The sequence below is a fragment of the Canis lupus genome, chromosome X (genome assembly GCF_003254725.2).
Source record: "Canis lupus dingo isolate Sandy chromosome X, ASM325472v2, whole genome shotgun sequence".
Lineage (NCBI taxonomy): Eukaryota > Metazoa > Chordata > Mammalia > Carnivora > Canidae > Canis > Canis lupus.
Window position 1 is genome coordinate 38,116,034 of NC_064281.1, and position 288,358 is coordinate 38,404,391.

General features: G+C 40.4%; 2 protein-coding genes and 2 pseudogenes across 3 annotated transcripts; 2 read left to right on the plus strand and 2 right to left on the minus strand.

Moving 5' to 3' along the window:
- Positions 1 to 16,976: 16,976 nt before the first annotated feature.
- Positions 16,977 to 17,633, plus strand: LOC112673221 (mitochondrial import receptor subunit TOM20 homolog; annotated as a pseudogene).
- Positions 17,634 to 30,441: 12,808 nt separating this feature from the next.
- On the minus strand, positions 30,442 to 225,449 carry EFHC2 (EF-hand domain containing 2). 2 transcript variants are annotated; one of them, XM_025468792.3, is made up of 15 exons: positions 225,320 to 225,449; positions 193,370 to 193,558; positions 151,618 to 151,768; positions 140,266 to 140,489; positions 135,743 to 135,994; positions 132,702 to 132,815; positions 132,195 to 132,333; positions 125,382 to 125,547; positions 116,955 to 117,097; positions 114,117 to 114,313; positions 110,826 to 110,956; positions 63,446 to 63,643; positions 61,507 to 61,599; positions 47,995 to 48,100; positions 30,442 to 31,472 (listed from the first exon to the last, which is right to left on the minus strand). In XM_025468792.3, exons 1-15 carry the CDS (start codon positions 225,359 to 225,361, stop codon positions 31,371 to 31,373), a joined length of 2,247 nt encoding a protein of 748 aa, XP_025324577.1. In that variant the 5' UTR covers positions 225,362 to 225,449; the 3' UTR covers positions 30,442 to 31,370. The 2 variants fall into 2 exon arrangements, with proteins under 2 accessions (XP_025324577.1, XP_025324581.1); XM_025468796.3 differs by lacking the exons at positions 193,370 to 193,558; positions 225,320 to 225,449 and adding an exon at positions 162,158 to 162,347.
- Positions 124,276 to 124,369, plus strand: LOC112673299 (U6 spliceosomal RNA; annotated as a pseudogene).
- A 19,706-nt stretch (positions 225,450 to 245,155) lies between the features above and the next one.
- On the minus strand, positions 245,156 to 268,424 carry LOC118353769 (ragulator complex protein LAMTOR5-like). Its single transcript, XM_035712289.1, has 2 exons — positions 268,383 to 268,424; positions 245,156 to 245,437 (listed from the first exon to the last, which is right to left on the minus strand). The coding sequence occupies exons 1-2, from the start codon at positions 268,422 to 268,424 to the stop codon at positions 245,156 to 245,158; spliced, it is 324 nt and encodes a 107-aa protein (XP_035568182.1).
- Positions 268,425 to 288,358: the final 19,934 nt, after the last annotated feature.

Genomic DNA, 288,358 nt, shown 5'->3' on the forward strand with positions numbered 1-288,358 from the left:
TGTGTGTTGGGTATTAGAATTCTCTAGTTCTCAAGAAGAAACCTCAAAAAAGAGGAGCTCCTGGGTGGCTCAGTGAGTGGAGCATCTGCCTTTGGCTCAGGTCATGATCCCAGAGTCCTGGGATCAAGACCCATGTTGGGTTTCCTGCTCAGCAGGGAGCCTGCTTCTCCTTCTCGCTCTGCTGCTCCCCCTGCTTGTGCTCTCTCTCTGTGTGTTTCTCTCAAATAAATAAATAAAATCCTTAAAAAAAAAAAAAAGAAACAACTACTTGCCACCTAAATTAGTAAGTGGTTGAACCAAAACTGGCTCCAAGACCCATGCTATTTCCTCTAAATTAGCAGTTCCTCAGACTAGCATCATTAGCATCACCTAAGACCTAGTTAGAAATGCACATTTTCAGGCCTTGCTCCAGATCCACAGGATGAGAAACTCAGACAATTTCAGAAACTCAGCAATTTGTGTCTTCATAAGCCCTCCAGGGCACACTTGATGCTCCTTAGTGTCAGAGAATCCTCATCCCAGACCACAAATCCACCATGACCACATCCAGGAATGAGCTCACCACAGCCTGGCATCTTCCACAGTGGCATTTAATCATTACATGCCCAGATCCCAGCTCATTCCTCTGTAACCTCCCAGTTCACAGATCATCTCTTCCTCTTCTCCTTCTCAATAGCCACTGTTGTCTATATCATCCTTTTGTCGATTTATTACTTATGTCTTAGGACAACTTTCTCACTGGGGCCTGAAACTGAGATCTTTGCAGTGATTTAACAGCGCCTGACAACAGTGGCTTGCATGAGGCAACAAGCTCCATAACTGTTTCTGTGATGAATGGATATATCAAAAGCCTTAACAATCACTGTGTACACCTCAAGAATATTGGGACAGTCTCGGTCAGGAGAGTGTCTATTAAGTGAAATGCTGACAAATGAGAATGTGTCCTCCTTGAGGCCAGGGCTTTTTACACTCTCATGTGCACACAAACCACCAGAGGAGCTTGTCAAAATGCTAATTCCATTCAGGATGCTGAATTCCTATAAGCTCTCGATGTCCATGCTGCTGGTCCACAGACCACACTTTGAGTAGCATGGTTAAGGGTACCTGTGATCTTGAAGGGTCTGAACACTGAGACACAGGAAGAACAGTTGAGGTCGGGACCTACTGGGGCTGGTTTGGGATATCTGGAGGTGAAGGTAGTACATTCACCCTCAACTGGCCCAAGGGCAATGAGAGGAAGCTATAATACACTTCTGAGATCTCAATTGCCGCTCAATGGCAAGAAGCTTCCAAATGATCCGAATCATCTATGTAGTAAATGGGTAGCCACAGAATATCTCTGCACATCCCACCTGCCCCCAGCCCAGCAAGTGCTGCTGCACATGAGGAACCGCTGGGCAGAGGTACTGCAAGAGGGAATCTTGAAGTGACAAGTTGGACTAGGTGGTTCCAGAGCCCATCCAGCCAGGTTTAAGTAGTCTTTCCTTCCCCAGTGGAGAGCAGAGAGAACTATCTCAATCCTCTCTTTTTTAAAGATTTTATTTATTTATTAATGAAAGACACAGAGAGAGAGGGGGGGGGCAGAGATACAGGCAGAGGGAGAAGCAGGCTCCCTGCAGGGAGCCCAATACGGGACTTGGTCCCAAGACCCCGGGATCATGACCTGAGCCGAAGACAGACGCTCAACCACTGAGCCACCCAGGTGCCTCCACATCTCAATTCTTTTTAACAATGCTGTCAATGTTCCAAATATAGGTACGACATATATACTGAAGAAAATAAGAATTTATAAAAGTACAAAGGAAAAGTGAAAATTGATGTATTCTTGATATAAAGTTTTGATCTCTGATTTTTCCTTTTAATATTTATATCTTAAGTAACTTACTCAGATTGTTAAAATATGCTTCATAATGCTTCTTAATAGTTGCATCATCTTGTTTCCTTGTATGTACTGAAAAGAATTTAATCAACCCCCTAATTGCGGGCCATTCCTGCTATTATTCCCAGGTCTTCCCTATTTTACATAATGTTATAAAGATTTACTTAGTGAAAAAATCTGGTCTGCACCTGATTATTTCCTAAAAGTGCCTTACTGAGAGTATGGATACTTTAAGGCTCTAAACAGATATTCTCCAATTGCTTTTCAGAAAAGTTGTACCACCAGAAATGAAAGAAAGCAGATTGTCTATTTTCCTCAGCAATAGGGCAATTACGACTTTTTAAAATTTATCACATTGATTTCATAGAAATAGAACCTTATTAAAGTATTTTATTTCTATTTCTTTGATTACATTCAAGGTTAAATAATAATTTTAGATTTGTCAACCAGTTTTATTTCTCCATTTTATGACTGAGTTTTTCACTTATTTTCCATTAGTTCTGGAATATTCCTTATCATATTGAAGATAAAGCTGATAAGCCATTATTTGTTGTATCGGTTTAAAATATTTCCTGTCTAATGTTATGTTTTGAGGTTCCAAATTTTTAATTTCATTATCAAATCTATTAATCTTTTCCTGTTGCTTTCAATTTTTCTTATGTTTGGAAAGTTCTCCATTCAGAGTATACTTAGTAAACAATTTTTTATGGTTTGGATTTTTTAAAAGATTTTTATTTATTTATTCATGAGAGACACAAAGAGAGGCAGAGACATAGGCAGAGGGAGAAGCAGGCTTCCCATGGGGAACCTGATGTGGCACTTGATCCCAGGACCCCTGGATCACGACCTGAGCCAAAGGCAGACGCTCAACCACTGAGCCACCCAGATACCTCAAGACTTTTTAAATGCAATTATTATTCTGTAAGTAACAACTTTTTTTAAATTTTTATTTATTTATGATAGTCACAGAGAGAGAGAGAGGCAGAGACACAGGCAGAGGGAGAAGCAGGCTCCATGCACCGGGAGCCCGACGTGGGATTCGATCCCGGGTCTCTAGGATCGCGCCCTGGGCCAAAGGCAGGCGCTAAACCACTGTACCACCCAGGGATCCCGTAAGTAACAACTTTTATTTGAAAGTCCAGAGCAAGAAATTAAAATTCAAAGGATTTTGCTGAATTGCAAAAACCTCTCTATAAATTACTAGCTAATTAATGTTTCATATAAGAACTCCAGAATAAATTGTCTTTTTAAAAGAAAAATAAAAGAATTATCTTATTCAATCTGGTAGTACCACTTCTCATTTCTGTTCCATATTTTATGATTTCTGCTATATAGCCCCCTAAATAATATCAAACAATAATAGTGACACTGGTCACCTTTGCTTTGTATAGGATTTAACATGGGGATTCCTGGGTGGCTCAGCGGTTTGATGCCTGCCTTTGGCCCAGGGCGCGATCCTGGAGTCCCAGGATCGAATCCCATGTCGGGCTCCCTGCATGGAGCCTGCTTCTCTCTCTGTCTCTGCTTCTCTCTGTGTTTCTCATGAATAAATAAATAAAATCTTTTAAAAAAATAATATCTAACATGAATATTTTTCATTTTTCATCAAGATGTTAGCTATTAATTTGAAATGGATTTCTCTATTTGCTAAGAAAGTGTTCATATACACTGATAATGTTTGAAGTACTTTTATAAAAAAAAAATAAGTAGAGCTTACCTAGTGTAGTGATAGCATTCAATAAGCAGATCACGTGTCTCATGCTAAAGAGTGAATCCTGTCCAAAATCCATATGTTGAAGCCTGACCTTCACTGTGACTGTATTTGGAGATAGGGCCATTAGGAGATACTTAATGCTAAGTGAGAGTGGGACTTAATCTGCTAGGATTAGTGTCCTCATAAGAAGAGACACCGGAGAGCGCACACTCTGGATCTCTCTCTCCACCAAGTGTGGACACAGTGAAAAGATGGCCTTCTGAAAGCCTGGAAGACAGCCCTCATCAGAAACTGACCCTGCTGGAGCTTGATCTGGGACTTCCAGCCTCCAGAACTGTGAGAAAACATATTTCTATTGGTTCAACCACCCAATCTGTGGCATCTCGTTATGGCAACCCAAGCCGACTAAACCATCTAAGGATACGATATGTTAATTGACTTCTAAAAATCAACTGTTTTTTATTTTTTAATTTTACTTTTTTATAAGATTTTATTTATTTATTCATGAGAGACACAGAGAGAGAGAGAGGGGCACAGACACAGGCAGAGGGAGAAGCAGGCTCCATGCAGGGAGCCTGACGGGGGACTTGATCCCAGTCCCCAGGACCACACCCTGGGCTGAAGGTAGCACTAAACCGCTGAGCCACCCGGGCGGCCCGATCAACTGTTTTTTATTGCTGGGATGGAACCTACTTGATTAGAACAAGTTATTCTTTGAATATATTATTGGATTTGAGTTTGTGATTATTTACTTAAGATATTTTCCTATATATGTCTATGTGATACTGAATATCATATTCCCTTTCACACAAATTTTTACCAATTACGGAATGAATGTTATGCAATTTTTCCAAACAAAATGAAAGCTGGGTACCATCTTTTGTGTAGTGGTTAAAGGGCACACACTCTAGAACCAGACTGCCTAGGTCTGAATCCAGTTAACCTCTTTGTGCCTTATTTTTCTCAATTGCATAACATGATAGAATACCTAAATATATATATTTATTTATTTTTATATATATTTATTTATATATATAAAATATATCTGAAAAGTATACTAGAGGATTAAGTGAGTTAATATATGTCAGAGGCTGAAGAACAATGCCTGCCTGATACAGAATAAGTAAGGGACTAACTTTTGCTTTTTTTTTTTTTAATCTATTATAGGACCTTTAAAATAGTAAAAAATTATCTTTCTTAAAAATGTAATAGAACTCACTGATCAAATTTGGGTCTTCATCTGCTTATATTATTTAATATTAACACAACTTCTGTTTTCTTCCTTAGATATGGGACTATGTAAATTCTCCCTTTTTAAAAGATTTTTCCAATTTCTTAGCATATACTTGTACATAATATCCTATAATTTAATTAAACTCCTGCCTATATTCTTTATTCCAAGTATGATTCTTTTTTTTAAGATTTTATTTATTTTTTCATGAGAAACACAGAGAGAGAGAGAGAGAGAGAGGCAGAGACACAGGCAGAGGGAGAAGCAGGCTCCACGCAGGGAGCCCGACGTGGGACTTGATCCCGGACTCCGGGATCATGCCCTGGGCTGAAGGCGGCGCTAAACCGCTGAGCCACCCAGGGATCCCCTGATTCTCCCTTTCATTATATGTTACTTAATATTGTAATTATAATATATGTACTTTTTACATATTGTAATTTTTTAGGACTTGTGGATTTTATTACAACATTTTATTGACTGCTATTTCTGATTTATTTCTGGTTTTAAATTCATGCTTTTCTTCCTCCAGGTTTTGATAACTTTCGGTCTTTAATTTGTTTAAACGAATACTTATTTTGTTAATTAATACAGACTTCTTTATAAACCTAAGGCTATGAATTTACCTCTTGTGGTATCATAAAAAGACATTTGGTCTTTGCCACAGAGCTCCTAAACCCATTGTAACTTCCTGAGTGACAGGGGCATCTTTTATTCTAATGAGGCAATTCTTAGTGGGTCCCTAGATAGCTTCAGGAGGATACTTGTCATTAGGAAGATTAAGTCTTGATTAGAAACCTAGAACTTTGAGCTCCATCCTCTCAAACTCCCGAAGGTGGAGGGTGGGAGGGAGCCAGAGATTGAGTTAACAACTGATCATGCCTATGTGATGAAACCTCCATAAAACCCCCTAAACGACAGGGTTCAGAGAGCTTCCAAATTGGTGAACACATCCATGTGCCAAGAGGGTGGTGCATCCCAACTCAATGGAGATGGAAACTTCCGTGCATGGGACCCTTCAGGGCCTCAATCCTATGCACCTATTTATCTGGCTGGTCATCTGGATTTTTTAAAGATTTTATTTATTCATTCATGAGACACACACACACACACACACACACACAGAGGCAGAGACATAGGGAGAGGGAGAAGCAGGCTCCATGCAGGGAGCCCAATGTGGGACTTGATCTTGGAACTCTGGGATTACAGCCTGAGTCAAAGGCAGCCCCTCAACCGCTGAGCTACCCGGGCATCCCTGGCTGGTCATTTGTACACTTCACAATATCCTTTATAATAAACTGGAAAACGAAGTCAAGTGCATTTCTGAGTTCAGCGAGCCCTTGTAGCAAATTCTTAGACCTGAGAAGGGGATCATGGAAAGTGCCGATTTATAACTGGCTGGTCAGAAGTATAGGAAGCCCAGGACTTGTGACTGGCATCAGAAACAGAGGCAGAGTTAAAAATAGATCTGCCCTACGACCCAGCAATTGCACTGCTGGGGATTTACCCCAAAGATACAGATGCAATGAAACGCCGGGACACCTGCACCCCGATGTTTATAGCAGCAATGTCCACAATAGCCAAACTGTGGAAGGAGCCTTGGTGTCCGTCGAAAGATGAATGGATAAAGAAGATGTGGTTTATGTATACAATGGAATGTTCCTCAGCCATTAGAAACGACGAATACCCACCATTTGCTTCGACGTGGATGGAACTGGAGGGTATTATGCTGAGTGAAATAAGTCAATCGTAAAAAGACAAACATTATATGGTCTCATTCATTTGGGGAATATAAAAAATAGTGAAAGGGAATAAAGGGAAAGGAGAGAAAATGAGTGAAAATATCAGTGAGGGTGACGAAACATGACAGACACTTAATTCTGGGAAATGAACAAGGGGTAGTGGAAGGGGAGGTGGGGGGGGGGTTGGGGTGACTGGGTGATGGGCACTGGACGGGATGAGCACTGGGTGTTATGCTATATGTTGGCAAATTGAACTCCAATAAAATTTTTTTAAAAAAAGAAAGAAAAAAAAGAAACAGAGGCAGTCTTGTGGGATTGAGCCTTTGTCTGTACTAACTCTGGGTAGTGTCAGAATTAAATTGAATTGCTAAACACACAGTTTGTGTCAGAGATTCAGAGAACTGGTTTGTCGGTTGGAAAACACTGCAGACCTCTAAAAACAACCCTGTTCATATTCTGTAAGTTCCATACTTTTCTTTATGGATTTATCAAGTATAATTGATATACAATAAACTGCATTCATTTACTTTCATTATAGATAGATTTGCATTCTTTAGACTTTTATGTAAATGGGATCATATAGTATATATATGATCATATCTGATTTTTTACATTCTGCATATTTATTCTGAGATTCATCCATGTTGATATATTGCGCCAATACTTCATGCCTTAAAGAAAAGATAAACATGTGAGATGGTGGGTGTGTTAATTAACTGGATGAGGGGAGTCCCGTCACAATGTGTACATACAGCACATCACCACGATGTACATTTTAAGTATCTTACAATTCAGGGGCACCTGGGTGGCTCAGTCAGTTGAGCAACCAACTCTTAGTTTTGGCTCAGGTCGTGATCTCAGGGTCGTGGGATCAAGGCCCACATCGGGCTCCATGCTCAGGTTGCATCTTCTTTGAGGTTCTCTCCCTCTGTCCCACCCCCCAGCCACACATGCACCCACACACGCTGGCATGCTCTCTCTTTAAAATAAATACAATCCTTAAATATCTTACAATTTATTTCTCAATCATACCTCAATAAAGCTAAAAAAAATAGTGCATTCTTTTTGGATATACGACGCTTATATATTCATTTACCTGTGGATTGAAATTTGGATTGTTTCCAGTTTGGGGCTCCTATAAATAAAGCTGCTTTGATGTTTGCGTGCAAGCCCTAGTATGGACATATGCCTTCATTTCTCTTGGATAAATACCTATGAATAGCACGGCTGTGAGGATGCATGTTTAACTTTTTAAGAAATTACCAAACTATTTTCCAAAGTGATCACACCAGTTTACATTCGCACAAGCAGCGTTCCCGTTGTTTCACAGTCTTGCTAATACTTGCCGTGATATAATTTTAGATGTTCTATTAGGTATATATAGATACCATTCTGGTTTTATATTTTTAAAAATGTTTTTAAACATCTTATTTATTTAAGAGAGAGAGCACAGAGGGACAGAGAGAAGCAGACTCCCCACTGGGCAGAGAGCCCAAGACCATGACCAAAATCATGACCTGAGCCACCCAGGCGCCCCCTTGTTATAGTTTTAATTTTTACTTTCCTAAACCATTCATGTGCTTACCTGTCACCTGTATAGCTTGCAGTACAACGCTGAACAGAAATGGTGATACTGAAGGATAAGTGGAAGAAAAGCAGGCAGGGACAAGGGGCCCCCCTGCCCTATAAGGAAACCACCCTTAAAAGGATTTTATGCCACCCTTTCCCACATGATAGGTAGATGACAAATACCTGATTACGTGACAGGTGCAGGGAGGGATAATGGGATTAAAACAGCCCAACAGGCCCATAAGAACCCTACACTTAAAAATTCCAGTGGCAACCCTCTTGGGTCCCCTCTCTCTTTGGGAGTTTTGCTGCCCACTACTCTTTGTCTGGTCTACCTCTTCATTCTTTGAAGCAGTGTGACCACGAACCACGGGCACCGAAGGAAAAGAAAACTTGTAACAGTGAGGGTGAACATTCTAGTCTTTTCCTGATGTTAGAGGAAATGCATTCAGTTTTTCAACTTTAAGTATGATGTTAGTTGTAGATTTTTTGTAGGTGCTTTTTATTATGTTGAAGAAGTCCCCTTCTATTCCTACTTTGCTAGGAGTTTTAAATCAGGAGGAGATGTTACATTTTGTCAAGATTTTTTTTCTAAATCCATTGAAATGATCATCTGATTTCTTTTACAGATTTTATTTATTTATTCATGAGATACACAGAGAGAGAGAGGCAGAGAGACAGCCAGAGGGAGAAGCAAGGAGCCCGACTCCGGACTCAATCCCGGATCCCAGGATCACGTGCTGACCCGAAGGCAGACGCTCAACCACTGAGCCACCCAGGTATCCCTGATTTTTCTTTATCAGCATATTAACGATTTGTGAGTATTAAACTTTACACTCTTGAGCTAAATCTTACTTGGTCATGATGTATTATTTGTATAGATTATTGGATTTAATTTTCCAAAAATTGTTAAGAAATTTTACAACTAGGGACGCCTGGGTGGCTCAATGGTTGAGTGTCTACCTTTGGCTCAGGTCATGATCCGGGGTCCTGGGATCAAGTCCTGCATTGGGCTCCCCACAAAGAGTCTGCTTCTCCCTCTGTGTGTCTCTCATGAATAAATAAAATCTTTTTTTTAAAAAAAGAAATTTTACATCTATATTTATGAGGAACATTGATACGTAGTTTCTTTTCCTTTAAATATCTTTTTCTTTGCTGAGCATGGAGTCAGCTTGAGATTCTCTCTCTCCCTCTGCCCCTCCTCCCACTGTCTCTGTCTCTCTCAAATAAATCTTAAAAAAAAAAAAACCCAAGCTTTCAAGTTAAACCTTTAATTTTTATATAATAGTAGATTCAGATGCATTTGTAAGAAATAATAGAGAAATCCCCTGTATCTCTTACCCAGTTCCACTGATAGTAACGTCCTAAAAACTACAGTACTGTGTCACAACCAGGATATTGACATTGATAAAAATCAAGATACAGAACATTTTCACCATCGCAAGGATTTCTCATGGTGCCCTTTTGTAGCCATACCCATTTCTCCTCTTTTCACCCTCCCCACTCGCCCCTTTACCCCCTGGCAACCTCCGATCTGTTCTTCATTTCTGTAATATTTTTCATTTCAAGAATGTTATATAAACAGAATAATATGGTCTATAACCTTCTGGGACTGGCTTCTTTCACACGATATAATTATCTCTACACAGGTCCAAGTTGTTGCATATGTCAATAGTTTGTTTATTTTTATTGCTGGGTAGTATTCCACAGTACTGAGGTATTATATTATAGTTTAACAATTAGCTCATCAAAGGACAATAGGTTGTTTCCAGTTTGAGACTATTATGAAGGAAGCTGCTATAAATATCCATATGTAGGATTTTTTTAAAAAAGATTTGAGAGAGACAGACAGAAGAGTGTGCAGGGAGGGGCAGAGGGAGAGAGATCCAATCTCTAGCAGACTCCCCGCCAAGCATGGAACTCAATGTGGGGCAACCCTGAGATCCTGACCCAAGCCAAAACTGAGAGTCAGACACTCAACCAAGCCACAAAAAGCTCCCCCAACCCACTTTTTAAGATTTATTTATTTGAGAGACTGTTTTTGGTTTCTGTGCTAATATATGTCTTTATTTCTCTGGAATAAATGCCCAGGAGTGAAATTTCTGTTATATTGTAGCTATATGCTCAGATTTTAAGAAACTGCCAAGCTGTTTTACAGAGTAGAGTGGCCAAACCATTTTATATTCCTCCAGCAATGTATGAGTGATCCAGCTTCTCCACATCCAGCCAAGATTTGTTGTTGTCACTCTTTCTAGACACTCTGATGTGTAGTGATAGTGCACTGTGACTTTGCATTTCCTCAATGGCTAAATGATGTCAAATGTCTTTTCATGTACTGATATTTCATCTCCATATCCTCACTAGTGAAATCTCTGTTCATGTGTCTTGTCCATTTTGTTGTGGATAGTTTGTCTACTGTTATGATTTCTTTATATATTTATATATCAGTACTTTCTCTTAAAGATTTATTTACTTTAGACGGCTGGGGGAAAGAATCCCAAGCAGCCTCCATGCTCAGCAGGGAGCCCGATGCAGGACTTCAATCCCATGACCCTGAGATCATGACCTGAGCCAAAACCAAGAGTTGGATGCTTAACTGAGCCACCCAGGTGCCCCTCTAGATACTAGTACTGTGTTAGATATATAGTTTGCAAAGATTTTCTCTTGGTCTGTAGCTTGTCTTTCCATCCTCTCAACAGAGTCTTTTGCAGCACAGATGTTTAAATTTGATGAAGTCCAATTTATCTTTTTTTTAATGGATCACACTTTTGATATCAAGCTGAAGAACTCTTCACTTACTCCTTATCCTGAATATCTTATCCTGTTTGTTTTTTTTTTCCTAAAAGTTTTATCACTTTACATTTCTATGGTCCATTATGAAGTGATATTAGTATAAAGTGTGAGGATGAAGTCAAAGCTTTTTTTCATTTTTATTTTTTTGGTTTTTTTGTTTTTGTCTTTTGCATATGGATGTTCAATTATTTCAGCACCATTTGCTAAAAGTCTATTGTTCCTCCACTTAGTTGCTTTAGTACCTTTGTCCAAAGATCAGTTGGTTACAATTATATGGGTCTATTTCGGGGTTCCCTATTCTCTTCCATTGATCTATGTGTCTATTCTCCCACCAATGCCAAACATTCTTGATGATTGTAGCTATGTACTGAATATTTAAATCACATAGACTCTTCCCACTTCATTCTTTCTCAAAATTGTTATAGCTATTCTAGTTCCTTTCCATTTCCATATAAACTTTAGAATAATATTGTATCTACAAAAATTCTTACTGAAATTTTGATAGAAATTGCATTATATCTGTATATCAATTTGGGAGAATTCATACTTTTAATCCATTGGTTTCTCGTCCATGATCAAGTGATATATTTTTATTGAGGTGAAATTCACATAATATTAATAATTTTAAAGTGCAAAATTCAGTAGCATTTAACACATTCACATTGTTTACCCAACCACCTCTACCTAGTTCTGGAATATTTTCATCATCCCAGAAAAAAAACCCTGTATCCACTAAGCAACTACTCCTCATGCCTCCCTCCCTCCAGCCCACTCTGCTGTCTCCATAGATTTATCTGTTCTAGATATTTCATATAAATGGCATCCTACAACATGTGACCTTTTGTCTTTGCGTTCTTTACTTAGCATAATATTTTCAAGGTTCACCCACTTTGTAGCAGGTACCTGTATTTCATTCCTTTTTATGGTCAAATAATATCCTACTATATGTTCATACTACAATTTGTTTATCCATTCATCTGTTAATGGATATTTGGGCTGTTTTCAGGTTTTGGCTATTGTGAATAATGCTGCTATACACATTTGTGTATAAGTACTTTTTTGAGCAAAAGCTAAAGAATATTTATAAGAATACACAAATATCCAGCATCCATAAAGTTAAAATTCACAAGGTCTTGCATCCAATAAAAAATTAGCAGGCATCCAAAGAAAAGGAAACATTGATTCACAGTGAAGAAACAAAGAAATTAATAGAAACTGATTCAGACCAACACACATGTTATAATTAGCAGACAAGGACAATCAAACAGCTATTAGAACTGTTTTCCATATGATCAAGAAGTTGAGAGACATGGAGGATGAAACTGAAACTTCTACTGATAAAAACTATCATGTGTGAGGTGAGAAGAAAAATGTAATAAATGGGATTAATGACAAATTACACCTTGCGGAAGAAAAGATTAGTGAACTTGAAGAGAGCAATAGAATTTATCTGAAATGAAATACAGAGAATAAAAAGATTGGGAAAAAAGTTAATGGGACATTGGTGAGACGGGACAACTTAAAGCACTCTAATGTGTAATTATAGAAGCAAAGGCAGAAGAAAAATAAGGAAATAATGGCCTAAAGAATTGCAAGTTTTATGTAAACAACATATGGATGGAAGACTCTAAAAAAAAAAACCAACCCTGTACACAATAAATATGAAGAAAACTATACCAAACACCATAAATGTCTCAAAACCAGACATAGAGTGAAAATATTAAAAGAAGCCACAGAAAAATGTCACATTTTGCACAGAGGAACAATAAGTATTTCAGCAGATTTTTCATCAGAAATAATGCAAGCAAGATCATAAAGGACCAATATCTTTAAAGTATTGGATGCAAGACCTGGTAAACATTAGCTTTATGGGTGCTGGATATTTATGTACTCTTATAAATACTCTTAAACTTTTTTTCTGGGACATAGCTAAATTATTTGGAAAAAGTTTGATTCTTTTAGGTCTTGCTTATAAAAATTGTTAGGGGAAATCAGAAGCATGTTTAATCTAGAGTTAATTATTCCTCATTACTGAGGCAAGACCTTCTGAAAACAACACTCCATGAATTGTGAGACGCTGCAGTCAGGTTATCGAGCACAGGTACTGTTACCAGCTCTGTGTGAACCCTAGGTACTGTTTCCTCTAATCCTTTCAAATGGTTCTTTCCCCAACTTTGGATAGTTTCCTTGTACATATGCACTGCTCAGTTCTCAGTTGAATACTCAAGGGGCAATTTGAAGATCTTTGAAGTTCCAAACCTGCAGAGTTCTCTTCTCTCAAATATTCCGTCATGTAAATTCCAGCTCCGTTGGTATTTCTGGACTCCCATCCCCATCTCCTCTAGTCCAGAAGTCTCCCATATTCTACTTAGTTTCCCTCTTCCTGGGCCATAGGCCCAAAACTCTCTCAAGGTAATAATGTGAGACAATGGTGGGGGTCACTGCATTTGTTTCCTGTCTCTCATGTATCACTCTTTCATTGCCTAAAACCCAGTGTCTCGAAAAACATTGTTTTGTGTATTTTGCCTTTTTTTAGTTGTTTTAGACAGGAAGTTAAATCTGGACCCTGTTACTTATTTTGGCCAGAAACAGAACTCTAACAGTAATGATTTTAAAAATTATTACTCTAAAATGAAAGCAAGATCTCAAAGATATCTGCATGTTCATGTTCATTACAACATCATTCACAGTATCATTCACAACATACGGCATTATTCACAATAGCCAAGATGCAGAAATAACCTGTGTCCATCAATGGATGGAGATATATATATATATACACAAATATATATATGTACATATATATATGTAATATCACTTGCTATGAGAAAGAATCCTGCCATTTGTGACAATATGGATAAACCTTGAGGGCATTATCCTAGGTGAAATGAGTCAAACAGAGAAAGACAAATACTATATGATCTCATTTATATGTGGAATTTTTAAAAGATGAACTCGTAGAAGCAGAGAGTAGTGGTTATGAGGGGAGAGGAGGTGGGAGAAATGGGGAGATGTTGGTCAAAGGACACAAACTTACAGTTATAAGATGAATAAGTTCTAAGGATCTGAAGTACAGCATGGTGATTATAGTTAACAATAGCATATTATATACATGAAAGTTGCCAGGAGAGTAGATCTTAAAAGTTCTAACTATAAAAAATAAATGGTAATTATGTGATATGATGGAGGTGTTAGCTAATGCTATAGTGGTGATCATTTTGTAATATATAAATGTATCAAATTAACACTTTCAACTTCCACTATATGTCAATTATATATTCAATAGAGCTCGAAAAAATATTATTCCAAGAATATTATTGCTGATTCGAGTGCATTATTTTCAGTGGCTCCTTATTACCTCTTGGGGGTTCTTAATGTTTTTATAGCTTGAGGCTACTCAAAATTGTGTGGATATCAATTTCAGACTGTTAGAAACCAGTAATAAATTATATCATTAAGTAACTTGCAGAATTTTATGTGTATTAGACAAGCCCTCCATACCATTCCAAAAACCTCTTGGCTTCTCGGCTTACTCCTGCCACTGCTGCAATGACCAGTTGTGTTCAGACTTGGGCTGGCTTTGCACAGATGCAACTGGAGACTGTCTCTCCATGGTTAGTGTCATACATGTTCTATTTCCTTCCCTGATGCTTTCCTGACTCTATCAGTAGGAACTTCCTCTGCATTCACACATGGACAACCAGAAAATATGAGAGTTTAATACACATAGGCCCACTCTTGACCACTGGAGAACAGGTGACAATAGATAAATGATTTCCCCTTTGATCCCTGAACAGTTCATTTTTTCACATTTTTCAAAAGATGCCAGTTTCATTAGACACTAATTTTCTACAATGGTGGTCAACTTTACTTGTACTTAGATTGGTTCTTTTCCTCTTTTTCTATTTCCTTCTTATGCACATCTGCTTTCTGAAATCGTATTTCTAAATAAATTACTTACCCACAAGCCTTAATCTTAGAATCTGCTCTTAGGGGAAGCCAGACTAAGACAGTAGAGCATATATTTACATGTATATATCAATATATTGTAATAACCAGTTTTGGTGTAGTTATGCAATGATACTTGTGATAACTAATGTGAAATCAAGTAATATTATCCACAATACCTCTGAAAGGTTACTGCAAATCAGTGGTAAGTTTTTAAAAGTCAAATTTAAAAACCAAGTCAAGCATTTATTGAGTGCTTAACATATGTAAGGCATCATGGCAAACACTGAAAAATAGCAAGAAGTACGATGTATGTGGAACCAAAGAGAAAAATATTAAGCAGGATGCTTAATTTTTTAAAGAATTTACCTATTTATTCATGAGATACAGAAAGGCAGAGACACAGGCAGAGAGAGAAGCAGGCTCCCCGTGGGGAGCCCGATGTGGGACTGGATCCTCATGCCCTGAGCCGAAGGCAGATGCTCAACCGCTGAGCCACCCAGGCCTCCCGGGATGCTTATTTTAAAAATACAAATTAGAACACTACTAACTAAATATATATATATATATATATATATATATATATATATATATATATATATATGCAACACTACTAAAAAAGTGATTTTCTACTTTTGTCTTGAAACAACAAAATAAAACAGATGAAATATATGAAACAATAGTTTTTAAGACACTAGACATCAACCAACAAAGGGCAGTGACCTCTGAGAGACAGAAAACAAATGAGACCGAGCACCTGGCTGGCTCTGTTAGCAGGGCATGAGACTCTTGATCTCAGGGTCACGAGTTCAAGCCCCATGTTAAGCCTGGAGCCTAGCTAAAATTGAACAACAACAAATGAGACAGATTCTATTATTTCCCAGTTTAAGCCTGGAGAAAATTTCAAAAGTGCAAGAAGAAGGATCTCAGGCAGAACTTAGCAGCCTGCCTGAATTAAGTAGACTAAGCTTGGAGTTCAGAGGGGTCAAGGAGACTAGAGTCCTCAAGACAGAGTATTAGAAAGGAGAAAACACAAAATAGAACTCCAAAGATATGTAGAAGATCCCACTTCAGTCTTCCACCAAGTATTGACCAACATATGCACATGGAGAAACATTTGAGGCCAGGAAAGGAATAAACCAAAAGAGTAACATGAAACACATTCTCAGAGGTCACACAGGCCAAGAATAGTTCCTTATATTCTTTCAACTGCTGCGTAACAGATTTCCATATACTTAGAGGCTTAAAAGGATACCCATTTATAAGTTCACAGTTCTTGAACTCTGAAGTTTGAATGTAGGCTACCTGGGTCCTCTGCTCAAGGTCTCACAGGCTGATGCTAGAACGTTGGAATGGGCTGGCTTTCTTTCTGGAGGCTCTGGGGCTGCAATCCACTTCCAAATTCATTTGTTGTTGCGAGAATTTAGATCCTTGCAGTTGTTAGGACTGAGATATCCTTTTTTCACTGTCAGTAGGGGCTGCTCTCATCCTAGAGGTTAATTTCAGGTCATTACCATGTGGCCCTGTCCATTTTCAAAACCAGCAAGGGAGAATTTCCTCCATATTCAGTCCCTCCTGTGCATCAAATTTCTTTTGTCAGGAGGAAAAACTCAGTCCTTTTTAAGGCTCATCTGATTAGGTGAGACTCACCCAGAGTAATCAGCCTTTCTTGACATCAATTATGCAGTATAATATAACTTAATTCTGGGAGGGACTACACTCATGGAGGAGAGGATCATATAAAAGTATGGGTTATTAGGAGGCATCTTAGAATTCCACCTACCACATTCTTATTCCCACCAGTCAGGGTAGAAAACTTCATTAATGTTGGGGAATTGGGTAGAGTACTCAGAAGTGTTTTTGCCTCAGTACTGTGAAAAAGTTGGCCCTAAACCAAGGGTTGCTTTTGTCCTAACAAAGCTTAAAGGAATGACTTGAAAGGATAAAAACATTTCTCAATAACTTAACCTCAGAACAAAGCTCAAGACTGTTTATAAGATCACAAATATAGATCTTTCTGCATCTCTCATGGCAAGCATCAGGTGGGAATAGTGGGGCCTGTTCTGAGGGTTTGCAGCCTACTGCTCCTTCACGTGGATCCTGATGCCACTGAGCTCACTCCTGCTTCTCAGTCAAGAGAAGGTGCTGGGCCAGAACAGCACCATTGCTGCAAGTGTCTACAGGTTTTCTTTTTTTTTTTTTAAAGCTCTTTTTAAAAAATATTTTATTTATTTATTCATGAGAGACACAGAGAGAGGCAGAGACACAGGCAGAGGGAGAAGCAGGCTCCATGCAGGGAGCCCAATGTGGGACTGGATCCCAGGACTCCAGGATCATGCCCTGGGCCGAAGGGTGGCGCTCAACGACTGAGCCACTCAGGCATCCCTGCAGGGCTCTTTTCATCGGGTACTGTATTTACTTCCACCACCAGAGATGGAGTGGCCCCAGCTTAAGAACAGGCTTTGAGAACAAAGAAACAAAAGCTTACTAAGGAGAGAGCTGGACTTTCCAAGTTACCTGACCTTAAAGATGTCAAAGCTGTTCAGAAATTCTTCCTTGAAAAGTTGCTAGCTCAAGGTGAATATGAGAAGGGTGTAGATCATCTGACAAATGCAGTTGCTGTGTGTGGACAGCCACATCACTTATTGCAAATGTTACAGCAAACTTCCACCACCAATGTTCCAGATGCTTCTGACCAAGCTTCCAACAATTAGGGAAATCGTAAGTGTTCAGAGCTTGGCTGAAGATGATGTGGAATGAGAAACAAATGTCAACATAATCTCAATGAAAAATATTTTTAAAATCTTAACTCAGAAGATGTAGCGGCTCTGGGGGAATAAGGGCAAATGGGCTTGTTATGGACTGTCCTGCATTGAAATCTACCAAAGTTAATTTTTACTTTGTGTAGATCCATTTGCCTGTTTTATTTTATTTTTCCCAGTGGAAAGTCTACTTTGATAGAAAGATTTTCATTTTATAAATACATTACTGGAGTTACCAAAGTACGGACTTACGTTATTCTTAAAACATGCAATTAAAACGTACATATAACATCACATTACCTATGTTAAAAATACTCAGTGTTCAGTTTTGAAAGATAGGCAAGAAAGTATACAATAAAGCTGAAGAATGCATATGTTTTGAAGCTAGTACATTTTGCTCTACATAAAAGAACTGGATGGAAACTTATTTTATCAAAACTGAGCATTAAAATCATTGAGAAATCCAAAAAAAAAAAAAAAAAAAAGAACGCAAATATATTCAGCACCCACAAGTTGAAAGCCAAAATGTTTGGTATCTAATAAAAACTTAGCAAGCAAGAAGATATTACCCATAATGGTAAGAAAAATCAATCAACTGAAACTGACACAGAAATTGCATAGATGATTGAATTAGTAGACAAGTACATTAAAACCATTATTATAACTATACTCCTTAAGTATAGGAAGCTAGAGGAAAAAATTTAACATGTTAAGGAGAGACATGGAAGATCTAAAAAGACCAAAATCCAACATCATCTACAATACATGAGATAAAAGATATAATGGATATGATTAATGGCAGATTAGATATCACAAAAAAAATATTTTTGGAAAGAGAGTATCCAAAATGAACCATACAGGGGAAGAACACATTAAAAAGATGAACAGAGCCATCAGTGAGCTGTGGGACAACTTATAAAGCTTAATACACATGTAATGAGAGCTGCCAATGGAGAAGAGAGAGATATGGGAACCAAAATAACATTTGAAGAAAACATGGTAAAATATTTTTGAAACTGTATGGAAACTATGTAAGTCTATAGATCGAAGAAGTTCAATGAACTTGTAAGCACAATAGAACTAACCCAAGTCTCATCATAAACAAATTTCTTAAAACCAGTGGTAAATAAAAAATGTTAAAATTAGTTAAAAAAAAAAAGATATATTACATGAAAAGGGAAAAAATTAAGTTGACAGATTTCTCATGTCGAACAAAGTAATACAGAAGTGAGGGGAGTAATGCATTTAAAATACAGCAAGAAAAAATTTTCAACTTAGGCATTTATACCCTGTGAAAATATCTTTCAAAAATGAAGGCCAAAAAAAGTCATTCTGAGACATTTTTTTTCAAAAGCAAAATAATTCATCACTAGCTGACCCACACACTAGAACTGTGAAAGGAAGTCTTTCAGGCAGAAGAAAAATGATACCAGATGGAAATAAGAATCTGCACAAAAGAATGAAAAGCATGCAGAATGGTAACTGTGTGTATAAATATATGGGTTTTCTCTTGTTATTTAAATCTCTTTAAAAGATAATTGTTAAAAATAGCAATAGGGTACAGAGTTTATAACATATGTAAAAAGTAAAGTATATAATGATAGCTCAAAGCTTAGTTGGGGAGAAATGTAAGTATACTATTTTAAGATTTTTATACCATCCAATACGGTATGATATGTATTATACCATCACTGGTAGGTAGACTGTACCAAGTTGTAAGTGTATACTGTAAACCCTAAACCAACCAATAAAATAAATTTGAGTTATAGTAAAGTAGTCCAGAATAAGCCATTGTAGCATAAAAAATTCCTTTGAGTTAAGGGCATTTGAGTTCCTGAAATCCCTTATTTGCCTAAAAACAAAACCTTCCAAAAGAACTCAATTGTTATAAATCCCCTCCCAGGAACAACTCTAATCTTTTCTTTTTGGAGTGAAGTCAGTACCACACCCACACAGAGATTATAACAAAACTATCATATCTCCTATCTATTCTCCTAAGGGCCTATTTATCGTTCCAAAAAGTCATTTGTTTTTCTTCACGTTCTCTTTCTCCTCACCCCTACTTCTAAGAAGTCATTTGTTGTCCCAAAAGTGCCCCTGTGCCCCTCCCCATCCACAGTTAAGATGGTAAATGAGCTCAAAATTCTAACCAACAACTTGAGTCACATTTCTTTGTGTGAGGGTATAATTAAATGTTTTTCTCTCTTACTAATCTTTTTAAAATTTTTATTTTAATTTGTAGGCCTCCAAGTCTTAAACAGAAGAGGATAAAAGAAACATTTTTCCTCCCTGACAATGGCTACTAACCCAACAAATGAGATAAAATGGAATCAAACTTTTTTTATTAATCTAAAATAAGAAAGAAAATGGAAACAGAAAAAATAGACAAATAGAAAACAAATGGAAAGACAACTGATTTAAATTTGATCTTATCAATAACTACATCAAATATAAGTAATCTAAATACATCAATTAAAAGGAAGTAACTGTCAAGTTGATTTAAAAAAGACCTAACTAAATGCTGCCTGTAAGAAAGATACTTTGAGTATTAAAACACATATAGGGTAAAAATTATAAAAGAATAAAATATACCATGGTAAGTAACACCAAATGAAAAGAAAGTTGGAATGGTTTTATTATCAGACAATGTAGATTTCAGAGCAAAGAATATTACCAGGGATAAGGAAATTCACTTCATAATGATAAAGGAGTCAATTCATCAAGGGGACTTAACAGTCCTAAATGCTTATATAGCTACAATTTTGGAATACATGAAGCAAGAACTGATAGAACTGTAAGGAAAAATAAACAAATTCACAATTATAGGCAGAAATTTCAGTATCTTTCTCTTAATAGTTTTCATAACCAGTAGATAGAAAATCAGTAAGGATATAGATTTTAACAACTTGACCTAATTGCATTTATAGAATATTCCACCAAAGAAGTGTAGAACACACATTATTTCCAAGTGCACATGATACATTTACCAAGGTAGACCATATTGTGAGCTATAAAACTAGTCTCAATTAATTTAAAAGGATACAAGTCATACATGTATATCCTCCACGGGGAATTAAATTAGGTTGTTAGAAAGATCTTTGGAAAATCCCCAAATATTTAAAACTAAATAAGACACTTTCAAATAACCTGTAGATCAAAGAAGAAATCAAAGAGAAATAAGAAAGTAATGGAATGAAAATGGAACAATGTATCAAAATTTATGTGATGCCATTAAAACAGTATTTAGAAGGATTTTATAGCACTAAAAGCCTACATTAGAAAAGAAAAAGAGGCTTAAATCAATGACTTCAGCCTCCACACTAAAAAATTAGAAAAAGAGCACATTAAACCCAAAGTAAGTAGAAGAAAAATAATAATAATCAGAGCAGAAAACAATAAAATAAAGAGGAACACGAGAGAAAATTAATGAAATAACAAACTGCTTCTTTAAAAAGATCAATAAAATTAATTAATCTCTAGCCAGACCGATCAGGAAAAAAAAAAAAAGAATAATTACCAGTATCAGGAATGAGAGAGGTGACATCACTAAAGCTTCTTCAGATGCTAAAGGATAAGCACTGAATATCATGAGCAACTTTAAGCCAATAAATTCAACAAGATGAAATGGGAAAATTCTTTTAAAGACAAACTATCAAAGCTCATGACATAAGAAATATATAACCTGAATAGCCCTATATCTACTAAAGAAATTGAGACTGTAGTTTAAGAATACCTGCCCATAGGAGCACCCAGGTGGCTCAGTCAGTTAAGCATCTGACTCTTGATTTCAGCTCAGGTCATGATGTCAGGATTGTGGGATTGAGCTCTGAGTCAGACTTCACACTCAGCGGGGAGTCCACTTGAAGATTCTCTCCCTCTGCACCTCTCCACACTGGCGTGTGCGCGCTCTCTCTCTCTCTCTCTCTCTCAAATAAATAAATAAACCTTTAAAAAAAAGAATACCTTCCCATAAAGCAAACTGAAAGCAGCACTGGTTAAATCTATCAAACATTTGAAGGAGGAATAATAGCAGTTCTACAAAACCTCATCTACAAAATTGAAAAAGAAGGAATATTCCCAACTCATTCTATGAGCCAGCATTACCATGAAGTCAAAATCAGACCAAAATATGAGAAAACTATAGATCAACATCCTCATGAACATAGAAGAAAAATTCAAATGAAACTTTAGCAAAGTGAATATAGCAATATATAAGAAAGATAATCCATCATGACCTAATAAGGTTTATTCCCATAATGCAAAGTTTAACGTTCAAAAATCAATGTCATTTCCAATTTTAAAATGGGCAAAGGATTTGATCAGATATTTCTCTAAAGAAGACATAAAAATGGTAACAAGCTCATGAAAAGATGTCTTAGTCGCTAGGGAAATACAAATAAAATCCACAATGAGGTACCAGTTCACACCAGCTAGGATGGCTATAATTTTAAAAAAGGAAAATAACAAGTGTTACTAGGGATGCAGAAAAATTGTAACCCTAATACATTGCTGGTAGGCATGTAAAATGGTTCAGCTGCTGTGGAAAAGTTTGTCAGTTCTCCAAAAAATTAAACAGAATTACCATATGGCCTAGTAATTCTACTCCTAGGTATATAAACAAAAGAACCAAAAATGGGGGGCACCTAGATGGCTCAGTGGGTTGAGTGCCTGAATCTTGATTTTGCTTCAGGTCATAATCTCAGGGTTGCAGGACTGAGCCCTGCATTGGGCTCCACACCAGGCGTGGAGCCTGCTTGAGATTCTCTCCCTCACCTTCTGCCCCTCTCACTTTTGTGTTCTCTCTTAAAAAAAAAAAAGAACTAAAAACTAGTGCTCAAATACATGGCTATGTTCATGGCAGCTCTATCCACAATAGCCAAAAGGTGGAAACAACACAAGCATCCAACAAAAGGTGATTGGATAAACACATTGTGGTGTATCTATACAATGGGCTATTACTCAGCCATGAAAAGGAACAAAGTTCTAATATGTGCTGCAACATGGGTGAACCTCAAAAACATTGGACTAAGTGAAAGAAGTCAGACATAATAGGTCACATACTGTATGATTCCACTTCCATGAAATATTTGGAATAGGTAAATTCACAGAGACAGAAAACAGACTGGTGGTTCCCAGGGGCTGGAACCAGAAGTGATGGTTTAATGAGTATAGGGTTTCCTTTGGGGGTAATGAAATGTTTTGGAACTAAAAAGATGTGGTGGGTGTACAGTATTGTGAATGTGCTAAGTATCACTGATTTCTTTCCTTAAGATGGTTAATTTTGGGGCAGCCCGGGTGGCTCAGCAGTTTAGTGCCGCCTTCAGCCCAGGGCCTGATCCTGGAGACCCAGGATCGAGTCCCACATCGGGCTCCTTGCATGGAGCCTGTTTCTCCCTCTGCTGCTGCTGCTCTCTCTCTCTGACTCTCATTAATAAATAAATAAAATCTTAAAAAAAAAAGATGGTTAATTTTATAAGAATTTAATCTTAAAAAACATTAATGTCATTTACTATATTAACAAACTTTTTAAAAAAGATTTTATCTATTTATTTGATAGGGGGAGCCAGAGCATGAGTAGGGGGAGGTGGAGGGGCAAAGGGAGAGGGAAAAGCGGGCTCCCTGCTAAGCAGGGAGCCAGGCGTGGGGCTCCATCCCAGGACCCCAAGATCATGACCTGAGCCAAAGGCAGACGCTTAACCATCTAAGCCACCATGCACCCCTATATTACCAAACTTTTAAAAGAAAAATCATATAATCATCTCATTAGATCTAGTGAAAGCATGTGACAAAATCTAATATCCATTCTTGATAAAATCTCTCAGCAAAATAGAAATAGAAGGGAGCTTCATAAACCTGATGAAGAGTGTCTACCAAAACCCTATAGCTAACATCATACCTAATGGTGAAAGACGGTATGCTTTCTCCCTAAATTCAGTAACAAGAACGGGCTGTCCATCCTCATCACTTCTATTCAACACTGTACTAGTCAGTGCAATAAAGGAAATAGAAGAATTCAGATTTGAAATGAAGAAATAAAACTTTATTCATAGACTAATACTATCTGTATTAAAATTCTAATCATCTATGTGGATATCTATGTAAAAAAAATCTGACAATATCTATAAAAAAGCCACAAGACTAGGGTACCTGGGTGGCTCAGTCAGTTAAGAATCTGCCTTTGGCTCAGGTCATGATCCTGAGCCCTTGGATGGAGCCCAGAGTAGGGCTCCCTGCTCAGCGGGGAGCCTGCTTCTCCCTCTCCTACTGCCCCTCCCACTACTCGTGCTCTCTCTCAAATAAAATCTTTAAAAAGCCATAAACTAATAAATGTGTTTAAGTTTGAAAGATACAATGATCAATGTACAAAAAACCATTGTATTTTTAGCCTCTAGTAACCAATGATCAGAAAATGAAATATAAAAAATTGCCATTTGCATTATCATTAAGAAACATGAATATAGGGAGAAAGCTGTCAAATATGTGCAATGCTCATACAATAAAAACTACAAAACATTGCTGAGATAAATTTAAACCTTAAATAAATGGGATGATATATACTGTGTTCATGGGTCAGAAGACTCAGTATTATTAAGATGCCAAATTGATCTGTAGATTCAGCACAATCCCAATAAAAAAACCTACCAGGATTTTAGAATTACAAGTTTATTCTAAAATTCATCATGGAAGTGCAAAGATGTAAGACACCCAAAACTACTAGGCAAAAGAAGAAGTGAAATTGTAGAATTAACACTACTGATTTCAAGACTTACTAGAAAGCTACAGTGACCAAGACAGTGTGGTATCAGTGTAAAGATATACATCAATCAGTAGAACAGAACAGAAAGTCCAGAAATAGACCTACGTATATATTCGTATATTTCAGCAGTGGTACAGAGACAATTCAGTGAAAAAGGATAGTCTTTTCAATAAATGGTAGTGTAACTACCAGATATCCATATGCGAAAAAATAAACACGGAACCGTAACTTGTACTATAACAGAAATTAACTAGAAATGAATCCTAGATCTAAATTAAACACCTAAAACTATAAAACTTCTAGGAGAAAACCTTTATGACCTTGGTTTAGGCAAACATTTATTAGATATAACACCAACAGAAAAATCCATATAAACATAGATTGATAAAACAGACTTATGCTGCATGAAAGAAACCAGACCAAAAAAAGTTCATGCTGTATCATTCCAATGATATGAAATCCCAGAAAATGCTAACTTCTATAGTGATAGAAAGCAGCTCAGTGGTTGCCTGTGTATGGGGAAAGGTGAAGGGGAGCAAATATGCCATTCTAAAATATGCCTCTTTGACATAAGGATTATTTTGAGCTGATAAATTAGATAAACAGCAGACACAGGAGAAGCTCTGTAGTAGTCACCCTTTTGTAAGGACTATTTATAAGGGAAATCTCCATTGGTTAAGTTAAGTAGGTCTCCCACTCTGTACCAGAAAGAGGACAACCCAACATCTAGAAACTTAGTGATGGGGGGCCACCTGGATGGCTCAGTGGTTGGGCATCTGCCTTTGGCTCAGGTTGTGATCCCAGGGTCCTGGGATCAAGTCCCACATGGGGTTCCCTGCAGGAAGCCTGCTTCTCCCTCTGCCTGTGCCTCTGCCTCTGTGTCTCTCATGAATAAATAAATATTTTTTAGAAAAAGAAACGTATTGATGGGGAAGGTACCGATTTAAATCCACATTAACAAACTTACCCATTTTTGGTTGCTTTTCCTGCATCCCCCAGAATGACTCCCTTCCCTCCCTCCCCCACACACACTTAAGGTGGTGACTTAGGTCACCTTGGAAAATTACACAGTTTTCCTTGGTATCTCTCTCATGTATGTATGAGGTACTCATGTGGCTCAACTTTTGTTCTTCTCTTGTTAATCTTTTAATATGGGGGTTTCAGCCAAGAACTCAGGATACAGAAAAAAGTAGTTTTCCTGTCCTACAATGGGGATGTGTGGAAGGGAGGGCTTTCCAAGGACCTCAAAGAAATTTTGGGAGAATATATGAATTATCTTGATTGGGATGCTATTTCACAGGTGTATACATATGTCCACTTATCAAACTGTACACTTTTAATACATGCAGTTCACTGTGTGTCAATGAAAGCTGTATTCTAAAAATTAGTCGTATACCAAGCATTATGGTTTTCAGACAACTTGCTCCCTCTGGGCAATCTTCTCTAAGTTTACATTTACCATCCATACTCTGATAGGTTTAAAACAGGCCTCTCCAGCCCAGACCATTTTGCTACGACTCGGACCGGTCAATCCGATTGCCTGATCCACATCTCCACCTATCTGTTTTACAGACCCCCTAAACTGGCATGCCCGAGGCTGAACTGTTGATACCTCTCCTGCAAATTGGATTTTTCCCTGGTGTATCCTGGCACAACAGATGACACCACCACTTCCCCAGCTGTTAAAATGACCCCATGTAATTTGGATTTCTTCTCTTTCATCTCCAACATCCTTAATGTGTCATGAGTCTATCCGCTTCTCACCAACCTCACCACCTCACTGACACTAATCCAAACCACCCATCACTTCTCTGGCAACAGCCTCCCCAGTCAGCCTTCTGGCTGCCAAACTCACTCTTGTAGTTCTCTCTCTCTCTCTCTCTCTCACACACACACACACACACACACACAGCCACCAGAGCTTTTTAAATACAGACATCATCTTTTCATCCTCCCGATTAAAATCTTCCAGTAACTTCTCATGCCTTTAGGATCAAGTTCAAACTGTTTTATAACGTATATTACACACACAAAAGGAGTCTCTATTCTTGTCCAGAGTCCCCTCTGCAATTGTCACACCTCTTGCCATTTCCCTTGTCACTATCCATGCTCCAGTCATAGTTAAAATGGGGTGGGGGGGGGTAGTGGGGAGGGAGGGTGGACAATCTGCAGCAGCCTGAAATGGCTTTTCAGCTCCTGTTCCGTATTCAATGAGCAGCCTCACAGCAACAATGAAAAGCAGTGGTAGCAAGTGAGGGGGGGGAAAGCAGGCAAAAGTAAATTTACCAAGTTCCTATTTCATTCAGATATTCTCATATAGGCAGAGTATAAAAAGGAAACAAAGATGATTTTGGTGGAACTCTTCTAAAGGAGGCCACATTTTGTGTTTTTCACCACGATCCCCGCCCCTCTGGATTTTAATATTATAGTGGGGTCATAACAAGCATTTCCTCCATTGTTGGCTTTATACAGATGCAAAGCGGTGCCCAGGAAGCTGGGAGATTGATGAATAGTTGGTTTGATGTATTTGAACCATTCACTACTTTGAGTTAAATGTGCATATTCTGTTCAGAAGAGACAATGGGGAGGAGCGGGCCCCCTGTTTCCTGTCTAACTTGCAGAACATCAGGCCTCACTGCTTAAACTAATGAGTATTTAGAAGTAAAGGCTCCTACTGATTCCAGCCAGTCATTAATTCTCTACTTGCTGAGCCACCGTGGAGTTTTGCATTGGCTGCATTTTTCAGCCATCGCCAGTTACTTCTGAGCAGTGGTGCTGACCCTTAGTGCCTATGCTCCTGCACTAGGCACATAATGGGCTCGCAAGTCCCTCTTGGAAGGAATTTTGCTGGGTACCAAATGCAAAGAAGATGCACATCCTAACCTCAGAACCCGTGGTTGTCAGGAACTTAGTTGACTTGAGTGGAAACGTTTAATTTTATAGAACCTGGTAGAGAAGGTGAGTGGAGGCGACTACCGATTTCTCTCTAGCTCTTTATCCAGTCAGCACTGCCTTTTGTAATCATGATGTTTTGCTTCATGATCGGGGCAGGTTTTGTTTTGTGAAATAGCCTCATTGATCTCGCCTTGGTGGATTTTCCATTCTGACACATTACATTCTCTTGGGAACTGAGAAACACCGTGTCGCTGCAGATGCTCAGTCAACTTGAAAAGCCTCATTTCTGAAAAGGTCTTAACCTGCCTTCAACTCAGAAGGGGTTCAAACTTGGCCCAAACATGGATCAGGACAGAGACTCAGCACTTGGGTAATGTTTACCATCATTTGAAAACTGTTTGTCTGGAAGGTCAGTTCCAGACCAATTCTGAAGAACAGTCAAAACTCAGGAAACTATATTCCTAACTAAAAAGAATGTACATGTAATTGGGAACGTGACAGTTCATTATTCAACAGAGTCTGCATTATTAAGCATCATAAATATTTTGTGGACAACCCTACCATTTCATCAAGCCATCACCGAAGACTCCCACTGCCGAACTTAAGAGCAAAATCGTAACATATGGGAGAAGAGGACAGGGAAATGAGGAACGAGTGGCAAAGACTAAAGCAGTCCCCACTCAAGATAAATAAATCCACGTTGGAAAGGCAAGAGTTGTTTTTGTAGGGGGAGGGGAGAAATTTCATCTTCTTCATCAAGAATTCCCTGCTATTTGAAAGGAAGGACAATTTAAATATCCCAAACTCACAGTGGTGGTGTCCACAAAGCCTCGCAGCTTTACAACACCCCCCACCCCACTCCCGCAAAACAAACTCCAAATAACATAAAAAAAGCAAAGACCAACAATGTTATGTTTGTCATTAATTGAATCAGAGGCAATACACAAAGTAGGCAAAATGTTAAAACTATCCCAAATGCTTGAAATTTACAGTGCTCTTCATCTCCTCTCTGCTGTCTACAATTTTAGTAAGCACTGAAGTCAACCAATAGATGTACCCACATTACTTTTCAAGGGGTTGGGTTCAAATGGTAAACAGGTTAAAAAGGGAGAAAGAGGGGCACGTGGGTGGCTCAGTTGGTCAAGCTCAGGTCACGATCTCATTTTCTTAGGATTGAGCCCCCCTGTCAGGGCTCTGCACTCAGCAGGGAGCCTGCTTCTCCCTCTCCCCCTGCTCATGCTCTCTCAAATAAATATATAAAATCTTTCCCCCAAAAGGGAGAAAGAGGCAAATAAACACTGAAATGTAGTAGTCACCTGCTGACAACACCCATGCTTTGTAACAATGACTCAGCAAACCATCTCATGCCAACCTCAACCGCTTTTAATCAGTTTCTTCTGAAAAGACACAATGTGATCTGGGCTCTCAAATGACTTGATCAATCATTCCCACGGTTGCAGGAATATGAAAAAACAGTTCGTTCTTAATACAAAAAGGTTGCCTGTATTAATCTTCAACTTACCCAGACATCCACAGGCAGCACTCGCTTTTCCATCAGAGTGAGAAAATGTGAGCAGCTAAAAATATAAGTAGATGCAAAGGTTGTGAAACTTTAAAAAAAAATGATTACCCTAGAACAATGACAATAGTTGGGATTTCGCTTTTTCACAGGGAAAAGAAGAGGCAGCTAAAAATATAAGTGTATGCCAAAAGTGGGAAACTTTTCAAAGTTCTCCCTCCAGAATAATGGTAATAGTTGGGATTTCTCCTTTTCAGAGGGAAAATGAAGAGGCAGAAATTCCAGCTGGTCTTCACTACCTCCCCCAAAGAGTTGAGTCAAAGGGTTCATTTGTGCTGAAAACCAGAGTTATCTGCTGCCCGAAACCTAAGCAGAACACATCAGCATTTGGGGACCACCTGGGGCCTAGGAGTGGGGTGGCCTGGGAGATTTCCAGATGGATTCTAAGACAATTCATTGATATTTACATAACAAGAATAAATGTTTTCCCTAAGATAGCATTTCCCTTCAGTGACTTGGGACCACCAGCAAAAGAGGGAGGTACAGAAATTCTATTACATTAATAGTCTTTGTTTTTATGGCTTTGGCATTTATTAACTAGTGGGAGCTGTTTATTGGGTCATAAACTTTACTAATGGGGATATTATCTCTAAATTATAAATCTCCTTCAGTATATGGTTTAGTTATAAAAAAAATAATTATTTAAAGAGTCTGTATGGCTGCAATGTATCATGTTTATCGGCATGATTCCTATAATGGCCATTTAATTGCTAATTACGGGCTTGAACTGCAAATAACCAGGGCAGCGACACACATCTATGTGATAGAACAAGCGGTTGTCATCCTACAAACTCAGGAACATGTCATTGGTTTGCTGCTTTTCCTCTTCTCTTCCCACTTCTCAAAGTGAACTGCATCACAAGCCTGTACACGGGCTAAATTATCCATGTATTTAAAATCTTGAGGGAAAGACAACTGACTGAAGAGTTGAATAGGTAAGTGACAAATGTGTCAGCCTGAAAAGTTCCAGGAAAGTGTCATCCTTAAAAGCTTGCTCTCTGGGGAATGAAAAATCTTAAAGTGACAAAATGGCTTGGCACTGTCAGTTGTCTTAAAAAAAAAAAAAAAAAAACCTGGAATAAAAATCAAGTAGTCAAAATTAGATTTTATGGGTAAATGGTCCTAGTATATAAGTTGAGTATTCGAGTTTATTGGAAAGTCCTATGGGCTCTATTCTAACAATGGCACATGTAGAATTACCCGAGGTTTATAATTAGAAATAATAGAAATAGAAATAGTTTATTGATTAGCTTCAATTAAAAAAAATTTTTTTAAAAGAAAGAGCCATTGTTGTCAACCATATTGGTACCTCTGAGTGCCAAGAGGCCTGTTCATTTCTAGGCAAGATGCCACAAATGTGCAGTGAAGGAATAATGAGGTGGAAGGGGCCTTGACATGTCATCAGTTCCTTTTTCCCTCCTCAAAGCAGTCCCCAAAAGGTAGATGTTGAACCCCCTTTTCCATAGGCTTCCACCGTCTCTAAGAACACCAGGCAAATGGATTTATGATACGTAGCATCTAACACTGGAGACTGAGGTAGATTGGGACAAACTTCTCACAATGAATTCCCAGAGGTCCATGGTTATGAGTTTTAATCAAATATACACTACATGACAAAGGTTCTGCTGAGATTCATAACATATAGGCCTATAAGAAAAATCAAAATAGAACCAGAGAAAAGCAGGAGGGAAACATGTTATAGTTCTAGAATATTTAAACCTCTGGGGTGGGTGGTATGTGTATGTGGAGAATGAACCAAAAAAAAGAGCTCTCAAAATCTTCAGTGTTCCCATCCCTAAATATTTTAGACATCACACGTTTTTGGTCATACTATAATTATATATACATGCATATATATCCCTAAGTTAACACCTAACTTTAGGTAGAAAAAGGACATTAAAATATAAACACTGCATATGTTTCAATTTCTCTCCCAAAGTGTGTGTGTGTGTGTGTGTGTGTTGTGGGGCAAGGGAGGAGTCCTTCTCATAGCTTTGCTAATTTCAGAAAACAAATACATTCACTCTAGAGAGGTTTAAGGATTATTTTGATAAGGTGGGTTGCTACAAAATTTAATTATATAAGTAATAAACATGTGTCAAAAAGATTTCAAAAAATGTTTAATAGAATCACAACTTATTGCTCAGATATAATTTGATTTTATATTGTCATGTATAGCTGTCAAAAGTAATTTTCCTTTTGTGTTGTAATGAATCAAATTATGTTGGATAGAAAATTACCATAAGATTCTTTGGTATTAATAAATCATACATGTAATAAAAATGTTTGACGTTTCTTTAAATGGCATTTTTAATAATGCTGGCACATCAGCACTGTAATACGATGTTCAGAGAAACTAAAACGACAAAAGGGAATTAACTTGGTCTGTGGATTTCAATTCAAAATGAACCCTGTGTTTTTTTTAATGAAGTTATATCTACTGAAATAAACCTAGTAAAATTAGAGCAGGAAATCAAAGAAAGTTGACCAAAATTGGCATATGGTTACTCCTCCTCTAAGCCGAACACATCCTTTAGAAGTCTCATGTAGTTAATGTATTTCACGGGAATAGGTGATGGCATCCCGAGCCACTCATCTTCACATCTCTACAAAAAAAAACAAAGATGGATATAAATTATAACCACATTTCAAAGTGCAGTTCTGTAAATGCAACATCGAATTGTTATTGTTATATAAGCTCATGATAAATAGCTTATTCTCAAGGCAGGCATTTCTACTGTCCATCTTCGAATCATAGGGACTTTGTGGTAGACTAAGTTCTTATGCTCACTTCTTTATCCCTCTATTAGAATTATACACCTATGGCTTTTGCCATTTGACTTTGCAGACCCTCCCACGGAGTCTACTTTCCTGTTCCCTTGATATGGGAACATATGACTGGCTTTGGCCTATGTAATGCTAGCAGATGTACCACGAACAGAGGCTCTAATGTCCGGGCATGACCTGGCCTAGGCTGCTGTGCCTGTCATTGCCATGAGAATATGGCTCCCAAGGTGTTGCTGGTCCCAAAATAGCACAGGTGGAGTAAGCCCACAGACAAGAAAAATAAATGTCTGTTGTTGAGAACCAGTGAAATTTGGGGTCGAAGGCGTGTTTGTTATGCATTATTACAGTGATAACTCCCCCTATGCTTTCTTAAGAACTCAGTTATTAAAATCTGAACTGCTAGTCACACTGATTGCTTGGTTGCTGTTTCTTTAACCTAACAATGAAAAGAGCAATGAATCATTCACAGGATGCTCCTGAGGTAAACTACTTTATATATGTACTTTACACATGTGTATATATATGTATCGATATATACACACATATACTGCATATATAGTATATATGGTATGTATATTTGTGTATATATATTTTCTTTTTTAATGATTTTATTTATTTATTCATGAGAGACAGAGAGAGGCAGAGACATAGGCAGAGGGAGAAGCAGGCCTCCGCCACAGGGAGCCCGATGTGGGACTCAGTCCCAGGACCCAGGGATCACGACCTGAGCAAAAGGCAGATGCTCAACACTGAGCCACCCAGGCACCCTTATATATTTTCTAATTGCAGAAAATAAATATCTTTACTCTTCTAGAGAGGTTTACAAATATTTGGGGGGTGCCTGGCTGGCTCAACCGGGTAAACATCTGACTCTTAATTTTGGCTCAGGTTGTGATCTCAGGGTCATGAGATCGAGCCCTGCACCAGTCTCCACACTTAGCAGGGTGTCTGAGATCTTCTCTCTCCATCTCCCTCTGTCCCTCCTCCTACTCTAAAATAAATAACTCTTTAAAAAAAGAGTATTTTGTTGAGGTGGGTTGCAACAAAACATATAAGCAGTAACACATATCAGATTTTTAAAAAAAAATCTTGTAGATAGAAATCTAGACACACACAGGGACGCATACACAAACATTTTTTTTTATTTATGTTGCAATGCTCAATATCAACAGGGTGTGGGTAAGTCCATATATTGGGGGCTGTTTCTATTGTCAAGGTTAATTGTTATTATATAAGAGGTACAATATCTTTCCTGGTGTTACGTTAGTATCCAGAAACATAAGATGTCAGAAACACAGGTAAGGGTTCAATAATTCTGTGATACAATTGTGGAAGCAACCTGTTTAAGTACTGTTTCAGCTGAGCTTTATGGGATGAGGAACAGTTCAGCAGGGGCCCGAAGTGATAAAGGATGTTCTGGGCATAGGGAACAGCATAAGCAAAGGCCCACAGACCTAAAAATCTATTTTCCAGAAAGAGTGAACAGCTAGCCCAGTTGTGGTTTGGGACACATAGTCCGAAGTGGCAAGAGAGGTGGTTGGAAAGAAAAGATGGGGGCCAAACTTGGAGCTCCCCATGCTAGTGTAGACTTCAATGTTTTAGTTGAGAAAAGCCACTGGTGGGTCACCACCAGAGAAATTTGATTAGAAATTAACTAGATTCACTCACTGGATATATGAAGAATGAAACAGAGGAGGAAAATCACTTTGGAGGTTACTGCAATAAGAATCCTAGAGAAAGAGAGGACTGTGCCATAACCCGGGTAGCTGAAGTTGGGGTCAGTGTGAGCTATATCTCAAAGATTTTGCTGCAGTAGAACATATTCCTGGAAGGTGATCGATTTAGAGTGGTGATAGAAAAAAGGGGTAGTGTTATGGGTTGTACTGTGTCCTCTCAAAAAGAATATGTTGAAGTCCTAACCTCTGGTATTTCAGTATACGGCCTTATTTGGAAATTGAGCTGCTGCAGAGGTAATGTGTTAAGACAAGGTCATGATAGAGTAGGGTGGGTCCTTCCTCCAGTAGGCCTGGCATCCTTATAAACTAATACAGGTAAGGATAGTTCTAAGACTTCTAGGTATAATAATATCAATGATATTTGCAGTAGTTTCCTAGGGTCGCCGTAACAAATTACCACAAACCAAAAGGCTTAAACCAACAATACTTCATTCTGTCACTATATGGGGGGTCTGAAGGCCAGGTACTGGCAGAGTTGGTTCTTTCTGGAAGCTCTAAGGGAGAATCGTTCTGTGCTCCCTCTCCTAGCTTCTGGTATTTGACAGCAATGGTTACAGTGCATTTGCCTCTGTCTTTATGTGGCTTCTTTTATGAGGACACCAATTACTGGCTTTAGAGTTCACCCTAATCCAGTATACTCTCATTTCTCATTTTAACTTTTAATTACATCCACAAAGACCCACTTCCAAATGAGTTCACATTCTGAGATTCCAGATAGACATGAATGGGGAGGGGTTAGGTGCATAATACTCAACCCAGGGCACTATAAGCAAAATAAGGAAATCAGGAAGAAGAGAAGTTTTAACTTTTTTTTAAGTGTGGCAGTAAGGATCAGAGGGGTTGGAAAACTAAGTTCAATGTGGGACTTATTTAATTTGAGGTGCCCACAGGACATCAAGGTGAAGATTCTGGTAAACACATAGGAATAGGGTTCTGTGTAGCACAGAGCTAGAGTCCAGAACTGCAAAGATGTGGAAGTCACTGAAACATGGGTGACATGTAAAACTCTGATAATTAAGAACACTGATACAGAATCAGAAGAACACCAAGTATTGGCATCTCTATGTAAGGCATTAAACAGATGATTTATGATAACAAATTGGTTGTATTATGGGATTTATACTGCTGAATAGTGATGGTTATACTACTCCTACTAATCAATTTATTAGATATTTACTATGTATGCTTTTATATGTTTTACATGTACTTAGTTATTTAATCATCACAGAAAACCCTAAGAGGTGGCTATTATTATGATACCTATTTACAGAAAAGGAAACTGAGGCATAGAAGGGTTAAGTTGCTTGCCCAGAAAACTGCCAGTTAAGTGGCGAAGCCTAGATTATAAACCCAGCAGTGAGGCTCCAGAGCTCTGCTCATTTGTCGAGCTACCCTCCAAAGCCCACAGAGGATTGGGCCAATCTAGAAGCAGCCGGCTCTCATCCTACATAGCTACATCTGTTCCTATCATTGTCAACAGGAAAAGTTGAGTAGAAAACAATGTGGTTCCAGAAGTGACACACCTTTTCTTTTTCAAGAATGCCTCCTGGGGCACCTGGGTGACTCAGTCAGTTAAGCATCTGACTCTCGGTTTCTGCTTAAGTCATGATCTCAGCGTTGTGAGATTGAGACCCGAGTGGGACTCTGCGCTGAGCATGGGGCCTACTTAGGATTTGTTCTCCCTCTCCCTCTGCTCCACCTTCACTCCACTCATGTTCTCTCTCTCTCTCTCTCTCTCTCTCTCTCTCTCAAAAAGGAATGCCTCCTGCCAGACATTGGAGGTTGAGCTCAAACCACCAACCAGCTGTGTAAAGAAGGAAACGCCATTCAGATGGATGAAGCCTAAACCAACTCCTAGGGCGTATTCGTATCACATGGAACTTAGTGAAATGTCCTTCCTACACCAAGAGGCAATAGATAGTTGTGTGTGTATACATATATACAAACATATATGTACATGCACAAAATTATACACTTTAATCAATAGTCATTCAACACGTCCTCAGAAATTTCATTACTATTTTTGCTCTTAAGAGGTATTTTAAAATTTGATCATGTTATAGAGTAATATAATACAAATATATATACTCAAAATCACTCTTCCTTGATAATTTTTTTAAATAAGAATTTCCAATACAAAAATAATAAAATACATTATACAATTCATATCATTACAAAGAAATTATCTGGAGAATGGATTCTCTTATGAAACAGGCCAGTTCTAGAAGGTCCTTCCCTCACAGCTTCATTAGACAGCAAAAGTTCTTGCTGTTTTTGAGCAAAGGGCCATGATTTAACCCCTAGCAATAAAAGAAAAAGAAACAGAGGGATTCGTGTCAGAATAATGATGACTCAAGAATTTGGAGATGAGAATTAAATTTATTAGCAATAAGCCAGACTCAGACAAAATGAAATGCAATACCTTGAGGTTTGAGATGAAGGATAATTTAAGATGAAAAGACGAGAGTCCATTTCTTTACAGCTTAATCACTTTAAACCCGATGGCTCATGTAATGCTTTCTGGACTGCTCCAGTCCCACTATATTCTTTCTAGAATCAATACTACTTCCCTGGATTTGATTTTCCTTTTTCACTATTTTCCAGGATTCAGGTGGGAGTGACTTTTTCTGCCCTATTCCTGATAAATGCCACAGGCATATTTGCAGTAGTTGAGGAACCTGGGATCCACATATTGTCAATACGCTACTGTGATTCATAATAAAGATAAGTATACCTGGTCTTTGTCCCTATTTCTGGCCCAGAGCTCCTGAAATCCTTGAAATGTCCTAAATGATGAGAGGGATAAGGTATCTTAGGTTGTTAATGAGACATCTTTGGAAAGCACCTAGGGATGGGGGGCTGGTTGCTAAGGTAACTGACCTTGTAATTAGAGGGCTGGAACTTTCAGTTCCCTTCCCGCTAGACCTCCTGGGACAGAGCTGGAGGTCTGAGTTCAAACGCCAATGGTCAATGATTTAATCAATCATGTCTTTGTAATAAGCCTCCTTAAAAACCCAAAAGGACAGGGATTGGAGAGCTTTGGGGTTGGTAGGAACTCGTGGACATTTGAGGAGTGTGATGTGTGCAAAGAGGATGGAAGCTTCCCGCCGCTCCCCCTACCTTGCCCTATGCATCTATCTCTACCACCTGGCCATTCTGAGTCCTACATTTTTATAGCAAACCAGTGATCTAGTAAGTAAAATGTTTCTCTGAGTCTATGAGCTGCTGTAGCAAATTAATCAAACCCAAGGAAGGGAGTCATGGGAACCTCTCATCTGTAACCGGTTGAACAGAAGCACAGGTGATAAACTGGTGTCTGAAAGGGGGGTGAGGAGGGCAGTCTTGGGGCCTGAGCCCTTTTACCCTGTGGGATGAGATGCTCCCTTGAACAAATCATGTCAGAACTGGGTGGAGGGATCCCTGGGTGGCGCAGCCGTTTGGCGCCTGCCTTTGGCCCAGGGCGCGATCCTGGAGACCCGGGATCGAATCCCACGTTGGGCTCCCGGTGCATGGAGCCTGCCTCTCTCTCTCTCTCTCTCTCTGTGTGTGTGTGACTATCATAAAAAAAAAAAAAAAAAAAAAAAAAAACTGGGTCGAACTGTAGCTCAAGCACATGTCCAGAGTTGTCTGGTGTGCAGGGCTGGGGGGCACACCCCACATATTGGCATTGGTACCAGGATTATAGCCAACCCCTAATTTTAGGGAGAGATTTTAGGGGTCCAACTGACCCCTAATTTTAGGGAGAGGTTTCTAGGTCCTAGTTTAAACGGACTAACAGAAATTAAATTGAGATCCAAAGGAGGGTGGGAAGCAGGAGGTAAGATCGAAGAAAATCAGGGGAGGGGAGGCATCAATAAAGTAGAGGAGAAAGGTATCTTCTTCACAGCTTGGGCTGTAATTGGGTCCATGTAAATTGAGTCACATGGGCAATGTCTCTGCAAAATAAAGAAGTCTTTGGGGACATGAGAAATCCCACACTCCCACTGCCTAATTGTTCTAATAAATCCACAAATGTTCTATGTTATATAATATTTATGATAATCTGGGCAGTGAATAAGAATACTCTTTGTGTTCACAGACCTTTTTATTCATGCTACACTACAAAAATGAGAAAAGTCCAGGTCAGATTGTATTCCTAGCAGTGCATGTATGTTTTATTTTTTTTTTTAAGATTTTATTTATTTATTCGTGAGACACACAGAGAGAGGCAGAGATACAGGCAGAGGGAGAAACAGGCTCCACACAGGGAGCTCGATGTGGGACTCCATCCCGGTACTCCAGGATCACACCCTGAGCCGAAGGCAGACGCTCAACCGCTGAGCCACCCAGGCGTTCCTGCACGTACATTTTAAATGGAGATAACTGCATGGTAATTTTACAACAGGAGAGCTCATCCGTGGCAGATCCTTACCATTCCAGATGAGGCTGAACCTGCTAGTGGTTCTGTAAAACAGCCCCCTGACCACACATACATGGCATCTTAAATGTCTGTGTGTGGCAGGCTTTGCCAGCACCCCTGCCAGTCCCCTCACCCTTTCCATCTTGGCGCTCATCGGCCTGGCTTCCAACTGCCAGCATCTGCGTTCCTCTTCCTGAAAGCTTTTCTTTGGCCTCTGAGACCCACTTTGGCTGTCCCTGTGACACGCCACAAATGCCTGGGAATTCATTCTTTCCCCCCACGTCAGAAGCACCCTCATCCATGACTGAAGGGAAGTGATGGATGAATACTGCAACCCCCTTGCACTCTGGGTGGGAAAATACTAAGGTACATCTAGGTCACTGGATCCTTGACTTTCCCAGAGGCATTAAGCTCCCGTCACCAAATGTGATACTGATTTGAGAAAATGCCCTGTGGTAGCCCTTTCCCTTCCACTCTTCATCCCCCACTCCCAGAATAGTGTTCTTTTCAACCTCCCTGCACAATCCATCTATACTCAAATTCTTGTCTTCAAGTTGCCTTCTAGAGGAAGTCAAACAAAGATACTATGCGATTCTGGATTTACCATATTTAATAAAATGTCTATGGAAGTCACAGCACAGCTTGAAACAAGAAGCAACTTCCTGACAAACTGGCGGATGGATCCAGAGTCTCCGAATGTGGCTTCCAGATAATTCAAGAGACGGCGCCCAAATCTCCAAATCAAATTCAATTTCATCTGGAGCATATGCAATATTTTATGGAAGAAGGAAGGGCTACAAAATACAGAGTGAATTCAACAATGATGCACAATCACGACTCTAAAATGGCTGGGAATCATTGTCTGCAAGAGAGCCCCATGGCATCTTCCAAGCTGGCTTTGACTAACGCTACTGACGATGTCAAACAAGTTGGCAATAAATTACTTGTTCATCAACGGTGAAAAAATGTAGCTGCTGATCTGTAAAATCATAGACCCTTGAAGCAAAGATGGTACTGGCTGGGAACCCAGTAAACAGCAGCTGCCCAGTGAGAATAGAAAAGCTGTGTGTGAGCTCATGGGCTCTGGATTTATTTGCTTTGACATTTTTAAAAGGAAATTTAATTGGATTATGTCTCCTTCTAGTTTAAAATTTTCTACTGTAGTACTGGCCACCAGATGCATGAGGGGAAAAGATCGGGAGCCAATTAAATTCCACGCTTCACTGAAACAAGGTTATTTTTATTCCTCCCAAATGTAAGGCTGATGGAGTCATGTTAGTGATTTCACTCTGTTATTCCCTCTACTTACGCAAAAAAAAAAAAAAAGGAAAAAAAAAGAAAAAGAAAAAAGATATTTCTACAAGAAATATCTACGAATTTGTAGACAAGTCCAATAGGGTGTATAGAACTGCAACTGTGGTTTCCTTGGATTTACTGCCTTCTAATAGGTTGATGTGACCTCAGAAATAATTAAATTAAGTTGACAAAATTGCAAAAGCAATTAAATTTCCGTGAATCAAATTGCCATTAACTTGGGGAAGAAATTTTGCAAATACTTGTTGAGATAATCAAGAGCATACTGATGCCATAAGGAAAAGCTCATCGATAAAACCTGGAGATTTGCTTATATTCCTATCTATTTCTATCTTTACTGTAATGCCAATATGTCCCAATTGCTTCCCACTCCCCTATAGAAAGAAAGTTTCAACAGAATTGTCTTCCGAGTGAGTGTAGCTAGAACACAGGGAACTTTCCTTGAAACTGCCTTCCAGGGTAAATAAAGTTTTCAAGAAAACAAGGATTTTTGCTGAGCTTTAGTGGTAGGCTTCTGCATACAATTAAAGCAGACATCACCCAGTGCTTTGAATCTTAATGGATTCCGGCAGAATCATTCCCTACTAGGTCACTGTTTGGTGTTAGGTAATCGGTATGTGTTTATCAGCTACTTTTAAAATCTAATGAGAATGACTAATAGTCTTTTATTTCAACTGTTAAATTCAACCTCAAATCCTAGAAATAACTGCTTATTTAAAGAGCTGGCACTAGCCCCTGACTATATAATCTTTACCTTTAGGAATGCCTTTGAGTCTCAGCTTCCTGTCTATAAATTGGGAATGATCTTTAATTCTCTCAGGATCGGGACAATAACATGTCATAAGATATTCCACCCTCTAAATACCAAAAGGAGATCCTCAACAAGTAGGGTGTCCTAAGATGTATCCCAAGATGCACCCCACCTGCCCCCACCTCCCCACTGTTGAGGCCATATATCATCCTGTTGTGGCAGGAGAGGGCTTTAGAGCCAATTGCTAATGGTCCAGCAGTTTCAGTGCTCATAAAATGAAGCCACATCCAATTTTTCTCAGAAATGTCAAAAGATAAGACGCCAGTCACACAGTGCCAGTTATAAAGTTTATACGAGAACCGATTTAGTGTTATTTTTTAAAATGTGACTTCTGAGATTAACCAGACAGGCTCTAAGCAGCGGGACCTATTTTGCCAGTTTTACAGCTACCATCTGCGAGCGAGCACAATAGAATGGAAATGGGGTCTCCTGGCCTTGACAGCGCCAGGGCAACACGCTGGGACCGTAGATAGTCCCATAATAGAGTGGGGGTAAATCATAACCCCAGTGGCTCAGCATGGGCTGCAGCAGGAGCCAGGTGGAGGCCCAGCCAAGGGAGCTCCTGAGAATTCAGGCTACAGGCCACAGTCAAGAGTCATATGGTAGGTGACAGTCAGCTTACGCCCAGCCACATAGGGAAATCTCTCACCAAAGGGGAGCAGGACTAATCAAAAGCTAGACTGGCTACAGACCACGGTCCCCCTTGTAAATCTTGTTTGTCATTGGACCCCCGCTCTATTAGCTGAGACCACCTAACCATTACATGTAGTGGAGCCCCATTTGAGACTGGGGGACTATCATCCAGCAGACCGAGCACCAGGAGCTGTCACCTGGACCTGGTCTGACACCCTGGCTGTGAGGTTTGTGTACTTGAGCCCAGCTTTTTATTCTGGCAACAGACCATGCTGGGTCATTCTCTGACCCTAGAAGAGTCATTCTCTGCTCTCCTCCCCTGCCTCACCGCCCGAGTAAGCCAAGTTCTGTGGACTCTGTTATTCACCGAGCTTCCTTGTTCTCTGGCTGCTGGGTGGGTCCAGTCAATGAGAAGCAGCAAGAGATCAGGGTATTGCTTCCACCTCCTGTCCCCCCTGTCCCCTCACTGCCTGGCCAGGGTTTGGCAGTGGCTACCCTCCTCTACCTGCTGCCACTGCTCCAGCTCTTCCACTGGGCTCCACTACTATTGGCCCCTCTCTGCTTCTTGAGACCTATGGATGGTAATGGTTTCCTGTTCTGGCTGGTGCCTGAGTGCTTCACTGCACTCATCCTACCCACTCCCCTGTCAACAGTCCCATTAAATCTGTATCCCTGACTCCTTTGACTGTTCTGTGTGTATATGTTTCCTACTAGAACCTCACTGGTATGGGGACTTAGCCAGCTCTGTCCCCGAGAGTGGGGCTAAAGGCTTACTTCAAGCCTGCTAACTGGCTTTCTCTGACTGCTGAATAAGTGCTAACTAAAGGACTGATAACCCATCACCGTGCCACCTGTTTTGGAGAGATGTCCTGCCTTTCCAATCCCATGTCCGGTGTACCAGACCTGCCTCCTACTCAGCCACTAGGTAGCTGAAGCCACTAGTCCTGTTCCTCTGGTCTGGCCCCTCCATGATCACCCCATACACTACAGTTAATGAGATTAGACTGGGAAGGTGTCTCAAACCCCTACCCCGACCATCCATCCTGTCCATTAATACTGAAACCAACATAACTGGTGTTGAATCTAGTACTGAGGTCCACTCACCTTTCATCAGCCAGGGGGTCCCTTTTAATTTCTCAGTAAGATCCCCAGTTAAGGGAAGAGATTGTGTTGAGGACGACGTTCAGGACAGGAGTAAAGATGTCCAGCTTCTAAGTAGTGGCTGGTTGTAGTAACTTCTAGAGAGCTATTTGCAGCATCTCTGGAACTTCAGCCAGAGCCAGCCTGTCCAGCTCATACATTAGAGGAAGCATGCGGCTGCCCAACCCCTGGCCTCCACCTGGGCCATGCTTCCACACTGGACTTCAGCCTGCTATTCCTTGTTCTCAACAGGACTTTAATCTGTTGTGTCACATTCAGGGCTAGGTCACTCTTACAACCTGGTGGATCTTGTCCTGAAGTCTCACGTGTGACTTCTTGGCTATGGCAAATTTTCCCAAATGTTGGCAATCTCCAAAACGCTAAGTGAGACGTTTTCTTTACCCAACTGGGCCCCCACAGACCTATACATCTGGTCTGGCTCCTCCTGTGGCCTCTTGCAGCATACCCACTCTGTTGTCAACTCCCCACCACAGGCAAAAGCTCAGGTGATGACAGAGGAGCAGGGGTGGGGAGGCGTTTGTGCCCCGTTGTCAGGCCCCCAGTTGATACCAAGAATGATCAACAAAGGCTTCGAGGACAGTAAAAGCAAAAATAAACAAGCTACATCAAACTAAGACACTTCTCCACAGCAACAGAAATGAGCAGCAAAATGAAAAGGCAACCTACTGAGTGGGAGAAGACATTTGCCAATGATGTATCTGATAAGGGGCTAACATCCTAAATATATAAAGAACTCCTAAAACACAGTATCAAAAAACCAAACAGTTGGATTAAAAAATGCGCAGAGGACCTGAACAAACATTTTTCCAAAGAAGACATCCAGATGGCCAACAGGTACACAGAAAGATCCTCAACATCACTAGCCGTCAGGGAAATGCAAATGCAAATCACAATGAGACCTCACCTGCACCTGTCAGGATGGCTTTTATAAAAAAAAAAAAAGACAAGGAATAATGGTGTTGGCAAGAACACGGAGAAAATGCACTGTTGGTAGGAATGAAAACTGGTGCAGTCACTGTGGAAAACAGTATGGAGGTTCCTCAAAAAATTAAAAACAGGCCCTACAGCCCAGCAATTTTGCTTCAAGGTATTTATTATAAGAAAATGAAAACACAAATTCAAAAACACATATGCATCCCTATGTTCACTGCAGCATTATTAAAAAAAACCAAGATAGGGAAACAGTCTAAGTGTCTGATGGATGAACAATGGATGAACAGATAAACTGTGGCATAGAGATACAATACAATATTATTTGGCCATAATAAAGGAAGGAGATCTTGCCATTTGCATCATCATAGATGGACCCTGAGGGCATTAGGCTGCGTGAAATACACCAGACAGAACAAGACGAGTACTGTCACGACTTCACTTATATGTAGAATCTAAAAAAACAACCAAACAAAACAGAAACAGACACACGGCTACAGAGAACAGATGGTCACCAAAGGGGAGAGAGGTAAGGGGGGGATGGATGAAATAGTGAAGGGAATTAAGACGTACAATCTTCCAGTTGTAACTAAGACAGGGATGTAATGTACAGCCGAGGGAATACAGTCAATAACATTGCATGGTGACAGGTACATGGGTGACTATTTTGCAACGTGTATAAAATACCATGTTATACACCTGAAACTAATACAATACTGTATATTCATTATCCTTAATAAAAACAAAAACCAAGAGCGTCAAGAACAGCTGGTTGCCAAGCTATTATGCACCATCCTGGATCCCTTTGAGGAAGGACGTGGCTGTCTGGCTGCTGAGAGTCCCCTTCAGGGATCGCCTCAGCTACAGAGCTGCCTTGGCTGCAAAGAGTCACGTTATCCAAGGTCATACCCTTTCCTAAAGCAACCCATGGAAATAAAGGCTTAGCCATTTTGGTCCATCTCAGGACAGCTCTGAAAGGTCATCGAGCTCCAGAGCTCTCTGTGGGGCTGCATCAGCTGCTCCCTCTGTCCATTCCCGTGTCCTTCCTCTCCCTTCCACAGATATTGATCCCAAGAATGCTCCCAAATAAACCTCCTGCATGTAAAACTCCACCTGCTTCCTGGAGAACCCAATCAATTTGACAGGCTCTGACTCGAGTGTCTCAGCGCATCATCAGACATTAACTTGCATGGTTCAGGAGATACTGTGCTTTTTCACTACTGATTGTACAGTATCAACTCTGCAATATTACGCTCAACCCATTCCCACTAAATATTTTCACATGAGATTATAGACTCACTGGTAACATTCCCAAGCTATCTTATATCCTCTTTATGAAACAATAACAAGCTGAGGAATACCAGAGTGCTGGAGACTCTGGGATCTAGTTACGTTCTCATTATTAAGTTAAATCGGTACCATTTTATACCTATGTTCCTTTCTTTCTTAAACTGGCGAAAAAGAAATGGCCCATTCCAAACGTCTCTCACAGACTGAACTGCTTTGAGGCTTGGTGAGCAGAGCTGATAAGAGACCCAAAGTGTAAAGTTCTCACTGAATATGACTAACAACTGGAAGAACCCACTGCTGAAGCATGGGCCCTTTTTCTGGTGCTATACTCCTGTTGATCTTAGCCCTGGAAGGTGTCTGCTCAAGGCCTGGCTGCCTCAGCTGAGGAAGTAAGACCTCTCTATTTTACAAAATAGCTAACATTTAAACCCTTATTAAGGGACAGATGTGGTGATAGGTGTCTCACGTGAATCAACTCAATCCTCACAACTACCCCGATGGAAGTACTATTCATTCTTTCTTTTCTTTCAGAGAGACAGAGAACATGCACACGCACGAGACAGAGTGAGTGTGCGTGTGCATGCGCACACATACACACACATACAGGGGAACATGCAGCGGGGAGGGGCAGAGGAAGAAAGAGTCCTAAGTAGACTCTGCACTGAGCACAGAGCCTGACCAGGGCTTGATCTCGTAACTCCACGATCACGACCTGAGCCGAAATCAAGAGTCAGAAGCTTAATCGTCTGCGCTGCCCAGGTGCCCCGGAAGTACTATTCTTATCTCCACTGTTGAGGGAAGGAAACCTGAAAGGTTGAGTGACTTGCACAAAGTCAGCCAATTGGTCAATCACAGAGCTAAGGATCTGAACTCCGATTCATGTCCCAGTCACAGAGCATGCAAGGGATGAAATGGGGGAGAGGCGGCTAAGGGGAAAGTGGATCTTAGACCTTCCCATGGAGTGACCCCTCTTCCAGTGTGGGTGGTGATTTTTCTGTGGGCCCTTAAAGTCAACTTAATGGTTCAAAAATGACATTCGAAAGACAGAAAGAAGGGGTGTGGGGGAAGAGAGAAAAAAAAGGAAAAGAGGGAAGAAAGAAAGGAAGGAAAAGAGAAAGAAAGACAAGATCACACATTATGCCACACACATGCAGTCAGAATAGTACTGTTTCACAAAACTCTGGTTCCACTGTATCTGTGCATAGTGGGTTGCTATGAAAAAAGTATCTTACTGCAGGTTGTCGTATCCAAAGGTCATTAAATTTCATTCAAATTCAGTCAGCAGGCAAATAAAAATTAAAGTAATAACTCCCACGTTTTCAAAGGCAAAAATGTAAAAATCACTTGAATGCCTATCAACGGAAAACTGGATGAATAAATCATTCTATATCCATATTGCAGCTATTAAAGAATGGCTCGGGTCTATACATATTAAACTAGAGAGATTGCCCATGATGTAGTGGGGTAAGAAAAACACACCGTTGATAAATAAATGCATGTGGTAGAATTATATTTTTGTACAACCAGGAATGAAGCCCCCAACATATGGGTGAACATAGGGGTGGTGGGCTGGGTGGAACAGAAAGGCAGGGAAGTAGGAACTAAGGAAAAATACAACAGAGGCAGTTGCCATCTTGCAAGTGGCAGCCCGCGCATCATTTGGGGTGCCATAGGAAATAGAGGACATGAGCAAACTGCGTAAGTTGAGAAGAATTTAATACAGTGACGATTTGCAAAGTTGTGGGAAGCGGTTAGGAAAACCAACAGGGGATCCTCTGGTCCCTCAAGGACAAGAGCAACAGAGAGCCAGTGCCACCACCGGGGGCTAAAGGGGCAAGAGAGGGTGGTTACTGGAACCTAGAATGGTGGGCAGCTCTATGGAGGAGGCAGTCAATTTCTGGGACAAGCAGGGAGGAAAGGATTTCTCTCCCCTCCCATCCCCCTCTACTCTCTTGCTGGTGCATCCCATTGGCCAACCCAACTGGAGGCCAGGGGGTTAGGGGACCACTGATTCAGCCCATAAAGGTCAGCGGCCCAGGACTCGGAACAGGGGAGGAAGAGCTGGAGAAAAGTCCTAATGGGACAAATGGATGATATCTGGCACAGAATACTATGATATTGGGTGAGAAGGGAGAACAGAAACTCCATCTATCCTTTTTCTTTTTTATATACAACATTAAATATTTGCATAGATGAGAATTAAAAGGTTACCAAAGGACAGTACTGATTTGCTTTTGTGATGGTATCTTGGATTTTAGTTAATGAAATCTAGAATCTTTAACCATAATCACATTAAAAAAGAATTTTTTTTCTTCTTATTCTTTGTAGTACAACAGACCTGAGTTATAATTCTTTATCACACTTATCACACAGAAACACTGAAGCTGTTTCTCTAACTTCCTCGTCTCTAAAATAGGGATCATGAGAGTACCTATCTCACAGGGTTGCTACGAGGATTAAACCAGCTAATAGATTTTCAGGTCTTAGGGTAGCATTTCGCACATGCTTTAAGTGTTTGCAGTTGTCATGGTGACAATGGTACACCAAGAGCTTCCCAATGGGCACAGACCTGTCTCCATGGCACCTCTCCAAAGTGCCCACCATCCAGCCAGGACAAACTCTAGGACCAGGGTACACCTGATCATGTCACTGTCTTCCTTGAAATCCGTCCCATGGGTTTCCAGACCTTGCAGGACAATATTCAAACCTCACTCCTGAAGGTATCTCCAGCCTCATCCCTCTCTATTCCTCCCTTTGTGCCTTCATTCCAGCCACACGAATTCCTTCTGGTTCTATACAAGTGCCATGCTGTCCTCTGTCCCAGAGCCTCTGCTAGGGAATCCCTTTCTATACCATGCCACTTTTATCCCTTGCTGACTCTTCCTATTCATCACTGAAATCTCAAGCATCACCTCCCCTGAGAAGACCTCCTGTCTCCCCCAAACCCAACCCCAACAGCTCCTTCCTCATCCTATTCCATCCCATGCAGGCTGTATCATGCCATACTCCAAATCATGAATGTATTGGTTCTGCCATTAGTGGGGGCGGGGGGCAAAGGTAGCAACAATGACCTTCGTCTCTGGACCCCAGCAAGGAGCACAGGACCTGCTGAGAGTGGATACTTATTCATGATTTGTCTGAGAATTAAATTTATAAATGAACGAGTTAAATAACCCAAAGTCACTCAACTATGTAAGTGGCAGAGTCAGAATTCAACCCTAGTTATGTTTGACTCCGAAGGCCACCACTGTCTCTCAACCATCTGGAAGTTCTAAGGCTGCCTGACACTCCAGAATAGTTGCATGCCTGAGGGAACTCCCCTGGGGCACCAGACCAGTTCAGGCCAGAATGAGTTGGTCAGCAGAGACTGGGAGGAATAAATGCCTCCTTTCTAGGAGTCACCACATGACATTTGCTTTATCAAGGGACTTTCCCAAGAAAATCAATTTCTGGAGCATGTTAAAATATAAACAAACCACCATCCACCCACCCACTCCTTAAAGACAATTGGTCCAAAGAGATCTTTGAGAATTCAGACAATTCCACAATGTTGAGAGCACCACCCGATCACATGAACTTTGTTTTCCCTAACCAAGCATTTTTCTACTGAATTTTTATTTTAAATTTGGCTCCACTGTGAAATGTGCATCCCCCTACTATACTGTTTCACCCAAGGCAAACCTGTTTGCACAGCCACAGACATACTGGGGATTCTTGACATATGCACCATTTGAGATTTGCTCATGATGATGTTAGCTGAATCCCTTGATAACAGTGTTTATATCTATTTATAACTGTAACTTATTATCCTATTTTCCATATAATTGGATGCGACTGAGGTTAAAAAAAATTCAGCTGCATAAGAAAAGTCATGCTCTTATAGAGCAGATGTTCGCTCAGCATGGAAAGTGAATTAGTCTTTAACACAAATACCCAGAAATACATCCGTGTTTTCCAAAAGCACTGACGTTAATGTCTTATGCTGAAAAATAATTTTTAAGATAAAGGACATTAAAAATGTAAGGGAGGTAGTCACAGCTGGTTTTTAAAACAGGTGTTCATTTTACCTCTTTAGTGTACAACGTTGCTTCCAATTCAGGCATCGGATTTATCCTCCAGTTCAGGGCACAGAAAAATGACTCATAATTTATTTGTTTTTCGCTGTCTTCAAACCTGAAAATATAATTATAATATATAATTTGGCTCAATCTACAGAATTCAGGACCAAAATGTCAGCTTAAATGCCACCGTGAAAACATAATGTCAGGCATGTTTCAATACCTGATATTTTTCTTATTTCTTATTAGTTTATTATCAGATTCTAACCCTCAAGAGTGTGAACTCTTTGCAAGCAGAGAACCCACACGCAGCTAATTCACCACAGTGTCCCCAGCACCTAGATTCATGCTGGCACCTAGTAGGTTGCTCAATAAAAGATGTGCTGCAGTTGCCACAGAAACAAATGAGCTTATTCAGTAACTGAGACCATTTTGTTCAGAGTATCTGCGGGCCCTCTTAATTTAATACGGTTGCTACTTTAGGTCAGTAAAATAAAATCTTGCTTCTTAAATTGCATGCCTTTTAAATTTTTAAGGGGAGCCTAGATTCATTTTGTTTAAGATACTTTTAGGAAAAATAAAAAAGTATTTTTATCATTTATTATCTAGCCATTAAAAGGAGTTATTGGGGGGGGGCACCTTGGTAGCTCAGTTGGTTAAGCATCTGACTCTTGGTTCTGGATCAGGTCACGATATCTGGGTTGTGAGATCAAGCTCCGCATTGGGCTCTGCACTCACCAGGGAGTTGGCTTAAGGTTCTCTCTTTCCCTCCCCCTCTGCCCCTCCCCCGCAAGAGAATAAAAAAGGGTTATTCAAATCCACATATGCTGTCATGGAAATATGTTCATGATATATTGTTGAGCAGAAAGGAGGTTACAAAATAGTCTGTAGAATTATAATCTCACTTGAGGTATGTATTTATATAAAAAGGCTGGGGGCGCCTGGGTGGCTCAATCAGTTAAACATCTGACTCTTGATCTGAGCTCAAGTCTCAATCTCAGGGTCATGAGTTCAAGCCCCATGTCGGGGTCCATGCTGGATGTGGAGCCTACTTAAAAAAAAAAAAAAAAAAAAGCAAAGAAAAATTCTAGCAACAATACACGGAAGTATTGAAAACAGCTATCTCTGGGAAGAGAAACGCATTTTTTGCTTTTTGCTTTAGGCTTCTCTGTATCATCATCATAATTGTTTTTAGATTTATAAGAAAAAATATTAAGCCCATTTTCACTTAAGAGAAAACACTGGCATAAATTTAACCTTAACTGTAATAGAGTTTTGGCCATTAAGACAAGTAATTTCAACACAATTGCTGGCATGACTGAAACACAAGCAAACTACTTCTTAGTAGAATACCTCAATGCCACCTATTCTTAATCTGACCACACTCTGCCAGTTTTTAAGGTTAAACATACACTGGTCATATCAGATCATTTTGTGAAAGAAAAGACAAAGGTATGGTTCCCAAGCACCCTGCCAGGGTTCCTGCTCCTCTCGGGACCTTCAACTCAACATGCCCCTCCAGTCAGCAAGTGAAGTGCACAAGATTCTGCTGTAAGGATGAACAGGGGATAATAAATTAAAAGAAAACCTGGTGATAATCAACACAGGAAAATAACATATACTCAGAACCAGTCAAAAGACTATTTTTTTTTTTTTTTGGTCCTTGGGATTACAGAAAATAACAGCTCCTATTTATAAACTAATACAAATTAGCAGTTTTAACTTAAATGTTACAAGACGAAGTCACATAGTCTCATCAATCTACACAAAGGAGAATAAACAGAGTGATCAGAAAAGGAGAAAGGGAATTCAGTCATTTTTTTGTGTACATTTTCTTTGGCCAAGGATTCTGGGATACAACTCCAATGTGCTGCCCCCTACTGCTGTTTATCCTCGAGATCTTGGCTTCTTCACCATCTGAACTCCTTGAAAGGACGTGCTCTGTTTATGGAAATCTTTGTAGCCAAAATGCTGGACCATTATGGCTTTTATTTGTGTGTGTTTTGGGAGAAGAACTAAAACTCAATCAATTAAAGATGTTTTGTAAGAAACTTTCCTCTAGCGTGGAGCCTTGAAGACAAGTATTCCCTAATACTCTGAGTAGGAGCTGAGGTCAGAGAATGAGATCATGGAGGGCCTTTGACTTTCATACTGGGGAAAACTAAGAGCCACTGGAGCCTACTGTACACAGAGCAGTTAACGGGGTTGAAGTTATCTTTTCTAAAGATCACTCTCACTGATATATTGGGAAGAGAATGCTGGGGCAGAGCCAAAGTGGTGGGGGGGGGGCAGCTAGCAGTCTTTTGCAGTGATCCAGAGGAGGCATAAGGGTGGCTTAGATGTTGGTGGGGACAGTGGAGGGCACTGAGGAGTGGTCAGTTCTGAATATATATATATATATATATATATATATATATATATATATATATGATTTATTTATTTTAGAGAGATTGAGGGTGGGGGAGGGACAGAGGAAAGAGAGAATCAAGCAGACTCCCTGATGAGTGCAAAGCCCAACGTGAGGGCTTGATCTCACAACCTAGATATCATGACCTGAGCCAAAACAAAGAGTCTGATGCTCAACTGACTAAGCCACCCAGATGCCCTGATTCTGAATATATTTTGATATATATCATATATATATATATATATATCATATATATCGATCCCGGGACTCCAGGATCATGCCCTGGGCCAAAGGCAGGCACTAAACCACTGAGCCACCCAGGGATCCCCAAGTAGAGGATTCCTAAAGGATTATAAAAAGTGAGAGAGAGAGACAGAGAGGCAGAGAGAGAGACAGAGAGAATGCATGGACTTGGGACAACCCCAAGGGTTTTGCTTGACCAACTGGAAAAATACAGCTGTCCTAACAGAGAGAGGAAGGACTGCAGGGGCCACAGGCTGGGAGGTGGCGTGGGAAATCAAGAGTTTTGTTGGGTATGTTACATTTTGATGGGAAGGGGGCAGCTGGACATAGGAGTCTGAAATTCAGGGAAGAAGTTCAAGTTGAACATAGAAATATAGAAGCCATTAGCATATAGATGGTATTGAAAGCCACCAGATCGGGAGACTGGATGAGATCACCAATGAACTAATTTTCTCTATCTGTTCCTACAGTACAGAATTTAATGGTTGGTAAACTCCCATTACATCAATTACAGGAGACATTTATTTAATCCTAGAGGTTTCAGAAGTTTAATATCCCAGTAATTTGGGACCCAGTAAAAGATTACCAAACAGATCTGGGATTCCGTCAGACTTCACCCCCACATACAATTTACTATCCAGTCCTGTGGGTTCTACCACCATAGCAGATCACAAATTTCTTTTTCAGGGCACCTGGGTTGCTCAGTGTCAGCCTTTGGCTTGGGTCATGATCCCAGGGTCCTGTAGACTGACAAGTCTACATCAAGCTCCCTGCCTGGGGAGCCTGCTTCTCACTCTCCTCTTGCAGCTCTCCCTACTGTACTTGCTCTCTTTCTCTCTCTCTCAATAAATAAAACCTTTAAAAACAACAACAAATCTCTTTCTCTACCCCCTTTACCGCTCACTAATTCCAAGCCACCATCAACTCCCACCGGGGTTATAACAACAGCTTGGTAGCTTGGTCTGGCTGCTTCTACTCGGACCTGGCTGCAGACACATCTCTCCACCAAAATGAGCTTTCTAAACCATAGACCAGATCAATAACTTCTTTGCTTAGAACTCTCCAATGGCTTCCCAATCCACTTAGAACACAAGGTGAACCCTAATGCAATCTGGCCACTGCTGCCTTCTCTGATCTCATCTGAAAACTCTCTGTTTGTGACATTCCAGGTGTACTTGCCTTCTTCCTGTTCTCTGAGCATGCCAAGATTGTTCCCAGAAATGCAAAGCATTTGCACCCTCTAGTTCCTTTGTCTGGAAAGCCTCAATGCAAGTGCTGCTTCTTCAGAAAGGCGTTCTGAAGTTCCTCTTGGCTAACCGAGTCCCCCTGCCTAAATCTGCATTTGCCCTGGATGATGGCAATTGAAATTTATAGAACAATTTCTATAAAATTACACCTTGCTACCAATATGTCTTATATCATGCCTACCTGTTACCCTAGGGCCCTAGCCACTTTCCCTGCCCAACTAATAATGATTATGTCAGACTCAACACACCTAAACATTTACCTATTTCACAGGCTATCTGGAAAGGATATTCCTGAATCAAATGATATTCAGGAAAGATCAAAAGCTGTAGATGGAAGAGTACAGAGCTTAGAAATGTATACAATTTTTCTGAGGAAAGGGGCACCTGGGTGGCTCAGTCAATTAAGGGTCTGACTCTTGGTTTCAGCTCAGGTCATGATCTTGTGGTCATGAGATTGAGCCTCTTGCCAGGCTCTGCACTCAGTGTGGCATCTGCTTCAAATTCTCTCCTCCCTCTCCCTCTCTGCCCCCCCTTCAGCTTGCGCTCACACATGCTCTCTCTCTTTCCCCCCTCCTCTCTCAAATAAATAAAATCTTAAACATTTTTTTTCCTGAGGAAAAATGTTTCAAAGATTTGATCTTTGCAAAGACCCAGAGTCAGGCTGCAGGAAGAGCTGAGCTAATGTGGTATAATACTCCAAGTTTTTCTTTTCAGTTCTGTCTTGGAGGATCTCAATGGATATGGAAATCCCAACAAAAGGAGCAAGGGAGAAAAGAACAAAGAATCTTTCAATTAAAAAGGGATAAAACTAGCCAGTGCTTCTTGGAAGAATTATCTGCTCTTAGGAAGGGGACAGAGTTGCAGTTACTTATGATGGATTGATCACAAATATATTTCTCTCCCTGTCCCACCAAAAGCTCACCAAAACAAAAATAAAGGAATAAAAATAGGTAATAACCCACAATGACAATTGTGGACAAAAGACAACAGTGGACAAGAATCTCACAATCTTTTGCACAATGGAAAGCAGACTAAAGACTGGTAACGGACTTGGCAGAACTGAGGAAGGGGAGCTGAACTCTAAATGTCTGAAGACAGGGGCCACCTTAAGAGATTAGCCAATGTAGATGGCAAAACTCCCAAGATGCTCAGCAAATGCAGACTCTAGGTGCCAAAAGAGGCAAGGACATGGTGTGGCAATGAAAGCAAGGGCTGTTTCAAAGCCTGAATAAGGCAAGGGCAGCTGGAGGCCCAAGTATCTTCCACTACATGGTCCTCTTCCAAAGAAATTCAACTAAAAGAGCTTCAGTCTGGGGGAGCTGAAGCATAATGAAGGGCAGAGGAGAGCATTACACACTCAACTTGAGCCCATCAGCCTCCTTACTTCCCCTCTCCCATTTCTAGAACACCAATAGCCATGCTTCAGTGACCCTCTTTTCCCCCATTCCACCCCCCTCCTATTCTAGCAGGAAAAGATAATATTCTTCTCTTGATCCTCTCAGTGGTCCCAGAAAGATCTCCAGCTTCCAGCTTCTGGAGATCACCTAATGAAAATGAGGTGCTAGGACATAGACTTGGGCAGCGAAACCCACCAATCAACAAGATCTACCTCCCCAAGAGCTCTCAACATTAAAGACAGAAGCCAAAACAGCAACAGAAAAAAAAAAAGGAATCAGAAAGACAAAGACAACTCAGGTTGCAGAGGGAAAGAGGAGAGATGAGGATATAGTATATCCATGAAAAAAGAACAGAAGACTGCAGAAAAAGGAACATTCAAACTAAAATGTACTCTTGGAATAAAGAAAAGCATCTGATAATAGTAAGTAGATGCAGTGGAAGAAGCCGATCATCATGTTGAAAAAATTCCTTAGTGTGTCTATCATTATGACAAAGAGAAAATTGGGGAAAGAAGAGATCCAAATCTGGGACATCCAAAATCTTAATGACAGGAGTTCTCACGAGAGAAAAATGCAAACGGAAAGGAGAAAATTATTACAAGTTAATGGAAAGTTTCCTGGAACCACTGGACAGAGTATCCAGATCAAAAGGGCCTATAAAGTGTTAAACACAATGAAACCATATACAGCGACCCACACGAGGCCCCATCATGAACTTCCAGAACACTAGGAATAAATTTTTTTTTTAATTTTTTATTTATTCATGATAGTCACACACAGAGAGAGAGAGAGACAGAGACACAGGCAGAGGGAGAAGCAGGCTCCATGCACCGGGAGCCCGATGTGGGATTCGATCCCGGGTCTCCAGGATCGCTCCCTGGGCCAAAGGCAGGCGCTAAACCGCTGCGCCACCCAGGGATCCCGAACACTAGGAATAAAGCAAAGATCCTCAGAGTATCCAGAAAGAACAATAATGGGAATTGATATTATGTTAAACTCTCAAGCATCATAACAGGAAGTTAGTTACCTAAAGGAACTGGAACAAAACAGGAAGTTAGGTACCTAAAAATGAGAAACAGAAACCTTAGTATATGTGTGCTATTTACATGTCTATGGAGACATCTAGAAGGGCTGAGAGAGGCTGCTTCTCATGAATGGGTCTGGGAGGTGCAGAAGGGTGCAGCTGGAAACTGTTATTGTTGGAATAAGCTTTTTAGGATTATTTGAGTATTTTTTACTATAAGCAGGTATCAGTTTGATATAAACACAAATTTACAGAGCATAAATAGCAGATGAGAGACTTTGAAACATGCTTTCTAAGGCGGTGCACTCCTACAAGTCAGACTTGGAAAGGAAGATGTGCCACTAGTTTGGAGCACACTGGTGAGGAGTTAGTCTCCAGTCTTCCTCCTTGCTCCAAAGTTCTGTACACAGCTTCCTCTCCCAGACCACTGATGCCCTCCTCTGCTATATAACACATACCAAATCTACTATAAATTATTGTTAGACAAGGTTGTGAGAGAGAGAAAGAGAGACGATACAAAGGAGAACTCTAGTTCTAAAGATAGTTCAAGTTGGAGGCAGAGGAACAAAGGGAGGCTGTTCAGAGATGCAGAAGGGCTTGACTTTCAGGGGACTGGGAATGTGTAGGTCAATACCTGCATATACCCCTGGATACTGTCTCCCAAGTCACCCATCATGGCATCCTCCTTGCCTCGTGATCATGACTATGGGTCATCATCCATCAAATCCTACCCATCCTTTCAAAATATTTTGGAAAAGCCTATGAATCGTATAGAAAGTGTATATCCTGACTTAGGGGGCATGCTGTGCTCCTAATAAAAAATGTTAGCCTCCTGATTCTCTACTTTGCTCCTCTCCAAATGACATTTGGCTCTTGCTAAGACTCTGATCCATGGTCAAAGGATGAAGCTTTGCCACCCTGAAGGAAATTCTCTCAAAACAGCTGTGAAGGCAATTCCAAAGAAGAACTTTCTATGGCAACATCGTAGAAATAAGTGCCCAGTCTTCCAAGGTGACTGTCCTAAAGGGCAACACTAATTCTGGCTTTTAAAATGTTTCTCTGCTTGTTAAAAAGTCAGCCTCCTTACTTTCAAGTCCTAGCTCATAGTGCTAAAGTGTTTCCCTAAAACCTCCATAAATTCCTATTTCCCTTTGATACTTGGGCAAGCCACCATTTCCTTCCCTTTGCAAATTAAGGGACATGTTTGTAGAGGAACTGGGAGGGAAGGCAATTTCTCTGGTTCCTCTTTAGATAATCATGACCCCTGAGCTTTTCAATGCCTTGCTAGGTGGGAGTTCTTAGAAATGAGTCTAATGTGTCATTTGACGGGTGCTTTTGCTCTCCCTCCCAAAAATGATAAATGGCTCTACAACTGCAGAAGCCATCTATCTCCTTGCCACAGGGAATAAAGCTGATCTGCTTTATTTCCACCATCTGTGGAGGTAAAAGGTGCAGCGGCAGCTGTATTTTGTTGAAAAGTAACATGGCTTCCCCTGTGCTGCGAGGGCCATCTTGTCACATACAGGAATGGGCGGGCTGCATGCCTGGGGCGGGAAAGGAGGAAAGGCAATAAAGACACTTTTTTTGGGGGGGTGAGGGGGTAGAGAGAGAGAGAAAGAGAGAGGAGTGGAGGGGCAGGGAGGGAGAGAGAGAATCTTAAGCAGGCTCTATGCCCAGCACAGAGCCCAACTTGGGGCTCAATCTTAAGATCCTAAGATCACAAGCTGAGCTGAAATCAAGAGCCGGGCGTTTAACCAACTGAGCCACCCAGGCGCCCCTGTGAAGACACATTTTGGACTCACTCGGTCATGTTTGGTTTCAGTTCATTACCCAACAAATCCAGGGGCGCACACCTGAACACCTGGTGAGATTCTTAAAGACCATACAGTTGAGAAAAAAGGAGAGCTCTGGACCCCTGCATCAGTTGGTCATAAACCCTCAGAGCAGGCAAGGTGGCATGGCACAAGTTATCAGTGAGTAGCTCTGGTTATCTCTAGACAGCCAGGCCTTGAAATTCTAATTTCATTCCAGCACACACCTTCCTGGTTGAGGCAGGTCACAGCAACCAAGTAAGGATCATATACAAAAGTCAATGCTCTGTTGGTCCACATGGGTTTGGAATCTTTTTCTAGAGTTCTTAAAAACTACAAATCACCTTAGGTTTGAAAACACAGGAAGCATGTAGGAGGTGGGGCTCTCTCCAAAACTTCCAGTGCACCAAACCCTGCAACAGTAGCAGCCACATGGCCTGACCCTTGTCCTTCTGCCTCACTGCCAGGTATTGTTGGGTGAAATCACGGGAGTCCAAACCATGCCTCTGGGAAGGGGGCAGGGGGCGAGGCTGGGGAGAGTATAACGAGATGATTTTAAAGCCCTGTTAACTTTTTCCATTTTAACTGATATTTCTGGATGAGGCACCCGCTCTCTTGGGAGGCCAGTTCTAAGGCATTCCATGGAGCCCAAAGCCAGCTGTAAAAGGCCAGCTTGGGGCAGAGCTGCTGGGGAAAGAGCTGTGCCTGAATCTCCAGTTATTCCATGTGTCGATTCATAAGGCCACAATTAGGGAAGGAGGCTACCCCTACTCCCCAGCCCCACACAGAACACAGAATAGAATGACCACAGAATACTCTCCACTTCCTGATCGTTTGAGAACCAGTCTTTCTTGCTTATTAATACTGAGGAAACATTAAAAAATCCAAATGAGGGCTCAGAGGGGTTGAGTCCATTTACAAGGATCACATGGGTGGAAGCAGTGCAGTTGGCAGAGCTCGGAGGCAGGTCTGGTGGATGTCAAGCACGTGTCCCCCCATCCTTCCCCACACACAGTGTATTAGCACAGGACAAGTCTCTGGGGCCGCAAAGATGAATGAGACATAGCCCTGATGCTTAGGAGCTCAGATAGAAACAAAGGTTTAGGGTATCTTAGGGAACTGTTGTTCTAATTCTGTTAGAGACTCATCTTGGTCTGCAGCATGCTCTTTCACAGTGACAAAGCCTCTTTATGCCTCAGTGTCTGTGCTCAGAAAATGAGGAATCATACCTACCCTCAACTAGAATGTACCTTTTAAAGTGCTCAAGGATTTACAAAATATTCTCGGGCCCCTGGCACTATGTCAATACAGAGTGTCAGTCCCATTATTAACGTGTTACCCATTACTACTACAACTTAGGACATTTAAGTCTGCTGCTCTATGTATTAGTGAAATGAATTTGATTGCTAACTAAGGTGAGTTCATACCAGCTACCACAGCACCAACTGGTGGGGGCTCAGGTAACCGGATGTGAAATGATTTTGAAGTCTGGTCCCAGCTCGAGGGGCTAATAAGGAAAAGACCTAACTGAAATCACAAGAGACAAATGGAAATGCAGTACAGGGAACTCTTCATACCAAAACACAGGCTAGGAAAAACACATGAGTAACAATCACTGCATGAAAGAAATCGGCCCAATCTTTAGCCATGTTGTTTTCCATCTCCAGATCTGAATTCACCCAGCAGGGCTATACAGTTGCTCAACAGCTGCCCAGCTGCATCCCACGGCAGGTAAAACTGCCCTTGGGCAGAGCGTGCACTGAACCAAAACAGCAAACTCCAGGCCTGCCTCCCACAGGAGATGGTAGACGTCAGAGAGGCTCTGGCTTAGCGTGCCACAGGAGGGCTGTGCAGAAAAGAGTCTGGTCAAGGCTCTGGAAAGCCCTGTGGAGTCTTTGGGGAACAATAAGAATGCAGAATATAAATGTAAGCTGCAGGCTGATGGGTCCATTAGGAATTAGGGCCGTCTTTGAAAGGAATCTGCGGAGATGATGCAAAACACCAAGCATGTGACCCAAATCGTGGCAGGGCATATTGGAGGGAGAGGGGACTGGGAATGTGAGACTTTCTACTGACTAGTCTAAAGTTTCCCCTGAGTGAGGGGCAGGGTCACTGCACAATTAGAGGCAGAGTTAGACTGAACGTAGTCTGCTTCACAATTCAGAGGGATGACCTCCACAAAGCTGAGCTGAGCTTGGAGGCGGATGTGTGCTGAGCCTGAGACGTCTTCGAAGCAAGCTGCGCAACAGTCATCCTCTGCCTTTCATGTTAAATCATAAAGGCAAAGACAAAACAGTCCGCTGAGAAAAGGAGAGGATGATGACTTGATGGCCTCAGTGCTAGAGAAGAAACATCGAGGTCCTCCAGAGGCCAGGCTCCCACATCACTGGACTCTCCAGGACAATTCATCCCCGGGGCCATAAGAGATAATCTAATAAATATCCATAGCTTCCTGACTGGAAGACAGCTTAATGTGCGAAACGCCTTCAGATCCAACTGTCTGAAAACAAGGCTTCCTCTATGTCGAAGGACACAAGTTTCTTCCAGTTGATTTCTAAGTCAGAGTGTGTGGTCTGTGGTCCCTGACTTTAACTTCTCTCCTCAACCCCACTCACCACCTAGCACTAGGTGCTGCTCTGAGTACTCTATATATGTTATTTCGAGTCACCCTCAGAACTGCCAGGAAGTGGGTATTATGTCATTTCAGAAGTAAGGAATCTGGGATCCCTGGGTGGCGCAGCGGTTTGGCGCCTGCCTTTGGCCCAGGGCGTGATCCTGGAGACACGGGATCGAATCCCACGTCGGGCTCCCGGTGCATGGAGCCTGCTTCTCCCTCTGCTGGTGTCTCTGCCTCTCTCTCTCTCTCTCTCTCTCTCTCTGTGTGACTATCATAAATAAATAAAAATTAAAAAAAAAAAGAAGTAAGGAATCTGAGGTTTAGGCAGCTCAAAAATTCTGCACAAGCGCCACCTGGGTGGCTCAGTCAGTTGAGCATCCGACTCTTGGTTTCACCTCAGGTCATGATCTCAGTGTCCTGGGATTAAGGCTTGCATTGGGCTCTGTGCTCAGCGGGGAGTCTGCCTGAGATTTTTTTCTCCCTTTCCCTCTGCCCCTCCTGCTTGTGTGCTGTCTCTCTCTCAAATAAATAAATAAAGCTTTAAAAAAAAAGTCTTGCACAAGATCACACAGCTAGCAGGTGGATGGATTCACAGAATACGAGAGACAAGGCAGGGGTGGAACTACCAAGATTTGACAACTGACTGGTTGTTTATAGATGATAAATCAAATAGGCTGAAAGCAGGTCTGCATCTGAATAGATCAAATATCAAGTCACAAATCTTTATTACAAGGTAAGAGACAAAAAGAGAAACACAGAGTTGTGAGAATCATTTAGAGGAGATAATCACTGCCAGCCAAGGGAATCTAAGAGGGTTTCATGGATGGGGTACTAACTGAAACGGGTCCTGGAGGAAGAGCAAGCTTTCAGTAGGTGAAGAAAACTGGAGGCTATTTTCTACTGGAGAAATAGCAAGAGAAAAGGCAAAAAAAAAGTGGGAAGCAGGAGGTATATATGCGAAATGTTAAAGAGCTCATGTGGAGGGGCGACTGGCTGGCTCAGTGGGTTAAGTATCCACTCTTGAGTTCCTTTTTTTATTTTATTTTATTTATTTATTCATAGAGATGCAGGGAGCCCAACATGGGACTCGATCCCGGGTCTCCAGGATCACACCCCAGGCTGCAGGCAGCATTAAACCGCTGTGCCACCGGGGCTGCCCCACTCTTGAGTTCCACTCAGGTTATGATCCCAGGGTCATGAGATCGAGCCCTGTGCTGGGCATAGAGCTGAAGATTCTCTCTCTCCCTCTGCCCCTCCCCCTGCTCATGCTTGCTAAATAAATAAATAAGTAAATAAATAGCTAGCTAGCCCATGTGGCTTTGGGAATGTGCTAACTAAAGAAAGCGGACTCTTAGGCCTGCCTATTCCATCTCAAGTCTGACCTACTTATCCCTCACACCGATGCTAGCAAATAAAAGCAAATTGAGCTGATAGTCCAGAAAATATCCCAGGTCAATCCAATGCACACATCCAATTGGACTGGCTCTCCTCAGTTCCCTTCTGATACTTCAGACCCCAGTTGTCCTGCATGGGATTTAGTTTTATCCGTTCCTTTTGTCTCAGATGAGGACTCTCCACTCTAGCCCCTGCTTAAGACCAACACTCTAACAGCCCAAAGCCCCCCGATGGAGAAGGGGGAGAAGGAGTTCAAAGCTAATGACTGTGGTCTTCCCTTAAAGCATTACAGAAAGTTTGTGAGCAGAAGAGCAGCACTATGACATTTTTGTTCTTAGAAGGTATTAAGCTGCTGTATATAAAGATGGATTTAAACATTAAGAAACTGGTAGGAGAAAGACCAACACAGAAGGTCCGTAATAGTCAAGAAGAAATATGGGTCAGAACAAGAGTGAAGATAGTGGGAATGGAGAGGGAAGAGTGGATGCAAGGAGTAGGAAGGAGGTAGAACTGTCAGGACATTCTTATCTACTGGATATTTGTAGGCAGTAATTCAAAATGGTTAGAAGCAGGGGATGTGCATTTGAAAGGTTCAGGGATTAAGTTACAGCTCTTCCTTTAGACTATGTGACTTTGGGCAAAAATATCTCATCTCTCTAAACCTCAGCATCATCACGTAAAGAGGATCATAGTTGTGACTCCCAAAGTCATTCTCACAAAACAGTGAGGTAATGTCTTCAGAGCAATGATGACATTGCCTAGAACACAGTTCAAAATGTCAGAGTTATGAAGATAAGTGAGTCAGAGTCAGGACTGGGATAATGCCACAGGAAACATAAAAGATGACCAGAATCTGCATAGCTAGGAGGGTGGTACCAGAAGTCAAAAGTAAACAATCAGCAGGAGAGCCAGGTATTTTAGAAAGTGGTTCTCTGTGCTTTCCTTTTGCAAATTCATAATCTTCACACTTTACATCTGGTGCTCTAGTAGGATAGAGTCCTGTGCTAATAACACTAGGCCCTCTTCCTGCATGTTTTTAACCAGCATGAATGACAGCTTTGAAAAACCTGCCCTGAATTTTAGATCTAATACCCTCATAACCAATGAAATCAGATGTTTCCATTTTGTCTCAGAAATCTGTGTGTATGTGTGTGTATCTTAATGTTAAAAAGATAAAATTTCAGTTCGTAACAGGCCAGTATTCAAAATCATAACTAACATTTCTTTTTGTGACACTCACATGGACGTGTGTCATCAATAATATAGTGGAAACAGTCAAGGGTAAACCAAGGGTAATTAGAGGTGAATGTATAACCAGGAATAGTCCCCCAAACAAAAATATGCAGGACAAACTCCATGAAGGGTGGAACTCTCACTTACCCGGACAGTATGGATCCCAGAAGATCATCAGACAAAGGTAACCTGAAGGACTTGCACAGCCTTCTGATGTCTTTGCTGGGTAATACTTTTTTTCTGCATTAAAACAAAGTAAACAGGTCTTTATGTACTTTGTGTTTCTCAAGTAACAATTACATGCTATAGGAAAGAAAATACAGATGCGTCCTCAAAATCTGCACATGGAAACGAGTATAAAAATTGGTATTGGAATTCACAATAAGGAAAAACAGTCATATTGCATTTCACCAACTTTTTCCATTTCAGAAGTCATCAGATTCTGTCCTTCCAAAGGCCTTTCCATCAAGATTCAGACTCTTGGTTGGTGATAGTACAGCATATTAAGGCTGCAGCCATGAGTGTTGCTCTAAGTAATTGATCTGCATTCTTGACCACTAGTCAAAACTTTCTGATATTTGAAAACACCTCTTCATTTGACAGGCATCTAGACCCTCCAACGCAAGTATTGTATGACCTGAGGGTGTTTTTCTAGTCTTTTCCTTGGACCCAAATCTGTAACCTGGAAGCCTCAGCTGGTGCTTTCACATCCACCTCAATTTTGTCAGATGACTTCTCCAGAGCAGCTCAACAGTGATTTTCCCCAGGCTGCCAGGGGCACAGAAATGCTTGTCCAATGTTTTCATTCAGCCAATGCTCTTCTAGGCACCAGGCAAAATCAGAACCAATAGGAAGGAAAGGGAGCTGCTGTATTCACAGTGAGTTTATAAGACAATGAGAGAATGTGAATGTCTAGAATTGAAGCTGGTCAGATCTGGAAAAACCTCAGAGCCATCTGATCAAGCAGCTCCATCATTCCCAGGAGGTGGTGGCCAGGGTCACACAAAACTCAGGCCATACAACCTCCAGAGGCTCAGGAAAGCTTAAGGGAAAATACCATCTCTACAAGAACTCAACAACAGTGTATTATGGATTAGGAAAATAAATCATGCTCATCATTAAGATAAACTCTGGGACCTCCAAAGATACTTAGTTTATGCAGCCAGCCACTTGGGTATGAACTTCAGGTCTGGGAATGATGGGTTAAATCATGGGGCAAAGAAATGGCAGTGGTACGTGGTAACAAAATCAGAGGCTAGAGTTAGGACTAAGATTTTCTAATTCCCGGTGAGTATTTTCCCCAACAATATCAGGTCTATGGGTAAGATGAACACCAAAACACTAAGATGGGGCTCCAGTTTATAAAAATGACTTAGTAAAGATCAATAGAAACATGGCAAATGTACTAGAAATTAATTATGCTGAACTTTGTTATTTTCAAGAAGAAATAATTTCAAAGAAATTTTATAGGAAGTTCACTTGTAAATTCTCTGTTCTCTGTATTAGAAAAGACACATTTGGGGATCCCTGGGTGGCTCAGCAGTTTAGCGCCTGCCTTCGGCCCAGGGCGTGATCCTGGAGACCCAAGATCGAGTCCCGTGTTAGGCTCCCTGCATGGAGCCTGCATCTCCCTCTGCCTGTGTCTCTGCCTCTCTGCCTCTCTCTCTCTCTCTATCATGAATAAATAAATAAAATCTTTTAAAAAAAGACACATTTATAAATCCCAGCTATCACTAGAATAATGTAAGAAGAAGACATCTGAGAATTAAACCTTCTAACATCTGGACTTACTATGTTTCCATCGAAAGCCTCTAGAAACCAAAAAAAAAGGAAATGCAAAGGGGTATCTTATCTTTTTTTGAAGACACAAGGGACTTTCCCATTCCATCAAAAAACAAAGCTCATCATCACTACAAAATATTGGTACCCAGATACTTTCCAAAAATGATTTAAAGTTCTTTTGCTATGTAATGGAGTATGATGGAACATCTCAGTGTTCTTTTAGCCCTTTTGGATAAGATATAAATTCCTTTGTTACATGGGTCCACAGAAACTTAAATGATCTACTAACATCGATAAAACTTACTTTTCTCGATCTTGGTATACACAAGTAGAAATGAGACTTTCAAAATTCTCAAAAGTGTTTTTCTTGAGCTGTTCATGGGCCTGTGCCATTAGGACACTCATATCAGGACATGGGTCCTTGGGTACCCTGTAGTGACGTGCAAGAGTTATAAGTTCATGGTCTATGAGTTTCCCAACAGTTAGACTCATAATTATGTCTCTGTAAAGAAAATGAGAAAACACACATGAAATTCCATCTAAGGATATTGTACTCTCTATTAAAAATATCCAAATTCCATATTATAAAACTTTTTATCAACTGCGCAGGGGACAGGGGACTATTTTTCTTTCATCAGCGACTTCATGTATGAGCAGCAGGAAAGCACCAGGGCTAGAATGGAAAACCATAAGCACTACAGTTTCTAAATAAAGTGGCATCTTGCCCAGAGTCAAATCTCTACCAGATAATAGCCTGTGACCAGAAAGCAAATCTTTCAAAGTCCCTGAATGGCCAAAAAACCTGTCACAGAATACATGATATTATTCAATGCCTATTAATCTTACTTTACACAAAATAGTAACAGACTTGGGGTTCTGGTTTTCCAGGGCATACAATTTTATAAATCAGCACATTAGAAAGGTCTTCTTGAGTTGGAGAAAGCAATTAGAAACATTTCTGCAGTAGAAACTAAGTCCAACACACCCTGCCAGTGAGAAAGAAGGGAGAGAGAAGAGTAAAAAGTGAAGAGCATGGCAGAGTTACAGTTGTCTGAGTCTCTCGAAGGCAAATGGCATTAAAATTATGGGGCAGAGCTAAAAAACAAAGGACAGCAACAACATATTAACAATTAAACTCAAAGCCTAACAAACTGGCGGGATTGTTTTCAATATATTCTCTGTATCAAAGCTATAAACCATTCAGCACGGGTAAAGAAAGTAGTACATCAAAATAGTTAAAATGCCAAATGTTACAGTGGTTACATGAATGAGCTTTTGCCATCTAGAAAATCTACTTACTGAGAATAATTCAGTTCCCAAGAATCCCAAATAAGTGATGGAAGACAAGACTTTATTTGCTCTTCGGCTATAGACCGTTTTTTTAGAATAATGGCTTTTTGTTCTTTGATGTATTTCTAGTTGTTATCATAATCATTGAAGATCTCTGGGCTCTCCTAGTCAAGAATTTCCTTAGATAAGAGTGTTGGAAAGCCCACAGCCATGATGTTGACCTATCAAAGGAAACTGCATTTCACCTCTATCCACTTCTCAGAGTTTCTGGGTTTTCTGTTTGGTTTTGCTATCTATCTATTTATTTATTTTTAAGATTTTATTTATTTATTTATTCATGAAACACACATACAGAGAGAGAGAGAGAGAGAGAGAGAGAGAGAGAGGCACAGAGACACAGGCAGAGGGAGAAGCAAGCTCCATGCAGGGAGCCCAACATGGGACTCGACCCCAGGTCTCCAGGATCAGGCCCCGGGCCGAAGGTGGCACTAAACCACTGAGCCACCGGGCTGCCCTATTTATTTTTTTAATGGGAAATGAACACCAACTTCAACCAAGAGGACCCTACAATTGCAGCAGGTCGGTTTGGGTCAGACAATTAGCTGGGGGCTCACTGTGTGGAAAACGCTGTAATATCACTTTGGCATTTGAGCTTTTCAGAGTCTATAACCTATTACAGCCATCCCAGCATACACAATGAGCTCTTGATGCCACAGACTGGGAGGGGCGCTTGAACGAATCAAATACTGATAATAACCCTTGCCATTCATGGAGTCTTAGCGAGGTGCCAGGTCCTGTGCACCAGGGACTTCTGGCATGGATCATCTCAACTGCCCTAGAGGACAGGGACCTTTTTTTTAAGATTTTATTTATTTATTTGGCAGAGAGTAAGAGAGTGGCAGAGGTAGAGGCAGAAGCCTCTGATGTGGGACTCGATCCCAGAACCCTGGGAACATGACCTGAACCAAAGGCAGATGCTTCACCGACTGAGCCACTCAGGAACTCTGATAGGGACTATTATCCCCATTTTACAGATGACAACACTGAGACACTGAATCTGCCCAACATCATGAAAGCCAGAATGAGAACCCCTGCAGTCTGGCCCCAAAGCCCATGCCCTTGCATAGTCTTCTGTCCCTCTTCTGTTGGGACACAGAAGACAGAATTACTGAATGGAATGGAGCTCAGTCAGGGAAAGTTTCCTAAAAGCTATAGGTTTTGGAGTTGATTGTTTATAGATCTCTACTCCCGTTACCATCCATGACCTCTGCTTTGAAGGCTACCATTGATCAGCATAAATAATAGAAAATAATTTCAGAAACCTGAGTCACCAACCATCTCTGACAGAGGGCTAAGTGACCACAGAGGAACCACTCTAAGGAAAGCCCCCTGCTCATTTAGGACACCAGTCATTACAATGTGTGTAAAATGGAATACTATGCAACCACAAAAAGTGTGTAAATCAGTATTTCCCAAAGATGCCCATGCTATATCGATAAGTATACGATCCTAGTGAAACTGAAGATACTGGTACCTACAGATTCATGGACGAAAACAGGTGATGGGGATTAAGGAGTGCTTTTTGTCCTGATGAGTACCAGGTGATGTATGGAAGTGGCTAATCGTTCTACTATACACCTGAAACTAATATAACACTTTGCTAAGTAACTGGAATTTACATAAAAAATTTAAAACAATAAAAGGACAACGGATACGTGCCAAAACATCTACAATCTTATCCCTGATCTCTGAGATTTATATACACAGACGCATATATAGAGAATTTCTGCTTTTTCTCAACTTCTGTAATAAACAAATACTACTTTCATCATCATAAAGAAAAACCATTTGAAAACTTTTTTTCTTTTGAGGGTAGAAACAGTGTGAAGAACAGTGGCACACTCCCAAGGACAAGGGAAAAGAACGTGTGTGGCAGTAACTAGAAACTCTCCACGCACTTTTAACTAAACTTATTCTAGCACCACCAGGTCATAAAAGTTTATTTTCCTTTTCATTGGGTAAACTGAAATTGTCCTGGCCTCACTGCAGTTAGAATTTCTGTTGGATTTCTGCATGCTTGGGTTTTAAACGGCTCAGTATCCCACCGCTTCCAACGTCTTTCAGTGAGGCTTTCAAACAAGCTGCCCCAGACTTAAAACTGTCTCCAGTCACATGAGACACCAGGCGCCCCCGGAGCAGAGGCTGGTGTGGCCAGTGTGCCCACTGCGCCTACACAAGGCAGGTCCCAGGACTGGGGATCCCAACCAGGAAGTGCCAGACTTGTCAAGCAGACCTCAAGTGGCTGCCACTACTTTGCCCTCCGTTTGCCATGTATCCCTTCTATGTAATTCACCCCACCCAAACTTGAATGGGCTTCACAAAGAATGAGGATCTTTTCACCCCGCCTTTTCTGTACTGGGGTAATAAAACACCCAGAACACACAGTGTACCATCGGTGGCATTTAGCACATTCACAACATTAGGCATCTATCTACTCCAAAACATTTTCGTCACCTCGAAGAAGCCAGTCACTCTGCTTTCTCCCTTCCTCCTTGCCCTCTCCCCACATGGCAACCACTAATCTGTTTTCCATCTCTGCAGATTTGCCAGTTCTGGACATTTCATATAAATGGAATTGTACAGCATTCCATTTCTGTGTCTGGCTTTTCCACTGGGCATAACGTTTTCATGTTCACATCCATGCTGTAACGTGTATTAATACTTCATTCCTTTTGGGGGGCTGAATAATATTCCACTGGATGAATGTACCACATTTTGTTTATCCATTAATGCAATGATGGACGTTTGGGTTGTTTCTTCTACCTTTGGGCTCTTGTAAATTGTGTGCCACTGTGAACATTCATGTACAAGTTTTAGTTGGAATGCCTGTTTTCAATTTTGAGGGTTTATCTACCCAGGAGTAAAACTGCTGAGTCACTTAGGAATTCTATATTTAATCTACTGAGGACCCATCCAACTGTTTTTTTTGCATGTTGTTTTTGCTAGCAGCAGCCACGAAAACAATGATCCAGCTTTTACCACATATAGCCCCTTCCTCACTTAAACCTTCAGAGTGAACCTGAAATACCACCTGAGAGCAAAATCTGATCTTGGGGCTTCCTGCACCTTCATTTAAGGGAAATGAAAATTCATTTTAAAAGGGGGCTTTGATTGCATTGATCTGGTGTTCTGTGATTACTAGTGCTAATCGCTAACACTCAAAATGGCAATATCTTCGTCTTTACTCAACATTGTACTCTGTTCCTGGCAATAATATTTTACACGGATCATCGCGGTATTATTTAGCTAATCTTATAAAGGATGCTGCCATGATTTTCTCTCCGTTTTTGTAATTAAAGTCATAAGAGTCAAAAACTAATGCCAAACTGCTCTAGGGCACTGAAGTAACCATGCAGAATTTTGAAACATGAAATGCTAAGCTGTTTTACAAGACATAATTCCATTAAAGTCACCCACTCAAGTAATAATGAATAAAAACTTCACTTTAAAGCTTGGAATCTCAGTGTATTGTCTTACACACTGAATTGCTATAGTCTAAGCAATAACTTTCCTACCAACTACAAAAATTAGCTTTAACATAAACAAGGGCTCAAGAATCCAAGCTTTAGGGTCACCTGGGTGGCTCAGCGGTTGAGCGTCTGCCTTCGGCTCAGGTCATGATCCCCAAGTCCCGGGATCGGGTCCGCATGGGCTCCCCGCAGGCAGCCTGCTTCTCCCTCTGCCTGTGTCTCTGCCTCTCTGTGTGTTTCTCATGAATAAATAAATAAAATCTTTAAAAAAAAATCCAAGCTTTGGGCTCTGAGGCTTACAAGAAAATCTGGCTGCGCTTAAATTAAGCCAAGCAGAAATTTTGATGACAATTTACTAATCAGAAGCCAGGTCTATCTGCTCACATCCTACACTCCCTCAGGTCTTCTCTTGTGGGCCTAAGCTGCCCACGCAGGGCAGGAAATCCTCCCTCACCAGCACTGACATCCCAGCCTGCCACACTACTGGACCAGCGTGCTTCCAGTGGGCAGGACAGAGACAGCTGGTAGAATACGTGTCAGAGGAAGGAGAGACAGAAAGACACATCAAAATAGGATCAGGACAAACATCTGAACAAATGGATTTTGCTACCTGCCTAAACCATAGTTCAAAACCATGTATGTTCTCAGTGGTGAACAAAGTCATATATAGCCACTTCGTCTGGACACTGCCCAGACCCTCAGTACTCTGGGGAGGACATTTATAGACTTATGGTATAAATGGTGTCCCCTGGAGTTGTGTGACATGGTGGCCTTGCCAGAGAAGCCAAAGGACTCCAGAGAAAAGAGAAACACGAGGTCAATCTCAGACTAAGAGAATCATCTACTCTGGCCTGGGTCGGAAACCTCTTTGCAATCGGGAGGTGGTGGGTGTGGTTTAGTGGGCAAAGTATGAGCTTTTGAATTACACAGACTTAGATTAAAATTCCAGCCCCACTAATTCACTAACAAATAGGAACTTTGGTAAATTACTTCTCCAAAGCTCTGTTCCTCACCTGTGAAAATGGACAAGACCATTTGCTTTGCTGGTCATGCCAGGCCTCTGTTCAAAACCCTCTGAGGGCTTGCCCTCTTTCCCGAAGTAGAACCCAAAAGTCTCATGATGTGGTGTCTGATGGGATGTCCCCTTTTCTACCTCTTGGGCCTCATCCCCTCTTTCCCTCTGTACCTGCCATATTGCACTCCTTGCTTTTCCTCCAATAAGCCCGATACATTCCAGCTCTAGGATCTCTGCACTTGCTGCTCCCTCTACCTAGAATGTTCTTCCCCAAAGACAGTTACACAGTTTCGTCCTTCACCTCCTATAGGACATCTTCACATCTGTTTGGGTGTCATCTTCTCCGTGAGGCCTTCTCTGACCATTCTTTTTAAAAATGTGACCCCCTCCCTCCATGAGTCTGGCACTCCCTAACCACTCCTCTGCTTTCTTTTCCTCAGTGGCACTCATCACACGCTAATCTGGTGTATCATTTACTTTCTTATTCTATCATCTTTATCCCTCAATTAGAATGTAAGCTTCACAGAGGACAGGGCTATTTTGTTCACTGCTGAATCCCCAACACTTTGAATAGCCCCTGGAACACAGTAAGTGCTCTATAAATAAATAGTTGGCTGAATAAATGAAAACTAAGGGTTAAGTTAGCAAGGTGTAAAAAATATTTAGCTTAGTGCCTGGCACAATGAATGCCCAATGAATAATAATGACTTGTATTACTCTCCTCATCCCACAATGGAGATAGTTTCAAGTTGTATTAAGCTGAAAGAGTTACTTCTCTTAAGCAAGTTCATCTTGGAAAAAATGTGAAAGGTTTCTGATAACTAAAATCAGAGAATTTATCCCCAGAATGTAAAAGGAGCATGGTACACTTGTTTTAATTAAGTCATATTCAGGATTAAGTCTGAAGTGATAAAGTAAATAAGCTCCAGGTATGCCTTTCTTTATATAATGTATGCAATGCATTTGAGAAGCTGCACAAATGCTTAACTCTTAGCAATCAAATTAGGTGCCCCTTTTCATTCTCTGTTACATATAGAGATGCTCTATCCTCCTTACGGTCATTTTTTTTTTAAGATTTTATTTATTTATTGGACAGAGAGAGAGAATGAATGAGCGTGTGTACAAGTAGGAAAGGACGAGGGAGAATCAGGCTCTCTGCTGAGTAGGGAGCCCAATTCGGGACTCAATCCCAGGACCCTGAGATCATGACCTGAGCTGAAGGCAGATGCTTAACCGACTGAGCCACCAAGGTGCCCCTTTTTGGTCATTTTTAAAGGGCAATGGCACCTAACACCTTAGCTTTAAATTCCTCTGATGCCTGTCAAGTTCTTAATGACAGGCAAGCATACTGGACTCTGAAATAAGTCCTCTGAAAACTAAAGAATCTTTTGACAGTATCATAATTACTGCCAAATTCATCTGCATTGTAAATTGATTTTGTGATATGTTTTCTCCAGGAGAAGAAAGTCTGCATTGAAAATCACTGACCCTGTTCTCTTATTCCAAACGTAAGCAGACTTCTAGTTTTCTCTCTATGGCTGTTCTAATCTTCATTTCACATCAAATGCTATGGCTTTTCCTGTTTTGACATGTAGTGGAATGCACATGGTAATTTTGATTTATTTAGTTTGAAATCCAGTATATCTTGGTGCACTCGACTCTGGGGCTGTGTAAGTGTAGCCAAGCAAAAAATGAGAGATTCTCATGTAGTTAAGAGTAATTCCTGTGTATTATGAACAATATTCCTCAAAGAGGTGCAATTTTAGAAACCCTTTAAAGCCACTCTTCTGTAATTCTTCTACAGTTTGGTACAGTACCATTTAATTGACATTTAAAGAGGCCTGGACAACAGTGTTTTTTGGTTTTTTGGTTTTTAAATTATGTCAAGATTTTTTTGGTAGCAGCAAATGAAAAGTGTGGATGATGGCGCTTAACTTGCAATGTGGGCAGAAAGGAATGAATATTCATTTCATTTATAAGCAGAGCTATTCATTTTCTAGCACCTTCCTTTTGGCTAACAACCATCCTGTGTTCAAGGATTATTTGTCTCCAAGCCAACCTCATTTGTTTGGTTTTCTTAACTCTTTCTCACTGGTTGCCGGATGTTTTAGAGGCCATCTTGGCCCCTGTGACAATGGGAGTGGGGGATGGACCTTACATGGAAGGCCACCCCATATAGGTCCACAGGTCTTTCTTGATCAAACAATGGCCTCAATGAGACTAGGTCTGTGCCTTCCAGGTGTTTAGAATTTATTAATTCAAGGCTTACTAATATCAAAACATATCAAATAAAACATAATCAGTCCTAATTCTTCCTGAACACTCACTCTAAAATACAGAATTTATTGGCTTTACTCCATTATAAAAGGAACACATGTCTAAACAGAGAGAATTTGGTTAATAATAAAAGTGAGGAAAAAAGCCATATACATTCCCACTGCCCAAATATAACCAAGTAATTAAACATTTTGGTATATACTTCTTTGAAGTCTCTTTTCTATCCACAGATATTTAATTGCCTGTTCTTCTTAATAGCTGTGAACATATATTATGGCCTGCTTTTTTCATTTAACTAATACATTTCATATTATCACATACTCTTCTGAAAGGAAAATGCTAAACCATCCTATTATTAGATACTTTGTGGGCTTTTCTCAAATTTTACATAAGTAATGTCATGATGAACATCTTCATGTGCAAACATTTGTCTGTATTTGAAATTATTTCCTTTGGTCACAGAGGAAGGAACAGACTGGCTAACTTGTGGTATAGGGTGGGGAATAGGAAAGGGAAAGAAAGAAGCAGTCATCTTTTTTTTTTTTTGGCTTGTTTATTCACAAAATAATTTTGAAAAACTATGTACCCTCCTCACAGGCTTTTGAGGTAACATCTAAATTTTTTTTCCTGTTTAAAAATGTAAATATTTGGAATGCCTGGGTGGCTCAGTGGTTGAGCATCTGCCTTAGGCTCAGGTCCCAGTGTCCTGGGATCGAGTCTCACATCAGGCTCCCTGCTCAGTGAGGAGCCTGCTTCTCCCTCTGCCTGTGTCTCCGCCTCTCTGTGAATAAATAAAATCTTTAAAATATATATAGAAACATTGGAGTACAATAAATTTCCTTTGGATAGTGTCCCAGAAGTATGATCAGGTGGCCAAAAAAATCTTGATACACGGTGTTAAGTTGCTTTGACCCTCCCACCAGCAATGAGAGTTGAGTGTCCACAGGAACAGATGCCATTTTTAAAAGCATCCCCTAACTCCAAAGGTAAAAATGATGTCTCATTTTAATCAATAATGATTTGACTACTAATAAGCTTGACCATCTCTTATTGGCTAAGAAATTGTGCATCTTCTACTGCGTTCTTCTGAATATGTCCTTACCTATGCATTCATTCATTCACTTGACAAATGCTAATTGAGTACTTAATCCATGTCGGGCAATGGCAACTGATAAGAGAATAAGAGAGGAATGGACTAGATTTGATCCCTAGCCCTCAATGACTGCACCCTAGAGTTTGTCACAGACCAGAAAAAAATATCAAGTCAACAAAGTAAAAAAAGGGGGGGGGGAACGGAGCTGCAATAAAGATAGGTCTAGAAGCTTAGAGAAAGTACCCCTCATCAAGTCTGGCATGGATATACATGTAGGGGGAAATCCAGGAAGGCTTCCTAACAGAGGTGGTAATAGAGCAGACCCTGAAGATGAAAGACAATCTGCCAGTCAGAAGTAGGGCAAGGAGGGGAAAGAGAGTGGAGGAATAGGAGAAAGAACCATATCCTTAAAAGATTCAAGAACAAGAGGATGATACATCTGAGGAGCTATACGAAGTATCAATAACAGGAGCTCACATTTACCAAGGGCTTAGTGCTAGTGTTCAGACAGTTCTACTGAATTGGGCTGTCAGACTGCATAAGGTGGTTAACTATACATTCCTGTTTATACATAAAGGTGTTCATTAATCCAGGTGCTTCATAAGCAGGAACTTATCTCTCCCACAGCACCCCTTTAAGCAGGAACATTGATTATCCCCATTTTTTTTTTGAAAATTATTTATTTGAGAAAGAGAGCAAGCGTGCATAGGAGCATAAGGGGTGGGGGCACAGGGAGAAGCCGACTCCCTGCTGAGCAGGGAGTCCGACATGGTGCTCGATCCCAGGACTCTGAGATCACGACCTGAGCCAAAGGCAGATGCTTAACTGACCGAGCCACCCAGGCACCCCTGATTATCCCCATTTTACAGATGAGGAACTAAGGCCCAGAGAGCTTCAGCAAATTGCCTAAGGGTATACAGCTGGTAAGTGGTAAAGCCAAGATCTGAACCCAGATGGTCAGGATTCTTAGGATAACTAAAACAGGGAAGTGAAAGAACTAACAGAGCTAACGGGGGGGGGGGGGGGGGGGCCAATCAAGGCACATGAGTGGCCATGTTATGGCATCTGGGTTTTCTTCTGCAGGTGAAAGGAATCTCCTAAGCGCTGAGCAAGAGAGCAGCATGAACAGAGAGTTGGATGTCAGAGCACTCAGCAATATGAAGGCAGGCATACCAGGGAGGGCTGCTGGAGCGGAGGGAATGGGGCAAGGGGATGGAGCCAAGGATGGGCTCCAGGGCTCTTGTTGAGAAAAGACCATCATGGAAGCTAGCTCTGGACATCGGGGGGCAAGAGGGGATACCTTTTCTACTGAGATGAAAAAGGAAGAGTGCCAAGTTGTGGATCCAGGGATATGGGGGAGGTTTGTATCTCAGGAGGGACCTCTACATCCTCTGTTAACCTGGACATGTTTTGTACTATGAGAGGGAGGCTAACAGTGATGTTAAGAGCTTAAGAGTGAGTGAGTGAGTCTGAAACATCTGTTGGAGGGAATGACAAAAGGCATACCTAAGTCTTGACCCAACCTTCACTGCTTCTTCATCCTTAACTGCTCACTGACCCATCAATTGTCCAGTTTATCATCTGTGTCTTCGCTTTCGTGGTCCCTACGGGTTGTTTCCCTGAAGCTTTACAGATATGATCAGGTCTCTCTGAACTTAAAAATTGAACCTTTGACTTTCTACCTAGCTAAATGGCATCCATTAGCCTAGCAGAACACCCCACACCAGCCCTGTTACAGCAAGCAGCCACAGCACTGGTGTTTGACAGTGGTCTGATTCTCCTTGGACAAAGTAACCCTCCTGGAGTTCCTGGACAGCTAAGGGGGAAGGGGGAGAGAAGCGGTCTCTGGGGGAATACACTGCTCATTCCTCAAGAGGAATTCCTGGTAATATGGCTCATGAGACCTCAAGAAATTGAAGGGGAAAGTAAAAGATAAGTGTGATCATATGCCAACCTTGAGCAGGTAGAACAGGTTACAGTGGTTCCAAGGGTGATCAGTGAGTGTACACCGATGGTCAAGGCATTCCTAGGACTTACTTGCCCTATCAGCTTGCTTTTTAGCTTCAGTTTGCCATGTATCATTAATATTAACTTCTGTTGCTACTTGTCTTTTTTTTTTTTTTTAAAGATTTGATTTATTTATTTGACAGAGAGAGGGGGAGAGCACAAGCAGGGAGCCCAATGTGGGGCTCGACCCCAGGACCCTGGGATCCTGATCTAAGCCAACGGCAGATGCTTAACCAATTGAGCCACCCAAGGCCTGCTACTTGTCTTTTGCAATAAAGACCATACTAACTCTGCTCTTCAGTTCTGTAAATTTTTTTCTTAAAAAATGCTTGTCTGTATCTTTTTCTTAATAATAGATTTTAATATAAAATGAATGCATCATGGTACAAATGAAAAAAGTATAACAAGTTTTATAATGAATCTCCTCACTACCCCAATCTCTGGTCCCACTCCCCAGAATTCCTTCCCGCTCCCCCAGCTTTACTGAGAGCTAATCGACAAATTATATATATTTAAGGCATACAACATGATGATTTAATACACACACATTGTGAAATGATGATTAGCTTCCCCCCCATTCTATCTTGGTGAAGTTGAAATTGCCCAAAAATATTTTAAACTTAGATCTACCTAATTTTCAAAGATAAGGATGAAATATAAGATTTTACTCTCAAGATGGAATGTGAAGAATTCAGCCCTTCGTTTCCCCACTCCCTCTTGCTGAGACTTGGCTATTTTGTCTGTGGCATAAATCATGCCATCATCCTTTTAGATTTTTGTAACAATATCATTCACCTCTTGAAGTAAAGTTTTACGTTGGAGGTGAGATGTATAATCGTGTGTGTGTACGTGAAACTTTTTGAGTTGTGAATTTTGATTTTGTCATGTTCCCCAGTAATGTCTTAAAGTATGACTTTGAATAATTTACTGAAGAAACTCTGTTTAGTTTTCTTGAAGGTTTAAAAACATTTCTATTGTCCCCACATACAGTTCAATTGTGCCCAATTTGTTTATTCTCAAAGCACTGAAGATTTATTCCATTGCCTATTCATTCTGTTACCTGAAGCCGTATCTTTTTGGTTTTTAAGTCACTGGTTCTGCTGCTGGTGGTGGTGTTTTTAAGCTTTATGTTTTGCTTCGATGTTCTTTATGAGATTCTTTCCTTATATATGACCTTTACATTTTTACCAGGGGGTATCTAGTAATCTGTACTCATGTATTTTGTTTTAAACAGAGTGAATTCTCTTAATTTCCAGACTTTTTTTTTTTTTTTAGCTTAGAAAAGGTTTTTCTTAAAGAATTATCTCTGGTTATTGCTTTAATTCCATTTGGTTCCCCTTCTCCCTTCAAACCTGCTTTTCTTTTTTATCTTCTTAATCCCTCTCTTACTTTCCAACTGTTTGGGAGTATTTCTAAAGATAGTTCTCTGATTTTACTAGGGAGTTTTCTGCAATGTCCAGTCTCCTATGACTGTCTCCTGATTAATTTTTAGTTCAGAAAAAAAATGTGTTTTGTACGATTTAATACAACTCTTTCCCTATTTTGGGGAAAATTTTGCTTCTCAAAATGGTCTGCTCTTGCTGAGACCACTGTACATCTGGTTGTGACCATAAAGATCTTCTAAAAATAATTAAAACGAGTTTGATAAAATAAAGCACTTTGGGAATCTGCATGGCTTCTCCCATACTGTAGAGCTTAGTTTCCCTCCATTTATGCAATCACAGAGAGGCCTCTAGAACAGTCTGGGCATTTGGTGTGTGGTTGTGTTTCTCCAAATTCTGTAGGCTCTGTCACACACAGAGCATGTATGTATCTTGGGGAGGGAGGAAGGCAGCCATGAAGGAAAGGACAGATCCAGTCATATCCACCCTCAACAAATGTTCTCAAGTCAACGTGAAAAGAGGGAGGGAAGAAAGATGGGAGAAGGAAGAAGGGGAGGAAGACAAGCTTTTGATTGGAGACCAAGAAACCAAATTGGGGGCGGGGAGCTGATAGGGAAAGAAGAGGCTAAGTGGCAGAGGAAAAGCTGTGAGCCTTGTCCCTATACCCCAACCACTGACAGAGGGACTCCAGAAGAGGATCTCCATGCTTGGTGCCCCTGAGAGCTGTACAAGTCCCAATCCATACTATTCTTACAGTGGCCCTTCCCTAGTACCACTTAGTCACATAGAAGCCTTGGGAGAGACTCTCTGGCTTATGCTCAATGGACAGATTATCATTAAGGCAACTGGATCTCTCATGCCAGGAAATAAATCAAAAAAGAAAGAAGTATATTAATGAACACAATGATTTACTTCCTTATCCAAATATGAAGTAGGAAAATTTTTTACATATTGCAGAGGCCTATTTTTGGATTTGTTTTGGTCTTCTATGAAGAATTCTGAGCTTGGGAGCAGCAGCACTGGGATGACAATTAAATCACTTATCTTAATCATAAGTCATGGATCCAACTGAGGCGATTTACCACCTACACTTTGACAGCGGCTAGAACTTTTAAACTTTGCAACGTCAGTGAGAAAATCATTTCTAATCCAGATAATATAATGAGAACTTGTTCCTGGCTTCTTGTTTTAAACACCCCGTGCTTAAATTATGTAACAGATCCTAGCACGTAACCACAGAACTCAGGCCTAAATATAGCAGTTTTAAAAGTAATACAAGAAATCCATATGCTGATAAAGCATACATGGCTCTAAATCAAAAAATCAAACAAATATGTTAATCTATTAAAAGTTTGACATTTCAGGGCGTCTGGGTGGCTCAGTCAGTTAAGCATCTGCCCTCAATTCAGGTCATGATCCCGGGGTCCTGGGATCGAATCTCAAGTTGGGCTCCCTGCTCAGCGTGGGGGATGCTTCTCCCTCCTCCTTTGTTCCTTCCCCCCTCCTCGCTTGTGCTCTCTGGTCTCTCTCAAATAAATAAATAAAATCTTTAAAAAAAAAAGAGTCTGACATTTCGACTTATAAGAAATAAAGGAAAAATGAGCAGGAAATCAGTCAAAACCACACAGGGAAGCTGGTTGTTAGTCACAAACCTAACTTCCTGGCTGCCTCAGGGGCCATGGTTCCTGTTCTAGGCAGGAGGGAGCTGCTCGGGCAGGCACAGGAGCACAGTCCCTCCCAGGCCACACGGTGGTCACTCCCAGACTCCAGTCTGCCCGGGGCTGATGTACAGTACCAGCGGCCAACCACAGCCACTTCATGCTTACTTCATACACACTCACCAGAGGGCCCCCCATGTGAATTGCCAGTGGAGAATCTTTCTTGGGCCCTCCATTAGGATTCCTTCTCCTCAGCAACTGGCTTACTGTTGCTTCAGGCTCATAGCCTCCCATTCGGTGACAACCTCTAAGAAGGTCAGAGCCATCCTTTGGCTGACATCTAGTAAATGTCCAGGACTTCAGAGTCTGTAAATATACTCCATGGGGGATGCCTGGGTGGTTCAGCGGTTGAGCATCTACCTTCGGCTCAGGGTGTGAGCCCAGAGTTCCGGGATCGAGTCCCACATTGGGCGCCCTGCATGGAGCCTGCTTCTCCCTCTGCCTGTATCTCTGCCTCTCTCTTTCTGTGTCTCTCATGAATAAATAAATAATCTTTAAAAAAAATATGCTCTGTGTGTCAGTCCTATCCTGGGGATCCATAGTTCTCTCCTTCTTTTACTGTTTTCTCTCACTTTTATCCTATGTATATCCACATTATGTCATAGAATTGTTTGCAGCTTAGTAACTCACCCTAAATCCATTTTTGAAACAAGACAGAATATAAATCCGTAAAAAAAAAAAAAAAAAAAAAAACCACATCTCACAGAAGAAAAAAGCTGAAGGGTTACATACCCAGGAAGTTTTTTAAATCCTAACCCCACTGCCCCATTTTGGAGGAGAGCCTTCCAGAAAGGGTGGAGGCAAGGCAAAAGATTTCAATTAGTGAGAGCAAAGATCTCAAAGTTGGTGAAAGACAGCTTTTGGGCCATTCAAGGGCACACCCATGGTTTCCAGGCCCAGCATCTAAGTTCCACATGGCCAGTGGTGAGGAAAAGTCCATGGAACTACCATCACTGGATATTTACTGGCTTGGTGTTGAGCAGCATATCTTTAACTCATTCAATCTCTCCACCTCAGTAATCTCTTGAATTATTCTCAATTCACAGGTGAAGACCATAAGGCATTAGAGGGGCAGAACAAGGAGTCACATGTTGCCAGCTTTACTCTAAATCTTAATTCATGATGAAACTGCTAGACTGCCTGGTGCTGATTCCAGCTCTGCAAGTTAATAAGCCATGTTCGGTGGGTGCCTTAAGCGCTCTGTGTGTCAGTGGCCTCATCTGTAAAATGAAACTAATATCAGTATCTACTTTTTAGGGCTGCTGGGAGGATTGGATGAGTTACACAGAAAGCAATTAGTACAGCACTTGTTGTATGGGCAGCAGCATGAAAGTATTTGGTATCATATAATTATTAGTAGGTGGTTGAATGAATTGTCCATCGAGAAAGGCCAAAATCAGTCTAGGAACACCCTTTCAAGGGGATGGTAACTACTAAGTGAGTGAAAATTGAATCCAAATGAAGGGCACTGCTCTTGTTCATATATTCATCCATTCATTTATTCAACTAACATGCATGAGGAAAGAAAATGATGTGCTGAGTGACACTCGATATAAATGCATCGAGACCAAAGAGGCAGGGATGGCTGGGAGTCGGGAATACCTTAAGAGAAGAACAGTAATCTGAACCATGTCTTCAGGGGTGGGAGAAAGCTGGACAGCAGAGGAGAGGCCCCCTCCTCTCCAACATAGTATGGGAAAAGAATGACCCAAAATGGGCAGCCCAGAAACAACAGTGCTAGGTTCCATGGTAGGTGACAGGTTCAGAGATGAGGCTGGCATTCTCCAGGTGCAGCTCACTGACCTCTGAGCCCCATCACACACCATGAGGCCTTAGCACTACTAGAGTAAGTGCTTAAAGTATGCTCGTGGAATGAATGATAAACATACATGTTTAAACACTACACTGAGGCGTGCCTTCCACACTCAAGATACTGGGTTGCAAAATTTACGTGGATGAAAAATGGCCAGGCAGGCATGCCCTATGGAGGCCCAAGTGTCATTCCCTCCCTACTCTGCAGTATTCTCTCAGTTTATCATAATTTTTATATCCTAATTGTCCTCTGTGGAACAAAAAAATTATCATTTTGTTACTGTTCTCCTTTTTTAAAAAATTTGGACTCTAATTACAGAAGAAAGCTTGGGTGGCACTAACCTGGTCATTTGTTACCAACTAGATGACCACATAGCTGCCATGCTTTTATTCATAGAAACTTCATTTAGAAAACAGACCATTAGAACACTGAATTTTGGATGAAACAGTCGTTTCACTGTTAATGATTTACCCACTCCCACAAGAATATAATCATGGAAAAAGAAATAAAAGAAACACAGTATAAATATATATGTATATATAAAACCTCAGAAAAAGAGTTGGTCCTTTTTCCACTCTTTAGAAACATAAGAAATAGTCTATCTGTTTTGGCACAACATTATATGGTTTATTTATTCTAAAATGCCAAGAATTTTTTCTAGCATCCCATAAAACTCAAGGCTATAAGAATGGATATGCTTCCAAAATAGAAAGAGAAAAGCCTGAGAGTTATTAAGATTTTTAAATAGTGGAGCTGATTTTAACTAGGCCTGTATGAGCAAAGCCAAATCCACTTCAGAACAGGTATTAATAATAATGTGTCTAGTCAGTATTTTCTCTAGTGTAATTTTAGAGAGTCCATATGGCATGGCAGAGAGTTTGTGTGTGGCAAAATGGTAGACAAGGCAGCAATTAAAACTCAAACTCCTGGCTGAGCTTGTGAAAAAGGAGAGAAAATGTAGCAGGTACCAAGGCAAAGAGGTAGCTGATGGCCAGAGGGGAAGGTATAGTACAAGCTAATAGGGTGCTGCATGAGGGAGATGAGAATCAAACATTATTAACAGGTAAGAGCCTAGATTTCAATGCTCATTCAGGCACAAGAGACAAGGCCTCTGGCCAAGGAGGATAACAATCTGGAACTCCTACACACAAAACCTATGCACAAAGCTAAAACTGTAAACGGCTTCATAAACTCTGCCTGTTGGCCAAGAAAGATGACAATGGATCTTTTCTCTGCTGAGTCTCTGAGCACCCAAAATAAATAAATTAATTTAAAAAAAAGTTATCTTGCAGAACTTAAAGCCAATATTCTGCCAAATAAAAATTTGGAGTTATAAATTTATTTTACCCATTTATAGTAGAAAGTGCCAAAGCAATAAATTAATATCAAAATTAAGATGAAATTAAGTCCAGTTTATAAGCCAATCCAGAGAGATAAAACTGAAACTACCCTGAAAGTTCTAGCACTGGATGCTAAAATTAGTAGGTGAAAGTTTGAGGAAAGGCTGGATCTGCATAGTCGCAAATCATTTCTCTCAAGGTATTCATTCACTACAAAAGGAAAGATAAGTAATTTTACAATGGAGAAATCCGGCAAACACTGCCTTTTAAGTGATCAAGGCCAATATTACCAGTAGTAAGACATTTTGCCATCATGAGCCCCCTGATATGATACCCTAAGAAGGGCACATCATTTCTGTAGTATTCTCGCCAAAAATGTATAATTTTAGTCCAACCACAGGAAAACATTAGACAACTCCAAACTCAGGGATATTCTGCAAAATAATTGATCAATACTCTTCAAAAATATCAAGCTCATAAAAGACAAAGAAAGACTAGGGTGCCTGGATGGGTCAGTTGGTTAAGCATCTGCCTTCGGCTCATGTCATGATCTCGGGGTCCTGGGATAAGGTCCCATGTTGGACTCCCTGCTCAGCAGAGAGTCAGCTTCTCCCTCTCCCTCTGTATGCTCTCTCTCTCGCTCGCTCGCTTGCTCAAATAAATAAAAATCTTTTTTAAAAAAGGCAAAGACTGAAGAAACATTATACATTACAGAAAACTAAGAAAAAACTAGTGCAGCATGGGACCCCAGATAGAATCCTGGGACAGAAGAAGGGCATTAGTGAAAAAAAATTGGTGAAATTCAAATAAGATATTTAGTTTTAGAGTATTGTCCCAGTGTCAATTTCCTGATTTTGATAACTGCACTATGGTTAGATGCTAACATCAGGAGAAGCTGGGCAAGGAGTATATGGGAATTCTCTGTAATATTTTGGAAACATTTCTGTAAGTCTAGAGTTAGTTCAAAATAAGAGGGTTTAAAACAAAACAAAATGAAACAAAACTACTCTGAAGGACCCACTCAAATAGCAAAGGAACACTGTAGTGTGGGAAGGAAGTCAGTTTAAGACAGCTTAGAAAACATAAAAGGAAATAATCAACCATGTGTGAGAGTCAGCAGATAAATGGAAAGATAAACACCCCATGCATGTGGGGCAATAGAATAAAAATTGGTAATGGACTATGAAATTATTATGTTTAGAGTTATTAAAGAGAGGTGCCTGGGTGGCTCAGTCGGTTAAGCATTTGACTTCGGTTCAAGTCATGATCCCAGAGTACTGGGATTAAGCTCCCACGATGGGCTCTCTGTCCCTTCCCCTGCTCCTGTGCATGCATGCATGCTTGGTCTCTCTCAAATAAATGAATAAAAATCTTTAAGAAGAAAATAATTTTTTAATATTTTATTTATTTATTCATGAGATACACAGAGGCAGAGAGACACAGGCAGAGGGAGAAGCAGGCTCCCTGTGAGGAGCCCAATGGAGGACTCAATCCCAGGACACTGGAATCACAACCTGAGCCAAAGGCAGATGCTCAACCACTGAGGTACCCAGGCACCCCAAAAAGAAAAGAATTACTAAAGAGATAAAACACAGAGAGACCATAAAGAACGAGATGCCATGAAAAATAACAGAAATATATTCAATACACACACACAACTAAATAAGCACTTAAAGGAACTATAAGGTAGAGTCACTGAATCAATGAACTGGATGATGGATTTAAAGAAAATTATAACAGGGCAGCCCCAGTAGCTTAGCAGTTTAGCACTGCCTTCAGCCCGCAGCATGATCCTGGAGACCCGGGATCAAGTCCTGCGCCGGGCTCCCTGCGTGGAGCCTGCTTCTCCCTCTGCCTGTGTCTCTGCCTCTCTCTCCTTCTGTGTCTCTCATGAATAAATAAAATCTTTAAAAAAATTTATAACAATGTAGCACAGAATGAAAAATAAGTGAAAAGAATAAATGAGAGGTTAAAAGACATGGAGAAGAGAGAGAAGTGTGACAAGAAGAGACAAAGAGAACAGATTGAGAGTTTGAAGAGGAAAACAGAATGAACAAAAGGAAGATACTTGAAGAGACAATGGCTCACAATAATTCTCAAATTGAACAGTTACGAATAGTCCCAAGATACATAGCAACAAAACCACAGAACACCGAAAACAAAGAGAAAGGCAACATGAGAATAAAAAAGGCACACCACTACAGAGGAGCAATTATTTTAACAAGAGACTTAACCAATAACCACAATGGAAGGCAGAAGACGATGGAAAATCTTCAAAAGGTCAAGGGAAGCTAATTATAAATCTAGAAGTATTAATCCAGTTAAACTTCAAAACAAAAAAATAAATTTCAGAAAATAACATTTAGCCCCAGAGTTACAAAGGAAGTCTCAATAAATATCAAAGAATCAGTGTCATGCAAACCATATTCTCTAAGTAAATGTAATAAAAAGAGAAATCAAGAACTAAAAGCTAACCTTATACACATTTGGAAATTTTAAAAAAATAATTAATTGGCCCAAATTAGGCAGTATTTACATATGAAGACCAATAAACACTAAGCCTTAACTGTATTTCTCAGAGAATAAAGACTGATGATCAATGAAACAAATGTCTAATGCAAGAAGTTAGAAAAGAAATACAACAGAAAATACAAAAAAGGACATAATAAAAAACAAGAGGAGGAAATAATGAAATACAAAACAAGGCAAAAACAAAGAGGGTTAACAACTGAAATCTGACGCTTTTAAAACTAGTCAAATAAAAAAAATAAAAATAAAAAAATAAAACTAGTCAAATAAAAAACTCCAGTAAAATTGATTTTAAATGAAGGGAAAAGGCACAGATCAACAGCACAAGAGCAAAAAAGGTGATAAAATTTTTAATCTAGTCAGAATGAAAGAAGTTTCTAGAAAATATATAATTTTCCAACCCAAGGAGAAATAGAAATCTGGAATAAGATGTATTATCCTTAGACAAAGTGAAGCACTAATTAAAAATCTACCCACAGAAAAAAGGAAAGGATATATGGTTTTACAGGCAACTTCTACAAAACCTTCATAGAACCAATGATACCTACATTTTGCAAACTGCACTAAAAACGAGTGAATGTTCTGAAACTCATCTTATGAGAATATTATGAAACACAGATATATAAAATGGACAAAGCCAGTATGAGAAAGAAAAAGTATTAGGGCTATTTCCTTTGTGAACAAAGATGTGAAAAACTGAAATAAAAGGTTTGCATCTACTAGAAACCTATGACAAGTGGAATACTTAATGGTGAAGTATTAGAATAAAGTTAGGAAAAAAGATAAGGATATGCGCTATTACTACGTCTCTCATATACTACACTGTAGCTCCTAGGTGATATATAAATATATCACATATATATCATATGATGATATATATGTTATATATATACCATAAAGATTAAAAGGGAAAAGGCAAATCTGTCATTATTTGCAGTTTATATGATATGGCCCAAAATAGAATCCAAAAGAATCTACAGAACTCTAAAGAGAAAATGAGATCAAATACAAAAATCAGTACTACTCATATATACCAACATCAACCAATTAGAAATTTAATTTAATTTAATTTTAAAGATTTTATTTATTTGTTCATAAGAGGCACAGAGAAAGAGGCAAAGATCTAGGCAGAGGTAGAAGCAGGCTCCCTGCGGGGAGCCCAATGCAGGACTCGATCCCAGGACCCCGGGATCACACCCTGAGCCAAAGGTAGATGCTCAACCGCTGAGCCACCCAGGCGCCCTAGAAATGTAATTTTAAAGTAAAAAGACAACATTCGCAGTAACAACAAAACTGTATTATAAAACAAAGTGTACCACATTCACAAGTAGGAAGTCTCTGTTTCAGAGTGATAGCAATTATGCCTCCCAGTAAATTTATAAGTTCAACACAACTCCAGTCAAAATCCAATCTGGCTTTTTAAAAGAAACAGAAAAAGTGGTCATAAAATTGATATGGAAAATTCAAGGCCTAGGAATAGTCAGCAGAAAAATTAGAACACTGCTATATATCACTACTTGTCATGATGCTACAGTAACAAATTAAAACCAGTGGTATTGGCCTCGGGCTAGACAGGTAGGGGAATTTAGCAAAATTAAAGCTTGGAAATTGATTCATATGGATACGGGCCCATGAAACATGTCAGATGTGTCAATACAAACCACTGGGAAAAGGACAGATTTACTCACTGCATGGTGCTGGGACAATTGGCAAGTCATACAGTATTCATAGTTTCTTTTTTGTGTGTGTGGAGAATTTTAATTCTTTTTTTTAAAGATTTTATTTATTTATTCATGAGAGACAAACAGAGAGAGGCAGAGACACAGGCAGAGGGAGAAGCAGGCTCCCTGCGGGATGCCCAATGTGGAACTCGATCCCAGGACCCCGGGATCATGCCCTGAGCCAAAGGTAGACGCTCAACCACTGAGCCACCCAGGTGTCCTGGTATTCATAGTTTCTTAAAGAGGATACAAAATTCATAAGCCATAAAGGAAAAAAAGAGTGGATAAAATGATTTACAATAAAAAATTTAAACTTCCACATGGCAAAAGACTCCATACAAAAGTGCAAAAAGAAATCCAGATAGAGAATGTGTCTGCGATGCATATAGCCAACTCACATCCAAAATGTATCAAGAACAAAGTAATAAGACTTAAATCCCAACAGAAAAATGAGTAAAATGCAAAGTATAAAAATACATATTGGTGCTACCACTCTGAGGAGTAATTTAACATTCTTTAGTAAAGTTGAAGATACAGTTTATGAAGCCAGCAATTCTACTTCTAGGTTCCTATTCTGGAGAAACTAGCACATAGTTACAGAGACATGTACAAGGCTATTTGTAATAGCAATATAATTGTTCATAAGTAGGAGAGCACTGAAGAATGACCCCCAAACATTTCAGGTCCTAATCTCTGGAATTTGTAAACACTACTTTATTTGGAAAAAAAAGTCTCTGCAGTTGTGATTAATTTATGGATCTTGAACTATGGATCTTAAATCCTAGATCATCCTGGATTATCCACCACATATATCTTTAAAAGAAAGAGCAAGAGAGAGAGAAAACACACACACACACACACACACACACACACACACACACACACAGTAGTAGGAGGTAACATGAAGGCACAGGCAGAGGTTGAAGTAATGTGGCCACAAGCTAAGGAATGCCATCAGCCACTGGAAGAAGCAAGGATCATGTTCTCCCACAGAACTTCCAGAGGTGGCATGACCCTGCTGACATCTTGATCTCAGCCTGGTGATACTGATTTGAGACTTCTGGCCTCCAGTACTGTAAGAGTACATTTCTGTTGTTTTAAGCCACTTAGTTGTGGTAGTAGGTTACGTTGGCCACAGGAAACTAATACAATAAGAAAATGATAGCATAATTTACAATAACAAAACTATGGAAGCAACCCAAATGTCCATTAATAAATGAATGACTAGGGATGCCTGGGTGGTTCAGCCAGTTGAGCATCCAACTCTTGGTTTCAGCTCAGATGGTGAGATCGGACTCTGCATGGGGTTTTGCACTCAGGGTGGTGTCTCTTATCCCTCTCCCTCTGCTCCTTCGCCCACTCACTCGCCTGCTCTCTCTCAAATAAATGAGTGTTGAAAAATTTATTTAAAAAATAGATGAATAGATATAATGGAACATTATTGAGCAATATAAAAGAATGAGATCTTGCCATTTGCAACAACACAAAGGATGGACCTAAAGAGTATAATGCTAAGTGAAATAAGTCAGTCAGAGAAAGACAAATACCATATGATTTAACTCATATGTGGAATTTAAGAAATAAAACAAAGAAGCATAGGGAAAAAAATGAGAGAGAAACCAAGACAGATAACTCTTAACTATAAAGAACTGATGGTTACCAGAGGGGAGGTGGGTAGGAGGATGGGTGAAATATGGGATGGAGATTAAAGAGTATACTTAATCATATGAAAAAAATAAAATGATAAAAAATTATAATAAATATTTAAAAATACATTGATAGACTATAGTTTATTCATAAAATGGAATACCATAAAACAACTAGAATAAACAAATTAGACCTATACATACTGACATGGAAATATCTCAAAATCATGGTGATTGGAAATAGCAAGATGCAAAGGGATACACACACACACACACACACACACACACACATATAGTGCTGTATCACTATGTATGCTGTTAAGTGGCCAATACAATATCCTAAGTTATTTTGGATACATACATATGTGGAAAAAATTAAGCATGGGGATCATATATACATATTGATACTGGTAAGGGAAAGAGATGCTGAAGGAGGGGGCTTTAGCTACATTTCCACTTTGTATTTATTTTTTTTAAAAAGATACAAATAGAATGTAGAAAAATGTTAACATTTGTTACTTCTGGGTAGTGGGTATATAGTGTCTTCTAATTTCCATACATTTTGGTATATGTAAGATTTTCATAATTATGATTTCATTTATTTACTCATTTATTTTTTTAAAAAGATCTATTCATTTATATTGAGGGGGAGGGTAAGAGGGAGAGGGAAAGAATCCTCAAGCAGACTCCTCACTGACTGTGGAGCCCAACAGGGGGCTTGATCCCAGGACCCTGAGACCATGACCTGAGCTGAAATCAAGATTTGGATGCTTAACTGACTGAATGACCAGGTACCCCTCATTTAAGTTTTAAAAAACAGAGTATCAGATTTGGAATCAAACTTAGGTCTGAATTCTAGCTCTCCCCTTAATTAGCTCTGTGACCTTGAGTTAACTAATGAGTCTGCTTGCAGGGTTATTTTAAGGATGAAATGAGGTTTTATCTAAGTATCCAATGCAGCCTCAACCTCAAAGTGTCCCAGGTGGGAAAGACTGAGGCTTTTGAGAAAGCCTAGCCCTGCTAGTCAGGAGAATTATATACAGCAGTGTTTTCCAGAAGTTTTTGCTTAAATACCCTTTCGTTTAAAATGTTTTGAGCAGTCAGTCTCAATATATGTATATTTATCACTTAATATACTTATGCTACAATTCTTTTATGTATCATAAAATTAATGTAAAATGATTTTTAAAAGATTAAGATAAATGCAAACCATGAAAAAATATGAATAATAGAAAAGACTATTTTCCATTATAATAGAAAATAATGGATAAATCATTTATCCAGGCTCTTTCTTTTACAAATAAAATCTCAACAGGTAAAGTGATCTGCCAATGACAGGCAGGCAACTCATTCTATGAGGCTTAATGAAAAGAGATGTAAAAATTCCAAACAAAACTATAGCAGATTAAATACAACATTATTTAAAAGACATCGTAACCAAGTGAGGTTTATCTCAGAAATACAAGGTTTAACATTTGAAAATCAATGTAAGTCACCATATTAATAAACTAAAACAGAAAACCAATACATTCATCTCAATAGATATAGGAAAAGGATTTGACAATTTTTTTTAAAGATTTTATTTATTTATTCATGCGAGACACACAGAGAGAGGCAGAGACATAGGCAGAGAAAGACGCAGGCTCCCTGCAAGGGGCCCAATGGGGGACTCCATCCAAGATCCCAGGATCATGCCCTGAGCTGAAGGCAAATGCTCAACTGCTGAACCACCTAGGCATCTCAGGATTTGACAAAATTTTACACTCAACAAAATAGGAATAGAAAGGAACTTCCTCAACCTGATAAAAGATATCTACCAAAAACTCTTAGTTAACATTGTACTCAATGTGCAAAACCAAATGCCTTCCCTCTATTTTAGGAACAAGAGAACAGTGTTCTCTCTCACGCCTTCTACTCAACATTGTACTGGTTGGTACTTCTAGTTAGTGCAATAAAGCAAGAAAAAGAAATCAAAGAAATCCAGTTTAAAAATAAAGAAGTAAAACTGCTTTTATTCATAGATGATATGACTATCAATGTAGAAAACCCAATGGAATTAGAAAGCTACTAGGACTAAAAGCAAGTTTATTAGCAATGTAGCAGGATATAAGATCATTATACAAATATCAATCCTATTTCTATATACTAATAATGTAGAATTTGAAATTAAAAACAAAATTTACAAAAGCATCCAAAATGAATGAAATGATTGGGAATAAATCTGACAAGAGATATGCAAGGCCTGTTCCCTGAAAACTGTAAAGCATTTTTCTAAGACAAATGAAATCCCAAACAGAGAGAGATACCATATTCATGAGTCAGAAGACTCAATATTGTCCACAAATTTATCTACAGATTCAATGCAATAGCAATCAAAATCCCAATAGGGTTTTTGTGGAAACTGACAGGCATATTCCAACATTCCAAAGGAAATACAAAGACCGAGTATAGCCAAAATAGCTTTGAAAAAGAAGAACAAAGTTGGAGGACTAACACTACCTTATTTCAAGACTTCTTATGAAGACACTGTCAAGAAAGTGTGGTATTGGTGACAAGACAGATGATTAAAAATCAGAAAAAGGGGACAGCCCAGGTGGCTCAGTGGTAGAGTGTCTGCCTTCAGCCCAGGGCCTGATCCTGGGGTCCCGGGATCGAGTGCCACGTCAGGCTCCCTGCATGGAGCCTGCCTCTCCCTCTGCCTGTGTCTCTGCCTCTCTCCTCTCTGTGTGTCTCTCATGAATAAATAAATAAAATCTTAAAAAAAAAAGAATCAGAAAAAAAGGTCTAGAGATGGGCCCATTCGTATATGGGCAACTGATTTTCAACAACAGTTCAAAGTAATTGAAAACAGTAATTCAGTGGAGAAATGATCATTTTTTTCGACAAGCGGTGCTGGAAGAACATTATCTACATGCAAACAAATACAACTTCAATCCATTCCTCACATCACAAACAAAAAAACTGACTCAAAGTGGATCATAGACCTGAATGTAAAACCTAAAACTCTAAGACTTCCAAAAGAAAATAGAAAATCTTTGTGACCTTGGATTAATAAAGATTTCTTTAGATACAACACCAAAAGCATGATCCATAAAAGCAACAACTGATAAATTTGACTCAATCAGAATTTAAAACTTTTGCTCTTTAAAAGATACTTTTAAGGGAATAAAAACACAAGCCACAAGGAAAAAACATGTGGCAGTTATATATCTGATAAAAGAGTTGTATAAAGAGCTCTCATAACTCAGAAAAAAATAACCCAAAAACTGGGGAAAAAAAACTTGGGGATAGCCTATCAAAGAAGATACATGGATGGCAAAGATGCTCTTGAAAAGAAGTTTAACATCATTAATCACTAGGAAATCCAAATCAAAACTATAATAAGATACTAATGCACATGTGTTAGAATGGCTAACACTAAACAGGCAAGCCATATAACATGTGGCAAGCATGTGGAGGCACCAGAACTCTCAAAGACTCTTGGTAAAAACAGAAAATGATACAGTCACTTTAAAAAATATAGGGGGGCACCTGGGTGGTTCAGCGGGTTAAGCATCTGCCTTCAGCTCAGGTCATCATGATCCCAGGGTCCTGGGATGGAGCCTCACATTGGGCTCCCTGCTCAGTGGAGAACCTGCTTCTCCTTCTCCCTCAGCCTGCCAATCACCCTGCTTTTGCACTCACTCTCTCACAAATAAGTAAAATCTTTTTAAAAATAAAAAATAATAATAATAAACAATACAGGAAGTAAAAAAGCTGAACAAACTGAAAAATCGACAACCCTTCTTAGATCTGACAGAGGAGGGAGGTGGCAGTGCAAACCTCTTCCCTCCAAATTGGAAAAGACAGACATACAGGTAGATATAGAGAATCACGACTTACCAGAGCCAGAAATATCCATGGGAACCGGCAGCAGGGTAAGAAAATCTGAACTGTAATTGATAATCTCTGGAGGCTCAGGGTGGACAAATCTGAGATAAAAACTCCAGGGGAAGCCAGTCATCAAGTCACATACTTTTCTGAGTTTTATCTCCAAGAGCTCAACTAGGTTCTCATGGTGAAGATCAAAGAAAAATCCCCTCTGGCTTATGGCAGGAAGGTAGAAAAGTAAACCATTTTAAAATATGCCAGAACATTCTGTGCTTCATAACAAGGTCTGCCCTCAAGAGAAACTATTCTTACCAGAACCTAACCTATTGGGGTTTTATCAGAGCCTAAATGACCTGAGGCAAGGGAATTACTCAACTCCAGCCCCCTGGAGCCTTCTGCCTAAGGAGAGGAGAGAAGAAAACGAAAGGTGTCTGTGGGGGTGTCTGGGTGGCTAAGTGGTTGAGCATCTGCCTTTGGCTCAAGTCATGATCCCAGAGTCCTGGGACTGACTCCCACATTGGGCTCCACAGGGAGCTGCTTTTCTCCCTCTCCCTATGTCTCTGCCTCTCTGTGCGTCTCTTATGAATAAATAAAACTTAAAAAAAAAGAGAAAAAGGACAGTGTCTGTGAAGTTCACAAGGGACATAGGCATACTAAAAGACTGATACCTAATCATAGCAATAGAGAACACTTCCCCTTGCCCATACCTTACTATCGCTAAAGGCTTATTTACGCCAGAGTTCTTTTTACACAGTACATCATGTTCAGCTTTCAACCAAAAAATTACAAAGCATACTAAAAGGCAAAAAATACAGTTTGAAGAGACAGAGCAAGAATGAGAACACTCAGATATGACAGGAATGTTATAATTACCAGACTATGAATTTAAAACGAAATTTTAAAATCTATTGGAGAAAGAAGACAACATGCAAGAACCGACGAATACAAGCAGAGATGGAAATTCTAAGAATCAAGAAATGTTAGAAATAACACTGTAACAGAAATGAAGAATGCCTCATTAGTACGCAGCTGAGGAAAGAATCTCTGCTTTTGAGGATGTGTCAACAGAAACATCCCAAACTGAAAAGCAAAGAGAAAAGAAGACTAAAAAAGCCCTAAAGACAAAAAACAGAATATCTGAGAACTTGGTAACATCTACAAAAGGTTTATTGAGAATATTAAAAGCAAAGGAAAGAAAGGAACAGCAGAAATATGTAAAGCGGTAATAACTGAGAATTTCCCCAAATTAATGTCGGACACCAATCTGCAGGTCCAGAATGCTCAAAGAACACTCGGCAGGATAAATACCACCACCACCACCCCAAAACTACACAAAGGCATGTCATATTCAAACCGTAGAAAATCGAAAGATAAAAAAAATGATGGGAAGATGCTGGAGGTGGGGGGGGGGGTCACCTTACCTCTAAGAAACAAAGAGAACTATATCCTACTCAGAAACCATGTAAGCAAAAACAGAGGGATGTGAAATATTTAAAACACAGAGAAAAAAAAACCCACCAACCCAAAAATCTGTATCTTGCAAAACTATTCTTCAAAAGTGAAAATTAAGGCTTTGTCTCAGACAAACAAACACTGAGAGAACTTGTTGCCAGCAGACCTGCCTCCAAGAAATGTTAAAAGAAGTTCGTCAGAAAGAAGGAAATTCATATACGTCAGCAACTTGGATCTACATAAAGAAAAAGCATTAGAGAAGGAATAAGTGAAGGAAAATAAAAGTTTTGATTTTTCTTATTCTTAAATGATCCAACAGCAGGTTGTTCAAAATAATAACAGCAATGATATATTCACTTAGGTATATATATGTAATATGCATGTGCTTCTGTATAAGTGAAATAAATGACAATGATGATATAAAGGATGGCAGGGAAGAATTAGGAGTATCTTATTATATAATGTTCCTGCACTACCCATAAAATAGTATAAAGTTATTTAAAAGTGGATTTGGATTAATTATAAATATATATTGCAAACTCTGGGGCAACCACTAAAAAAAGGTAACATTTATAATAGGACCAAAAAATATCAAATATCTAGGGGGAAAATCTAACAAAAGATGTAGAAAACCTCTAAGAAAAAAAAAAACCAACAAAACCAGTTTAATAGTTTCACACAAAATTAAATATGCCTAGCATATGATCCCATTCCTTTCCTACGTATTACTCAGGAGAAAGCATATTTCTTTCTTCTTCTTCCTTTTTTTCTTTCTTTGTGGGGAAGCAGAAGTGATGGAACTATTCTGTATCTTTATTGTAGTGGTAGTCACATAACTCTGGGGATTCGTTACTATCATTAGGACTGTATACCAACATGCATAAATCTTATTGTATGTACATTTTAAAATAAATTAGAATTCAAAAACTCAAATGCAGTCTTGGAAAATGAGATCACAGTTTTCTTCTTCAGATGGAAAACACATCTAAATTCACAAAAGCCCCTACCTCACCTGGGTCAGTTCAGGTGAAAGGAAGAGAGTTCACTATTCTTCCAGGTGGAGAATACAAGTACACAGAATCATTTTGGGGGGCATATTTTGCATTCTATTTAAATGTGGAGATATTTTCAAAAGAGTAACCTCCAAGATGTGGTATAATATTTCTCAATCTCTGCAATTAAAGAACTGGAAAGCCACAACTCTGAGGCACTATAGGCTATCAAACTATCTCTCAAACAATTAAAAATTAAATAGTTTGAGGACTACGTATTTTTAGCATTTTAATTCTCTGGGATGTGTTGGTGCATGGGGCTCCTGTTAACACTGCTGCTTAACAAATGACCCTAAAAAATAACAGCTTAAGACAACCATTTGTGGTACATCTGGATGGCTCAGTGGTTGAGTGTCTGCCTTTGGCTTGGGGCATGATCCTGGGGTCCTGGCATCGAGTCCCATCTTAAGATCCCCACAGGAAGCCTGCTTCTCCCTCTGCCTCTATGTGCCTCTCATGAATAAATAAATAAAATCTTAAAAATAAAAGACAACCATTTTGTTATGTTCATGGATTTTGGGGGTCAGAAATTTAGACAAGGCATGAAGAATGTATGGGATTTCAACCTGGAAGATTCTGGAACTGGTGGCTTGATTTATGAGAAGGTCTTTGCTCACAAGTCCAATGCATGACAAAAGCCATGACCTGAGATCTCAGTTTGGGCTGTCAATTAAATTACCACCAAAACATGGTCTCTCCATGTAGCCTGGGCTTCACATCATGGCAGCCTCAAGGTGGCAGAATTTCTTATATAGTAGGTCAGGGATCCAAAAGCAAGGGTCACAGCAGACAACACAGAAGCTGCATCTTTTCTGACCTGGCCTCAGAAGGAGGTTAAGGAACTGCCAGGTGGGCAGCCTGGGTGGCTCAGTGGTTTAGCACCGCCTTCAGCCCAAGACCCGATTCTGGAGACCCGGGATCGAGTCCCACGTCGGGCTCCCCACGGGAAGTCTGCTTCTCCCTCTGCCTGTGTATATCTGCCTCTCTCTCTAGGTCTCTCATGAATAAATAAATAAAATCTTAAAAAAAAAAGGAAAAGAAACTGCCACACCTTTTACCAAAGTATTTGTACCAGTTTACATTCCCCCTAACAACGTACGAGGAGCCTATTGCTTCACAACTTTGCCAATAGTTGGTATTGTGAGGCTTTTTAATTTAAACTGTCTGGTAGATATGTAGTAGTGTCTCACTGTAATTTAGTATGTATTTTCCAGAGGACCTAGGATGTTGAATGCTTTTTTCAAGTGCTTTTTTGACTAGTATGTGTGCCTTTTTTTGTGAAGTGTCTTTTCTAATTTTTTTGTCAGTTTTTACCAGCTATTTGGTGGTGTATTATTGAGGTGTAGGAGTTTCTTGTATTTTCTGGCTACTAGTCATTTGTCATGTATGTGTTTCACAAATACTTTCCTCCCAGTTTCTGGGACTTCCTGAAAAAGTAAAGTGTTCATCAAAGGACACCACTGGGAAAGTGACACGATAAAAAAAACAGTAATAGAAAAAAAAACCGTAATAGATATGGAAAGAATAAAGAGAAAAGAATCCAAGTATATCACTAAATAAAGCCAACAAACCATGAAAGACAGAAAGACAAGAAAGGATCAGAGAAAAACTACAAAAACAACCATAAAACAAGGTAAAACAAAATGACAGCAAATACAGGTCTATCAATAATTAATTTTATGTAAATGGACTAAATGCTCCAATCAAAAGATATAGGGTGTCAGGACGCATTAAAAAAAAAAAAAAAGAAAACAAGACCCATCTATATGCTGCTGACAAGAGACTCATTTCAGACCTAAAGACACCTGCAGATTGAAAGTAAGGGGATGGAGAAACATTTATCATGCAAATGGATGTCAAAAGAAAGCCAGGGTAGCAATACTTTTATTGGACAAAATAGACTTTAAAACAAAGACTGTAACAAGAGCAAAAGGATACTATATAATAATAAAGCAGACAATCCCAACAAGATATAATAATTATAAATATTTATGTGCCCAACATGGGAGTACCCAAATACATAAAAAACTTAGTAACAATATGTCAGGAACTTTAACACCCCACTTACATCAATGAACAGATCATCCAAACAGAAAATCAATAAGAAAACAGTGGCTTTCAATGACACACTGGACCAGATGGATTTCACAGATAACATCCAGAACATTCTATCCTAAAACAGCAGAATACATATTCAAGTGTCCATGGAACATTCTCCAGAACAGATCACATTTTAGGCCACAAAACAAGTCTCAACAAATGCAAAAAGATCAAAGTCATACCATGTACCTTTTCTGATCTCAATGTCATGAAACTAGAAATCAACTAGAAGAAAAAAAATCTGCAAAGACCAGAAATACATAGAGGTTATATAACATGTGAGTAAGCAATGAATGGGTCAACCAAGAAATCAAAGAAGAAAAAAAAATTATATGGAAACAAATGAAAAAATATAATGGTCCAAATATAATGATACAGAAACTTAAAAAAAATAGATCAATGAAACCAGGAGTTCTTTGAAAAAAAAATCAGTAAAATTGATAAACCTCTAGCCAGACTGATCAAAAAGAAAAAGGATGCAAACAAAATCACAAATGAGAGAAGTACCAACCAACATCACAGAAATATAATTATAAAAGAATATTATGAAAAATTATATGGCAACAAACTGGATAAGCTAAAAGAAATGGATCAATTCCTGGAATGGATTAAAACACTGAAACAGGAAGAAATAGAAAATTTGAGCAGACTGATTACTAGCAAGGAAATTGAATCAGTAATCAGAAAACTCTTAACAAAGTCCAGAGCTAAATAGCTTCAAAGACGAATTCTACCAAACATTTAAAGAAGAGTTAATACCTATTTTTTTCAAACTATTCCAAAAAATAGAAAAGAAAAACTTCCAAATTCGTTCTATGAGGCCATTACCTTGTTACCCAAACCAGATAAAGACATCACAATAAAGGAGAACTACAGGCCAATACTTCTGATGAACATAGATGCAAAAATCCTCAACAAAATACTAACATACTAAACCCAACAATACATTAAAAAAAAACATTCACCACCATCAAGTGGGATTTATTCTCAGGATGCAAGGGTGGTTCAATATTCACAAATCAATCAATGTGATATCACATCAATAAGAGAAAAGATAAAAACCTTTCTGATCATTTCAATAGACGTAGAAAGGGCATTTGACAAAGTACAACATCCATTCATGATAAAATCCCTCAACAAAGTAGATTTCGAGGGAAAATATCTCAATATTATAAAGGGCTTATATGAAAAACCCACAGCAAACATCATACTCAGTGGGGGAAAATCTGATAGCTTTTCCCCTAAGGTCAGGAACAAAACAAGGATGTCTACCCTCACCACATTAATTCAACATAGTACTGGAAGTCCTAGCCTCAGCAATCAGACAACAACAAAAATCAAAGGCATCTAAATTGGTAAGGAAGTAAAACTTTTATTTGCAGATGATAGGATTCTATATATAGAAAACCCTAAAGACTTCACAAAAAAACTACTAGAACCAATACATAAAATCAGTAAATTTGCAGGATACAAAATCAATGTACAGAAATCTGTTGAATTTATATATACTAAAAGTGAAGCAGCAGAAAGAGAAATTAAGAAAACAATTCCATTGACAAATGGACCAAAAATAATAAAGTACCTAGGAATAAATTTAACCAAGAGGTGAAAGACCTATATTCTGAAAACTAAGAAACAATGATGAAGGAAACTGAAGATGACACAAAGAAATGGAAATACACTCCATGCTCATGGTTTGGTAGAACAAATATTGCTAAAATGTCTAAGTTACCCAAAACAATCTACACATTTAATGCAATCCTTATTAAAATAACAACAGCATTTTTCACAGAACCAGAAGAAACTATCTTAAGATCTGTATGGGGGATCCCTGGGTGGCGCAGCGGTTTGGCGCCTGCCTTTGGCCCAGGGCGTGATCCTGGAGACCCGGGATCGAATCCCACGTCGGGCTCCTGGTGCATGGAGCCTGCTTCTCCCTCTGCCTGTGTCTCTGCCTCTCTCTCTCTCTCTCTGTGACTATCATAAATAAATAAAAATTAAAAAAAAAAAAAAAAAGATCTGTATGGAACCACAAAAGACCCCAAATGGCCAAAGCAATCTTGAAAAAGAGTAACAAAACTGGAGGTATCACAGTTCCAGACTTCATGTTACACTACAAAGCTGTAATAGTCAAAACAGTATGGTACTGACAAAAACAAACAAACCGACATACAGATCAATGGAACAAAACAAAAAATCCAGAAATAAACTCACAATTATATATGATCAATTCATCTATGAGAAAAGAGGAAAGAATATGCAGTGGGAAAAAAAGACTCTTCAACAAATGATGTTGGGAAAACTGGTCAGCTACAAGCAAAAAAATGAAACTGGGCCACTTTGTTACACCATACACAAAAAATAAAACCAAAATGGATTAAAGACCTAAATGTGAGACCTGAAACTATACAAATCCTATAAAAGAGCACAGGCAGTAATCTCTCTGACATCAGCCATAGCAACATTTCTCTAGATATGTCTTCTGAGGCAAGGGAGATAAAAGCAAAAATGAACCATTGGGACTACATCAAAATAAAAAGCTTCTGCACAGCAAAGGAAACAATCAACAAAACTAAAGGGCAACCTATGGAATGGGAGAAGATATCTGCAAATGACATGTCTGATGAAGAGTCAGTATCCAAAATGTATAAAGAATTTATAGAAATTAACACCTAAAAAACAATCCAATTTTTAAAACGGGCAAAAGAACAGATATTGACTCAGATGGCCAACAGACACATGAAAGGATGTTCAACATCACTCATCGTCAGGAAATGCAAATCTTTAAAATACAGTGAGAGATCACTTCACACTCATCAGATTGGCTAAAATGGCAAAGATGTGGAGAATGGAGAATTCTCTTGCACTATTGGTATGAAGGTGAACTGGTGTAGCCACTGTGGAAAAAAGAATGGAAATTCCTCAAAAAGAAACACAACTACCCTAAGGATCTGTAATAGCACCACTGGGTATTTACCACTAAAATACAAAAACACTAGTTCAAAGGAATATATGCAACTCTATGTTTATAACAGCCAAGTTACATAGCAGCTCAGGTGCCCACTGTTAGATGCACTGATAAAGAAGATTCGATGGATAACTACAATGGAATATTATTCATCCATTAAAAAAAAGAAGAAACTTTTGCCATTTGCAAAAACATGGATGGAGCTAAAGAGTATAATGCTAAGTGAAGTCAGTCAGAAAAAGACATATTCAATGATTTCACTCATATGTGGAATTTAAGAAACAAAACAAATGAGCATAGTGAAACGAGAGAAAGAGAGAGAGAGGCAAACCAAGAAAGAGACTCTTAACTATAGAGAATAAACAGATGGGCAGCCCGGGTGGCTCAGCGCTTTAGCGCCGCCTTCAGCCCAGAGTGTGGTCCTAGAGACCCGGGATCGAGTCCCACGTGGGGCTCCCTGCATGGAGCCTGCTTCTCTGCCAGTGTCTGTGCCTCTCTCTCTCTCTGTGTCTCTCATGAGTGAGTGAATAAAATCTTAAAAAAAACAAAAACAAAAACAGATGGTTACCAGGGGGAGGGAAATGGGGGGGATGGGTGATATAGGTGATGGGGGTTATGGAGTCCACTTGTTGTGATGAGCTCTGGGTGATGTGTGGAAGTGCTGAATTGCTTTATTGTATACCTGAAACTAATATAACACTGTATATTAACTATACTGGAATTATAATTAAAGCTTAATTTTTAAAGTTTTAAAAACCCTCACCAAATGTACACTTAAGATTTGTGCATTTTATTGAACAAAAATTTATATGAAAAGAAAAAAACATAAATAAATGTTAAGCATGCCACAATGTTTGGAGAGAAGTTAACTGATGCCCATGACTTTCTTCAAAATGCACCAAATGAAGATGCATTAATGGATGGACAGAGGGATGTATGAACGGAGCTGCGTGATTAAGCAAATATAGTAAAATGTTAGCAATATACCTAAACAGTGAGTCTATGAATGTTCATTCTTCAATCGCTTCTAATTTTCTGAGTGTTTTAACATTTTTCAAAAACATTGGGGGGAAATAAATGGGTAAGACTTCATTGCTAATTTGTTAAGAATTTAAAAATTATAAAAAATCACTCTATCTCAAAATTTAATCTTAAAACACTAGAGTTTCTACAATAGAATATAAGTATTCTGGTATGCAATATAAGATTCTGACCTGCGATATAAGAATTTTAAGTGAGCACATGAGAATTATTCAACTCTAATCAATAATCAGAGTAGAGGATCAAGTGAATAGCTCACACCCTGCTCTGTGATTCTGAGCCTCTGAAATTTGCATTTCCCTGACCATGAGTGATGGTGAGCATCCTTTCATGTGTTTGTTGGTCATCTGAGTAAATGTCTGTTCATTGCTTCTGCCCATTTTAAACACTGGATTATTTGGTTTTTAGGTGTTAATTTATATACGTTCTTTATATATTTTGGATACTGACTTTTCAATGGATAGGTCATTTGCAAATATCTTCTCCCATTCCACAGGTTGCCCTCTAGTTTTGTTGACTGTTTCCTTCGCTGTGCAGAAGCTTTTTATTTTGATGTAGTCCCAATGGTTTATTTTTTGCTTTTATCTCTCTTGCCTCAGGAAACATATCTAGAAAACTGTTCAGTGTTTTTTGCCCAGGATTTTTGGTTTATTCGTTGGGGTTTTATTTGTTGTTTTCTTTTTAATTTTTTAAATTGCTTATTGTTAAAAAAAAAAAAAGTATCAAAGAATGAGGCATGCTCAATTTCAAAGTGCTTGGTGTGTATCCTGTTAGAATTTCTTCAAAGGATATACATTCCTTGAAATATTTACATAAATATAAATGGACACATAACCTTTCAATATTTTCTTAAATATGATCATATGAAACAAACTTCTGAATTTGGCTTTCTCTACAAAACAGCACAACATATATATATGGTAGCCAGTAGTGTTCACCAATATCTAGTTTTCTTTCTTTTTCTTTCTTTCTTTCTTTCTTTCTTTCTTTCTTTCTTTCTTTCTTTCTTTCTTTCTTTCTTTCTTTTCTTTTCTTTTCTTTTCTTTTCTTTCTTTCTTTCATTCATTTTCATTCATTCATTTCATTGGAGTTCACTTAGCCAACATATAGCATAACACCCAGTGCTCATCCTGCCAAGTGCCCCCCCTCGTTGCCCATCACCCAGTCACCCCAACCCCCCCGCCCACTTCCCCTTCCACTACCCCTTGTTCATTTCCCAGAGTTAGGTGTCTCTCATGTTTTGTCACCCTCACTGATATTTTCACTCCTTTTCTCTCCTTTCCATTTTTTCCCTTTCACTAATTTTTATATTCCCCAAATGAATGAGACCATATAATGTTTGTCCTTTTCCGATTGACTTATTTCACTCAGCATAATACCCTCCAGGTCCTCCACTTCGAAGCAAATAGTGGGTATTTGTCATTTCTAATGGCTGGGGAATATTCCATTGTATACAGAGTTTCTCTTTCTTTTTTTTTTTAAATATTTTATTTATTTATTCATGATAGACACAGAGACAGAGAGAGAGAGGCAGAGACAGAAGCAGAGGGAGAAGCAGGCTCCTTGCAAGGAGCCTGACATGGGACTCAATCCCGGATCTCCAGGATCCTGGGCTCAAGATGGCGCCAAACCGCTGGGCCACTGGAGCCGCCCTAGTTTCTCTTTCTTCTGAAAACATGGGTAGAGCCATTTGGCAAGTACTGGTCACTGCACTGAGAGTGTAAAGGATATGTATTTGTGCCCAGCTGAAAATCTGTTGGTCAGGACCCTCCAACATTCTCTCTCTGGCACAGTGATCAGCCAACGTTTAAGGTAGTGGGTGTTTTGTTAGCCTCAGTCCTGGAGTGACTACTATGAACACAGTTCCCCCAACAACCACAGTGGATACATAGAGTGAGCAAGAAGTAAACCTTCAAATAAACCTGCAGCATTATTTAGCTATTCCTCCCTAATACACTGAGTATTTCTTCGGGTGTGCATATTTTGTTTACCTCATTCTTTCCGATAGTCAAATAGTACTGCCTTAAATTAACGTGGTAGGATGTATCCAACTATTATCTTATTGTTAGACATTTGATTTTTCCAAATCTTTGCTATTACAAAGTTTGCTACAATAAATACTGCGTGCATGTGCACCTGTGCAAGCACACACATACACACACAAAGATCTATTACAATCCACTTGTGAAATATTTTCTGAATATAAAGTTTCTGAGAATGTAATCACTAGGTAAAAGGTTCTAAACATTAGCCAGATACAGCTAACTGTCCTCCAAAATGCTGAGCCAATTTAAACTCCTAGATCAACAGAAAATGACAGCATCAATTATCCTACGTGCTCATCAGGAGTCAGTTATATAATTCTTTAAAAACAATGCTGGTATAATAGGTGGCAATTAGATCTCATTGTTGCTTCATCTTGCACCATAATTGGTCATCTTTTCATAGGTATAAAGGCTATTTGTATCCATTCTGTGAATGGTCTATTCTCCTGTTCTTAACCCATTTTTGTCTGATTTTTATGGGAGATTTTCATAAATCCTTAATGTTAATTCCTTGGTTCTTATACTAGTTGCAAATATTTTCTCTCAGTCTGTCCCTCACCTTTTAAGTTTGCTTATTGCATCTTTTGCTATAGAGAAACCTAAAATTTTCCTGTAGTCAATACAGTCAACTTCTCCTTTATGGTTTTTGGAAACCATGCCCTACCACAAAATAAAAATGTATTAAATGTTTCCCAATTGTCACTAATATCCTTATTAATAATCCATTCTATCACTACTGATTTGAAAAGTTCTCCATATCTTACAATAAAACCCATAAAATTGGGTCTTTTAGTTAGGAGTGCCTGGTGGTTCAGTTGGTTAAGTGTCTGCCTTTGGCTTGGGTCATGATCTCCGGGGTCCTGGGATGGAGTCCCCTATTGGGATCCTTGCATAGCAGGGAGCCTGCTTCTCCCATTCCTCCTCGCCTTGCTTCTGCTCTCTCTTGCTCTCAAATAAAAAAAAAAGGTGAAATCTTCAAAACAAATGGATCTTTTATGAACTCTACTGTATTTTACTGATTTGGGTTTATGCCTCTACTATGGTATGTTACAACGTTTTCAAATATCTACACATTATATAAAGTCTAGTACCTAGACTTTAAATATTCTACTTTTTCAACATGTTCTCAATCCTTTAATTTTCTTGAGGGACTTCATAATCAATGAGCTAATTTCTCTCCCCTAACCCTGCAAAACAATACCAAATCTAACAACAACAAAAACTCACATTGTAATTCTGATTAGAACTACTTCAAATCTGCAGATTAATTTGCACACATTAGAATTTTTACAATGATGTCTTCCCATTCAGAGATATAATAAAGCTTTGAAATTGTATTCATTTTAGTCTTACACATTCTTGTCCAGTTCATTCCCAAATACTTAATAATTTTTGTTGCCACAGTGAATAGTATTCTCCCATGCAGAACATTTCCTAACTGGTTTTTACTGGTACAAAGTCAAACTACTGCTTTTAGTGTCATTTTCTTGCATTTAGTTACTTTCCTAAATACTCTTCATAGTTCTAACCATTTTTAAATTTAGCCTTTTGGATTTTTAGATGCACAATCATATACAGATTCTAATTTAAAAACCCATCCTCAGTGCTATGGGGCGCCTGGGTGGCTCAGTCAATTAAGTGTCCGACTCTTCGTTTTGGCTCAGGTCATGATCTAGGGGTCGTGAGAGCCCCATGTTGGGCTCTGTGCTGAGCATGAAGCCTGCTTAAGATTCTCTTCCTCCAAATACCCACTATTTGCTTCGACGTGGAGGGACCTGGAAGGTATTGTGCTGAGTGAACAAAGTCAATCGGAAAAGGACAAACATTATATGGTCTCATTCATTTGGGGAATATAAAAATTAGTGAAAGGGAATAAAGGGAAAGGAGAGAAAATGAGTGAAAATATCAGTGAGGGTGACAAAACATGAGAGACACCTAACTCTGGGAAATGAACAAGGGGTAGTGGAAGGGGAAGTGGGCGGGGGGGTTGGGGTGACTGGGTGATGGGCAACGAGGGGGGGCACTTGGCAGGATGAGCACTGGGTGTTATGCTATATGTTGGCAAATTGAACTCCAATAAAAATAAATAAATAAATACATACATACATATATACATTAAAAAAATATAGTCTTCCTCCTTCTCCCTCTGCCCACCTCCCCACACCCCAGCTCACATGCTCACTTTAAAAAAAAAGTTAAAATAATGAAAAATTTTTAAAAATCAGCCTTCAGTTCTACTTTGGGCTCTTAATACAATGATTCCTAAATGCCTATTTCCACTATATCTAGGGTAATAAAATAATGGAATTTTATGGTTGGAAGGGACATTATAGTGATCTAATCCAAAGGTTATATAGCTAAGCACCCACTGGGACACACAGACAAGATAAATGGGAGAAGGTATAAGACAATAAGGAATTGTAGAGACTGAGAAGAAATGCAGAGAACAGGCTGTATCTAAAGAGGACAGTTGCCAGTCTCCCCCAATTGACTGTTGCCACGAGGAATGTAGGTTTAGTTCCTATATTTCAAGAGGCGCTAAATAATATAGATTTTTGTTTAAATTCCTAACTTTAAAAAACATTAAACAAAAGCCAAACTAAATACAACTGCTAGCTTCCAATCTAGAAACTTCACTGAAGCTAAACCAATACTTTCATTTAAGGCAATTTAAACTCAGAAAGGTATGTCAGAGATTGCGAAAGTAGTGGACTGCAGGTGAGGGCTTTGTGTTTTGTTTAGCTGTTTGGTGGGTCAGAACAGTATTTACAAAGTGATAAGATTAGGCAAGTGTTTTGCATGTACCAAACTCCTTGGTAAGAGACAAGGAGTTTAATCCCTATCTATCCATATTTTATGTTCTCTGTTTGGCTCATCTTGGCTTGGATTTGCTATTATAGCAAATGAAAAGGGTACTATTTATTTATTTGTTTGTTTATTTATTTATTTTAAAGATTCTATTTATTTATTCATGAGAATACACAGAGAGGAGAGAGAGAGAGGCAGAGACACAGGCAGAGGGAGAAGCAGGCTCCATGCAGGGAGCCCGACATGGGACTCGATCCCGGGCCTCCAGGATCAGCCCTGGGCCGAAGGTGGCGCTAAACCGCTGAGCCACCAGGGCGGCCCTTTATTTATTTTTTAAATGATTCATTTATTCTACAGAAAGTACACAATCAGGGAGAGAGGTAGAGGGAGAAGCAGGCTCCCCAATGAGCAGGGAGCCCAATGCAGGGCTCGATCCCAGGACCCCAAAATCATGAGCTGAGCCAAAGGCAGACACTTAACTGACTGAACCACCCAGGTGCCCTGAAAAGAGTACCTTTTAAATTGTCCTTCTAGGGGATCCCTAGATGGCTCAGCGGTTTAGCGCACACCTTCAGCCCAGGGCGTGATCCTGGAGACCCAGGATGGAGTCCCACGTCGGGCTCCCTGCATGGAGCCTGCTTCTCCCTCTGCCTGTGTCTCTGCCTGTATGTGTGTGTGTGTGTGTGTGTGTGTGTCTGTCTGTCTGTCTCATGAATAAATAAGTAAAATCTTAAAAAAAAATAAATTGTCCTTCTATTTGGGGGGAAATTCTCACATTATACCCCCTATCACTCAACATGGAAGTCAGAGCTTAATTTCCCAGCCTTCCTTACAGTTAGAAACATGCACGTGACCCAGGCTCTGCCAATCAAGGAAGCTTGTATTAAGACTTTGACTTGGAAGGGATTAATAGGGGAAACCAACTAGGTGTAGACCACGTTTGGTGCCAGAGGGATCCAGTTTTCAGCGGTGGCATAGGATGTGAGCTTGCCAGAAGGGGTGGCAGTGATGGCTGTGGTTAAATGGGGAGTTCGTGGCAGCAGTGGAAATGTAGCATTGAGTCGTGTTTGGTGCAGTGGTAACAGAGGCCATTTTCCCATCAGACAAGTTCTGCAGCCCAATTCTGGGCACTGGTCCTAGAATTTAGTTTCAGGATTATTTCTCCAGCCCTTCCAATGATACTGTGAACCACCCAGGATCCTTTTAATAAACTCCTTTTCTGCTTAGCTAGCCAGAGAGGATTCTGCTTTTTAAAACTAAGGCTTTACCAATACAAAGAACACCATCAGGCAGTGACAGAATCAAATCAAAGATCTTGGTCTTTTTGATTCCCAGGTCAGTGTTTTTTTCTATGACATCACATTGTTTATATTTAATGCTTTTAGGAAGGTTCAAGACGCTGTTTTCCAAAAACATTTGCCGAGGCTCCCATCTCAAAGATATGCTATGAATACTGTGTCTATTTGGTTTGTGATGAGAATAGATGTTTAAGTACTTTTGGAATTTGTCATAGTTTTTGCTTTTGTTCATATAGATTCACAGCCTAGTGGCTTCCTTATGAGATGTTAGACTTCCAACAAAAATGCCCCTAACAACACACACAGAGTTATTCAAATAAAGATAGAGCAAAACCACATAAAGGGAGAGAGAATTGTCTGAGATAAATCAGGATGAGATCATTACAATATTCTAAGCACTAAATTTATATTCTTCTTCCTTGAAGTAAAGGACAGTAATGGGGTGGATTATAACAATGTTTCCCAATCTCAGTCCACCAACAATGATGTTTATTTTCCACCTTTATGGCCTCCAAGATTTTTGAGAGTTTTTTCCAATCTCATATATTAAAGAATGGTTTTTTTTAATATTTACTTATTTATTTGAGAGGGAAAGAGAGAGAGCATGAGCAGGAGGAGCAGGGCAGAGAGAAAGAGAATCTCAAGCAGACCCTGTGCTGAGCACAGAGTCTGATACGGGGCTCGATCTCACAACCCTGAGTTCAGGACCTTAACAAAAACCAAGAGTCAGATGTTCAATGGACTGTGGCACCCAGGTGCCCCTAAAGAATGTTTTCAATGACCTCATCATAGATAAACCTATAACTTAATTGAAATATCAAAAATAGGACATAGATTTCTATCGCTATTTTTGGTAACACGAAGTGGCAACTATTGGGACAAAGGGTTTTCATTTTCTAGCATCCACTATACACCACAGCATGCTACAGTAAGAACTTTCTATACATTATCAGATTTACTCATCACAACTGCTCTACAGAGTGGATATCATTACCCCCATTTTACAGGTGAAAACATTGTTCAGCAACTTATGGCTGCCAAGGTGACAAATAGTAGAGCTGAGATTTGGATTTGGGACAGCATGTCCAAAATCAGATGCATTTATAGTGTACTACCTCTCCCAGGAAGAATTTTACTTTTATAAGAGAAAAAAATTTCTCAAGACTCTAAATCTTAGAAGACATTTATTACATAGACATTTGTAAGAAATATCCAGACCCTACAATTGATGATGGGCATCTAAGAACTATGTGGTAACTTCCTATGTGTTCTGAGGCCTGAGACCCTGAGTCTAGGAGGGAGCTGGGAAAGACACCAGGGTGAGCCAGGTGTAGGCCTTGCCCTCTGGGAACTCTGCCCAAGTGGGGAGAAAAGGTAAGCATGCAGAAAACCGAAACATATGGAGGCTACCTGGGGTAGGGGTCATCTCTAAGCTGAAGCTCGAGGCTTGGGGAGGTGGCCAGAGAGGAGTTGGCCAAGACATCTTCCCTGGCATGGGGTTCTTGCTGCTATTGCTGCAGCCTACAGTTCAGAATCCAGGGCCCACATGGGGAAGCCTCACCCAACCATGTTCCCAGTTGCACAAAGCACTGGGCCTGCCAAGCCTAGTCCCTGCCCACCTCCCTGCCAAGATCTGCCCATGAGATCTGCTCATGAGGTATCGAGGCTCTGAAGAAGGCTCTCCGCACTCTCCTATCTTGTAGCCGAGGAACCTATCTTGGTAAAGGTGGGACCAAGATAGGTCCTGGGATGACGGACTCGGGAAAGGCAGAACTGGCGACCCCCGCAAGGCAGAAGAGGAACACTTCCTCCCCAACCTTCTCCTGTTCCCACCTGTCTCCGCATCCCTTCAGGTCATTCCAGAAGGCCCCCACGTGATTCTGTTCATCTGTTATCAGTCAAGGCATCTCCTGCTGAAGTGGCTGGTTAGCCCCCATGCCCTGGCTTCCCCTGAGAGAGGCACAAAGCTCCAAGGAGACAGGGAAAAGCTTGGACCGCTGCCCCCGGAACAGGTCGAGGCTCTAAGTCCCCAGGTGTGCGAGAAGGGTGCCAGGTGCCAACGCGGGGGAGAGAGACCTGGGGCCCAGAGGTGAAGCCTGGAGGCCTGGCAGCAGAGTCCTGTCTCTGCCTGCCTATTCCTGCAATGCACATATTCGCCGAAGGGAAACACCTTACCAGTGCATTTATAAACTGACATTTTGAGGGCTTCAGAATGTCAGTGCTGGAAAGGGCCATAGAGACCATGATATGGGCAAAAGGGAGGTGCAGGTAGGCAAAGCAAGGTGCCCAAGTTGCTTGGCTAGTGAGGGTCAGGCCTAGCTCCCGACTCCCCTCCAGTCAGAGACGGCCTGCCCTTCCCCAGTGCAAGGCAGTCAATTATTTGCTTGCTCACTGCAGACTTGCAACAGATGGAACATTCCTGAGAAACAGGACCACTCATTAGATGATTCAACAAACATCCACAGAACTCGGAGGGAGCCAACAGTGGAGGCCAGGGAGTCTACAACTCAATGGGGCGGAGGGGAACCCATGGCTAGGAGATGAAATGCATTTAACACCATGTCTGGCCCACAGTAAGAACTTGATCACTGGGGGCTTCTACAAAAGCCTTCTAGTAAGATAGAAATATAAGGGGGAGGGGTGGGCAAGGGTCAGACTGTGACCAAATTCACACAGATACTGAGAGAATGGGATTATCTCTGGACACAATGAGGATGCAGGGTTGAGGGTAGAGGAAAGAAATCATCAGATTGTAGGAAGGTCGCTCTGGCAAAACTGGGGGGTAGGGTGGGTGGATGGGGGTAAAGAAAAGGAGAGTTAGCTGCACGGTTCTCAAGAGAGTCCCACGTGAATGGTAGGATATGTATGGTGGCCTTTACCAAGATAGGTTCCCGGGCTACAACTTTATGGGAGGAAAAAAATGAGGTTAATGTAGATAAAGTTATTTTGAGATGCCTAAGGGACATCCAAGGGTTCCGGGGGGGCAGAGGGGGCATCCTGATGGCATTAGTCTTTCCAGATCTATACTTCAGGAAGAAGGTCTGAGCTTGAGCAACGAATATGCAGAAGTCAGCCCCCAGGTAATAGTCAAAAGCAGCAAGGGCTGGTAAGATGTAGCCACTCAATGAATTTTCATTAAGATCCTACTGTTTGTCAGGCTCTGTAAGAAGTGGGAAGGGTAAAGCAGAAAAGAAGGCAAGGGTCCCTACTCTCAAAGAGGCTACGATCAGGTGAGAAGAGCCAGAGTACACCGAACACGCACACGAAAATTAAAAGAAAAGGAAACCAGGAGCTAGGGAGAGCACCCAGTGCTAAACCTGGTGCGGTGTGACGGCATCCAGCGGTATGGCTCCTTTGCCTTTCCCCGGGGAAAGGGTGTAAGGAGCATGAGAGAAAGGTGAAGACTCTGAGCTAGGGACCCCACTAGCCAGGGCCAAGGACAGAAAGCACAGTGCCTGACCCCAACATGTCACGTAGACCAGGATGTCCTGACTTCTGACCCACACTCTCATCTGGAGGCAATACCACCACCTCCAAACTCAACCCCCCCACCCCTGCCCAAGAATAATTCTAGCAGTTCCTCATTCCATTTGGAAACTGAGACAGTCACTGAGCCCAGGGCTAGGTGCCAGGGATGGGCCCTCGAACAGTTCCAAGGAGGACCCTGGCCCTCAGGCCGTTCCTGTTCGAACAGGAGACACACAGGTGCAAATGCCCCTGGCACCAATGTCTCAATAAAGCAATTGCAAGATGTACTAAATGCTGTGAAAAAGAGCAACAAAAGGCTAAAGATAACAGGGAGTGATCCACTTTAGGCAGGAGAAGCAGAAAGCAAGCCTCTGTTGGGGAGTGGGCTGGGAGGAGTGCCATTGAAGGTGAGCCTTCGAATTTGCCCTAGAAACGACTGGGGTGTGGGCATTTTAAGCAGAAGGAAGGGTGTGTGCATCGGCTCAGTGGCAGGAAAGAGCTTGACACATTTGGGAAACTGAGTGGCAGCCAGCAGGGCCAGAGGCCAAGGCTGGGGAACAAGAAGTGATTAACACTGGCAACACAAACAGAGTCACATCACTGGGGCTCAGCCGGCTGCACCAAAGCCACTGAAGGGTTCTGCAGGCTGGGCATGACCCGATCTGGTTTCCATCTTAAGGAATTCCTGGCCAGCAGAGGGCCTAAAGATGGGGGTGAGGGGCTGGTTTTTTCTGAGCAGGCACTGCCTTAAGGCGGTCCTCAATCACACAGCCTGGTGGCCCTTTATTCCACCCACAGTCAGGGTCAGGCCTCCATCTGCAGAGAACTTTTCCTCCTTGGATCTCCTGCCCGGCCTACGTGCCTCCCAGAAAGTCCCATAAACTCCCTAAAGTGTTTCCAACAGACTGCACTGATGTGTTGGCCAATGGATGCTTTTGTAAAAGGACACAAAATAACAAAATGAAACCACTCCCTCATTTCTGATGGAAATTTGTTTCCTCCTCCACTGCTTGCCATTAGACCCCAGCCTGAGCAATTGTCTTTGCTCTTTCCTCTGTCTCCACGTATTTTCCAAAAGGCCATGAACATGTGTACAACCATGAACAATAACAAAGAGCTATAAATTCTTATTGATCCCAGAAGGTTGGCAATTTGAAACAATAAAAATATGTCCTGTTTCTCTCAAAAGAACATTCTGGAGACACAAAAGAGCTTTGTTAAAACAAATGAGTTTGGGGTATACTTCGGGCCTGATGGTGGCCTCAAGTCACCAGGTATTGATGGAACAGGCAACTCCAGACACAAAGTTGGAAAGACACCCCCTCAAACACAGCCCCACCCTGCCCCCCTCTCCTGAGGTCAATTCCTCATTGGTCAGCCCACATCTTGACTCCAGCAAGTTTCCTATATAGCTCTTGGCCACTACTGTTTTCAGGAGTTAGAATTCTCAGCCTAAAGAGAAAGTCCCCTTTGTCCTCACATCCATGATTTAATTTACATTCTCCTGAACACTCCATTCACTTTGTTTTCAGGCTAAGAAGTCTCACAATTGTACTAGATCCTGAATTTGAATTTCCCTGTGTTTCCACTGTTTGGCAATTTGCCCAGGTCAGCCACTGGACAGTCCCAGAATTCAACTCTACCTTAGAGAAAAAACAGCAAAGCTCATGATTTCTTATTAGAGTTCTAACTACTGTCATCTATTTTCTTTCGATTTCTGTATTTTTGTTTTTCAAAACACACAGATGTGTATAAGCACACCTACACCCAGATGCATACATATCACCTATTCTCTGAAAAATCAGGGAAGTTTCCAGTCTTCTCCAAATGGGTCACATTCCTAGGGAGCTGTTCTCCCTTTGTTCCCCAGATTTCAGAAGGGTGCCCTTAGCTGCATTTTTTTTCTGCCTTTCTCACCCGGATGCACTCCTCCCAGCATTCCTGGAGCCTTCAATACCATGATTCACGAGACCAGGAGAACTGACTTTCTATGCTTTTGTCTCTCTGTTCTTGCCTATAAGCTTCTTTTATATGCAAATGAAAAAACTTTACCAGAAATGGGCCGAACTTGATCACAACGTAGTACAAACACAAAGAAATGTCAAGTCCTAATAAAAAGCATGTAGTAAATTAGTTAGGCAGCACTATGGAAGAAATTGTTCTTTGCTCTTTAGACAATCTTGAAGGGAAAACAGAGTATTGCTGGCAGCATCTGGCTTACCTGAATGTATTATAATCCACCATCTTTGTGTGCTTGCAGTCAGCGGCTGTAAATACCTGCTTGATCTCTCTGGATTTTGATTCTTCTTCTTTCAGCTTTTGTAAGATAAGTTCAATGCTGCTCATGGGAAACTAGAAGGGGGAAAGGAAAGGAAGGATATTAAAACATGCCTGAGACATAGGGAGCCCAATCTTTCTGATGGCCAGCAAAGAGACTTCACACTCTGAACCTGAGCACAGCTGGGCATGGCTGTCCATAGAGACCAACGCAGAGGAAATACCACTAGAATTAAATCTCTTCAGTTGCAGTTTAGGACAAAGAGCAACATCAGCATAGGCCCAGATCTGAGAAAAATGAGCTTAAGGGACAGTAAACTGCAGGAATCAGAAAACAATCCCTCAGCCTTCTCACCTGAACCCTTGGACTATGTTGGGAGACCCTAATGGAGAGGATGGGGATTCACAATTGGATAAGTGGACCCTCATTTTCTCCCGATCTCAAGAGTGGGCCCCCCTGGGGACTATTGGCCATCAGATGATGCACTGAACAGAGCACAGCTGGGTGTCAAGAGATCCATATGCACTGGAATCCCCGACCTTCACTCTCTGGCAGCCCCCAGTTCCTGTCTCCTACCATGTGATTAGGTTTTAGACTCTGTAAAAATACTGCTTACTCAATCCAGTAAAGTATAAGCTTGTAAATAATTACAGCTAAGAGCTTAAAGAGAGAGAGAGAGAGAGAGAGAGAGAGAGAGAAGATTACACATGAAAGATTAAAAACATTGATGTTAATTTAGTATAAAGGTCTCTCTTCCACCAGGGGGTTTGAGACCTATCACAGACCCCCATCCGCCCCACCGTTCTGCATTGCCTTTCATCTATTTCCGTGATTGGATCTATTAGCTCTTTTGCAAAGATATTAAAGAGTATATTAATCTTGGGGTCCCTGGGGGGCTCAATTGGTTGAGAGGCTGACTCTTGATTTCAGATCAGGTCATGATCTCAAGGTTGTGAGATCGAGCCCGACATCAGGCTCCGTGCTCAGTTTATGGCTTGGAGCCTGCTTAATATTCTCTATCTCACTCTACCTCTGTGCCTCTATCTCTTAAAAAAAAACAAAAAAAAAAGAGTGTATTAATCTTTTTCTGCTTAGAAAGCCCTTGTTAAGGGTAGTTTTAAAATAATGCAGTTTTCACTTGAGATGCTAATACCAGATAATGTCCTACCCTGCTTTTATCTTTCTGAAAGGAGAAAAGCCCTTCATATCAAATAGACACATATATATATACATATACACACAGTATTTATATAAACTATACGAGAACATATATAGTATGTTAACATTTGCATGTATATACATAACACATATATACATATATAATACACACCTACAATACATATATACATATATAGTACGTATATGCATATACACACACACACACACACGGATGTTAACACATAGGTTCACCCTGTGTTTGAAAATCGAGTCCTAATTCACAATAGCTATTGCAAATTGTACCCTAAGCTTGCTATGGGCCCCCCAGAGCTAAGTGCTTCACACACATTACTGCATCTCCTCTTCGTAGTTAATTCTCTGAAACGGGTCAGCTGTGTAGAGATGAGCAAAGTGGAGCTCAGGGAAAATATGGGTCTCAAGCCTCTCAGCCAGGAAGCGTGGAGCCACGTTTCCCAGCCGAGCCTGCTGGTCTCCAGCAATCTAACTGCCCTATTATTGAACCTCTTGACTGAATTCAGTGCTTTTGAAGGGCTACCAGTTCACGGTTTTACGACAAGCCCAAGTCCTAACCCTGCGAAAGGACAATCGGTGCAGCGGCGCTGGAAGGTGCTGTCTGGGCCTACTATCCAGAGAGGCTGCAGAGAAGAGCTGATGGCCCCCACCTGCCATACCTTCGGCCATACTCTGCCCAGGCTGTTCTCCTCCCAACGACAGTGCAACAGGGGCACCAGAGCTGAGCCATTCTAGCCTGACATGGCACTTCCGGCACTTCCGTGAGCAGCCTTTGCTCCCAGGCTCCACCTCCCCATCGGCCTGACTGACACTTTCTCAGAGCTGCACCGTGTCTTGAGGCCTTTCCTGCACCCACCTCTCCTTCCTTGTCCTGAGGCCTTTCCTGCACCCACCTCTCCTTCCTTCCCTCTCTTTTCTCAGGAGTCAGACCTACATCTCAGGCTCCCCACCTACTCTTGCTCCCTCCTCTTTGATCCTTCATATGCATTTCTCCCAGGACATCCCTTGTTTATTTAACTCAGCCTTGGTACCTGCTGCTCAGAGGACCCAGACAGGATGATATGATAAACACAGAGAGACTGATCTTAGCAACTTACCCTTGAGCATTTTATATAAAAATGAAACAGAACTGGTACTGTGTATAGATATAGATATATAGATATAGAAGTATAGATATAATTGGCACATAAATATTATTACTTAGAGGCAGACTTTTAAAATAAATCATTTCTAGGGATGCCTGGGTGGCTCAGCGGTTGATAGGGAGCCTGCTTCTCCCTCTGCCTATGTCTCTGCCTCGCTCTCTGTCTCTCTCATGAATAAATAAAATCTTTAAAAAAAATAATTGTTTCTAGGTGGATTTTTCACTATTAGGCAATATCTCTCAAATGTACATGTTTGCACACCAAACCGGTCCACACTTAAAAAACTCAAGATTTTATCGAAACATTAGTTTGACAGAACAGCAACACCATACTAGTGCTTTTAGGAACAGTACCCATCTGCCATATTGTTTCAAACAAAAAAAAATTCTCTGAGCTCACTGCTGCCAATTTGTCCTTGAACTCTTATTCGGGCCTCAGGTAGCTCCTGTTATGGAAAGCTGCAAGCCCAGCAATTCTCAGGTTCCCTTGGGGTTTCTGTTTGTTTAGCGCTTGGTCTTCCGTGTAGGCCTGTGCCAATTAACAGGGACAGCACAGTGTGTGGCACCAGATTTTCTTCCTTTCCTATAGCTGCTGAATTTCTTTATGAAAGCACTGTCAGCGTCAGCAAAAAAACCAGGAAACTTGATTCAACCCTGGGCTCTGCCTCCTGCCTGTGCCTGGCACCCCTGTGCTGCTGGGCAGTGCCCCGAGGACCCTGCGGGTAAACAGTAGACCGGGACCTGGGGCCAGATCCATTATTCGCGCAGATCCATTATTCATGGCCACATGTGTGAGTGCACAATGTAAAACTGGTGGCAGGATGAAGACAAAAAGGCCTGGAGAAAGAAAAACACAGACTGCAGGCACTAAGGGGCAAGTCGAGAATTACACAGCTCACCATGTCAGAATTCGTCTCCATATAGTTTAAGGTATACTCGTCGGCGTTGAGCAAAAGAAACAGGTAGCCATTCACGTTCACTGTGGCCCCAATATACAACTCCTCGGCCTTGATATATTCAGATAGTTCACTTTTAAAGACCTCTTGTCCAGGCTTCTTAACACGAATTCTTTTCAAGAACTTCCCACCAGTAATCCCTATAGAAAAAGAGAAAAGTTAATGAGTAGCCTTTCTTCTTCAAAGAACCATACAACTTGCCTTTAGAGTTCCTTCATGCTCAAACACAGGCCAGGCAAGTGAGCTTGTGAACTCACACTGCCTATTCTTCTCAGACCTGAGGGAAGAATGAGGCAGTGGGGGAACAATAGGCTCCCTAGGTGAATGTGTAAAGAAAAAAAAAAAGTATGGCATTCCAGCCTTTTCTTTCCTCTCTCTACTCCCTTCCCAATCCAAACACTTAAATAAACAGTAAGCGCCTGCTATATGCCCAGCAGCATACAGAGAACCAGGACGTTAGGAAGATACTCTGCTTCAGAGCACGTCTGAACAGTACCACGTGGAAAATTGCCCACTTGAGCTTATTTCCACCTTCTTGTCCCCGATGAGGTCTTAAATTTATTCCAACACTCAGATTAAGTGTAAGATTAAGATGCCTTCCTTCTAGAAAGGAGCTTACTTAACGGTTTGAAGATAAATCTGCGAGTCCCACAACTTTTTCTCCTCTACAGGCTAAATATCTGTTAATTAATATCTATCTATTGCTTTCCAGAATTCTGACCATTCCATCTGCTCTCTTTCGTGGGTTATCTGGGTGGGTGGTTTTTGTTTATTTGGTTTTGGTTTTGTTTTTGCCTCTTGGAAAGCAGCAAGCAGAACTGAAGATGGATCTCCAGTATCTTTTCATTGATACTGAACTGAAACCTTCAGCCATCTGAATATAACCTGAAGCCAGATGAGCTCTGGGGGTCAGCTTCATCACACCCCTGCCACATTCAAAAACTAGAGGTGGTGGAAAGACAGAGGCTCTGGAGCCAAACAGAGCTGGAGGCCAATCCTGGCTCTGTTGCTTGTTGGATGATCTTTAGGAGTTTAAATCTCTCGGAATCCCTCTGAATACTCACTGGTAAAATGGGAATAAAATTTGTAAGGAGTGATGAAATGTGCCTTTCAGATCACCTATTGTGGGGAACACAGGTGACAAAGGTCCTAGTGGTTATGCTCTGACACCTATCCCTGGATTTGGACTGAGGTCATGCTTTCCCACAGGCTGCTGCCAACAAATGCCTGGATAAGGCAAGAATACCAAGGCAGGCCCATTCCGACAAGATGGAGGCTCCTGAACTAGTGATTTCAGCTCTTGGGTTCCTGGTCAGCCTTGCTTAAATGTGATTAGACTCTCCCTGCAATCTAAGACTTTCTTCCTTCCTTCCTGCTATCCTTCACAGGAGTCAGATATACACAGCAGTCCAACGGCTCTCCTGGCCTCTTCTGGCTCCTTCCACAATTTCCCTTGCCAACATTTTCCCTAATGCATCTTTTGTATATTCAGTCCCATCTTGGAGCTCACCCCTTGGAGGATCTACACTAACACAAAATTTAATGTCATAATTTAATGTCATGAAGCTTTTCTAAGGTAACAATACGTAATCGTGGCTGCTATTATTACTAGTAAGCTTGTAATTGACTTCTATCACCTTGTTTTATAAAGGCTGTCATCTGGCCATAATTTTCCCTATTCTTAGATGTACAGAGTTGATTTTTTTTTTCCTGTAGGCTCCACACCCAACATGGGACCTGAACACACGACCCTGAGATCAAGAGTCACACGCTCTACTGACTGAGCCAGCCAGGCACTCCCAGAGTTGATTTTTTGATCTTTAAGAGCATGACTTTCTATTTACTCCTATTTGATTTCATATTTTATGATCTGATTCATTACTGAAATCACTATGCAGCCTGACTTAGGTGCACAGAGTGGCTCCCATCAGCTCGTAAGAGCTGACCTAAATTTTTAGGGATTTTGCAAGCCAGTCATTAGTGTTACTTGCTTGAAATGGACTATGGTGAGGCATCTACACTGTGACAACTGGCAAGTGTTATAGATCAGGGCTTTTAAAACTTTTTTCAGAGAGCCAATTCACCAGCACACCACTGACCATTCTTCCCAAAAGTGTCTTCAGCACAGACAACAGTCTTAAATATGTCAGGACAAAGAGCAGAGCCCTAAAGTTCCATAATTCAGGAAGTCAAAATCAATGGCTCTCCTCAGCAACGTCCACTGTATCGGCACGCCACAGCAAGGCATTCTGTGGGCCTGAGTGCTGGAACTTTGGCATGAGCCTCGACAGACAAACCAGAGGAATACAGACTCTGAAGATTAAAATTTGTTAATCTGGGATTGTCTTATAGTTAAGGAAACATTTTGTAAGTGGTACTATCCAAAATAGAGATTTCCTTTGTCTTGCTCTCTTTGCAGGGAACTGGTGGTAGACAGACCATGATTCTGAAACCCCCGGATTCCACAGAGGAACCTCAGAGGCCACAGCCAAGAGGAGGCATCCAGAGTCCCTTAGCCCTGAGCCAACCAAACTGTTCCTCTTTCATCATTTTACAAGTCTGGGTTCCCATTTAAGAGATCTTTATAAAATGAACTCCAGTGGTTACAAGAAAAAGAAAAAAAGAAAAAGAAGAAAAGAAAGAAAAGAAAAGAGAAAAGAAAAGAGAAAAGAAAGCCACCATCTTAGTCATCTAGGCCATAAAATCAGACCACACTCTCTAACTTTCAAAAGAAAGACAGTTACTTGTTCTGAGAAAATTGCTGTAAGAGCTGTCTCTTACCTGAATTCCTCTCTATAGGTTCAAACACTGAGATCGTGTCATCACTGAGAAAGTATGAAATAACAAACATCCTGTCCACATCCGCACATTTGTGTGTGATGAGTTTTGCAAAAAACCGGAGTGTATTGCTTATGTTGCCATAGCTAAATGAAGAGAAATGAGGGTTACAGCCTTATTACAAATGTTTAAAAAAAAAAAAAACCTGCAAAAGGTGTGCTATTTTTTTTTTTCATTAAGGTATAACGGACTTACAACATTATGCTAGTTTCAGGTGTACAACATGATTCGATAGGATCACTGAAATAAATCTATTTAACATCCATCATTACCACATAGAGTTATACATTTTGCTTCTTGTGATGAGAACTTTTAAGATCTACTCTCTTCGCAACGTTCAAATACACAATACAGTATTACTAACTATAAACGCCATACTGTGTATTACATCCCCAGGATTTATTTTATAACTGCAGGTTTGTACCTTTTGACACCTTCACCCATTTCCCCCACCTCCCCTACCCACCAGGTGTGCTATGGTTTTAAGATAGTAGCGTGCACTCTCTAAAGTTGAAAAAGTTCAACCACCCTCTTAAGGCTCTAAATCTACATGAAGAGGAGTTATTCTCAGTTTATTAAAATATCTCTTATTCTTTAGATGTCCAGGGTAACCCACTGGGAAAATGTACCCAAAACAAAGGTCATAAACACACTCCTCAAACCAGCTACATCGAACAGCTGTTTCCTACTCACGAGGCTGGTCAGCGACCACAACAATCACATCAGCAGGAAGGACAGGCATCTGGCCCTTACTGGTCCAGCAGCAAGAGGATGTGCCCCACCGGTGCCTGGAGCCACTTCCCCCATGTTCACCTCCTACATTCTCAGGCCCATTTCCTTGCTGCCTTCCAGCCCCACATCCTCTCCTCCCTGAGCCACCCCGCCCCCGTTCTCCAGCATCCCTTCAACTCTCTTTAAGAGAAAAATTACTTCTTCCTTTTCAAATGCTGTATTAAATATTACATACCTACTCCTTCATAGCACTTATAACCCATATTGTGAGTGGCTATTACTGGTCTGTTTTCCCAGGGCAAGGATGGTGCCTTATTAATCATTGTCTGATACAAAGTACTTTTTACATTATAAATACTCGCTAAATGTTTGCAGGAAGTGGTTAGAAGATCCATATAGATTCAAATTTGCACTCAGAATTCTACACATGAATAGAATAGCCTGAAAGATTGAAGAAGGGATCAAATTCTAGAATGCAAAGTTCCCAAAGTTGACTGCCTGGTCACTGAAGAAATTAATTTATGGTCCATCAGCAGAAGCATGTCTTGTGGAAATCAGCTAGTAAATGGTGGCCTTTGTAAAATACTAAACCTGTGGGGAGGGCTTTGGTAATGAAAATCATTACCCCAAGGAGGCACAGAGTAAAATAAACCATGGACTTCATCACTTCCTTGTCACGACTCAAAGCAGGGAGGCCCTCACTTTCAGATTCTCCTATGCCTAAGTTCATTCTTTCTTTGTGGTCACAGCGATGAAAATACAACAAAACGACAACAATAAGAACAAAACAAAACAGAACAGAACCTGTATTTCTGACTTGCTTTTCTCTGTCCCCCTCTCCAACTGCCCAAGGAAGTAGGGCTAAAAAAGCATGGTGCCAAGATTCCCAGCTACATGGGTTTAAGGCCTCATGGGAGATTTAAAGTAGCAGCTTGGGGGGCTAGCCTCAGAGAAAACCGAGGGCAAAACAGCCAGGGCTCCACAAGCTCTGTCTTCTTAGTTCCTACTTTCTCTGGCTTCAGACAGACCTCAGAAAGCATGGGGGCAGCTATACCTTGTCAGCCATCTTGTCTGGTACTTAACTGGATTTATAAGCAACAGATTTGGTAACCCCTGTCTCAAGAAGGACCCATTAACTTTCACAGGCGCCAGAAATATCACTGAAACAACTGAGGAAGATTTAACATCAGGCCACATGAACACTACTGTAAATGTAGCTTCTTAAAACTTACATACATTTGGAAGTGTGTATGTTAAGCATGGGTTTTTCACATTTAAAATGCCATTTTTTCACCTAAGTCTTGTGTTCTGGAGAGCTCGTCAGTCAGGAATAATTTACTCAAACAAAATCTTAGAGCAGCAGTTCACAAAGTTTGTTGTGTTTAAAAGTCACCTGGGGAACTTGTTAAATATACAGAATCCAGTCCTACCCCTAGAGATAGGGATTCAGTAGTTAGCTTGCATCTCCAGAAACCTGCATTTTTAATAAGCTCTCCCAGGAGATTCTGATGAAGTGGTCCCTGGAGCATACTTTGAAAAACACTGCAAGTATCTTCAGCTATTTCCTTGACTAGTAAGCTAATATCAAAATTCTCTAAACTCTCTTTTTATCACAATACTCCTCACACTCAAAAAACTAGCATTTTCTCTGGTTCCTATTATACCACCTCATATCACTCCATATGGCTTTCTGGGACAGTGACAGGTTCAAACACATACACCTACAGCTACTTGTCATAACTGACTATGACATAGAGTTGACCCTTGAACAACACAAGGAACTGCCTGGGTCCACTTATACATGAGTTGTTGTTGTTGTTTTATAAACATAGTACTCCAAAAGAATCACTTGGTCATCCACTTCTCAGTGTATATTCACTCCCTTGATGATCTCTTCTAGGATCAAGTCTTTAAATACAAAAAAAAAAAAAAAAAAAAAAAAAGCCTTTAAATACCACCTACATGCTGAGGACTTCCAAACTTCTATTTCTTACTCAGATCTTTCTCCCAAACTCTACTCAGTATTTCCATCTGATAGTTAATAGACATCTCACACTTCACTTGTGCCCAAATTAAACTTCTGTTCTTGCCCCAACCTGCTTTTTTTTAAGATTTGAGAGAGAGAGAGAGAGAGAGCAAGCATGAGTGAGGGGGAGGGGCCCAGGGAGAAGCAGGCACCCCTCTGAGAAGGGAGCCCTATGCAGGGCTTGATCCCAGGACCCCAGGATCATGACCTGAGCCAAAGGCAGATGCTCCACTGAGCCACCCAGGTGCCCCTAAACCTGCCCTATCTATAGTCTTTTCCATAGACGGCAACCCTATCCTTCCAGCTGTTCAGGCCAAAACCTTGGGAGTCATCCTTAATGCCTCTCTTTCAGATTTCATGTCCAAAGCTGTCAGGGAATCCCATTAGCTCGACCTTCAAAATAGTTCCAGAATCTGCTATGTGTCATCGCTTTCACAGCACCCACCCAGATCCAAGTCATCCTAACTTTTCTCTTGGACCACTGTAGTAGTCTCTGAACTAGTTCTAACTCCCATCATTGTCTTTCTCAACCGCTCCACTCATCACTCAAAGTCAAAAGAATCCTTAAAATGGTCTTCAAGGCCTCTGTAGCATCTGATCCCCCACTACCTCTCCTAATCTGTTTCTGTTGCCCTTTACTCACGTCTTCTACCCATGTTGGCCTGCTTCATGCTCCGGACCATTACACCAACTGCTCCTTCTGCCTACAACAGGTTTCCTTTCCTTGCTAAGGTCCATCCAGACCACACTATTTTTAAAAATGAAACCGAGGGTGCTCCTCAGCCCTGCCCTGCCAGATCCTCCTTATTCTTCTCACACTTCTCCATACTTCTGGAATGCCCTTAGGTGTTATCTGTAGCATGCACTGTCTGCCTCCCCCAGCCAGACTGTATGTTCTATGAGAGTAGGGTTATGTGTCTGTTTCATTCACTGATGGATCTCAAGCCCCTAGATGTGTTCGGCACACAGGTATTCACAGTACTCTGTGAATATTTGTTGACTAAGAAAATGAATGGCTCGCTCAGGGCTATGTAACCCCTGAAGACCACAAAAACAGCAAGAGCTGTATTCTTGTGGTTGGAAGAGAGATGAAGGCTTATTTTTATGGATGAGAAAAAAAAACTTTTTAAGAGAAAACAGCATGACTGATGGTGACAGCAGGTAGACAACATCTGAAGCAAGGCAGAGATTAAGATTAAACCATGAATTTTTGGATGCTCTATAGCTATGAATAGCACAACTCTGGGATAACAGCCTTCCTGGTGGGAAGTCATCTGTCTCTTCTATCCATAAGAATGAGAAGGGTGAAGCTTATTCTATTTGCATACTTATTTATCCATTGCTTCTCTTCTTGGACAAAATATTTAATGAGCTCCAAGAAGGTAGCCAGCGCTGTTCTAACTCTGAGGGACACAGCAGAGCCAGTCCCTGCCCTCATGGTGCTCTTGAACCAGGGGAACACCACGATTACATAAACAAGTAACTGCCATACACTGTGGGAAGTTCAGGCTCTGTGGCAAGAAAGTAAGCTCCAAGAGACAGGCCTTTCTGGGTTCAAATTCTAGTTCAACTAAAAATTAGCTGTGTGAGCTCAGGCAAATTGCGTATCATCTCTGACCCCCCAGTTCCCTCATGTGAGGAATGGGTACCACAGTATTATTTACTTTATGAGATTGTTTTGAGGAATAGATGAGCTCAAGTATCATAAAGTAGTTAGCACACCATAACCATAAACTGCTTGTTAGTAGTGGTAATATTATTACTATTACTACTACTACTATTACTACTACTCCTAAAGGTATGACCAGTAGAGTACTATGGGTACACACAGAACAAAGTAATTCCACCAGTGCAGCCAGAAAAGATATTCTGGTTCTCCCAAGTCAGACTAGACAATCTGCTCAGCAGGCCACCACAGTGAATTTGTACCCAGAAGATGAAGGCCTTTGTTCCATCAAAAACCTGATGTGCTCTAATTTGGAACTATTTCCTCCTCAAACGATTCAAAGTTGATCACCATTAACCTCATACAACAGTTAGTACCCAGGAAGTTTTTAACAGCAACGTACATATAACCAACATATGTCACACACAACCGTACATCTCAATCCACAGTGTACTTGCATTAAGAACCCATTTCTGCATGCTCTCTGAGATCATCTTCCTTAGGTTCTCACAGTTTTAAAACCTTGAGTTATTCACACTCATGTGTAAATCTCCAGCTGAATGTGCCAGTTACTATGGAAACAAGGTCACTGTGTAGGAGGAGCTTGAGGGAAGTGTATTCCTAGCATGGAACAAGCAGTGGACAGAAAAAACCAAAATTAGACACATTTGTGCCTGTACCACCAATGGCCCAGCCAGGGCAGCAGGACAAGAAGGTGGAATGCTGTCTACAGTCAGTGTCCTGTGGGCAAGTTGATGTGGTGTAGACAGAAAGAGAGACTAAAGGCAACGACCCACAAGGAGCTGTTCCCCCCTTCCCGGGGTTCCAGGAGCAACACCCTAGATCATATTTCATCTTGTTTACTTATAAGAAAAATTCCCTCTCCTTTTACAATAGGGACATTCTTCTTGCCTGCCTCCTTCGGGTGGCTGCCCTAAAAAGCAGCAGTTAGTGAAAAGTATCCATCAGAAGTCCTGCCCTGTAAACTCTTATCTGTAAGGAGGATTGAGTATGAGTTAGTGTCCCTCTTCTGTGATTGGAATTAGTGGTTCTCAAAGCCCGGTGTGCATCAAAACCACCTGGAAGGCTGATTAAAACACAGTACAGGTCCTACCACCCCCAGAGTTTCTGCCTTAACAGGTCTAGGATGAGGCACAAGTAGCAGTATTTCTAACCAGTTGTAGAACCATCAGTTCTACAACTTAAAAAACAGAACTCTAAAATCCTTAAAAATAAGGGATTTTTTAAAAAAATATTTTCCTTTTAACTAATCTCTACACCCAGCATGGGACTCAAACCTACAATCCCCGAGATCAAGAGTCACATGCTCTTCCAACTGAGCCAGCCAGGCGCCCCAAGGATTATTTCTTAAAATGGCAAAAGCCAGGGGCACCTCGGTGGCTCAGTGGGTTAAACATCTGCCTTTGGCTCAGGTCATGATCTCAGGGTCCTGGGATTGAGCCCCACAGCAGGCTGTCTGCTCAGTGGGGAGCCTGCTTCTCCCTCTGCCACTGCCTGCCACTCTGCCTGCTTGAGCTCTCTGTGTCAAATAAATAAATAAAATCTTAAAAAAAAAAAAAAGGCAAAAGCCTTCATGTCATGGCCAAGACAACCTTCTATGTATTCTATATAATTCTTAATATGTTTTCACCACTTTTACAAATAGAGCAAAACTCTTCTTCTGTCTACGTCAAAATGTTCTACAATTGTATCTGATCCCATTTAACTTTATCAAATTCTGGAGGCTTTTTCATCTCTTTCTTCTGGTCTTACTACATGTTTCCTTTATCATTTTTCATCACCAGTTCTCCTGATTCAGTATTTCCCCTCGCATAGGACTTCGATGTTTAGCCCGCATCTTATTCAAATGTTTGCAACATTCTCCCACCACTTTTTCCCCAACTTAACTTCTCCAGGGTCTGCTCTCCCTGCAGAAATAAAAAGGAGCCATGGGTAGTGCCCACATTCTATACACATGATGGAGCAGCAGATTTTTCCTTGTATATATGAGGAATACCTTTGAAAGTCCATCTTTTGAAATTATATTCAGCCATAGGAATAATCTATGGTTACTAAACTCAAACCTCTCAAGTGAAAACAATAATTGTCAAGTATTATTCTGAAAAATACTTAAGAGTCACTAAAGCCTCTATACCAAGGGTAGGAAACTATAGCATGTGGATCAAATATGGCCAGCCACCTGGTTTTGTCTGGGCTATGAGCTAAGAATGGCTTTCACGTTTTTGAATGGTTGGGAAACATCAAGAGAATATTATTTTGTGATGTGTAAAAAATTGTATGGAATTCAAATGTCAATGTCCATAAACAAAGTTTTATTGGAACACAGTCACACATTTGTTTATGGACTCTTTGGCTGCTTTCACACTATGATGACAGAGCTAGGTGGTTGTAACAGAGGCCCAATGCCTACAAAGCCAAAAATATTTATGATCTGATCCATAACAAAACATTTTACTGACCCCTACTCTATACCACTTCCTAGGGACCATCTTAAGGAGATATGTGTATGGAAAGGCAACATAATTTGGGGATAATAAAACTTTCAGGGCTTCCAGATTACACATTAAAATAATCACTCAAGTGCTCACTTCAGCAGCACATATACTAAAACTGGAATAAGGGGATGCCTGTGTGGCTCAGCAGTTTGGCGCCTGCCTTTGGCCCAGGGCGCGGTCCTGGAATCCCAGGATTGAGTCCCACGTCGGGCTCCCAGCATGGAGCCTGCTTCTCCCTCCTCCTGTGTCTCTGCCTCTCTCTCTCTATCATAAATAAATAAATAAATAAATAAATAAATAAATAAATCTTTAAAAATAAATAAATAAATAAAATAAAACTGGAATAATACAGAGAAGATTAGCATGGCTCCTGTGCCATTAGGATGGCGAACAAATTCGTGTTTTAAAAAATAAAAATAATAAAATAACAAATCGATGGTAAGAAAGTGGAGAAAAGAGAACCCTCATTCACTGTTGGTGGGAATGCATGGGGCAGCCACTTTGGAAAACAGTATGGAGGTTCCTGAAAAAATTAAAACCACTATATGATCCAGCCATTCCACTTCTGGGTATATATCCAGAGGAAATGAAATCACTGTCCCGAAGACATACCCACACCCCTGTGTTCACTGCGGCATTACGCACAATAGCCAAGACATAGAAGCAACCTAAGCGTCTAGCAACAGATAAATGGATATGGAAGATGCCACATGCGCATACGCAAAGGAATATTATCCAAACATAAAAAAGGAGGAAATCCTGCCATTTGTGACAACATAAATGGACCTCGAGGGCATTATGCTAAGTGAAATAAGTCAGAGAAAGACAAATACTGTATGATCTCTCTTACATGTGGGATCTCAAAAAACCAAACTCACAGAAACAGATCAGATGGGTGGCTGCCAGAGGTGGGGGTAGGGGGTGGGCAAATGGGTAGAGGGGATCAAAAGGTATAAACTGCCAGTTATAAAATCAGAAGTCCTAGGGGTTTAACGTACAACATGGTGACTGTGGTTAACAATACTCTCTTGTATATTTAAAAGTTGCTGAGAGAGTAGATCTTAAAAGTTATCACAAAAGGAAAAAAAATCCTAACTAAGTGAAGTGACTGATGTGATCTAATCTTCCAGTGGTGATCGTTTTTTCAAAATGTATACATATCCAGTCAGGTTGCACACCTTAAGATAACATAATGTTATAGGTCAATTACACCTCAATGAAACTGGGACAAAAAATAAATAAAATAACCACTCAATTGAGGACCTCTTAATACTTGTATGTTAATCAATTTCATTAAAAAGCTATAATGGTATGTGCCTGGACTTTTAATTATACGAGCTGAGTGTCATGTCTTCGGCCACAAGGGCTACACTATAAACCCTGAACGCATTTGGGAAAGATCAGACTGGTATCACGGTTCCCTCAAGCACCTGTCTTTTTCCATGAACTTCTTGAAGTCCCTCTGATGAGGTGTGGGCACGAGGCCTATACAGGAACGGAGAGAATCCTCTTCAGAACCAAAGCCGGTGTAAGGTGGAAATTTCCTTTCTATTTTTGGAAGAGGTGGAGCCTTGCATGGAATCGAGGTAAAGTTCTCTATAACAAAACAAAGGCAAATGAAACGTCAATATTTTTTTTTTGCCCTGATTGTGGCTGTTTTGAAAGGTTTGTTATGTTTTCAAGATGGACATGGAGAGCTTTGTGTGGACTATTTTAAACTCTTTCAAACAAAACACAGCAAAACCCTGTGAGGGTAGGTTTCAATCATGTTTATAAAAACCACAGAACTCACTCAATAATCGCCATTGGTTTGAAAGAAAGAAAGGAAAAAAAAAGAAACTGCCTGTGTCAAATAAGTAAACATTTCTCTTTTGTCATCACATCCCCATGTCTGACTATTTTTCGTTCTTTTCTGATTTTCCCAATGATAACGAAAATTCAAACTTGGAACCTTTTGCCACCCATAGCCTGTTTTAACCTGCGACCCAGCCCTCTCCTAACTTCAGCCAACACCCACTAATCAAATTCCTTTCTAAACAGGACTGATTCCTGACTGTTTTGCCTTTACCTTCCCCATCCACTGTCCCCTCCCTCCTGTGTCCACTTTTTCAGGCCTCTCTCCTTCCTCTACCTCAACGCCAGGCCATGGCACTTCCCCATCTAGTGACAAAACAAAACTAAAAGTTCCTCTCACCAGCCACCGCTCCAGGTTGCTCTTGTGACTGTCCAAGAAAAGACGGAAATTGTACTAAAATGTGACAAAGCAAAAATACCCAAAACCCGCCCAAAAAACAAAAATAAAACCGATAACAAATACACGAAACTTTAAAAATCACCTCTGCTGACTCACTCAAAGGGCGTGTTACTTGGAAATACTATTGATTTTCTTCACGTACTTCTCATCTGCGAGGAGGGAGAGATGGACAGGGAGCTGAGGACATTTATGTAACAGCCTGGGAGCTTTCAGGCCCTCATTTGTGAGGCTGTATAATCTTTGAGAAGCGTGTATGCTCTCCAGAGCGACTAGCATGTTGAACCAATGGCTCCAAGTCACTTACTTATGTTTATCCAAAGGGCAAAGAAAATGGCAGGATCTTCCCGAAAGCAAAACACAAGACAACTCATGGAATCGAACTTCTACTTCTCCAACCTTGAGTGTCCCCTAGGTGCTGCCATTCGTGACTCAAGAGTAGTTCCATATGAACAAAGATTTCCTTTTCCTCTGTCAAAGTTCTAACCGAATCAAGAGTACAGATTTAGAGCACACCTCTGTAACTGGAAACGTGCATCAGTTTGTCATCCAAGGCAACCTAATTCTTAAAATTGAGGGGTTTTTTGTGCATGTTTGTTGTTTTTGTTTTGTTTTGTTTTACTGCTGGATCGAAGAAAGGCAAAGGGTTTGAAGCTATTTCTAACTCTGATTGGAAGACATTTTCAACTTTTGCATTTCCTTAGACTTCCTTATTTCTTAGCCTTTGCACGAAATCCCCTCAAGCATAATCCCCAAAAGAGTATTGTTCTACCCTAACAGAAACCGTTCACAGAAGACATATTGGCAGAGAGAATGCCATCAAAGATTTCTCACTGGCTCAGTGAAAGGGAGCAGCCAGGCAGCCAATACAGAAGTGACTTGAGAGCCTCCCCTCTTGCTATTTTTGTGGCAATTAAAACCTTGGTAATGAAGAGGAAAGTTCAGATCTTGGAATTAGGCTTGAACTACAGCAGACCCTATCATTGCTGACCATTAAATTAAACACGCCACTGATTGGAACCTTCATTTCAGGTAAAGGACCATAGGATGGCAGGGAAAGCTCCACATGATTATTAGGAAATTATCTGGGCCATGATCCGTTTCTTATGACAGGGGACATATACACACACACAACTCTCTCCATACTAATCTGAACAGTGTAACCAAAAGAAGACACATACTGAATCACGAAGTAATTAAGAATGCATTCTATACCTCCCCGTCAAATTACAGGTTTTATAACAGTGTTGTTTTCTTAACTACATAATTTTTGCAACAGATTTAAGTAACAAAAGAACCAATTTAGAGTTTTCCTCTGCACCCACAGTGCCATCTAGTGTATAAAAGCCGAGAATTGTCCCACTCCATCATGCTTGACTTTTTTGTACCACGTACATCTTTTTGGATCCTCTGGCCCAAGATCCAGAGAAATCTGGATAACTGTGTACATTCGCAAGGCTTCAGGCTTGCACCAGAATGTTTCCTGCCTTTGGTTTTCCATCATCCCAGCATCCTGCATGCTTCAGGTATTAAAAACCATTTGTTGGCTATGTGAAAAATTATGTGTGTTTATACACAGCATCTTCCCAAACATCTTCTCCAGCAGCATTCTGCTGAACCCTGAGACACATCTGTCTTTCCAATGGTTTGATTCCTCTAATTCCCAGTGACTTGCAAAAACATATATACCATTGTCTATCCACGATTAACTAGATTCCAACAAATTTACAGAAAGGTGCTAGGTTTTTAAAAGGAATCTTAAAAAAAAAAACAAAAAAAAATAAAATAAAAGGAATCTTAATGCCCCTTCTAATATTTGCCATCTCAGTTGGAAACAGTGCTGGAGAAAGCCTTCCATCACCTCAACGTTCATCTTGTATATTCTAGTAACCCAGATATGGACCCGGACTTGGAGAGGTCTAGAGCCTATAACATAATTTGGGAGGAAATCTTCAACACAAAGAATGCCAAATTATTATGACAAAATCAGATCCAGGGCCTTTGACTGGGGCTCCTGCAAAGGAAGAACCCTAAAGCTCAAGCTTCATTAAGTTCATTAATATCAAAGTTATCCCCCTTTCTGCTTGTACCCAATATACCCAGGTCAAATGATTTGAGTCAGATGTTCATTTCTGGGTCAAATAATTAGTGAATCACACACTTTTTGAGCTCTAGCTAGAACATCCTTAGGGATCATCCATTCCTCAATCCTCTGTACTTCATAAGGGAAGAAAAAGAGGAAAAAATGTTAGATCCATTGGGGTCATGTGGTGCAACGAGAGGCAAAGTCTACTCCATTATTGCAGCCTAAGATAGCTAATTTGCTCAGATGATCATTAAAACTCTTATCTTGGATGTCCCACTGCTTCCAGCACCAAGAGTTCAGAGTTCATCAAGAGGCCAGAAATAACATCACAAAATTAAAGATGATTTAAGAATTTTGTTCTTCCATCTGCTTTGGGCTCAGGTCCTGATCCTGGGGTCCTGGGATCGAGTCCCACATCAGGCTCCCCTGCAGGGAGCCTGCTTCTCCCTCTACCTATGTCTCTGCTTCTCTATGTCTCTCATGAATAAATAAATAAAATCATTTTTTTTAAAAGAATTTGCTCATCCTTAATGTCAGTATAGCCTAATAAGTATTCAAGAGCAGTGAGAATGGCTGGTCTTTTACTAGTTTGGTTCCCAGCCACTAAGAATAGATGATAGCAAGTTCTCCTATAGTAAAGAAATAATAATCCAAGGCAGTAGTTCTAAGGTAAGAACATTTTACATTCACGTCCCCATTCCTTCAGTGAAAGAAACACATGCTGGAGCCCCTGGAGCCTTTTCTAACCTTTATGCTACAGGAAAGTCCAACAGGCCTCCATCTGCCAGTCCGTGTTCATCCACATGAAATAATGAAGGAGTGACATGCTACAGCCCAGCAGGTGAGCCAGGGCCAGCAGGAAGGCCAAGTGACCTAGGGGGGAGAGGCACATTGGAATGTTTTGTGCAAGAAGTCTATGGAATTGCTTTCTCCTTGGAATCCTTAAACACACACAAAAAATCTTATCTTTCTTAGGAGACAAACTGGGTTTTACAACAGGGTACCAATACCTCTTGGAAAAAGCACGAAGGCTGCATTTATGAATCTTCCCCACTGGCTTCCCCTTAGGAGGTCCCTAGTTGTGTGGTTAGCACCTGTCATCTCCTTCCTGTGGTGCTGCGGAGTGGAGACACTAGGTATTCTACTGACCACAATTACTGACACGGAAGGAAATGGGACTGCAGTTATTAGCAGGAATTTGTTCTGGTTTGAGCTCCAATGTACCCAAGTATGATGTATAAAATTTGGTCTGATGAATTTATAGAAGCAGATGAAGTCTAAATAAAAATTAAAATGTCAGAAGTAACTGTATCTAAGTAACATTAAGTACATTAATTTAACCTTACCAAAAAGTCAGAAATGGCAACGTAAAGATTATCAGGGAACACGGATTCACAACCCACCCACCCCCCGCCTCCGCTGCATCACGGATGTAATTTCTAGTCATTACTTACATTAAGTACACTGTTGTTACTTAAGAAATGTTGTGTAATAATAGTGTCTGTTAAATGGAATATTTTAACATATGTTATGAGAAATCTAAAAAGTCAGCGTGACTATAAAATGCATCATAATTTTGCATTTGCATAATTTTCTGTTTAAATGCATAATGCTCGTGTTATATTAGCTTTAAAGGCACAAACCACTTTTTTTTTTACATAATACATAATCCTATAGAGTGAACAAAAGAAGGTAGCAGAAAGGAATTAAACACTAGGGCTCAACACAAATGGACCCTTGGGCATGTGAAGCGGATTCATTTGCTGAGGATGGCTAGATTTAGAGTATGCCACTGAATTCACTCTGCCTCTGCAACTTCCCTGCAAACCTGTTAAGAGACTAACAATGTACCATGTCTCACCATCATCATATTCATTTTCCCAAATGCCACCTTTATATTCTCAAAATCAAGGTGATGGACAATCATGGACCAAATGTTGGGCTCTCCATTGAAGGGATCACATGATGTTTTGGAAACTTTGCCCCATCCTTTATGTTATGATCATCTTTCAGTATGACTTGAGTCCATACTTTCAGTTCCCTTATCTTTTCTTTTTTTTTTTTTTCAAATTTTAAGTCTGTACTGACAACTTATTTACTCTGAACAGGTATTGACATTTATTAAAAACCAAATTCTCCCTCCCAAAGACCTATATAGCCCACTAGCAACTTCTCTATAATAGCTACCACATGCACATTCCTGGCTGCCTCTTGTTCACAGTCCCCAAAACTAGTATTCCCAACTGTGTCCACGAAAGAGGATAAATGTTAGAAAATAAGAGACCACCAATGTGGACCTACAAGGCCCACGTATTTTAACGCATCTGCCATACAGATGCAATGGAACAACTTCCCTTAATGAACCAAAGAGTGAGGGTCACCTGGGTGGCTCAGTGGCTGACCATCTGCCTTTGGCTCAGGTCATGATCCCAGGGTCCTAGGATCGAGTCCCACTTCGGGCTCCCCATGGCAAGCCTGCTTCTCCCTCTGCCTAGGTCTCTGCCTCTCTCTGGGTCTCTCATGAATAAATACAATCTTTAAAAAAAGGGAGTGAAATTGAAAGTCTTCTTTATTCCAATCCTTTGTGTGTGCTCTGCTTTCTCCCGTGATGTAAAGATTCCCAGGAGGGAGGGTGCCTGGGTGGCTCAGGTGGTTAAGTACCTGACTCTTGGTTTCAGCTCAGGTCGTGATCTCAGGGTCTTAGGATCTAGCCTTGCATTGGGCTCCGACTGACATGGAGCCTACTTGAGATTCTCTCCCTCTCTCTCTCTGCCACTCCCCCTGTGCAATCACTCACTTAATCAATGAACAAATAAAATCTTTAAAAAAGAGAGAGAGAGATTCCCAGGAAGCCAGGAATACTAATGGGACACCGAAACACAAGAGGTGCTCATCTCATTCTAGAGAAAAAGCACCTTATCTTTTAAGAAGCTTTGGTTGCTTCTGGCTTCTATCTCATCCCTCAGGGAAGTGTGCTCATATGAACACTCCAATGTTCAGAGAGGAGTGCAGGAGTAAGCAGCACTCCCACCCCAGCCAAATCCCAACCTGGGAGGTTGGCAAGTCCCACCAGCCTGTACTTAGCCTAGCACCAGCAGGTGCCTGGAGCAGGGCCCAGGATGAGGGCAGAGCTGGCTGGCAGGTTTCACAAATGAAGGGTTTGTTTTTCAGGTTTCGTTTTTCAGGTTTCGTATCAGATCCTTCCCTGCTTCTATGATTCCCATAACACCATCCAACGTGCTGTAGGTTTCTGTTCTCCTTCCCACCTAAGAAACTCTTTGACTCTGTAGCTCCTAAGTCCTACCACAATAATCTGTGCCTGGTAGGTTTTTAATAAATCACCTGTTTTCATTCTGAACTGGACTCATCTGAATAGAATACCTAAGAAGAGAGAAAAGCTGGAAACATAGCAGGGCTTCATCAGAAAAAGGTAGAGCAAACTGGCACAAGAGAATTCCCCCAGAGAACTCAAAGACACAGTATATCCATTGTAGTTAGCAAGAATTCAGTGAAAAGAAAAGCATTCAGATTCCCATTTCAGTCGCTCAACCAGAAAACACTGACCCTATATTGCAGTAAGGTGGGAGGCTGGCTTTTATAAAGGAAAACAGAAGCCTCTGGCATCAGGCGGACAAGTTCAAATCTCAGCTCACCCTTTACTCACTGCATAATCTTTGACAAGTTAGCCCTCTTAAGCCTCAGTTTCTTCATCTCAAAAATGGGAATAATGAATAAGCCTCGGGTCGTTGTTAGTAACGAGTAAGACAACAAATGTCCAACAGAGAGCAAATGCTCAATAAATGGTAGCTCTTAGGAGCATTTAAAACTCAAAAGCAAAATTTTAAGTAGGGAATAAAGATTCTAAATTTTAAATATTATTTTCTAATGTACATATGTATCACTCACCAATTCCATATTTCGTCTTATAATAAGTCTTCGTAAATTCATCACAGTCACAAAGAAGTACTTTCCTTCCCCATACATTGATGGTGGCTCCTATGAATAGGTCACTATCTTTGTAAAACTCTTGATCTAATTTTCCTAGCTAATAAAAACAAAGGAACAAAGTATTGGCATCATAGACCCTCCAAAGACCCAGGCATTACCTTCCCCCCCAAAAAATTGCTAAAAAAAACCCACTCACTTATATCATTTATAACAGAACTTTTTAAATCAAACCAAGACAACTAGTTGCTGTCAACATTTGGAAAATCTTTTAGTCGTATAGTGCTTGCAAACAGCAAGCACTTAAGCATGTTTAGTGTTGACAGCCAGCAGTACAATGTGTGCATTTATGTATTCGTTAACTTCATTCACAGTTAATCTCAGAAGACAATCTGTGACTCACACGGCACATTTCACGTTCCAGGAAAGTCACTCTGGAAGCAGCAACGAAATGTGAAGGTTCCTCACCTTGTATTTATCCAACAGGTAGCCATCCACTCGATTCTCTTTCAAGCCACCATAAATATTAAGAACTGTTCGATCTGTTACCTGGCCTGGCTGACAGACTCCAGGTGGGCCATACTGGAAGACAAAATCCATACAAGGTCTGGTAGATGGCCTACTAATCACAAAAACCATCATGGTGAGGGGCTCAAGTGGGAAATAGGCATTGTATGTGAAGGGGAGCAAACACACCACCCCAAAATAGGCCTCTTGGGTGTGCTGGGTTTTTTTAAGAAACAACAGACATGGAAGAAGCTGAAATACTCTTCTGTAAAAGACATTTACATGGATAAAGGAAATCTAAATTTATAAGAGTGTCTCCCTCTGTGTACCACGAAAAGAAAGAAGACTTGAGATCTCTAAGACCTCTGATTAGTGGAAAAGATGACAACCTAAATCTGCATCACAGCCTTACTTTTGTTTACTGTGCTTTTCTTGGTGACCCCCTATAACTACCCTTCTTCCCACCTCCCCTGGCAGCTTGTTTCATCTTTAGCTGGCGATGGTATTTAAGGAGGTAGAGCTTGGGCCATTTCAGGGAGTTACTCCATTTTCCTGAGTCTCTCTCATGTATACAGGAGGTATGCATGTAATTCAGCATTTGTTGGTTTTTCACTTCTTAATTTTTTATTATGGGGGTGGGAGGTGGTCTCAGCCGAGAGCCCAGAAGGGTAGAGGGAATTGGTTACCCTGCCCCTAATAGGGTTCTTCTCTGCCATCATACTCCATTTCCCTCTCCCTATACTTCCACAATCATCCTTCGAGGCTGTGATAAAGGCCCATCGTTCCTGTGACCCTTCCCATCCTCCTGGCCTGTCCCCAGTCCGCACCTGCACAGCACCTACCACACGGTTAAACCACTCCTGGTGGTTCTCTAAATGCCTCATATAAGCAGACATCTTTTCTCTTCCCTGAACTACGAAATGACCCGAGGAGGAAACCATGCCTTGCCTTCTTTACTCAGTTTAGCATCCTGCCCAATCCTGAGCTCAAGGAAGCACTAGTGGGCCAACAGAAGTTACTCAGTGGGGCAGGGGAAAAAAAAGTGCAGGCAGCCTCTACCAGAAACCGTGGCCCAGAGCAATCCAGGATACTCCTCAGTTCTGGGCACTAGAGGTGGTCCTAGCAGTTGCATGAGCTGCAGGAAATATCCTAACTGACTTGTGTGAGTCAATAGTGATCAGTTTATCACATACAGATGAGAAATCTGAATCATCCCTGATACGTGTGACATAAAATGCCAGTTCAAATGTGTGAATTCATGAAGTGTGGGGTATAAGTAAGCCATGTAACAGAAAAACAGTACACTTGGAGCAAATTCTGTCTTTGCCACTTACTGGCTACAGGACTTGGAGCCTGATATTTACCTTCTGAGAACTTCACTTTTGTCAGCTAGCTGCAATAATAGTCCTGATTCCTTGTTTTCTCAAAGTATGTTTGAGTGTCAAGGGAATACCTACTGCTATTTTTCCTCTCCCCCCTGAGAATGTATTCCATGAAGCGGACTTAATCCATTTTCCTTTTTACTCTAACCCCAGAGCTGGCACACAGTTGACACTTGATAAATATTTGCTGAAAGAATGAATAAATGAGGCAACTGATACCAAGACACACTGCAAATGTCAGGTGCATCATTATTATTTTATAATTAGCGTATCGGTCAAAGCCATTCTAAAAACAGGCTTCCCCTCCTGGCCACCTGCTGTGCATACTTCAGAACCCCCTCTGGGACAAATCCTGCCTCCTCCCCTCAGCCCAGGCAGCACAGTAAGATTTCTGGTGGTGGGCTCAGAGAATCTGGGAGAGCTTCTGTGAGGACCAAGTAACCATCAGTCGTTTGAATCAGAAATGAGTGTTATGGTAACCTCCTCAGTAGCAGAAAGAAGAATGTTAAAAAATGTTATCCAAATAACAAGTGAAATGTAACACAGAGCTGTGAAAAGACCTTTGTTTTTATGTGTCCTTTAAGTGTTCATAGGTTCTTAGTGGGGTTTTTTTTGTTTTTTTTTTGTTTGTTTGTTTGTTTTTTACTATATTATCCCATTTAGCTTTTGCAGTTACTTCCAGAGAGATACTCTGTTAACAGCATTTTAAAGATAGGGAAATACACTCAGAGAAGTTATGTGATTTGCTGAAGGTCACACAGCTTTTAAGTGGCAGACCCATAATTCCAACCCAGGTCCTCTAGTCTCTGTGCTGTTTCTGCTGCACTCAAGTTACTTAGCTCTCAAATGGCCATAAACATGTAGAAATCAGTCTCACAACTGTCTTTTAATAGTAAGAAAAATGTAAAAGCTGTCATTGACGCAAGCCAGTGACTAGTTAATGACTGGTGGCTACTCTCCTAAGAGTCATTCCTGTACATACACTTACAGGGGTGCGTGTGTGCATGTGTGCCTATGTGTGTTTGTACATTCACAACCCAGACCAAAACCACTGCTATCTCCTCAGTAGGTTTTAGAGGCCAGAGGCCAGAGGCCAGGGCACTACTCAAGAGCATTAGCAGTTTTTTTTTTTTAAGATTTATTTATGTATTTATGGAGGCAGGGGCAGTGGGATCTCAAGCAGACTGCGCTGAGCACAGATCCTGACATGGGGTTTGATCTCAGGACCCCAAGATCATGACCTGAGCTGAAACCAAGAGTCACTCAACTGACTGCACCACCCAGGTGCCCCACAAACAATTAACTAGAGAATCTTTTACTTTCAGAAGACTGATTATGAACTCGATGAATATGCACTTTCTCTTGCATTTCACTTTTTTCCTTTACTTGCCTTGATTAAACCCAGAATATTCCAACCCTGATTTGTCATATCCTCTATGGTACTTTCATAGATGTGTATTAATAGCACAAAATGAAGGTTTCTTAAACACCTGTACTCATATATGATAAGTGACACATAGTCATGACATAGTCATAACCCATAACATTCTGGACAGTGAGTGGCGAGAGTCTCTCAGCCCACAGGTAAACTCGGGAAGGGGTTCTGGGTCTGCTGCTCACCTTGGGTAGCTTTCTCCTCTGGAGGAATAATGACATAGCATCCCGGCCTGAGTTATGTGGCATCACTTCTTTGACTTCAATGGTATCATCAGACAGAAAGTAATGCAGAATGAGCTCCCTTCGGTCCCCAAACAGGGTAGCTGAGTCGTCCCATAGGCAGAAGAAACGTAAAACCTTCCTATCATACTCAAGGAACTGCTTCAGGGTGTCAAAGGACTCATAGGGGCGTAAAGGCTTCATGCAATCTAGAGTCTGAAAAGGGAAAAAAAAAGTCAAGAACAGCAGTTGTGCATGATCACTTCTGGGATGCAAGCAATCAAAGAACGTAAAGATACCTTTCCCACTGACTATTCTGTGATATTTTTTTAAAGGTCAACTGACTAATGACATAGATATATATACATCTACAGCCAGCTGTCACCTTAAAATTACAGTCAAGTAGTAGGAAGCTTTTAATATTAAGCAGTGTTGAGGGGGACATTGATGGGATGAGCACTGGGTGTTATTCTATATGTTGGCAAATTGAACACCAATAAAAAATAAATTTATATAAAAAATATATTAAGCAGTGTTTTAATACACTAAAATACACTTCTATGACGCCTTTGAAAACTGGTTTTTCTCCAAGACTTAAAATTCTTAGGAACACACAAAACTCATGTGTGGTGACAGAAATTAGAATGGTAATTGCCTCTGGGATTGACCGGAAAGGGGGAGAAGGGAACTTTCTGGGGTGATGGAAATATTCCGTATCTTGATTTGTCACTTACTAAATTGCATACATTTTCCAAAACTTGTTGATCTAATGCTTAAGACTTATCCATCTGAGTCTATGTTAATTATATCTCAACCCCCTCCCCCCCAAAAAAACCTGCTCATCTTTTTGCTGAGAATTCCTATCTGTATATCCTTCTTATTCATCCAAAGATTTTTGTAAAAGTAAAAGGGAAGAAACACAATCACAGTTTTATTTTACTCCAAAGCTTTATAGATCAAGGATCAGGAAGGACAGGAGCAGAGCAAATGGAGAATTTCCCAAGCCACCCAGAACCGCTGCGTGGGTTCTGTCGCCCAGCCTAGGTACCACTACTTCTATGATCTTCTTGGTGTGACTCTATTTGCATGTTCTCGGCCCTGTCTTGGGAGCAAAACTGCCCTCATTCTATCTGCTGTAGCCAAACGGGATCATTATATAAGTGCTCATTGGCAAGGAAGGAGTCCCCTGTCAGCTTATGTAATCGTATCTGTCAATTCTCAGAATCCTCTATCTGTCCAGGGCAGTCTGGGTACAGACTAACTGCAAGATTGGGGGAGACATCGTGGCCTTCCAGGGGCTCTTACCCTTCTTCTACATCCTGGATATTTAAATGAAATTATGGCACCTCTACTTTCATCAACTGAAAAATATTTCTTTGGCATTCTAAGGCCTTTAAGGAATGCATTATTGATTATATACCATTGGGACTCTTTTCAGTTTAAGTTAAATTGTTTAATTTTAACTTTATAGTTGAAGGTAGCAAACATTGGAGAAGTAAATGCATTAAAGTCAATATAAAAGCCTCTTATTAAACTCCTAATTTTCCACAGATTGCTATATTTATTGAAGAGCTTTCTCCCCGAGGGATTAAATGCAAAAATTATTTTCCCAACCTGAAAGGAAATTAGTTAAAACATTTCTTGGCTGTTCCTGGTATTTATTCTCTATTCCTGGCACAAAAGATTTTTTTTCTTCATAAACCTATGAAATGGCACAGTGCTCTCTGTATTTAATAAAATGCATCATCATCCGTAATCGCTATCATATAATACCAACTGTGAGTGAATGAGTGCAGCCATATGCAAGAGGTGGTAATTCATATGGATCCATTCTTTTAGGTTCTCTCTTCTCATTGTAAAGACTCTATGTTTATCTAGGCTCTTTCATCTAGGGCATTTGGAAAAAATAAAAATAAACCCAAACTATAAATCTGTTCATATGCCAATATACACAGGTATAATTCCACAGGGACTTCACCTTAAATATTCCAGGATCAACAATATATATTTTTCAGGAGGGCTGCATGCTTACAACATTAAAGAATAACTCTACTGGGGTCAGGAGGTGGAACAGATGAATGACCCTACACTTAGCTTTAAAAAAAGATATCAAAACAGAATCTGGGTGTTATATGTTGGCAAATCGAACTTCAATTAAAAATATATATATATGGGGCAGCCCAGGTGGCTCAGCAGTGTAGTGCTGCCTTCAGTCCAGGGCCTGATCCTGGAGTCCCGGGATCGAGTCCCACATCGAGCTCCCTGCATGGAGCCTGCTTCTCCATCTGCCTGTCTCTGCCTGCCTCTCTCTCTCTCTGTGTCTCTCATGAATAAATAAATAAAATCATAAAATATATATATATGGAAAAAAAGAGGGTCCAGGTCCCCAAATTTCCACTGACTGATAAATGGATAAAGAAGTAAATGGGATACTACTCAGTCATGAAAAATAATCAAATCTTGCCATTTGCAACAATATGGATTAAGCTAGAGGGTACTATGCTGAGCAAAATAGGTCAGTCAGAGAAAGACAAATAAGAGATGAACATAGGTCTGAGAAAGAGGGAAAAGGGAAAGAGGGAAGCAAACCTTAAGAGACTCTTTTTTTTTCTAAGATTTTATTTATTTATTCATGAGCGACACAGGCACAGGGAAAAGCAGGCTCCATGCAGGGAGCCCGATGGGGGACTCGATCCCAGGTCTCCAGGATCAGGCCCTGGGCCGAAGGTGGCGCTAAACCACTGGGCCACCCGGGCTACCCACCATAAGAGACTCTTAATGATAGAGGACACACTGAGGATTCCTGGAGGGGTGGTGGGTGGGGGATGAGCTAAATGGGTGCTGGGCATTAAGGACGGCACTTGTGATGAGTGCTGGGTGTTATGTGTAAGTGATGAGTCACTAAATTCTACTCCTGCAACCAATATTCCACTGTATATTAGCTAACTAGACTTTAGGTGAAAATGTGAAAAAGGAAAAAAAAAAAAGAATCAAAGGAGAACTTTATTCTAAATTTCATGTTATCTTTCTGCAAGGAAATTACTTACAACTTTTAGAGACAATAGGAATGAGACTAAACTGATGTACAGGAATAGAAATGAGAACAGTGGTTATCTATCCCAGGGTGGGAAGAGCGATTAGAAAAAACCAAGAAGGGGGATCCCTGGGTGGCTCAGCAGTTTAGCGCCTGCCTTTGGCCCAGGGCGCAATCCCGGAGTCCCGGGATCAAGTCCCACATCAGGCTCCCGGCATGGAGCCTGCTTCTCCCTCCTCCTGTGTCTCTGCCTCTCTCTCTGTCTATCATAAGTAAATAAATCTTTAAAAAAAAAAAAAAAAAGGAAAAAACCAAGAGGAAGTTTCTGGCGAGATAGACACATTCTGTAACTTGATTTGAGTGTGGATTACATGAGTGTATGCATTTGTTAGAATTCACCCATCTGGACAGCCTGGGTGGCTCAACGGTTTAGCACCACCTTCAGCCCAGGGCCTGATCCTGGAGACCCAGGATCGAGTCCCACACTGGGCTCCTTGCATAGAGCCTGCTTCTCCCTCTGCCTGTGTCTCTGCCTCTCTTTCTCTCTGTGTCTCTCATGAATAAATAAATAAGATCTTTAAAAAAAAAAAAGAATTCACCCAACTGAACACTTAATTTCTGTGTATTTTAACTGTCTAATCATACTTCAATAAAAAAAGAAAACAACAATAATGAAATTCTGGGTAAGAAGTATAAGATTTAAGTTGAAATCCCAGTAAGAAGACTGGCTAGGTATGTGACCTTCCATAGGACACTTGCCCTTCTGTGCGTTCAGATTCTTCCATAAAAAGTATAAAATTGGGACCAACAGATCCTTTAAAAAAAAAAAAGACATCTTTAGAAAAACAACAATACTACTACTAACACCGGTTCTTGTTTCCCTATACTAACTAGGGTCAGACTTAGAAGACAAACACCCTTTTATAATGGGGTACATCAGACTCATGGTCCTTTTCCACTCCCCTAGAACATCTCTACATCTGATGCCATCATAGCTACAGCTGGGAGTTCTGAGGAAGAAGGAAAAAGGTATACCCCCCAAGGCATGGTACAATAAATCAGTAGTACAAAAGCAAAAATTGTCCCAGAGTTAGACAACCAAAATGAGAAAAGAGACCAAGTAAGAGTGGACCTAACTCATACTGTTAGAGACCACAAAGCCAATTGTGACTTTTAGAACTTGTCCCATGTAAGTAGCTCACTGCAGACTCCCTACTGTCTGGAAGGTACACTCTCCAAGGGAAGAAGTGGGGGCGGGGGCAGCAAGTGAGACTTTCCTGCCCTGATGTCAACACCCAGAGTTCCCTCTAGCCCAAAGGAGAACAGGACCACTCCAGTGACTAGGACCCCAAAAGTTCTTTCATATCTGCATCAGGAGTATAGATACCCTTTATTGACCCTCCTTTATGGATTCTCATTCTGAACACAAGAACTCATGGATATAACTTCTTACCTCTCTTCGTATCTTCATGTAAGGATCTTCTGGACACTGTCCTGGGGGGTTTAATTTGACTCCAATTTTCTTCAAAAAGTTTTTTGTGAATGTATCACAGTCATAAATCTTGAATGTCCGGCCATAAAAGATAATGTCTATGTTGATATTAAAATGATGCACAGTATAAAACTGATCTTCATCAGGAGGTGGGAGAGAAATCCGCTGACGCCGGATAGAAGTCCCTATGGTATGGAACAAAATACAGCTGTTTCACCGGTGGCTAACAACGTCAGAGCACATCTCTATAACAACCCTAAATGCTTTCCCACAACAGGGCAGTGGGCAAAGGACAGGTTCTCGGAGGCAGCATTCATGTGTTCAATTCTGAGGGTACCCAAGGGAGCGGAGACTTCTGAGATCCACAGTTATTGACCAGCCTTGTATGTTATTAATGTTGCCTAAGTGGCACTAGGGAAATATTTTAATAAACTATAAAGATTAGGGAGCGAAGAAGGGCACAAACACACAGTGACCTAATGTGCCAGACACTACCATCATGTCTGTTTCCAGAACAAGCATGCTCACTGTCACCCACTAGCACTCAAAGTGAGCACAAGTAACAAGGCAGTAAGATGTCAAAGCAAAGTTCTCACAAAAATGCATATTCTTGGCTCAAAAAAAATTAGCTAATAAGCTTCAATATGGCAGGTGTCAACACCACGATTTATAGCTTCCATAAGCATGAATGACTTCATGCTACTCTGAAACTTCATGGAATCTTCTTTCCTCTACCAAACATTTCTCCCTCCACCCAATCACCTCTACAAAGCAATGCTTATTAGAGGCTTCATCATCTTAGACAGTGTTCTGGGCCAAAGGTTCTGGATCTCATTCCATCTTTTACCTCTGACCCTATGATGCCCATACACATCTCCTCTTGAGAATGAGCCCGGGTCCCCTGAGTATACCCAAAATGGGGTCGGCCACTGGCGGTAAGAGTGTTCACTTCCTAGATGAGTATACCAACTACACCATACCATACCTGTCGACTTTCCCAAATACTGCTGAAACCTGTTGTCAAGAATTGTTTAGGGTTTGAGATTTTATCCTACTTGCAAGCTCACAAGGTCCACGTAAATCCTGCCCATGTGGTGGATTATATTACAGGAGATGAACCCTCAGTTTAGGGAACCCAAATCTTTTATAATGGACAATAAGCATGCCTGCTTTTTTTGTCTCACAGGGAGGCATTAGCTTTCTTAGACTAGATCGTAAGCATGTCCTTCCTTTGTTCTGGAAGGAGACACCAACTCTATCTTCCAAGGCTATGAGCAAACCTGCACTTTGCTCCAGAGGGAGAGACCATCTTTGTCTTCCTTGAAGAAACAGCCAAGAACAAAGAGCAGTTGGTGCCTCTGCTTACAAGATCTCTCAATGCAAGGTACTCATAGAGAAGGGTCTCTCAACATCTGTGACTGACTTTGGGCTGAGAATCTACTCTGAGAGTAAAGGGAAAAGAAAGAGAAAAGGTGAGCAGGGCAAACTGAACTAATGGTTCAAGTCAAAGTGGCTTGTGTGACCTCTGTATGGAAGTATTTTAGTATAAAGATGTCAAGCAATCTTCTTCATATTTTATATAACACTGAGAACGGCACCTTTTTCTGAACTCTAGAAACACTGAGAAATTCTCCATTCCTATTCATTATGAAGCATTTAATGAATATCTTCATGTGCCAGGAACTATGTTGAGCTCTGTTCCATTTTTCTCCTAATCATCTTTTCACTCTGTTAAGGGGAAATGAACTAAAATCATTTTCATCTTCTTTTCTTCGTAGCAATTTTTAATTACTTGGTACATTAAATTAAAATAATAAAACTATAAAATTAGAACTGGCCTAGAATATTTTTAAATGTACTACATAAAAGATGATATAATTTTACTGCAAAAAAATTATACTTCAATTAGCCTTTAATTCATGCCACTGAAAACAGTATGCAAATTATTTAATCATTCAAGATTAGACATTTAGAACAAATTGCATACTTAAACATCTATAAAAGCATGGGCATTTCAGGTATTTTCAGAAACTATTATATATCTCTTTAAAAATACTTATATTGTGACAGTTTTTAAGATATATAAATATAAAATTTATTCAACAGCCAGGAGCTTGTCCAGAAATTCCATCTATCTTGCATTTGTACTTCATTATAAAAATTCAAATAAGCAAGTTAGTGCTGATTTCTGTTTAGCAAGACTTTGAATAAGACTCTTCTATTTTTCTAGGTGGAAAGAATCGGCCCACCTACAGAGCTTTCAAATAATAATAATCAGAATCATCATCAGAACACTAGGATACACTTTCATATACATTTTCTCATTTAATCTTCACTAATCCCGTGAGGTAGATAATGCACGAAATATAAATATTCTGTTTATGGATGAGAAAAGCAAGGTTCAGTGTGGTCAAGTGATGTGCCCAAGGTCACGCTCTGACAAATGGCAGATCTTGGATCTGAATTTTGAAGCTCTAAGTAAATATCAGCACTTTCTGGGGCACCTGGCTGGCTCAGTCAGAAGAGCATGTGACTCTTGATCTCGGGGTCGTGAGTTTGAGCCCCATGTTGGATGTAAAGATTACTTAAAAGTAAACTCTTAATAAACAAATAAATACCAGTACTTTCTGCAGTTTGCACAAAACTATATCTCACTGAACTCCAGCCATAAATTACTTAAGTGAAGGAGCGGAGGGAGTATTATAGACCAAACCGGATAGAAACAGGGAGAAGAGAGAGAGAAGATGGAGCTACTCTTCCAAAAGAACAGTCTCACTGTCCTCTAAAGGCAATTTTCTGGAGATAACCCACTTGCCTGCTGCAGCAATGCCCCCTCCAGGGCCAAGGTCACTTCATTCCCTGCACTCTTCCCCTCAGGGGCCTGCATATCCCAGACTCTCACACTTCCTTATCTGTGATCCCACACTTCTCTTGTAGATGGTTCTTCAAAGAGCCCAGAGAAGCAATTTGTGGTAACACAGAAGCGCCATCACCTTTCATGGGTTGAGAAGAGAAGACAGGCCTAATGCTAAACATGAACATTTTTAATAACAAGAAATCCAACGTCACAACTCCACATTAATCAGAAAACTAACATGGGCCTTTGGGAATGGACAGTTGTCCAAGAGCTTTCAATAATGTATTCGTGGCATCTCTCAACTGTGTCCTTTGGGGGGTTGAAAAGTTCTATTTATTGATATTTTCGTATTCTTAAGTCCTCCAGGATAAATGGCAGAAACTCCACCTGCAAGAATTTGTTCTGGAGTATCAAAGAAAGGGGCAGGATGTCATGTCTTTGGCACACACTGTGGAGCACCTGAGATCATCAAAGTATATAAATAAAAATAATGCTATAAAATGGAAAAACAAGAACGAAAGTACCGTATCTGCCCTTTAAATTTTTAAACGTCTGCCTTCTTGACTGCCCCATAAAGACAATTTGGGCAGATGTCCAGGCATTGGGTGCCTGCTTTTAAGCTCCTCCTGATCTTCATATTTTATAGCTCTCTCTTTTTAAAGGCCCTGCTATCTGATTATACTCTGCAAGCTTTAACTTTCTAGCATGTCCCTGTGGTTTAAATCAAAATGATGATATATCCATTTATGTTTAATGCATTTGCAGTTCATTCATTTGGGACTTACCTTAGATCTTTGCTCATACCACTCAATTTGGTTTTTAGAAATTCACCTTCCAGAAGTAAGACTCCAACCTCTTACCTCTATCTTAGTTTTCAGTATGTTTCATTCATTTTAGTAACACTGCAGACCTAGGATACATCGAGTCTAGAGATAGGTATTTGTTAGGTGAATAAACATTCAATTGGAATTGCCACTTGTTACCGTGACTACTATGTTAGAACCCCAAAAAATTAAGACCTTTCACTGTGATCAGACATGATAGAGTATTTTTTTCTCCTGTTTTTTTAAAGATTTATTTATTTATTCATGAGAGACACAGAGAGAGAGAGAGAGAGAGGCAGAGATATAGGCAAAAGAAGCAGGCTCTGCGGGGAGCCTGAGCAGGACTCGATCCCGCATCCCTGTCTCACACCCTGAGCAGAAGGCAGGCACTAAACTGCTGAGCCATTATGGTGTCCCTTTTTTCTCATGTTTACAACTATTCCTTTGCTGAACTGACTATTCCAGGGACGCCTGGATGGCTCAGCTATTTAGCGCCTGCCTTTGGCTCAAGGCATGATCCTGAAGTCCTGGGATTGAGTCCCACATTGGGCTCCCCGCTTGGAGGCTGCTTCTCCACCTGCCTGTGTCTCTGCCTCTCTCTGTGTCTCTCATGAATAAACAAAATCTTAAAAAATAATAAAATAAAAATAAAATGACTTTCATCTTCATTTTTATAAAAGGTCCTCTTTGGAGGTTTGGCTTCATAAGAATAACTTTAAAGATTTTATTTATTTATTCATGAGAGACAGTGAGAGAGAGAGAGAGAGAGAGAGAGAGAGAGAGGGGGGCAGGCACAGACACAGGCAGAGGGAGAAGCAGGCTCCATACAGGGAACCCGACGTGGGACTCAATCCGGGGTCTCCAGGATCAGGCCCTAGGCTGAAGGCGGCGCTAAACCGCTGAGCCACCGGGGCTGCCCAGAATAACTTTTCATACAGATAGCCTGACATCTATTTTGTAGCAAAAGAATACAAGGGCAGCCCCGGTGGCTCAGCAGTTTAGCACTGCCTTCAGCCCAGGGTGTGATCCTGGAGACCTGGGATCGAGTCCCAGGTCAGGCTACCTGCATGGAGCCTGCTTCTCCCTCTGCCTGTGTCTCTGCCTCTCTCTCTCCCTCTGTGTCTCTCATGAATAAATAAAATCTTTAAAAAAATACAAAATTTAAAATCTTACACCTCTGATCATAGTAAGAATAATCCTGGGATGCCTCCTGGGTGGCTCAAGGGTTGAGCATCGGCCTTCAGCTCAGGGTATGATCCTGGGGTCCTGGGATCAAGTCCCACAATAGGCTCCCTGTGGGGATCCTGTTTCTCCTTCTGCCTGTGTCTCTGCCTCTCTTTCTGTATCTCTCATGAATAAATAAATAAAATCTTTAAAAGGAAAAGAAAGACTAATACTGTGTGTGTCCTCCCCCTAGCCACTGGATGAGCCTCAAATGCTAGCATGTTAGGCACTCTAACATCCTCTTGCATTATTGCCTTCTTGCCTTATTTTCCTTACACACCCTAGGATCTGCTCCCAAATATCTCCCAACTCTGCACACCCTCTCCCCCCACTTTCCCACCCTTTTCTCTCATGCTGTTCCTTTTGGCTAATATGCCTTCCTCTTCCATCTTTATCTGGAGGAAATTCTGAGGTACCACTCCAATGACTTCTTCTCTTGTCTAGATACTGGCATTTCTCCTTCTCATCCCTCAAAGTACCTTGATGCCTACTTTATGTTACAGACACTGTCTACCACTTTTCCTTTCCTTTTTTCTTTCCTCCCTTCTCTCCTTTCTTTCTTCAGCAAATATTTATTGAGTAGCCACCATGCACCCAAACACCTGTCTTCACAGGCCACTGATTTACCTCCACTCTTATATTCTACTCTGCTCCATTCAATGACAATCCCTTTGCCAGGGTCCACCCTCTGGGGCTACCAGGTTTAGTACATTGAAATACAGGATACCTAGCTAAGTCTGCATTCTAGATTAACAGTGAATAATTTTAGTATAAGTATGGCCCATGAAATATTTGGGGACATACTAAAAGCCTCACTGCTTATCTGAAAATCAAATCTAGCTAAGCATCTTGTATTTATCTGGGAACCTTACCACCATGCCTCCACTTTACAGGATGCAGTACTTAGATGTAGTATATGTCCAATTTGAATGAATGACATATGAATGTCACATGTGGTAATTACCTGTGCTTGAATCGATTATCTTAGAGTATTAAAAACATATTTTAAAAAGTATGATGTTGAAAGCCCCAACAAGTCACTAGTGGAAATAAGTGTTCTGAACCAAGAACTAAGTGGAAGCCAGTTTTTGACTCCAGGCCTATAGAACCAGAAATTCTTGCAGTGGGCCAGGAGGTTCTGATGACTGCTCTCAACTGACAACAACTGGTATAGACACCTCACCAGAAATTTATGACAGGCTTCTAACCATTAGCCTTTCTTTAGCATAGATTAGTGTGGACTTGGTAGTATTTAATAGTGATTTTGTTAGACAATTGGAAGTAAAACTACTGGGATTAACCTCTGACATTCTTGGCTTGGTGTAATGCTGTTTTAACTACATTCCAACAAAACAACAAATTCTATATATATATGACACATCTAACCAAAAAGAGAGTGATGTTATGGCAAGAAAGAAAAGCAAGGCTTGAAGTGCAACAGTGACTTGACTTATAACGTACATAGATCTCTCTGCCAGCAAGGACTCGTCAACATTAAAAATACGTTGTTCTGATTAGAAGCTGCATGTAACTGAATGCCTATTTTGGCATCATGCCTCTTTTGTTTCTGGCTTATTCCAAACTCCTCCCCGTACCCCTAAAAAAAAGAAATCACATGACAGGAGAGGCAACTAAAAAGGAGGCTCCTTCCTCCAGATGTGCTAATTTCTGAATAGTCAGCTCCACAAAAGAACAAATGTATCTGACTTCCCATTTCACTTGGAAAATAGAGAAACCCTATGGAAGCGACAGGAACATTATCCGTGTGCATCACCTAAATATAACCTAACCCCTTCCCGAGGCCCACAGGTACATAAGCAGCAGTCCCAGGCTTAAGTCTCAAGACACAACTGAAATAAACACTAACTACCCTGTCCCACTGAAGTCTGAGCCACTGGCTCATTAAGCTTGTTTGTTCTTTTTCCCCCAATCATTTCATTTAGGAAAGCCTGAAGAAGGTGTTTAAGGGATTTTCTAAAGTATCCTCTATCCAAACAGACCTTCCTTAACAAGAATTATCATATTAAATATTTCAAGAAAGACCAGTTTCTTGCTAAATAAACAAAGCTTGATGATAGAGTGGTTATTTGGGTTTGCTTTCCGCACTTCTTGCTATGGCCTGCCAGGTAGCTCTGCTGACAAATTCGGTCTTGTTTCACAGGGAGATGACTGTGTTGAATATATCCCTTGAACTGATCAGAGAGCCAATCAGAAATTCTGAAACTTTCAAGAGACTTTAAAGTTGTCTTTTACTCAGAGCTGTGTTTCCCCACCCCATGCCGAGTCTTTATGACTTAACATTTCCCCCTATTCACCTAAAAATTATTTTCAAATAAATTATTATGACTAACTTCAGTTTGCCTGTGGAATCTGCCGATGTGAGGTTTGAAATCAAGAGGCTGAGAGAATTGAAAAGTCTTATAAAAGCCTTTCCAAGAGCTTCATAGAGGTTGCATTTCCTTTTTCTTCTTGGATGGTTTAACAGAACTAAAGACTCACTAGATGGGGGGCAGTAAGCTGCAGCAATATAAGCTTTCAATTAAAAATAATAATAAAAACAATTCAAGTCACTGTTAAATGTTCAGGATGTCCCACGACCCCCAGTCTCTCATTTGTGTAAATTGGGTGTCATGTGAGGAAGGTAATCAAAAAATAAGCAAAAAGCTTAGTTAGGGAATATGAGAGTAAAGCATTTAAGTAAATATAAGTATGATAAATGTTTATTAATATAAAAGTATTTATGAGAAAATATGTTTTGCTAAGGCAATACTGTTGCTTACATAATTAAACACACTTAAGTAAAACAGATGTTCATAGAATTCAAAAGTTGTGAATTTTCTTTCTGTTCAGAAGTAATTCTTCAAACATTTTCCAATACATTACTCTCAATCTTTAAAAACTGCCTTATAGATCTTTAAAATGATCCTAAAGACGGGAGACTGAGGCCCCCTGTAGGGCTCTGAGCTCAGCACCGAATCCCCTTGAGACATTCTCTCTCTCTCTCCCTTTGCCCCGCCCCCTACACACTCACTCGCACTCTCTCAAATAAATAAATCTTATTAAAAAAAAAATGACCCTAAAGAGTCTGAAGACTTCTCGACCTTTTACAAAGTGTCATAATTCCATCCAAATAAAAAGGCCCAGGAGCGGAGAGTATGTCAGAGCACAAAGAATAATGAGGACGGCTCATATCATCTCCTCCACACACACACCCCCCCGTCAATTCTCACTTTCTCCCCTCCACTAGAAAAAACCAAGTACAGACATTAAATCCAATCTTCTTCCTTTTTCCACCACCTCAGCAGTGCCTCTCTTCCAACCTGGGAGAATAAGCCTGATTCCGTTCATGATCTAAGTACCTTTGATTCCCAGTCCACATCTCCAGTCCTGACTTTCTTCCTGAAAACACACCCCAAGAGTCTACCTGCCTGGTGGGCATCACCATACAGACGCCCTAACCCACTTTCAAAGGCCTCATGTGTCCAAACAAACATACCCCAACTTCAACCCCAGTGTTGCTCCTTGCTCCATGCTTCTGGGTTTTACTGACAGATCACTGTCTTTTCAACCAGAGTGAGCTTCAAGGCAATTAGTTAAGATTTAGATGAAGAAAATTACCTCTTGAAGCCTGTTTGTTTGTTTTACGTAAAAAGTGACAATGACCTACTTTAGATGCTTGTTGGGGGTGGGGGGAGTAAATGAGATAATGATAGAGTAGATACTTCTTTATCACCAGATATTCCCGTTCCTCACTCTCTGTATTTAATTGTTGGTCAAGGCCTATCAAGTCTGCCAATAAAATGTCTCTGTAGTCTTTCCTCTGTTTTCAATTCCTACCCTCATTATCCCGGTTTGTTCTAACTGGTTTGTTTCAACTGCAAAATTCTTGAACTTGTCACCTTGCTCCCTCCCTTTCATCTCCAACCTGCTTGCTATAAGCTCTGTGAGATGGAGGTCTTCTTACTTTTGTCTATTCTCCCAAAACCCAGCACAGTGCCTGGCACAGACTAGATATTCAACAGACAATTCTTGGCAATGTTGACTGGCCCCAAATTCACCATCCAAACACAATGGAGCTATGTGCTAAAATAACCTCAATCTCATGAGCATTGAAGAAAGTCTTCTGCATACTGCCTCATCATAACTTTATACTCAGAGGCCCATGGTCTCCTGAAATTCCTGCTTCTCCCCATAGAACCCACTATTGTATAACAACATGGAGGCATTGGGCCCAGATAAGGAGTTAATAAGGAAAACAGTTTATTCAACACAGGCAGAAAATCGTAAGATGTGTTAAACAACAATAAGTAGATAGTAAATACAGCACGTGTATGTCAAACACAGAAAGAAGGGGACAGAAAGACCAGGGGATAATTAATTTTCCATATGTAGTAAATATATATGAGGCACCTGGGCTCTAAATATTCATGATGCACTAAATATACAAGAGGCAGTAAATATTCATGAGTACTCAATATTCATGAGGCCTTAATTCAGCCACTCATTCATTGGTGACATCAATTCCGGCCCCATGTGTCCTTTCCCCAAGAAACAAAACCCAGGACTATTCAAGCAGGCTTATTGGTGAACTACAGCTGTGGCCAGGCCCACTTATCCCCTTGTCTCTCCAACAGAGCATGTGACATTAGCCCAAGGTCCCCTCTGTCTGTGGTCCCCCTCGCTTTAACTTCAACCCTGGTCTCCAAATCACACTATCAGCCAGAAAGGCTGACACAGCAAAGACAGACAGGACCATTGCCTACCCTAGGATTTAGGCAGAGTCATCCTTCTACCCACTTGTACATTGTCCTATGTCTGTGAACTTACCCATGTCTTTCCCCTTGCTTCTCATTGTGTAGTTTGAATTGTTTTAACGCATCATGTGATTGATGCATTTTAATTTGGTCCATGAGGCTTTGTTCTGTGGCCTCTGGGAAAGCCTGCAAGCATGCTTCTTGGAGGCCACCACTGCATCCGAGCTAATACCCCACACAATACTCTGGCTGCTGTGTAGAGAAGAGGTTGTAGGAGGAGCAGAAATGGATAGCGAGAGACCTATCAGGCAGTTATTCCATTCCTCTAGTCAAGAAATGAAGGTAGCTTAGGGGTGCCTGGGTTGCTCAGTCAGTTAAGTCTTCCTTTGGCTCAGGTCATGATCCCAGGGTCCTGGGATTGAGCCCTATGTCACGCTTCCTGCGCAGTGGGGAGTCTGCTTCTCCCTCTCTCCCTGCCCCTCCCCTCACCCGTGCTCTCTTGCTCTTCCATTCTCTCTCATATGGGCCCTTTCTCAAATAAATAAATAAAATCTTTAGGAAAAAAAAAAGAAATGAAGGTAGCGTGGGTTAGGATGGTAGCAAAGGGCATAGAGAGACATAGATTCAGGCTATGTTTTGCCAGCAGAATGGAGAACAAGGATGGTGGGTGTGAACAAATAGGGAATGTCAAATAAATAGAGACTATAGTTGAGAAGGCAATCTCAGAGCCTAAGATATTGGAGATGGCAAACTCCAGAAAAGACAAAGAGACAATAAACATTCCTAAGAATCATAGCTCCGAAGGGCCCAAAGTGGTCTTAGAAGGTCATCTACACCACCCACCAAGCAAACACATGACTTCCCCACCTCACCCCTACTGCTATTTAAGCAGGGCCATCAGTCTATATCAAGGACCAAGCAAATACGAGACACTCCTCTCCTCCCCTCACCCGACCCTGACCCCCATGTTCGTCCAGACCCATCCACTATCACCTCTGGCAGCTCTCTGCCAGAAAATTTTTCTTCTTACTGACCTGAATTCTGACCCCCTAGGTCCTATCCTTGAAGATACAGAAAATTAGGTCACCCTTCCAACCCATGGCAGCCCTTCAGATTCCTGAAGACATTTACCAGGCACACCTGGGTCTTCCCTTTATGGACAAATATCCCTTTTCATTATTCTGCCTCACACAGGACAATTTTCAGTCCTTTTACCATCATGGCTGCTATCTCCTGAAGGTATCCAGATCTCAACATTGTCCCAAGAGAAGGACTCACAGCACAAACAGAGGAAATCAGTCCTCTCCCTCAATCTCCACCCTACTTCTAATTAATGCAATTTAGGATTAGCTCCTCTGGTAGCCACATCACAGGGTTAACTCTTGTCTGGCTGAAATGGACTATGGATAAAGATGACTGGCATACGGGGGATGAGGAGCAATGACTCTCTGCAGAGGAACCATCAAAGTCTCTAGTTAACAGGTATGAGGATGAGGAGAGGGTGGCTGAAGCAAACGGCAGCTAACAGCATGTTTATGTTCGCTGTCACCAACAAGTTAAACACCTAAGTAGTACATGGCATCTTTTAAAAAGCTAGAGAAAGACAGGCAGGAATCACAAGTAAAAGAAGCATAACTCTGCATTAAATAGATACCTTGAGGCATTCCACTATTTTTCAACTCTGGCTCATTTACTTGAATTGTGTCATCTTCAAGGTAGAAGTAGATTTTATAGCGTCTTATTCTATAGTTTCCTTGACTTTTATCAGGTACTTCATCTTCTAAATAGGCATCAAAAGATAATACCTGTTGGAATCATAATTAGAAACTAAGAAATGAAAACATTTCAGCAAACTTAGAATCAATGCAACAACTGCCTGCATATTTATTAATGTAAAGCAAAAAGTTCAGATTTTTACAAAGACATTCCAGACATCTGTTCTGAGAACAGATATACAATCTAGGTTATCATATACAGATTATATTTTCATCAGTATCTGTTTAGAATAAGGAAATAAGGGCCCCTGGGTGGCTCAGTCAGTTAAGCATCTGCCTTCAGCTCAGGTCATGATCCTGAGGTCCTGGGATCAAGCCCCATGTCGAGCTCCCTGCTGAGTGGGGAGCCTGCTTCTCCCTCTGTCTGCTGTTCCCCCTGCTTGTGCTCGCTCTCACTCTGTCAAATAAACAAATAAAATCTTTAAAAAAATAAAAAGAAGGAAATAATATTCAAGCCACAAATCCATCAATCAGTTCTACTATAAAGTGAACTAGCTTCTGTCTTTGGAATTTCACAATGGGATTCTAGATGTGGGTTACAGTAGGGACCCCCCCCCCTTAGCTTTCTGGTTTTGCTTCCAACAGTTTCAGTCATCTGCACTCACTTGGGTCCAGAAGCAGATGATCCTCCTTCTGCCATATGTCCAGGTCAAAATGAGCCTACCACTACATCACAATGCTTACATCATCCACCTCACTTCAAATCATCGCGTAGGTGTTTTATCTCACATCATCACATGAAGAGTAAGTACAGTAGAAGATATTTTCATGGAGAGATCACATTCACATAACTTACTATAGTATACTGTTCTCTTATTACTTACTGTTGTTTATCTCTTACCATGCTGACTTTACAAATTAAACCATAGGTATGTATATACAGGAAAAAAACCACTATATATAGTGTAAAGTATTACCTATGGTTTCAGGTATCCATGGGGGGGGGGGTTGGAACATATACCCCATGGATGGGGAGGGAAGGGGAAACTACTATATAGACAAAATAATATTCTTTCTGAATATCCTTTCAATAGGCAGATCTGAAATTCTTCCAGTGCATCGGGGAGTCCACCTTAAACTTGTCCAGGAAGTTCAAAAAGCCTAGCTTAAAGCCAACCAGTCTCATCTTACATTGTGTATGTGTTGGGGGGAGGGGAGTGTTGGAGAGGGCCTCAGGCTGCAGAGGTGGATTCTAAAGTAATTTCGGTAAAAGGCACTTGGCTGAATGTCTTTTTTTTTTTTTTTTAAGATTTTATTTCTTTGAGGAGAGAGAGAGGGAGAGAGAAAGCAGGAGCAGAGTCAGAGGAGAGGAGGCAGAAGGAGGAGAAGCAAACTCTCCGCCAAGCAGCCAAGCAGGAAGCCTGATATGGAGCTCAATCCTAGGACTCCAGGATTACAACCTGAGCTGAAGGCAGATGCTTAACCAACTGAGCCACGCAGGCGCCCCAAGTGTCTGATTCTTTTTTTTTTTTTTAAGATTTTATTTATTTTAAAAAAAAGATTTTATTTATTTATTTATTAATGAGAGAGAGAGAGAGAGGGAGAAAGGCAGGCAGAGACACAGGCAGAGGGAGAAGCAGGCGTGTCCACCCAGGGAGCCTGACATGTGAACTGGATCCTGGGTCTCCAGGATCATGCCCTGGGCCAAAGGCGGTGCTAAACCGCTGAGCCACCCAGGCTGCCCTTGTCTGATTCTTGACTGTAGCTCAGGTCATGATTCTAGGGTTGTGAAAGGGAACCCATGGGTTTTGTTTTGTTTTGTTTTTTTAGGGAACCCATGTTGAGCCCCACATCAGGCTCCGTGCTCAACACAGGGAGTCTGCTTCTCTCCCTCTTGCTCCACTCATGCCCCCCTACAAATAAATAAATCTTTAAAAAAATAAAATAAAGTTGTTACAGTAAAAATCAGACATGGTCAAAAACGCCCATGGAAAATCCTTAACCATTTTGGAAAACAGGACCTCTCAGTAACTATAACACAGCCTCTTTTTCTTCCATGTTAAAGCAGAGGACGACTGCCTCTTCAGTTGAAGGCCAGTTGAAATAGCTTCCTTTGGCTTAGGTGCCATGTTGTAGGAATAATGCGTACCTTTAACCATTGGAATCACTCTCAACATGGCAACATGATCACACTTTCAAGCCTGCCCTGGGATGCGTGCTCCTGGAGCATTCCATTTTAATATTCCTTCTGCTCTCATTTTTCTAATCAATTTTTTATAATTAGAGTTGCAAAAGTTAATAATGTATATGATGTAAGACTATGGTAATTCAACATGGGCAATATGCTATATATAGGAGGGAGTCTGTTAGGTATAATCCACCCTCTAAGGGTGGTCAGTTACCCTAATTGGGAATAAGTGCTCCAGGAGCAGCAAATTTCTATCAGAAGCTCACACTTCAGAAGTGGTTGACAAAATGCGTCAGGATTTTATCCTTGATCAACACAAGAAACTTTGTTAATTACCATATAGGATGTTAGAAATGAGCTGTAGTTAAATGACTGTATTCAAAATGAATGGATCAGTTACAAATACTGACAAGGCATGGTCCTTACTGGAACAGGTTTTCTAGGAAACTAGTGAACCTAAAAATCTCTTCCTTTTCAAAACAGCATCTTTGGCTTCATTCCAAAATGGTCCTATTTTCAGGTGCTTTCTTGGAAAATTCATCTAGCCTGCCTCCAGTTATAGGGTAAACCACTTCTAGAATTGCTGTCCTATTTGTGTTGAGTGAACATTTCCGGTAAGATGCTGTTGGATGGGTATAGGGTTTCCTTCTAGGGTGATGAAAATGTCTTGCAACTGGTTAGAAGTGATGGTTACACAACACTGTGGCCATACTAGATGGCACTAAATTGCACACTTTAAAATAGCTAATGGGGGAATCCCTGGGTGGCCCAGCGGTTTAGTGCCTGCCTTCAGCCCAGGGCATGATCCTGGAGTCCCGGGATAGAGTCCTACATCAGGTTCCCTGCATGGAGCCTGCTTCTCCCTCTGCCTGTGTGTGTGTCTCTCTCTCATGAATAAATAAATAAAATCTTTAAAAAAAAAAAAAAAAAAAAAAAACAGGGCAGCCCCAGTGGCCCAGCGGTTTGGTGCTGCCTTCAGCCCGGGGCGTGATCCTAGAGACCTCGGATCAAATCCCACGTGGGGCTCCCTGCATGGAGCCTGCTTCTCCCTCTGCCTAGGTGTCTGCCTCTCTTTCTCTCATGATTAAATAAAATCTTTTTAAAAAATAAAAATAAATTTAAAATAAAATAAATCTTTTTTAAAAATCTGCATAACCACTTTACTCTTCTTTACTATACCTTTCCAGGTAACCTCCTGCAACTGATTCCCCTACCCCCCCAACACCTTTTCTCTTTATTTTTGGATTTAGGGTGGTGGCTTGGGCCATCTGGGGAGTTACTCAGTCTTCCTGGTTCTCCCCCATGTGCACGTTTAATTAAGCTTTTGTTTGTTTTTTCTCCTTTAATCTGTCTCTTTATTACAGGGGTGTCTCAGCTGAGAACCTGAAAGGTAGCGGGAATATGATTTTTCGTCCCCTACAAAAGGTGGAGAGCATGTCAGAGTGATACTGAAAGACAGAAAAGGAAGAGAGGAAAAAACTGTAAAATGCAGCAAAGTGGAATACCAGTGAAGAGACACCAAACAGCTTAAAAGTGATCTCACAAAGATAAAACGCCTAATCACAGAGGAACTTGAGGTACCAGAGACTCCAGAGGGAAGGAGCTAAAATAAAAACTGCTAGAAATAACAATTTATAGAAACATAATTATGATACAGGGCTTCATCATAATTTATGATGTCAAGCAGAGATTAGATAAATAAGGTCCTAGAGGATGTAATTGGCTGTAATTTTCTTGAAAATGGAATGTAAATATCATTTGGCAGGGCATGTGATCTTCAGTTCCCCACGGGCTTCTGCAAGCCCCACTGTATGATACAAGGTTACCCGCCTGATCCCCCAAGGCAATTTGAATTTTTGATGCCAGCCTAGAGGATATAAAATCTGAAATCAATTAGTCTTAAATAATAGATACAGGGTATTTCTTCATTATAAAGGGAAAATATTAAACGTTAAGGTTTCTGAAATCGGGATCTTCTTACAATTAAAGGCAAAAGAAACTCAAAGCAGTCAGGAGTGTGTTTCAGAGGGGTGGACACCTAGTTTTAAAGGATGTACAGTGTGAATTCTGCCTGGTACAGAAGGAGTTAATCCTATTTTCGTGTCAGTTGAGCTATTCACTTTGCATTGCATATCCCAAATAGCTGGGTTTGAACATTGATTTGGGTTCCTAATTTCCACTTAAATTGTTTTCAAAATGATTATTGTCTGATGCAGCACTGACACACAAAATAATTGTGCATGGAAGATTGTCCGTCGCAGGCTAGGCATTGCAATCCTGAGGCAAAAGCCAGAGCCGAGTCTCTTGAATAAATCAGAGAATTTTTAAAAATGGTGAGGTAGGTGTGACCAATGCGTGAGTCATAAAGTCTATATTACTCAGAAATCAGCATCTAAGTGTCAAAAATTTACAGCTGACTTTCTAGAGAAGCTGTCAGCAAAGAGATGAAACACCAGTAATGTTCGATAAGGCTTAACAGTCTATAAAGAGACCAGCATCACTAGTCTAAGTTGAAAATGCTTAGGTTCTATTTGATGAAAACGGCTCAGACAAATCATGGAGTCCTAAAGAAGAAGGTGTATAACAGTAAGGATAAACGCAAGCTGTTATAGGTTAGTAGACAACACAAATTCTGTGCATTTAATGTGGTGTTGTTTATTCTTCCTGAAAAAGCTGTGATTAAGCCAGTGATATTTCTTTTATGATTACAGAGTCTTAGAATTCTTAGAAAATAAACCATAAAAGATTGGTATTGCATATTAAGGATGGCTCACTTAGATATGACAATGGGATATTTTAGAGACATTTATCACACATACAATGGAGCAGAGTAGGACACCCCAAAATGCGATTCTTTGGCCAAGAATTCTCTTTAACTGGTTCTTTTTAAGAAACAGCAGACCGGAGAGAAGCTCTGAAATTCAAGTAAAGTGACCCTTTTGTAAGAGACATTTATATGTATAAGGGTGTCTCCTTCCCTGTAGCAGGAAGGAGAGGAGCAAACATCTCTAGAAACTGATCAGTGGAGAAGGCAGGGACTTAAATCTGCGTAACAACCCTACCCTTGTTTACTCTGCATTTGCCCGATAACTCCCCAGAACAGGTTCCCCACCTTCAACATGGTCTTTTGTCTTTAGCTGGAGATGGTATTTAAGGGGCTGGCGTGGGCCATTTGTGGGAGTTACTCAGTTTTCCTGGGTCTCTCCCACATACACAGGAGGTATACATGCTACTAAACTTGTTTGGTTTTTTGTTATTCTGTGTTGTATTATAGGGGCATCTTAGCTAAGCACCTAGAAGGGCAAAGGGAAAGTGATTTTTTCCTCCCTGACATAGGCTAATTTATGAAAAATTTTAATAAGTTGAAAATATAGAAATTACGTAAATTCTAGTCATTAATCACCAATACGAGAAATGTAGTATGTAACTCAAAACAAAAGTCCTCACTCGTAATAATTACTGTGCTAAAAGTAAATTTTAAAATGCAAAAAATAACTATAAAATCTAATAAAATCTAAAAAACGTGCAAGCCTATAAAATTTAGGCAAATCTGTAATCTTGGGTGAGTTATTGGGTTTAGATTATTACATACAAGAATTTAGAGTTAAAGAGAATTTACTCAGTTCAATGTTCTAACTCAGCTATTCTCAGCCTCAGCTCTACATTATGAAATTTAAAAAAAAAAGAAAGAAAAGACCAGGGCGCCTGGGTGGCTCAGCCAGTTAAGCATCTGCCTTCGGTTCAGGTCATGATCCCAGGATCCCACATGCAGCTCCCTGGTGAGGGGGGAGTCTGCTCCTCCCTCTGCCCCTGCCACTTGCCCTTTTGTGCTCAAGCTCAGGCTCTCTGGCTCTCTCTCTTTCAAATAAACATCAATAAAGCAGACCCAAGCCTAAATAACTAAAATCAGAATCTTGGGGGCAGGTAATGATGAGAACACAGGCAAAAGAAACGTAGATAAAATTAAGGTTCCTTACAATTTGCAGCCTATTGAAAAATATCTGAGACAGGCAGAATGTGACATTCCTCCAGGAACTCACTGCCTTAATGGTAATGCTTTGCTACAGGCAAAAAGCAATCTTAGTCTGACAAGAGCCAGACCTCCAGGATCCTAGAAGTCTTCTCTAACACGTGAAAATCCTCTCAAGGACACCTGGGGTGGCTCAGTGGTTGAGGGGCTTCCTTTGGCTCAGGGCGTGATCCCGGGGTCCTGGGCCTGCATCGGCTCCCCGCATGGAGCCTGCGTCTCCCTCTGCCTGTGTCTCTGCCTCTCTCTGTGTGTCTCTCATGAATACATAAAATCTCAAAAAAAAAAAAATCCTCTCAGAAACATCCTTTGCTTCTGCCCCTCCCAACTTCAAAGCATATAATTGATTGCTCCTCACCATCCCAGTGCAGTTCTTCCAGCCCATGGGTCCTGTCCTGGTGCTTTAATAAAATTCTTTTTGGGGGGACACCTGGGTGGCTCAGCGGTTGGGCATCTGCCTTAGGCTCAGGGTATGATCCTGGAGTCCCGGGATCGGGATTGGGATCGGGATCGGGATTGAGTCCCACGTTGGGTTTCCTGCATGGAGCCTGCTTCTCCCTCTGCCTATGTCTCTGCCTCTCTCATGAATAAATAATAAAATAAAATATTTTAAAAATATATCTTTTTTGCACCACATCACATCAGGTAAGAGGGGCATTAGTATTTTTTAAAAGCTCCACAGGTAATTCTGAAAGTCTGTAGTCAAAAGTTTTGACTCGGTGAGCAATAAATTGAGCAAAATTTTTGGAAGTGTAAAAATCTGTTACTAGGAAAACACGAAGGAAGCAATAATGATAAGAGCCTAAATAGAAGAATTTGAAAGGAAAAAGAATCAACAGCAATAAATAGGTCCAAGAGTTTAATAAAACATAAAATTCTAGCAAAGATAATCAAAAAAGTATAAAGTCAGAAATGAGATACTGCGGGACATAAAAATGTAATAAATTATAAGATATAAATCATCTTAATATAGCATAAAATCTTTTATGAAAATTTTAAATAAATGATTTTTGTAAGAACTGTGAATCCTCAAAATGCAACAAATGAACTATAACCAAGAAAGAAGCATAAAAAATCACCAAAAAATTGTCTCAACAAAAAGCTCCAACCAGGATGATTTACTAACGGATTCTTTCAAACTTTCAAGGAAAAGAAAACTGCCCCATTACATAACTCCCCTGGATACCAAAACAGATGGAAAGCCACGAAGTGAATTCCAATGCCTGATAAACATACCATTAAAAAGTCAACGATGGAGCAGCAGTCCAAACCCCAGCTGCACATGAGAATCACCTGTAGAGCTTTTTAAACTCCTGTTGCTTGGGCCACATCCACGCCCACGTACATATACCACACACAAGGAAATCAGAATCTTTCAGAGTAGGACTGCGCATTACTGATTTTTTAAGCTCTCCAGGTGACAGGAGTGTGCAAGCCAAGGTTGAGAACTGCTCCTGACAATTTCACTACTTATGATTTAAAATACAAGCAAACAGAATTCAGCAGCCATCTGCATAAAGCACAGCATTTTCTTCACAGATGCAAAGATGTTTCCAGATTAGGAAATAAGAGCAAAACTGTAATGATCTCAGACTGTTTCCTACCACATACATTTTAAAAGACAAGAGTAAGTCCTTAAACAAGATTGAAAAGCATCTGCTTTAAAACCTAGGGGCGCCTGGGTGGCTCAGTGGGTTAAGCATCTGCCTTTGGCTCAAGTCATGATCCCAGGGTCCTGGGATCCATTCTCTGCTCTCCCCTCTCCCTCTGCCTCTGCCTGCTGCTCCCCCTGCTTGTGCTCCCTCTCTCTCTCTCTCTCTCCCCCACACACACACACAAATAAAATCTTTACTAAAAACAAAAACAATAGCCTAAATATGCAGCATTATAGTTAGCTAAACTATGCATCTACTACAAACAGGAATGTAACAAAAACACCCCTACTGGCAACATTATTTAGTTGTTTTGAGGAGTTCTGGACAATGTAAAAAGGTATGAAATAGGGACACCTGAGTGGCTCAGTGGTCTAGTGCCTGCCTTTGGCCCAGGGGGTGATCCTGGGGTCCCTGGATTGAGTCCCACACTGGTCCCTGCATGGATCCTGCTTCTCCCTCTGCCTATGTCTCTGCCTGTCTCTCATGAATAAAAAATACTTTTTTAAAAAAAGGTATGAAATAAAAACATCAGCAAGAAAAAAACAAAAGTATTATAAGCTGATAAAATATTGGCATAAGCAAAGGCTGAATAACTAAGAATAAATAAAAGATTTCAGCATAACCACAAATGGGACGCCTAGGTGGCTCAGTGGTTGAGTGTCTGCCTTCGGCTCAGGGTGTGATCCCACGGTCCTTGGACCGAGTCCCACATTGGGCTCCCTGCATGGAGCCTGCTTCTTCCTCTGCCTGTGTCTCTGCCTGCCTTTCTCTCTCTCTCTCTCATGAATAAATAAATAAATAAATAAATCTTTAAAAAAAAAGATTTCAGCATAACCACAAATCGAATCAAAAATATCTTAAGTCTGTCACTTAACAGTTAAGTGACTGACTCTTGATCTCAGCTCGGGTCTTGATCTTAGGGCAGTGAGTTCAAGCCCTGCTTCACTTAAATTTAAAAAAGAAAAAAGTAATAAAAAATATTATTGTGTACTTGCAATAACCAGCTGAAAATATGGTAGGAGAAAAAGAATGTTCACAATGAAACAAAAGCTTACAAAACACCCAAAAATAGTTTTAATGAAAACTCTGTGACCCAGATAATAGTCTAAAAACACTCAAAAATACAGCCGAACTTGATGAATAGGTGGAATATATTCCAGATAAGCAGACTAAAATAACATATTTCAAGTTCACTGGTGTTCTGGAGGAATTTGAAAAAAATAATTCTAGGTCCACCTGATGCTATAAACAAATCTGCCTATTAAAGAAAATTGTAAAAATTAATGGTAATGGAAGGGACCTAATTCTCCCATATTTTATATCTTAGTATAATTCAATGCTTCAATTATTAAAATAGTATACCACCACAGTAACAAAAAACATACTAGTCTGTGAAAAAGAAAAATGGTCTGGAAATAGACTATTACATATAGGACTTTAACACATGGAAAAGGAACCACCTATCAATAAATGAAAAAAGTACTAACTTGGAATAGCATCAAGTACATCCCAATGTAAAATAAATTATAACCCAAAATATATGCCAGATGGACTATCAGTTTAAATGTAACAAATCAAGCCCTTTGCCCACTCCCCGTGTGTGTGTGTGTGTGTGTGTGTGTGTGTGTGTGCGTATCTCTCAAAGCCCTGAAAGGGAGGATGACCATTCCAAGCTTAGGAGTAAAACAAAATTGTGAAAAAAAAAAATAAGGTTTAAGTATAAAAACAAGTTATAACTTCAAAAGAATAAAATCTAAATAAAAATAAATGTACTAACAAAAAACTTTAACGTGAGTCTATTTTATAAAAACATATTTAATTAACTTTTAAAAGACCCTAAAAAAAAGATGAAAAAAGGGCTTAAAATTCACCAGAGGGTCAATAAATAAAAGAAAAATGCTTGTTCTAAGAATGTATCAGATAAGAGCGAATTAAAGTAAGAGGCAGCGGTTTTGTTTCTCCTATAAAATGGGCCTGGTGGGATTATTCATCATGCATGGGATTTTAAACTACTACAGTTCTTCTAGGGCAATCTGGTGCTATGAGGAGCCATATTTAAATTCCGATACTTCTTCTCAGGAACTCCATTTCTGGGCATGTAGCCCAAAGAAACAAACCAAAATATGGAGAAACATATGTGCAGAGATGTTCTTTGCAGCGTTTTTTTTTTTCTTTCTTTTTTTTTTTTTTTTAGTAGAAAAAAACTAGAGGGAATCTAAAAAGTTAACAGAAAGGGAAGGGTTTGGTGAATTATGGCACATCTATGTACTCTGTGGAATATTATGAAGGCACTAGTATGATGTTTTCGAAAACTATATAGCAGTAAGAAAAATACTTAGGATACGCAGAAATGTTGAGCAGGGAAAAAAACACAGAACTGAAAATGGTAATATACTATAATTATAACTATGTTTTTTAAAAGCACGTATATTTAAAAGATGTTTTTAAAACCATGTTTTTTTTTTAAGAGTGGGGGAGGGGACAAACAGCAACCGAGGATGGCAATTCCTACAGAAGCCTGGCTGGGCCACATATGTGGGGCGCTCTTGCGCCTCTGAGCCACGTGGAAGCAAGGCGAACGTGGCAAGTGGGGGCGGGGGCTAACTTACCCAAGGTGCCCCTGTTGAAGGGGGGTGTGAGGAATTCCGGTGGGCAAGAGCAGTGGGTGGGGTGAGCCTCCCCTTCCTTGCCAGTGTGTGCTGGACTCTAGCTGTACCTTTCTAGGCTCAGAGCCCAGCTCATTAAACCCTATGTGCCGTCCCTGAAGCACCTTCAAGTCTTTTCAAACCTAAGACGTCTCTGAAGGGCCTTGTATTCCAAACCAAATGGAAGAGCCCTGTGGCCCCGGAAGTGCTTTGATGTCCCCCGGAAGTAGCTCTCCCCAAATAAGAAAGCGCTTTGCGATCTCAGAACCATAACGTGTGGTTGTGGATACCAGACCGAGCCTTTCAGGAATCTGGGATCCTTGCGATTTTTCCAAAGCTCTTTGGACTCTCACACTCGGTAGCAGAACTTTGACATCTCTGGAACACTGAGAACGGTTATGGGCAGTTGAAAGGCTGCAACGAGGCCTATAAGATGCCAGAGCGGCCCAAGACTAAGTATTGCTAAGAGGAACACTCAGGTAGGGTCCTCCGGTCAAAGTGGATGCCTCTGGGAGCCCACTGACGTGCCCCCCTCCAACTGGCCACCTTATAACTCTGTATCACGTGCAAGAGAGGCCACCGTCCCCAGCCGCCTGAGAACACAGAAAAAGGACCTGCGGCCTTCACACGAGGCTACAAGGGTGCAGCCTGCCAGGGAAATTCCTCCCCCAGCCCCCACCACGCCGTTTTTAAGGACCTAGGTGTGGGTGGAGCCTCTAAAGACTACCTGATTCGGTGGGGAGTGCTCGGGGCTTCTCTCATTGGTGGAATCCCTTTAGCACCAATTCCTCTGTGCTCAGCCAACTCCTCTCTAAAGGAAAATGGCGTCTTTAGAGGATGCTTACCGCTTTAGGATCAATCCCAAGCCTGGTTCCCGTAACCCCACACACTCTGAATTACCCGACCCAGCTGAGGGTCAGGATGATAAGGCTGGGGAACCACATATGGCCAACAGAAACAGGGCTACACTGCATGACCAGAGCTCCTCGACCATCTACGTGAAGGGTATCCAGGGCATCCTGGGGAAACTGATGCCAAAAGGGGAGGTGGCCACTAGTGTAAAACCCATCGTGAGAGAGCATCCCATCCCTGGACCAAGACCTGCCAGGCTTGTCACCTTCTCTGCGCAGCACCTAAATCAACCCTCAGCCCCAGAGCCTAGAGTGGAGAAGGAAAAGATGGCAATAGAGATCAACACTTTTGGTGAAAGGAGAGTGGTTATTGGGCCTCATGAGAAAGCCTTTATGAAGCCACTGGATGATGAAAGTGTCATCATTTTTGAAAAAGACTCTCCGGTCCTGAAATTTCTAGACAACTGTGACCCTCGTGTAGAAATCCTACCAAAGTATCAAGAAAGGGAAGCCATGGCCGAGCACCCCTTTCCAGGAAGTCACTGGTCTACAGTGGAAGAGTTCTCTGCGCTCAGATTCCCTCGGGACAGACCAATGCCACCGGGTCTCTCAAGAGGTTCAAAGCCTTTACTCTTCAGTGCTGACTGTGCCATAGACCAGCCTCCTCTGTACCGGGGTCCCCAGCAAGTCTATAGCAGCCACTGGGCAAGTAATCCCCAGCCTTCTCACTATCTGTCCACGGGCAGCTGCTGCAGCAGCGCATCCCAGGCCACAAGGAACAGCTGGAGCTTCTTCAGTGATTCTTCCTCCAACCCAGAAGTGCGCTTCCAAAACTGGTCCAGAGACTGGAAGGCATCAGAGGAAGATCAATCCCAGAATTACCATCCATTTCATTTCTCCAGAAATCTAGAAATGGAGGAGGAGAGAGCAGTCCAGGAGGAGATACCATCATATCCTTTTGGAGAGCATGCACCTAGTTTCCTGCCAAGGGACCACTGGGAGCGCCAAGAGCAGGGTTTCATTGATACCCATTGTCACTTGGACATTCTCTACTCCAAGCTGTCCTTCAAAGGGACCTTTAGCAAGTTCACAGAAATGTATAACTGTTCCTTCCCTAAGGAATTTCAGGGCTGCATCTCTGATTTCTGCAATCCTCATACACTAAGGGATGGCCTATGGGAGGAGCTGCTGAAAGATGATCTGGTTTGGGGGGCATTTGGCTGTCACCCCCATTTTGCACGCTACTACAATGACAGTCAAGAAAGCAAGCTCTTGCAAGCCCTGCGGCACCCCAAGGCCATAGCGTTTGGAGAAATGGGCCTGGATTACTCCTACAAGTGCACCACACCTGTGCCACAGCAGCACAAGGTATTCGAGAGACAGCTGCAGCTGGCCGTGTCTCTAAAGAAGCCCCTGGTGATCCACTGCCGAGAAGCTGACGAAGATCTGTTGGATATCATGAAAAGAAGGGTGCCCCCTGACTACAAGATCCACAGGCATTGCTTCATGGGCACTTACCCAGTCATCAGGCCCCTCCTGGAGTACTTCCCCAACATGTCCGTGGGGTTCACAGCAGTCCTGACGTATCCTTCCGCCTGGGAGACCCGCAAAACTCTGAGAATGATCCCCTTGGAGAGAATCGTCGTGGAAACGGATGCTCCCTACTTCCTGCCTCGTGGAGTTCCGAAAAGCCTTTGCCAGTTTGCCCACCCAGGCCTGGCCCTGCATACAGTTCGAGAGATCGCCAGGATCAAAGGTCAGCCGCTCTCTCACACCTTGGCCATCCTGCGTGAGAACACTAGCCACCTCTACAATCTTTAAGCAAAGGGCATCATCCGGAGTCTTCCAGAAAAGGGAGACCAGCGGCCTGACAGCACAGACTTGGTTTGAACTCTCCCTGTGTCCCAAGGTCAAGGCAGTGTTTAGCCAGTCCACCAGAACACAAAGAGACCACCACAAGATGTCTTCCCCAAAACCTCTTCCTAAGACTTCTGCTTCTGGCTGGTAGGGTTCGGTGCAAAAGAATGGGAGGAGGATAGAGGAAACTGCCCCCAACATTATCAGGGTTTTTCCTCCCAGCCAAATTGTGCCGGGGTAATCAGTAAAGAAGAGTTCCATAGGGTCAATGAGCTGGCTATTCCACACCCCTGTTCTCTGCAGCCTGAGTTTTTGAGCAGTTGGTGCATAAAGTCACCCTCCTACTTATCTTTAAAAAAACAAATGAAGAGGAATGTTGAATTTTCAAAGTGAGTTAGGTAATTTGTTCTGTTGATTCCCAAAACGTATTTGATATTATAGGAATTCTATAATCCATACGGTTTGTTGTTAAATTCATAATTCAGTGACTGTGCAACTTGTGATTTCTAATTGCTAAAGATAAAGCAACACTAGCATTTCATCTCAAAGGAAATCGATTTAGGTAAAAGTTGGTCTGTTAATATTCAGAACGGGCTGGAGGGTGAGGACATTTCTATAGAGGAGCTTAAAGTGATGGGAGCCAGATCAATTGGATCTTGAGAACAGTGCTGAGATGAGTTTCAAATCTGAACTGAACTCCCCAAGCTTATATAATTCCAAGCCTCTCACATAACCAGTATATTAACAGCAGCTGTTATTCAGATTGCTCTGACTCTTAACAAGGCCCAACTGTATACCACTTAGAAATACTGCTCCCCTAAAGGGCAGAAACAGAGAAAAGCTTCAGGTGCCTACCTGGCAAACAGCCACCCTCCCTGCAAGATTAAAAGGAACTCACATTTTAAAGAAAATATTTGAGTTCCGAAATTTAACTTTGCCAGCCAAAGCCCACACATAAATCCAGGAGTTTCATTATTGGATAATAAGTGCCATTTTTTAAAATGGAAAAATCTCCTTTATTCTTGAAAACTAAATTGATGAAAATAGGCCCGGCATAGTCCAGACTTCTCGTTTCCTAGGTGCCTGTTTATCTAGATCCAGAAAAAGCAGCTGGCTCCTCACCATGTGGTTCTCAGCTCAAAAGTCTCGTCCACAAGGAAGCCTCCTTGACTACCACGTGCACAGTGCTCATTTCACCTGAGAAGAAAAACTCCTTAGAGCTTATTGTTTTGATTTAGTCATAGTGCTCAGCACTGACTACAATTGTGTTTTTACTATGTGCCCGTTGGTTATTTTCCCCACTAGGTTTATAAGCTTGTCAGTTCTGTTCATCCCCTATGAACATACACCCTGTACATACACCCAGTGTTAGAATGGTGCCTGAGACAGCGCAGGCACTTTGCAAAGATTTCTTGAGTTACATATCATACGAGTGAACAACGTACTTCACTGACACTTGGGAGTTAGTGACAATATTTGGGCAAGGGGACAGATTTTAGGGAGAGAAGAGAGAAACCATCAGATTTCTAGTGCCCCTTAACTTGAAAAGCAAGGATTAAAAGGCAGCTATATTCTGCTGTTTAGATGTTCTCCATAGTAAGAGAAATAAAGAAATAAGGTCAAGTCCTCCCAGGAACTTGACAGTTTAGATTTCTTGTAAATAATACTGAGTAAGTCATAGTTTTTTTTCCCCTCTGCTAGGGATCCATTTTGGAGAAGGAAGCCTTAAGAAAGCTTTAAGTGTTTCACTTTGCTTTATTGGGACCAAAAGTGCAATGCACTTGATGCACTATTGCAATTGATGCAACTGACACACTGGTGCAATAGGAAAGATGCAAGTTGATTAAATTTTCAGGACAGAAAACCTTCAAAAGTGAAGCCAATGTTTTAAGAAGGTTTTTCTGTTTCCCATTTAATGTACACTGTACAAAAATGTTCAGAGTGTGTCCCTCAACCCCCAGGAGCCCTGACCTTTTTATAAAGGACTGCAGAAAAAGAAGGTTCTGAGGACACGTTTTGGGAAAAACTGAGTTCTACAATGTTCCACAGATTGTTTTTTAATTTGGGGGATCTCACATGCCCTTTGATATGCTAATGTGAGCCACAGATCCCCAAAAGGGTGTTTCTCAAAGTTACTTCATTTGATTAATTTGAGGTACAATTCAACAACTGGAGAAACTCGAGCTTGGGAAACATGACCTCAAGTCACACTTCCACTGTTGTCCCCTAGTCACATTGTGTACCACCTCTACTCCTCACATTCCCACACCCTCCTTCATTTACCTCTCCCACTACATAAGATCCAAGGAGAACAAAATGTCCTTTATCTGGTCCTAACAAAGCAACGTTACCAAGTGGGCATTTAAAAACGGGTGTAAACAAACAATTGCATCTGTAAGTACACATTACACAAGGTAAAGAGAGTATGTATATATATATAGTAATTAATTTTGCTCTCCAAAAAAGAAATAATCTCCTTTGTATACAGAGAAAATAGTTTTCATACTGTTCCTCTTGCTACATTTTTATGGCAAATGCATGGACTATACTCTGCAGTGTTTCTTGACACAAAAGAGAGCTCCTTGCCATAATTCAGCTTTATTTCATCAGGAATGAGAGTGAGCAATGTAGTATATACAGAGTGGCCTAAATCAAAAATTGTCATCTTCCTCTACTAGTTTCATAAATGTAGTAAAGAACACTTCATCTCTTCAAGTTACTCATAAAAACAAAACGAACAAATAAAACCTTGCAATGGAGATGTGCAAAATTTGGAGCACTCTGTATATAGCTTTCTAGTGATAGATATTCCACTGAACCTCAAAGAATGATTAGAATTCATCTGTTTGCATGGCACTTCAAAATTGGTGCATCTACTCTCACATTCTAGAGGCTTCAGAGAGCCATGAAGGCAACCGGTGATCTAGAAATTCAATTTGCCAGTTAGTGGTCCCTGGGCCATTGGTCATCCCAGAGTCACAAGGCCTCTCGGGCCCATTAACAAACTCCCTGAACCTTGGCACTCCACTCCTCTTACTGCATGCCAATATTTTGCTTCTCTTAAATTTTAGAAGGGCAGCTCTTTCTACCTTGAAAGCTCGAAAACAACAAACTGCCTACTCTGTCTTGAGAGAGAGAGGAAGATGTGGTTGTTTCAGGTAGTCTTTATTCATATATAACTTCAAAATTAGTACCTTATTCTGGACTTTGAGCACAAAATGGGATAAAAAAAATAGTCCATAATACCTAGAGATATCACTTTAACAACTGGAGTGGCTCCTTGGCAGTCTTCTTGATATATTCCCATAGTTTTTGGCCAAGTCCAGTACTGTAGTCCCTGAGTTTGTTTTGCTAGTTAATATTTACTAGGATAGTCACTTCACAATTAGCATAAGATAGAAATTTTACTTTCTCTGAATTTGCAATTTAACATTTTATGTATCTTGGTTTGCTGTCCTGAGCAAACAAGATAGAAGTTTACCAATTCTGTTACCTGTTTTAAAGATGTAACTAAAAAAAAAAAAAGATGTAACTCTTAAACTTTTTATTCAAATTTCTTGTTTACTAATTTATAAAATACTGCTTTTTTTTTCTTCCCCTTCATTCCTTGGGGATGGTCTGGTCTGTTTTGTTGTACTTTTCCTAATGCCTTAAGGTAAATGCTTAGTTTATTTTTTATTTTCAAGGAGAAACAACAAGGTATCTGATACCACAAATTTATTTTTATAAAAACAGATTGTTAACTCTATTCTAGCTGAAGAATTTTATTTTCATGAATTTTACTTTTCTGCTGTAGAAATACCTATTACAAATATATAAACAGAAACAGAAAGAAGTGCAGGATTTTTCTACTACCTACATAGAGGCTACTGTTTTGTTAATGTATTTCCCTTAAGGTAACTGTGATTATATAGCTATATCAAATTATATATATACTTTTGAAAAAGTCATGTTTTCCCGAATATGTCAAATTATACATATTTGTAAAAAATCCATATGGTTTCATGCCCATACTTACTGAAGATCTATGTACCATAAAATCCCACCACCAATCAATATACAGTGTTTATTTATATTCTAGTGTATTTTTATTTGTGATTTTTTTTATATATATATAACATAGCTAGAAACACAAAGTACGTACTTTTTTAAAGCAAAGCGAAAGAAAAAACATGTCCAGGTCCTAGGGAAAGATGATATATAAAGATAAGCTTTTTTTCTTGATTAAGGGAGAAAATTTTCACTGTATTCCCTATTTTTCAAGAATTTTCAGTTGAAGTATTAATGCCAAAAATTAGTATCTACTGAAACTTACCTAAGTAAAGTAATATGTTTTTCCTTTTGATCTCCCTATAATGTATTTGGAGCTCATTTCATTATTGTTATTATTTTATCTTCCAATAAACTTTAAAATGTTTTCATTATGTTTTGAACTTTATATTTTATAATCATAAGGTTGTTTCCATTGCTCACCACTAATCCTTTTATTTCATGACTTCCCTGTGGTTGAACTGTTTAATTTGCTTTATAGTTGACTGGAGTGCATCTTCAAGCAACTCCCTCAGGAAAAGTATGTAGATGGCATGTTTATGAGAAATTACCTATCTGAGAACATCTTTCCCCTGCTTACACTAATGAATAACACCTCAGCTGAGTCTAGTATTTCTCGGTCACAAACATTTTTCCCCTAAAAGTTACAGATATTGCATTATTGTCTTCTGGCATCGAATGCAGAGAATTCTGATGCCAATTTCTTCTTTGGGAGTTAAACTACATTTTCTGGTCAGGATGTTTGGTAATTCCTTTGCTTTATCCTAGAAATTAACAGAAAAAAATGCTACAATATATCAAATTATTGGTTTCTTCTTTGTTATGTTCTCTGGTACACGGGTAAGCATTTAATCTTCAGATCTGTGGGTAAGCATTCAATCTTCAGATCTGTGTCTTTTTGAAGTCGAGAAGGTTGCTTTTGTTTTTATTATCTTCTTGGGATATGCTTAAGTGATCTGGCTGCTTTTAATCTAGCTTCTAATTCTTGAGGAACAACTCTGTATATGAGAGCTCCACCCTTTGTCCAGCCTTTCATTATCAATCTCGGTGGTCTGATAGCTGACCTTCTGGCTCCACATTTTGAGAGAATTTGTCAGGTTTGCCTTTCCCAACATTCATCTCATTTTATCCAACTTCCACTGTTTCCTTTACTAATGTAATGCATTTTTTAGTTCCCTCACATTTCTTCCTTCTCCAGCGAGCTCCCTTTGCCTTTCTGCCTAGAGTCTCGTTCAGCAATATTTTAAATTTATTCTCTTGCTCTATTTTCTCCCTCCAGCTTTCACTTCACAGAGTTTGGCTTTCACTGCTTACTTCATTTTGTTACTTCCTTGCACTCAATAGAAAGCACAGAACAAATTGTTATCGAAAGCATTCATTTTCCTACAGAAAATATTTATCTTCCTCTGCCTCTTAAATGCTCTGCTCTCCATTTATGTTGCAGTCTTTTCAGAAACCCTGTGTTGGCTTTCTTTGTTCATCCTTGAACAAAAAGCCGTCTATCCGGGCTGCTGTGTTCCCCAAAATAGGGTTGGGAGGTTCCCTTTCCCTTCCTTCCCCAGCCATTCTGATGTGTTGATTCCTCTTCTCACTGGGAGGCTGGTTGAGAGAAAGTCCTATGGATCATGTTAAGAGAAGTGAGGAGGGGGGGGTAGGGCCATGGAGAGTTCCCTGCAGGAAGAACTTCACCCTTTTCCATATAAATATTTTTTAAATTGACCCAACGTCTACTCTCCAGGAACAGGGCTTATGCAGCCAGTCTTTCCTATACACTGCCTGCAGTGGCAGAGCGATGCCCCAACGCAGGGCCTGCTGCATTTCTTTTGGTGCAACGATTCCTGGGCCTCCTCGTGATGCTCAGAAGCCATCAAGAGCTGGAAAAGTAAGCCACGTGGAAGCCCTTACAGGTTGTCCTAACAGCACTCCCCCAATTCATTTCTTGTCACTTTTTTAGGAAGTGAAATTTCAAGTTGTTGGCTTTAGTACATTCCTTCAATATGATCCCATCTGCACTACACCTAGTGGAGATTCACCCAAGTTCTCAGCATAAAAATGGACCTCACCTTGGCCTCTAGCACCAATAAATGGTTTCTCCGTATTTGAAAATTCTGCAGTCATTTTAATTGGGATTGTGAAGGTGAAGAGGTCCATCTAAATTATCAATGCTCAAGTTAAACTCTCACTCCAAATTCCCATTTTTTTCCTCTCACTTTTTTTTGATAAATTTATGTTCCTATGGATACTGTGTTTAAATAGGCCTATCTTATTTTAAGAAAATTCAACTTCTACAAATCTGAATCTCATTTAGCTTGCTGAACATAGGAGAGGGTCAATAAAGGTAAGTTGAATAAATGGATAACAAAAAAATACAAAATAGGGATGACTTCCAAAGAATTTATTACAAAAATATTACCATCAAAAAAAAAATATTACCATCATAAATCTATTTATAATTGGTGCTCACATGTTTCATTACAAAATCTAGGGTTTAAGATGAAACACACCTATATGGACAGCGTAAGCATCCATCTAATTTATTTTTACTGATCTGCCGCTGCTTAAGACCTGATTTTATGATATATAAAAGGGAAAAAAGATGTGGCTAAAATGTTAGAACATTCTTCTGGTAGCTTTATCACTAATTAACCATATAACTGGTGCACACCACTGAAACGCTTTTGCTTGCTAGTTAACCTTTCAACAAAAAAAATTAGAAAATCAATACTTGCTAACTACAGGACAGTACAGCACTATTTAAAGGACTAAGAAAATTATGTATATATAACAGAGCTCTGGAGAGAAAATGAATGTATAAAAATACTGAATAACATATAAATCAGTGTAGGATGCAAAGCTGGAAGCTTAAAAATACTGTCAAAACCACATCTAAAATAGTCTTTTCACATCCTTATGGAATCTATTGAGCAAGGCAATTAAAAAAAACACTTGACATTACTAAGAGAATAGGTTCAGACCCACTGCTTAAAATCAGACTTCCTGAAAAAATAATTAGAACTAGAAGGGATCACCTCATCCAACAGAAATCATTTTGTGAATCATGGAGTTTCATAAACTGAACAGAAAAAAACTGAATATTGAAATATTCAGTATAAAAGATACAAAAGAAAAACACCTATAATATAAGCGATAAAGAAAAAATATATTTGGTAAAAAAACATATATATGTAATTTACCAAATATATGTATTATCAAATATGTATTTTTTTCCAGAGAGAATAATATGAGAACCAAGGCAAACACACTCCCTCATGCCACCATTTTGAGATACTATTTTAAAGGCTGGATTCTACCTGAAAGAGTCAGAAGATGCTTAGATAAGATGACTTGTAGATTTTCTTCCAATCACAATAATCCATTCTCTAATTCTAGGATTTGCCCAGTAAACTGGACTCCCCAATACACTGTTTTGCCCTCCTGGCTTCAAGGTTGGTCATTTACTGCCACAAATACATCAACAGCTGAGACCACAAAATGGACATTCAGTACAGAAAGTTTCCTTTATCAACAGTGAAGTAGTACAGACCAACCCAGTTACAAAGCACCTCCCAAATTCAAAGCTGGGTGTGAAGCATACAACACGCAAAGATAATCTCTCTAGCTGCAAGGGTTGTATAGTCAAGTAAGGACAATTAGACTATATGCAAACAATTCCAAAAATGGGGTATGGTATCTCCAAATAATTATAATGCACTGGATATAAAGCTAAAAACCATTAGGAAAGATTCAACAATATTTTTAAAATCCCAATCGGTGTACACTGCTATGTGTCAGGCACTGTGCTAGACTCAGAGAGTCAAAGATACATGAAAATAGCCAACATTGGCCAAATAGTTGAAAGGAGTCAGACAATGTGTTATATGCTTTTACGCTCTACCTCATTTACCCCTCACAACACAGCTACAAAATAGGTGATATCATGATTATGGTTTTGCAGAAATCAAGGGTCAGAATGTTAAGTAATTTACCAAAGGTCTCAAGGTAAGAGAAACGGACAGTCGGGATCAGAGCTCAAACTGCCTAGCTTCAGAGGCCACCAACTAACCATTATCTCCCAAGCTGCTATAAAATCCCCACCACACTCCAGCTTGGTGGAGGACCCAGAGAAGCATAACAGGGCTATTCTAACAGGAGTTTCAAAATGCTCTACTTGGGCAGCCCAGGTGGCTCAGTGGTTTAACGCCGCCTTCAGCCCAGGGCGTGATCCTGGAGACCTGGGATCAAGTCCCACATCGAGCTCCCTGCATGGAGCCTGCCTGTCCCTCTACCTGTGTCTCTGCCCCCCACCCCTGTGTCTCTCATGAATAAATAAATAAAATCTTTTTTAAAAAATGCTCCACTAGGAGAAGGAGGTGCCAAAACACCTAGGAGCATCAAGAGGAAGGCATCACAGTACAGGTGGCATCTGAAATGGGTCTTCAAGTTTGAAAGATGGGAAAGCTGCCCATATATATGAACAAGTGGGTAAGGGCATTCTCTGCAGAGGGAAAAGCATGTGCAAAGTTATGGGAGCATGGTAGTGCTCCATACATGGGGTCCAAGTTATTCTGTGTGGCCGGAAGCTGAATGGGAAAGGAAGAGCACTAGAGAGGAGATTGGCAAAGCACAAAAGCCAAAAACAGGTGGTCCCTGGGTCACACAAAGTTAGGTCAAAGGACTGTAAACATTTTGACAAGTTAACTCTGCAGCAGCATGGGCAGTGGATAAAGAGGATCAGACTGGAAGGCAGGGATGCTACTGGAGAGGCTATGCTCTAAGGTGAGAGACATGAACTAAGACAGCAGCAGTGGCCTTGGAAAAGAGGCTGATGGAATCAGGATTTCAGAGGGAGACGAGAAGGGACTTAGGTCAACAGTGACAAAGGGAGCATAATGGTGATTCACTTATTTGTTTAAACATAAACAAAAATACATAACATAGTGAGTTAACATTTAGATGGAACTCAAATAAGAAGCCAAATGTGCACCACTCTTAGCACGGTAGTATATTCAAAGACTGGGCAAACACTAGCTATTGGAAAGTCCATCTCATCTTAGAACTCTAAAGAAACTCTAAAGAAATTCTACAGGTGATACAATTTATGCTCTACCTCTAAGATTTCCCTAAAAATGCCTTTCCTCTTCTTTTGTAATTTTTTTTCTCTTCTTTTGTAATTATCAATAGTCTCCCACTTCCTCACCAGTAGCTCTATGATTTCTCTCCCTCCACCTTCAACTCCAGGATTCTTCCTTTCTTACATCCCCCAAAGCCTGAGAATCTAACTGAAAAACTCAGAAGACTCCTCAGAGGATGGAGGAAGGGGGAAATAAGAATGAGCAAAGACAAAGTTTTGTTCAGCATGCAAAGTGTGAGGGAAAAAAGAGAAACCTGGGAGCACACATTAAGAATATTATCCCAGGGAACCTGGGTGGCTCAGTCAGTTAAACGTCCGACTACTCTAGGTTTCAACTCAGGTCATGATCTTGGGGTCATGGAATCAGGCCTGCATCGGGCAGAGTCGCCTTGAGATTCTCTCCCTCTACCCCCTCCTCCCACTCACACTCACATGCTCTCTCTCTCAAATAAATAAAACCTTTTTTTAAAAAAAGAGTATTATCCTCATTACATACTGGTGAGAAACAAAGCTTCAATTAATAAATCTGACTATAGGGCAGCCCGGGTGGCTCAGCGGTTTAGCACCGCCTTTGGCCCCGGGAGTAATCCTGGAGACCTGGGATCGAGTCCCATGTCGGGCTCCCTGCATGGGGCCTGCTTCTCCCTCTGCCTGTGTCTCTGCCTCTCTCTCTCTCTCTCTCTCTCTGTGTCTCTCATGAATAAATAAATAAAAATATGTTTAAAAAAATAAAAAATAAACCTGACTGTGAAAGTCAACTAGATCAGAACTGAAAATAGTTTTATTTTTTGATACTCAAACACAAATGCAAAAGTAAATTCCCAGAAATACTAGATGAAAAAAAAAATCAACATGTAGAACTAGAGAGAGAGAGGGAAAGAAAGAGAGAGAGAAAGAGAGGAAAAATTAACATACACTCAAAACAGGTTTCATATTTTAAGCTAGAAAAGAACAGGGTAGACTGCAAGAGAAATAAAGGGCCTGTAGGAAGTTTCTACAACCTAGATGATGATGGTTTTAAGATCTCTAAGTATAAATTCAGAATAGTCATAATGTAACACAGTTGTAGTGGATTGACTGCTTTAGTTCTGAATAATGAAAAAATAAATAATAAAGGTAGCTATTTATCACCTTTCTCCTAAAAGACCATGAAGTAAATTTGATAAAATAGAACAGACATGATAAAATCTCTTAAAAAGTCTTCTATATTTCAATAAAACTATCCTAATACCCAGAACATAAATGAACACTAGGATACAAATGAGAAGAGCAATGTACCAATAGCTTAACTGTCACTTTTTAGAACTCCCTGGTCTCATTGGCAGCAACTCCAAACTCATTCTTCTGGAATACACCAGAATTTGTGCCAAATAAAAATGCAAGAATCCTACACCACAGGTGATGACTGGCATAGTTCCAGTTTATGCTTCCATTCCCCTTGGAACATCATCTCCTCTATCCCATGTTAAGAAAATAAGCCAGTGGTGCCTGGGTGGCTCAGTTGGTTAAACATCTGGCTCTTGATTTCAGCTCAGGTCACGATCTCAGGCTCATGAGACAAAGCCCCCATCAAGCTCCATGCTCAGCAGAAGAGTCTGCTTGAATTCTCTCTCCCTCTCCCCTTTCACTCTCCACCTCTATGCACATGCTCTAAAATAAATAAATAAAAATAAATAAATCTTTTTTTTTTTTTTTTTTTTTTTTTTTTTAAGGAAAGTAAAGAAAAGAAGCCAAATCTTGGCAAAGGAGGGGACTTAAATTTTCTGGACTGTCTACTATGAGCTGGGCACTTGACATGCATTGTCCATCTGATGCTCACAGCAACTCTAAGGTGAGACTGTTAAGTCTTCCTTAACAGATAAGGGAACTGCAACCGAGAGGGGTTAAAAACATAGCCAAGAAGAAATAGGTAATAAATGATAAATCCAAGTTCCGAACTCATCTGTCTGACTGAAAAGCCTTGCTCTCTCCACTACACCAAAGAGCCTCTCATTATGGGGGTGTTGCAGGGGGCACCTGGGTGGCTCGGTGGCTGAGCATCTGCCTTTGGCTCAGGTCGTGATCCCAGGGTTCTGGGATCAAGTGTCGCATTGGGCTCCCCACAGAGTGCCTGCTTCTCCCACTGCATATGGCTCTGCCTCTGTCTCTTATGAATCAATAAATAAAATCTTAAAAAAAGGGGGGGTGGGGGAGAAGGGTTGCAGGAACACCATGTTCCCAAGGGATACATTACCCATACACAGAGTTCATTTCAGACACTCCATTTGGGGTGACATACACCCCCTGGGGCCAATCCAAGGGGTAAAGGGAGGGAAGAGACCTGGCATAACAAGGATGATGACGACAATGACAACAGTGACTGGTTATACTCTCCTAAGGGAAGAAGTCAGCAATTGCAAGGCTGAAACAAAGGAAGACAAGGTAGGGATAGGGAAGAAGGTTACATGGAACCCTCACAAGGTAAGAGAAATCAAAATAAATCAAAGTAAAGAGAATGAGAAGGAAGAGATAAACTCCTATAAAAGAAAGAGAAAAGATCAAAAGAATGGAAGAGAAAGGAATGAAAACGTTGAGAGAGGAGACAAAAGAAAAGCAAATCAGACAACATTGAAAAAAGAATGGAGATAAGCATCCCCGCCTCCTTTTGCATAATGTGGCATTCAGGCCCTCCCTGCCACCTCCCCATTTCTGATGTCCTGGAAACCACCATGCTTCCCCAGTTACTTAACCCTCTGATAAAAGGTTTATGATAATGACATGTGTCCCTGGAGAATCCTCTTTATTAAAAGAACTATTACCACACTAAACAGCATAGTGAATTTCATAGACGGAACAAGAATTTAAATGGAGGAGTGTAATTAAAATAAATAGAAGGATATGGACAATCCTAAATCCTCAAAATGTTTAAAAACCTCTGAAGGGGGTTAGGAAGAGTAATTTATTTGAAAATATAAAACCAGCATGGTTAAAAATAAAGGCCCATCAATCTAGACGATGAGAAATGATTATACAAACATCCAGGGATCATCAAGGTGGATGATGACATGAATTGGCAGCACTTTGTTTACATACGTTATATTTTCAAAGCTGTCCCTCAAATCTTAAATCCCAAACAGTGAGTCAAACTCCAAAGAGGAAATACAGTAAGACTCCATTTATATGAAGTTTAAGAACAGACAAAACTAATCTATGCTCATGGAAGTCAGAGCAATAGATGAGGGCTCAAGGGAAGGAAACATGAGGAAACACTCAGAAGTTATAGAGATATTCTATAAGGTATCTGGGGTTACACAGATACACACATTTGTCAGAATTCCTGGAACTTTACGCTTAAAAATGGGCACATTATATCACATATAAATTATACTTCCCTTAATAAGTTGATTTTTAAAAATTAAAGTTTACCTCAATAAAGTTGATTAAAATGAAGACTCAAACAACAAATCTTAAAGAAATACAGTTATTCTGTATCCTGACTATGGTGGCTGTTACACGAATCTATACATGTGATGAAACTTCAGAGAATTAAAAACTAGGAAGAAAATATGAGGGACGCCTGGGTGGCTCAGCAGTTAAGCGTCTGCCTTTTAGCTCAGGGTGTGATCCTGGAATTCCGGGATCAAGTCCCACATCAGGCACCCTGCATGGAGCCTGCTTCTCCCTCTGCCTATGTCTCTGTCTCTCTCTCTCTCTCTCTCTCCCCATCTCTCATGAATAAATAAATAACATCTTAAAAAAAATAAGAAGAAAATATGAGTGCATGTAAAAACTGGTGAAATTCAAAATAAGGTCCATAAGTTTAGTATTATACCAATGTCGATTTCTTGGTTTTGATAATGTACTATGGCTATATAAAATATTATCATTGGGAAGAGAGAACAGAAGAATTATTTTCATTTCTGTAATATCTTCTAAGTCAAAAATTATTTCAAAAAATTTTCTTAAAAAAGAACACAAATTATATAGTTGTATTTTCGACTATAACCCACCATCAGTGTTCCAAAAGAGTGATCCTACTATAGGGCATAATCTTGCAAATACAAAAATGCAGGAGGTAAGTAATTTCATGAATGTTTCCAATATACCTGCAGCTAGTCTGTATTCAGAGGGAGAAAGTACATAAATGGAGATTTTTCAACAGATTGAAAAATCGGAACAAAATAAAAATCAGCAAAAAATATAAATCAACAAACCAAATAGGAAATTATCAGTTCCTAATTTGTGAAGTAAAATATTACATATAACTAAGATTGTATGTTTAAAAAAAATTGGCATGCACAAAAGATAATCACACTGAAGAGGCAGCAAGGGAGTGCAGTCATCTGAAGGTAAAGAGAAAGCCTTAAGAGGAACCAACACTGATGGCACCTTGATTTTGGATTTCTAACCTCCAGAACTGAGAGACCATAAACTTCTGTGGTTTAAAGCACCAAGTCTATAGTATTTTGTCATGGCAGTCCTATCCTAGCAAACTAATATATTACACTATAATTTATATACCATAAAATCTACTTCTTGCGAGTATACAGTTGTATATTTTTTTGTAAACTGACAGAGTCGTATAATTAATCATCATCACCACCTAGTTCAGGACGTATCTGTCACCAAAAGTTCCCTCCCCCACCGCCAGTCCCAGCAACCTCTCATCTGCTTTCTCTGAGATATTTGCCTTTTCTAGGATTTCAGATAGATGAAACCATACAATATAAAGTCTTGTATCTACTTTCTTTCACTTAGTATGTTCTTGGGGTTCATCTATGTTGTAATATCTATCAGTGGTTTCTCCTTATTACTGAACAGTTTCCACCAAATGGCTATACCATATTTTGTTTATCCATTCACCAGTTAACAAACATTTGGGTTATTCCCTGTTTGGGGCTATTATTAATAATAATGCTATAATCAGGGGCACCTGGGTGGCTCAGTGGTTGGGTGTCTGCCTTTGGCTCAGGTTGTGATCCTGGGGTCTTGGGATCGAGTCCCGCATCGGGCTCCCCGTGTGGAGCCTGCTTCTCCCTCTGCCTGTCTCTCTCTCTCATGAATAAATAAATAAAATCTTTAAAAAATAATGCTATAATCATTCACATACTGTTTAATTATGTTTTAATATCTCTTAGAAAGATAGATACATAGGAGAATTATGGAGTACCATAGTAAGTGTGTGTTTAACAATTTAAGAAACTGCCAGGCTGTGTTTCAAAATGGCAGTATCATTTTACGTTCCTCCTAGGAATATATGAAAGTGCCAATTTCTCCACATTCTTGCCAACACTTGGTACTGTTGGTCCCTTTAGACTATAGCCTAAATAATGTGTGGGTAGTTACTGCAAGTTTAAGCTCAAAAAGACAATTTTAACTTTGGGCTAATGAGAATAAGCCATAGGCCTCATTACTGATAAAAAGTTTAGACCTGAGGGATGGTCTTAAAATTTTATCTAATAACTAAATTATTATAAATAATTTTTGTTATAAATAATAATTATTACTCTAGGTTTTAGAAAAGACGGGAAAAAGAACTCTCTTCTTTAGTAAGAGAAACATTTGTGAATCTCATTGATTTTATTCCCAAACCATTTATTCTAAACTTGGCGGGGGGGGGGGGGGGGGGGGGGGGGGGGCTATTAAATGTCTTTTGCATTTCAAAAGATTAGAGAAACCCATATTGTATGATGAAATTAGTAACTATCACTTTAACATAAATTTAAAGACTGTAATTTTTTGTTTTACACTTAATGATAAATGCAGAATACATACTTGGGAATTTGGGGTAGGACATGTTTGATGTCAGGTGAGCCTTTTAATTTCTTTCCGAAGAATGGCTGAAGATTAATGTAATTGTGATGTAAAGCATGGGATTTAAGTTGCAATGTATTATAATTACATTGTGCTATAATTATACATATTGATGTCTTTTTTGCAACGATTCTAACAGGATTCAGATACTCTGAAAATTACATACACCTATTGAAAAATTTCCTTTGAAATTTGGGGCATGGTTAAAATGTATAATATCTGACACATTTTCCAGGTATTTTTTAAAACGGTGTTTTATTTTTATAGACTCTAATTCTAGGTTTTAACGTTCCTAATTGACTTTAGGCAAAACTTCGAGAATCTGTATTCATGTGTTGTTCTTTGCTAATCATATGAAATTCTAATGGGCTTGATCGCTCCTTGATCACCCTGCAGGAAAACTAAAAATTTTGGCTGGCACTGGGTGAGAAGGAAAAAGCAGCCCCTGACATCCAGGAGCGAGCTTGGCACTGTCAGCTGGCTTTGGTGCTGCTACAAGCTGGGCTGGCAGCCACAGCTAGGCCTTGTGTCATCCTGTTGAACATGAACACTTCCAGAGAACAATTTTCAGAGAACACCAACCTCAGACAAGGCCACTCTGTCTGTGATGGATCAAGACAAAAGCAAGCCCACTCTATAATTACATCCGAACACGGCCAGAACGTGAACATCATCTAAACTACAAAATGCCAACCATCCTCCTCTCGATCATAGGAGTGATGGCGGCTTCTCTCCCAATTACATCTGTAGCCTCAGTATAGCCTGCTGTCATTATAAATCAAATTTATTAAGCTACACACTCATAAAAGTACCCTGGCTTCCTGATAGCACCCAATCCAGAACAAGACTCCATTTCCTTAAGCCCTCCCCAAAAGTAACTAATACAAACCCAAATCCTATAGTAAATCTTTTCCAACACCTGCTTACTTAGACATCCCACGGTGACTCGGGGTATGTGTTTTCCTTCACTGCCATGAGTAATAAAGGAACTTGTTCAATTAAAAGCAAAATCAAGAGACCGTATCAAGATGGCAAAGTAGGAAGATTCTGAGCTCACCTCCTCCCACAGACACACCAAAATCTGCAACTACACACAGCACAGCTGTCCCTGTGAACCAACTGATGACAAGTGGAATAGATCATACACAACAAAAGATAAAGAAAAAGCCACATCAAAAAAGGTGAGGGGGCAGAGATGCAGGTCAGTCAGAACCCACACTGCCAGTGCAGTGGCCCATGAGCAGGAGCATTTTCACAACCATAGAGGCCTGCCCCCAGGAACCAAGAGTCCAAGCCTCTCATTAAGCTCCACAGTCCTGGGGACCTGGCCTGGAAGATGAGCCCCCATTATATTTGGCTTTGAAAACCAGTGGGGCTTCTGTCCAGGAGAGCCTAGAGGGTAGAAGTAAATTGAGACTCTCCTCTTAAAGGGGAATGTACAATCTCACTGACTCCATGTGCCAGTACAGAGGCGGTAGTTTGAAAAGCACCAGGGTAGTGGCACCTGGGAGGCTCAGTCGGTTAAGTGTCTCCCTTAGGTTCAGGTCATGATCTCAGGGTCCTGGGATCGAGCCCCGCATGGCACGCTCTGCTCAGCAGGGAGTCAGCTTTTCCCTCTCCTTCTGCCTCTCCCCACTGCTCCTGTTCCCTCTCTCTTGCTCTGTCTCTGCTCTAATAAATAAACAAATTAAAAAAATCTTATAAAAAAAAAAAGGAAAAAAAAGCACCAGGGTGACCCATGAAGAGTCACTGACTAATCGTAGGGTGTGTCCTGAAGGGGCAGGGATCTGTTGGAATGTTCCCTGGGAACACAAGCACTGGCAAGCACCATATATTTTTTTAAATCCCCTTCTATCTAGCAGGCCAGGCACTGGCAGGTGCTATTTTTTTTTTTCTTTACCTCTCCATCTACTGTGCTAGCACCACTCCCTCCACCACATTCCACTGCCGACTCACCCCATCCGAGAGGCCTGCCCTGGCTAAGAGTCCATCCCAAGCAGCTCCCCTCCCTGTCACTCTCTATGGATGCACTCTGCCAATATCAAAGCTCCTCCCAACAGGTTCCTCAACCCATCACACTCAGCAGGCACAGTTGGCAGGCTATGGAGCCATTCCCAAGTGCCTCCACCTCAGGGGGCCTGCCCCTTACAGCAGTGTTCCCACAGCTATCCCAGATGGGCCTCATAGCTAGCCCCACACACCAGCAAGCCTCAAATAATCACAACCCAGCACCACCAAGAGGGTGCACAAAGCACACAAAAACACTCAACGGAATCAACAGATTAGAGGATGAAGAATGGATTAGCAATCTGGAAGACAGAGTAGTAGAAAACTCCCAAGCAGAACAGCCCATTAATTAATTTAAATGAGGATAGTTTAAACAGGCCTCTGGGATGACATCAAGTGTACTAACATTCACATTCTAGGAGTCCCAGAAAGAGAAAAGAGAAAGAAAGGGACAAAAATCCTATTTGAAGAAATAATGGCTGCAAACTTCCCGAACCTGGTGCCAGAAATAAATATCCAAGTCCAGAAAGCACAGTCCCAGACAAAACAAACTCAAAGAGATCCAAATTTGATTATAATATTATAATCAAAATGTGAGCAGTTAAAGTGAGAATCTTAAAAGCAACAAGAGAAAACAAATTACACATAAAGAAACCTCCAGAAGACCATCAACTGATTTTTTTTTTATTTTATTTATGATAGTCACAGAGAGAGAGAGAGAGAGAGAGAGAGAGAGAGGCAGAGACACAGGCAGAGGGAGAAGCAGGCTCCATGCACCGGGAGCCCGACGTGGGATTCGATCCCGGGTCTCCAGGATCGCGCCCTGGGCCAAAGGCAGGCGCCAAACTGCTGCGCCACCCAGGGATCCCTCAACTGATTTTTTTTTTAGCAGAAACTTTACACGGAAGACAACAGTGGCATGATATACTCAAACTGGAGAAAGGAAAAAATTTACAGTTAAGAATACTCTATACCCAGCGAGGTTACCACTCAGAATTAAAGGCGATAAGGAGTTTCTTGGACAAGCAAAAGCTAAATGAGTGCATCAACATCAAACCAGTCTTACAAGAAATGTTAAAGGAACTTTTTTTTTTTTGTAAAGATTTTATTTATTTATTCATGAGAGACACGGAGAGAGAGGCAAAGACAAAGGCAGACATAAGCAGGCTCGCTGCAGGGAGCCCAATGTGGGACTTGATCCCAGGACCCTGGGATTCACGCCCTAAGCTGAGGGCAGACGCTCAACCACTGAGCCACCCAAGTGTCCCAAGGAATGTCTTTAAATAGAAAAGGAGAGGTCATAACTAGAAATAAGAAAATTATGAAAGAAAAAAATCTGATTATGGTAAACATATAGTAAAAGTAGTAGATTTACCAACTATATACCTAGTATAAAGGTTAAAGGACAAAAATAGTAAAATCATTTAAACCTACAATAATTAGTCAAGGGACACATTTGACATCAGAAATATAACACAGGGGGGATCCCTGGGTGGCTCAGTGGTTTAGTGCCTGCCTTCAGCCCAGGGCATGATCCTGGGGACCGGATCCTGCATGGAGCCTGCTTCTCCCTCTGCCTGTGTCTCTGCCTCTCTCTCTCTCTCTCTCTCTCTCTCTCTCTCTCTCTGTGTCTCTCATGAATAAATAAAATCTTAAAAAAAATAGAACACAAGAGTCATCAAAATATAGTGCTTTTATAACATGCTTAAACTTATTCGCCTCAACTTAAAGCAGATGGCTATATACATAGAATGGTTAGGTATGAACTTCATGGCAACCACGAACCAAATACCTATCATAGATACACAAGAAATAAAAAGAAAGGAATTCAAACATAACTGTAAGGAAAGTCACCAAACCACAAGGAAAGAGACCAAAAGAAGAAAAGGATAGAAAAGAACAAGAAAAATAATCAACAAAATAGCAGTAAGTACATACCTATCAGTAATTACTTTAAATGTAAATGGACTAAATGTTCCAATCAGGAGACATAAGGTGGCTAAATGAATTTAAAAAGACCCATATACATGCTGCCTACAAGAGACAGACTTCAGATCTAAAGACACTAAAAGTAAAGGGATAGAAAAAGATATTCCATGCAAGTGGAAACATAAAGAAAGCTGGGGTAACAACACTTATCAGACAAAATAGACTTTAAAACAAAGACTAACAGGAGACAAAGTAGGCAGGAAACAAAGTTAGTAAAAATAAAGAATAAAGGTCAGAGCTGCAATAAATGAAATAGACACTAAAAAGAATAGAAAAGATCAATGAAACTACAAGCTGGTTCATTGAAAAGAGAACCAAAATTGATAAATCTTTAACCAGACTCATCAAGAAAAAAAAAGGAGGACACAAATAAATAAAACAAAAGAGAAGTATAACATAGAAATACAAAGGGTAAGACTACTACAATTTCATGCCAGCAAATGGGACAATCTAGAAGAAACAGATAAATTCCTAAAATGTACAGTCTTCTAACACTGAATCAAGAACTAGAATATGTGAGCAGACCAATTACTAGTAATAAAATTGAATCAGTAATTTAAAAAAAAATGCCCCACAAACACAAGTCCAGGACCACATGGCTTCCCAGGTTAATTCTACCAAACATTTAAAAGAAGAGTTTATACCTACCCTTCTCAAACTATTCAAAAAAATTTGAAGAAACACTTCTAAACTCATTCCATTAGGCCAGCATTACCCTAATACCAAAACCAAAAACACCATAAAAAAAGAAAATTGGGGGGATCCCTGGGTAGCGCAGCGGTTTGGCGCCTGCCTTTGGCCCAGGGCGTGATCCTGGAGACCCCGGATCGAATCCCACGTCGGGCTCCCGGTGCATGGAGCCTACTTCTCCCTCTGCCTGTGTCTCTGCCTCTCTCTCTCTCTCTCTCTCTCTGTGACTATCATAAATAAATTTTTTAAAAAAATTAAAAAAAAAAAGAAAGAAAGAAAATTGGGGCAGCCCAGGTGGCTCAGCAGTTTAGCGCTGCCTTCAGCCCAGGGCGTGATCCTGGAGACCCAGGATCGAGTCCCACATCAGTCTCCCCTGCACGGAGCCTGCTTCTCCCTCTGCCTGTGTCTCTGCCCCTCTCTCTTTCTCTCTCTCTGTCTCATGAATAAATAAATAAAATCTTAAAAAAAAAAAAGAAAAAGAAAAAGAAAACTGCAGGTCAATATCCCTGATAACCATAAATGCAAAAATTTTCAACAAAATATCCGCAAACTGAATCAACTATACATTAAAAGGATCATACACTGGGGCACCTGGGTGGCTCAGTGGTTAAGCATCTGCCTTTGGCTCAGGTTGTAATCCCTGGGTCCTAGGATCAAATCCCGAATCAGGCTCCCTGCAAGTAAGGAGCCTGCTTTTCTCTCTGTTTATGTTTCTGTCTTGCTCATGAATGAATAAATAAAATCTTGGAAAAAAAAAAAAGGATCACACACTGTGATCAAGTGGGATTTAGTCCAGGGATGCAAGGATACTTCAATATCCACAAATCAATCAACGTGATATACCACATAAAAGGCGGCATATGACAAACCCACAGCTAATATCACAGTCAATGGTGACAAGCTGAAAGCTTTTCCTCTAAGATAAGTAGCAACACAAGGATGCTCACTCTCACCTCTTCTATTCAGCAGAGTATTGGAAATCCTAGCTGGAGCAATTGGGCAAGAAAAAGAAAGAAAAGGCAAACAAATGGGAAAGGAAAAATTAAAAGTGCTACTATTTACAGATGACATATTACTTTACATAGAAAACCCTAAAGATTCCACCAAAAAAACTATTACAACTAATAATTCAGTAAAGTTGCAGGATATAAAATACATAGAAATCTGTTACATTCTGTACCCTAGTAATGAACTACCAGAAAGAGAAATTAAGAAAACAGTCCCAGTTATAATTGCATCAAAAAGAAAAAAATACCTGCAATGACATGGATGGAGCTAGAGAATATAATGTTAAGTGAAATAAGTCAGAGAAAGACAAATACCCTATGATTTCACTCATATGTGGAATTCAAGAAATAAAACAAATGAGCAAAGGAAAAGAGAGAGAGAAAAAAAAAACAAGAAGCAAACTCTTAATTACAGAGAACAAACAGATTATTACCAGAGGGAAGGGGGTAGGGGAATAGATGAACTAGGTGATGGAGATTAAAGAGTATACTCATTATGGGGCGCCTGGGTGGCTTGGTCAGTTAAGTATCTGACTCTTGATCTCAGCTCAGGTCTTGATCTCAGTCATGAGTTCAAGCCCCACACTGGGCCCCATGCTGGGCATGGAGCCTACTTTAAAAAAAAAAAAAAAAAAAAAAAAAAAAAAAAAAAAAAAAGCACACTCCTCATGATGAGCCCTGAGTAATATATAGAATTGTTGAATCACTACATTGTACACCTGAAATGAATATACCACTGTATGTCAAAACTATACTGGAATTAAAATTAAAAGCTTAATTTAAAAAAAAGAAAAATACTTAGGAATAAATTTAACCTAGGAGGTAAAAGACCTATAGCCTAAAAACTGTAAGACACTGATGAAAGAAAATTAAGATGACACAAATAAATGGAAAGACATACTATGGCATGGATTAGAAGAATAAATATTGTTAAATGTCCATACTACCCAAAGCAATCTAGAGATTCAATGCAATCCCTATCAAAATACCAATCATACATTTTTGACAGAAAAAGAATAATCCTAAAATATGTTTGGAACCACAAAAGACCCTGAATAGCCAAAGCAATCTTGATAAAGAATAACAAAACAAAGTAAACAAAAGACTTAAATGTGAGACAAGAAACCGTAAAACTCCTAGAAAAAAAACATAGGCAGTAATCTTAGGCATCAGCCTGGGCAACATTTTTTTGAATGAGTTTCCTCAGGCAAAGGCAACAAAAGCAAAAATAAATAGAATCACATAAAACTAAAAAGCTTTTGCATAGTGAAGGAAACCACTGACAAAACAAAAAGGCAAACTACCGAATGAGAGAAGATATTTGCAAATAATGTAACTGATAAGGGGTTAACATCCAAAGTACAAAAAAAAAAATCAGATAACTCAACATAAAAAATAATTCAATGTAAAAATGGGTAGAGGACCTGAATAGACTTCTCCAAAGAAGACATAGAGATGGCCAATAGACAAATGAAAAAAAATCCTCAATTTAATCATCAGGGAGACACCAATCAAAACCACAATGAGATAATCACTTCAGGGGCACCTGGGTGGTCAGTGGTTGAGTGTCTGCCTTTGGCTCAGGTCATGATCCCAGGGTCCTATGATCAAGTCCCACATTAGGAGTGCCAGTGAGCAGGTGGAGAAAAGGGAATCCTTGTGCACCATTGGTGGGTGTGCAAAATGGTACAGCCACTATGAAAAAAAAAAACACGGAGGAGTCTCATAAAATTAAAAATAGAACTACCATATGATCCAGCAATTCCACTCCTACATATTAATCTGAAGAAAATGAAAACACTAATTTAAAAAGATATATGCACCCCTATGTTCAATGCAGCATTATTCAGAATAGTCAAGATATGGAAGCAACTTGAGTATCTATCAATGGATGAATGGATAAAGAAGATGCCCGTGTATATAAAGACTGAAATACTACTCGGCCATACAAAAGGAGGAGATCTTGCTATCTGCAACAACAGGGATGAACCTAGAGGGCATTATGCTAAGTGAAATAAGTCAGAGAAAGATAATTACTACATGACTTCATTTATATGTGGAATCTAAAAAACAAAACAAAAATAAAAATAAAAAACAAAACACATGAACAAACAATACAAAACAGAAATACACTCATAGATACAAAGAACATTCTGGTGGGTTGCCAGAGAGGAGGGGTGGGGTAGAGGGATGGGCAAAATAAAGAATATGGGTTAAAAGGTATGAACTCCCAGTTATAAAATAAATAAGATACAGGGATGCAATGTATAACAGCATTAATAATATTACAACATTCTGTATGGTGACAGATGGTAGCTACATCTATTATGGTGATCACTTCCTAATATATGTAACTGTTAAATCACTATGCTGTCAACCTGAAACTAACAAAACTTAGTATGTCAACTACACATCAATAAAATATAAATAAAAATCTTTAAACTCTTTTAAAAAAATCAAGGTGACCCAAGAGATCAAATTATGTTTTAAAAATGTGTATTTATATTGTCCAAAGCATAAAGATTCACAGAGTACTATATAATCAGGTTACCACAAACCCAATGTAAATGAATACAAAGTTATTAAAATTCTAATTCTGAAAAAAAAATTCTAATTCTGTGGCCAGTAGCTCTGATTGTAATTATGTTTACAAAAGATGGAAAAAAATGAAATAATAGTTTTAAATGCATGCATATACCCCATAGGATCAACCTTTATCCTGCCATTTACTGGAACAGAGTCATTTGCAAAATAGGAAACAAATTAGGCTAACTAGGAGCCACTGCCAAATGAAAAGAGAGCATAATTATAGAGTCAATGCAAATGGTACTTAACATCCAGATAAAAGTCATATAAAAACATTCAGTTATTTGGGTATTTCTAACTAGTCTTTTTATAAAAGCGGCTAATAATAGATTATATATAATAACAACAGCAGCATATCATAAACTACTAAATGCCAAGTATCAATTAGTACTGTAGGCACCTGGCGCAATTAGAAAGAATCCCAGTCCAGGAGATCCAGGATCTGGTCTCAGTTCCAGGATGAACAAGCGGAATTTGCCTTTAGTCACAGACTAAAGATCATATGCTAAGACTACAGTCTGAATCATAAACTGCTAGAGGTAAAAGGTCAAAGCATATACTTTGATCAGCCAGCTGAGGTCCAGGTAACAGACTCTGAGAGGGAAAGCGACTAAAGCCACAGCCACACAGCAAGTTAGTTCCAGAGCCTCCCAGCACACAGCCTCTGAACCCTGGTCCCGGCCGCACTTCTTACCAATGACTCATTTCTAGAGTGAGAACAATCACCCACGCTTGCTTCTTCCTCATGGAGGTGCTGGGATGGTCACTGGAACTAACTGGTGTTGAATGAGTATGTGCTTGCTTGTATTCAATTGAGTTTGATGAAATAACTAGTCTTTGTGGGGAGAGGTGGATGCAGTACCACACGAAATGGCCGTTTGCGTAAATTCTCCCAGTGTGTGCCAGAAGGGCTGTGTTTCTCCAGAGCAGCAGGGCTGGCATTTTAGGGAGGATGTTCTCCCCAATCTGGGGGGGGGGGGGCCTCCCCACACTGCAGGATGTAAAAATACACAGCTGGCCCCCATTTACTCAGGAGGAGCAGCACCTCCTCCAGACCGGGGACTGCCCAAGGGCAGAGCAATTGGAAGCATCCAAATGAATGCAAAAAAGAAAAAAAAACCTATGAGAAACAAAACATCAAAATTCCAAGATGTTAAATAAAGATGGAATCAGTATCACTGATTTTTTCCTTTTGCCTCAGCCTCCAATATGGCCCAGCATGGCAGTTCAATGATTCTGTCCTTATTTAAAATATTGATATTGTGTTCATCATCAATGTCAGCATTAATCTTGATATTTTTTAAAGATTTTATTTATTTATTTATGAGAGCCACAGAGAGAAACAGGCTTCCCTGCCGGAAGCCCGATGCAGGACTCCATCCTGGGACCCCCAGGGGTTCACAACCTGAGCCAAAGGCAGACACTCAACCACTGAGCCACCCAGGCATCCCTAATTTTCATTCTTTTAAGAGAGTTCATTAAAACACTATCTTGCTTGATTACGGAAGTTTTGGGGTGCCCTGTAAATTCTGCACAGAAGTTTAAGGCCCTCACGCCCTTCAACCTAAGCAGGTGCTGCTCCCAGTCACTGTGACAACCCAAAACACCTGCACACATTTCCAAAGGCCTCTCTGGGTTCAGAGACTCTCTGAAATGGGACCCGATTTTTCTCCTTTAACAAGAAGTCCAAAAAAAAAAAAAAACAAGAAGTCCAGAGAGAGGCAGCCCAGCCTAAAACAAGTGGCTCTAAGATGCCAGCAGGGCCCCAGGTTCCTTTGAGCCCTGCTGTGCTCACAAGACGGCTGCAGAATTAGGTCCTAGTTCCAGAAAGAAAAACAAAAGTAGGGCAAAGGGCAAAAACAAAACAAACAAACAAACCCACATTATCAACTGAAGAGAAAAAAAAAAAACAAAAAACAGAACCTTTCCCCGGGAGCCTCATACAATAAACCTTCACCATATATCACAGGCCAGAAGCAAATCACCTGGCCACCCTAGCTGCAAGGAGCCCAGGCAGCTGAACACCTTTTCAGTGGGCACATCTCCTGCCAAAATAAAAATGGTGTTCCACCCCACAGTAAGAATGGAGGGGGAGAGTGAATAAAAGACAAGCAGCTAGAACTGGCTGCCGTGGGGGCCATGCAGGATCACAAATGCTGGCTCTTCTTTGGTGATTGCAAATAGCATCTTCTCTGCTTGTAATCTGATGGTCTGCCTGGGCAGAGCATTTTTATGGTCACTTTTAAAATTACGGATAAAATCCAGAATGTGGTCCTAGGTTGGGCTCCATAGAAGCAGGGCCTGAAACAGAGACTTGGGTGCGTATGATTTATTAAGGGCACACTCCTAGGAGAAGCTTGCAAGGACTGAGGGGAGCACCCAAGGGAAGAAGAATGAGAGACGCAAGGACACAATCTCCCGTAAAGTTTTTGTCTGGGCCAGACACTCAAGCGGCTATTAGCCTAAATCCACAATACAGAGTTGTCCAGCCTTGAAGCAGCTCAGCTCTTTACCCTTGACAAATCAGTTGGCCATTTGCTGCCTCCTTTCGTGCTGATGGGACCAGTGCAACCGCCCAGGGTTCTCTAGGTAGTGCAATGTCCATCAGCCAAGAGCAACATGTCATAGAGGGTCACAGGTGTGAGTGGTTTGCCAAAGCACATGCTCCAGTGTGGGGGGCGGGAGGGGGCTGGGTGCCCCACCCCTAAATGTGGATCTGGGTGGGCAGCAGGGGCATCTATTACAAACATCAGATTTTGATACACTTTCCAGAGAACTGCCTTTATTTCTATTTTGTACCGTTTGAGACCATAACCCTAGATATACTGCTATGATTTAAAAGCTATTAGAGAACTGGCAATGAGTTTAAAGATGTTTCATTTTTAGGAAAAATGATTAACAGGTGTTGACTTGTTTTGTTTGCACCACGAATGGAGAAAGCGTTTTATAATTGGCTCTGGGTATTAACCAGGACCCAGTCTGTAGTTCACAATCTCATCAGAGCATGTAAATATTTCATAGTCTTAGTGTCTCATTTAAAGCTCAATGAATATTTAATTGAAGTTGACCAACAAAATAACTGAAAGAATTATGTTGCATTTAGTTAGGCCTAATATGAGCAAGCTCTTCATTTTCTCAAGTAGTTGGAAGCTAAAATTATTCCAACTTCATGAAATATTCTACAAAATATTATAAGTAATTAAAGGGCTGCAAAATGGGTTTGAAAGGCACATATTAAATATTGAGAAAAACATGAAATAAAATGAATTTTCAGCTTTCAGTGCAAGAGAATAGTTTAATATATTGTCACCTCCAACATTACTTATTCAGTAGTGGATTAGTTTAAACTATTGTCAATACCCTCTTTTTGACACAAGAAGTAAAAATAGAATATTTTCTTTGTCCCTTGCAAATTAAATATTCTAGAATGATGATGTGCACCTATAAGATTGATATTAACAGGAAACCATGCATGATCCATCCAAGTAAGCTAGCCCAGAAATTGCTTCTGAACTCTGGGTCCAGCACTGGGCCATGTACTGAAAATAATTTTTTAAAAAAATTTTTTTGAAGAGAAAGAAATAACGGTCCATGTTCAAAGTAGTTATGGTTTCCCTGGAAAGAAGCTTCCCTGCAGTCTGTTAGATCTCCATAAGCGTCAGAACTGGGCTTCAAAAAAAAAAAAATGTGCTCTAATTGATCAACCCTAACACAGATGACACAGAATATGTCACTTCTACCAAATTTGAAGATATTTTAATTGGAATCAAAGCATTGCCAACTAATCCATGCTAAGGCTGCTAGAAACCACCTGGTAAACTTAAGGGTATTAAGGTTTGAATGCTTTATCTAGTCCTGGATTATTTTTTAAGATTTACTTACTTATTTGAGAGAGAGCATGCGTGTGCTCGAGTTGGAAGGTGGGGGAGGTGCACAGAAAGAGAGAATCCCAAGCAGACTCCTCGCTCAGCACAAAGCCCAACGCAGGGCTTGATCCTATGACCCTGAGATCACGAACTGAGCCAAAACCAAGAGTTGGATGCTCAACTAAGATACCCAGGTACCCCGTAGTCCTGAATTATGTTTTAATTACAGAATCTAAGTAATTTATTAATAGGTTCCTTTTTGGAGAACAGAACATGAGGCCATGACACAGGGTTGTCTCATAAACACAACATATCCCTTCTGCTGTGTTACAGGAAATAACTGGTCACCTTGCTGGGTTTTTTCACTTTGATCTTTGTCCCTTTTTAAGATATTAAAATGGGGCAGTCCCGGTGGTTCAGCGGTTTGGCGCCGCCTTCGGCCCAGGGCATAATCCTGGAGACCTAGGATCGAGTCCCACATCGGGCTCCCTGCATGGAGCCTGCTTCTGCCTCTGCCTCTGTGTGTGTGTGTGTGTGTGTGTGTGTGTGTGTGTGTGTGTGTCTCTCATGAATGGATAAATAAAATCTTAAAAAAAAAGATTAAAATGGATTACTTTTTTCAATTATCAATATGTCATGATATGTGTGTGTTAGGTATACAAATATATATGTCAAGTTCAGGCTCTTGTCTAATAATGGTGCCTCTTTCCTTTACTTCTACTATTCATGCCATGTCACCCTTTGGTTCTCAGGGATAGGGAACCATAATCAGTACACAGAAAAGAGAAGATGTCTTTCTGTTGCTATTTAATGGCACATTCCAAATCAAACAAAATGATCTCATTAATGGCAACTCTCTAAGCAAAAAAATGACACTGCCCAGACTCTACGTGTCTAGAGGAGGACAGATTATCCTGTCCAGGGGAGGAGAGGAGAGAACGGTTGATAAGCATTAGCCAAGAAAGATAAACATGTGGTGTCCTGCAACCAATGGGCCTGATCAAAAACAGGAGTGTCAGGATACTTTTCTTCTTGAATTTGTTTTTTTTTCTTTAGACTTTATTTATTCATGAGAAACACAGAGAGAGAGAGGCAGAGACATAGGCAGAGGGAGAAGCAGGCTCTTCACAGGGAGCCTGATGTGAGACTTGATCCCCAGACCCCGGGACCATGACCCAAGCCAAAGGCAGACGCCCAACCACTGAGCCACCCAGGTGCCCTTGAATGTGTCTTTTCAAAAGAACCTGCCTTAACATTTACACTGAGGACTCTTAATTTTCTCAAATGCTTACTATATCATACAGGTAACATTTGAAGATTGCATTTTTCCCCAACAACATGCAACTTACCTGCTTATCAAAAGCTACCCAGGATGGTGCATCGCTTCCCATTCCTTTAGGAAACGCACTGTATTTAGGCTTTGTCTTTTGCCCGAGAAGCAGCTCTCCACCAATTCCAGGTTTGTCCTCACTCACCAGCATGCCAACGTTGTTGCAAAAGCCCCAATGTTGAGATTTGTGGAACTTCTCTTTTCCCACCTACAAACACAGGAGACCACGTAAGATGGCTGAAGTTGCTCTTTGTGTCTTACTGGTTTTTTAAAAAAGGGCAACACATCCCCATCGTTTATTTTTCCCATTACAAAATGCACATTTGAGTGGCAAACGATTACGATCAACCTTTATCCATAAAGTGGTGTCACATTTTAAATTCCATTCATTTTAGCAAATTCACAACTTTGAAAAGCAAGAAGAAACCCAAAGCTCCATGCTATTGAAAACGGTTAAAAATAACTATTACTGCAAGTGAACGTTTAGAACATTAGCTTGCTAATTAGCCTATTCTACTTATTTGCCAAGAACGCAAATGGGAGGTGGGGGGAGGGAGAGTCCTCTCCTTCGGAGTAAAAATTTAACAGTTTTCCCACATAAGCCTAAATGTTATTTGCACCAACACAGAAAATAAAATCTTTTCCTCGTTAAAAATCAATGTAACAGAAAATTCCTCAGAGCTGACATTCTCATCCTAATTTTAAAACCTTGCCATTCCTTTCCCTCACTCCTCTCCCATCTTTTCTGGGATCTGGGCAGAGAGAGAAAAGCCTGGATGATACTACCAAGGGTTGGCAAAGATGTGGCTGCTTGTGTGCAATGCTACAGAAAAGTAAAGGAGATGATGTCTCTGAAGAGACAGCCATACAAATTTTAGAATTATTTGTTCCAAGCTCTGTGAAAAGTGTCAATGATATTTTGACAGGGATTGCACTGAATGTGTAGATTGCTCTGGGTTGCATAGACATTTTCACAATGTTTGTTCCTGTAATCCATGAACATGGAATGTTTCTCCATCTCTTTGCATCTCCCTCGATTTCTGTAGTTTTTGGAGAAAGATCCTTTGACTCTTTGGTTAGGTTTATTCCTAGGTATCTTATGCTTTTGGGTGCAATTGTAAATGGGATTGAATCCTTAATTTCTCTTTCTACTGTCTCATTGTTAGTGTATAGAAATGCAACGGATTTCTATGCATTGATTGTATATCCTGCCTCATTGCTGAATTGCTATATGAGTTCTAGCAATTTAGGGGTGGAGTCTTTTGGGTTCTTCCACATAAAGTACCAGGTCATCTGAGAAGAGGGAGAAGTTATACACAACTGAGAAATTACTGAACACTACATCAGAAACTAATGATGTACTATATGTTGGCTAATTGAATTTAAATTTTAAAAAAAGAGAGAAATCTAGCAATACCTAGGAAAGTGAGAAGTATGTATGCCCTATGGCCTAGCAAGTCCATTTCCAAATATCCTTTGCCCCTGTGCACCAGGAGCTAAATATAAATAATAAATAAATATATAATAAATGCAAATATTTGTGTATATCATATCACAGAATGAACATCCATCCACAGCCCTGAATAAAAGATAAAACAACTCAAGATGACAATGAGACCTCTCTTGTGCCCTCCCTGCCTCTCCAAAGGTAACCATTACCCTGAATTTGTTGCTTGAGCTCTAACATTTTGCCAGGATTCTATATAGCCAGGGGAGTAGCCTTTTGCAAAAGCATAACGCCTTGGTCAGGAAGTCTGAGAAGAGGTTTGAAAAGACCTCAATTTCAAGGCAACCTACTGAACAGGAGAAAATATTTGCCAATCTTATATCTGATAAGGGGTTAATATCCAAAATATATGAAGAACTATACCTCAAGAACACAAAAACCAACAAACAATACAATGAAAAAATGGGCAGAGGATCTAAACAGGTATTTTTCTAAAGAAGACCCACAAATGGCTCATCATTGGGGAAATGCAAATCAAAAGCACAATGAGGTATTACTTCACACCTGCTAGAACAGCTACTGTTCAAAAGGACAAGAAATAGCAAAGTGCTGGCAAGGATGTGAAGAAAAGGGAAGCCTCGTGCACTGTTGGTGGTAATGTAAATTGGTGCAGCCACTGTGGAAAACAGTATAGAGGTTCTTGAAAACATTAAAAATAGAACTACCACACAATCTAGCAATTCCTCTGGGTATTTACCCTAAGAAGACACAACTCAAAACAATATATGCACCTCTATGTTCACTGCATTATTTAAAATAGCCTCTAAGACATAAAAACCTATGTGTCCACCAATGAATCAATGGATAGAGAAATCAGGATACGCACGCATGCACATGTGGAGTATTATTCGGCTGTAAAAAAAGAATGAAATCTTGCCATTTGTGACAATAGAGATGGATCCTGAGGGCATTATGCTAAGGGAAACAAGACAGAGAAAGACGAATATCATCTGATCTCACTTACATGCAGAATCTTAAGAACATAAAAAAAAACACAGGCTCATAGATACAGAGAACAGATTGGTGGTTGCCAGAGGTGGGGTGGGGGTGCGAGTGGGAGGGGGAATGAGTGAAGAGGGTCAAAACGTGTAAATATCTAGTTATAATTAAGTCCTAGGATACAATGTACAACATGGTGACTATATTGTACTGTTCATTCAAAAGTGGCTAAGAGAGTAAATCTTAAAAGTTCTCATCACAAGAAAAAAATTTTTTATCTATGTGTGGTGACAGATGCTAACTAGACTTATTGTGGTAATCATTTTACAATATATACGAATACAGAATCATTTGTACACCCAAAAGTAGTATGTCAATTATACCTCAATAAAAACATAAAAGGCTCAATATTAAAAGGAAAAGAAAATACCTCGTTTCCTCTTATAATGAAGGCAGCCTAGAAGAATCCAGAAGGGCCTGAGCAGCCCTACCCAGGGGAGCCAAGGTCCCAACAGCTGTCCTGGGCAGATGAGCAGCCCAACTCAAAGGCTACGAGAAGAAGGCCAGAGGCAGTGGTTAAGATGGTGGGCCACAGCCTGGCTCTGTCCCTTAGGGAATCCAATGTCACCACCGCTACCAAGCTCCCAATCCCTCCTGACACTTATACACATTCAGGTTACCACAAGTCAATCCCAAATCACCAAAGCAAAGCAAAAGTTGGATTGGCTAAAATGAATGGTGGAGTAACAGAATTGTCTAACACTGTTCTCTCACTGAAACCAAATAATCAGGATGCCTGGGTGGCTCAGCGGTTGAGCGTCTGCCTTCAGCTCAGGGACTGATCCCAGGATCAAGTTCCACATCAGGCTCCCTGTGAGGAGCCAGCTTCTCTCTCTGCCTGTGTCTCTGCCTCTCTCTCTGTGTCTCGAAAGAAAAAAGAAAAAGAAAAAAAAAAGAGAAGAGAAGAGAAAAAGAAAAGAAAAGAAAAGAAAAGAAAAGAAAAGAAAAGAAAAGAAAAGAAAAGAAAAGAAAAGAAAAGAAAAAAGAAAAGAAAGAAAAGAAAAGAAATCTCAGCTGGCTCTGAGTTCCTGTGGCCACTCCATGTTTGTACAACCCCCTTTCAGCTCTTATACCATTCTGCCTTGAATTGTGTATTACAACTGGTTGTCCCTTTGCTCTTTGAAAAAAAGAAAAAGACAACAATAAATAAAATTAAGCAAGTAATCTCAGGCAATCACAAACTCACCTCAGGTCAAACCAACAAATGTTTCTTAAGCATCTACTATATTCCTAGCTGTGTGCCAAATGTACTAGTTAAAAATCAGCATAACATTCAGCCACTCCAAGGGGCACCTGGGTGGCTCAGTGGTTGAGCATCTGCCTTTGGCTCAGGATGTGATCCCTGGGTCCTGGGATCGAGTCCCACATCAGGCTCCACACACGGAGCCTGCTTCTCCCTCTGCCTGTGTCTCTGCCTCTCTCTGTGTCTCTCATGAATAAATAAAATCTTTTTAAAAAAGAGAGAGAGAGAGAGAGAGAGAGATTCAGCCCCTGCCCTGAAGAAGAAATCCACAATCTTGCCGATGAGATTAAGATTTAGATCCGTAAAGCAAACAGAGAACTAGAAAGCAATGCAGATACCATTTCTAACCACTTACTATGAGATAGACTACGAAGGGCTTTATATACATTACCACCACCAAACTATCTGATTGGTAAAAATGGAGGTGATAAAACATAGGAGGAAACCAAAGTAGAGAGAGGAAGACTAGCACACTCACAGTTACGCTGGAGCTAGTGCAACCTACATCTGAACTTAAGTTCACGTGACCTCAAGCTCTGGTCAGCCAGGCTGGAGGAGTAGCGTTGAGGTCCTGCAGGTAAACAGATCCTGTCCTGGCAGAGAGGCTCAGGACAGACAGTAGCAGACAGGCAAGGGTAGTAAGTAATGCACTGCAGCTGAGCTGACAGTGCCTAGTGGGAGGGGCAAGAAAGTGGTTAGTCTAATAAAAAAAAAAAAAAGAGAGAAGTTCAAGTTTGGAAGGACAGTAAGACAGCAGAGTATGTAAGGAGATCTATATTATGGAAAGCCTCACGTTTAACTACTGTATACGTCTGAAACTCTCCTTGAGCAAGGATGAAATATGATCAAAGACTGGGGTGGCGATGGTCCAGATGGACTGAAAACCATTTTATAGCCATCAGAATGGCAAGAATTAGAAAGCTGGATAATCATATGGTTTCACTCATATGTAGAATATAAGAAATAGTGAAAGGGACCATAAGGGAAGGGCGGAAACTGAGTGGGGGGAAATGAGAGAGGAAGATAAACCATGAGAGACTCCTAACTCTGGGAAACAAAGGATTACAAAAGGGGAGGTGGGGGAGAATGGGTAACTGGGTGATGGGCATTAAGGAGGGCACGTGATGGAATGAGCACTGGGTGCTATACTATATGCCAGCAAATTGAATTTAAATAAAAATTTAAAAAAACAAAGTCGAATAATATCAAAGTTTGTAGAGGAGGTGGGAAAAAAGCAACCTTAATATTGTTCAGATGAGAGAGTAAACGGTCATTCTGGGAAGCAATGGGATTTGATTTAAGAATCAAGAATCTCCCATTTGCAATAACATGGATAGAACTAGAGAGTATTATGCTAAGCAAAGTAAGTTAGAGAAAGACAAATACCATATGATTTCAGTCATATGTGGAATTTAAGAAACAAAGCAGCAAAGGAGAAAAATGAGACATGAATCAAGAAACCAACTCCTAACTATAAAGAACAGGTGGTTACCACCAGAGGGGAGGGGGGCTGGGGGGGGGGAATAGGTGAGGGGGATTAAGGAGGGCACTTGTGATGAGCACTGGGTGTTGTAAAGAAGTGCTGAATCACTATATTGTACACCTGAAACTAACATAACACTGCATGCTAACTAACTGGAATTTAAATTAAAACTTTAAAAAAAAAGAATCCAGAATCTCACCCCTGGATACGTATCTCAGAAAAATTCTCACAGCAGTCAATAAGTGTTAAGAAGGTGTCATGGTATTTTGGGAAAGTGGGCAGGCAACCTAGATATCTATATTTATGGACTCAGCAACAAAATATTGTTTAATGGATAAGTATACTTTGGTGGATGTTAATTTTACCTCAGTGCTTAAAGCAATAAACCAAGCAATAAACCAGATGCTCCCATAACAAAATACCAGAGACTGCATGGTTTAAACAGAAATTTATTTCTCAGTTCTAGAGGCTCGGAAGTCCAAGCCTGCTAAGCCAATTTGGTTACCCATAGAGGGTTCTCTTCTTGGCTTACAGATTGCTGACTTCTCACTGTGTCCTCACACAGCAGTGAAAGAGACTGATAGCTCTCTGGTGTCTCTTACTTAAAAGGACACTAATCTTATCATGAGGGCTCCACCCTCATGACCACCTCTAAACCTAATTACCTGGGCGCCTGGGTGGCTCAGCTGGTTAAGCGTCTGCCTTCTGCTCAGGTCATGATCCCAGGAGCCTGGGATGGAGCCCTGCAACTGGGGCCCTCCTTGCTCAGCAGGGAGTCTGCTTCTCCCTCTCTCTCTGCCTCTCCCCCTGTTCGTGCTCTCTTTCTCTCTCTCTCAAATAAATAAATTAAATTAAATCTGTAAACCTAATTACCTTCCAAGGCCCCATCTCCAAATGCCATCACACTAAGGGTTGGGGCATATTTCAGTCCATAACACCAAATGTACATACAGCAATGCAGATCCTTAAAAACACTGTTGATTGAAAAAGTTATTATCTAGGGTCACCTGGCTGGCTCAGTTGGTTAAACCTCTGCCTTTTGCTCAGGTTATGATCCTAGAGTCCTAGGATGGAGCCCCACATGGGGCTCCCTGCTCAGCAGAGGAGCCTCTTCTCCCTCTGCTCCTCACACCATGCTCATGCTCTCCCTTTGTCTCTTTCAAATAAAATCTTTAAAAATTATTACCCATAATACACAATTATATTTGTATTTTTTAAAATACACATACAAATAGTGTTACATATTTTGCAAGGACACATCTAGATTCCAGAATGCACATCAGAGATATTTATAGGTAAGCCTATATAAAGTGGAGAAGGAATGAGATTAAGGATCAAGAACAATGAGAAATAAAAATACATAACACCAGAGAGACACCTTGCACAAGTCAATGATGATATTGTGCCAGAAATGGAGAAATATAATGAGTACTCGCTTTGGCAGCACATATACTAAAAATTGGAGGAATGTAATGAATTCACTTCTTTGCACTGGACATTAAAAACAAACAGGGGCACCTGGGTGGCTCAGTCAGTTGAGCGTCTGCTTTTGGCTTAGGTCATGTTAAAAAACAAACAAGAAAACAAAAATGGATTGGAATGAGGTGTGAGAGGCAGGCAGACACAGTAAGCTGCTCAAGCACAGAGCAGCCACAAAGGTGAGAAAGGACCTCACAAGGGTAAGGACAAGGGGAATAGGAATGAAGGGACATCCTATATTTAGATAGGACAAGGACCCTCAAACTATCTTTGAGGAAGGGCAAGTTTGACTGTTTTCCCAAAATCATTTCAGACTGATACTTTTGCAATATACAATAAAATTAATTCTAAGAAATTAAAATAAATACAAAGACATAAGACCTTACAAGCCCACTGATCACAGCCTTGGATGTCATAGCAATGTCAAATTGTTATATAAACTTCTGAAGATTCCCAGTGCAACAAATGGGCACCATACTTTAAGGAGCACTGCCACAGCAGGCATCGGGTAAAGAAACCAGCATCTGTGATTGGATGTATTAAGGAAGGAAGAGCGAGGGGAGGTGACTTGAGAATTTCATGCCAGCCTCACTTCCACTTTAGAAGGGGTGGGGAGCAGAAGATGGGAGAGGAAAAGCACTAAAGAGGATGAAGTACTTCTCTTAGCTTACACACTGCTGCCACTCTCAAGCATGGTTATAGCTGCATAGGCTGGTTTTCTCATTTCTGACATTTCTGGAGGAAACTAAACCAGTGGATTAAACTTGAAGCACTTTCAATGAGTCTAGTCCTTCCTTTCCCAGTCACCACCACAACAACAAGGGGAAGAAATGAGCTGGAAGGAGGAAGGGCAGAGGAGGTGCACCTGCTACCTACCCTCAGACACATACACATACACAACTGCTATGAACTCTTGCTAGTGTGTTCCTGTCCAGCTAGTGACAATAACTAAAAATACCAAAAAACAGAGCCTTTTATTTTATAGGTATATTTTCGTATTTGAGAGAGTGAGTGCTCTTGGGGGCTAGGAGCAGAGGGAGAGGCAGAAACTTATGCGGGACTCCATGCTGAGTGGAGAGCCTGAGGCAGGGCTTGATCCCATGACCCTGAGATCACAACTTGAGCTGAAACCAAGAGTCTGATGCCTTACTGACTGCACCACCCAGGTGCCCCAAAAGCCTTTTATTTATACATAAGATCTACCAATGCTGTGAAAACTGAGGAACTACAATACATAAATTCAGTCAATCAAGTTCCTGATAAATTGACAAAGAGTAGCAGCTAGATACCTGTTAAATACTTCCAATTCTTTTGCTAAATACAATTAAATCAGCCAGATGTAATTCTTAAAAAGAATACTTCTAGTATGAAAAGAACTATTACTAAAATTTTTCCAGAAGTCTTGGCTTGTGGGTTGTGAATTCATACATTCAAATCCAAAAGAATGAAACACACACCTCCTTAAAGTTCAGTAATGCCGATTTCTTTTTGTTGTTGTTGCTTTAAAGATTCTATTTATTTATTTACTCGTGAGAGATACACAAAGAGAGGCAGAGACATAAGCAGAGGGAGAAGCAGGCTCCCTGTGGGAAACCTGATGCAGGACTTGATCCCAGGACCCTGGGATCACGACCTGAGCCGAAGGAAGCTGCTCAACCACTGAGCCACCCAGGCACCCCTAGTAATGCTGCTTTCTATTATTATTCTCATCAGCATAGCACGTGAAATTCCATTTCTGCACTAGGAGTGTTAGTTTGAAATTTCAATTCAGACTTGTATACCTTAGAAACTAATTGCTTGAGGATTTGTTCCATATGAGGTAAAAAGTCCACAGGGCACTTGTCTCCAGTGTTCACCCCTCCTGACACACATATAGACACAGTTGAGATTTGCCTTTGTAATCCCTTAGGACCACATGACGACCTGTCCCTTTCCCTAGTGACTGTGACATGGCACTCCATCACAGTTCCAAATTAGGCAAACATCTCAGTGAATGACACAGTGAGGATATACTATCCCCAGAACCAGTGCTCCTCGGTGTCTCAACTCCCTGGGTCCCATCACCCTTATAAGAACAGGTGGAAAGGTGGCAGCCAGTTCCAGACTCCACTTGATGTTTTACATCAAATTAATCACTGATACCACCACCCTCTCCTTGTTGCTAAAAATTGGAAGAGTAATTTTATCACATGCTCAGATTGATTACTGAATAATCAGTCAATTGTCAGGGCCACTACAGAAGCCATAAGTAAAGCTAAGTCGAACTGAGAAGCAGGCTCTACTCCTCAGCACCGAGAGTTGTTTATCCTAATCTCTCCTTCAGAGCTCCAGTACATCAATCTCATCCTTTCTTTCTTTCTTTCTTTCTTTTCTTTCTTTCTTTTTTTAAAGATTTTATTTATTTGACAGAGAGCAAGAGCCGGAGAGATCACAGAGGGAGAGGAAGAGGGAGAAGCAGACTCGCCACCGAGCACGGAATCCAACACAGGGCTCCATCCCAGGACTCTGAGACCATGACCTGAGCTGAAGGCAGACGCCCAACCAACTGAGCCACCCAGGCGCCCTCATCATTTCTTTTTAGTCTGCCAGGTAAAGCCCAGATGCTTTCAAAGTATGTAAGATGGTACTGGGCATGTTAGCTGTTCTGGCTACAATCCTTTTCATTTCAAGGCAAATCTCAGAGTATGCTTTGTCATCATTCCCATATTGTAGATGAGGATACTCAGACAGGTGGTTTAAGTCATTTGCCCAAGGTCACTCAGCTAGTGTTAACTGCTTAATCCAGGACGCACACTCAAATGTGTGTCTTTAAACATGGGGCCTTGTGTTGTTTGCATCTCTTAGAGAAAAGTGCTAGATTCCCCTCCCCCCTGTTTACATCACCAAGGTTGAATTAATACTTTTACTTTGGACAAATATACTAATGCAAATGATCACCATGACCATGAACAGATTAGATAAAGGGGCCTAAAAATTAATAGCTGAGGGCAGCCCTGGTGGCGCAGCAGTTTAGCGCCACCTGCAGCCCGGGGTGTGATCCTGGAGACCCGGGATCGAGTCCCACATCAGGCTCGCTGCATGGAGCCTGCTTCTCCTTCTGCCTGTGTCTCTGCCTCTCTCTCTCTCTCTCTGTGTCTCTATGAATAAAATAAATAAAATCTTTAAAAAAATATTAATAGCTGATACCACCACCCCTTCCTTAAAAGCAGGACAGCTATTAGTGCTGTAGAAAGCTCTTCCCAGTTACCAGCAATTACTGGAAACCTGAGGATGAAAGAGAGTCAGTTTGTATTTAATATTTCCATGGACATTCATGACAACTGACTTTTCGAACTACATTATGAGGTTAATGGAAAATAATGATTATAGAATTACCTAAAACTATCATTCGCAGATATTCCTGCTTGACCAAGTTTGGGACTAGCCGGCTTCTGTTCCCTGAATAGTTTTTCTTTTCTCCCTTCATATCATATTTATTTTAGGAATCACTTTCTCTTTTCTTCTTTTCTGTACTTTTATAGAGTAAAAAGAAGTCACTCAGTAGATGCTATGAACCTCCCAGAGAAAATAACAACAAAATTGCCTCAGATATAGTGGGATCTTAAAGTGCAGGACTGTAAGAGCATGAAAGCTATCATTACTTATTAATAAAACTAAACCACTCAAAAAGAAAGCCCAGATGTAAAAATAAAAAAGCCAAGTCAAAGAAACCTTCAAACATTTTTTCAGCTAATTCTCTTTCCAAACATAACTTGGAAAATTGTGCTCATGATTCTCAGCCATCAGCTCAATGTAACAATAAGATTGGTTTTATATATTTAGTAACGCATTTAAATCAGTAGAGTGGGAAATATAATTTAAGTCAATAAGATCTAAAGAGATGCACAGCCCCTTCCTCAAAAAACTGAATTTTTTTCTCTAAATAATTCAGTTCAAAGCACCCATCAATGAAAACAAGTCTAAAGACTTCCTCCCCCAAAGTCAGTTAAAATGACTGGCTCATTGTGGTTGATCAGTACATCCATTTCCAAATTGCTTCTCCCTTGCCGGTCTCCATTTAGAAGCCAAAATCGGCAAACACTCCACTTGTTTCTCTGTCTCCTTTCAGAAGTCTGTTCTGGGATTCTGGAAAAGGCTTTTGTCCACTTCAGCCAAGGGACAAGTGCAAGTGACGCTGCCCGTAGCTCACCTCTTCTTGCCCTGAGATGCATATGTGATGCCTAGAGCTGCAGCAGCCACCTTGAGATCGTGAGCAGAAAGGTGGGGAGGATCCCATAGATGCTGGCTCAAAGCTGAGCCTTTAAATGTATGCCAGTAGCCACCCAGTTCCAGATTTCCTGTTTTGTGAAAATAATAAATCCCTGCTTATTTAAGCCTCTACTGGTCACATATTCCATTATTCACAGTTTTCTACTAATGCATTTAGTTTCTAAAAACTGTGCTTGAATGCTTTAAAAAAAAAACAGAATAAGATGATTAAGTGATCTAATGGGTAATTTTCTTTATACACTGACAAAAATAAATTTCCTCTCAAGCACAACAAATACTAGTAAAATTTATCACCTCCACTGACTTAAGAAACCTGAGATTAATTCTAGAATTTATGAAGAGCAGCAACTGGTTCTACAGATAAGACCAGAATAGAAAAGCTAAAGGCAACTGTGAGTGGTATACCATATGGTCAATGTCTCTGGAGATGGAAACCAGGAGTCCATGGCCTGGACCAGTACCTTCTTTAAGGATATTATGGAGGAAAGTCTACCTCAAGCTAAAACCAGGGAGTTGTTTACAGAATGGGGGTTCATGAATGTGTGTGTGGCTGTGTGCCTGCGCCTGCATGCTAGGGGTAGGTAGTGAACATGAGCTCCTAACCCCCAAGTTCAGCACTCCTATAATAACACACCAGCTAGAATAGTATTCAATGCAAGCAAAGGGTCAAAGAAGATGGCAACAAAAAATAAAGCACAGCACAAGAGTCACATCTGACTTCCTTCTCCCCTCAGCAATCTGTGGGCTTTAGGACTATGGGCCACTCAGGGGAATACCCGTGGGTTCAAAAATCTTAGGTCAGAGTAGAGGGGTGAGATACAAGGGCAGCATAGCTTCCAGTTATACTTGGTGAATTGCTAAAGACTTACAGGGACAGAGGCAGCTTTGTCTCACATAGCTGTGAGGACAGTGGGTGACAGAAGCCCAAAGGTGGGACGGGATGATGATTGTGCAATTGTGCTGAGTGTGTCATAGGACTTGAATCTGAAAATGTGCATCAACAGTCCCTGATCCCACAAAAGCAAAGACTGAAACAAAAATTATAACAAGATCTGATACTTGTGACAATAATATTTAATAGTGGGAAAGGTATAGGGACCTAAATGGAAAAGAGGTTTCCAGGCTTCATTTATAGTAAAACACTGAAAGCTACAGCCCAGTCTATATAAGTCATACACACACACACACACACACACACACACACGCTGTAATATCCAGAACCACTATGAAAGCTATACTAAGGCAAACACTCAACATAGTGACTTGACAATCCTATATGTTATGTAACTGTCACCACAAGAAGTGTGGTCACCATACAAGGTTATCACAATATTATTTACTCTATTCCCTATACTATACTTTTTCATCCCTGTGCCTTATTTTGCAACTGGAAGTTTATACCTCTTAGTCACTATATTGTACACCAGAAACTAATATAACATTATGCATCAACTATACTTCCAAAATAAAAAAATTTTTTTTAAAGTATATATACTCGGGGCACCTGGATGGCTCAGTCAGTTAAGCATCTGCCTTTGGCTCAGGTCATGATCCCAAGGTCCTGGGATGGAGCCCGGTGTCAGGCTCCCTGCTCATCAGGGGAGTCTGCTTCTTCCTCTCCCTCTGCCCCTCCCCTCCACTTGTGCTCTTACTCTGTCTCAAATAAATAATAAAATCTTTTTTTAAAAAACCATATAAATTCAAAAACACTATAAGTAAATCAAGATGGACTCTTAAAAAAAATGTTCCAGCATCCATGGGAAAAGAAGAAAAGAGAAACAGAGGAAAGAAACAGAAAACAGAAGTACTATATCAGATGCAAGCATTAACACACCAAAAATCACCTTATTGGTGATTCACAGGAACTACATGCTATTCACAGGAAATTCACTTCGAATTTAAGGATAGAAGTCCGTTGAAAGTAAAGATATGGAAAAATATATACCAGGCAAATACTAATTTTAAAAAAGCAAAAGTGGCTCTGTGAGTATCTAATACACTAGACTCAGAGCAAAGGAAATTACTAGAGCATATAGAGACATTATATAATGATAAAAGAATCAATACACCAGAAAGACACAACAAACTTAAATGTGTATTACCAAACAAAAAAACCTCAAAATATATGAAGCAAAGAAAATAAAGTTAAAGAAGAAATAGATCCACAATTATAGGTGGGGACTTCAACAATCCTCTCCACAATGAACACATGTAACCAAAAGAACCTAATTGACCTATATACAACCCTCCACCCAACAGCATCAGAATACATATTCTCTTCAAGTGTGCATAGAACATTCACCAGGCTACACCATACTGTACACCATAAAAAAGCAGCTTTGGCAAATTTAAAAGAATTAAAATCATACAGATTATATTCTCTGTTAATGGAATCAAGCGGCACCTGGGTGGCTCAGTGGTTGAGCATCTGCCTTCAGCTCAGGTCATGATCCCAGGATCCTGGGATCAAGTCCCGCATGCAGCTCCCCACAGGAGCCTGCTTCTCCCTCTGCCTATGTCTCTGCCTCTCTCTGTGTGTTTCTCATGAATAAATAAATAAATTCTTTTTTAAAAAAGATAATGGAATCAAACTAGAAATCAGTAACAGAAAGACAACAGGAAAAAAACCTCCAAATGCTTGGAAATGAAACAACACACTTTTAAATTATATATGGGTCAAAGAGGAAATCTCAGAAATTTTAAAAAATAGGTGGAAGTGAAAGAAAATGAAAATACAATGTATCAAAATATGTGTGATGCAGGGGATCCCTGGGTGGCTCAGCGGTTTAGTGCCTGCCTTTGGCCCAGGGAGCGATCCTGGAGTCCCAGGATCGAGTCCCACGTCGGGCTCCTGGCATAGAGCCTGCTTCTCCCTCCTCCTGTGTCTCTGCCTCTCTTTCTCTCTATGTCTATCATAAATAAATAAATAAATAAAATTTAAAAAAAAATATGTGTGAGCTAAAGCAGTGTTGAGGGGGAAATTTAGCACTAAATACTTAACACGAGAAATGAGGAAAGGGGGCACCTGGGTGGCACAGTTAAGTGACCAACTCTTGGTTTCAGCTCAAGTCCTGATCTCAGCGTTGTGGGATCCAGCCCTGCATCAGACTCCATGTTGAGCAGAATCTGCTTAAGTAAGGTTCTCTCGCCCTCACCCTTTGCCCTCCCCACTACCTGCTCTCTCACTCACTTTCTCTCTTTCAAATAAACAAATCTTTTTTAAAAAGGAGCAAAGGTCTCAAATCAATATCCTAAGTTTCTACTTCAAGAAATTAGAAAAAGAGTAAAATACACTAGAAATAAGCGTAAGGGAGGAAATAATAAAATTTAGAGATCAGCAAAATTGATAAACACAGGAAAATAGAGAAATATCAAATACAAAGCTTGTTCTTCAAAAAATATACTAATAAAATTAATCTCTAGTAAGACTGAAAAAGCTTTTATTTTTCTTTAAGATTTTATTTATTTATTTATTCATGAGAGCGACAAAAAGAGGGGCAGAGACACAGGCAGAGGAAGAAGCAGGTTCCCTGCAGAGGAGCCTGATGCAGGACTCATCCGGGGACTGTGGGATCACGACCTGAGCTGAAGGCAGATGCTCAACCACTGAGCCACCCAAGGGTCCCTGGAAAAACTTCTAAAAAGAGTTAAGATACAAACCATCAATATCAGAAATGAAACGGAGTATCTTTATAGATGCCATAGCCATTAGAAGGATAATAAGGGAACACTTTGACCAACTTGACAACACACAAATTCAACAACTTAAAAAAAGTGAACCAATTTCTCAAAACCACAAACTACCCAAACTCAGCCAAGATGAAATAATCTGAATAGTAACCTTTAAAGAACCTCAATTTATAACTAAAAGCCAAAAAGAAATCCGTATGCCCAGCTGGCTTTACTGAAGAATTTTACCAAATATTTAAACAAGAATTAATGCCAATTTTATGCAATCTCTTCCTGAAAATAAAACAGAGGGAACTCTTCCCAACCATTTTTTTAAGGTTTTATTTATTTATTCATGATTTTATTTATTTATTCATGAGAGAGACAGAGAAAGGCAGAGACATAGGCAGAGGGAGAAGCAGGCTCCACGCAGGGAGCCCAACGTGGGACTCGATCCCGGGTCTCCAGGATCCCGCCCTGGGCCGAAGGCAGGTGTTAAACCGCTGAGCCACCCTGGCTCCCCTTCCCAACTCATTTTATTGTCAGTATTATCTTGATACCAAAATCAGAGAGGACAATTCAAAAACAGAAACCTAACAGGGACGCCTGGGTGGCTCAGCAGTTGAGAGTCTGCCTTAGGCTCAGGGCATGATCCTGGGATCCAGGATCAAGTTCCGCATCCGGCTCCTTGCAGGAAGCCTGCTTCTCCCTCTGCCTGTATCTCTGCCTCTCTGCCTCTCTCTCTCTCTCTCATGAATAAATAAATGAAATCTTTAAAAGAAAAAACAAAAACAGAGAACTACAGACCAAAATTTCTCATGACCATAGATGCAAAAATCCTCCACCAAAAAAAAAAAAAAAAAAAAAAATGAAGAAGTTGAGTCTGGCACTATATACAAAGAATTATACACTATGACCACATGGGATTTATTATGCAAGGCTGGGTCAACATTTCAAAATCGATGTAATCTACCCTATCAACAGATGGAGAAAATTCAAATCATTCTATCAGTTAATACAGGTTAAACACATTTGTTAAACACAACACCCATTCATGATAAAGACCCACAAAAAGAATATAGGAGAGTTACTTGGTAAAGAACATCTACAAAAAATCTATAGCTAACATCACACTTAATAGTGAAAAACTAAATGTTCTCCCAAAATCAGGAACAAAGCAAGAATGTCTGTTCTACTCTTATTCAACACATTATTAGAAGTCCTACTAACTACAGTAAGGCAAGAAAAATAAATAAAAGGGATACAAATTGGAAGGGAAGAAAAAGAACTACCTCTATTTGTAGGTGACAGGGTTGTTTATGTAAAATCATTCACAAAAAAAAATTCCTAAAAAAAAAAAAAAAAAAAAAAAAAAAAAAAATTCCTACAACTAATAATTGAGTTCAACAGGGTCACAGGATGCAAGATCAACAAATAAAAGTCAAATCACACTTCTATATGCTAACAATGAACATGTGAGACTGAAATTTAAAGCACGGTATCATTTACAATCACTGCAAAGGTACAGGATCTGTGAGCTAAAAATTACACAATGTTGATGAAAAAAAAAATCAAAAAAGGCCTAAAGAAATGGAGAGACAGATCATGCTCATGGGTTGGAAGACTCTACATAATAAAGATGCCAATTCTCCCCCCAAATGATCTAGAGGTTTAGTGTGACCCCATCAATACCCCAGCAAAGTTATTTGTAGACAGAGACAAGCAGATTCTAAAATTCACATGGAAAAATAAATAAATGAATAAATAAATAATAAATAAAATAAAATAAAATAAAATAAAATAAAATTCACATGGAAGGCACAGGCTCTAGACAGAGAAGAATCTTGAGAACAAAAAGTAAAGTGGAAGAAACCACTATACCAGATATTAAGGTTTACAGTATTACTATAGTAATAAAAAGTGTGGCACTGGCAGAAGGACAGACATGTAGACCAACAGAACAGAAGACAACAAAAAAGACCATCCAAATGCTCAAATAAGTTTTTAAAAAGGTGCAAAAGCAATTCAATAGAGGAAGGATAGCTGTTTCAACAAATGGTGCTGGAGTAATTGGATATCGATAGACAAAATAAAATGGATCCTGGCCTAAATCTCATACCTTATATAACAATCAACTCAAAATGAATCACAGGCTTGAACATAAAATGTGAAACTATGAAAATTTTAGGAAAAAACAGAGGAAAAAAATCTTCAGTATCTAGACCTGGGCAGAAGAGTTCTTAGACTTAACATCAAAAGCACGATCCATAAAAGGAAAAATTGATAAACTGGACCTCATCAAAATTAGAAACTTTTTTGCTATGCAAAAAACAGTTAATAGGATGAAAAGACAAGCTACAGACTGGGAGAAAATATGTGCAAACAACATCTTAGCCAAAGGGCGCTAGTATCTAGAATATATGAAGAATTCTCAAAGCTCAATGGTAACACCACAATCCAACTAAAAACAGGCAAAAGATATAACCAGACATTTCACCAAGGTGAAAATACAGATGGCAAATAAGCACATGAAAAGATATTCAACTCATACATAAGACATCAGAGAAATGCCAAGTAAACCCACAATGTGATATCACTATACACCTATCAGCTAAAATAAAAAATGGTGGCAACACTAAATGCTGACTAGGGTGGACAAACTAGATCACTCATACGCGGCTCTGGGGAATGTAAAATGGTACATTCGCTCTCAAAAATAGTTTGGTACGTTTTTTGTAAAACTAAACATGCAAGGGTGCCTCAGTCAGTTGAGCATCCAACTCTTGGTTTTGGCTCAGGTCATGATCTCATGGGTCATGGGACTGAACTCCTCGTTGAGCCCTTGCACTCAGCATGGAGTCTGCTTGAGATTCTCTCTTTGCCCCGCCCCTCCCCTCTCACGCTTTCTTGCCCTTTTGCTCTCTTTCAAATAAATAAATAAAATCTTAAAAAAAAATCTAAACATGTAATTCCCATATGATCCAAAAATTGCCATCTTGGATAATTATCTCAGAAAATGAAAACACATGTCCACATAGAAATGCCCAAGCAGCTGTATCCCTAACAGCCAAAAACTAGTCATCACTCAGATGTTCTCCAGCAAGTAAACAGTGAGAGAAACTGGTACATACATGGAATACTACTTAGCAATAAAAATGAACAACTAATATATGCAACTAGCTAGACAAGTCATCAAAAAATTAAGCCCAGGGATCCCTGGGTGGCGCAGCGGTTTAGCGCCTGCCTTTGGCCCAGGGTGCAATCCTGGAGACCCAGGATCGAATCCCACGTCGGGCTCCCGGTGCATGGAGCCTGCTTCTCCCTCTGCCTGTGTCTCTGCCTCTCTCTCTCTCTCTCCCTCTGTGTGACTATCATAAATAAATAAAAATTTTAAAAAAAATTAAGCCCAGTGAAAAATAATAATAATCCCAAGAGGTACATACTGTATGTAATTCCATTTGTGTAACTTTTCCAAAGTAATGAAATTTTAGGGGGCACCTGGGTGGCTCAGTTGGTTAAGTGTCTGACTCCTGATTTCAGCTCAGGTCATGATCTCAGGATCCTGGGATGGAGCCCCAAGGTGGGCTTCCTGCTCAGTGGGGAGTCTGCTTGTCCCTCTCCCTGCGCTGCTCCCTGTGCATGTTCTCACTCTTGCAAGCAAGCAAACAAGTAAAATTGGTTTTAAAACACTTATAAGTGGAGTACAGATTAGTGGTTGCCAGAGGTCAGAGATGTTTAGGGGGGCAGTTGTTAGGAAGGAGGTGGGTGGGGTTATAAAAGAGCAACAGGACGGATCCTTGTGATGCTGAAACTGGTCCGCATCTTCACTGTCAGGGTGGATCACAGCAACCTACACACTTGAACCATACAGACTAAATGCACACACACAAATGAGTATAAGTAAAGCTGGGGAAATCTTAATAGAATCAGTGGATAATATTGATGATAATATCCTGGTTGTGCTATTATACTACAGTTTTGCAAAATGGTACCAATGAGAAATGGAGTAAAGGGCATGCATTTCTATATTATTTCTTAGAACTCCATGTGAATCTATCATTTTCTCAATAAAAATTTCAATTAACGATAAAATGAAAGAGAGGGTCTACTTTCCTTGGTAACTAGGAGACATTCCACACAGGTGCTTTTTATAAAGTCTGAAGTACAAATGTGAACACAGATGAGCAATAAATGAGTCACAAAAATGAGATGGAAACAGTCACATAAATGATAAACCAAACATCTCTGTTTCAATTGCCAAATCCATGTGGTGAAGAAAAAGTAGTCTAAATTAATTGTAAGCCAAGTGCATGGACCTGTTCCCCCTACCCGCCCCCCAAACTCCAGCAATTGTGACCATTCCCCCTCTTTGCAGATGCCAAGTGCATAGTCAGGAAAGTAAAAAGGTTGTTTGGCCTTCAGCTGGCCAGTCTGGTCACTATGTCACAGATCGAATTCAGGCATCCTGGGGCCTGGCTAATGAGAGAGTGAAAATGCCTATTTCCCCCCTTCCTTTTGCTTTGGTGACCCCCTCCCCCTCTGAGTTGGCTCTGCCCTTTCTACAACTATAGTAAGAGGATAAACTTCTCAGGAAATGGCCCAAGAAATCCCCTTACGTTTGCACTGGTGCATATCTGGAATCCTGTTCTCAGGAGACTGGTCTCTTAAGGGGCTCCTGCCTAATGAATGCTCAGAGAAAAATGTGCTGCTTCCAGAAAGAGCCAAACTGGATGCCAACAAGGAAAAGAGAAATGTCCCTCCGCATGGCACAAAAGGCCACAGAAGAGGCTTTGAGTCACAACTTGTATGTGACATCTTCATGCTATCCTAGATGCTTTACGTAAGCCATGCATCCTGAGAGGCTTATAACCTATTTAAGCCACAAAAGCAAATGACTTTTTTCCTCTCTTATGTTCACTGTTGCTAAAATAAGAAATACTCTGCTCCACCGTGGCAGTGGAAGATACAAGCGAGAAATTAATTCCAGAGATGATTCTCCTGAACTATGTTTATTCCCCCCCCCCCAGTTTTTAGGGATAGCTGCCACAGGTGGACAGCGGCACCCAAGAGGCACCTATTAAGGGCCTGTCAGGGGTCAGGGATAGCAACCCAAAGGGCAATCAATCACAGTGTCTCAGTCGGCAGAGGAGTGTCACAATCACACAAAAAGGGCAGCCCCGGTGCCTCAGCGGTTTAGCGCAGCCTGCAGCCCAGGGCCTGATCCTGGAGACCCGGGATCGAGTCCCTCGTCGGGCTCCCTGCATGGAGCCTGCTTCTGCCTCTGCCTGTGTCTCTGCCTCTCTCTCTCTCTCTCTCTCTCTCTCTCTCTCTCTCTCATGAATAAATAAAATCTTTAAAAAAGAAAATCACACATAAAGAACGCAAAAACACAGCACAGGCAATATAAGCCAATCAATGGGTGGTGTGGACAATGTAGGTGTGTTCAGGGTTATGTGCAGACAGAGAGAGGCTCCTGCTGAAATGATTGGGGAAGGCTTTAATGAGAAGGAGGGAGTAGAGGCACCCTTCAAAGGAAGGCTAAGATCTAGCTGGGAACAGGGAGAAGCAGGAGAATGCTGTCAGGAAGAAGGCAAGTAAATCAATAATTGACTGGTTTAATAATAGAGTCCACAATATATTCAAAGGGCAGCAGTGAGTATGCCAGTTTAACTGGAGTATTTTTTTTTTATGATAGTCACACACACACAGAGAGAGAGAGAGAGAGAGAGAGAGAGAGAGAGGCAGAGACAAAGGCAGAGGGAGAAGCAGGCTCCATGCACCCGGAACCCGACGTGGGATTCGATCCCGGGTCTCCAGGATCGTGCCCTGGGCCAAAGGCAGTCACTAAACCATTGCGCCACCCAGGGATCCCTAACTGGAGTATTAAGCTTGTTTTCCATTATGGAAAAGAAAACTGGTAAAAAAGAATAGTGTCATTTGAGTTTCTTTCTTTCTCCTTTTTTTTTTTTTTTTTTTTACAATGGTGGTATATTCATGTGTTGTCTGTATATTAAAAAACAGAAACAGGGACGCCTGGGTGGCTCAGTGGTTGAGCGTCTGCCTTTGGCTCAGGGCGTGATCCTGTGCCCCTGAGTTCCCCATCGGGCTCCCTGCAGGGGGCCTGCTTCTCCCTCTGCCTGTCTCTGCCTCTCTCTCTGTGTGTCTCTCATGAATAAATAAAATCTTAAAAAAAAAAAAAACAGAAACAAAAATGTTTTAAAGGAAGAGATGCTGGGGCACCTGGTGGCTCAGTAGGCTAAGCATGGGACTCCTGCTTTCAGCTCAGGTCATGATCTCATTGAGCCCCCAGTCAGGGCCCATGCCAAGTGTAGCCTGCTTAGGATTGATTCTCTCTTCCTCTCTCTCTGCCCCTCCCCCACACACACAAAAAAGGAAGAAGGAACAAAAGAAATGCTGAGGAGGCATCTAGACTCACAGGTATCAAGTCTGTGGCTGGTGTGGCCAAGTCTTTAACTCCCAAAAGCCATTATTTACTGCCTTATCTCTTTCCCAGCTCCAAAAATAGATGGTGAAAAATCAAGTTCCCAATACCCCTCTAGCAAAGGAGAGCCACATGACCCAACTTTAGCCAGTAAGATGTAAGAGGGAAATCTGGGGGTGCTGAAAAACACTTCACCTTCTCATACAAAAGCCTTTTCCCCCCTCTCCTTTCTACTGGTCTTGAACATGGTTATGAGACGTTGTGATGTCTGGAACTGAGGCAACCACCTTGCAACCATGAGGCCACAGACCTAAGGATGAAAAGCCAACATTCTAATGATGGCAGAATGGAGATATCAAAAGAGTTTGAGTCCTTTATGACATTCATCAGCCACTGCCTAAACCTGAAACTGCCACACACCTCTACAGTTCTTCTGATGAGAAAATCAATTTGGCTTAAGCCACCATTAGTCAGGTATTCTGTTACTAAAAGCCAAAAGTCTATCCTATAGGACATAGCTATAAAATTTAAGACTACAAAAGCAACCAAAGTTAGGTGTTTGATCCCCGAATAGGCAAGGGACTCTAATTTCTGAACCCCAAATTAACATCTGGGATTAGCAATAGAATATTATGTCATTTCCAAAGTATGTATGGCAGCTTTAAGAAGTGGCCCAGTCTGAAATAATGGGATTTCAAGGACATTTCAATAGTTCTGGAAACAAATAACAAAATACTTTAAATCAAAATCATCCCATGATGTGGCACCAATAGACACTTATTTCTGTCCTGTGATTCCTCACCACCAACTCCTTTCTTTTTTTTTAAAAGATTGATTGATTGATTTATGATAGACATAGAGAGAGAGGCAGAGACACAGGAGGAGGGAGAAGCAGGCTCCATGTCAGGAGCCCAACGCGGGACTCAATCCTCAGACTCCAGGACCACGCCCTGGGCCAAGGCAGGCACTAAACCTCTGAGCCACCCAGGGATCCCCCACCAACTCCTTTCTTTGGCTATTTTCTAACAGTTTTATTGAGGTATAACTTATACATCATAAAGTTCACCCATTTACAATACACAATTCAGCAGAGTTTACTGTAATTACAAAGATGTACAACTACGATCTAACTTTAGAACACTTTCATCATCCCAAAAAGAAGCCTCATACCCCATTAGCAATCACTCCTCATTTCATTGCCTCCCCAATATGGGTCTAGGCAACCATCATCTACTTTCCATGTCTCTAGATTTGCCTGTTCTGTACATTTCACACAAATGGGCTCATACACTGTGCAGTCTTTTATATATTGTTTTTAGTATCTTTTTGAAGTCCACCCATTTTGTAGCATGTATCACTTTTTTAAGATTTCAGAGAGAGAGATAGCACGCAAGCAAGTGAGCAAGCAAGTGACCAAGAACAAGCAGGGACAGAGGGAGAGGGAGAAGCAGACTCTCCTGCTGAGCAGGAAGCCTGATAAAGGACTTGAACCCAGGACCCTGAGATCATGACCTGAGCTGAGGGCAGAAGCCTAACCAACTGAGCCACCTAGGTGCCCCATGTATCAGTATTTTTATGGCCAAATAATATTCCATTGTATGGATATACTACATTTTATTTATCCATTCATCAGTTGATGGACAGTTTGGTTTTTTCTATTTTTCAGCTAATATGAATAATGTTGTTAAAAACATTCACATTTGTGTTTCTTTGTGGATGTATGTTTCCCTTGGGTATATACCTGGGGGTGCTGCATCATATAGTAACTCTACGTTTAAACTTTTGTGAACCTGCAAACTTTCCATAGCAGCACTGTTTAATATCCCTACCAGTGATGCATGAGGGATCCAATTTCTCCATATCCTTGTCAACACCTGTTATTTTCTTTTAAGATTTCATTTATTTATTCATGAGAGATCCAGAGAGAGAGGCAGAGATATAGGCAGAGGGGAGAATCAGGTTCCCAAAAGGGAGCCCTACGTGGGACTGAATCCTAGGACTCCGAGATCATGCCCTGAGCCAAAGGCAGACACTCAACCACTGAGCCACCCAGACGTTCCACGTGATTTTATTTATTTTGCTTAGCATCTGGTTTGTGACTTTACCCTATTTTCGCCTATGAGAATGTAAGCTCCCAGGAGAGCAGAGACTCGTGTCTGCTGTGGTTCACTGCTCCACCCCAGAGCTGGAACAGGCACAGGCACCGGGAGGTGCTCAGGAAATAGTTGTTAAATCAATAAAGGAATGAACGCACATGGCACCCAGGTGCCCCTGTTACTGGTTTTTTTGTTGTTGTTGTTGTTACAGCCATCCTATGGACTATAGAGTTTTGATTTGCACTTTCCTAACAAATAATGACATGAGCATCTTTTCATGTGTTTGTGGCTATCTGTAAAGGTTTTCTGGAGCAATGTCTATTCAGATCCTTTGCTCACTTTTATATATACTGGATATAACTCCCTCATCAGATAATACACTTTGCAGATATCGTCTCCCATACCATAGGCTGCCTTTTTACTTTTTCAATAGTTTCTTCTGAAGCACAACTTTGGCTATCTGTTGCAGCAATATCTGTAAGAACAAAAGAATGGAAATAACACAACTAGGGCATCCCCGGTGGCTCAGCGGTTTAGTGCCATCTTTGGCCCAGGGCCTGATCCTGGAGACCCGGGATCAAATCCCACGTCAGGCTCCCTGCATGGAGCCTGCTTCTCCCTCTGCCTGTGTCTCTGCCTCTCTCTCTCTCTCGCTCTCTCTGTGTGTCTCTAATAAATAAATAAAATCTTAAAAAAAAAAAGGAAATAACACAACTATATATCAAAGGGGGATGGGTTGAACAAACTATGGTATATCCACACAATGGAGTACTATGGAGCTGTGAATGGATCACACATTCAAAGGCATGAGGAAAACTGTACACTGAGATCTCCAAGATACACTGTTACAAGAAAAAATGGAAGATATAAGAGAATGTCTGGAGTATGCTGCCATTTGTTTAATAAGAGGTCATGTGAAAACATTTTAAAATTAGCTGTTTCAGAACCAGAGAAAGAAAAGATAAAAAAAAAAGTTTGAGGTTAAGCTACTTATAGAAGAAAGGGGGAGAGATAACAAGATTGAAGGATAGGGATAAAAGCTATACTTATCTGAATGCACCTCACTTTGTAAATTTGACTTTGAAACCACATACGTGTTTTATTTTTATACTATAATAGAAGTTCTAAAAGATATATGTGATGAATCAGTGAATTCCACTCCAGAAACCAATATTGCCCTGCATGTTAACTACCTAAATTTTAAATTAGGGGAACCTGTGTAGCTCAGTCCATTAAACATCTGCCTTCGGCTCATGTTACATGCTACTACATGGACGAACTTCAAGAAGGTACTAAAAACAATATGTAAAAGACTGCACAGTGTATGAGCCCATTTGTGTGAAACGTGCAGAACAGGCAAATCTAGAGACATGGAAAGATGATGGTTGCCTAGGCCCATATTGGGGAGGCAATGAAATGAGGAGTGGTTGCTAATGGGGTATGAGGCTTCTTTTTGGGATGATGAAAGTGTTCTAAAGTTAGATTGTAGTTGCACATCTTTGTAATTATAGTAAACTCCGCTGAACTGTGTATTGTAAATGGGTGAACTTTATGATATATAAGTTATACCTCAATAAAACTGTTAGAAAATAAACAGCCAAGGAAAGGAGTTGGTGGTGAGGAATCACAGGACAGAAATAAGGGTCTATTGGTGCCACATCATGGGATGATTTTGATTTAAAGTATTTTGCTGGGCAGCCCGGGTGGCTCAGCCATTTAGCGCCGCCTTCAGCCCAGGGCGTGACCCTGGAGACCCAGGATGGAGTCCCATGTCGGGCTCCCTGCATGGAGCCTGCTTCTCCCTCTGCCTGTGTCTCTGCCTCCCTCTCCCTCCCTCTCCCTCTCTCTCTTTCATAAATAAAATCTTTAAAAATAATAATAATAATAAAGTATTTTGTTATTTGTTTCCAGTAACTATTGAAATGTCCTTGAAATCCCGTTATTTCAGACTGGGCCACTTCTTGAAGCTGCCATTCATACTTTGGAAATGACATAATATTCCATTGCTATTCCCAAACGTTAAGCATCTGATCTCGGGGTCCTGGGATCAAGTCCTACATGGGGTCCCTGCTCAGCAAGGAGTCTGTTTCTTCCACCTGCATCCTCCTCCCTGCAATTCCCTCTCGAGAGTTCTCTATCTCAAATAAAATAAAAATCTTAACTTTTAAGTTAAAAAAATTTTTTAAAGAAGAGAAAAAAGCAAAAGCAAAATGAAATGAATGAATTTAACTGGGTACTGAGACTCCTCACTGAGCACAGAGCCCCACACAGGGCTCCATCTCACTACCCATGAGGTCATGGCCTGAGCGGAAACCAAGAGTCAGATGCTGAACCTACTAAGCCACCCTGACACTCCATAAAGCTTAACTTTTAAGTCTCATATGAAATTAAGTCTTATGCAGTGAAACACCAGAACACCTGCACCCCAATGTTTCTAGCAGCAATGTCCACAATAGCCAAACTGTGGAAGGAGCCTCGGTGTCCATCGAAAGATGAATGGATAAAGAAGCTGTGGTCTATGTATACAATGGAATATTCCTCAGCCATCAGAAACTATGAATACCCACCATTTGCTTTGACGTGGATGGAAATGGAGGATATTTTGTTGAGTGAAGTAAGTCAATTGGAGAAGGACAATCATTATATGGTTTCACTCATACAGGGAATATAAAAAATAATGAAAGGGATTATAGGGGAAAGGAGAGAAAATGAGTGGGAAAAATCAGAGAGGGTGACAAAACATGAGAGACACCTAACTCTGGGAAACGAACAAGCGGTAGTGGAAAGGGAGGTGGGGGGGGGGTGGGTGACTGGGTGATGAGCACTGGGTGTTATGCTATATGTTGGTAAATTGAACTCCAATAAAAAATATACATAAAAAAAGAAAAATTAAGTCTTAGGCTATATTTTTATTCATATTGCTTTGCCACATGGTTTTAGTAACTTATTTAACATTGTCAATGTATTTTCATGTTGTAAACAGCATCAATTAAAATGAATTTACCTTTTATTTAAATGAAATCACCTGAGCCTACTTTATAAAAGTAAATCCCATCTTAGATTAAAACATTTATTGAACAGAACTGCATTCTGCTGCCTTATGAATTTTTTAAATGTATAAAAAGGAAAGAAAGGTAAGCTAAGCTTGATTGCCTCTTTGTTTTTCAAGAAAAACTGGCTAAAAACCATTTTTAGTTTTAAATAGGGGTGAAAACTCCTTTTGCTCATACCACATACCATGTTTCATACCTTACTAGGGCCCTCAATAGTAGAGACTATGAGAGGATTTTTAGGCCTACTTGGATAAGAAGAAAAGGGGGGGAAAAATCAAGTAGGAAATGTTATAGTAAGGGGAAAAAACTATGCACCACTCGCCGCCCCCCCCCATCCCTCCCCCCAAGTTGATATCCTTTACAGGAAAGGAAAACCACACAGAACAGGTAAGCAAAATTAACAAATCCACAGAAACCTATTAGTCTTTACTCAGAAGAGACAATTCTTACTGGATCATTACATCTACAGCTCATGGATCATGCTAATGTACCATGGGCTGTAGAAATCACTTGTACACAGGAGGTCCCCAAGAGCTGAAAAGCATTTCAAAGGTCCCTCTGGGATAAAAAGACTGAGACTTGGGATGAAGACAATCAAGGTCTCCAAACTACTTCGAGACATGATGGTTGCAAAACACTGTGGAGGTACCAAATGCCACCAAATGGTACACTTTGAAATGGCTAGTGGTATATTTTATGTTGTGAATTTTACAGCAACTAAAAAAAAAAACAAAAAACAAAAAAAAACCTTACTAGGATCGGTTGAGACTATTTGCTGGAAGGGTAAGAGAGGAGATCTGGCCTGGGAGGAAACTAAAGTTCTGAATTTAAAACCAAGGCACGAACTGGTGGAGACTACTCTAATGAGAACGTGTTTCACACTCTGCAACCACGATAACAAACAGGTTTTACTGCAACCCAGTTCACATGCACAGGTGACAGAAACAAAAGTTCCTGGAAGAACACTTACCGTTCCCATGCCATCATACATTACTCTGATTTTTTTATTCTTTTCTAGTCCATCTTGTTTCTTACTATTTTTTTTTTAATGCTGACCATGATTCATTAAATTGATCTCCTACCGTGACTCGCAAACTCTAATGGACTCAGGTGTTGGGTTGAGGGGTTTGCACCTAATGCAGGTTATTTTAAGGCAATGGAATTAACCACTATGGACATAACCAAGAATCTGTAAGCAGAATTTTAAGATTGGGAAAAACCTCTAACCTGTGAATAAAGTGATTGTTTTACCATTATCTTTGTCACTGAACTAAATTTAAATTGATTTATCCACCATCACCTGATGAAGTCAATATGTCACCTATGTATTACTCATAGTATGTCCTTCAGCTGTTTATCATTTAAATTGCTGGTAAATTTCCCAAAGAATGTTATTTCTTTATATATTAGTAAGGAGGCTTATACTGGTCTAGATAAAAATAAATGTCAAGGTATTGCCCACACTCTTTTGTAAGAGAGGCAGAGAGGTTCTGAATTTGTTTTATCCTACTGCTGTGAATTCAAATAATGTTTTTTCTTAAGGAAACAGTTGCTTCACTATAAATTAGAGATGGACTATTTACAACAAGCCCTCCTAAGATGGTGGCAAGGCATAAATAACAAAGTGTACTCATTATTCATCAGGGGCATTCAGGACCAGCTACACAACCATCTGTCCAAAATGCTGTAGAAAAGATTTTCAGCTTTGGCTAGAAATGTCCCTTTTAACTTTAATATCCTATTATTTTTGACAATATGCCTCAGATTCTTTAAGCTCAAAATAAATCCAGCATGTAAATTGTTGGAAAAAGATACCATGTGTCTGGAATTTAGCTGTGACCTTTTTCCCTAAGGTTTTCAATTAATTCACATCAACATAATTTTAATGTCATCATTGGTACAAATGCTAATATTTTAGAAAGCACAATACTTCTTGTATTTCAGAGCTAGAAGTATAGGCTGCACATCACCTAGCTGTGGGCAGAAATCAATCTATTGCTCATGATGGACTACCAGCAGCTAATTAAGGGAGAAACCAGTTCCTTTTTAATTTCTAAGAAAAGCAGTAAAAGTTAGCTTGTGTTATAATTTTAAACCCAAACAGCCAGTAATTATGCTATCTCCAGGAGGCCAAGGTTTTTCACTTGATAATTTAATTCAGCAAGCAAGGTTCTCTAATAGCAGGAGGTAGTGGGGGGAGGGTAATTAAAAAAAAAAAGCCAGATTTGGCTCTACTGACTTTTTGACTACTCTGTGCACCAGAGAACACACTTTTAACTAAGTACAAGGTTTTAAAAGAATATTAATTTTTTGGCAACACAGTACCAAAGTTAGTGCCACAAAATTTTCTAAATGCAGCTGATTTAGGCACATAAAAGGACACTCAATATATAGTTTGTTAAATGACAGCCCGAGGTATCTAATAAGTATACTGTCATTCCCTAATTCATACACACACTCACGCATGCACACACACACTCCTACTGGTCTGAGGCATAAAGTAAATAAATATTTTTAAATACAGTCACAAGGTACACCTGGGTGGCTCAGTGGTTAAGCATCTACCTTTGGCCCAGGTCATGATCCCTGGGTCCTAGGATCAAGTCCCACATCAGGCTCCCTGCAGGGAGCCTGCTTCTCCCTCTGCCAAGGTTTCCACCTCTGTCTCTCAGCAATAAATAAAATCTTAATAAATAAATAAATAAATACATACATACATACATACATACACAAATCTAGAAGCAGACCCACGTCTATTGGATACTCGACTTAGAAGACAACAGGCTCTAAATGCAGTTGATCATGCTAAGCCCCATGTCACAAACTGAAACTTAAGAGTTTTGGCTGTCCCAATCATGAATCGCCAATCATGAATTGCCTGATCAGCATTAGTTTGGTAAACTGCCTAAAAAGCCCCTGCCATATCCCATAAGGAAAGTAACCTTATAGTGATCAATCCAATTTGATTTTTTTTTTGCCTAGTATAATGCCCCCCCCATGCCTATAAAATGTCTTGCTGTAAGAACTGTCCAGAGCTCTTTTCCGCTAAACTAGATGCTGTCAATTCATGAACTGTGGCATAAAGCCAGTGGGATCTTTAAAATTTACTCAGCTAAATTGTATTCTTTAAAAAATGCTTCTGGGTCAACTGAATATCCATATGGGAAAAAATATAACCTGACCCCTACTTCTTTTCATACACACACACAAATTTATACTAGATTAGAAACCTAAATGTGAAAGATAAAAATAACAAAATTTCCAGAAGATAACAGAAAAATATCATCATGAACTTGGTGTTAAGGACCAATTTCTTAAAAAGGAATTAAAAAAACCACTAATCTAAAAGAACAATTACTCATCAAAAACACCATTAAGAAAGTAAAAAGGCCAGTCACAGACTAGAAGATATTTACCAACACAGATGCCAGACAGAAGAGTTATATCCAAAATCTATATAGAATTCCCACATATCACTAAGTAAAAAAAGGCAGATAACCCAGTAGAAAAGAGTAGACAAGAGACCAACAATTACTACACAAAAGAGAATATCCAAGTGATCAATAAATGTGTAAATCATGCTCAAGATCACTAGGAATCAGGTAAGCACAGATTGAAACTAGAGTTTCACTATACTGGCTGATCAAAAGAACTACAATTTAAAAGACCAACCTTATCAACTCTTAGGATGCACAGCGACAGGAACCTAGAACATGCTGCTGGGGATTTAAACTGGTATAAGCACTTTGATGGTGTCTACTAAAGCTGAATGTATAAAAACCCTATGATGGAGCAATTCCACCAGCAGACATAAACAAGCATAGTCACAGCAAACTATTCTTAATAACCCCAAACAAGCATATATAAATGTCATACTCATGCAATGGAATACTACAGAGCAAGGAAAATGCACAAACTACCTCTGCAGACAGCCACAAGGACAAATCTCACAAATATAATACTGAGCTAAACAGAAGCCAGTCACAAAAGAACACCAGACATTTACATGGGCACAAAGTTCAAAAGCAAGCAAAACCTCAATGGTGTAGTTAACTCTGGACAGGAACAGAGGGGGAAAGAGTGATAGGCAGGGTTGCCACATAATATACCAAGATGTTCAGTTAAATTTGAATTTGAGAACAACAACAAATAATCTTTTAGTGTAAGTAGGTCCCATGCAGTATTTGGGACATATATTTTTATTTGCTAAACCTGGCAACCCCAGACAAGGGAGATGTTTTTGGAGTGTGTTTCTTGATGTTCGTTTTGTGATCATCCATTATGCATTTTTCTGCACATGTGTACTTCACGATAAAAAAAAAGGTATACTCTGTACAGCTTTGCAGATTGTAAAGATCTCATCAAAGCACTGCTTTTCCTTCCTGCTCTTAATCACTGCATGTGGGAGCTGTGGTACTTCTGCAGGAGGCAGACATCAGTAAATCTGAAGTGTTTGGGCCGAATGCTGCAGGCTATACTTTCGATTTTTCCCAAAATTACTCTTATGTAGCATACTTCGTTACTTCTGCAATCTTTGTTCACGTCCTAGGCCTCTCTGGGGTCTTTCTTATTTGTGTGGCTGCCTTAATCTTAGCAAGGGGCAATGCTAGGCTGGAAGGCCCGCCTCTAACCCATGAGCTGAAAAATGCACAAACCAGTGTTCAGCAAAGCAACTTGGTCCGGCCAGCTGCTCCGTGGAGGTCGGAATCCAGCGGCCAAAAGCTGCAGAGGAAATCGGGACTTTTGGGCCAACAACTTGGGAACACTTTTGAATCCACAAAGTCAAATGCTTCATTCAATCCGCTTCCTGCTTTCTAAATGTACCCGACGATCGCACAAACACGTCGAGGGCATCCCTCTAGTTAAATCCCACCAGTGTATCACCGGCCTTCTTCCCGGAGCCGAAACTGGCAAACCCAAGTAGAGTGAAGACCATTGTAAGGAAAAGCACAAATCGCTTTTCGGCTGGTGTTTAAATAAGGGGCTACTTGTTATTGGCAAAATTCTCTCGTGCTCTGGGTTTTTGGCGTCGTCGGGTGGTGTGTTTTGTGCTTTCATCTTGTTTTGAAACGAACGCCTCCAAAGCCTCAACGAAGAAAAAAAACTCCCAAGTTCGGACACTTCGCCCTAGGAAGTTTAGGATCAAACTTTCGGGGCTGGTGGAACCCTTCCCTATCTGCCTCCTGCAGCTTCGAGAGCGCCAGGTAACAGTAACTACATTTCTCTTTCATACTATGTATGAAGGACAAGGACTAGGCACCTGGTTGCCTGGAAGAAACCCCATTTCACACAGAAGCTGTGTAGCTCTGGCCAGTGAGGGAGTGACTCATCGCTCCGTGCCTCAGTTTCCTCAACTCTAAAATGGGAATAAAAATAGTACCTAAACAGCAAATACCGGGTAGGGCGACAACACAGCACCTGGCCCACCTTACACGCTCAACGATGATTGCTATCAGCGTCACCACCGCCGGCTACCTGTCCAGGTCCTGCCACCTACTAAAGGCTACTTACATTATCTAATGTAGCTAAGGTAGGAGGTGCAGTTGGAGAGACAGGGAAAGGGGAGACAGAAAGTGAGGGTTTCACTGGCCCACAAAGTTTGGTCCAAGTTGTTCCCAATGCACAGGAGGTGAAGCAACAGGATGCCCGAGTATGGTCAGGGGACGTGGCCACGGCCGGACCCCAGATTCTGGCCAGCACCTCTGACCTCGGGCGCCCTCGCTACTCACGTTGCGGTTGAAGCTGTTGCCAGGCAGCAGCGGCAGGGCCATGGCTCTCAGCGTCCGAGGGTCAAGGGCGGAGAAGAGGACCCACAAGCAGCGCCCGCCTTGCGGCCGCGTTGTTTAAACCCCCCCCCCCAGGTTACCTAGAAACGGGAGGCGGCGTCACGGAAGTAGGAGGAGCTGCGGCGGGCCGGAGGGGGCGGGGCCGGAGGGCCGGGGCCGGGGCCGGGGGCGGGGCCAGGCTGGAAGCTCCCCGCGCGCCCCTCCCCCGCCCAGCCTCACCCACCCAGCCGGGTGCAGGTCTCCGGAGGCTCCGCTCTGCACACCCGCCGTGCACACAAACACTGACAACCGCACCGCTCCCCGCCCCCGCCGCTTTCTGGTTTAACCCCTTTATAGAGCTCAAGCTCCTCTGCTTCTAAGCATATTCTTTGGCCATTTGCCTTTTACATTTAGTTCCAAAACTGCAAGTGCAGAAAACAATGTGACATTCGTGTGCTCTCAGAAATGAAACCTCGCCTACTGCTACATTTACCTCAGCTTTTATTTTGTAGTTAAAACGTTGGAGATGAATCCAAAACCACACGTCCCCACCCCAACCCTGTGAAAACCCATTCGGTCTAACCAGCGTCCCCAGCCCTTCCTCTGTACATTTTTATACTTCAACTTTATAAACATTTGTGAGGGGCTCGTTCCTGGTCTAATCAGGGAGGCCATGGGCAGGAGTCAGTGGCACAAAATGCAACCCCTTTCATTCCATCATGCATCCAAGATGCCCAGGCCAGGAGCTTCCTGGAATCCTCTCCCTGCACCTACAGCCAATCCCTCCCTGAGTCCTAGGTGGACACATTGGTATCTCTCAGCCACCACCTCCTCTGGCTCAGTTGAGGCCCCATTATTTCCTGCCTGGTTTTCTTTAAAACCACAACAGAGGGAATCCCTGGGTGGCTCAGCGATTTGGCACCTGCCTTTGGCCCAGGGCGCGATCCTGGAGTCCTGGGATCGAGACCCGAGTCGGGCTCCCGGCATGGAGCCTGCTTCTCCCTCCTCCTGAGTCTCTGCCTCTCTCTCTCTCTCTCTGTCTATCATAAAATAAATAAATAAATCTTTAAAAAAAACACAACAGAAAGAAAAAAGAAAAGGATAGAAAGAAAAGAAAGATAACAAACCACTCAACTAACTGATCTTCCCTCCCAAGCCATCTTCTTATTTATAATCGGTGATGCACCTGTTACTCTCCTGCTTCAACAGTCTCCTACCCTTCCCACGGCCTTTTTTTTTTTTTAAGATTTTATTCATGAGAGACACAGAGAGAGGCGGAGACAAAGGGTTCAGAAGCAGGCTCCATGCAGGGAGCCCGACGTGGGACTCGAACCCAGGTCTCCAGGATCACCGCTGTGAGCTGAAGGCAGCGCTAAACCGCTGAGCCACCCGGGCTGCCCCTCCCCACAGCCTTTAAAAGGCAGTCAGACTCCTTAGTGCCATCAGAACCTATGTCCGGGGTTGCCTACCAATTCCTGGTATTGCTTTCTTTACCCACCTCCAGTTCTGAGAAACTACTGGTAGTTTCCAAACTGGGCTCTGTGGTTTCTCCCCGTGGATTTTGCAAATGTCACTATCTGCTGGAAACACTCTTCCTCCCTTTCACCTGGGTAACCCCTTATTTTTAAGGACTTGGTTCCATGTGGGAAAGAGGCATAAAAGGCTTTGCCATTTCTGAAAAATATTCCTTCACCTTCTCCGGTGTATTAAGGGCTGTCTCATTATGGCTTTCAGTGGTACTGCACTGTAATCATTGTAATCATGCCCACTTGACTTTCTTCAAGTACCACATTATTCCAGGGCAGGAACTCCATCTCCTTTTTTACTCACAGACCATGTTAAACTTAAAAATAAAGCAGTTACTTTATCACCGAGAGCGGGTTTATTCGGGATCCACAGAGAATTGCACTTTGGAACATTCTGGCTATGGCAAAACCGGAAGTCTAACAAAGGAGAGAAATGTTACTTTATGGGGAAGAAGGAAGAAGTTGGGAGGGTTGTTCTGAACAAAAAGGCCATTGCAGAAAAACAAGAGCTCAGGGCGCTTAGGGTTTCTCAGTGGCTGCGTTGCAGAGTAGTTGATTTCTTGCAGGAGATGCAATGTGTATCTTTTCGCTGTTGGAGCCTGTAATTGATCATTCTTTCTGCTGAGACTTCTGGCAGGGTCTGTAATTGACAATGCTTCCTGTAATTGACATCCAGTGGTACCACCTCTCTCTTCCAGCCTCCCAATGCCACTTTAGTGAGGTTTCCCTTTACTAATTTCCACAACATAGGTCATTGTTTTCTTTGTTACAACAGACATTATTGTTCTGTTTATAAATTTTACACTATAAATTTCTGCTACCGGCCTTGACCAGCACCTAAGATTTTTTTGAGATTTCTACGTATTAACACGTGTGGATATATTTTATTCATTTTAAATGCATTGTATGATTATACCACAATCTATTGATCCATCTGTTGTCATCTGTTGATGTCATCTGTTAATAGAATTAAGTTGCTTCCAATTTTTCACCCGTTATCAATGACCTAGTAAAACGAACTAGCTGCAATGAACAACCTTCTTCTGTTCTTTTGGAGATTATCTTTTTTTTTAAGATTTTATTTATTTATCAATGAGAGATACAGAGGGCGGGGGCGCAGAGACACAGGCAGAAGGAAAAGCAGGCTCCGTGCAGGGAGCCTGATGCGGGACTCCATCCCAGGACCCCAGGATCACGCCCTGGGCTGAAGGAGGCACTAAACCGCTGAGCCACCCAGGCTGCCCGTTTGGAGATTATCAAACATGTTTAAATGTGGAATTGTTCACATCTCCAACTTCACTAGATCTTGCTAAACAATTTCCAGAATTGTTGAAACAGTTAAGAAAGTTCTGCCTCGGGGCAGCCCTGGTGGCGCAGCGGTTTAGCGCCGCCTGCAGCCCGGGGTGTGATCCTGGAGACCCAGGATCGAGTCCCACGTCGGGCTTCCTGCATGGAGCCTGCTTTTCCCTCTGCCTCTCTCTTTGCTCTCTCTGAATGAATAAATAAATAAATCTTTAAAAAAAAAAAAAAGAAAGTTCTGCCTCTGCCCCTCCCCTCTGCTCATGCTGTCTCCTGGCTCCCTCTCTCTCTCTCTCACTTTCTGTAAAATAAAATCTTAAAAGAGAGAGAAACGCTGTGTTCTTCTCATTCATCAAAAGAGCAGGTACATAATGAGTATTTTAACCATCAATGGTGAGGTTAATTGTGATCACTTGGTTACGGTGGTATATGCCAAGTCTCTCCACTGTAGTTACTATTCTTCCTTCCCAAATGATAATTTTGTGAGATACTTTCAACTATGTCAATACCAAGTTCTTCATTAAACTACTGGCATCAGGGCAGCCCCGGTGGCTCAGCGGTTTAGCGCTACCATCAGCCCGGGGCATGATCCTGGGGACCTGGGATCGAGTCCCACGTTGGGCTCCCTGCGTGGAGCCTGCTTCTCACTCTGCCTCTCTGTCTCTCATAAATAAATAAAATCTTAAAAAAAAAAAACTACTAGCATCAGTTGAGGATTTTGCCCAAATCATTTATTACATTTATTTATTTATTTATTTATTTATTTATTTATTGCAGTATTTATTACCATGATGCTGCCAAATGGTGACTTCTTAACTCCATCATCCATACAGCACATATCATTTGGCAATCTACTACAAGGAAGAACTTTTCCTTCCTCTCCGTTTATTTCTTCATTCATTTATATCAGAATGATCTACAGATACTTATTTTATTTTGTGGATTATAAACTGTTCCTATTGTTGTTTATTTTGATGCGAAAATTGCCCTACATTTGGTCAGTGGACGTCTCTCTAAGCTGACTCCTCCTTCCTTTTAACTGTCCCACTGATACTGGAGAGCTTGGTTCTTGTCTCACGGAGTCGAAGACTGAATCTCATGGACAATGGAGAGCGAGCAAAGTGATAAAAGTTCATTAAGCACAGATACAGAGAAAACTCTCAGAAGTGAGAGGGGTGGGGGATCCCTGGGTGACTCAGGCCTGTGTCTCTGCCTCTCTATAAATAAAAATAAATCTTTAAAAAAAAAAAAAAAGAAGTGAGAGGGGTCACTGAGGGATGCCACTGAGGGCTTTCAGTGGCAGTCTTTTATCGAGAACCTAACCAGGGAGTCCATAGCCTTGAGATTTTTTTTTTTTAAGATTTTATTTATTCATTAATTCATGAGAGACAAAGAGAGGCAGAGACACAGGAAGAGGGAGAAGCAGGCTCCATGCAGGGAGCCCGATGTGGGACCCCATCCCAGGTCTCCAGGATCACACCCTGAGCAGAAGACAGGCGCCAAACCGCTGAGCCACCCAGGGATCCCCTGGCCTTGAGATTCTTGTGCAGCCGTGGTTTGAGCAGGGACTATTGATAGCACCTTAATGATATATTATTTCCTTGTGGTCTGATGAGTTTCTGTTATTACTTAGTGGCCATTAAAGGGAGGTACTCCCTAACATTTTGGAGCTAAGGAGCCAGGTTTATTATTTTTCTCTGTTTTTACTGTCTTATCTCTGTTTTCTTGGGATGGGTAGGAGTCTGACTCTGGGCCTTTTGGTGTCCTTGGGGTTTAGAGGAGGCCACAGATTTCTGGGGGCCTGACTCTCGGCCTTTCCCTTATCTTTCCCTGCCTAGCCCCATTTGCCCCTAACTTGTTCCTACATCACCATCATTTTTCAAGTACTTCTCTGTGCTCTGTCACTACAAGATATTCGAGATATCTATAAATATAGGTAGATATAGATATGCACATTAGCTATACTTCTTACCATTTCTGTTGATAGATAAAAAATATATATATGTATATATATATATTTAAGACAAATAACATTTAATTTAATAAACAATAGCCATGGAGTATCTTTGGCAGTGTTTGGAAGAGTCATAGTTGATACAGAAATTAAAATAAGAATATGAAAAAGTTGAAGTGTTTTAAAAGCAGAGTATCTCCCAATTAACTAAGATAAATCACAGACAGAAATTATATAGTCAAAGAAAATTAATCTCATATACACATGAACTATCAGTTCCAATTTTAGCAATCATGCATTAACATTTTGACATGCAAATAAAGAACCTCCAAATTATTACCCAAAACTGCAAATTTTAAGTTATCTTGACACTGGCAAAGAAGGATGTTCCATAAGATGTTTCTGATAAAAAGATGTATTAAAACCCATGAGTGGGGCACCTGGGTGGCTCAGTGGTTGAGTGTCTGCCTTCAACTCAGGTTGTGATCTCTCGGGGTCCTGGGATCAAGTCCAGAATTAGGCTCCTTGCAGGGAGGTTGCTTCCCCCTCTGCCTATGTCTCTGCCTCCCTCTGGGTGTCTCTCACTAATAAATAAATAAAATACAAATTAAAAAATAAAACCCATGAATTTATACTGATACATCCAATTCCAATCAATGCAACAGAGTTCATGCTGGAGTTCCCCTTTCCACATCTGTAAGGATTATCTCACACAGTCAGAAACCTGATTCCAATTACCCTCAAAATGTATACTTATGTGCTCATACTAAAAGACCTCAAAAGCAGTTTCGGAATATCTAACTGATGTCATTGTGAAAAAAACAAACCTATTAGCTAAAGTTCAACATCTGTTTTTAGGGGTTTTTTTTCTTTAACTTTCCTGGATTTAGCCAAAATTCTGTTCCAATACGATTTAGGCTTGATAATCCTTCATCTCTCCTCCCCCTGCTGTTATGTTACTTACTTGAAAGACAGTTCGGTTCATTCTGTTTCCAGTTCCATTCCTATTCCTCATTAAGTTGCTTGCTCCATTCTTGTCTATTTCTTTTTTTTAAGATTTATTTATTTATTTATTTATGATAGACAGAAAGAGAGAGAGAGAGAGGCAGAGACACAGGAGGAGGAAGAAGCAGGCTCCATGTTGGGAGCCCAACGTGGGACTCGATCCTGGGACTCCAGGATCACGCCATGGGCCAAAGGCAGCCATTCTTGTCTATTTCTTCTTTCTCTTTCTTCTTTTGAAGTTGTTTTTGCCACTTTTTCTTTTGATTAATTTCACTAGCAGTTACATGTTTTGTTACTTTTTCCAAAGAACCAAAATTTTGATTTATTACTTTGATCTACTGCTTTTAGAGTACCTGACTGGCTCAGTTGGGAAAACATGCAGCTCCTGATCTCAGGGTTGTGTGTTCAAGCCCCAGATTGGATGTGGAGCCTCTGATAAATAGATATCTAGATAGATAGATAGATAGATAGATAGATAGATAGATAGATATGACCCTACTGCTTTCTCTTCCTAATCTTCCATATTTTTCAGCTCTTACCTTTATTGTTTTCTTCCTTGTGTTTTCTTTTGGTTCATTTGTTGTTCTTTCTCAGGTGTTTTAGATTGATATAATTCACTCATTTTTATTCTTTTATTTTTATTGATGTTACTGTTTAGGGCTCTAAGTTTTCCTCTGATCTCTACTTTAAATGTATCCATTAGACTCTAATATGTAGGGTCTTCATTACTTGTTTGTTTGAGAGTTTTGGGTTTTCTTTCTATATTTGTAATTTGAGCTTATTTTTCCTTTCACCCAACAGTTGTTTGATGCAAGATTTTTAAATTTCTAGTTGGATGAGCTTTTTGATTTTTGTACTTATAACTACAGCTTTTTGTACTTGTGGCTAGAATTAAAATTCTAGTTTTACTGCGCTGTGATAAGAACATGTTGATGATAATATTTCATAGTATAGAACATATTGATGCTTTCTTTGTGACCTAATATTTGATCAATTTTTGAGACTATTCCATGAACAATCAAGAAGAAAAGTAATACTCTCTATTATTAGGTCCTAAAGTTCAGTATAGATGAATAAGATCTATTATACTGATTATATTGTTTATTGCTATATCCTTATTTATATTTCTGTCACTTGATCTATTCTGCACTAGGAGTGGCATGTTAGTCTCCTCTTACTAATGTGTCTCTATCCATATCTCCTTGCATCTGTACTTGCGGCTTTTCAAACATGGTTATTTAGTGCATAGATTCTCATAGCTATTATACCTACAATGTGAAATTGGCTTTTAGTATTATGAAGTATCCTTTTTTATATATATATATATTTTTTGGCCTGACTTCTACTTTGTCTGGTATCAAGGAGCACAGGCTCCAAGTGAGTACTTGTTATTTCCATTTGCCCATGCCTTTATTTTTAGCCTGTCCGAAGCATTTTGATTTTGATGTATCTTCTATACACCACATTTAAGTGAGTGTTACTTTGTGAACCACAATAAAAATATTTTCCCGGCAGCCCGGGTGGCTCAGCGGTTTAGCGCCGCCTTCAGCCCAGGGCCTGATTCTGAAGACCCAGGATAGAGTCCCACGTTAGGCTCCCTGCATGGAGCCTGCTTCTCCTTCTGCCTGTGTCTCTGCCTCTCTCTCTCTCTCTCTCTCTCTCTCTCTCTCTCTGTATCTGTCTCATGAATAAATAAATAAAATCTTAAAAAAAAAAAGTCCCACATCAGGCTCCTGCACGGAGCCTGCCTCTCCCTCTGCTTGTGTCTCTGCCTCTCTGCCTCTCTTTCTCTCTCCTCTCTCTCTCTCTCTCTCATGAATAAATAAATAAAATCTTTAAAAAAGAATATTTTCCCTTTAGTAGGTGGTTAAACCCAGTCACATTTACTAATAAGACATTTTTATCTCAATTCTGATACATTATTTTATATTTTATATTATTGTATATTTATACACATGGTAATCACATGTTTTCATGTGTATTTACTGTTTCTTGTAACTTCTGATATGTTTTCTTTGCTATTGTAATCAATAAATTACTTTTGATATCTAGGAAGGCTTGTATCTTCTAGTATTTATTTTTATACTTACAATTTCTTTAAGAGAATTGAACATCTTCCATTTTACCAACTAATATTAAATTTTTAAAAGATTTATTTATTTATTTGAAAGAGAGAGAGTGTGTGTGTGAGAGAGTATGCAAGCAGTGGGAGGGGCAAAAGGAGAGGGAAAGACAATCTCAAGGACACTCCATGCTGGGTGGGGAGCCCAAGTGGGGCTCAATCTCACAACCCTGAGATCATAACCAACTGAGCCACCCAGGTGCCCGTTACAGTGATTATAACCAATACGTTGAAATTTTAACTTCAGTAAGTATACTTTTTATTTCTAGAAGTTTCATTTGTTCTTTCTAAATCTGTATGTTTATTTTTTTAAGATTTTATTTATTTATTAATGAGACACACACAGAGAGAGAGAGAGAGGCAGAGACACAGGCAGAGGGAGAAGCACGCTCCATGTAGCAGGGAGCCTGATGTGGGACTCGATCCCAGGACTCCAGGATCACGCCCTGGGCTGAAGGCAGGCACTAAACTGCTGAGCCACCCAGGGATCCCCCATGTTCTTTCTTTTAAATGGAATTCTGTTTTGTACTTTTGACTTATTTTGCTTATCTTTATCCCTTTGATCAGTTTAAACATGCTTAGTTTAGAGTCCTTGACCAACAGTTCTGCTCTTATACATTCATGGGGTGCTACTTCTCTTTCTTGTGTTGGCTGAGTTTCCTTCACAGCAAAGAGTTCCCTCACGTGTTTATAAATGTTTCTGGTGATCCCAGCTATGTGCCAAGTTGTAGAACTGATACTCCTACCTACTGATTCCAAGTTGTGTCCCTTATATTATGGCACAGCTCACACATTGACCACTGCCCGGTCACAGCCACATTCCACACACTAGAGGTGTCTGCCTTCAACAAGGAGGATATTTTCCAAACAGAAAAGTAGCTCCATTATGAATGACTTCTCAAGGGAGTAACAGAACAAAATATGTTAAATTAAAGCTGTCTGAAAAATCTAACTCCTGAGTCTGTCACACACATCCATCTGTTGCCCTGCCATTCACACATGCCTCTTCTTTGGGACATACTGATACCTGCACCTTTGTATTTCTCTAGATACTCCACAAATACTGCCTTCACTCCCATATACCCATTGAGTCTTACATTCATTGATTCAATAGTTTTTCATTTAAAAATATTTATTGAGGGCCACCTGGATGGTTGAGCATCTGCCTTCAGCTCAGGTTGTGATCCCGGGGTCCTGGGATTGAGTTCTGTATTGGGCTCCCCAGGAGGAGCCTGCTTCTCCCTCTGCCTATGTTTCTGCCTTCCTGTCTCTCTGTGTCTCTCATGAATAAATAAATAAAACCCTTAAAAAAATAAAAATATTTGTTGAGCATCTATTCCGGGGTAGCAAAACTTCTCCCAAACACTGGTATAACTCTGTGGTTAGGACAAAGTGAACACTTCTAAACACCCCAGTCCTGATAGCCTCGATATTTTATATCTTGCAACTTTTTTTTCTTTTTGCTTTGTTTTCTTTCCATGACATTTATCTTCCCATTCTGCCTCCCCTGACACATCTACCACAAAGTAACATCTGAAATGGCAGATATCACTTTTTAAAATAAATTGAAAGTAAACTAGTTCCTAGAATTGCAAGACACCCCCCGAAATAACCTAAGACACTTTGGGGCATGTCAGGAACAGCGCTGGGCAGCAACTGTTACTGATGTTCAAAGAATCTGTGTTACACACACCCGTGGATGAAGAAAGCACAGGGGAGGCCAGCAGAGCTAACATTTCTGAGCAAGCTCAAACTGGCCTATGAACAGGGAAATAGTTGCCCAGTTGGAGAAGTTCTTTTGAGGAATGAGGTCACCCTGCAATCTAGAGCCTTTCTACAAGATGCAAGAGCCCTTGGCAGCAGGAGGGAATGCCTTTTACAGTATTTCTGCGGGAACTTCCTTTTCTCCTCATTGAAGCTTTGCCTCTCAGGTGTCCCTTGTCCTGATGTCCTCATAAATAGCATTGCCCCATTCTTCTGAGCTCCTGAAAGCTGACACTCTTCATTATTTTGTGCTTACTTGGGTTACTTCCACATTTCAGGTCCTCATCCTGAGCATTTAAAGGAGAATTAGCACCAATCCACAAACTCTTCCAAAAAATAAAGGAAAAGGAGACACTTCCTAACCCATTCTATTAGGTCAGTATTACCCTAATACCAAAATCAGACAAAGGCATCAGAAGAAAAGAAACTTAGGAATATCTTACAAATAGACACACAGAAATCCTTAACAAAATACTGGGAAACCAAATCCAGCAATCTATAAAAAGGATTATACACATGACCAAATGGGATTTATTCCACGAATGCAATGTTGGCTTAGCATCTGAAAACCAATCAATGTAATATACCATATTAATAGAATGAAGGATAAAAACCATATGATCATCTCAATAGACACAGAAAAAAACATTTGACAAAATCCAGCACCCTTTTTTGATAAAAAACATTCAACAAACTAGGAAAAGAAGGGAACTTCCTCAACCTAACAAAAGCCATATATTAAAAACCACAGTTAACATCACAACTGATAGTGAAATACTAGATGCTCTCTCCTTAAGATCAGAAATAAGAAAAGGACGTTCACTCTCTCCACTCCTATTCAACATTGTTCTGGAGTTTTTAACCAAGGCATTTAGGTTAAAATAAAATAAAATAAAAGGCATCCAGATTGGAAATGAAAAATTAAATTATCCTTACTCATAGATGTGATCTTGTGTACAGAAAAATCACAAGGAATACACACACATTAGAGGAATACACAACTATTAGAAATAACAAACAAGTTTAGTCAGGTTACAGGATATATGATCAACATATAGAAATCATGAGGTGCCTGGGTGGCTCAGTGGTTGAGCATCTGCCTGCAGCTCAGGTCATGATCCAGGGTCTCTTGATTGAGTCCCACATCAGGCTCCCTGCAGGGAGCTTGCGTCTCCTTCTGCCTATGTTTCTTCCTCTCTGTCTGTATCTCTCATGAATGAATAAGTTTTTTAAAAATCTTAAAAAAAAGAAATCAATTATATTTTGATATATTAATAATGACTAATTTCAAAATGAAGTTAAGAAAACAATTCCATATGTAATAGCATCCAAAAGACTAAAATACTTAGGAATAAATTTAACAAAATGAATGCAAGATATGTACACTGGAAACTACAAAACATCAGTGAAACGAAGTAAAGAGAACCTGAATAAATGGAAAGTTACATACTTCAAGGACTGCAAAGCTTAATATTGTTAAGATTGCAATAGTCTCCAAATTCATCAAAAAATTCAGTGCAATTGCTATCATAATTCCATTTTTGTGTTTGTGGAAATGGGCAAGCTGATTTGAAAATTCATATGGAAGTGCTAGGGACCTAGAATAGCCAAAACCATCTTGAAAAAGAAGAACAGGGATGCCTCGGTGGCTCAGCAATTGAGTGTCTGTCTTTGGCTCAGAGCGTGATCCTGGGGATCCTGGATCGAGTCCCACATTGGGCTCCCTGCATGGAGCCTGCTTCTCCCTCTTCCTGTGTCTCTACCTCTCTCTCTCTCTCTCTCTCTCTCTGTGTCTCTCATGAATAAATCAATAAAATTAAAAAGAAAAGAAAAGAAAAGAACAAAGTTGAAGAACTCAGACTTCCCAATTTCAAAACTTACTGCAAAGCTACAATGATCAAGACAGTGTGGTACTGGTATAAAGTTATACAACAGATTAACAAAGTAAAATTGAGAGTCCAGAATTAAATTCTTACACTTATGACCAACTGATTTTTGAGAAGGGGGTCAGGATAATTAAATGGGGGAAAGAATAATCTTTTCACCAAATCATGCTGAAATAACTGGATAACCATGTGCACAAGAATGAATTTGTACACATGCCGCACATCATACTCTGTACAATATATGGACATTGCACTATATTCAAAAATTAAGTTGAAATGGACCAGAGACCTGCATGTAAGAGCTAAAACTATGAAACTTTTGGAAGGAAATATAGAAGCAAATCTTCAACTTAGTTTAAGCAATATTTTTCAGCTTTCGAGTTTTTTTTTTTCCTTTTCTTCCTTTCTGTCATTGTTTTTGTTTTTTGCTATGAGATCTAAAGCACGACCAACAAAAGAAAAATAGATAAATTGGACAATTAAACACTTTTGTGCTTCAGAGGACATCATCAAGAAAGTGAAAAGGCAACTCAAAGGAATGGAGAAGATATTTGCAAACCATATATATGATAGGAGACTTGCATTGAGAACACATAAAGAATGCTTACAATTCAACAAAAAAGAATAACCTAATTTTTACATGGGCAAAGGATTTGAATAGATATTTATCCAAAGAAGCTGGCCAGTAAACATATGAAAGGATGTTTAGTATCATTAGTTATTAAGGAAATGCACATGAAAACCATAAGGGGATATCACTTCAGGCCCACTAGATGAGTTACACTAAAAAGATGGACAATAAGAAGTGTTGGTGAGGATGTGGAAAATCTGGAACCTGCATATGCTGCTAATGGGAATGTAAAATATTACATCTGCTCTGGAAAGCCATTTGGCAGTTTCTCAAGAAGCTAAACACAGAGTTACCATATGACCCAGAAATTCCATCCCTGGATATAAACTCAAGAGAACGGAAAACATATGTCCACAAAGAAACTTAAACATGAATGTTCATAGTAACTGGTTTTGGCCCAGGTCATTATCTCAAGATCGTGAGACTGAGCCCAGTGTGGGCTCTATGCTCAGCATGAAGTTGCTTGATTTTCTCTCTCCCTCTCTCCCTCTCCTCCTCCCCCTACTTTCTCTCTCTCAAATAAATAAATAAAATATTTTTAAAAAAGAAAAAAAAGTAGCAAGAACCCAAATGTCTATCAATGGATGAGTGGATAACCAAACTATGGCGTATGCATACAATGAAGCATTATTCAGCCATAAAATTGAATGAATCAACTGATACATATTATTAATGTATCAGTTGATGAACCTTGAAAACATTATGTGAAGTGAAAAATATGAGACACAAAAGGCTATGTATTATATGATTTTCTCATGTGAAATATCTAAAATATACAAATCCACAGAAAAAAATAGTAGATTAGTGGGTGCCGAGAGTTGGAGGCAAGAAGAATGGGAAGTGAATGCTAATGAGTTTCTTTGAGTGGTCATGTAAATGTTTTGGAATAAATGGTGATCAATGTACAACTTATGAATATATTAAAAGTCACTGAATTATACACTTTAAAAGGTGAACTTTGGGGCATCTGGGTGGCTCAATGGTTGACCATCTGCCTTTGGGTCAGGTCTTGATCTCTGAGGTCCTGGGATTGAGTCCCACATCAGGCTCCATGCAGGGAGCCTGCCTCTCCCTCTGTTCATGTCTCTGCCTCTCTCTGTGTGTCTCTCATGAATAAATAAATAAAATCTTTAAAAAAAAAAAGGTGAACTTTAAGGTACGTAAATTTTTTCTCAATGAAGCTGTTAGCAAACATTTTTAACTATTAAAATTAAATAAAATTAAAAATGTGTTTCCTCAGTTGCACTAGTCACATTTCAAGTGCTCAATAGCCATAATATCACTAGTAACTATCACATTGGATAGCACAGATGTAGAACATTTGGTCATCGCAGAAGATTTTATTGGACAGTGCTGGTCTAGATCTCACTACCAGATCACAGAGATCTAAGAAATATGTTAAGCATGGGGCACTTGGGTGGGTCATTCGGTAAGTATCTGACTCTTGATTTCAGTGCAGGTCATGATCTCAAGGTTGTGAGGTTGAGCTCCACATCTGGCTCCACACTGGGCATGGAGTCTGCTTAAGATTCTCTCTCTCTCTCCCTCTGCTGCTGCTCTCTCTCTCTCTCTAAAAAAAATAAAATTTCAAGCACATGCAATGTATTTATAAGAATTGAGTTCTCAGGTGAACAAACTGTAAAATAAAGTTGACAAAATGGGGAAAATTTGAAAGTTAACTGGATATTTGATTATATTAAGGAATTACTGTTACATATTTACAAGTATGACAATAACAGTGTGGTTATGTTTTTTAAAATTATTTCCGTTTTAGAAATAAATACTAAAATTCTTATACATGAAATACATGAAATAATAAAGTGTCTGGGATTGGCTTCAATATAATCCAAGGGTCAGAAGATCAAGGAAAACAGATATAACAAAATTGGCCATGAGTCAATAATGATTAAATTTCAACAATGGGTGTCTGGGAGCACATTATGCTCCTCTCTCTTTGAGAATGTTTGAAATTTTTCATAACAGTCAATAAACAGACAGCCACTACTTATTCATATCTAATTGACTCTTGCCACATGGAAATATAGCATTGTCAGATTTTCTAACTTTTTATGGGAATTCTGAAGTCCAGATTCTAATGTAAAATCTTTGGTGTTTCATGGCTGGTTCATTAGTTTGATCATTCAGCACAAAAAACAATCACATCTGGAGGTTGGACTCAGCACACAGCCTCCACTTTACAACGTCCAATTTAGAATAATCAATGGAAGTAATATATTCTGAGGTCATCTGTCATAAAAGTGATTTATCTCAAGCATATAGTCAACATTGTATATTTTATTTTTAAAATTATAACATATTTCAAAAAGGCACAGAAGATAATAAAACAATCACTCATATACTTGCTATGCAGCCTAAACGAATCTTAATATTTAGCCATATTTGCTCCAAAAAAATAAAATGTTATAAATACCACTAATGTCCTCTTTATGCCTCTCCTGATCCTATTCTTTCTGCTTCCCCAAATAATACTATCCTGAAGTTTGTGTCCATCATTCCCAATCAAATTTATAGAATTTCACTACAGTTATGTCACATAAACAATAAATGTATTGCTTTCCTGTTTCCAAGTTTTTTTGTTTCCAGATTTTAAATAAGCAGTTTCATTTTTAAAAAATTAATTGCTATTCTATCTACTAATAGCAAACAGTTAGAAAACTAACTTTTTAAAGCCATTTAGAATAACACCAAAAAATAATCTATATCTAGGAATAAATCTAACAAAAGATGAGCAAGACATTTAGGGAGAAAATGATAAATGACACTGGAAGGCATTCCTTAAGACCCAAATAAATGGGGATATACATTACATTCATAGGCTGGAAGACTCAATATCATGAAGATATCAATTCTCCTTACTGTCATTCACAGGATCCCAAAAGAGACATAGAGTGAAGGGAGGTGGGGGAGGGGGTAATCAAGTTGCAGAAGACAGTATGCTGAATGATTTGTTTATATAAATTTCAAAACCATGCAAAAGCAAACATATTGTTTAGCTACACAAACATATATGCACTATAAAATGAAAAGCAAGAATATGATAAATGGAAATATATAATAAGGTTTACATTTGAGAAGGAAGGCAACAGGCATTCAAAGGTAATGAGAATATTTCATAAACAGGGTGGTATAAATATGAGTATTCACTGTATGAAAATTCTTTATACCTTACACGTGCTTCATAAATATTTTGTGTTCAAACAATATTTAATAAAATCCATTTTTTAAAAACAATGATACTCATCTATATCGCTACCATGGGAATATATCAACAATGCATTTGGTTAAGAGATAACGTCGAAAAGCTTTCTGTATCATATTAAATAGGATATGCACCAAAACAGTAATACCGATTATGGAAAATACTACATGCAATATGCACAAATTGTTAACAGTGGAAATATGCACCAAAATGTTACCGGTGGTTATGTATAATAGTAAAGAAAATATGCCCCTAATTTTAATAATGGTTCTGTACAGTATTAAGTAACATGTGCATTGGGCAGCCCGGGTGGCTCAGCAGTTTAGTGCTGCCTTCGGCCCAGGGCGTGATCCTGAAGACCCTGGATCGAGTCCCCACATCACGCTCCCTGCACAGAGCCTGCTTCTCCTTCTGCCTGTCTCTCTCTCTGTGTGTCATGAATGAATAAATAAAATCTTTTTTAAAAATTGCATTTAAAATTTGCATTCAAAAATAAATAGATAGATAGATAAATAAATAAATAAATAAATAAATAAATAAATAACATGTGCATCAAATCATGAACATGTCCTAGAGGAAGTTTGGGAGTCTTTAATTTTTTCTGTTGTATAGAAGTCGGATTTTTGATAATTCATCATCAGAAAAAAAAGTTTAATAAAAAATCACAGATAAGCAGGAAATAGTCAAAGTGTGCTATATTAATAAAAGACTGGCTGGATTAAAAGAGAAAAATCTGAAAGAAGAGAAAAAACAAAGGTTCTTGAAGTCATTCAGACACAGGGTAAAGTGTGGTGGCAGAGAAATTGGAAACAAAGGGATAGATTCAAAACACATCATGGAAGAGCTCTGGAGGCTGATGAAACAAGAAAGAGCCCAGATCGAATTTTTATGGCGGGGGGCGGGGGGGTTAAAAAGAGGGAAGATGTGCTTGAAAGAAAAAATGAAGTACTTGAGACATAAAAGCAAACTTATCTTACTCTCTTTTTATACAGGAGAATACAGGCACAGAGAGTTTGAGTAGCTTACCTCAGTTACTCAGCTGGCAAGTGGTAGAAACAGCATTTAAATCCTGGCAGTCCACATCCAAGGCCTTTACATTTGGCTACTATGCAACCCTGCCTGCTGATATCTATTAGCAACATCCGGTTCCACATCTTTGATATTAACTTTTAAAGAAATTTAAAGCAGATGTTAGGATTGAAGACAGAATGTTTAGGAGTAGGCTACATGGAGATGACTATTAAAATGGAAAACGAGTTCTCTGATGGGAAATAATGTTGCAAAGCAGAGAAGTGAGGAATAAATCTTGGAAAACAGCCCCTTTTACTAGTGCTACTATCTTATAAAGACAAATGACTTGATATAAATGGCAAGATTTAGAGAACGACATATGTTCAAACCCCAGCTCCGCTACTAGTATTACTAGCTGAGTGATCTTGGGGAAACCACTTAACCTCTCTGTGCTCTAGTTTTTCATCAGTAAACAAGATCGTCATGAGCAGTACATGAGATATATACATAAGGTGCTTAGTATTGTAGCAGGCACATAACTGTTGCTGGAAAATGACACTTTATTCTTAAATTTTTGTATTACAAACAGAAAGATCAGAGGCTGAGAGAGTAATATTTGGATATATAACCATACGTGTTAAAACAATAAATGTTCTTTGTCCTAATATTTTTCTAAAAGTTCTCCATTTCCAATGCTCTACCAACTTTGGCATCTGAGAAAAAAAGAAAAGAAAAAGGAAAAAGAGAGCCAAGGTTTGGTACATGCAATTAGAAAACAATTTCACCTATGATTACTGGCAAGCTCCAGGAGAGAAAATGGTAGGAGCAGACTGTCAAGCTAATCCCTCCCTTGGCTCCCAGCTACCAAATTATGGAGCACTTTGCTCATTACTTTGATTTTCTTCCTAAAGAGAGGTGCCCTTTCATTTGTCCTCCCTCTCTGCAAAATGGTATAGCTGTTCTGGAAAATGTCTTATAAAGTTACTTGTAAAATTAAACATATAATATGACCCTGAAACTCCATTCCTGGGCATTTACCTTAAAGAAATGAACACTTACATGGCTAAAAACCTGTGTACAAATGTCCGTAACAGCTTTAGCCAGGATAGCTAAAATTTGAAATCACCAGAAATGTTCTGCAACGAGTGAATGGATAAACTAATGGTGTTATATTCATAAAATTGAATACTTCTCACCTATAAAAATGAACTACCAACCCATGCAACACCTTGGGTGTTCCTTAAAAGCATTGTGCTAAGTGGAGAAAGCCTGATTTAAGGTTCTATACTGTATGATGACATTTACATGACATTTTAAAAAAAGATTTTATTTATTCATGAGAGACACAGAGAGAGAGGCAGAGACATAGGCAGAGGGAGAAGCAGGCTCCTCGCAGGGAGCCCGATACAGGACTTCATCCCCAGATCCCAGGATCACGCCCTCAGCCAAAGGCAGACGCTCAACTGCTGAGCCACCCAGGCGTCCCTTTATGACATTTTTGAAAAGACATAACAATAGTTATGTTCTGCCGGGTGTGTGTGTGTGTGTGTGTGTGTGTGTGTGTGTTAGAGGTGGGGGCAGTGTGTGACTGTAAAAGGGAGTATAAGAAAGGTTGAGGGTGTTACAAGTGTTTTGTATGCTGATTATGGTAAGACTAACACAAATCTACACGTATTAAAATTCCTAGAACCATACATCAAAAGAAAAACAGTCAATTTTACTTGATGATAATTATAAAATTAAAAAGTGGAAAACCTGAATAAACGAACTACCATTGAAGAAATGTAAAAAATAATCAAGATCTACTGCTCAAAAGTCACCAAGCCCCAAGAGTTTAATAAAAGATATCTCTTAAAAAAAAAAAAAAGATATCTCTTCAAGGAGATAAACTTTCTTTTTTTTTTTTTTAAATTTTACTTATTTATTCATAGAGACACAGAGAGAGAGAGAGGGGCAGAGGAACAGGCAGAGGGAGAAGCAGGCTCCATGCAGGGAGCCCGATGTGGGACTCGATCCAAGGTCCCCAGGATCACACCCCAGACTGCAGGCGGCGCTAAACTGCTGTGCCACCAGGGCTGCCCAAAGAGAGAAACTTTCAAAGAACAGATGTTCCCAGGACCCTGGGATCACGCTCAGAGCCGAAGGCAGACGCAGGTGAACCACGCAGGTGCCCCCCCTTGTTATACTGTTAATGAACTTAATAAGTTACCAATTCTTGGGGTGCCTGGGAAATTCAGTCAGTTGAGTGTCTGACTCTTGATTTCGGCTCAGGTCATGATCTCAGGGTCCTGAAACTGAGCCCCACATCAGGCTCTGAGATCAGCAGGATGTCTGCTTGAGGATTCTCTCCCTCTCTCTGCAAATGAATAAATCTTTAAAATCTTAAAAAAAAAAATTGCCAGTTTTCTTTCTGTAATGCTAACTAGTATAACCTAAAACTGACAAGACCAGACAAAATGAGCGCTATGAAACAAAGAAGGGAAGCAGGGAGTGAGGAAGAGAAAGGAAAAGAGAATAAGAATCAATTACAGGTCAATCTTACATATGAACATAGATGCTAAAATCTTAAATGAAATATTAGAAAATCGAACTTAGCATCACAGCAAATAAATGATACATGACAAGGAATAGGAGAGAAGTCCCAAAGAGCGCTTTATTTTTTATTTTTACTTTTTAAAGATTTTATTTATTCATGAGAAACACACACAACCCCAAAGAGTGTTTTAGAAGAGCTTTATAAAACAAAAAGCTCGAGATAAGGTGATAAACCTGAAACTAATATAACACTGTATGTTAAGTAACTGGAGTTAAAATTAAAATTTATTTTTAAAAAAGATAAGGCAATACAATAACAAAATAAGAAAGCTTTGGAGCTAAGGAAATAGTCTGTTACATGCAGTGTATTTTTTTCCTCTGACCAGATTTATTGAACATAAGAAAATTCTCTGTACAAAGTGACCTGGACCTGCTGCTTCAAAACATGATCTTTTTTTTTTTTTTAAGATTTTGTTTATTTGACAGAGAGAGAGCACAAACAGGGGTAGCAGCAGGCAGAGCGAGAGGGAGAAGGAGGCTCCCCCCTGAGCAGAGACCAGGACATGGGGCTCAATCCCAGGACCAGGACCCTGGGATCATGACCTGAGCCGAAGGCAGATGTTTAACCATCTGAACCACCCAGTTGCCCCAAACCATGATCCCTTCTTACTAATATTTTGATAAGTCAGTCCATTGACTGTCAAAAAGCAGCTTACTCTAAAATTAATAGAAAAGTGCCCAATGCACACTAAATAAATGGCCTGACTACTTTAGTAGTTGTACAAGATAATTGATATTGGTAGGATCAAGCCCCTATGACGCACTGCTGGAGAACTGATATCAGACGTCAAGAAGCCATTTCATGCGCTGCCACTGCAATGCCTTCATGTTCCTGGATCATATTGTTCCCATTATCTGATTCTAGACACACCACAGGAATATCAGTGGGGGCTGAGGTCAGCTTAGCTGCTTGCTGGGCTAGAACAGGTATCACCCCAGCATGCTCATCTGACAGGGTCCCCCAGCTGCCCAGATTAATCCTTGTGAATCTGTGCACAGGACTCAACAATGGATTCTTCAGTGTGTCCTTCAAGTGCTGCTCCAAGGGGGCCTCCACCCCACCCGTCGACTACCTGGCTCGGGATCCCCCATGCTGTGTATTTCAATGTTCAGAAACAGATCTGTGTTTCCATTTCTGGCAATACTAGATGGTAGATATTCTTCAAAACCCCCAACTAGGGGACATATATGAAGCCTGGATGAAAATACAACAAATTCCTTCTGTCTGTCCATCTGTCTATTTACTGAAACAAACTCCTTTAAAATATACAGCTGGATTTGAAGGCAGTAAAGAACTCCAGGGGTCCAAAGATGGAGGGGATGCTGTGAACCAGAGTGATGAGCAGACGATGATGGTGCTGGCTGCCCTGCCCAGATTGAATCATTTTTGGACCTTGGTAACCAGGAGACTACTGGGCAGAGTTTACTAAAAAACAAAACAAAACACAAACCAAACCAAAACAAAACAACATTAAAAACTGGGGATCCTGGGTGGTGCAGTCTGTTAAGCATCCAATTCTTGGTTTGGGCTCAGGTTGTGATCTCAGGGTCATGAGATTGAGCCCCGAGTCTGGCTCCACACTTAGCAGGGAGTCTGCTTCAGATTCTCTCTCTCCCTCCGCCCCTCCCCACTCCCTAAAATAAATAAAAATAAATCTTAAAAAAATTAAAAGTATTTTTTTAAAAAAGGGAAAGTGATATGTGATGAACCAGGAGTCTATGGAAGTCTATCACCAGCAGGACCAAGAAAGAAGCCTGAGGCCCAGACAAGTCTGGAATCCTTCTGGGGCTACCCACTCAGTGAAATGGCAGGAAACAATCCTCCTACCAGCAATGGAGATACTAAACAGTTTGATAGACTTGGACTCGCTTAGAGTGAGAAAAAAATCTCCCCTTAGTTACAGGCGCTCCCTCTCACAGACCAGGGCTGGAATATCTGCTTTCCCCCTGCACTGACAGAAGCTACAAATGACTCTCCAACTGCCAGACCTAATGGACATTTTTCCCTCCTTCCCCTTGTGGATTGTCCTGAGGCATTTGACACTGTTGTCCATCAGTTCTTTCTAGAAAGTCTCTAGTGTCCTCACTTCAATAGCATTGCCCTCTCCCGGTCCTCTTTTCACTCCCCGGGGATAATGTTCCTCTGTCACCTTAATGTTCCTCCCCTGATCTACTGGATTCTTTCTAGGGTGCCACCCTCAGCCCATAACTTATCACATATGGCTTTCCTTTTTAAATTTTTAATTTTATTTATTTATTTATTTATTTATTTATTTTTAGGTTTTTATTTATTTATTCACAAGAGACACAGAGAGAGAGTTAGAGGCAGAGACACAGGCAGAGGGAGAAGCAGGCTCCATGCAGGGAGCCTGACGTGGGACTAGGATCCCGGGTCTCCAGGATCACACCCTGGGCTGAAGGCGGCGCTAAGCCACTGAGCCACCAGGGCTGCCCTAATTTTTAATATTAAAAAAAAAAAGTAAAGTAACCTCTACACCCTATGTGAGGCTCGAACTCACAATCCCAAAATCAAGAGTCTCATGCTCTAACAACTGAGCAAGCCAGGTGCCCCACTGCATATTGCTTTCTGATTGATCTTACGTGATCTCATAGATTTAATCACACCACTTTTAATCTGCATCCTTGCCCAGAACTTTAGAGTACTTTATCCAAATTCCTGCTGTGCAAGCTCTCTTGGATGTTCCCCAGATACATATAACCCCAAAAGTCCAAAACAAAGCTCATCAGTCTTTCCCCTAAAATGTTCTCTATCTTTCATCTACCAAAGGACACAGAGCTGGAACCCTAAGGATTATACTAGAATTCTCCTCTCGCCATCCAGACACTGAGCCCTGGTAGTTCCACTTACTAAATATACCTCAAACCCACCACCCATTTCCCCAGCCCTGCTACCACTGCTTCAGTTCAAGCCATCTTTTTCTATAGATCGTTGCAAAAATCTCCCAACTGGGTTTTAGCTTCTACTCATGCCGACTTCACATCCATACCCAGTGCCACCTGAATGACTTACCTAAATGGTAAATCTGACATTGTTAAATTTGTTTTCTATTTTTATTCTTTTTTAAGATTTTATTTATTTATTCATGAGAGACAGAGAGAGGCAGAGACATAGGCAGAGGGAGAACCAGGCTTCCTGTGGGGGGCCCCGATGTGGGATTCGATCCTGGGACCCAGGGATCACACCCTGAGCTGACTGCTGAGCCACCCAGGCATTCCTGTTTTCTATTTTTAAAAAGTATTTTTATTTTTTATTTTAATTTTATTTATTTATTTATTTATTTATTTATTTATTTATTTATTTAATTTTAATTTTGAAAATAGTTTTTGAGACATAAGTGACCTATAACATTGTGTGTTGCTTTGATACATTTACGTATCACAATATGGCTACCACCATGGCTTTAGCTAATACCTCTATCATATGACATAATTATCATTTCTTCTTTGTGGTGAGTGCATTTAATATCCAGCCTCTTTGGAAAAAAAAAACAAAAACAAAAACAAAAACTAGTCTTTTGCTAGTCTCTGAAGCATATAATATTGTTGACTATAATCACTATGCTATGCATTAGATCTCCAGAACTTATTCAGCCTCTAGTTACAAGTTTGTACCCTTTGATCACTATGTCTCCGATTGCTCCATCCGCCAGCCCCAGTAACTACTACTTTACTCTCTGTTTCTGTAAATTCAGCTTTTTTAGATTCCATGTATACTTAATACCTCGAAATACTGTCTTTCTCTGTCTGGCTTATCTCAATAAGCTTAATGCCCTTGATGTCCATCCCTGTTGTTGCAAATGGTAAAATTTCCTTCTTTCTTGTGGCCGAAAAAGATTGTATATACATGCCACACTTTTCAATCTTGGAAAATAGTATATATATACAATGGTGTATATATACCACACCTTTCGTATGCATTCATTCACTGATGGACACTTAGGTTCTGTCTGTGTCTTGGCTATCATGAATAATGCTGCAATAAACCTGGGAGCCCAGATATATTCTCCATCTGTTTTCCTATCTTTTGGATATATACCCAGAAGTGGGATTGCTGGATCACACGGTAATTATATTTTTAATTTTTTCAGGAACCTCCATACTGTTTTCTGTAGTGGCTGAATCAATTTATATTCCCACTGTCACTTTCTTTTTTAAAACCCTTGCACACTGCCTCATTTCCTGCCAAGCTGTAGAGCATGGCATAGCTGGCTTGGAATAGCAAAAAAGCCCTTCGTGAGCTGGTCTTTGGACAGCTGTCTAGTATCTTTCCATACCAACTGTGCCCAGCACGTTCTTCACCAGCAGTTCCAGTGCGGCTTGCAGCAAGCCACGCACAGCGTGCTGTTTATTATCTCTAGGCCTTTGTTCATGCTGTCCCCTCTGCCTTTCCTGCCTCCAGCCTCCTGGTCAGTTGTTATTTGTCCTCCTCGTCACGCCCAGGCCCTCTCTTCCAAGAGAACACGTCCTGTTACCATGGTCCCCTATGCATACCACCAGCATAAACATTTTTGTCCCTGTATGTTTTTCTCTCCAACTGAGCTGAAAGCTCCTTAAGGGAGGAGACCCCCATCTTGCTCAATGTGGCATCTTAGCATATAATAGACACTCAATACATGTTTACTGTCTGAACTGGAACTGAAACACAGAAAGTAAATATCCGTAAATCAGGTAATGACATATTGATCTTATAAAAATGAGAAATGCTCTTTAAGAAAAAAAAACAAAACAAAAACCTTTTTCAAGGAATACATCAAGGTATGAAGAAGAAAGTGGTAAATTCCCCAGAGTCCCAACATTTGGAAAGAGCCAGCAGCAACAGATCCAATGACGGAAACAGAGACCATAACAATCCAGGCACCCTGAAATAATTTCCTAAGAATACAGTTGGATTAGATATGTTAGATCTAATAGGGTATGTGAACTGAAATGACACTGTACTGCAACTTGAGGAAAATAAACAAAACTGGAGTGAATCTGGAGGAATATTCTGAACCATCCATGAATGTTTCCACACCATGAGCAACATTAGTGAGCTTTTAAAAGTGATTCAAACTCCCAAGCAAATGATCTGCATTTGGTAGAGTAGTTAACAACTTCAATTACTGTGTAACTTTGGGATTGGTTAAGGTGTTCCCAGGAGGAAAGGAAAGTTTTACTCAGAAACAAAATGTGTTGAGTTAAGCAATGGGGAGTTCAAAAACAATTATTATTAAGAGCTTCACTGTTTTTTTTTTAACTGTGCAAAATTGGTTTTCATTACTTTCACTCTTGGTTCAATAAAAAGGCTTTTAAATTGGCTCTTTTTAGAATTTAATAAGCTCCTTAAAAGCGATGCAAATATTTCCTAAATCCTGAAATAAGCTTTCTACTGCATTCAGATGTGCCCATCCAAAAAGTTTGATTGCAATCAATAGAATTTAAGAGATGCTCCTAACTGAAGGATTACTTAGGGGGAACATTACAGAATATAATGTAGGAGAGCCACCTTCCCTGCTTCTCAGGAGCTTACATTCTGGGACAAACATGTTCTTTTGTTCTGTAAATATTTTTCACAAAAGGTGATAACGAGTCTGGCACTGGGCAGTACACAGTAGTGATGTTTCTGTAGCACCAACAGTAAATAGAGACTCAACGGGTCACTACTATATAGTTACATAGCTCAAATATCTCATCTTCACCTTTATGGCAGCATCAGTACCAGAGACAGGAAAATCATAAGAGGAACTAGGTTGAGTCAGTATTGCCAAGACTTTTTTCAGTTGCCTGGTCTCACAACTTCAGAGCAAATGGCAGTTTCTGTTTTAAGTAAATTGATCGGGGAATCCCTTTGAGGAATTCACAAGAAAATAGCTAGTCCTCCATCCTTCCAAATCCAGCAATTGGTTTTGGCAATTGGTTTCTCGACTCTGAACCAAAGGGTTCTGCTTTGTAGGTGCTTTCTACAGAGTGATCAAACAGTTAAAAGTCTGGACTCTGGAGCCAAGCTATCAGAGTTTCAATCTCAGCCTCTCCCCCTTAAGAGCTCTGTGATTTTGGACTACTCCACATCTTTCTGCTTCCATTTTCTCATCTTTATAACGGGGATAATACTACTATCTATTGTAAGGGAGCAAACTTTGGTATCCCAAGCTCTATTGCTTATTTCAAGCTGGTTATTTTTAAGAGACCATGGACACCCTTTTGTAAGAGACATTTACATGTATAAGGGAAATCTCCATTTGTAATGGATCTCCCTCTCTGTAGCAGGAAGAGGAGGATATCTACAAATCTCTAGAAACTCTGTGGAGAAGGGAGGGAGTTAAATCTGCATAACAACCTTACCCTTCATTACTGAGTTTTTCCTGGTACCCTTATAACTGACTCCCATCTCTTTTGTTTTTAGCTCAAGATGGTTTTTAAGGTGATGGCTTCAGTCATTTGTGGGAGTTACTCAGTTTTCCTGGGTCTCTCCCATAAACACAGGAGGCATACATATTGTTAAACTTGTGTTTGATTTTCTCCTGTTAATCTGTCTCGAGTCAGTTTGATTTTTAGACCAGCTGAAAGAATCTTTGATGAGTAGAAGAAAATTTTTGCTCCCCAATAGTATATAAGGTTAAAATCAATAGTAAATGCTTGGTAATTTGTAACTATCTTATTTTCCAAGGGAGGGAATGGAGAGAGAAAAGGGCCATGGATAGAATAGGAGTTAAATGAACACACTTAAGAGGTGGGAGTGTGTGTGTGTGTGGGGGGGGGGGGGATGATGGGAGAGGGGGAGGCAAGAAGGCAAGCCAGAGAAGAAAGTAGAGAAGGGGCAGTGAAACTGGAAGATGGATAACAGGGTGGTGTCCTAGAAAGTAGGGAAAGACGAAATCTCAGGAAACAGGAAGGCAACAGCTTCAGACACTGTAGACAGTTTAAGAAGGAAAAGACCACTGTATGTAGGAGGTTCTTGCTGAACATTAACAGGTCAGCACCACTAGTCAATATTCCTTTCTTGTTATGTGGTTTGCTTTGAAATAGTATAACTGTTAGCCCTTTGCTGGAGCGGGTGGGTGGGGAGTTTTTCCTCTACCCTTCTAGGTTCTTAGTTGAGACCTCCTCCTGCTCATGATAAAAAGACAAATTAACAGGAGAAAACAAAGATACATTTAATAACTATATACCACCTGTACACATGGTAGAAACCCAGGCAAACCGAGTAACTCCCTAAAATGGTCCAAGCCACCATCTTAAAATATCACCTTCAGCTAAGATAAAAGAAATGTTTTGGGGTGGGGGAGCCAGTTATAGTAGGTGACAGTAAACAAGAGTAGGGTTCTTGTGAAGATTTAAGTCCCTGCCTTCCCCACTGATCAGTTTCTAGAGATTTAGAGTCCTCTTCCTCTTCCTGGTACTGAGAGGGAGACACCCTTACAAATGGAGATTTCCCTTATACATGTAAACATCTCTCACAAAAGGGAAGCTTTTGCTCCCATTTCAGAGCTTCTTCTGTATCTACAGTTTCTTAAAAATAACCAGCCTAAAATAATCTTTATGCCATAAAGGCATATTTTGGGGTGGCATGTTCTGCTCCCCTTTATCTGCTTCCTCCATGATCATATTTGGTCACTTTCTAAAAAGGTAAAATATTGTGTAACCACATACTGTCTGGCTCTATAGCAAGAGCTAGAGCAATGATTCTCAAGTTCGCATTTTCAAAATGCCAAGACATGTAGTTTTTATAATAATAATACAAACTCTCTACCATGATGATGACTAATAATAATAATCAAGAGCAATTTAGCACCGTATACTTTTTCAAGAAATTTTCAAAACCATGATCCCATTGAATTACATCTCAGAGTACCACAATGAATATAAGGTCCCACAAACATATTTAAATTAAGCAATGAACCAAAAAGATGCCTAGTAATTCATTTAATATTATGTGACAAACTGTTTCTGGGTACACGCTTTTTGCCACATACTAAGGTAATAATCTGGGAACTGATGGATGGAAAGACCTAGTCCTGACCTCAAAGTTCAGAAGAGAAAGAGATAACCAACCTTAATGTAATGTGATCACTCTGTGGAAGAGCAAGACATAAAATACAATGTGGAAAAAATAAAGGACCCACTTAGCCTGGGGGAGTTTAGAAGGTTGAACTGAAGAGGTAACATTTGAACTGAATCTTGGAGGCTGAGTAGAGATTTGCTGGGTGGAAAAGAGAGAAAAGGAAACCTTGCTTTTTAGAAAGTAGTCAGGTATTTTGACATCAAAACAAAATATCCCTAAAGGGTTGTGCAAACCTACAGACTTTCTTGCTAAGACAATTACAATATTCAGACACTTTAAGTTTACACAGAACCAGATGGCCTGGGCAGCCAGGTGGCTCAGCGGTTTAGCGCCGCCTTCAATCTAGGGTGTGATCCTGGAGCGCCCGGATTAAGTCCCACATCAGGCTTCCTGCATGGAGCCTGCTTCTCCCTCTGCCTGCGTCTCTGCCTCTCTGTCTCTCATGAATAAATAAATAAAATCTTAAAAAAAAAAAAAAAGAACCAGCTGGCTTATTTGGAAGGAAATTTTTTTAAATTTATTTTTTATTGGTGTTCAATTTGCCAACATATAGAATAACACCCAGTGCTCATCCCATCAAATGCCCCCCTCAGTGCCCGTCACCCAGTCACCCCCAGCCCCTGCCCACCTCCTTGGAAGGAAATTTTTTAAAAAATTTTTATTGATTGATTCATGAGAGACACAGAGAGAGGCAGAGACACAGGCAGAGGGAGAAGCAGGCTCCATGCAGGGAGTCCGATGTGGAACCCTATCCCCAGTCTCCAGGATCACGCCCTGGGCCCAAGGCAGAGGCTAAGCCGCTGAGCCACCCGGGCTGCCCTGGAAGGAAATTTCAACTTTTAACTATATTTTGTTTTGTAGCACTGTGTGCCTAACAATGAAATATTAAAAAGAAAAAAGCGGGTTCTATTTTAACTGGATCTTTGCAGTGCACCAAAAGAGGAAGGAAGATAGGCTACAACAGGGTCTGAGAATATTCAGTAAGAATAATTTTCATATGAGATCATAAAAGAGTCTGCATCTGGTGTCTGAGGGTGTGTCAGGGATCCCCAAGACCACAAAATGTTTGATAATTCACTGAGAGGACTCGTAGGACTCAGCATGTAGTCTGGGCTAAGATTTATCATAGTGAAAGGACATGAAGCACAGTCAGCAAAGAGAAAAAACACACAGGGAGACCAGGTGCAATTTTCCAAAAGTCCTTTCCCAGTGGAGTCACAAACAAGTTACAATAACACGTGTGAAATGTTCCCAACCCTGAAAGCTCATTAGAGACTGAGCCCCCAGGGTTTTTATTTGGGGGTGGTCACGTAGGCACCCCTTGCCTGGCACGTACCCAAATTCCAGCCTCTCAGAAGGAAAGCAGGTGTTCAAGCATAAACCTTAATGTTTGCACAAACTGTTTAGGCCCAGCGAGCCACTCTTATCAGTTCTGGAAATGGTGGGAACTCTCCCGAAATTCAAGTTCCCAGACTCCAATCATGGGCCAACCTTGAAAGGAGACCTTTCTAAGGATAAGCAGTTAGGCATCACATCTGTGTTAACTCTTTTCTGTAGTAGGGGCAATATTTTTCTCGTATTTTTCCTCCCCACAGGTTGTGTCATTCATTAGTCCAGTCTTTTAAGATCTGAAGCAATGGCCTATGAGTATGCATACTCTTTACATATTTGGGCTTGAGGGTGTGTGTGTGTGTGTGTGTGTGTGTGTGTGTGTGTGTATGTGTGTGTGTTTTAAACATAGTACCGAACATGGCCTAGACATTTTAAGACATTTTAGTTGCAAATATTTGCAAATATTTGTCTGGCTTTCCATGGCTAATACTTTTGAAGTCCTTAACCAGATGAGTAATTACAAGAAAGTATTATGGCCTAGTGTCAATGTTCTATTTTAAAATCATTCTTCAGCCATTAAATTTTCTTCGCTGGCTCCTAACATTGGTTTTCTATATGCGAGTACTCAGGGCGAGAACAGTAAAACACACCGCTGAACAACATTTCTTCTTTACTCCAGTCACAGTTGTTTCTTTAAAGTCCACACCTCATCTGTCACATGTGGAACAGTAACTACATTTTTAGTTTGCTTGTGGCTCTGATTTTTACTTTTCTTTCTTGGTTTGCTGTGTGCTTTTTGTGTATGTAACACATAATCCTATATAAAAGCAAAATCAAAGCTTCTCAGGCAGGTAAGTATTTGAAATCAGTGATAATCACATTTTATTCAAATGAATGTTTCACTTCCTGATAATTCTTCTAGATGATCTGATGCCCAAACCTTACAAATCAATTACCTTCAACTTTTACTCCTGGGAGATTATTTCAAATAATGAAACTTCCTATATATGCTCTTCTTCAGATCTTTATCCCCCAAAACTTATTTTGATTGATTATGTATTTATTTTTTATTTATTCTTGGAATAAACATTTATTTAATGTACATCATATGCCTTCTAGGTGTCAAGTACACAAATAATAAAGAAAACAAGGTCACAACCTTCAAGGAATTGAAAGTCTAATAGGAAAATCAAACAAATTTTAAACCTTACAAATATCTAGAAAACATCTGGTATACAAGTGTAGAAGAGGAAAAATTTTTATTCTACCATTCTAGGTTCTTTTGGCTGGTCTATTAAATTGACATATTAAATTGACATAGAGAGATGAACAGAAGAAAAGCAAACTTAATTTTGTACTTATGGGATCCCCACAAGTACATGAGAGGCCCAAAGATAGTCAGGCAATTGAGATTTATATGTCATCCTGAGCTAAGGAGAAGGGAGCAGGGTCTGGGGCTTCAAAGCAGAGGAAGTAAATTTATAGGAAGATGAGATGAGCAAATGTTTGGTAAACAAATATTTGTCATGCCAGGTAGATGCAATAGGACACAGAGAGGACTTGGAACAAACAGACCCTGGTGAGCCCCCCCACCCCCCTTACCACACCTAGCCCAGACTCTTTGTAGCTATCTCTGGCAATAGCTCTCTTCCTGGACCAGGCCCTCTCTCTAAATTGTTAGAGGCAGTTAGGAGGGAGCTAAAAAACTCTTCCTGAGTCCTTTGGGTCTTGATTAGGACAATGTTAGCTAATCCCAATGGGGGATTAGGAGGGCCTGACCAAAGGATAGAATTACTCCTAATTCAAGTCCACATTTTAAGCTGTATTCAAAACATAGAGACTATGATTGGTTTGGACAACATATATAAAATGCTATCTCTTGGGATCATCTTGAGTAACATATATATTGTCTAGCAAAGAGTGGCCAGTCACACAATACATGCTTTGTGTCACTTCCCTTTCACCATCCCCTATAGAACACACCTTGAACTCGGGGCACCTGGGTGGCTCAGTGGTTGAGCATCTGCCTTTGGCTCAGGGTGTGATCCCGGAGTCCTGGGATCGAGTCCCACATCGGGCTCCCTGCAGGGACCCTGCTTCTCCCTCTGCCTATGTCTCTGACCCTCTCTGTGTCTCCCACAAATAAACAAATAAAATCTTTTTTTTAAAAGATTTTTATTTATTTATTCATGAGACACACACACACACACAGAGAGAGAGAGAGAGAGAGAGAGGCAGAGACACAGGCAGAGGGAGAAGCAGGCTCCATGCAGGGAGCACAACGTGGGACTCGATCCCGGGTCCCTAGGATCAGGCCCTGGACTAACTGAAGGCAGCACTAAACCGCTGAGCCACCGGGGCTGCCCCATAAATAAATAAAATCTTAAAAAAACACCTTGAACTTTTGTTTCCTTCCCCTTATTCATGTGCCGCAGGCTGCTCATGATGGCAGTGTGGGTGTGGGTGTGAATGTGAGGAACTAGTGATGGTGAGGACAAGTTAAGAAGCTTTGATGGAAAGGAGACTGAAGACCATATGAGGCAAAAACCAAACCAACCAACCAACCAAACAAAAACACCTCTTTATGGGGCATTTTTTTTCCAACTAATTTTTGCATTTGAAAAAAAAAAAATGTGAGTTGTAAAAAAGGACCAATGCCAAAGTCCATTTAAAAAATTGAAAATTCCACCCTATTCTACTCCCATCTTCATGAATAACCAGTGCTAAGAATTTGTGTATCTCTTTCCAGAATTCTTTTATATACCAAAACACATATACGCAGAATTTGGTTGTTTGGTTTTACAAAAATATCACATTATACATACTGTTGCGCAACACACTTTTTCCACCCAAATATATCCCTTGGAGATCGTTCTTGTTAGTACATGAAGAGTTAACTTGTTCTTTTAACCAAGGTATAGAATTCCATAGTATGGCTAAACTGTACATTTAAACAATCTCCTACTGATGGACTTTAAGATTGTCATTACTATTATTATTTTTATTATTATTACAAAGTACTATAATTGCCATCTTTGTGCATTTATCTTTGAATGAGCGTACAAGTATTTCTGCATTATAGATTCCTAGAAGTAGAGTCAACAGTATATATTTCAAACTTTCATAAATAACATTGGGTCTTTCTTTAGCCTAGTGATTCCCAGTGGAGTGAGAGAGACCTGCCTCTCTGTGTTGCCTGGGAAACTTGTCAAAACCACCTGTGCCCACTTCCCCTGGGCCATCCAGACATGCTCACCCCCAGCAGACTGGTAAGTAGGGAAAGGGGGAGAAATGATGTGTATAGTTCCCTAGGTGATTTTCCGCCATGCCTTCCTCTCTTGAGGACCATTGCTATGGCTGCTCTAATTAGGAGATTGATGCTGTGAGTTAATTCCCTTCCCACCGGAGAGAATTGTTGGCCACAATCCCTGCAAGAGAAAGTGTTCCTTTAATATTTGTGAACCCTGTATTCTTCCAGAAGCAACTCTTTTTTCCCTAGAGTCAACATCATTTACTGTGAACATCTCCCTGTTCAAAAGAATAGGTCAGTGATGGTCCCCAGTGCAGGCCTCCGGTCAAAACCATATTTAAGTACTTACAGCCAAAGGGCCTGACTTGCCTCACTTCTGTCCTGACCACATACTCTGGGCAACTTTCTGGAACACTCATCAGTAAGAATGTTGATTTTTTTGGGAAAACAAAAAAAGTAAATAGAGAAAACAGTAATGATTGCTCTCAGCAATATAGGAACCGAGAATTGAACATAAAAGGCAAAAAGATTGTTAGCTCTCTCAACGACTTGCAGATGGACAATTTCATGTTTCTGTAACTTCTCTGAAAAAGAAACTTTAACCTAAAGGGGCAACACACTTTACTAAAATTCAAAGGCCCAAGATTTAAAAGAAAGGACTAAGCTTTAAGAACTGCATTATTGGTGAACCCTCTTGCTCTGTCATAGACCCCAACAATTAAAACCAGCAAAAGGGGCCTGGGTGACTCAGTACATTAAGCCTCTGACTCTTGATTTTGGCTCAGGTCATGATCTCAGGGTATTGAGATGAAGCCCCTCACGGGGCTCCCTGCTCAGCACAGAGTCTGCTTGGGATTCTCTCTCTCCCTCTCCCTCTGACTCTCTTCCCCACTCACTCTCCCACCCTCTCTCTAAAATAAATAAACAAATAAAATCTTTTAAAAAAAACAAAACAGAAATAGACAAGACTGCTTACCTCGTGGTCTTACTGAAACCCATTGTGCTTATTTATTATCACACTTTCTTGAGGCATTGGCAATTTTGCAATGACTGGAACATTCCAACCACCAGAACGGAAAAACCCTGATAGCAACAGAATGCCTAGGAACCACACTTCACGTGTCCCCTTCTCTGTCCATGATCATGGGCTGAATATATAACACCCTGACCCATGGTCATGTGCTCTCTGCACACTCTCTTGCACATGCCCCTTGAGCCTCTCTCTATAAAACTCTAGATGTCCATCTTGCTGGTAGAGAGGCGGTTGTTAAGATTTGAGCCTGCCACCTCCCCCGGCTGTTGGAACCCAAAATAAATTTCTCCTGTTCTCTTTTCCAAAACCGAGTTTCTTGAATTATTGGCTTCTCTTGCAATGAATTTATCTGAGTTTGTTCCTGCAACAGTGTTGGCAAATCAGCCAGGAGCTGGGCTTTTGATGTGTCCAGCCCCCTGGGGATCCCCAGAATGAAGCAGGTGGCAGTGGCAGTGCCAGGGCCCACCTGTTCGTTTCCTGAGTTAGTGGCTGTGATAGATCAATTACATGATTAGTTAAGAAGAAAGAAAAATGGAAGGTGGGGATATTAAAAAAAAAAGTTTTCAAGCACAGGAAACACAACAGTATAGAGGATGATCAATAGCTGCTCTGTTTTCACCATGAATGAGTCCCTTAGACATAGATTTGAATGACACATGAAGGCAGATTTACTGCATTTCTTTTTTTTTTTTTTAAGATTTTATTATTTATTCATGAGAGACACACAAGGAGAGAGAGAGAGAGAGAGAGAGAGAGAGGCAGAGACACAGGCAGAGGGAGAAGCAGGCTCCACGCAGGGAGCCTGACGTGGGACTCGATCCCGGGACTCCAGATCACACCCCAGGCCAAAGGCAGGCACTAAATCGCTGAGCCACCCAGGGATCACCCCTACTTCTGACAAAGACTCGCTCCTTGACCAAACGTGAGTCAGGCTCCTCTGGGCACTCTTCTCAACTAGGCCCGAAATTTGTTTTTTTTTTTCCCTTGGTCCACTGAGATTCGTTTTAATAAGAACCCTGCTAGGTCAATTTAGCAAAAATCCCCACTCTCAATATCAGGTCAAATTCCTCATCCCTCACCCTCCATATTTTATTATTCTGGTCTGCCTGAAGGCAGGAATCCTGTCCAATCAGTTTAGCCAGAATGTTCCTTACCCCTGATGTTACTCCTTCTAGTAATTTTCTGTCCACTTACCCCTACCCTGCTCCTTGGCCATCATCTCCACTTGTCCTTTGTATTCAGAGTTGAGCCTAATCTCTTTTTTCTTGTTATCCGCACCCCCCCCACCACCACCACTGTGGTCCCTCTTAAATAGAAGGAACACTTTATGTGAAGTTATTAAGAAAAACACAGTAAATAAAGGTAAGGTTGTTATGCAGATTTAGGTCATTGCTTTCTTCATTGTTAAGAGTTTCTAGAGGTTTAGTCATTCTCCTCTTCCTATTAAAGAGAGGGAGACACCCTTGCAAATGGAGATTTCCCTTATATATGTAAAAGTCTTTTTCGGAAGGTTAACTTTTACTCAGTTTTCAGAGATTTTCCTATGTGTGCAGGAGGGTTCATTTTTCTCCACATTCTCACCAGCACTTGCCATTTCTTGTCTTTTTGATTTTAGCCATTCAGATTAGGTGTAAGGCCATATCTCATTGTGGTTTTGATTTGCACTTCCCCGATTAGTGCTGTTGAGCATCTCCTCCTGTCTCTGTTGGCTAAATAAATCTGTCTTAGTCCACTATAACAGAATACCATAGATCAGGTGGCTTATAAACAGCAGAAATTTATTTCTCACAGTGCTGGAGGCTGGGAAGTCCAAGATCAAGGCACCAGCAGATCTGGTGTCCAGAGAGCCTGCTTTCTGGTTCACTGACAACTATCTTCTTCCTTTGTCCTCACATGGCAGAAGGGAACAGGGAGCTCTCTGGGATCTCTTTATAAGGGCACTAAACTCAATCATGAGGGTTCCACTTTTGTGATCTAATATCACCTCCCAAAGACCCCCACATCCAAATACCATCATATTAGGATTAGGTTTCAACAGACATAAACAGTTAGTCTATAGCATTCCATCCATCCAACTGGAATGGTATGTAGCCATTAAGATGACAACTGGTCGTGATTGGCAATAAAAAATCTATCACATATTGTTCATCAAATATAACAAGTCATAGGACAACACATAACATATGATCCCTGTTATATAAAATTATACACATAGGGGTGAAAATGTATAAGAGGAAACATCATTTTCACATATCAGAGATGTCCTAAGGCCTCGACTTCCTGTTTATATAAAACTTGCATCATTGGGAGACCAAAAGTTGACTTTGTTCCCTGAGGAAAGGACTCAATACTTTTCCTAAATGTCCTGGAAAAATTTAAAAAATCATCAAAATGCTTCGTTTACAATTGTATGCTTTAGTCCCAGAGAGTGTTTGCCTATATGAGTATGCCCTATATGATGAAGAATTTGAAGTTTTATTAGGAAGAAAATCAGTTCTTTTTTTTTTAAAGATTTTATTTATTTATTCATGAGAGACACAGAGAGAGAGTCAGAGACACAGGCAGAGGGAGAAGCAGGCTCCATGCAGGGAGCCCGATGCAGGACTCGGTCCCAGGACCCCGGGATCATGACCTAAGCCAAAGGCAGGTGCTCAACCACTGAGCCACCCAGGTGCCCGAAAATCAGTTCTTTAAGTGGCACACCTTAATTTCTCATTTTGGACAAGTCATACAATGCTATCTGAAGACAATGCTACATTTGGATTCACATATTCAAATACTAGAACCTCCAGATTTTTTTTAAAAAATAGCCCAAGAAAAGTAGGGACGGTTCATTTTCTCTGAAAGTGTCCTTATGTTCTATGTCTCAAAGGTGGCTCCTATGGCTTCAGGCAGACCCTTTCATCCTGTCACTGAGCCCTGTTACTTCCTTGGGTTCTTTCAGGGCAACTTCTTTGTTACAAAAATAGAAGTGTTGGCCAAACTATTTAACAGCAACGGTGTACCAGCCTCTAAGTTTGAGCTTCAGTATAAAAGGAGCGCTATGTTTCAGGAATTCATTTTAAAGTTTCACCTCTTGGTAAAATATTCAGTGTGCTTTGGGATATCAAATCCCCTATGGGGTTTGTCTGTTTCACAGGCCTCTGAACTCATGTGTTCGGGGAAGAAAATATCAGGCAAAACTCGAAGCTAGAATTTAGACTGGAGAATATAATTATAGATAAGATTTTAATGGCACATGTTAATTGCTAAGAGACCTGGGAGGGCCCCGTAGAGTATGCAGCATCCAGAATAAATGGCTAGAACACAGCATCTAAAAGAATCAAAGCATCCTCTCGTACCCCCATCCTTTCCAGTAACTTTCATATATTTTGCTTCTGTATCTCCCTATAAATGGTGAGCACATTGCTGCGTTATTGGGCAGTCTTGAGTCGTCTAAGAGAAGCTCCTCTGGTTAAAAAATAATAATGCCATTGTTCCTTCTGTGCATGACACAGTAGCTTTACCCTCTGGCAAAATGGTGTCTGGGTTGCCTGCAGCTCTCATATAGGGGTGCAGGGGTAGATACTCGAGCCCTGCAGAGCCACACTGGCCTCATTTAAGGCTTAGTGCTAAACACCAAGTTAGCTGGCGCATTGGTCACTGCAGAGGTCCATGGTCCCCAAGCATCTATACTTCATTTGCCTTCACCCTTGGCACTTCAGTGCACACCAGCCTGACTTCTACTTCCAGCACCTTCATTTCTTAGGCTGAGGGCATGCTCTGACCACCAGAGCCAGCTTTCCCTGCCAGGAATTAATGCCCCATCCCCTCCTAGCAACCTCAAAAAATGATGGACAGGAGTTGACCACATATAAATACAACTTTAAGAGAGTAGATCCTTTTTTTTTTTTTTTTTTTAAGAGAGTAGATCTTAAAAGTTCTCACCACAGGAAAAAAAATGTAACTATGTAAGGTAACAGATGTTAATTAGACTTATTGTGGTGATCGTTTTGCAACGTATATAAATATCGAATCATTATGTTATGCGCCTAAAACTAATATCAGTTTATATGTCAGTGATAGGTCAGTTAAAAAAAAATACATCGACTTTCTAGTCCCCCCCCAGGCAGAATAATTCATTTTCCAAAGTTCCCCCACAGGGCTAGGACAATGACCCACAGTAACAACTCGCCCAATGATGGACTATGCTTTCTGTTGCTTTCTGTTCTCTGCCCTCCTTTCCCACTTCTCTGGGATCACCTTCTGAATAAACTACCTGCTTCCAAATCCTTATTTCAGGATCACTTCTGGGAGATCCCAAATGAAAACACAAACAGTGATGAAGTGCAGGAAGGAAAGCAACCAATATCCCCTTGGGTCTTGGGTCATAAAGATGGGGGAAGACAAGCATAGCCTTTGGAATCTGACATGGCTGGATTCCAATCCCGAGCTGTCTATATCCGAATTCTGTGACTGCCCAGGTTTATATATTATCTCAGAGCCTCAGTTTACTCACTGGTAATGTTCTCCCCCTTGGGCTGTTGTATTTGACAAGATAACAGGTGTAAAGGGCTCGGAATATGGGATGAATTTGGAAGTGGATGAGATTATAATGACTGCAAACCCCCCAAGGCCTGCCCCCCAGGCTACAGGATGAAACATAAAGCTATACTTTCCATAGTAAATAGCTTCCCAAAGAGAATATTTTTTCACACTTAAGGGCATTGTTCCAATTTCTCCCAAACACTCAACGTGGAAACACCCCCTACTCCGGCCTGATTCCTGCAAACGATATCTTTTAACATCTAAGAGATGAAAATTCACCAAGTTTCTTGAGAGGTTAATGTCTGCTCTAACTCATCACCTGAAATCAAGCCGATAATCCTCAGTCACACAGATCATGTGGGATTTTTTTTCCACATGTAAATATACGTGGGGGGAACAATAAGCCCATCACATAGAAGTGGTAAGCTTTGGGGAATGTGGGGAAGTGTGAAGAATATCTCTCATCCGGGATCCCTGGGTGGCGCAGCGGTTTAGCGCCTGCCTTTGGCCCAGGGCGCGATCTTGGAGACCGGGGATCGAATCCCACGTCAGGCTCCCGGTGCATGGAGCCTGCTTCTCCCTCTGCCTATGTCTCTGCCTCTCTCTCTCTCTCTCTCTGTGTGTGTGTGTGACTATCATAAATAAAAATTAAAAAAAAAAAAAAGAATATCTCTCATCCCCAAGGGACCCCAATGTCCACTGTGATCTCATCCAATCCCTGGGGGGTACTTGGGGCTTGTATTTTGAGATTCACACCCATTGTGAAATCAATTATGTTTATTACTGCTTTGGTGTGTTTTAATGGTGAGGATACCCTCATCTCCCTTAAGGGCTGAATCATAAGGATGCTTTGAATTTGCACTGTACTTGTACTCCTCCAAGTGTGTCAATACATGGTATCTTATTTTATTTTGTATTCCAAAAGTTCTCACATACAGAAATTGGTCCTTTTTCTCAATCAGAATTTTTGTAAGCTGTTCCACACTTCTCCTGGTTATGTCCCTCTGGGATTTATAAACCAAATAAATCCCTCCCCCATATTAACACCTTTCAATATCTGCAGACCACAGCCATGGCCTGTTCCCTTCCCTCCTTTTGTTCTTTTATCCATCAAATTCACCTCAAACTGATTTGAAAATCAGGGTTGGGGAACTGGGTAAAAGCGCCATAAAGCACCATAAAACTCCATCGGCAGTGTCTTCACATAGATTTCTACATTTCCTCATCCGTCTTTCCTCTGATTTCTTATCAACATTTTTGTGCCCCTTCTCTGGTTTCAAGAGAAAACAAATATTCTAGGTCAAAATGTCAGCAACACCACAGTACGAAAGAAAATTTCAACCCTCTGGCCTGTAAAATCTAAGACAGAAAGAACTCCAGCCGTCTTGGACTGTCTCTCTCCTCCATTCCTGGTTGAAGGCATTGCAATCCTTTGCAACATGTCCACAAAAATCAAAGAACACAGCTAATGTGGATTTAGCATTTCTATTCCTTGTAGTCCATTCAGACATCTTAATCTGACAGGACTGACGGCTGAGCAGACTTCCCTGTAACTGTACACACACACACACACACACACACACTCACGCACATACGTGTCATTCTGCCTCTCTGCACTTCACCATCCCATTCTCACTGCGAGTCTGGTCTCCACGTGACTGTGCCATAGCCAATCTCCCACCAGGCTGTGTCCTAGATTCAGCTTCTGCCTCAATTAAGGAAACATGGGAGACAAAGCAGCACTTATTTTTAAATTAAAAAGCCTCCCGGCTTCCTCCCTTACAGACTGCCCTGAGTGTGCTGCCCTGATCAAAGCCGCTTTGAACACTCCTCTGTCTGGCAGGCAAGGGAAAGGAGGTTGCCTGTAGAAACCGTTCATGTAAAACATTAGAGCATCAGGAACATGGGAGGGGCCAAAGTCCGTGTGGAAGAGGCTCATAAGTTTGTCTTGGTTTCAGGAGTTCTCGAAGGCCATGATTAAAAACAGAAGGTCCGTGGTTCTAACTCTTTTTACTTATTCTAATTCTTACAGGCATTTCTTACAAAAAAAAAAAATCATTCCTTCCTTCATTTGTTTGTTTATGTATTGCTTTTTCCTATCCTTGTCCACTTTAATTCTTCTCTTTTTTCTTTTTAAAGTAATCCTCCCACACAATATCTTTCTCAAAAGATTCTTTTGTTCCAGTTTTTATTACCCTTCCCAGTCTTTTAACTGCATTCCTTGCTTCTCTTTCTATTCTAAGAAAAAGAATCACTGACCGATTTGTCATTTCTTACCATTTCTCACCCCCTCTAAAATTGACTTGAAAAAAAAGTGTTTAGAGTGGTAGGATTCATAATAGACCCAAATTGGAAACAAGGCAAATATCCATCAATGGAGAATAAACAAGTTGTTATCTATCCATACAATGGAGTATGACTAGCAATAATGAAGAAACAACTACTGATAAACACAACATGGGTGAATCTCAAAATAATTGAACAAAAAAGAAGCTACACAGAATGGAGTATGTACTGTATAGTTCCATTTAGATGAAGTTCAGGAATAGGCAAAACGAATCTGTGGTGAGGGCCATCAGAATAGCCTTGTGGGGAGATAGATTATTGAACGGAAAGAGGCCTAAGGGCACTTTTGGGGGTGATGGAAGTATTCCTTACCTTGACAAGGGTGTGTTTTACATTTGTCAAAACTCATCAAACTGTATGCTTCAGATCTATGCATTTCACAGTCTAAATGATGTCTCCATTTTAAGAGATATGGTTTAAAGAATTTTAAAAAGGAGGCAATTATTAACTGTGGCACTTACATTATGTGGCTTATAACATCACTATTTAAAATAATTTTTCTGGGGCACCTGGGTGGCTCGGTTGGTTGAGCATCTCCCTTCAGCTCAGGTCATGATCCTGGGGTCCTGGGACTGAGCCGCACAGAGGGCTCCCTGCTCGGTGGGGAGCCTGCTTCTCCCTCTGCCTGCCACTCCCCCTACTTGTGCTCTCTCTCTCTGTCTCTGTCAAATAAATAAATAAAACCTTTTGTTTTAATTTATTTATTTTTAAAGATTTTATTTATTTATTCATGAGAGACACACAGAGAGAGAGAGAGGCAGAGACACAGGCAGAGGGAGAAGCAGGCTCCCCACAAGGAGCCCGACGTGGGACTTGACCCTATGAGCCTGGGATCAGGGCCTAAACCAAAGACAGATGCTCAACCACTGAGCCACCCAGGCATCCCAAATAAAACCTTTGTAAAAAATCATTTTTCTGAAGACCAATACTGTGGGAAAGTTCTTAAATGTGAAAGGGGCAGGATGCAAAATCCTACGTAAGAATGGCTCAGTTTTTCATAGGGAATGTTTCCTACAGCATATGCCTGGAAAAAATGGAGGAGTTAAAAATGATTTAAAGTGAAAGCACTCCTCTTCTTTCCATATAAGAAGTTCTGCCTTCCTAAATGTTTGATTCTGACAGTTACACAGAGCAGGACCGTGAAGAAAAGGCAATAATTCTTCCAGAGAACCACAGGCTGTAGCTTTTTGTCTACTATGGTCACCCAAAGGGTTGTACGGCCTTGCCTGGAAAGTGAATGGATCCTGGAAGTCTGCTTTGTTTTCTTCCCAAAGTCCCTCTGTTTGGTTTAGCAAATCTCTCACTTGCTTTCTATTCCTTTGTCCAAGTGACCAGAACCCTGTTAGCCTGCCCTCCAGTGGGCTGATGACCCATAACTCCCTTCCTTCCTTTTTTTTTTAAGATTTATTTATTTATTTTAGAGAGAGAGAGAGCAAGAGCACGTGCAAGTGGGGATGAGGGGAGAGCAAAGAGGGAGGGAGAGGAAGAGGGAATAAATCCCAAGCAGATTCTTGCTGAGCGTAGAGCCTGACAAAGAGCTCATCCCAAGACCCATGAGATCATGATCTGAGCCAAAAACCAAGAGTCCAATGCTCAACTGGCTGAGCCACCCAGGAGCCCCACCACTGGTTGCTTCTTAAACCAGATGTGGTCAACCATGATATCCAGGCCATAGGCACAGGGTTTTCTAACCTTCACTAATCTAAGTAATTTCAGAAAAAGTGAAATAACCGTGGGAGAACTAAGATTCCTGCAAAATGCAACTGACAAGTCCACAGTATTTTCAATAAGCACTGATGGGGGTGGTGGGGCTTCTTCTTCTTTTTTTCCGCCCAGATAGAGTTTAACAGAAGAAGGTGCAAAACCTACAGGAAGTGATAAAGGGTTTATTTTGGTGATTCTTAGACTTTTTTTTTTTTTCCCAGAGAGGATACAAAGAAGCTGATCACTCTTAAAAAGAAAGAGTAAGAGAATAGGTCACAGGTGAAAAGAACTAAAGCACGATGGGGTCTTTGATGCATACCAATCAAGAAGAAAGTGAATTAAAAAAAAGCATAAACATTTGAGAAGGACAAACTACATTTTCTCATTCTGTCCTTATTCCTTAATTCACTGATGAGTATATCTTTAGGAGAGAATCAATCCTCATTTTTGTGGAGATAGAGGAATACTTGTCTTTGAATGACTACTTTAATTCCTCTTTGAGGAAGGGGTGTTCCGGGGATTGAAATGAATAAGTAGAGCACAGAGGATTTTTAGGGCAGTGAAGATCTTCTGTATGATACTATCATGATGGATACATGTCATGATATATTTGTCCAAACCCGTAGAATGTGGAACACCAAGAGTGAACTCTAATGTAAACTATGAACTTTGAGTGATAATGACATGTCAATGTAAGTTCCTCAATTGTAACAAATGTACCCCTCTGGTGGGGAATTTTTTTTTTAATTTTTATTTATTTATGATAGTCACACACACAGAGAGAGAGAGAGAGGCAGAGACACAGGCAGAGGGAGAAGCAGGCTCCATGCACCGGGAGCCTGACGTGGGATTCGATCCCGGGTCTCCAGGATCGCGCCCTGGGCCAAAGGCAGGCGCCAAACCGCTGTGCCACCCAGGGATCCCTGGTGGGGAATGTCGATAGTGGAAGTGACTAGGCAGGTGTGGGGGCAGTTGGTATGTGGGGAATCTCTGCACCTTCTTCTCAATTTTGCTGTGAACCTAAAACAGCTGTAGAAAAATAAAGTCTTTAATAAAAGAAAAACCTATAAAGAAATATAACAATAGTAATTTCTAAAAGAAGTGCTGTATTGGGGTAGACACTGTTATTTACATACACAGTATCTATTTCCCTCTGTCCTTCTGAACAGAACCCAATTCTGTTCAAGCATCCTCCTCACCTCCACAGAGCCCAACTGACCCAAGACCCCTTCCTTAGCTCCAGTAATAGGTCTTGATTGCTCTCAGCTATTCAAGGCAATTGCACTACATTAGCCAGTGATTGGTCCAGAAATCCAAGTTTAAAGGCAATCAGTGGATGGCCTTCCCCAAGCAACTGCACCCATGTGACCTTAACCCACCTGATCACACTGTAGGAAAGGACTTTTTGGCCATGGTTCGGGGAGATGCTTTCTTGTTATCTCCCACTGAACATGATGAGCATGCTGGTACTGGCAGCCACTTTGCGACCATGAAAGAGGTCAGACTGAGGACAACAAAGAAAACAAACAAAAACACATGAAGGAAGGCAGAGCTAAGAGAACTGAAAGAAGGAAAGCAGAGTGCTGCTCAAATGGTGCCTTGAGCTTGCATTACCATTGGGCATTTTGACATTTTTAAGCCGGTTTAAGCCTTATTTCTGTTACCTGCAACAGGAAATAATCTGATACAGGTTTTCCCTACTTGAGGAGTATATGTTGGTTTCTACGGCATTTTTTTTGCTCATATAGATCAATAATTACCTTGGCTGCACTCTGTAGCAACCAAGTATTTTCAAAATCCATCACGCGCAGTTAATTGTGTCAGTCATTAGTAATAAAGCTCCAATAAGTCTAACCAAGATTGTAAACTCATAGGGCTTGATAAAATCTGCCAAAATGGTCAGTCATTTATTTACTCATCCAACAAGGAATTATTGAGAACCTAATATGCATCAAGCATTAAGTAATGAGAAGTGTGCTACACCCTGATTCTGTCCCTTTAAATTACATTTGAGTACAAAGAAAATAGGGCAATCTGTGATTATGCATATATTCATTACAAACTACTGCACAAATATTTGGCTCATAACTATGAGTTAAATGGTATGACATTTCCATGAGAAAATTAATTACTTGAACATGTGCTGTATAAAATATGTCAAATCACTTATTTGGATGTTGTAGATTGCACATTAGTTTTTAACCAAAGGAAATACATGAGAAATAAACATAAAATGCACACTCTATGTATTGTAAATGTCATGTTATGCCCAAGGGCCTCTTGCAAGTGAACAATTCTTTTCTGGATGAGGAGAGTGGTGTCTGAAAGATCATAAGATCACAGATCCAAAAAAGAGAGTCACGTTGCAATGGCTTCTTCATGCATTTAAAGGTTGCACCTATTGATAACATGTCTATTTAAAGACTATGTTTCATACAAATAGCTATGTGTGAAAGAATGGGTAGATTAATCATTTCAGAGCCCAACCTGTCATCTAGAATCGTTTGGAAGTCTATCTGCCTAGGAATAAAAAATAAAGATTTATGGTTTGATATGAGTACCTACAGTCTGATGCTTTTTATGGTTTCAACGACTTTGAGAAAGATCTATATAAAGATCTCTAAGTTAGAGACTATAATAAATGCCACTGAAGTAAACATATACTACTACAATAAATGATAGAGTAAGAAAACTAAATGAAAAAAAGAGAAAAAGAATTAGTAAGGTCAGACACATACACAAACAAAATGTAGCCTGTGTTGTTTATTGAGAGCCAAGAAACATTCATAAATGGAAAGGAAATTCCCCAAGGAAGCATATGGGCTTCACTATGTATGCTTCGGAGGGAATATGCTTATTCAGCCGGGCATACAGTAGGACCTTCTCTGTATTAATATAGATACAGGATAACTGTGACATCCATCCTATAAACTAATCATGTTATACCAGTTTTATATACTCTGGTTTTAGGCTGAAGGATTTATCCTATAAAATAGCCAAGGTCACATAATTAGAATGTCTTATGTCAAACTTCTGATTCTAAAAATGATATTTGTCCTTCAAGTCACAGAATTTACACATGGTCTGATTTATTTCTCAATTTCTTAGCTTCAGTACAAGGGTTCTCTAGGCTACAATTATTTACTTGAACACATTTGCACTGAGACAGTACATTTTTTGTAGGGCACCGAAGTACATGCTTTTGCTCTGATTAAGTCTTCTCTTTATGTATGAATGAGTGTTTTCACAATTGCAGTGGCTAAGGATGAGTTCATCAAGAGTAATGTTCTCAGAGGCTGTGGGCGTTTTGCTTTAGGAGGCAATAATGAGAAATTTTCCGTGCTAACTTGGACACAGCTGATGATTTGAACTACTTTAAAGTATGTGGGTGGAGGCCAGAGTTTTGTTAATAATAATCATAAAAAAGGAATATGTATGGAGCAGAGAGAAGGGATGCATAAAGAAATGTTCTCTGGTCAAACCAGTAACCTACACTTCTGGTGGCTAATTTTATGTATTAATTTGACTGGGTGCCCAGATACCCGGTTAAATATTCTTTTGGGTATCTGTGACGGTATTTCTGGATGAGATTAGCATTTCAGTTGGTAGACTGAGTAAAGCAGATTGCCCTTCCTAATGTGGGCGGGCCATATCTAATCCATTGAAGGTGTGAATAGAACAAAAGGCTGAGTAAGGAGAATTTTTTCTCTGCCCATCTTTAAGCTGGGATGTCAGTCTTCTCCTATCTTCAAACTCAGACTCAGACTGGAACACACCATCAACTCTCCTGGTTCTTAGGCCTCGAGATAGCCCGGAACTATACCACTGGTACATCTGGGTCTCCAGCTGGCCAACTGCAGGTCTTGGGACTTCTTAACCTCCATAATCACATAATACAATTCCTTATAATAAAATGTATATTCTATTTTTGTTTCTCTGGGGAACCCAGATGAAGTCACCTACGTGCTGAACCTGACAGCTAGAGTACATAATTTTTTAGCATACCCATCTGTCTCTGAGAAAATATGTCATGATTTACTTGAGTCTTTCTTTCATTTTAAGATAAACAACTAATGATTAAAAAGAATACAGTTCGGGCAGCCTGGGTGGCTCACCGGTTTAGCACTGCCTTCAGCCCAGGGTATGATCCTTGAAACCCAGAATCAAGTCCCATGTCAGGATCCTTGCAGGGAGCCTGCTTCTCCCTTTGCCTGTGTCCCTGCCTCTCTCTCTCTCTCTCTCTCTCTCTCTGTGTCTTTCATGAATAAATAAATAAAATCTTTTTTTTTTTATGATAGTCATACATGCACCAGGAGCCCGACGTGGGATTCGATCCTGGGTCTCCAGGATTGCGCCCTGGGCCAAAGGCAGGCGCCAAACTGCTGCGCCACCCAGGGATCCCATAAATAAAATCTTTTAAAAATAAATAAACAAATAAATAAATAAAATACAGTTCGACTTTAACAACATGATTCAAATAACTAAAATATTTCATGTAGGAATTAATATTTTCACTTACTAGCAAATGTTAAATACCACAGTTTGCACTTTGCTTCACTGTTTTAAATTTTATTTTATTTTATTTTTTTGGTTTTTTTGTTTTAAATTTTAAAAACAAATACAGACTCCAAGTGATAAACCCAGAAGGATCAAATTGAACCATCTCATCTTCTTCTGGTTCATAATTACTGTGCTATCATTGCTTATGTCTCTTTTTTTTCCCTTTTTTGAAAAACTTATTTATTTTAGAGAGAGATAGTGAGAGGGTGGGGAGGGGGGCAGAGGGAGAAGGAGAGAGAAACTTAAGCAAGACTCTATGCTGAACACTGAGTACCACACAGACCTTGATCTCATGAGCCTGAGATCATGACCTGAGCCAAAACCAAGAGTTGGACACCTAACCAACTATGCCACTCAGGTTGTGGGTGCCTATTATTGATGCGCCTATCATTGTTTATTTCTTTTTTGTTTTGAAGATTTTATTTATTTATTCACAAGAGACAGAGAGAGAGAGAGGCAGAGACATAGGCAGAGGGAGAAGCAGGCTCCCCACAGGAAGCCTGATGAGCGACTCGATCCCAGGACTCTGGGATCATGACCTGAGCCAAAGGCGGATGTTCAACCGCTGAGCCACCCAGGTGCCCCTCATTGCTTATTGCTAATCAACTATTTAATCTCAGGAATATGCATTATCATAGTAATTAGAGACAAAAACTGTGCCTAAATTCTGATAATTATGAACTATTACATTAAAAAAATTTATTTATTTATTTATTCATGACAGAGAGAGAGAGAGAGAGAGAGAGGCAGAGACACAGGCAGAGGGAGAAGCAGGCTCCACGCTGGGAGCCAGACACAGGACTCGATCCTGGGTCTCGATCCCGGGACTCCAGGATCGCACCCCAGGCCAAAGGCAGGCGCCAAACTGCTGAGCCACCCAGGGATCCCCGAACTATTACATTCTTACTCTCCAATCAGACAGAAGATAAATATTGTAGGATCTCACTTATATGTGGAATATAAAAAAGGTGAACTCACAGAACCAGAGATTAGAATGGTGGCTTCCAGATGCTGAAGGGTGGGGGAATTGAGAGATATTGGGCAAAGGGTATAAGATTCCAGTTATTAGATTAATAAATTCTGGTGATGTACAGCATGGTGATTTTAGCTAATAATACTGTATTATATACTTGAATGTTGCTAAGCCAATGAATCTTAAATGTTCTCAGCACCAAAAAGGAATGGTAACTATGTGACAGCATGGCGGTGTTAGCTAATGCTATTGTGGTAATCTGCAACCTATAAATGCATCAACACACTGTTTTCCTTTTTTTTTTTTTATTTATTTATGATAGTCACAGAGAGAGAGAGAGAGAGAGGCAGAGACACAGGCAGAGGGAGAAGCAGGCTCCATGCACCGGGAGCCCGATGTGGGATTTGATCCCGGGTCTCCAGGATCGCGCCCTGGGCCAAAGGCAGGCGCCAAACCGCTGCGTCACGCAGGGATTCCCTATTGTGGTTACATCATATAAAATCCTGTTTATTGAAGCTGTCAAGAAATTCAATTTAAAAAGAAAAGGTGAGATTCAAACCCAGATTCTCTAATTATGAATCCCATCCTCTTTACCCTACTCCAGGAGTCCTTTCATCTGTTAATGAAGGTCCAAAGGAGAATGTTTAGGATTTTCTTTTTTTTCTGCCTCCTGTATGTTCATCTGTTTTGTTTAATAAATTCCATATATGAGTAAAATCATATTGCATTTGTCTTTCTCTGACTTATTCCGCTTAGCATAATACCCTGTAGTTCCATCCATGTCATTGAAAATGGCAAGATTTCACTCTTTTTGATGGCTGAGTACTATTCCATTGTATATATATTTCACATCTTCTTTATCCATTCATTACTCGATGGACATTTGTGCTCTTTCCATAGTTTGGCTATTGTTGATAATGCTGCTTTTAAACATTGGGGTGCATGTGCCCCTTTGAATCTGTATTTTTGTATCCTTTGGGTAAATACCTAGTAGTGCAATTGCTGGGTTGTAGGTTACTTCTGTTTTTAACTTTTTTGAGGAACCTCCATACTGTTTTCCAGAGTGGCTGCACCAGTTTGCATTCCCACCAACTGTGCAAGAGGGTTCCCCTTTCCCCACATTTGCACCAATAGCTATTGTTTCTTGTGTTGTTAATCTTAGCCGTTCTGACAGGTGTGAGGTGGTATCTCATTGTGGTTTTGATCTGCATTTCTCTGATGATGAGTGATGCTGAGCATCTTTTCATGTGTTTGTTGGCCATCTGGATTTCTCCTTTAGAAAAATATCTATTCATGTCTTCTGCCCATTTCTTAACTGGATTATTTGTTTTTTGGGTGTTAAGTTTGATAAGTTCTTCATAAATTTTGGATACTAACCTTTTATCACATATGTCATTTGCAAATATCTTCTCCCATTCCATAGGCTGCCTTTTAATTTTGTTGATTGTTTCCTTTGCAGTGCAGAAGCTTTTTATCTTGCTGCAGTACCAGTTGCTCATTTTTGCTTTTGTTTCCCTTTCCTCCAGCATAGTGTCTAGTAAGAAGTTACTCTGGCTAAGGTCAAAGAGGTTGCTGCCTGTATTCTCCTCTAGGATTTTAATGGATTCCTGTATCACATTTGGGTCTTTTATCCATTTTGAATATATTTTTGTGTATGGTGCAAGGAAATGGTCCAGCTACATTCTTCTGCATGTTGCTGTCCAGTTTTCCCAACACCATTTGTTGAAGAGACAGTCTTTTTCTTTCCATTGGATATTCTTTCTTGCTTTGTTGAAGATTAGTTGACCATAGAGTTGAGGGCCCATTCCTGGGTTCTCTATTACATTCCATTGATCTATGTGTCTGTTTCTGCACCAGTAACGTACTATCTTGATCACTATAGCTTCGTAATATAGCTTGAAATCAGGAATCATGATCCCTCCAGCTTTTCTTTTCTTTTTCAGGAATGCTTTGGCTATTCAGGGTCTTTTGTGGTTCCATACACATTTTAGGATTGTTTATTTTAGCTCTATGAAAAATTCTGGTGGTATTTTGATAGGGATTGCATTAAATATGTTGATTACTTTGGGTAGCACAAACATTTTAACAATGTTTGTTCTTCCAATCCATGACCATGGAATATGTTTCCATTTCTTTGTGTCATCTTCAATTTCTTCATAAGTGTTCTAGTTTTCAGAGTACAGATCTTTTACCTCTTTGGTTAAGTTTACTTCTAGGTATCTCATGGGTTTGGGTGCAATTGTAAATGGGATCAATTCCTTGATTTCTTTTTCCATTGCTTCATTATTGGTGTAGAGAAATGCAACAGATTTCTGTACATTGATTTTATATCTTGCAACTTTGCTGAATTCATATATTAGTTCTAGCAATTTTTTGGTGGAGACTCTTGGGTTTTCTACATAGAGTATCATGTTGTCTGCAAATATTGAAAGCTTGACTTTTTCCTTGCCAACTTAGATGCCTTTTATTTCTTTTTGTTGTCTGATTGCTGAGGCTAAGACTTCTAGTACTACGTTAAATAGTAATGCTGAGAGTGGACATCCCTGTCTTGTTCCTGATCATAGAGGAAAAGCTCTCAGTTTTTCCCCATTGAGGATGATATTAGCTGTGGGTTCTTCATATATGGCCTTTATGAAGTTGAGGTATGTTCGTTCCATCTATTACTACTTTATTGAGGGTTTCTATTAAGAATGGATGCTGTATTTTGTCAAATGCTCTTTCTGCTTATATTGAGAGGATGATATGGTTCTTATTCTTTCTTTTTTTTTAAAGATTTTATTTATTTATTCATGAGACACACACACACACACACACAGAGAAAGAGAGAGAGAGAGGCAGAGGGAGAAGCAGGTTCCATGCAGGGAGCCAGATGTGGGACTCAATCCCTGGTCTCCAGGATCGCACCCCCAGGCCGCAGGCAGCGCTAAACCACTAAGCCACTGGGGCTGCCCCCTTTTATTTTGTTAATGTGGTGTATCACGTTGATTGATTTGCAAAATGCTGTACATCTTAAACTTACACAATGTTATGTGTAAGTTATATCTCAATAAACCTGGGAAAAAAAAGAAAAGATGAAAGGCTAAAAGTAGTTCAAGAAGTTAGAAAACAACAAGTAGGGAAAAAAATAAACTTTAAAAGGGAGGAGCAGAAATTACTGAAAAAAAATCTCAAATCAAAAGGAGGGATCCCTGGGTGGCGCAGTGGTTTGGCGCCTGCCTTTGGCCCAGGGTGCGATCCTGGAGACCCGGGATTGAATCCCACATCAGGCTCCCGGTGCATGGAGCCTGCTTCTCCCTCTGCCTATGTCTCTGCCTCTCTCTCTCTGTGACTATCATAAATAAAAATTTAAAAAAAATTAAAAAAAAAAAAGGAACAGCAAGGGATCCCTGGGTGGTGCAGCGGTTTAGCGCCTGCCTTTGGCCCAGGGCGCAATCCTGGAGACCCGGGATCGAATCCCACGTCGGGCTCCCGGTGCATGGAGCCTGCTTCTCCCTCTGCCTATGTCTCTGCCTCTCTCTCTGTGTGACTATCATAAATTAAAAAAAAAAAAAAAAAAGGAACAGCAAGATACAAAATGTTTCATATGAATATAAAGAAGACATACATGCATGATAGATCAGGATAAGCTTACTCTTATTCTTAATTGTTATGTTAACAGATAATTATTGTTAAAGTTTATACTTCTCATGTAACTTTATTTTTTCTAATACAAATTATTAGTGGGAGGAAAAAAACTTACTCTCCATACAAATGCATATACTACCTGAATCCATAGGTTTTGGGGTCTGACCATGTAACTGGGAGTTCTCCAAACTGACTTCCATGTAGAATACAATATTTATTAGATGGTAAGTAATAAAACCGTGCTAATTTGAGGCTTTTGACTTATTATTAAAACATAACCATAACCACAGTTTCTGTTTAGACCTTAAGCAAGCTCTGTTCAACATAGTAGCCATTAACCATATGTGACTAATGAGCACTTGCAATGTAGCTAGTCCAAATGGAGATGTGCTGTAAGTGGAAAATATACACCAAATTCCAGGGACTTAGTATGAAAAAATTATACAAAACATTTAACAATTTTTATATTGATTACATATTGGAATGGTAGTATTTGGATATACTGGATTAGATATATTATTAAAATTCATTTTACCAGGGCACCTGGATGGCTCAGTTAAGGATCTGCCTTTGACTCAGGTCATGATCCTGGGATCTTGAGGTTGAGCCCTGCATCAAGCTCCCTGCTCAGTGGGGAGTCTGCTTCTCTCTTTCCCTCTGCCCCTCCCTACAGCTTTTGCTCTGTCTCATGGTCTCTCTCTCTCAAATAAAATCTTTTAAAAAATTAATTTTGCCCTTTTCTTTTTACTTTTTTAATGTGCCTACTGGGAAATTTAAAATAACATATGAGGCTTGGATTATATTTCTTTTGGACAGCACTGCCCCCAGACCCAGAAAAGATTTCAGGAGAGTGGGGAGGGTATTTTACCACTGACATTTTTTAGAATTGTCGGTGCAAGGTGAAAATAAAAAGCAGAATGAATTCTTGTCAGCTTTAATATTGTTTTAAAATTCTCTATTGCCGGGCAGCCCGGGTGGCTCAGCAGTTTAGCGCTGCCTTCAGTCCCAGGGCCTGGTCCTGGAGTCCCAGGATCGAGCCCCACGTGGGGCTCCCTGCATGGAGCCTGCTTCTCCCTCTGCCTGTGTCTCTGCCTCTCTCTCTCTCTCTTTCTCTCTCCCTCTCTGTGTGTGTGTGTCTCATGAATAAATAAATAAAATCTTAAAAAAAAAATCTCTATTGCCAATGTATCCACTTACTGCTTGCACTCAAGGCCCAGTGCCCCTAACTACTTGATATGCCACTAAATCAGATCAGTCAAGCTCACACTACGGAAGGGTCCTCCCCCAGATCACAGACTACTCAGTTGAGCATTTGCTGTCCTCTCATTTTCCACTGTCCCTTCAATTTTTCTGCCCTCCTCACTCCCACTTCTAGGTATCATTAACATTGTTCTTTCTCACCAAATATTCTATCTGAAATATTTAAGCATCTATCTCTTCTGCTTGTTGAAATTCCACTGCTTTTTTCCAGTTCAAGGCTCCTCCCTCAAATCTTCCTCTAAGACTCCAGTCCTCAGGGATCTATTCTTTTTCCAATTTCTCTCCTGTGTTCTCTAACTTTTTTTCCAGTTCAAGGCTCCTCCCTCAAATCTTCCTCTAAGACTCCAGTCCTCAGGGGGATCTATTCTTTTTCCACTTTCTCTCCTGTGTTCTCTAACTTGTTGAGACAAGTCTGGTCCATACTACCCATTTGAATGGACAAATGGCATTTTGTCATTGCTTAAAAGTTTTTATTAGTGTGTATGTTCACTGAGAGGTTCTTAAATAGCTAGAATTTTTTTAAAAGATTTTATTTATTTATTCATGAGAGACACAGAGAGAGAGGCAGAAAGAGAAGCAGGCTCCCTGCAGGGAGCCCAATATGGAACTTGATCCCAGGACTCCAGGATCACACTCTGAGCAAAAGATAGATGCTTAACCACTGAGCCACCCAGGCATCCCAAATAGCTAGAATTTAAATGTCTTTTTCGTCTCATTCAGGACCTAACACAATGTTATGACATTTTATATGTTCAATAGATAATTGTTGAATGAGTGAATAAATAAATGAATGATTGGCATCATTGGTTAGATTTATTTTATTTTTTATTTATTTTATTTTTTGTATATTTTTTATTGGCATTCAATTTGCTAACATATAGCATAACACCCAGTGCTCATCCTGTCAAGTGCCCCCCTCAGTGCCCATCACCCAGTCACCCCATCCCCCTGCCCACCTCCCTTTCGACTACCTCCTGTTTGTCTCCCAGAGTTAGGAGTCTCTCATGTTCTGTCTCCCTCTCTGATATTTCCCACTCATTTTCACTCCTTTCCCCTTTATTCCCGTTCACTATTTTTTATATTCCCCGGATGAATGAGACCATATAATGTTTGTCCTTCTCCTATTGACTTACTTCACTCAGCATAATCCCCTCCAGTTCCATCCACGTTGAAGCAAATGGTGGGTATTTGTCATTTCTAATGGCTGAGGAATATTCCATTGTATATATGGACCACATCTTCTTTTTTTCATTCATCTTTCGATGGACACTGAGGCTCTTTCCACAGTTTGGCTATTGTGGCCATTGCTGCCATAAACATCGGGGTGCAGGTGTCCTGGCGTTTCACTTCATCTGTACCTTTGGGGTAAATCCCCAGCAGTGCAATTGCTGGGTCGTAGGGCAGGTCTATTTTTAACTCTTTGAGGAACCTCCACACAGTTTTCCAGAGTGGCTGCACCAGTTCACATTCCCACCAACAGTGCAAGAGGGTTCCCCTTTCTCCACATCCTCTCCAACATCTGTTGTTTTCTGTCTTGTTAATTTTCCCCATTCTCACTGGTGTGAGGTGGTATCTCATTGTGGTTTTGATTTGTATTTCCCTGATGGCAAGTGATGCGGAGCATTTTCTCATGTGCTTTTTGGCCATGTCTATGTCTTCCTCTGTGAGATTTCTGTTCATGTCTTTTGCCCATTTCATGATTGGATTGTTTGTATCTTTGCTGTTGAGTTTAATAAGTTCTTTATGATCTTGGACACTAGTCCTTTATCTGATGCGTCATTTGCAAATATCTTCTCCCATTCTGTAGGTTGTCTTTTAGTTTTGTTGACTGTTTCTTTTGCTGTGCAGAAGCTTTTTATCTTGATTAAGCCCCAATAGTTCATTTTTGCTTTTGTTTCCCTTGCCTTCATAGATGTATCTTACAAGAAGTTGCTGTGGCCAAGTTCAAAAAGGGTGTTGCCTGTGTTCTCTTCTAGGATTTTGATGGATTCTTGTCTCACATTTAGATCTTTCATCCATTTTGAGTTTATCTTTGTGTCTGGTGTAAGAGAATGGTCTAGTTTCATTCTTCTGCACATGGCTGTCCAATTTTCCCAGTGCCATTTATTGAAGAGACTGTACTTTTTCCAGTGGATAGTCTTTCCTGCTTCGTCGAATATTAGTTGACCATAAAGTTGAGGGTCCACTTCTGGGTTCTCTATTCTGTTCCATTGATCTATGTGTCTGTTTTTGTGCCAGTATCACACTGTCTTGATGATCACAGCTTTGTAGTACAACTTGAAATCCGGCATTGTGATGCCCCCGGCTCTGGTTTTCTTTTTCAATATTCCCCTGGCTGTTCGTGGTCTTTTCTGATTCCACACAAATCTTAAGATGATTTGTTCTGTCTCTCTGAAGAAAGCCCATGGTATTTTGATAGGGATTGCATTAAATGTGTAAATTGCCCTGGGTAACATTGACATTTCCACAATATTAATTCTTCCAATCCATGAGCATGGAATATTTTTCCATCTCTGTGTCTTCCTCGATTTCTTTCAGAAGTCTTCTGTAGTTTTTAGGGTATAGATCCTTTACCTCTTTGGTTAAGTTTATTCCTAGGTATCTTATGCTTTTGGTTGCAATTGTAAATGGGATTGACTCCTTATTTTCTCTTTCTTCAGTCTCATTGTTAGTGTATAGAAATGCCACTGGTTTCTGGGCATTGATTTTGTATCCTGCCACACTGCCAAATTGCTGTATGAGTTCTAGCAATCTTGGGGTGGAGTCTTTTGGGTTTTCTATGTACAGTACCATGTCATCTGCAAAGAGGGAGAGTTTGACTTCTTTGCCCATTTGAATGCCTTTTATTTCGTTTTGTTGCCTGATTGCTGAGGCTAGGACTTCCAGTACTATGTTGAATAGCAGTGATGAGAGTGGACATCCCTGTCGTGTTCCTGATCTTAGGGGAAAGGCTCCCAGTGTTTCCACATTGAGAATGATATTTGCTGTGGGCTTTTCATAGATGGCTTTGAAGATGCTGAGGAATGTTCCCTCTATCCCTACACTCTGAAGAGTTTTAATCAGGAATGGATGTTTTTATTTTTTCAAACGCTTTCTCTGCATCTATTGAGAGCATCATATTGGTTCTTGTTTTTTCTCTTGTCGATGTGATCTATCATGTTGATTGCTTTACGAGTGTTGAATCAGCCTTGCATCCAGGGGATAAATCCCACTTGGTCACGGTGAATAATCTTCTTCATATACTGTAGGATCCTATTGGCTAGTATCTTGTTGAGAATTTTTGCGTCTGTGTTCATCAGGGATATTGGTCTATAATTTTCCCTTTTGGTGGGGTCTTTGTCTGGTTTTGGAATTAAGGTGATGCTGGCCTCATAGAACGAGTTTGAAAGTATTCCATCTCTTTCTGTCTTTCGGAACAGCTTTAGTAGAATAGGTATTGATTCTTCTTTAAATGTTTGATAGAATTCCCCCGGGAAGCCATCTGGCCCTGGATTTCTGTGTCTTGGGAGGTTTTTGTTGACTGCTTCAATTTCCTCCCTGGTTATTGGCCTGTTCAGGTTTTCTATTTCTTCCTGTTCCAATTTTGGTAGCTTGTGGTTTTCCAGAAATGTGTCCATTTCTTCTAGGTTGCTTTATTTAATTATTTATTTATTTATTTATTTATTTATTTATTTATTTATTTATTTAAAGATTTTATTTATTTATTCAGAGAGAGAGAGAGAGAGAGAGACAGAGGCAGAGTCACAGGCAGAGGGAGAAGCAGGCTCCATGAAGGGAGCCCGACATGGGACTCGATCCCGGGTCTCCAGGATCACACCTTGGGCTGCAGGCGGCTCTAAACTGCTGTGCCACCGGGGCTTCCCTAGGTTGCCTAATTTATTGGTGTATAGCTCCTCATAATACGTTTTTCAAATCGTTTGTATTTCCTTGGTATTGGTTGTGATCTCTCCTTTTTCATTCATGATTTTATTTTTTTGAGTTTTCTCTTTTGTTTTTAATAAGGCTGGCTAATGGTTTATCTATTTTACTAATTCTTTCAAAGAACCAACTCCTGGTTTTGTTGATCTGTTCTACAGTTCTTCTGGTCTCTATTTCATTGAGTTCTTCTCGAATCTTTATTAATTCTCTTCTTCTGCTGGGTGTAGGTTTTATTTGCTGTTCTTTCTCCAGTTCCTTTAGGTGCAAGGTTAGCTTGTGTATTTGAGTTTTTTCCGATTTTTTGAGGGATGCTTGTATTGCAATGTATTTCCCTCTTAGGACTGCTTTTGTTGTATCCCAAGAATTTTGAATGGTTGTATCCTCCCTCATTCTCATTAGATTCCATGAATCTTTTTAATTCTTCTCTAATTTCCTGGTTGACTCCTTCATCTTTTACCATGATGCTCTTTAACCTCCATGTGTTTGAGTTTTTTCCAAATTTCTTCTTGCGATTGAGCTCAAGTTTCAAAGCATTATGGTCTGAAAATATGCAGGGGACAATCCCAATATTTTGGTATCAGTTGAGATCTGATTTGTGACCCAGTATGTGGTCTATTCTGGAGAAAGTTCAATGTGCACTTGAGAAGAATGTGTATTCAGTTGCATGCAGATGAAAAGTTCTGTAAATATCTGTGAAATCCATATGGTCCAGTGTATCATTTAAAGCCCTTGTTTCTTTGGTGATGTTGTGCTTAGAAGATCTTTCATGTGCAGAAAGTGCCGTGTTGAAGCTTCCCAGTTAGTGTATTTATTATTATCTAAGTATGTCTTTACTTTGGTTATTAATTGATATACTTGGCAGCTCTCACATTAGGGGCATAAATATCCATGATTGTTAGGTCTTCTTGTTGGATAGACCCTTTAGCTATGATATAGTGTCCTCTTCATCTCTTCCTATAGTCTTTGGGATAAACATTAGTTTATCTGATATGAGGATTGCTATCCCTGTTTTCTTTTGAGGGCCATTTGAATGGTAAATGATTCTCCAACCTTTCATTTTCAGGCTTGAGGTGTCGTTAGGTCTAAAATGAGTCTCTTGTAGACAGCAAATAGATGGGTCCTGCTTTTTTATCCAGTCTGAAACCCTGCGTGTTTTGTTGGGATCATTAAGCCCATTCACATTCAGAGTTACTATAGAAAGATATGAATTTAGTGACTGAATAATACCTATTCAGTCCCTATTTTTTTGGATTATTTCTTTGGGCTTCCTCTTTATTTTACAGGGTTCCCCTTAATATTTCTTGCAGAGCTGGTTTGGTGGTCACATATTCTTTCAGTTTTTGCCTATCTTGGAAGCTCTTTCTCTCTCCTTCTATTCTGAATGAGATCCTTGCTGGATAAAGTATTCTTTGCTGCATGTTCTTCTCATTTAGGACCCTGAATATATCCTGCCAGCCCTTTCTGGCCTGCCAGGTCTCTGTGGAGAGGTCTGCTCTTAATCTAATATTTCTCCCCATATAAGTTAGGGATCTCTTGTTTCTTGCTGCTTCAAGGATTTTCTCTTTATCTTTGGAATTTGCAAGTTTCACTATTAAATGTTGAGGTATTGAACGGTTTTTATTGATCTTAGGGGGTGACCTCTCTATCTACTGGATCTGAATGCCTGTTTCCCTCCTCAAATTAGGAAAGTTCTCAGCTGTGATTTGTTAAAATATGCTTTCTGGTCCTCTGTCCCTCTCGGCACCCTCTGGAACCCCAATTAAATGCAGATTTTTCCTTCTGAGGCTGTCATTTATTTCCCTTAACCTTTCCTCATGGTCTTTTGTTTTTCTCTTTTTTCCTTAGCTTCCTTCCTTGCCATCAACTTGCCTTCCTTGTCACTTACTCTTTCTTCTACCTCATTAACCTTTGTCATTAGGACCTCCAGTTTGGATTGCATCTCATTCAATTGATTTCAGCTTGATTAGATCTACATTCTGCATTCATGAAGTCTCTTGACTCCTTTATGCTTTTTTTTCCAAAGCCACCAGTAGCTTTATAATTGTGATTCTGAATTGGCTTTCTGACATCGAATTGTAATCCAAATTCTGTAACTCTGTGGCAGAGAGGACTGTTTCTGATTCTTCTTTTGTGGTGAGTTCTTTTTTCTAGTCATTTTGCTCAGTGCAGAGTGGCTAAAAGCGAGTTGTACTGGAAAAAGAAGGAAAAAAAAGTAAAGCAAAAAAAAAAAAGTTGAGGTTCCCTCTGGTTCTATATACTTGAATTCCTCGACTTCCCCTGGAGCTTTCCAGTGCTTCTGGGTCAAGAACTTCCTCTTCCTCTGTCCTTCCAGCGGGTCTTCTGGGCGAGGGGTTGCTCTGCTGATTCTCAGGTGTGTGCACCTGGGGGAGCTGCCCCACCTCCTGCTAGGTGCACGGCTCAGTGGTAGTTGTTGACCCCATGAGGCCTCTGTCCACTGGCAGCCCCTCTCCATCCCAGGCACAGGGTGACACTGGGAGGAACAACAACACTGGCGGTGGCCAGCTCTCCATCTCTGGAGTCAGGTCCTGCAGTAACTACTGCAGTCTCCCAGTCCACACTGGCCTGGGTGTTCCCAGGGCGGCAGGGGGCACTGATCTGCACAGCTCAGGGGTGCCTGGTGGCAGGAGAGTCCTCACTGTCCTGTGGCTTCCCCGCCTCCGCCTGTCCCAGGGGGAGCACAGGATCCTGGGCTGTGTCCCCCGGTGCTCTGGGATCCGGGGCCTGTGCTGCTGGAATCTTGCTCCCACGGCCGCAGCCCCCAAAGGCAGCAGGGGCAGCCCCCTCCACCGGGAGCCCCCTCCACCGGGAGCCCACCGGGAGCCACTCTGCACTGAGCCCCCTCCACCGGGAGCCCCCCCAAATGACCCCGAGGCCCCACCGGGCACACTCCAGCCCTTTACCAAGATGGGCCCGCAGTGTGCGGTGTGCTCTCCCCCAGGCACCCCTCCTCTGTTAGTGACCCCGGGAGATTGGAGGCTCCATTGGCCCGTCTAGGATCCTGCCTGATTTCCCTGCTGAGCGCCTCTCCATCAGGGAAGAATCTGGGGCAGATTGTTAAAGTTCCTGCTTCTCCTGGGTTGGGCTCTCCTGTCCTGGGCTCTCGCCACCCCCTTTAGCCCGGCTCCTCGCAGGGCCCCTCCCCCACTGGATTCTTTTTTATTTATTTTTCAGCCTTCCTACCTTGTTAGAAGCGCAAACTCTTCTCTCTGTAACATTCCAACTGTTTTCTCTTTAAATCTCAGATCAAATTCATAGGTGTTTCAGATGATTTAAAAGTTATCTAGGTAAGTTGGTGAGACCTGGTGACTTGGGGACCCTACTCCTCTGCCATCTTGCCCCTGTACTTATAGGTTAGATTTATTAAAACAAGTTCATCTGTGAGTGACAGCTCACCCAAAACAACAAATGTTTGTACAAGATAGACATCTTTTTTTCCTCATAATTTCTCTCACCTCTTTGTAATAGGCACAGAGCTCTTTGGGTACTCAGGTGTGTAGGGTGCCTTGACTCCTTCCACCTTTTGCCTGCCATTCCTAGGATATGGCCCTCATGCTTAGGGTTCAAGGGAATATTTTAACAGTATCAAAATGAATGAAATATTTAAGAATATATTTAGCAAAGAAAGTACACAACTTGTACACTGACAACTATAAAATTCCACTGGAAGAAATTAGAGAAGATTTAACTAATGGAAAGACAACTTATATTCATGTATCAGAAGACTTAATATTGATAAGATCAAAATAGTTCCCCAAATTGATCTACAGAGTCAGTGTAATCCCTATCTAAATTCTAGCTGACTTCTTGGCAGAGATTGACAGGCTGGTCCTAAAATTCATACAGGAATTCAAGAGATATAGAATAGCCACTGTAATTTTTTTTTAAAAAAAAGAAGAATCTTTTTAAAATCTCTAAAAAGAACAATCTTTAAAAAGAAGACCGAATTTTGCAGACTCAAACTTCCAAATTTCAATATTTGCTTCAGAGCTACAGTAATCAAGACAATGTGGTACTAACAGAAGGATAGACCAGTGGAATTAAGAGTTAAAAATAAACATTCACATTTACAATGAATTGATTTTTGATAAGTGTACCATGATGATTCAGTTGGAAAGAATATTCTTTTCAGTAAATGGTGTTGATATCCACATGCAAAGGGTTAAGTTGCACCTCTACCTCTACCTCTCACCATATACAAAAATTATTAGATCTAAATCTAATAGCTAAAACTATAAAACTCTTCAATGGAAACGTAGGAGTAATTCTTTCATGACCTTAGATTTAGACATGACACCAAAAGCAAAAGTAACAAAAGGAAAAATAGGTGAATGGGTCTTCATCAAAATTAAAAACTTGCGTATCAAAGGACATTATTGAGAAAGTGAAGAGGCAATCAAACAGAATGGGAGAAAAGATTTACAAATCATATCTCTAATAAAGATTTTGTGTTCAAAATAATATACAAAGAACTCTTCCAGGGATCCCTGGGTGGCGCAGCGGTTTGGCGCCTGCCTTTGACCCAGGGCGCGATCCTGGAGACCCGGGATCGAATCCCACATCGGGCTCCCGGTGCATGGAGCCTGCTTCTCCCTCTGCCTATGTCTCTGCCTCTCTTTCTCTCTCTGTGACTATCATAAATAAATAAAACTTAAAAAAAAAAAAAGAATGTGCGAGAGGCAGAGACATAGGCAGAGGGAGAAGCAGACTCCCTGTGGGGAGCCTGTCGTGGGACTTGATCCTAGGACCTGCGGATGGCACCCTGAGCTGAAGGCAGATGCCCATTCACTGAGCTACCCAGGCACCCCTCCCCCAAGTTTTTAATTTTTATTTATTTATTATTTATTTTTCTCCTCAGTTTTTTAAATGGCAAAAGACTTCCATAAACATTCCTCCAAAAAAATACACAAATGGCCAAAAATCACATGAAAAGATACTAACATCATTAACCATCAGAGAAATAAAACTCAAAACCAAAATGAGATCACATTTCATACTCACTAGGATGGCTCTAATGAAAAGATAAAATACAAGTGTTTGTGAGGATTAGAAGAAATTATAACCTTCATATGTTATTGATGGGAATGTGAAATGATATAGCTGCTATGGAAAAGTCTGGCAGTTCCTCAAAGGTTTAAACATAGATTTACCAAGACCCTGCAATTCCACCCCTTGGAATTTACCCAAGATAAAAGAAAACATATGTCCATACAAAAACTTGTACTTGGATGTTCATAGCACCATTATTCATAATAGCCCCAAAGTGGAACAAACCCAAATGGCCATAAACTGATGAATGGGTAAATAAAATGTAGCATAACCATACAATGGAATATCATTTGGTATTTTAAAAAGAAACACTAATACACAGTACAACATGGATGGATCTTGATGCTAAGTGAAAGAAGACAGCCACAAGAGACTACATGTTGTATAATTCTGTGTATTTGAAATGTCCAGGATAGGCAAATACATAGAGACATAAAGTAGATTAGTAATTGCCTAGGTCTAGATACTTGGGAGAGGAGAGTGAATGCTAATGAGTTTTGCTGGGGGATGATGAAAATGTTCTAAAATTGACTGTGTGATGTTTGCACAACTCTGTGAATATGCTAAAAGCTATTGAATTTTATACTTTAAATAGGTGATTTGCATGGTATATCATTTATATTTCAATAAAACTTTTATTAAAAAGAAACAATCCAGCATCTTAACCCAAGGAATTATATGGAAGAAGAATCAGGAAAAAAAGTGATAAGGGGAGCACATCTATGATTTCTTAGGAAAGTTCATGGACAGATTCATTTAATCTGCACAGTTTATGAGATTAGAACTATTATTACCTCCACTTTATCGGAGAAAAACTGAAGCACAGTCCTTTAAATAACTTTCTTACCCAGAAGCAAATAGGTTTAAAAAAAACAGGCAAAAGAGTATATCCCGTGTATTTGGAAATTAAGAACCCATTGGTTAAAAAAAATCATAAGAAAATTATAAAATTCTTAAACTGAAAATCAATGAAAATGTTATATATTTAATAATGTTAAATAGAGGGCAGCCCAGGTGGCTCAGTGGTTTAGTGTCACCTTAGGCCAGGGTGTGATCCTGGAGACCTGGGATGAAGTCCCCCGTTGGGCTCCCTGCATGGAGCCTGCTTCTCCCTCTGCCTGTGTCTCTGCCTCTCTCTTTTTGTGTCTCTCATGACTAAATAAACAAAATCTTAAAAAAAATAATAATGTTAAATAAACACTTTTGGTCTTGATCAAAAAAGAGCAAACACCCTTCCCCCTATTTCTCCCACAAAGTATAGCCTGGATACTATATATATATATATATATATATATATATATATATATATATGACTTTCAAATGGGGACCAGTTAGGAACCTAGGGACTCAAGGAATGACACAGTAATGAGCTCCCTAGGCATACTTTTTGCCTGTGTCTATCAACACAGAAATGCCAGCAGACACAGGCCAAAAAAAAAAAAAAAAAAAAAAACCCTAAAAAAGCTTTCTCTCTCTAACCATAGAACCAGGAAAGGGGCGACCTAGCAAGAAAACTTTTGGGCAACAACCACTCTGTTCCATCCAAACACCTTGGAAAAGATTTTCATCCCACTACTCAACACACCAGAAAAGGCCAAGGGGAGAGTTGAGTGGTCCCACCACTCAACACTCTCGCCAAGCTTTAATGAAGTGACTCAACGCCTCTGCCAGGTTGGTAAAATGTAAGGTCAAGTGGTTAGACTTTCGTCCCAGGCAGACAACAATGAAGTATCTCCCATAATGCCAGTGGAAATCACATGAGGAACTAGAACTTCCACTCCCACCTGGTGGTAAGAAAGAACCCTACCCTGTCTCTCCTTGCTGGAATGGTTTCAAAGAAGGCCTAGTAGAGAATCATGACTTTCACCACCACCTGGTGGCAACAAAGTCCCACTTCCAACCCCAGGGTGTCAATAGAGGCCAAGGGGGGACATCTGGACTTCTGCTCACAACCTGGCCGGAAAGAGGTTGTGTCCATATTCCTCTTAAAGCATGGTGTCAGAGGAAGTCTACTAAGACAAGAATTAAGTAAGATCCAGTGTGTCCTAACATAACACTAAAAATGTTCAGGCTACAATCTAAAATGACTAATGATCCAACAGCCAGGAAAATCTCAACTGGAATAAGAAGACAGTCAGCCGATGCCAACAATGAGGTGCCAATAGGTAAACTAAAATTATCTAAGAAGGATTTTAAAGTAGCCATTTCAAAATTACTTCAAAACACAATTATGAACATGATTAAAACAAATGAAAAAATAGAAAGTTTAAGCAAAGAAATGGTGTCAATAAAGAAATAAAAAGAAGAATCCAACAGAAACATTGGAACTGAAAT

Coding starts and splice junctions, on each gene's coding strand:
- EFHC2 (XM_025468792.3), bottom strand. CDS start 225,361: ATGGCCCTGCCGCTGCTGCCTGGCAACAGCTTCAACCGCAAC. Junction 135,995..140,265: donor ACATGAAGATACGAAGAGAG/GTAAGAAGTTAT, acceptor TTCCCTTTTCAG/ACTCTAGATTGCATGAAGCC. Junction 132,334..132,701: donor ACCTGTTGGATAAATACAAG/GTGAGGAACCTT, acceptor TGTTTTTATTAG/CTAGGAAAATTAGATCAAGA.
- LOC118353769 (XM_035712289.1), bottom strand. CDS start 268,424: ATGGATTTTGAAAATACTTGGTTGCTACAGAGTGCAGCCAAG. Junction 245,438..268,382: donor TGCTACAGAGTGCAGCCAAG/GTAATTATTGAT, acceptor CGAGCCAGGTAG/TCGACGGGTGGGGTGGAGGC.